Source organism: Struthio camelus, chromosome 3 (assembly GCF_040807025.1).
Source record: "Struthio camelus isolate bStrCam1 chromosome 3, bStrCam1.hap1, whole genome shotgun sequence".
Classification (NCBI taxonomy): domain Eukaryota; kingdom Metazoa; phylum Chordata; class Aves; order Struthioniformes; family Struthionidae; genus Struthio; species Struthio camelus.
In genome coordinates this window covers 89,063,096-89,351,453 of record NC_090944.1, presented here as the reverse complement: position 1 = coordinate 89,351,453, position 288,358 = coordinate 89,063,096, and the positions used below count along the sequence as shown (strand labels likewise).

Genomic DNA, 288,358 nt, shown 5'->3' with positions numbered 1-288,358 from the left:
GGCAGAGGGGAGTACGTCTGTTTTGCCTAGAGTCATGCCGGTCCTCCCCTTTTAACTTTTCTGATATTCAAAGAGGAAAAAAGCACAGCTCACACTCAGTTCTGCTATGAAAGCCCACCTACCCTTCCTTCCCTACCTCCTTCTTGTCTCTGACACTGAGGTCTCTCTCACCACACACCGGCAAACAAATCTCATTCAAAACAATATTGCAGTGCATTGAACTTGTCCCTGAATGTAACCCTTCTAGTCTGAACAGCTCTGCTGGCTCCTGCCTTGGGCAAGGTTTCAGTTTCCCTGTGGCTTGATGACGTGATTTGGGCAGGATTTATGAGGCTTACAAAAAAGCACAATTAAATCTAATGGGCAACGGAGGCAATTCTTTTTTCATGCTCTCCTTTCATTGCTGGCTTCTAGGACCAAGGCAATGAGCTGGCAAAAGTCTGCCCTGTTGGCTGGAGCCTGAATTTCTAGCCAAAAAACTTTGCTCCAACTCCGGTTAGGTTGATTTCCTAAAGTTTTTAAAAATGTTTTCTCTCAGTAAGCTGACCAAGAGGCCATGGACATGGCTGAATTGTAATCAAAAGGCAGTACTCGAGGACACTGTGGGCCCCATCCATCCCTGCTGTAACTTCACGGTGGCTGGTGCAGCAGCCTGCAGCCGGTGAGTGAAAGCCACGTCCACGTCCTGCAAGGCAAGCAGGGTGAGGAGGAGACGTGCGGATGAGGCTGAGCTACCCCGTCCCCCTCCTCGAGGAGAGGAGCCATCTGTGTGCAAAGGGGCCGCTTCAGCCCCTTCCCTACCCTAAGTGCTCAAGGAATGGATGTAACCAAACCCAAGGGGAGTAAGCTCAGCCTGAGCTGGAAACCACACACGCTGAGAAAGATAAAGCCTGGCTCCCAGCTTTGCACTTTTACCCACTTTTAATAAACAGTACCTGAACGTTCTGGAACTGTTTCAGCTATGTCATTTCAGGTAACAAAGACTTTTGTTTTCTAGGTACCTACTCTGTAAATCCCCGAGGAGCCGGGTGCCAGTGCAAGCAGGGGTCACACTGTGTTCAGGAACGCACGTGTGCGTCCACGCGGTCACGTGCACCCCCCCCGCGCATATGCATGTCTTTCTCCCATGGAAACTGAACTTCAGCTCTCATGCGCTGTTTTTCTTCATCCAAAACAAAGGTCAAACAGAAAGTACGTGGCTTTGTTTTATCTGTGGAGAAACGTAGCCACCAGGATTTCCAGAGGCATCAGCAAATTCTGGGCGTCCAAGTTTAAAGCCCTCAGGAAAGTGTAATTTGCAGAACGCGCTGCACCTTGCCCTCCCAAAGGCACCCCTTTTAAGGCGCTCCCTTGGCAGGGCACAGAGCGAGGCATCCGGAGCAGCACACGCTTGGCAAGTCTGCCCGGCACGTCCTGCCGGAGGGCCCACCGGCAGTGGGGGCGGGATCCGGCAGGAATTTGCGAGAGGGCAAACTCAAAAGCTGTGCTTCCTCTGAGGCTATTAGCCCGCTGGTATTATTTACTTATTTTTACTATATTACTGAAAAAGAGAGTGAGGAAAAAAAATATTCAGACTCACACAAGAGGAAATGAAAAGGGAAACTTTGAGATTTCTCATCTCTCCAGAAAGCCCCAGGGCCGGTTGCAGAACTTTGTCATCATAACTGCTCGGCTTGCGGTTCGCAGCATCACAATCCCGTGAGGCTTTGCATCGGCTCAATCATCATATCAATAAGGAAGTACAATCACTTAACCACATAGCCAGTTTCTTTTCTAAGCCCTTGTGTTGCCTTAGAAGGTTTTTAAACAAGACGCTTTCCTGTTTTTGAAACCTGTGCATCCGTATGGTTTGCAGGTTACTCAAATAACCTTATCACTTGAAGCAACACTGGCATGAATTTCAAAACTGCTTACTCCAGTGCTCCCCTCCCCTCTCCACACATATCTATTTACTCACAGGGATCCTTATTTACAGTATCTTCTTGCCAACTGCTGACACAGAAGAAAAAAACCTTGGTTACACATTAAGCTTTATCATCGAAGTATTCATGCCAGACGGTGTCCAAACACAGTTAACTGACTGACCTTAACTTAGGGTAAGCCACACAAGAGGAAAACTTCAAATGCAATCTGCTTGCAGAGGCAGGGCTGATTTCTCACCGCCACCATTTAAATCCCCTCACCTTTCTCTAAGCTAAAAAGGCTTTTCATAGAAAATGTGGTTTTGTTTTCAGAAAACAAAATGAAGCAGAGCTAGTTCCTGGTAAGATTATTAAAGAAGGAATTACCAGAAAAAGAGATTTGCTAGTAAACGTAAGGCATGGAGTAGCCTGCCTGTAGTAAAAATCCTGACCTAAAATTTCTACAGTGTACAAGTCAGAACTAATTCTTCTCCTGAGAAGGGGAAAACAAAGAAGATTGCAATACAAGACTACGCTGCAGAGAGGATCTGGAAAATCCAGAAATTAGCTTCAATATGTCTGTTTTGCACAGCAGCTTTGCAAAGATCTGCCAAACGTAACAGTTTCATTTGACAGTCATCTTCTGGCTTAACTTCTGAGCTGGCCAGTGGCCATTTCATATTGCACAATAAATGCCTGCAAAATTAATCATAAACTCCCTGCTTGGAAGTCCCAGCGCTGCTCTCCTGAAGTGTACCTGCAGTCTCCTCAGAAACGCTGCCAACAGCTCTACTTCTGTTTTCATTAATGGCCCAGCCTGCGAGGACAAGCCATCACAAAAACAACTGATGAACTTTATTCTTCAACTCCTGCTTCTGTAATCTATTAGCTAAACCTTTATATACACTTCATGACATCCACATGATAATATTGCTCATAGGCACTTATCTAAACCTCATGCTTTACAGTCTTTCTTCTCACAATTAACACATAGCTTACAAAGAAAAACAGACATTGGGGGCCAAAGAAAGAACAACCATGAACTGCTTTCAGATCAACATACTCTGATCCTCTTGCTCCAATAGACTTATTAGCACTGATTCACTAAAGATGTGATAATGTCCTTTGCTGCAACACTGTCCAAATACATGTTTTTTGTTAGAGAGAATTAGTATAAAAGGTAAAGAGATCAAGGGGATGTGAAGTTTGTGAAGAGCGCTCGCTCGCCAGCCCAGTGGCAGGAGTTGTGGTGTGCTGGGTCCTGCACGGGGGCATCTCAGTTCTGCTCCCCGTGCTGGCTCTCCTCGCACAAACCCTTTCCCGTGTCTCAGCTCCAGTGTGCCCCTTTGTAAAATGACTTTCTCATCCAGGGCAAGCTGCTTTTCAGCTGCAAGCAAAAGCCTCCACACGTTGCTGATTACCCACAGCACGGATGTAGGGGGCCAGCACGCAGAGCCAGCGCGCCCCCCGTGCCTCACCTCTGCACTCTCTAGGAAAGAAGCAACGTCGTCGTTGCGCCGACGGCCTCCGCAGCAGCTTTGCTCCTCCTTTGCGACGAGGATCTCTTCCCTCTATGCACCGACCTGAAAGCTCTGGCTCAGGCGGTGCACAAACTGGCAGAAGCCTCTGAGTCCAACTGGTGGCCAGCAAACTGCTGGATTTGAACAGGGAGGCCCTGGCCATACCACCAGCCACTGGATCTCCCTCAAGAAACTGGCCCCTGAATCCAGAGCACTGTCGCTTTGTGTGCAGTTTTTCAGTGATTTCAATTGACTTGCTCATTTAAAAAAATAAATGCGCTGCATTCCTGCTATTTTATTTAATTCCTCCTATTTAGTGCTCCTCTTCCAATGGACTAAATTGAATTGATCATACAAACATACCAGCAAAATAACAAAGACACCAAGTAGGATTTAAACATCTCCAGAAGAGAATGTATTTTCATAACATCTCCAAAACTTACTTAATAACAAAACACAGAGGAATCAAATAAATGTGATTAAAACCAGAGATAACAACCAACACACATTTTATTGCTATGTTTTCACTTCTTATTTCTTTTTAACACGAATAAAAATTAACTTGTGCAACCTCAGCCAGGAAGTGACTGGATCTTTGAACTCTGCCATCTGGCTAGTGGAATCTGTATTTTCACCGCCTCGGGTTATAGGTTAATCCTGCCAATTTTGATTATTTGTAGAGGTAGCTGGGCTCTCAGAAGCTTTTATAGTCTCTGTCACAGGGAAGATTGCTGCAGAGCAAAACAAATGCACAAAATACTCAGGCCAGCGTGGTGAGGACATTGAGGAGGGAGGAGAGAAAAAAAAGAACAAGGCATTTCTGGCTACTCTAAAATTATCCCTTTTATTACCAGAGAAGTTGCAACATGTGCTGGAGAATTTGCCTCACGCTGCAAGTCAGCACAGACAGGAAGGCTGAGCGCTCCCCGCTCAGGGTGGAAATCAAGCTCGAGCATGCCCGGCAGACGGAGGCACCACGTGATGACAACAGAATCCAGCCCCATCTGCGGATTTGTTCCTGGCCCCCCCCCCCGGGCACTTTTCCATTTAGTCTTGCAAGCAGCTGGATCAATTTACTCTAGCCTACGGTGCACTGCACAGGCACAGACTGAAATTATTACTCATGGAAATCCCCTCTGTTTCAGTCCTTTGAACAAGGAATCAGGTAGCTTTCAAGCTCCTGACAATTAATAGCCTTTGGTTGAGGGAGAACAGTGCAAACACACTGGAAGCTATGGGTTTCAAAACAGCTTGCTTAGTTTCTAGTAAATTAAAGGGAGTGGGTGGTTGAGGTACACAGTAATACTATCCAGTAGAGTGTGGTCTTTATTGACGTCAGCAGGACATTTTTTTCTCCCTTTCTCTCTGTCTGTCTCTGTCTCTGAAAGAGGCACAGGGAGGTTAACTTTGTGACAGAGGTATGTCTCATACAGTTTAGAGAACCTCCAGGTTTCCATCAACAAAGCCAGAGCACAGATGCTACCATACTGTAAATCAGCAATACAAAAATATATGCAAGTCATTTCAGAGCAGGAAAAACTATGCTGGAAACAGCAATCAGGAGGACTTACTGTACATGTTTCTCTTCATGTTGCACGATTCTGACTAAGATAACATTCTTCCGGTGGCTACGAACACATACATCCTCATCTCAGATTTTGCTTGATACTGCATATTTGACCATGACCCCTCCCCACAACTACTGTGCCCGTTCTAGCATAGTTTTGTGGTGTCTGTGACTGCGTTTTCTCAGTTTTACAGAATCTGTTGTTTTCTCTAAGGCCTCCATAGTGCAGGCTGGATTCATTATACAATAGCTGTACATTGAAAATACACCAAGAAGTTCAGCAGAAAAGTTTGTTATGCTTACAGCAGGCTTCTCAAAATGTGATCTCTCTGTATGAGCATGTGCAGGTGTGCTCTTGCAACTTTTTCATACACTATTATCTGTATACTAAATAAAAAACAGTTGGACAGCAAATAGAACGATGCACAGTACCAAACAAAAGTGCTATAGGTAGGAAAATGGACCCATCCCAGGCCCAAAGATATCCCATTCCAAACAAAATGCAACACTACAGTGCCCACACTTTCTACACAAAAAATATAAAGCACAGAGAATATTCAGGCCAAAGTATTTTTAGAGTTGCAAAAGGCAAAGGGGACTTTTTTATAACAAAAATGTGTGTCGAAGCTGCTATGTCAGGTTCTGACTCAACAGACACATGCATACTTCTCAAAGTGGAAGATTTTTCCAGTAATCTAGTGGACTGAATGAGCTCATCATGACCCACTGAGCAAGTTTTCTTAATACTCATTCTGAGCAAGAGACAGCCTCGATTGGTGTTTGCACTCACTTGACTTTTTTCCCTCACTCCAAACCTGTGTTCCCTTCGTGAAATACCCTTTCCACTAGGCTTTTCTTAGTAAGAGGAGCAATTTTTTCCTCAGTGCGGCCACAGGACTTGAGTCAATGCCTTTGAGATATTAAAAATGAGATGTGTTAAAGAAACGATAGTGCAGGCAATTGTTGAGTCCCAGGATCAACAAAACAAGCAAGGGAAAAGAGGACCGTCCAAGGAAAACTGAGATGCATGGTCATTTCACAAAATACCACAAAGAAAGACAGCAGATCAACATACAGAAGGATGAGGGAAATGTGTGAAAGTGGAAGATCATGACTGACTACAGCAAATTTTATGATCTGTGACTTTGGCGCATTCCTCTCATTCTTCAATATCCTGAGCTACTAATTTGCTTACGGTCATCCATGCAACTTAGTGGCACGCTGCCTTCTATTCTGATGGACATTTTATGTTGCTTTTTAAAATTAAACTATGAAAATGAAATTTAAGGATCTCAAAGCTGCTAAGATAAGAAAGAAGAAAGAAAGAAGAAAAAGTCTTGAAACAAGGCATATTTGGCAGAAGTAGCCATGATTCCCTTAGGGGCACTGTTACTGACTGAGCTTTGCTGTAAACACTGCACCTCCTCATGCCTTTGGGGAACTAGTCACATCATCACAGATAAATGTTGCACAATATTACTCTTTTCTGCAAAGGTCCCTTTTCTGCTGAGGTCTCTTTGACAACGTTGTCTTTCAGTGTTCATTTTCAGCTTTTACCAGCACATTTAGGGGGAAAAAAAAATTGCAGGGAATTGAGATCTACCCATAATTATGAATCAGCACAGTAGTGCCAGCAGGTTAATAGAGCCCATATCTCCAAGTTGCCACTCCTGAGTCTTAGCCACCAACCTATGCTCCCTTCTTCCTGCCAATGGAAAGTCCCTACTGCTTTACACATATGACAAAGAACATTACCCTGTGGACTTTGAAAAAAAAGGAGCATTGGTAAATACATAGCTCTTCTAAGTAGTACTTTCATTTAAACGAAAACATGCTTCCATTTTCATATATAATAGGTACAGCCCAGAGCAGACTGTAGCCTGCTTTCTTCTACTGTCTCATCAAAGTGTAAGAAAGGCAAACCACAGCCCTGTCTACACTGTTTAAGGTATTCAAATAGAGCATCTTTTTAAAAACTCAGCTGTGGCTGTAACGGTCTGCAGTGTGATTTGCCCAGCCACAGTAGAGAGGTTGAAAGGAAATCCACAAGGGTGCTCCAGTTCTCTTTTACAGCTATGTTTGGAAATACAGTCAAGTTCTGGCCACACTCTGTAAAGCTATCTTCAGATAGCATTTGGCCACCACACTATGTGAAAGCAGAGCTCAAGCCCAAGTTTTAAGTTCCAAGTAAGGAGGGCCCAAAGATGAGAAAAATAGCCCAGCTTTGGGCTGAAGTTGCCAACATACAGTGGTTTTGTGACATAGACTCAGATGACAGCTGCTAACTTGTTTTGTGCTGGCCACCAAACAGCCACCAGCTGGTCATGGGTCTGAGTCACCAGCAGTCTGGGCAAGACTGGACCACTTACCTGCTGGCGAGGAACCAGGTTGTTGGTAGGAACAAGAGCAATGGCTCTTTCACCACCTGGCTAAATGAGAGCGAAAATGTTAAGCATCCCATGAGCCAGGCCCCTGGAAAATGTCTTTTGTGATTGCCTCGACTAACTACAGTGAGAGGCAAGTAGAACGGCCGAGGCAGAGGGCTGCATACCTCAACATGTAATCAAGATGTCCCTTTACAGAGATGTCACTGAATTATTATTATCGTTGCTCTCCTTCTTTGCAAGGCCTTCAAAGAGCTTTCCAAGATGGTATTTTTGTGACCAAATAAAGGTCAGAGTTCCTGCTATGATAAATCAGAGCTGGTTAGGGGGCAGGGTCAGCTGACAGAGTCATCTGATCTGCGCAGCTGTGCACAAACCCTGAATTAGTTCCCTTCTTGTACCTCTTTCAGGCTAGGCATGAAGCTTAGACATCTGTTAGTTCCTGAATTACAGAGTGCATGCAATAACGGATGTACCCTGCTCTAGCATGCTTGTGTTTATTATTTTTCAAGTTTTGCACTGACTACACACCAACTGGACCACAACTTCCGGTCACTGAATCTTCTATAAGCAGCTGTGTTTGCCGCTAAAATGAACGGTGACTTCATAAATGTGCGGCTTCCCTACCAAAAAATAATAAAAATAGAGAAGGAAGAAATTTGCATTTCCATCTTTTCTGTCTTGCCAAATCCTTCCCTTGAAGGACTTTGCATAGTTCCAGTAAGTAACATCATACCTGTAACAAGCACAGCATGCACAAATAGTAACACTGGGCAGGTCTCCACGCTGCGCTACAAACTCAGGCATCTCCACGTTCTGTGAGTCACATGCAGTGCTGAGGTGAAACAGCAATTGGAAAACTTCACAGCGCTTCACAGGATGGCACAAAACTTTGTTCTGTCAAATGAATGCACAGGCTGTACATAAGAAGGGACAAAACCAAACACACCAGCTTACCACTCTACTCAGTGCTAGTAGAAACGCTCTGGGATCTTTAATAAACTTGAGAAGTAAGATCACATCAACCAGGCAGAAAATCTGTGGTTCTAACAGTTTTCTGGAGCTCCATTTAAATTCTGACTCAGCAAAAAGAGAACTACCCCTGGGGCACTAGCGCCGTTTCCTATAGCGCCTTCTGGACATCATGTCGAGCACCGACATAAATAGCAGTTAGGTGTGTTTTTTCACTTGGACCGTAACGTCAGTTTGAATCCTCTTACATGTCTCCCTTGCCCCTGCTCCCATCCATCTTTGCCTGGCCTCTGCTGGGTCATTCGCACTTCCCTGTAAGAAAGTTGTTGCCCTTTTCAGAGGCACTGAATCATCATGTGCAACGGCCGTCTGCTTCGCAGGAAACCGCAGGGTGCCAGACCTCCAGCAAGCAGCTCGGCGCGATGGTGTTTCTGTCCAGGTCTTAAGATGCCACCCTGGGGCAAGCGGCAGCTAGGGTTCCTCCCAGCAGCGCCCGGGACCCTGGGCACAGGGCCTTGGCGAGCCTCATGCCTTGACCTCACTACTGCCATCCCAAAAATGACCTTTAATCCTCTCTGCTGCGGTCTCTCGCAGGCCGCGCCGAGCTATACCACTTTGACCTTTTCACAGAGATGTGCCTGGGTCTTTCGGCTCTCCCCTCTTTACAGCCTCGGCAATGAGAGAGAGCTGGGCTGACCAGCTCATCAAAATAGACTCCACTTTAAAGGTCAGAGAGGCACAGTATGCTACTGTCTTTCAGAGGGCTGCCAGACATGAAAACTCAGCTATCGTCTTCCCATGACAATGACTGCAATTACTACTTGAAAATGGTACAAATGTAATCCTATTAATATAACAATTTTGAGATTGTAATGCTGTGGTCCCAGATGCCGCTCTGAAAGGCACACAGAATACTCTGTGCAGTCTCCGCTGCAAAGCACACTAAGAAGGATCCACATGAGAAGCCGACTTTTAAGGCTGACTGCCTCTTAAAGCTAATTATTCCTGCATTCATAGGGCCAAATTCTTATGTTCCTAGTAAGCCAGTTGGGTCTAGTTGAAAGAAACAGTAAAAAATCCTAAAGACCCAGAAATTGTAAAGACACAGCAAAAAACAAAACTTAAAGGATGTGAGCACCTCTCTCAACCATACACAAACTGCTTCCATATTTTACAGGCTTTGAAAAGCATGCATATAAGCTTTGTAAAGCAGCAAATCTGACCCTAAAGTCATCCAAACCCCATGATTAAATATTCCTGATTATTTGAGACGTAGGTGACATCATTCTCCAAAAGGTTCCTCCATCTAAGTATTTTTAAAGCATAACAGCAGATGCTCTGAAAACTTGCTGTATGCGTGAGGAAACACAATGCAAAATGGAGACCCCACAATGCTCTCAGTATAAGAGAGAAGCAAAACACCCTCCGTTTTCTGTACGTGAGGGTTAGAATGACCCTGTTTGAACCACAGACAAAAACTCTACAGTCTGCGATATATTGGCTTTCAGGAAAAAAAAATCTATTCCTTGGCCTCTGAGCCTTTTCTCTGTCCTCCAGCTCTCCTCCTCCATAAGGGACCCATAGCCCTTTGCATCCTATCTGTAAACTGCAGGCATGGGATTGGTACAAGGCCAGAGGGGTTTTTTACTATTGCCTAAAAGCTTCTGCAGTTCAAGGACTGAAAGATCCTTCTGATCTCCATCACATCCCCACTGGGTGCAGAAATATTACATCCCCCATTTACAGCAGAGAAATGCAAACAAAGACCCTAAGGGCTCACTTGGGGACAACTGCAGTGGCTCTCATCCCAACTATCTGCCTTACCCTTATACCGTGGGTTTCTGCCATACTGCTATATGTAGTTCACACACTGATGTGTCAAAGTAACCTGGTACCAGTTTCAACTTACCATAACGTCCCAGAAAGCTGGGCTGCGGGTACTGCCAAGAGAGCCCAGGTTTGCTCACTTACCCCAACTGTAGGCACAAGGACTACGTTTACAACAGCAAGGCATGCAGCTGAATAGGAGCAGACCTAGGGCAAAGCACTTGGGACTGAGGACATGTCATCCACACAACACACATTTTGGAGCATTGCTCTGGACTAGCTGTAGCCTTGTCCTATGGACTGAATGCCCGTAGGAGCTGGGAGGCATAAGGTGTGATCCTAGAGAGGTGCTGCCTGGTTCAGTTTCCTCCAAAATAAATCCAGTTTATGCACTCTGAGGCCACCCACAAGGCCAACCAAAGCAGAGTCAGTGGGAACAATCAGAAGGTTTACTCCAAAGAGCATTCCCAGTCTGAACCGAGACGGTAGCGCAGGTGCACCCAACCTCATTCTTCTGCCATTCTGGGTGCAGAATGGGAAGAGGAGAAGTGGCAAGTGCTAGGCAGAGCCCCAGGCACTGCTGCTGACTGGCTGCTCTTTAGCTTTTATGGGAGGCCCAGCTGGATCCAGGCTCTCTGACACATGACACAAGCTCAGAGGGCACTGGCTGTGAAGAGGAAAGAGAGGAAATGTGGATACAGCAGATATATCCACAAGCACCACAGGCAGAAAAGGGTGCTTGGCTAGTGGCAGAAGCCAAGCAACACCTGGTCAGTATATGGTGCCTTGAAATAAGATTAGCCATCCTCCCTCCTCCTCTGCTGGGATGAACAGCCCCAGGCAGTCATGGATGGAGACCAACAATGGCACTAAGTGTTCAAGATAACGTGCTTGCCAGTGCTGCAGGGGAAGATGGAAGTAAATGCAGAAGGACAGTCCCTGCCTGTGTAGACTGCGATCCCAAGTAACAGGACAGGGTTTTTCCTACCAGCCCCTTGCCACCTCCATTCCCAGCCCACGCTGCATTCCTGCAGGCCTCAGCAATGGAGGAAGAAGGTGTGCTTCAAGTCATAGCACTCACTGCATGATAGTGTGACTAATTCACTTCCTTCAGCTGTTTTAGATATGAAGAGAGAACAGAGAGTACACAGTGTAGCATGGAGCTAACTTCATCTTCCTGCAAGACTCAGCTATGGGATGAGAGAGTGTGAAAGGGAGATGCAGTTGAGCCCCATCCTCCACAAGCAGCAGCTAGCTGTGCAGGGTAGTGTGCAATGTGAGCAACTCTAGAAATGAACTGCTGTAAGAAGGATATGAAAGCTCATCATTGTGAAAGCTGGAGGTGACAGCACGTGCTAAGGCAGGAGGTTCTGGTGTGACTGCACTGCCAGCATAAGCTGCAGCTTGCTGCATGCTCCTCCGGGATGGGGAGGGTCTGGATGCCCAGCCTGCTTGCTCCGCTGCACTTTCAGGGAGAGCTCTCCCAGGTATCCCTAGCTGCTAGAAGACTCCAGAGGCATCTCCCATTCTCCAGCAAGCCAGGACAGCTAAGCAGCTCAGTCAGACCTTTCTCACAGTGCCCGGCACTCTACCACAGTGCTGCAGGTTAACCCCTCTGGGGTTGGGGTTAGGGTTGGGGTTTAGGCACCTCCTTCTAGCAGTGCATTGTGGTTTACTTTAAGGAGGTACCGGTATCCTGGTATAAAGCATCGCTGTAGCTGCAGGGACGGATTCCCTGTGGCTGGACAACTACATTAAAATCATTCTCAACTGAGGCTCAGATGAAAACAACAAAAGTGTTAAATTTACAAAACCCAAACTAGATAGTAGTTATAGAAGTTTTTAAGATATGCCCATAAAGAAGATTATACACACTGGCATGTGAAGGACCAGACTGTCAGACACGAGAAGGCTTTCTTTCCCACTGCACAACTCTCTGCCTGCTTAAACCTGGCATCTGCTTAGCGACCCCCAGCAGTGCCTGAATAGGGCAGTTGCAAAGAAAAACATGTTGGACGAAAATAGTGGAGGAAATACTGGTCAGTCAAGGGGTGGCTGCATTATAAATGTTTAAGAAAATGCATCACAGCAATGGAATGAAGACAAAAAGGGCTAATGTTTGTTTTTAGAGATCTATAGAACTTAACTAGTCATATCTTTGGCTTTACAGGAAAAAAGAAAGACAGAAAGATAAAGGCAAACACTTGTGACAAGACATATTTTGTAAAAAAAAGGAAGATGCCAGGCAGTACTAGTTTTGAGTTTCATGAATAAAGCAGAGCCATCTCCAACAGCCAGATGCCCATTAAATGTTATTTTTGGACACTATTTCAGAACTGACTTGGAGGGAAGTGTGACATTTCTGAGTCACCTCCACCACTTCCTGCAACACCTGAAGCTTACTTTAAGGGCTCTCATTTAGATACTGAGAATTTGCTCACTGTGCAGGGTGAAAATAACACAATTTACTTTCATTTTTTTCTGCAAAGCTCTGCTGAAAGTATGATCTGTGATGTAACAACTTCCAGTGTAGATACCGTCCCCATATGCGGTTCATACAGCACGATGAAAGAGCAATTTAAAAGTAATCAGTCATCTGTTACTTCTCCCAGGAGGTAATCAGCAACATGTAACTGCTTTCTCCTTGGATCCAGTAATCAGTGATAAGACAATTTCTTTTTCAAAGATGCCTGAACACCCCATCCTGTATCCTGAACACTGATCAAGCATTTCACTGTTTCCTCTGACTGCATAGCAAGCTGTGGCCTCCTCAACCTCAAAACACATGCAGCAGTGGCTGCAGCATAAACTGAAACCATTTTGAAGGAAAGCCCTGAATCTCTCTGCCTTTATGAAGGATCCACTGATCTCATTTAGGTCTTTAGTGTCCTGACCTGCTCACGTCAGATCAATTCAGGAAGACAGAGTGCACAGCCCCAAAATGCAAACAACTTAAATGAAGAGGAATTCAAAAGAAAAGCTAATTCCAGTTAAAGAAAATACATAAATATTCCTTCAGTTTCATATTTAGTTTATTTTTACAAATTTCCTCTGTTTTTAATTATTTAAATATTCCCCTTGCTGGATCTGTAAAACTCTGATGAATTCATATTATATGAAACCGTTTAGGCTCTAAAACCTGTTTTGACATTTAGTGTACTCATAAGGTAAGGATAGATTTTTCTACCTTGGTGTTATAGAAATTGCACACATTTCATGTCCAATCCAAAAACATTTGCAGTGTTTCTTTCAAAAGACAAAGCTGGATAAAGAACATTTTGGTGCTGCAAAGACATAATCTTTTATTAAAAGCAGTTTTGGTTGCAAAGGATCAGCCACTTAAGTCCAAATGTCTTCATAAGCAGGACATCTATTAAAACAGCTACTTGGACAGGATATGACCAGGGAATGTTTAGTCTGTGCAAAAAAAAAAAAAAAAAAAAAAAAGGCAAGAAGGAGTCATATCCTAACTTTTGGTGAATGGCTGAGAGCTTTTCCTATCATGTAGAAATGTCAAAGGTGAAAGAGGAACAGGCTTTTTTTCTGTTAGAAATATCTTCTCGTGAATCACTCTGGTCTGTGAAAGAAGTATATGAGGAAGCAATCTCGACTGCAGAATTCTTCACGCTCCCAGCTGAATAACAGCAGAGGTGTCTGCGCAGCCAGACAAGTGTTCAGCAGAAGCCAAGCCAGTGTCCCAGCGCGCCGGCCAGCCAGCCTCTTACGTGCCCACACCACGTCAGTCCCTGGCTCGGCTCCTAAGGCTTGCCTGGACGAGCTGGAGGGCCCTCCATCGGCAAGACAGCAGGGATAGCTGGTAGCCAGGCAAAAACTCCTGCAGAGACAGGAACTGACAGCCATGAAGAGGGAAGGACAGGCTTTTAAGCTCACTGTTAGCTGTAAATAACTGTATGAGTGTGTTTAAGGGCAGAGTCGAGAGAGGCAACCAAACTGTTTGACTTTGCACCAGCACAGAGCTTCATGCAGGCAGTTACGTCAGAGAGGCAGTTTCACAAGCTACTCCTTGCCACATCTCAGCTGGGGGCTGCCTCCTTCCAGGTGTAGGCTCATGCTAACAGTGCGCTCGAGGGACACAGTGGCAACAGGTCAGGAGACTCAGTTGATCTCAGGCTCGGAAACAAGCCCCAGCCAAGCAACACATGTAAACAGAGGTGCTAAAATAATCTACGTACCTCTCTGAACATGTGCATGATGCTCGGTCTGGCCAGTACTGGGCAACCAGTTAGTTTCCCTATGCAATGACAGGGCCTGTAAAGCAGATGAAGGATCTCACAAACCTTTTCCAAGTTAACCCCCTCCCTGACAGGCTGCCCTGGGATCTGGATCCCATCCATGGGAAGTTGCCCACAATAACAGAATTGCAGCAGGACACGCTGGGGCCAGGTGAGCAAAGGGCCTTTGTGCTTCTTCTTTTTTCTATCAAAGCACTTTTGGATCTAACTGACATGCTTTTGAAGAAGTTAAGATGTGGGAATTCAGCCAGCTAACTGTCCTCTAAGCAAAGAGTCCAAGGGAAAACCGCACGAAGGGAATCCCTCTTTGGAAAGGACCGGTCAGATAGTGAAGGAGCAAAGTCTTAGCAACAATAGGTGAGGCTTATCCATGGAAATGCTAAGAAAGGATGAAAATGTTCCTTTCTTATGAAATAAGTCATTTTCTCAGAGGCAATTCCAGTTTAGAGCTGAGTGGGATTGAGAGTGCAAAACTATCTGAATAGGGCTGCAAAACCATGTTGATCAGCCCATGCATTTGGATCATGAAACCCACGTGAAATTGTAGAGACGAAGCTCTGCAGCATGGTAATGAGGTGAGAAAGCACTGTTCACTGAGCGAGGACCAAACCTACTGCTGCAGAGACTTTGTAAAAGCTCCAGTTGCTCTGGTGCTTTGAGCAGATTCTAAATTTAAAGGAGAGAGTTAATTTGTTTTAAATTTCTTTTTTATTTCTTTTCTCTGGGATATTGACTAAAAGGCACAGAAAAATGTAACGTGCAAAATAAATTGCCTATTTTAGATGCCTATTTTTATTTTTTAGAAACAACAAACTTATCACTGCATGAAGCCTCCAGGGGCTTGGAGGTTTAATACAGGTATACAGCTGGACATTCAGCTCTGAAAAATGAGGCTAGGCAGAATAAAATGAAATGATCTTCTTTCCAGCTAGGCTTATTTTACAGCCTGTCAGTCCATACTAAATGAAAGAGAGGAAAAAACAGTGATGATGTGTACCTAAGCCGAGATTTTCTGATCAACCTTCGTTTTCTCTTTCTACTGGTAAAGCTGGGAGTTTTTCTTCAGCCAGCCTTTGAAAAATCCTAAGCAGGCTGAAGCTGATCATGAAATAAAACACGGAGAGCTGTTCTGCAAGATCATGTTGCCTTCCTTGTGGGTCTCCTCAGAAGAAGAGGCATGCAGCATTTCCCCTGAAAGATGCAATTAACCCTCTAGGAGATGCAAACACCAAAGAAGAGAAATAGGGTCTATAGAGAAGCTTCCAGTTGAATATCCATTCTGCCCCTAGCTCAGCATCTGCCTGGCAAAGCAGACAGTCTGCTTAGTACCTGAAGGTCTAGAGGGATTTGAAATATGTGAAGTGACATGGGAATGGCTGGGTACTCAGGGCAGGTACCTCCCATGCAAGGAAAGCAGAAATATCCTGCACACCATGACGGTCTTCATAAAATTACAAAAAAACAGTAGTGTATAGTAAATCCTTCCTGATTAAAAACTACAACGTTCTGCAGTTAATCAAGCTGATTAAATGAATCAAACTTGTTAAGAACAGTTTTATCAAAACATTTACATTTCTGCTGAGCAGAGATTCATGTGACTTTGCATTGCAAAGTACACAGGTTGCCATGAGAGGGCTAAAAAGAGGACTGAGAACATTAACCATGTGAAAAATCAACACTCTCACCCCCGCCTCTCCTAGCATTCATTTAAACAAAGGAAGTCCCGGCCCATTAATTTCGTCACCCTGCCAGGTTATCTTCTGCTTTCTGGAAACAGAGACATCACTTACCCACACTGAGAAGTTTTCCTAACTTATGGTTCCAGAGGTGGAAACTTCATCTCCTGCCTCAGAAAACAATCCCAGGTCAAAGTGCTGCAAAAGGTCCGGGAAAAGCAGAACTCCTTTCCTAATCCGCGGTGTCTCCCCGAGGCATATAACCAGGTAAAACTATGGGCTGATCTCTCAGGTCTGAGAGCGTTTATAGAAGAAACACTTCTCAAAGGGCACATGATGAAAACATATTCATAGCTGTCCAGAAGATTAAAGTAACTCAGCAAGGGATTTGTTCCTTTTGTATAAATCTGCTCAGCTTCAGTCATTGCAGTTAGCTCCAGTAAAGGCCTTAGATACCTACGTTCCACATTTAGATACTCGAACCTCCTCTTGAGCTGTCACCTAACCCTGGAGATGCATGCTGCTGAGGAGCACTTAAATTAAAGTTCCTCCAACATCTTACGTCCTTCAAAACACCTCCATCAATGACAGAGCTGAGCAGGTTGGTGGCAAAGTCTCAGTATATCTGTGCCATGTCAGGACCCACAGACAACACGTTCCCCCAGGCACCTCACCTGATGGGGCTGAGCTGCAAGCTTGCAAGGCTGTGCAGTGCCAAAGTCCGCTGAGGGATGTTGGCTTCCGATCCCTTTGTAGAAAAACCTATGTTAAAGATGTGCTCACCTGAAGTAAGGGTTTCACAGAATCACAGAATCACAGAATCGTTTAGGTTGGAAGGGACCAAAGGAAGGGAAGGGACTGTGGTTTCACCACAGTAATGCTGGCTTGGCAAACTGATTTACTATTTTTTAATTATTTAGCCTGATGATGCTTGGGGATTCTCACCTGAGTCTTCATGTACATTAAGACACTCAATAATACATAGATAGACAGACTTATTAGGGCTCGCCATAGACTAAGGTGGCATCTAGGATTTTCTCCGAGCTGATGGAGAGAGGGGCACTCTCTCACAGCAGTTCACTCCACCTATTTTAGGACAGGACAAACAACCCTGCAAAGGTGGCTATCTTTCCACTAACTGGAAAGCAAGTCATGATGGAGGAAATTACACTGAATAACTCACTTCTAGCCAGCTAAAATATGGTGCAGTTCTCTTCCCTGAAGAGTGCTACAATCCCAAATACTCCCAGCGACAAAGACACCAAATGGGTAACAAACCACGTCTAGGAACAGAGTGTATAACTACACAGCAGCACACATACCTGTTTGCCTACACTGCAGTCATCACAGTAGTTAGCTCTTATGCATGCGGAAGGGAGGTTAGCATGGGCTTCAGATCCTTTCCAAATATTTAGCCCACTTCACCGATGGGTATTCTTTGATGCTGCCATATGCACTGATATCCAAGGTAGCTAATTTGAACTTAGTACCATACTGCCCAGCACTGCAGCCACAATAATGTCATACACATAGAGGATTTAAACAGTGAGACTGCACAAGCAAAGCTGAAAAGGCAATGGGAACATGCCTTTCCCTTTTCTTTTAGTCTAAGAGCATGTTCCAGGAGAAGATCGGCAGATGCAGCACCTTACAGTGAGTTCTGCTAAGGCAAAGACAAACTTGGCATTGACCCTCTATCTTCCATGCCATATACCTTATTCATTTGAGAGTTGTTTTTTTCCTGCAGGGGAGGGTGGATTGGCAAGTAGGCAAAGAAATTCATTAAAATAGCTTTGCTTAGCTCTTTGTGCTGGCCACCATCTTCATTTTGATTTTTAATTCTCATGCCCAGAAAAATCCTGAAACAAAGACACCCTCTTTTGGAACACCACAAATATTGGTGAAAGGAGTGTCCGGAAGTCCATGCTCCTCAGACAAGCCTGTTAAGGTTACAAGTTCTGGCTGGTATATTTCTAAAGAGAGCAGTAGAAAACAAGAGGGTGATAATAGCAGTAACATGTTACGAAACCAAATATACTGGCATGCAATGTAACAACCTGAGTATTGGTAAAGGTACCTTATCTGTTTATGCACAAGCCACTTGCTTGCTTTTGTAACAACAGGTTTCTCAGAGAACACTTGTAGTGAGCTACCTATTTTATATTGCACCACTTGTCAGACTAATGGGATCCTTTTTAATGGAGAGACAGACATTTTATTATTTTAGGTTCAGGGATTCTGGACAGTTTCTTTCAAAAGTGGCTGAGATTGAACAGCTAAAGAAAATTTATGCACTTAAACTTAATGGGGCTTGAATATTGCAATAACAGCACAGAAATGGACAGAAGCCTGAACAGTAGCAGAAATCTGCCAGATAAGGGTTTTAATGCTCATAGAAACTGCCAGCAGCTCCAGATAGTGGCTATTACGAATGTATCTGCATGTTCTGCTATTTAAATGTACATTTCTTTTTCAGTTAAAAAGAAGTTTCCCTTCTTTCTCAGGTTTCTGTGATCTTTCTGCACCAGCTGGTTTCCAGGTCTCTCCAAAGGCTCTAGCTAGCTTTTCTTTACCTATACAAACAAAGCTTTAAAGGATTCTCCTCAAATGGAGAAAAATTAATATGGCAGCCACAGGAGAACAGGCTGGAACACTTGCTTTCCACAGCCTCGGAGAAGCTTCCAATTCACTGCTTTTCTAATGCAATGGTACTGGGCATCCACATGAACAAACTCCATTGCCTTTTTCCTTTCCCTGATTCTGAGGTTAGGTCCAAAACCTAAACTATTTCCACCTCTAATGCCTGTGGGAAAGAAAGAGTCAAAAAGGTTTCTTAAGGAAAAGAAAATCTGCACGCACATCTTTGTAAAAGCGTTTAAAGTAGTGTATGTTTTACAGCCTTAAGTGTCATTTGCAGACTAACTTGAAATTGGCTTCCTTCATGTCCTAATGCATTTGGAATACGTCTGCACATACAAAGTTCACACACCACTGCAAAGCTTTTAGCCCATCCAAACAATCAGCTCTTAAAACTCTACCCAGTTTCAGGTAGAATGCTCTAGTATCCAGAATAACTAAAGTGAGGCCTCAACTGAGACGCCTCTTGCCAATCCCTCTTCAGATAGCCTTGATCCCCATTTAATGCCCCTTCCTTTCCATTTAACCAAAACACCCCTGTGACACGCTAACTGCATTCCCCAAGAAATGCACAGTATGGCCATAACTGGGAAGAAATTGGTTCCCAGGTGTTATGGAACTATGAAGCTGTAAAGCTTTTTCTTTTTTTTGGAAAGGATCATTTTGGATTTAGGACTGAGGAACAGAAGACTGCATATCCTTTGGTTTCTTGTCATGATTTCAGTCTCATAAAAAAACATTCTGAGATGAGGGGAGTGGGAAGGAAAACAGCATCTAACAAGTCCTGCCTGGAACATGGGTAATACAAGGAAACATATTTGGAAACATAATCTGCAGCAGCTGATGCTGAAAAAGGCCTAACACAGAGGTAAGAGTGAAAAGTAAACTAGATGCTAGTCCATAAAATGAGATGGCCTGACTTTGAACTGCAACGAGGCAAAGAGCGTCATATTATAAAGCAGAAGTAACATTGTTCTTCTTTCCAGCACACTGCTGAATAGAGAAAGCAATTGCAAGCACTTGCATACCAAAGAAACTTGGCATATTGGAAAGAATTCAGTAAAGAACAAGAACTGAATAACTAAAGGAAAGATTAAGTAACTAAATCTTACAGTTTGGGTAAATAAATCACTAAGAGGAAGATAAAAATCATCTAAAGGTGTCAACATCAAGGAGAAAGCGTTGTTTACCTAGCTCTAAATGAAGCGTAACAAGAAAGGAAAATAGTTCTTCCGGCAGAAAAGGAAAATGCAGACTGGCAGTAAGAGCTGTAAGCCCAGCAGTCATTAAACTTGTGGCCTCCTGAACCTCATACCAAAACTTTCATCTATGTAAAAGTTGTAAGACAACAGAGAGAAGTTTCCAGAACAGTTCACAGCAGCAATGACAAGCACTTCCCAGAAAGTGTCGTGCTGCGCTGTGGAGTGGGCCAGGGCCAAGCATACCAGCCAGGGTCGCAGCCAGCTCAGCCACCCCTGCTGCATATCTTCCTTCCACAGGCTGAAAGTCAGGTCACCCAGCAGTCCCAGGCCAGGCCAGCCCTGCCATCACCCAACCAGGGAGCTGCCCTCGGCTGTGTGAGTGCCGCGCAATCTCTTACACTTGGCTCCAGCTCCATCCGGTAATTTACAGCTTAAAAGCACTTGCAAATGTCCTTTCATGAATGATGACTGTGCATCACTGGAGAAGCCGCAAAGAGGAGCAAAGGCCACAACACCCTCTGTATTGCAAACATCTGGATATTCTAGTGAGTGGAAATGAGTTATGTCTGTGAGAATGGCTTACCAAAGGGGTCAGACAGCAGTGGGTGGGCGTCCAAGGGTTCCTTCTTTGATATCAGCTGCCTGCTCAGAGGCCAGTTTGCTAGAAGAAGCCACCAGATGCTCCATGTCAGTTCTCTACGGAAAAGGATTAGTCTGATTAGCATTTTAAGTATGCTGCCCATTATGTGCCTACAGCTCCAACTTCAGCTCCAGCGATGCTGCCTTCCCTCTTGTGGCTTTTGACATCAACATAATTGTCAACGGAATGCTAGAGCTGCATAATTCACAGCTGTGCTTGTTATTTATTCTGCGTATAAGACAGGCATATGCAGTCAGACACCGGCCAAACTCGCAGAAATAGTTTAGGATACACAGTTCAAGTCTTTCCTTTTATTTTTCTCTTGACAACAAGGGAAAGACAAGCCCCAAGCGTTTCCCTTCCTGCCTCACCATTGTTAAATATCATTTCTCCTTAGCATTTGATTCAACAGCAAACCATAAAGTAACTGCTAAGTCTATAAAATAGCAAGTTCATCCATGGAGCCTGTAAACGCGGTATTTACAAACAGAGGTTGGGGCTGGCTTGTACGAACCAGCTAACGAAACACATAGAGGCAGGATTTTATGAATATGAATATCTTTTCTTTAGGAGTATCCACAGAGCCAAAGCTTGTCATTTCATCACTGTGAGCACTGTCTGTAGTTAAAGTTGCTTAACACTTCCCATTAATGACTTTTTTCCGTTACTTACAGCTTTGCCAAAGTTCAGCTGCTTGGGCTGAAATACTCTGTGCTGGATGGTTGCCTCAGGATGAATGTTTTGGTAATTTTTAGCTAAAGTAATTCAACTGTCTCCCAGAGTAAGATTAGCAAGATATATGTTAGCTTGCTCTGTTCAAATAAAGAGATTGAGTGCCTCTGTCTTTTGAGATTGGCGCTGATACTTAGCTAGGGAAGGGGAATGTGCTTTTGGCATGCTCCTAAAATTTTTCCAACCTGTGGTCAAGTTTAAGTCCTCAACAAAACTTCAATTTGCACATGCCCAGTGGAGGCTTGCTCAAGTGTAGCAGATAGTTTATCTGAGGACTCCATCTGTTTTAGTCTTGCTGCAGCCCAGGGATGCAGAGCAGAGAAAGACTTTCATTGCAGTCACCCTTGCCAATTGCTGGAATCTGTTGTGGCATTAGACACATGGATTTAGAGCTGAGTCCTGTCTCGTCAAGCACAGCTTCAGCAAAAAATGAGCAGGACTAGAACATTTCACCACACAGCCTTGATTCACCTCCAGAGAACCGTCCATTCTGGGTAGTAAAAGAGGTTGCGTTGTTGTGGAAAAAAATATTTATGTATATATTTGATCCTGTAGCTAAAAGCTATGCTACCATAATGCTTACACAGACGGAAGCTGAACTGAGATGGCAAGGGCAATGTTGAATCAAGGATTTCCTAACTTCTAGGTGTCTGACCCTGCAAACTTCACATACTTTTAAACTATGTTGGGTATATGTCATTTCCTTGGTTTGCAGAAGGCAAACCGAAACAAAAATGTGGGAATTCCATCATGTGGCATCATACTGGCAACCACATGATTCATCAGCAGGATTGGATGTTATTTTCAACTGTTAATTCCATAGCGCTTGAGAAGCAGAATAACTGGGAGCATTAATAGACCATCAGTCTCTGCTGAGGGAGCAGGCTGGAGTGAGTCATAGACATTGCCAGTGGGTTTCCCAAATAGTTGCTGACAATAGAGAACTATGAGGCAGGAATCCCTGAATCTGTTGTATCCCAGGTTTTGTAGGAAGTATGATGCTGTCGGGAGAGATATTCCCAAACCTGATTCTTCCTGCTCCTGGTCCTTGCAACTTGTCTTCTGCCTTAGTCCTGCTCCCACCCTCCAGCTCCACTTCCGACATCAGTCCCCTTCCCCAGGTTGGGAGTCCTCAGCCTTTGACTGCATTAGAGCTGCCTGCCTCCCTTGGCCAGTTCCTATCCCCAGTCAACGTCAGCCTTCCCATGCGTTGCCCAAGTAGCAGCAGAGGAGTCTCCAGGCTCTTATTTCTGGTGCCTAGCACCACAGCATCCTTGACAGCATGAAAAACCAATTTCAAAGAATTGCTGCTCTGCACCTGCAGCCAAGGCTGGAACATGCCTACTGCACGCTCATCAGTGATCTAGCCGCCAGACTTGAACAAGTCTCTACTGAGCATGTGCCTTCAGAGAATTCAGCTTCTGTCTCTAAGAAGTTTCTGCTGAATGGCTGAGATCTGAAGCTTTTTTTCCTGAGGTTTCTGAGTTCAACTTTTTTTTTTTCTTCATGAAGAACAACCAAAGGTACATTCCTGATATCTGCCAAATGTCAAGTCTCTGCTCCAAAGGCAGAAAGTGTTAAGAGTTTCTCAATAGACAATTTTGAGATGTTTGAATATGAGGAAAAAAATGTATGCATCTCTTTCTTGTAATCAAGCAAAAGCATTTTTCCTGAAACTTCCCAGATGCATTCAGCCTGAGACAGACACCCAGCATGGAAAATTTCAGCTAAGTGGTAAATGGTGGAAGTTTGCAAGGGTTGTAAGCAGCTAAACTTTTGGTCTTGTTATAAGAAGCACTGAAGAGCCTTAAAAAAAGCTAAGGCAACCAATGTCATCTCTTATGGGTAATTTAAATAGAGCTTCTGCTAATCCAGGAGTGGAGAAGAGTAGAAAATGAATGAATCTAATGGTAAATTCCCCAAATTTGGGACTGCCTTTCTATTCTATAAGAAAATAATGGTGAATGCACCATGTCCTTCTGAAGTGACTGTACTCTGACATAAGTTGTTTTGACAGAAACTGTTGGTTAGGGTCTAGATGATCAAATCTGTTGCCACAGCTAACACTTGGATGGATGAGTCAGGCCAGAAAAGGCATAGATACCTCAGCTGGCTCCAGACGACCCCACTCTGGGACCCCAAGCAGTTATCTCCTCACTTTGCCCAGCTAAGAAGCAAAGAGACTTGGCCTGGGCAGAGGCCCTCAGAGGCTTGCACCGCCCCAGGGCAGAGCTGGCTGCAGAGCCACGTGGTGCCAGCTAGACCATCTTGCTCAGCGCTCGCTTGGGAGCTATGTGCAGCAGGTCACTGAGCTGCACACACACTCCCTCAGGGAAGCAAGGACCCTAGCTTCTTGGATTTATTATATATTTGTGGATTATTTAGAGCCTGGAGTAATGGGCAACTTAGAAAATCCTAAGAGAATGGTGCTATTAAACAGAGAGAAAGTGCCGCCGGGTTGTTGGTATTTTGGAACAGACTGGGAAGCTCTCATTACTCTGTAACGATACTACAGCATGACTAACCGCACCACATTGCACCCCATCTCCCAGTCTGCACTTCCACCTCCCACTGGCTCTCTCCGTCATGCCATTACCCTAAAAATAGATCCTCTCCGCACGACGCTTGTGCCTGCCCTGTGGCACTCGCCTCTCCCCACCGTCACTCTCTGGCACCCAGCACTCTGCACTTGCTCCAGGAAAGCAGCCCTGCAGCCAAAGCCTGCCGAGTCAGAGTAGGAGCTTTCCATTCATGGGGCCTTCCTGGGAAAAACTGACTGCAGCGCCTTGCATATGTCAAGCCAGTCTTGGTCAGGGAGCGTCTTTAACTGTTTGAGCAGTACGTGTCATCCTCTGCCACCTCATTGTCAAAGCGTGGGCAAAAAATCTTTCTTGTTTGTTTGTTTGGACACAAATAAGAAGCAAGTAGCGGCTCTGCAGGCAGATGGGCTCAGCTCCTCCTTCCTTCCTTCCTTCCACCTAGCTCCTTTTTCCAAGAAGGCCCCGCAGAGCTGGGCAGCCCCTGTTTCACCTAAGGTACCCAAGGAGAGACACGCAGCTCCTGCCAAATCACCCTTCTCCCTGCAGCACGAGCCCTGCGGGCAGTGCACCGAGGACAGCTTTACCCAGGACTTGATCAGCAGACACCAGCTTTTCACAGTGCCACTCTTCAAACCCTCTTGCATAACAGCACCATGATGCCTGGTCCTTGAAAAGGAGAACCTGCTTATTTATTAATTTTTGCTGACAGCTGACAGAAAGGAGTAGAGGGGGGAGGGCAGGGAGGAAGAAAGAAGGGTATTTTCATTTCTGTGCTTTTAAGTTTGCCTGGGAAATCCAGAAAAGCTGCCCCTAGCCACCAAAGACCACACAGACACTCCTAGAGCAGCCAGGTGATAAGTAACCAGGCCCACAGGCCCAGCAATGCAGTGTGAGGTGCTGCGGCAGCACTCGACACAGGGAACTCATGTGTAAGAAAGATTTCACATGAATAATTAAAAATCAAGTCTCCTCACTCATTTCTGCTCTCTAACCCCTCTCCCTCTTTCTTCTTTAATTCCACTTTTAACTCTCTTGCTTCTTTTCACCTCATTTTACATAAATTTTTATTTGTTCTAGGGGGGAGCAGGGAAGATCAGCAGCACTTTGGTATTTTTATACATGATGAGTTTACAAGGCAGAGGAACTGCAGCAAACGCCTTGCGAGCCCCAGCCAGCGGCCCCCTTCCCCCCCCCCCCCATCAAAGTTCACACGGTTTAGTATGCAAGCTTCCTGCCACTTGCCCAGTCAGCTCTCTATTCACAGGCAAACCGTGCTCCTCCATTTGGCTCCCAAATGAGAATAAGTATAAAAAGCACTGAAAGTCTTGCTGCTGAGCCAGCAGGAAACTCAAACTGCTCTGAGCATGGGAACCAAGAGAACCGCTGTGGCTAGCACAACAGGTATTGTTTGGGAGGAAATCCCTGCAGCAGACGTGGCTGCCTACGCACACATATATACGTGTGTGTGTATATATATATATATATATATATATATATATATATATATAAAATAAACTTTTGGAAAGTGGGAAGACTGGAGAAGCGTAAGAGGTAGATTAGCACCTATATGCAAGAAAGAGGAAGAGTGCTGCTCCGCCAGCTAAACAGCTGCCTCACTAGCCCAATCACTGCTCTGTTTTGCCACACATTCAAAGTATGCGGAACCTCGAGGTTAAAGAGATGTCTGTGCACTGTTACTTGCCCTTGGTTCCTTATCGGTGCCTCTCCGTGTGCATTTCTATTTGAATCAGGAGTGCATTTATGAAGCAAATCTCCCTGTTGTCCTCCACTTGCCATGTTTTGATTTACATCAGGGGTCCTGGGTTCCTTTTGGAGGAAACTAAACCGAAAGAAGCACTCCAGAAGTGCACGTACTGCACTCCAACCACTAATGAGCACCCAGTCCCTAGGTACCAGGCTAGAGTTAGCTTGATGTAAATCTCCTGAAATATCAAGTCCTCAGAACCAAATGTCTTCCTCTGCAGGTCTGCTCCCAGGGCACCACACCACTTGCTAACATAGACACAGTCTGTCTGCAAATACATTAAAATTTGAATGCAAAAAAAGGAGACGCTTGCATTAAACAAGCAATTTCATTTTTCACCAGAAAGAGAAGAAAAGCTGTGATAAAACAGCTCATAAACCCCATGTTCACAAGGAGTGATGACATTTGAGTTTGACAAGACTTTGGTGATCTAAAAGTATTTGAACAACTTCTGTCTTATGGCAGAGATACTATAAAGAGATAAATCTGGGAGCAACAGGTCATCTCACTCAACTCAGCATCCCTTGCAGCCAATTCAGGAAGTAACATCTGGGAAAGCCCGTCAGATAAGACAGTGTGTCACCTCAAATCTCATGACCATATGAAGAAAGTTAGAAGAGCAACACACATGCCTGGAAAAGTGAGAAAGCAACAGAATTAAAGGACCAAACTTTATGTTAGAAATAAAACATGTGAGTGACAGACTACCCTTATGGGGTTGATCTTCATTCCGCAAACACCCTAAACCAAATGACATTATGAGCACTATCAGCCACACCCACATTTAGACATGGCCACAGTTTTGAAATGCCTTAAAGCTTCCTGCATTAGGATTTTAACTGCTGTATAGAGAAGGGTCAGCTGTGAAAGTCAGATCTGGATTAAGATTCAACTCTCCTCAAATAGCTCCTTAAGGGAAAAGGAGGGCAGTTGATCTGGGGCTGTGTTTTAGCCTCACGCTATATCTGCGCAATTGAGGCTATTCCTCTCATTTGGTTAGCAAGTTTTAGGGCAGGAAAGCTCAATGCACAGGCTTGTCTTGGACAGACACCAAAAAGCAGTTTGGGAACCTGGCCAAAACAGGCTGATTCTCCAGAGATTGTAACATCAGTGGAAAATGCAGGTAAGGACTTACCTCTGTTATTAGTAGCCTGCCATTAATAGGTTTTTCCTGTGCTATATGGGAACACTTAGGTACTCAGGGACTTCTGCAATTCTCCCACCCTGGCCCTCTCTGAAAGTCCACTGCAGAGTCAGGAACATGTTAAGGGAAGGAGGATCTGAATTCTCCCCTCCTTGGCTCCCAAAGGAAAAGCCCTCAGAAAATGAACGTAGCCTAACACTCTGCTCATTGCCTTAAGGCTCCTGCACGTTTGTGCTCAGGGGCAATAAGGGTCTGGTGAGCCATCAAGGGCTGAAAGGTGGGGAAAGCACGGGTTTTGTGCACAGATAACCTGGGGTGTTCACAGGGCTCAGCTGCCAAATGGATTTAATAATGGAAAAAGTGCCCAGTCCTTTGTGGAATGAGGGAGAGTGCTACATGCAGAAGATTTTAGTAGGGTTGCAAGGCTCAGACCTCCCCACCCACAACTCCTTTAGGCTGCAATTGCCTGAGAGAAAACAAATCAGCCCTCAGGGGAGAACAGCAGCCCCTTGGACCCCCCGCCCCCCTTGTTGCAGCCTCAGTTTCAACCCTGGAGGGCTGTGACATGAAGCAGAGGGACTTGCTTCTCTCCTTGCCCATCTCCACTCAAAGAACACTCTGGAAGGAGGGGAATTAAATTACATTACATTTCTGCACAGCATATGGGTCACATCAGGGACCGCTCCTGTTCCAGGTAGCATTGTATGCACAGTACATTGCAGTCACAGCCACGTGGCTTCCCCTTGCCTTTGCCTATTTCCCACGTGTAAATGCAGTGCTGGTCACTGAGAGCAAAGGAACAGCCCCAAGCCTTCCAGATCTCCACAGCGCAAGTACAGAACAGGCAGCGCCATCACAAGTGCAACGGCGGCTATGTTGTCAAATTCAAAGACCTGAGCTAAGAGCGGGGACTGACAGAGCATGAACTGTGCTCTCTAGCTGGGGCTGCAAAGAAGACTTACCTCCCTGGGGCTCAGGAAGGGAGGGAAACGAGTGAAACCCCCTCACCAGCAGGCTACACAAGCTCTCACACACAGCCTTGGCACTGTGCCTCAGCGTTGACCAGGAAAATTGGCCGTAGTTGCGTAAAGCGCCATTCAGTTTCCCAGGCCCATTCAGCGCATTGCTGGTGGGTGGACTGCCAGCAACACGGATGCCCATTAACAGACACTGTGAGTATCACATAGCCAGTCCCTCACATTAGCTACCAGTCCGGGTGGGATATCTGTCAGCAGCTTAAGTGAGAAAGGCCCTGTATGTTTGCCGGTGTTTGTTACAGGAACCCAAATAACAGAATGGAACTGTGAAGCAAGATGATAACTCTAATTTGAGGAGAAATGTTTCTTCCTCCATTAATTATTTCCCATGCTTTTCCTGGCACTGACCTTCACCAGGAAGGAAAAAAAATTCTGATTTGTTTTTATATCTTTTATCCAACTTCCTATACTAGAGCCTCTGGCTAGAATGAGTCACATTTCTATCAGCTAACACGTTATATTATGTGGTATCAGTGCTGCTACCTGTCTTCTCTTCCTCACCAGTGGGGTTTGTTCGTATTAAAACAGGCAATTCATGGCTACATTTAAAGATTACCTGCCTCAGTGGCAGTGCCCGTAATACCCTTGTTTCATCTCTGGAAGTAATACAGTGAGGATTACATCTGAGACTGTTGGCAAACTGCCCCAGATTGAAGAGAAATTATCCTGATTCTGTGCAGAGAAATGTTTGTCTGCTCCAAAGAAGGTGTCTCTTCTCTGATCACCTAAGATGAAACCCCTTATGCATGCCACTGGACTTTTAGGTATTATCTTCCACTCACTCATTTAGAGATTTCTAGTATTGCTCCTATTCCTTCGACCAGCAAAAATTCATGCCGAAATCCAGGCCACTGAGATACAGAAAGGGCTACTGCTTGGTTTGGCAGAAAATCCTCAAGGTTCTCCTTCAGCCATCAGCCCAACTTCATCCTTTCAACAATTTAAAGGATTCAGAAGAAACTCTGCTAGGGAAATCTCACGGAATCTCCCTCCCATTAATGCTTCTCAGAAAGGACTTCCCACAGAAGAGACTGAGCTGGTCCTTGTTCTCTCACTTCATTCATACTTTCTTTCTTCTGCTTGAGAAATGATGGCTGAATGCTCATCACATCAAATGTGATGGCTCACAAAGCCATCATCTTTCACATGAAAGGGGCACTTTCAAGCAGGTTAGCTCCCAGATATGTAGCTTTTTTAAATGTGCATTAGGTTTGTGGCAGGTTAGGTTGGGGTGGCAGCCCTTAGCTGCCTAAAAGCGAAGCGGTCAAAAAATTAAAAGAAAAATGGTGTAATTAGAGCTTATAATATAATATTAGAGGTTATAATCTAAAAAGGTATCTCAAAAAGAGCTTAATCTTCATCCTACAGAATCCCAAGGAGTACCAATCAAAATCTAGGCATCCCAAAGAGACTAGACATTTTACTCACACCAATCTTTTTGCCTCCCAAACAAATACTGTTGTCATGTGTTCTCCATTGCAGATAAACGCATGACCTGCAGTATGAAGGCAGGGACAAACACAGGTAGCTGGCTGTGCAGAGGACCTGTTCTGTTCCTGATCCATGGCTTGTATTGTGCCACTGCAGAACATACAATCCTCTTTCTTATAAGCAAAATCGCATTATGTGCCTTGGTAAGAAGGCATATAGTTTAAGGCAAATTGCAACTAGTGTGACAAACAGCAGGACGGAAGAAAGACTTAGGCGTACTTTATAGAAGCACATTTATTTCCCTGACAACCTCAGAAGAGGTCATGGTTTGGAAAGGGCAAAATGTTTTCAACACCCATTGTTCTCTCTGGTGCTACTTGCTTTTCCATGACATGAGAACTAATCACTGGGCTTGAGTTTGTAACGCAGAATTTTAGTTTTTAAAAAAGCCAAGAGCCACTCTTAATATATATTCATGTATCAAAATAAAAATAAAAAAACAAATAAAACACATGAAAATATATGAAGTTTTTCTTTGATTTTACAGCCTTTTTTTATACTATCAGAAATAGGCATGGGATATTTTCAGTAGCTTATTCTGATTTTGAAATTATATACATGCATTAACTGTCATTGTAAAATCACCTCTCGACATTTGTTAGCTTTGTTGATAGAGGAAAGGAGGCACACACAGAAAGCTAAGCAAGCTCTTATTCACAGGTATAAACCTTTACTCAGGGATGAATGAATCCCTTCAAAAATGCTAATATCAGCACTTATAAAGGTGACCAATGTAAACAGCAAGCGCTGGTTCATAATTCTTTTTGGATCCTTTGCCAATTTACAGAACTTGAGAATTAGTGTTGAAATAGGCAGTGTTTTATTGAAAAAGAATGGCAATGCATTTCTGCAAACTGAAGAACCAAAATCTACTGATGGTAATAGATGAGGTACCAACCCCAAAAATGGGCTTCGCTGTGAACAAGACTGATGTGAGAGAGATAGGGCATTTTGATATCTGGATCATATCTGGCTGCTTGCATACCCCCAAGAGATTTCGTACTACCTCTGAAAGCAGCAGTGCCAAAAATATGCTTTGAAGTGGCACAGTATCTTTTATCTAAGGCTATCTAAATACCATATTAATAAATTATGTTCTTGTGGTTAAAGCACTGAACCAGAGATAGGGCTTTTGTTCTCAGTTCTACCACAGACTCTTAGTGTGTCCTTGGACAAACATCTGGAATTCCTGTGCCTCACCTGGCCACCTGTAAACAAAGTGGGGAAGAGAGACAAATTCCCTGCATGGGTAGCATGAAAGGACGCTCTGTTCATTTTGGCACGAACAGGTCTCTCACAGTAATGAGTCCTCCTGAAATCAGTGAATACAAATTGACACTAGTCAGATTCAAGCTGCCCTAAAATTAATCATATGATCCATTGGGACACAAATTCTTCAGTTCAGAAATTACCAGCAACAATCTTCTCTTCTGGGCTTACTGCTCCCACAGATAAGCCAAATAAAGGACCATTTGAAAGGTCATTTATTCATTTCAATGCAAAGCAGCTAGCTTTGCTTTGATTGCAGAGGAATGTGATTTAAATTAGACTGGCTGACTTTGTGCTGAAGAGGATTAGTGTTTCTCACATGAGCCCTAGCATAACCTAGCTGTAGATGGTGACTGCTTTGGTTCAAGTCACAAGAGGATGTTCCACTGTCCCCTTGGATGTTGGCCTCTAATAAAGAGAAAATACACTGTCTGGAAATTGAATTGCCAGAAAAAGCTGTTCAGGGCAGCAACTGAATTCCAGAAAAAAGAACTTCCTCAGCTCAAAGAGGAGGTTCATCTCCCATTACTCATGCTTCTCTGCCCCCAGGTAACTCAGCAATGCTGTGTTAAACTGGGGAAGGAGGGGAATGGAGGAGCAAGAGTCAGTCCCTTTTGGTAAGGGAATATGTACAGTAAATAGCTGTAAAGACACCCTAGTGTATTGAGGACATCATAATTTGAGGTTTTTCTTCCCAAAACCAGGCTTTAAGGGGAAGCAAGTTTCACCCTTTCTAAAGGAGTACTCTACAATAAGCTTGCTAAGCTTGGAAAGTGCTTTGGGAGCCCCTGGGATGAAAGGTGCTCTAGGAATGAAAGCTGATATTTATGATTATTGCTTGAAAGGAACAGAGCAGAACACAAATGTAAAATATGAATGGCTGCTAGTGCTAAAAAAACTATTGTTGGTGTGGTACCAAACCAGATAGTCCCGGTTCTCAAGCCTGGTTGACAAGGATTTAGGAGGTGCAAGAAGTGGAAGAGACTCCTGCAAGTAACAGCAAAAAACAGCCTGATCCGTAGTGCAGGAGGTATCTTGTGTGTTTTTTTATTAACCCCTTCTCCTCCTAATGAGCAGGCCATTTGATTTCTCTCACTCCACCTCCACCAGTCAAAACAGACTCCCATTAGCCACAATACTCCTTTTAAAGAAGGAACCTACCGATCCCTTAGGACATGAGAAGAGAAGAACATCCTTATAAGTGACCAAATGTTCTGGATTGGTCTGAGTAGATTCATATCTAATCTCACTCAAGGATAATGTAAATCAAAATTCTCCATTTAAAAAATCAGAATCGGGCTAACAGGTTCTGATCCTGCAGACACCTACCTGCATATTCTCAGCTTGCATAAATCTCTTCTATTGATTTTTACACTGGATAAAGATCTGGCCCCCAAATGTAGCTTTCTACAACTCCTAGAAAGGATGTTTTTCCATCCAGACTGGTATTGAGAAATTTTCACCTTGGTTTCCCCCTTTACTCTAAGAAGGGCTACAAGAAAACCCTTAGAGAGAAAGAGTTCTGCTTCTTCAGTTCTTTAAAAATAAGCTCCAAAGGGAATCTAGTGCATTAGAAACCTTCACAGCAAAAAACCCACATGATCTCAAAAAGTGATTTAAAAAAATTTTTTTAAACATAGCTGAGAAGATCACAGCATGCACCAGAGGCTGAAAGCTAATATCAGACACATTTAAATTACACATAAGGTGCAATTATTTTTTAAACAAGTGAGCATGATTAACCACTGCAATGAACTAACAAAGGAAGGCTGTGTTCTCCTGTCTTCAGACTTCAAACTGAGACTTCAGGATGCTTTTCAGAGGTGTGCTTTAGGCAGACACAGCTTACTGGGCTAAAAGAATTGGAATGGCTGTAGGGAAAGGGAGTTCATGAGTTAACACCCCACCTAGGCTAGCAGTTCACTGTGTCACTCTGGGCAAGACTTTCATCCTTTCTGCGCCCGTCTGTCTCCCTCTCTGCAGCGTTGCTATGGCACTTATTAGCCGTGAGGGTGCTGTGAATGCTCCCTCCAGGTCACTGAAAGCTAAGCAGTGTTCCCGTGCGCTAACAATTAGCCGTACCCTAGCTGGGACTAGGGTGCCGAGCATGCTCCTGTGAGTCCCTTGGCACAGCTTCCTCTTTCTGGCACAGTCTGATGCTGACGAGTCTGTATTAGAAATGATAACAACGAGTCCTTGGCCTTTTTTATCTGTCTGTCTTTTTTCCTTCCCTTCAGCTATTTAGGCCAACTCTGGCTAATCATGCTTTCTAACTTAGACTCAGTCACTGCCATGGCAACCATTTCAACATGCAGTTCATAGACTGCTTCTGAGATGTACAGCCCCTTTGAGAAACACACACACCTCGATGCTTCATGAGAGGCCTTAAGAGAGGAGAACTATCATCTGCTATACTGACACATTTTTCTACAGTCTTATCTCTGGCAGCATGAATATCTTCTTTTAGCGCTGAATAGCTCATCACTTGTTCTATCACCTTCCCCTCCCCCAAAAATAAGCTATTTAAAAATTGACATAGATTTATGAAGAAGATGAAAAAGAAAGGTGTAAGAAGGGAAACGCCTCTGGAAATTCTACTCTCTGGCATTTAAATTCACCATTGGAAGAATGCTGCAAAGTTTGTCCTATTTCTGCTTTGAAGGAAATCCTGTTTTGTTCTTTGGAAAAGGAGAAAGCTTTTTGGACGTACTTTCTGTTTTTCTCACACTCTAGGAGAGAGGTGGCAGCCCAGGAGTATGGTAGGTGCTGCTCCTCCTCCTTTGCAAAATGATTCCTATTTCAGAAATGCAACTGCCCTGCAACAGGCAGAAGTACGTCTGTGTTTGTCCAGGTGCACAGTTAGATTTGAACAGCACTGAAAATGCATCTATCTGGACATTTGGATGCATTTTCCCAATCATCACCTCTGAGGATCATGCTCAGGATCTATCATGACTCGGTTTGCTTTTGACTGGTCGTGATGCCTGGTTCTTACACCCAGCTGGTGTGGGAAGGTGCTGCAGTGAGGTGTTACACAGGTGTCCGCCACGTGAGTTATGAACAGAGCATTTATTCTGCTCACAGTTAACACACTCTTCTCCCATGTGCAATCAGAGAGGAGGCTCTGACTCTCAGCACCGCAGTAAACAAAATCTTATTTCATCTCTCTATGTAATTGTGGTTGCTCTGTGGAAGAACCTGATTCCACATCTTGACTATTTTTTATGCATGTATTCGTATAGGTTTCAAATGCATAATGTATACGGCACATGCAGTGTCATGCTGATCCTTATCAGATGTAATTGCACTATCCATGCCCTTCTTCCCCTCTCTTTTTCTGTGTTTAAATCACTGTCCATTGTCAAATGGCTAGTAGCCACAAACAAGACCACACCCCACCACCACCACCTGCTTACCAAGAAAAACGTTCCTGCTACTGGCCAAGGAAGTAAAGAAATCCAGATGCACCCACAAAAAAATGAATCTCAGTCCCCCAATCCTAGCCATGTAAGAGCACCCTCACATAAAATTCTTCACACTGATATTTTCTCCAGCAACAAAGTTAGGGAGACAAGAGCCAAGACTCCTGTTCCCAAGGCAGGCAGATAACTCAGCTAGTAGGTAAATAAAACATTGTAGTTGTCTTTACCCTGTTTTATTGATGCACTCATACACAGACATGCACACTATTTTATAAGCCCTGTATATGCATTTCCAGTCAAGTATCATTTGCACATGCCCTCTTCCACTGAAATCAAACCCCTGAGAATGCTGAATTTAAGAAACACGCCGTGTGTTCGGAAGGAAACAACACGTATAGTCATCAAATCTCTGGAGCTCCCTGACTGCATATAGACTGCTGGGGGAGACCCATATCTTTAACTCCCTTTTCTAACCATGTGCAGAATAACTGGCAACCGAACGTTGAGATAACCGTTGGCAGGAGGAGAATATTAAAAATAACTGGCTGCTTTTAGTCCACATGTTTTAATACTAATGCATTTCTGTAACTGTATAATAAACATGGACAAAATTATGATAGCTCCGTAAGACTAGGAACACCACCTTTATGGCATGCTGTATACAATAGGCCCGATTCTTCACTAAGTCCATTTCTATAAATCACCAAAGTGAATTTGGACTTTCACCAGTGCCACTCTCCACTTTTTTAATCTGTTCTGTTGGTCTCTCACGCCTATGCAGATAAGAAAACAGTATTATCCTCACATTAGAGAGGGCATGGAGGGACAAAGGCTAGAAATGAAGTTAGAAGAGTCTTCTCTTTCTTATATCAGACCACAGGTAACTTGCACAACACCAGACAGACTGGCTGCATCTACGCCAGTAGATCAAACTGGTAAATCAGGACACAAACAGAGCAACTCTACCATCCATACGTCCAACTGTTAGCACAGTCCCAGACAGTTCTGGCCCAGGCCAACTAGCACTCTCCGAAACAGTTGCCAGGCACAGTTCAGGAGTTAGGAGGCACCAGGGGCTGTTCCTTATAGGTAGTTTGTATGTGGCCACATGGTTTTGGAGGCAAGAGACTTATCTGTATCACCACGGCCAGGGAGTGTTTTTCAGCCACAGCCACAGGGCCAGAGAGCAATTCCTGTCCCTGCCTAGTTTACTAACAGAAATGTAGCCATTATATCCACGTGATCGAGGCCTGTGCCCTGGGCTTTGGCCCAGTGACCCAACCAACCTGCCTCTGTTTTGATCAAATCAGGACACATTTCTGCTGGGACCTGAGCCAGCCACACAAGGCCTCTCCTCTACTTTGTTCCAGTGTAAAGTCAAACAAGTTAACTTCAGCTACAGATGGCTTAAACTAACATAGCTGACATTGAACAGGACCAGAGGAGAAGTGTCCACGCAGCCAGCACCACCTCCCAGCTGAGAAGTGTACCTGCCCATAGGAGCGTCTCACCCCTGCTTTGCTCCACTAGCAGAAAGCCCATCAGGTTAGCTTAACCCTCTGGTGTCATCTGGGCATCCTTGAGTCTTAGAAAGGGGAGGAAATGGTGCTGTAGTTGCCTGTTTCCCCAGCTGGAGGGCTTTATTTTGACTTTACACCAAAGCAAGCAGAAAAGGACCCTCAAAGGGCTAGCATTTCAGTGTCAATATCAAACAGCCCAACCTTTCATCACGTGGACACTGCACAAGGCCTCATGCCCCCAGCCCCAGCATGCCAGCTCACTCTTCAGAGGCCAAGGAAGGTTTCACACTCTACCAAGAGGATGCCATAGGCCTGCTGAGCACTTTAGCTGCCCAAGTGGGCAGCACACGAAGACGGACTGGGCTCAGACCCAGGCTAAGCATGCAATACAGACATACCCAAGTGAGTCTGTGGCATAGCCAGGAAATGAAGCTAGATTTCCTGAAACCCACGCCAGAACGTAAACCACCAGTCCACCCTTCCTTTCTTCTGTGAACATAAACCAAACCTTTCAATGGCGGAACAGCAGCGACATTCAGTTGTTTTGTTTTCACTTGATAAAAATGAAAAGACAAGGGTGCCTGCATAGCTTATCTCCTATGTTTTATCTCTTGCATTCTCTGACGGAGAAATCTGACCTTTGGAAAGCTGTGTTAGCAATGCAGCCTGTGGAGCAGCGGCAGAAACCTTTCCTGTGTGAGAGCCCATTAGTGTGACACAGTACCATGGCTGCTGTTCTGCAGTGTGATCCCATCTAAAAGGAAACACCCCATTTCTCCTCAATAGTCTAGACATCACAGCATCTTCTCTTCACAGCCCTAAGCTACAGAAAGCTAGAAGTTTACAGACGGTGCAGAAACCTGCATCATGTCCTCTTCTTAATTTCCATGGATTCTAGTGCTAGGAATTGTCCTGCTTTCCACAGAGACATATAAGTGATTAGGAAGAAATTTAACAAATGCTTCTTATATCTACTTGTGAAACATTTAGGTCCTGTTATGTTCCAAGGGAGGGCACTGCCATGGGAGAGGTATCAGGACTGTTCCAAAGGGGAAATTTTTATGTCCCCAAACAGGTCAGGAGAGACTGTAGACAAAAAGCAAACATTGCAAAAATCTGTTTCCAATATTTGTTTGAATTAGAGCAAAGAAATTGCTTGAATAGGTTTTGAACCCCTTTTCTTCTTCCTAATAATGAGCTTTTTATTTTTTTGCAAGCATGCTCCTGGAATGAGAAGTCTCATAGTTTGTGGATACGTTCACACTGGGAACATTCACGTGACCTTTCAGATCACATTCCTCCTATTTATAAGAGTATTAGTCATCCACTTAGAGAGCAGAACTAATACCATGTTTGTTAAATGACTAAACATGCGCTATGAATAATCAGTGGTGGGTACTTAAAACCACAGTTATATCCAAGAGCACACAGAGAATCTATAGACTAGCACATGTTTAGATAAAGCACAAATAATAATACTGTACATAAAAGACATTCAAAGGACAGTTTGAAGATAGCTCATGTAGAGGAAAAAAGGGCTAAATTCATTGCATAGATTATTTTTCAGAGATAGTTCACATAGTTATTTAGAGGTATAAGACAGCTGGCAACAATGCATGGCAGTTGAAGACTTAAATTTGAGAAAAAATACAGGTAGAACTGCAAGGAGAAGCATCAGTGGATGGAGCATAATTCTCCTCTGTTGGAATTTGGCCATTATGCTACACAGAAAATGTCGGCAGCGTTGTACTACAAGTTTGCAACTTTGTCACTGGCAAAACATGAGGATTAGGAGCTGTGAGTAATGACTAACTTGTTAACTAGCACGTTGCTCAACTTAGCTTCAGGGAAAGCACAACACAAACCACGTGCGTTATTAGCCCCAACACGTTTGTGAGACCCAGCCAACGTGAGTAAACTTTCCACGTCTCAGATCTTACCAGTGCCTCCAGCAAACTGCCACAAACAGTATATCAATTCCTGTATCAGGAGGAATGCTACTTCCCAGGTGTTGAGGACTTCCCTGCTTTCTGTGTGCACCAGTATCAGCACTTTGGGAAGCATTTAGCAGGAGAAGATAAGTGTATTCAGTGCACTCAGACCACTTTGGTGAAACCACATGAGTGCACATATCTGGCAGGGGAAAATCTGCAGAAGAGGAGAGGAAGGGTGAAGGACAAAGAGGTGGGAGGAACAGTAAGAAGAAAAGTACAGAGAGCAGCATGGAAAATGAAGAGAGACAGCAGGCTCAGGTGCCCCTCCCTAAAGGAAATACAAAAGCACTCAGGCTGTGTGAGATCCAGGTTTCTGACAGCAGGATAAATGGAAGTGGGAACGTTAGTGCAAGGAATTTATGAGGATTTTGAAAAATGATGTGCAAATTACAGACTGGAACACAGAGAACTAAATGACTTTGACCCTGAGTTCCCAGCTGTCCCTCAGCTTAGCGTTCACGTCCGATGATGCGCACGCTGCATTGGATGGTGGTGTGGGGACACTGGGATGCCTCGGTGCACTCCGCTTTTGGCCAAACCCTCTTGGATGAAGATGGACATTATCAGCAGGAGATGCCCCGCTCTAGTCGCATGGCAGTGTCAGGGAGCTGCCCTCTGCCAGCAAAGCTTTCTAGTGTCAACATGGAAGATAAACACCATGCCACAGGCAGCAGCTGAAAGGTAGAGCAGGAACGTGGCAGCTAAAGGTGCAGATATCACTTCCTTATTGCAGTCTCTGTGAATGGCCCTGCCTATGCAATACAGAGGATGTTTTGAATGGCAGAGCCCAGGCAGTGAATCATTTTATAATCACCGCTGGTGTGTCCCAGCCTCAGTGTATCATCAAGCTTTCCTTTGGGTCAAGTAATCATCTGAGTATGAATCACCACTGCACAGGTTTCTCTTAGCACAGGCTGGCATAGTCAGGGAGCAGAGCTGTTTGCAGGGTCTGTGTCAGTCAGATTAATAGAACGTGCTCCGTTTTATCCGCGATTCAGAAGGACTTGCAAGGGTTGGTAGTTGAGCTTTGCCACGTAGACAGTAGCAGCACAGAGAGTTCCTGCAGATGATGTGGTCTGTTGGTCCCCGGACAAAAGTCAGGCAGCAAACTGTTGACTTCACAAGTTATCACTGTTCCCTGAAAAACTCCTCATGGGTAAAATGGTTAGTACTTTCCCAGGTTACAAGAATGTTGCTGGTGAGCCTGGGCCCCCAAATCATAGACTAACTGAGGCTGGAAGGGACCTCAGATCCTCTGGTCCAAGACCCCACTGAAAGCAAGGCTGTGAATGCCCCACTCTTGTCCTCAGAGTCAGAGCAGGCAACAAAGAGCAAAAGGAAATCCTGTACAAGCAAAGGGAGCACTCTCACTTGTGGAGCCCAGCTGATGTCAAACAGGTAAAGAGGGAGCATGGAGGGGAAAAACAAGCAAAAGAAATACAAAGGGCAGGAGGAGAGACAAAATAAACTGAGGGAAAGAACAGCAAATCCAGAGGGAGAGGGAGGCAGCATGTTTGCTTCTTCTGTCAACAAGATGGAGGCTGGAAGGGTGGAGCGTGGATGGTTCTCCTTTCTCTCCGTCTGCTGCACGTGCACCAAAGCTCCTGTTGCACAAAGCAGCCACCTCCTGACATCACTGAAGCAAAGGAACAACCAAGGAGGAAATAGAGTCCTGGCTCCACCCTGCCTGCATAGCCTCTCCTTACTGAGTCTCTGAGAGAGAGAGAGAGAGAAGGAAGGAGGGAGGGCAACCCTCATTCTTGTCTAGGCCAGATGGGGAAAGGACTCACTAGGCCTCACCCCCACCCTGCTGCGAATGATCAAATAATAATAGTATTTAGCACTTCCATGATTACCTCTGCACTCTGGTATCACAGACACAGCTGAATTGGAAGTCATTAAGGTCATTATAATGAGCTTCAGTGGATCCTCTCAATTGGAGGCATTATTTAGCCAGCCTTCATTTTCATGGTTAAATCTGAATAAGCACTATGCATTGAGGTGAGGCTCACAGATGAGACATTTCTGCATAAAGGCCATCTCCTACTTGCAAAGGCAGAGTCAGTGTCATTATGCATCATGTTTTACCAGACTTCAAAATGCTAAGGAAGGCAAGTCAGGTTATAATTGACTCCACCTAGAACCTGCAAGAGCTGCAAGACTTTTCCCATGGGCTGGCACTTGGGGAAGGTCTGCAAAGATCTCCAACACATGGTAGTTGTTTCTCAGCAGCCCCCATCATCAGTAGAGCCCATAATTTCACTAACAAAAGCAAGCAATCACCCCAAGTTCCCTACTGCAGGCGTCAATTTAGCAGGAATTCTTTCTGCTTTTAGCAAAGAGGACGGAGCACAAAGGCCAGCTGCTCCAGAGAGCACCTCACATAAGGAAAAGGAGAACAGGGGTGGCCTAGTGAAGGTGCTGGGATAAGGCCTGGGCTACTGGCCTGAGTGAAAGGGGGGCGGGGAGGAGATGTGGATGTAAGGCTGCCCTGGACTGAGCACTGCTGGGCTGGTGAGCAGAACCATGCCTGGAGCTGACTGGAGAACAGAGTGCTGTTGGGTCTATTTTTAGCTTTGCTGAAGACTTCTTTGTATGGCCTTCAAGTAAGAAAGAATCAAGTACCTATTTAATTGTGGGTACCTCAGCTCCTTGTTCATAAAATGCAAATAAAGGTACTTAATTTCTCCCATTTTTGCTTGGGCTGTGAATCCCTTTGGAGAACATCAAGGGTTTTAAGGTGTAGCTGTATCTTTAATAATAATATGCCCTTTTTGTCATTAAAGTAGGAGGAAATGTAAGCACATAGAATAAATGCTTGTTTTGCAATCCCTTATGTTTAAAAAAGCAACAAAAAGATAATAGAATGTAACACAGGAAAGACGGAATACCTGGCTTTGACCAAGAGCAAAGTTCAAATCACTACAGCTGGCTCAGAGTTACAGAAAGGATTTAACAGGTATAGCAACGTTTCAGCCTTCCCAGGAACCTGAATATGGAAATATGTTAAAAGCAGCATTACAAATCCAAAATACTGCCTGAATAAAAAACGTGTTACTGTTGGACAAAGGTGTTGTTTTGAATACCATGAAAGTTCTTCTAGCCAAGCAGGAGCAGAGACTTCTGTTTATTTGTTGGTGCTCACTCAGTTCCTGTCAACATTACAAATAAATACAATCAAGTCAGAGAATTTAACCCTGCACTGCCATCCCCAAATACAGATAAAATGCTAATGTATTTGTGACCTAACTCTGTTTAATCCATCCTCCAGAAACAGGTGAAAACACAAAGTTTGGACAAGACCCAAACAAGCTTTAGCAGTCTAGAGATACAGTTAAGACACAAAGCTGCATCTCTACTTCAAGGTAAACTAACTGTTATAAAAAGCACTAAGAAGCAATGATATTCCCTGACCTCTTGCCGTACCTACAGTGTAAAGGAGTTTCCAGTATCATTTTCTTAATTAGCACAAATATGCTGAAAACCTTCTCCGTGCTGAAATCAGGCCATCGGCCACTAAAAAGTTTATCTAACTACATGTCCAAATCTACCACATGCTGAACCAACGTGTTTCAATACAGTAATCAGTATCCAGATTGTAACATGGCTTTGTCATGCATTCAGTTGCTGAAATAGATTTTGATGTCCTAAATTGTATTCTGGCATATACTGGAACATTTTGACCAACACATGAATTTATAAATATGAGCCAGTTGGTTAGAGAAATAACGTATTTGAAGGCCAGATTCTAATCTTGTTACTCTGAAATAAACATGAAATAACCCATTTCGTAACCAGTAATTTATTTTGGTTTCACCCGAGAGTGACCAAGGCTACAGTTATCTCTTTACACAGTTTGATCCACGTTTGGTCCTGTCAACAGCAGCAAGACAAGACCATGCTATAATACAGTCATGCAGCAGTCAAACAGAAAAGACAACATGCCAATACAGTAAATATTGTAGTACCAGCCCTAGAGAAAAGTTTAGCATCCTTATGTCAGGTAGGGCTTAAGTGTGTGAACCTGAGCCTTGTTCTTGAGGCAATTCTTGCTTTGTTGGTAATGCAGCTGGCATGACTAGCTCTAAATGCAATTTATGCAAGGCCAGCTCATTGCTAATTCTGAGTGAAAGCTGTCACAGCTAAGTTGTTTCCTCCCAGCCAAGGCAGCCAATTTTCTGAGACTGGATCAGTGAGGCAGTTGCCTGCTGCGTGGACAGGACACTAATGTGCTGGTGTGACTGGTTTGACCCATCCTCCCACGTTCCAGTTGTCCCTACAGTATCACATCCCACAGCACACTGCACCATGGGCTGGTGCTCTCGGTATGCGTCTTCCAGGAATTCACCTCCGTTGCTACTGGTCTGTGGTGTCACTGCCCAGATTTTCCCAGAATTACTTGGCACAGACATAGCCAGACAGCATGGCAGGTAGCCCTGCCAACATAGCTGCTGCTTGGAAAATCTGCCCTGTGGACGTAAGCTGAGCACCTTACTGGTCACCCACTATAACACTTTTGGCTGGATACAAGGTCACAGTTGTGAGAGAAACATGAACGTGTCTTTGAGGACGTTGACATAAATTACCCATGGTTTCCTGACAAAAAATAAAGAATGCCAGAAAGTGGTGCCCCATGAAGAACAAATTAGATCTCATTTTATGTCCCTTTACTCTTAGAAAAAGGTTTTGAATGTCATTGAATTCTGACTTTGTGACACTCACCCAAAGTGAACCAAACCAGGATGACAGCTACGTTCATAGCTTGCCCTGTTGATCTGTTTTCTTTCCTGAATTTTATTTCAGGCCATTCATTTATTCATTTTAATAATTGTTCTTGAGCACCACAGATCAGCTTTAAGACACAAACACTGATCAGACACCTCACATTTTCCTTTGGCATTGTCAGTAAAAGCATGTCCTTCAACTCTATCACAACTGAACGGGGCTCCTCCCAAGCTGGTGAGGCCAGAGGGAGAACTAAAAAGTAAGAGCCAGTCCTGTGACATACTGAGCGCTTGCAACTGCCTTTGACTTCAGTTTGAGGTACAGGCAACCTGTAAGGGCAGGTTGCACACTTCAAAACAGTGGGTCTCTAACCAATACGAAGTGCCTGTTGGAGAAAGAAAGTAGCTGTTCCTGTGCGCTTGCACAAGAAGGACAAGAAATTGTAAAGGTTATCCCTCCTCATAAGACTGCACCCTTGACTCATGTTGCCATTAAACAACCTTACTTTCCTGGAGAGACAGGGCAGGATGGAGTGAAAGCAATTCTGGGAGAATGAAGTTATTGATGCCGCACTGGGCTGAAATCTGAAACCACTGAAACTGTGGGCCTAGAGAGAGCAAATCACCCAACCCAGCCAGTTAGAATTCAATAACGCAAACTAAGTCAAGCACAGTTTCCTCTTCCTAACCCCATTCCTTCGCTCCAAAAGATACTTTGCTTGTTTTAACCAATGAAAACAGCAATCTAGACACGAAGAAAGCTTGCTGAATCTAAGTTGTAAGCACAGGCCAGAGGGAAGTGAATCAGACAAGGCGCAGATATTCAGCTCATTCAGGAAGGCTTCCCCATTGTGCTAAAGAAGCAGCAAAAAAGCCATTCACCCAAAGACTGACACACCTTTGCCTCCCACTGAACTCAATACAAAACACGATTGCTTATTTACAGAACAGAATCCCCTGAGCCTAATCTCATTTACGCTGGTTTTGCACAGGTTTCACTGCCTCCTCTGGAGAAACCCCCACTGGTGTACCTGAGATCAAACCTGGCTCAGTCCCACCTCTGAGTGCTACCAATGTCTGCGCCTTTCTTCACCAACAAAAGGCCAATCTCAACACAGTTAGAGAGCTGCTCTTCCTCTCCCTTAATTACATTCCACTGAAGATACAGTTTAAGAAATGCAACACAGGAGGGCATAGGCAGCTTAGGGCCTACAGATCCCCAATGAAAACATGATAATTCCATAAGCACCACTCAGCACATGCTGCACTTGAGCTGGCATTGGTGTCTTCCTATTTTCTAGTCCTTGCCATGACAGCAGAAAAGAAGTTTCAGCCCATGCATTGTTGGCAAACTCAGCCCAGAAAAACACCCAGGTTTTAGTTTGCTGATGGAAGGCCAACAGGATTGATCCTGATCATTGGCTGGCCAGGCCATTCACTTCCCCAGATTTAGAAAGTACTAAGAAGGAAAACGCGCAAGACCGAAGGCTGGGGGAGGAGTCGCACCCCATTCCTCGCCCTGCAGAAAATGCTGTGACCACTGAATATAATACCACACCATGCTACACAGAGGAAATCTCCATCCCAGCCATTATATGACACCGTCCTGTGGTATAAGCCTGGAGCAAGGCTGTAGTGCAGAAGTTCCAGATAGCCTTGGAGGAGGATTATTCACTTATTTATGATAAAATTCAGATGAAGAGAGCGACAAACTTTTTATACTTCCACGAGACTTGTTTTAGCAACTGATGGCATATGGGGCCAGGATTCTCCAAATTTCCTCAGGAACATGAAATCATATGTCCATATATGTCATTAGTTCTCTAGCCATCATTCCTCAACCTAGACAAGTGCTATTTAAAGCCCTAGGCTTTCTATATATCTCTCTCTGCTAGTTCTTTGTATTGTCCCCTGCTCTCTGCCCTCCATAGGGTACAAGACACTCAGTTTGGAAAATGATGACTTTCCATTAAAGCTGGCTGAGCTGGTTCTGCTCTTCCCCAAAGATTATGTGTGTCCAGAGCCAGGGTCCTGAGTTACATATAGCAAAGAATTGAGTAGCCTGCCCAGGTGAAATTAGGTAGACGTAATGGAAACATATTCCAGCCCAGTATCTGAGGAGCTTCTATCCACCGCGTTGCTCATGCCTGCTAGCTCACAGATGCCCTACAAGCTAAGGATACTACAGCTGACTTGTTTTTTCATGCCACCCTCGCATGTTTCTAAAAGCATCTCTCCTTTTGGTCACATGGTAGCAAGTACTGACTTGCTTACACATACGTGTGTTACTAGTGACTGTGCTAAACACATGCTGCACAGGTGAGTCCTGCAATACTGCCTATGGACACAGAGCCATCACTCCACCCACACTGTCACGTTTTTCTTAAGTGTAACCCCAGGTACAGCCCGATGCAATGCCTTGCCACTTTCGGATGAAAGCTTGCTCTTCCTCTCCTCCACCTCTCTGAGCTCAGCAATCAGGAATACAGAGGCAAACTTCAGACCATTTAAGCTTGGGATGAGCAAACAACCAGCCCACACACTGTCCGGCAGCGTGAATGCCAGGTTATGTGAGGACATGCCAACAGAGCCCACATGCCATTGCAGGGTTATGAGCACATCAGAGCCAACTAACTCTACTCAGAAGACTGAAATATAAACAGTACTTTTCTAGGAGGAGCGGCTCGCATCCAAATACTCCCCCATCTTAGTCACAGGTTAAAATAAATAAATAAACAAACCCATACTAATCTTGCAGTTGGCTTGCTTGTGGCCACGTGACTGGTGTCAGCCTTCGTCCTGAGGTGAAATATGGACCCAAAGGCTGGGTCCTGGCTTTGCATTGCTCCAATGGCACACGCAGAACGCAAGAGAGCCCCTAACTAGGATGGCGTGGACTATCTCTTGCAGCCTAAGGGAACACCCACCTGGCAGATAGCAGAGCCCAGCTGCACACCACCTGCTCCCAGCTCCATCACACTTACATAAGAGAAATACTGAGGAGGGCCTAGAAATCCTCATGTGACCACGGGGAACTGAAGTGAAGTAGAGCAGGCCTGGGTCTGTTCTTGCTCCCGTGCAGAGCCAAGGGAAGCAAAAGAGACAAGGGCCACTGCGCAGTGGGGGACCTCGAGAGCCTGGGGAAGGGAAGGACTAAGACAACAGTTGCCTCTTTACCCATCCTTTGGTGAGTAAGGATAGCTGTGCAGGGAGCCAGAAGGGCCCCCTGGGGTGGGATCAGTCTGGCCCTGCTCTGTTTCTCATCCTCCTTCCCCCCAACATCTGCTGCTGGCCACTGTCAGAGGCAGGATAAAGAGCTAAGTGGACCCTGAATCTGGCACAGCACAGCCATTCCTATTGCATTGTCTTATGAGCTGCAAGTCTGGCCAGGGCTCCACTGTGTGTATGAAAGACAATCACAGCATTAAGTGTATTCCTTCTCTTAATCCAAACTAGAAATGGCTCAAACTAGAAATGGCCTACAACATCACTGGACTATGTTAAAACATCTAAGTAGTATCAGGAATGCAGCCGGAGGAAAACTTTAGGACATTTTAAGCATGGGGTGAGCAACCATCAGCATATATTTTAATAAGAACTATCTTGATGGGCTCTGAGAACTAAGTACAGTATAGCTGCCTGTTGCTGATTATATTTACTTTTTTTTTTTTTTAAACTGAAGATGAGTCAGAAAAAGAAAAAAGTCCTTTATTGTTGTGGAAGCAGAAGGATGTCTCCTGAGGGTGTATGTAACGCACTACTGTCACGGCATGACAATGGAAAAACTGACTGCTGAGCCAACCAAACTCCCATAAATACCTAATGATATCTCTTCTGGCCCAGATCTTCTACAAGTCAGTGCCTGAACTGCATACAAAATGACAATCAATGTGAAAGAATTTCTCTTCTGAACAGAGCCAGAATTTAAGAGCCCAATTGAGCATTATATTCCAGTTCATACAAAGAGATCCTTTTAGAAGTCTGTCACAGTAACTTAACGGTGGTGATCTAGCAAAAAAAAAAAAACAAAAAAACCCAAAAAAACTACCAGGTCTCTCCTCACCCTCTCCCCAATGCCTCCCATCATTAATAGAAAGAATAGATGGCTTCAATGAACCAACATCATTATTAATTACAATATTGTTATACAAACAAAGCATGCCTAGAGACGTATCAGATCTGCATTCATGTGGGACAAGAACAAAATCTTCTTCCTTTTTCTCCTTTTCCTTCTTTTTTTGGCTTGCATAATTCCACCACCTCATTTAATCAGCTTGGAACAGGGCTGTGCCAAACACCTGACCTAGTTATACGTATGTGCACAGGGATAGTGAACCCACTGTGAGAAAACCCGGCCTTAGCAAATTTCTCTGGCCGCCTGCCAGCCTCAGCACGTTGGGCAAGTGACTCTCCCCAGCCGTGGTTACATCAGTCACCACCACCTCCCAGAATGTCATGGCACAGGAAGCGGCTGCCAGTAGAGAGAGGCAGTAACTGGTTTCTGAAACTGGCTTTCCAAAAAGCATTACAACACCCTTGGTGATTTCCAATGGGTTTGTTCAGTTCCTCCCTTCCCATAAAGACCACACAGATTTTGAAAGGGCATTTTACCTTTCTACAGCAAGGCAGTCTTTGGGGCCTGACTCTCTTCTGGCAGTTGCTTTGCAGTGGAGTGATTCCACTGACTTTCTCCAGGCTCTTTCCCAATTTACAGCACTGGGACAGAATCAATCTCATAAGCTGATGTTTAGAAAAAAAGAACTCATAGCTACACATATATTCTTTTTCCAAAGGGTGATTCCCTATACTATTCCTTCCCCAGTACAAGTGGGAGGAAGGGCTGGAGTTGACTAAGAGGCCCCTCATGACTTCACTCACTCCTCGTCTCTCTGCCTCTTTTCTGCCTGCTCTATTCCCTTGTTAACTGCCAGACTTGCACTCACTTGGCACAAGTGGCTCCTCAGGCACAGCCCTGGTGGGAGACCAGTATATCCTGCCTTCCCAAGCCACCAGCTCTCAGGGGCACAGGCTGGAACTAACAACACCAGGGATGCCTGTGCTGTACCTAGGACAACACTGGCTACAGCAGTGCTGTTGGCAGAGCTGATAGCCAAATTCCTCTCTCAGCTACTGCCCAAATGTAAATTTGGAGTAACTGCCCTCTGCAGCAGTCACTCAGGATTTGTTCTGTGAGAGGGAACAGAACAGAACCTGGACAAAGAGATGGTGCTTCAAGAGAACCATTCAGGGCTCAGGTATAAGCACAATCACCTTATAGAAGAGAGTAAAATTGTTGAAAAAAAAAAAAAAGCTGGCATGTGAGCACTTCCATACTGATTCAACACTTAAAAATGCACTGAAGTGAGCATGCCCTTTCTTCAAACCCTCCAGCAAATTCACTTTCACTCTTGGCAACTTGCTCTCTCCTCACTCCTCAGCTAGTTCACTCTGATGGCAACAGCACCTACCTACAACAGCTTCTCAGTGCTTCACTGCTGGACTCAACCAGTCTCTATGCTGCCTCCTCATTTCCTTTTCTCCTTTCCTATTCAAAATGCTTCTAAGAGGAGCAGCTGGAATTTCTGCCCTTCTAAAATGACTATTCTGCAACACAATCCGCCAAGGACCTGATTATCCTAGTAAGAGCAGGGAGAAATTCTTGCTGAAGTCAATGGGGAACACTTCAACTGGGAGGGCTGCATAGCTGGGCCCCACACTGCTAACCTACCCCCGGCGCTGTCTGTCCTGGGATGGGAGCCCATGTAGGTCTGCAAGCCAGCCAAATCAGTGCAGCTTTTCCCAAGTCAGAGGCTCTGCAAGGATTATTTGGCTGCAACATATCATATGACTTTGTTCTTAGAGTTACATTTTAACTGAGAAAGTTTAACAAGTATGACTTATGGGCTTCTAAAATTGGCAGCAGAAAAATGAGCCGAGGAAGTCATGGAAAAAAACCACAAGCGAAGCCATTCCATGTTATGCACAATTTCTGGGCTCTTTTTCCAGTCTTCTGTTTTTTTGGATGGTGGAAAATATTTTCCAGCTACACAGGCCTGGCCTCACTGAGCACATATTTATGCCAAGTTTATAAAAAGCAGCTGCAGACAGGGTTGAATGAAAGGATTACGCTGCTGTCTGTCTTCCAGAAGGTGCTTCAGTTCACACCCCGTCCCACACAGCAAGGCTTATTTCTCAAACTTCCACGAATGTATGTAGAGAGGGACAAAATTTGAACCTCACAACATGAACAAATATGGCTGTGCATGTGAATGGGCATGTAGCTATGTAATCTTCCTGGCCACTACTCATTTTGGCTTTTGGTGCTAGAAGTTTACCACCCATTCCTCTGACTTCTCCCCACCCGTCAGGCCTCTCCATCTTCCATGAATACAATGATGGGGAGAGGGCTTTCAGGGTCAAGACCCTGGTTTTAGTGTACCTCTGCAGCCTGCTTCGCATATAGTTGCTCTCACTCTGCTTCCAGCGAAATTCGGGCTTCATCAATCTCACGTACTCTAAGACTGCCAGATTTGAAGGCTAGAAGGGATCATTATAATCATACAGTGTGACCTCCTCCATAGCACACAGACATAGAATTTCAATCAGGAACCCGGAGAGCAGAGGCATAGCCTTAATTTTCAGCCCTGTCTTGTCAGAGCCTTGGCCTCATACACTAGAGTCACAAGAGAAGAGTCACAAATAACTCTTCACCCTCATAAACAGAATAGCTACAAGAAACATGGTGGGGAGACAAACTGAAAGTAAATGGTTATAAACAGGTAAGGCAGGTGGTAAACTGCAGATCATACATTACAATTCTGTACCCTGCTGTTTTTTGCAGTCGAATGTCTTAGAATAACAGTACTGAGAATGACAGTGTTACATCAGGAATATCGGTCAAGACAATATTTCCTGGCAATTGTTTGAGAAAAGCTTTTCTCACAGCTAATTGCTCCCAAGAGACTGCGTTTTCTCTGTTTTTAGAAGGAGAGCGATTAAGAAAGAAGGTTTCTAAACCTCTGTACCCTGCTGTGGGACAAAGAACTGGGGGGAAAAAAAGGAAAAAAGAAAGGAAAAGGCACAACAGCTGTAATGTTCTATGAAATGATTTTGTTCTGTTCTCTTGCTGGAGCGGTGGGTGCAATCATCAGTTTGGCAGAGATAAATACAAAAAAAGCAAGAATTTTACAAGAAAGAAAAAGGGACTCCCAACTCCAAGAGTACCACATTGCCATCTAGTGGCACAGGCTCTGAGAAGACAAACTAAACGGGGCCCTGCAAGCTCTTCATGCCTTACAAGGATTGTGTCTGCTCTATGTAGCAGGCAACCTACCTGAAAGCAGGGCTGAGTTTCCTTTCAGGACTTTACAACCAACCTTGTCAACTTGCAAAATCACTTGGCCTATAAATGATAGGTGTAGGAAGGCAAAGGCAAACAGGAGAAATTCCACTGAAAACCTTTAAGACGTGCTCTTACAGCCAAATTTGGCTTTGCGCTGCGAAGAGCTGGTGTTCACACTAAGGCCTGAAGATTTTTGCCTTTTTTTGCTGCTGCGCACAAAGCTACAACAGCCCTATCATGTTCTATGATCACCATATGCATGTCTAAAGCAAAACGATGGGTTGGCAGGAAGAGCAAGCATCACCTTGTTCAAAGGTGACAGGCATGAATTTAGAGCTGATGCCCTGTTCCAAATCATGTTCGACCAAATGCATCAGTACCTAGGTGTCCTGCTACTATGTGCAGTACTGCCCCTTTAAAATTTAACGCCATCATGTGCCTCTGTGATGACACATTTCCTTTGCGTTCTGAAAAGAATACAAATGTTAACCTTTCAACGCTGAAAAAAGAAAAGCCAAAATACTAAGCCCTTCAGGCAGTAAAAGGAAGGCACTACACTCTGGAAAACACCAAGCAAAGGACAGCGAACTGATCCTTTCGTAAGACCTTTACGCGACATGTTAAAAAGAAGAGAACTGGGTATATGTGAATTCTGATGCTCACAGAAGGATGTTAAATTTGGAAGGCTCTGGCCATAGCAGAGCCAGGAGAGACCTGAAATCTGCCAGGAGAGACCACCATTTTGGGAAGCAATGGAAGAAGGCTTGCATCAAGCATCCCTCCAGAATGCCCACAAAGCTCTGCCTCATGGCAAAGTGCTATTTGTTCTTGCGCTTCCCAGTGGAAATTTATGTCCACGCTCAACAGTTAATGGGCAGTGAAAGATGACTAGCAGCAGATAGCATTTGGCTCTGGTGCAAAGAACAGCACGGGATTCTGTGTCGAGCTAATCATTAGCCCCATCCTAGCCTCCTCTTGTCTTTGGTCCCTGGGTCCTGTGAGGCTTCACAAGAGCACAGCTGTTCTGCATATGTCTTGCCAATGAGAGCGATATTCTTTGGTAGTAGCAAAAATAACTTGTTCCTCCAAGAAGAAATGAAGAAGCAGCTAAGCTCCCAAATGTGAAAATGATCTATGATGCTACAATGTATCAATCTTAGAGCAGTCTTTCCTCAAAAGCCCAGAGTCCAGATCAGGGTGTGTCTTTGTAGAGCGTTTACAAAATACCTGCTTGCATCGGTCAACAATAAAGCTTGTGCAGTCAGCTCCTGAGACCAAGCACATTTCATCCGGAACATTACCAGGAGTTGGGAAGGCAGAATTTGAACAGAAAGTTGAGAAAAAATGAAAGTCCATGAAGGATCACGAGTCTGAGCGGCTGCTGGTTCTGACAGGCTGTAACAATTTTTTCTTAAAGCTTTTCTTTAAAATCAAGGGAAGACCCTCAGTTCTGAGAGGAACAGCCACACAGCAAACATAGGAAGACTAGTCAGGTCCAAACAAGAGTTGCTGTCACGAGTTTTATTGAAAATACACTGCCCAAGGCAGGAAACATTGATCTGTGAAAGGATGCCCCCTCTACAGTCTAATCAAAGATATTATGGGGCCTGATGAAAAATTTTAAGAGCAATCCAGCAGAGAAAACACTACCACTGACCTTTGCAGTCTCATAAGGAACATCGTTTTGGAAACAAAGAAAACGAAGGGAGAGACTGACTAGGTAGAACCCAGTTGTTTTCCCTGCTTGGAATTTGATGGTAGTATGGGAAGAGAACTGTCTTAATATCAAAAAATTCCATCATAGGGTCTCTATGCACTTTAGAAAAACACTTTAAATTACTTCCATGCTTGTCCAGAGAAGTCAAGGCACTCAAGTGATTAGCCCAAGCTCTAAGAACTAGCCTGTTGGTTCATAAGGGTGGCAGTCCACAACAGTCCGCTCATCTGGTCCTTCAGGCACATCCTCCTCTCCTTTCCAGTTATCAGCTCAAAAGCAGAAAAAGAAAATACAGCCACCTTTCTCAACATGCAACCTCTGCTCTAATCACTAAACCTCTGGGTGTCAGGAGAAAGCTTTAGAAGGCTGCATTATTTCTAAGGATGCGTCAACAGACCAAGACTGGGCTATGACTTTCTCACAATAAAGTACTCTCTCCAGTTTTTAACCGTTGTAGCAGGTCCTCATTGTGTTCGCAATCCAACACGAAGGATGGATGCTGACTCACTCTATTGCTTTCTAATCTGGTTGCCTTATTTATACCTGCTTAATATCTGCATCCTAGCTTTCCTAGTTGCCTGACGGGCTCACTGATTTTAAGGCACAATGGCGTGGTCTGATTAGTAAGTTTTAACAGAGCAGTCAGAGTTCCTTTTAAAATTGCTATCAGACAGCAAGCTAGGTTTCTGAAAGCTTGCTTCTTCCATTTGCAATGCAGAAGCCACTTGTGAACTGCAGGACCGCCAGCAGAGTAGTTAACGCCGTGCTGACGGTTCATGTAATTTGATTTCAGTTTTGAGAGTCTGTTTCAAAACTTTTCAATCATAAAGAGCAACTTTCATATTTTTTTCCCTTTTGGTAAACTTCATCATTTACAGTGAGTCTATGGTTGGCTGAGGCCTGATTTCTGATGGTATTAGTGACTAGTACTGACTGGTTAACCAGTCTAAAAATTACACGATGTAAAAAAGGAGCAAGCTTTAGATACACAGGTCAGATAAACAAAACATCCACCCAGTAACTACGAAAGCAATCAGACTGTCCTAAACCTTACCTTCTCCCTTCCTGTGTCACTGTCCCAATGTCCTGTTCTTGACTGCTTAGGTTTCCAAGAGAAAGGGGCCATGCAGAGTAAGTTACAGGATCACGACTGCAGACTCTGAGCTTGCAGAAGCATGGACTTCATCTTGACAGGTTCTTCAGAGTGCCACACACATCTCTGCTGATACAGAAGTAATAATAATATTTTGATGCTAAGAATTCTGCCAGTGCCAACGGCCAGTAGATGACATCCCTACAGAGAAGTAAAAAAGGGCCCTTAGTTTTGGCAGACAACTTCTAATATAAGCAAAGGGGACTGATGGTAAAGCTGAACACTTAGGAGGGAGAGATAAACGCAAAGGAATGTAAATCAAATACCAGCCCCCTGATGGTTACACAAACTCAGGTCTTAGAGTGTCATTACAGCAAACACCCAAACTGGAAGAACTCAAAGAGGGCGGCTGCAACCTGGGGACAGACGGGGCTTCTTTTCTTTATATATGCAAAAACTTTCCTCTCCTTAATTCGAGGAGTTTGTATTCTTCATTACTCTAACTTAAAGAACCACGCAATTAGATAACACAAGGTCGATGTGTGGTGAAAGTAAATTCCCATCAAAACCAAACACTGTTTCCACCAATAATGAGATACTGTTATGAATTGATTAGGCATGAACCATCGATTTAAAAACACCAGAGGAGAGTTTCTCAAAGAACAAGCTTGCTCATGAATCCCTTTTCTCCATTTCTCCATTTAATTAGCCATTGCATTATAATTAACAAAATCATGCAATAATCATTGTCATTTTAATCATCACAGCTGAAAGTACAATCCTTGCAATTAAACAATATTAAATACAATAAAATATGCTAACCAGGTTGTTTCAGAGCTCTGGGAAATGCTCTTTTACATATATGTGAAAATAGGAAAAAATTGGTTTGTTACAGCAAATTTCTGTATCTTCCAGGCCATCTTACAGGGCGTGACACATCCATAGCGACCTAAGGAAGGATGGTAAGCATAGTTTGCAGAGAGAGTATCTTTTATTAAACAGCTCTCTTTCTCTAGATGCCTCCCGTGTTTCAAGCAGACTCCCAAGTATTTTTGAATAACAAGTGTAATGCTTGGAAAAACGCTGATTGACAACTCCAGGGGCTGAAAACTTCCATTGACATGTACAGCATCAACATACACTTCCCCCCAGCAAACACACCCGAAGAAGCACAGAGAAACCACTTCTGAAGTGTGGGAGTAGTCAAGTTCTGGTCCCAAGCCAGGGTGCCTCCATAGACTTCTGCCTCCTAGGCAACAGAGAGCCTCCACCAGCTCACTTCACGTCAGCTACGGGACTGCAATGGGGTGAGTACGTATAGCCATCTTAAGCTGAATTTAAACCAGCAGATAAACTGCTCCCATATCCTATTACCAATTTGTAACAACATCCTGCCCTTTTTTTGGGCTGCTTTTCCTCACACAGACAACCCATCAAAGCCAGAGTCCAACTCCAGGCAGAGGCTTAAGGTACGGACTTCTCCTCCGCACTTCGGCAGATAAAAAGAGCTCTCCCCTCACTCAGGCTAGGAAAGCTCATTCAGAAAAACTTGATCTGGGCATAGGGAATTTTTCTCCCCTTATTCCCTCTGGGAATGAGATTCAGTTGCATTTTCTAGCTGTGTTAAAGCTGTACAATGCAGCTGGCTTATGTCTATATCTGGTTTGGGTTAAGGATTTTCTGCTGAAGACGGAGGGGAAGAAAAGAGAAATCTTTTTATTCATGACATCACAACGAACCAAACACACAGGACTTGAAGACAAGATTAGGTATCAGTAGAGCCATATGCCCACACTGCGCCTGTTATCTAGCCTGTCTCATGAATTGTACCAAATCTGTCTGCACAAAATGCTGCATTGCATCTCCCCACTAGACAAGACTCTCTAAAATTCAGAATTTGGCAGGATGAGCTTGCACAGAACATATGTGCAAAACTGCCCTCTGCTGTTTAGACTAAAACCTGCTCAATCAAATGATACTTGATGGGTGACCAAATCCATTTTTCACAGTTGCAAGACTCAAGTTGTGGAAAGAGGAAGAACTACTTGACTTCAGCTGTCTTCTGCCTCCACAAACAGTAGAAATGTCACACTTGAAAACTACTCATAACTGTCTTTGCAGCATGGAACATCTGGATAGATTTACAGGCTCTAACAACACTGTACTAGCCCTAACAACGTTCCTCCATTCAGCAGCTACCACATAGTGGGTGAACACTAACAGATGTCCTATCCCCCCAAAGATAAACAGCCAAGAATATCCTCAGGTTGTAAGGGAAACGAGGTATTTGTGAGTGAGGGCTGCAAGAGGACGTGCATCTGTCAACCCATTATCAACGCCAAACCTTTACACAACAGGAATTGGAACTATACACCTCAAGTCAAAAGCTCATAGAGCAGAGGGCTTCTAGATTTCATGACGATTATGCTGCAGCAGGTAGTGACCTTACTGAAAGATGTCCAGTATACAGTTCTATAAAAATGGCACCTATAAGCTCTATAACAAAGTTAAGCCCCTACTGCAGGGAAGGAAGTGAGAAACCTGATTTTCTTCTTAAGCACAGATGGAAACCAACGGACTTTGAAAAAAAATAACCATCATCTAGTTCCAGTTTGGTACAGCAATATCACTCCAGAGGCAGCTGTTTTCTGACTTCACTCACATTTACACAGTTGGGACACAGCAAATTCTGCCTTCAGAGAACAGAAGTTTCTCGGTGCCTATGATGAAAGTCAGCCCAGTCCTTATGAATTAAGTACAAGTTTTAGCCCTCTGCATGAAAGACTTCTGGTCAGATCTGACTGCTGTGTGCATAGACTTCTTTGTTCGCTGTGTTAAGGAGACCATACTGGTCAGTGTAAACACACAATCTTAAAATCAAAGCAAGATTTGGGTACAACAAAAGCCTTGAGGAATTGATCTTCTTCACATCAGCCCTTTTTATAGTTGCATCTTAAAAAAACAAAACAAAACAAAACACACATTCAGCAGGCTGGGTGCATAGGACACTAACGCCTTTAAACAAACACTCACTGAAAGCACTTAGTGACCACTCCAAAGATTCACTTGAAGTTTAACTCCTATTACTTTTAACACAATGGTCACATAAGGTCACTCCTCAGCCTAAGGGCCTTTAAATATGCCACAAACATATGCACACATCAAACTTTAGATTCCTCTGGGTGTATAAACTGCTTGAGTTACGCTTTGATGATGGCTCGCCTCCTACACAGGTGGGCTGGGACTCCTCCACGTTTCAAGTTAAGGGCAAAAATAATATTCCGTCATTCCCTAGGGTAAGGAAATTAATGCCAGACAATTCAGTAAGTGCCTGACCACCCTCTCGTTTTGGATTAGACCCCTTTATCTAGAAAGCATAGTGGTGAGAAATTAAACAAAGGTAGTCCTGCATGATCACGAAATTACCTGTTGCTTAATTATAAAAGCTGCCTGAGAAGCTCAAAACTGACGACAGGAGACTTCCAAACATGATTTCCTTTATGTGAAATCCTCTTAGTGGTCATACACACTGAAAACAAGAGCCTCGTTCTTGGAAGGGGTATGCAGCGGCAGAAAATGCAGAATGGCTCTTTCTGGGGGAAAGGAAGAGCAGTTTTACCTGCAGTAAAGTAAGATTACAGATATAACTGACCAGTAGCTGTGAGCTCATGAGCAGCTAAATCCACAACTGGGTATAGCTCACTTTCACCATTTTTTAATCTGCACAAGTAAAAATACGGTATTAAAGCTAAGGCCTATTGATGGAACAGCATCTATCATTATCACTGCACTTCTGATCACCTGCACATTGCTTACGTCTGAAATTAGTTCTAAATTATGGCTTCGTACATCTATGGGCTGCGCACGCTAGCTACACTGGTAGCAGGCTGCCATTGTCGGAGCAGCAGCAAATTCCCATTCTAAACAGCATCTTCAAGATTCAGGTTTGTAAAGTATTAACTTCATCAGGAGATTTTGGAAAAAAATTCTAAACCTTCTTAAAAGGATTCAAGATTCCCACCCTATTAGCTGAAGCTAAAACAGGCATCAGGTATCACTAGCATACTAACTAGGTACTATTTAAAAGAATTATCAAATATAAGAATGCATTTGCACTTTTTAAGGTTTCATTTAAGCCTATGCTATCTAAAAATTCATTTGCATCTAACTTTATAAGATCAAGAAAAGTAACTTAAGTTTAGACTAACACAGGTGTCTATGAGGTTAATTAAAGCAAAAGACATTTGTAGACATAATCAGACTATCACCGAGTCCTCCAACAAAATCAGAAGAATTGAATAAGAAGAAGAATTGAAGAATTTTGGTTTCCAAAAAATATTTAGTTCAGGGGAACCTTCGCTGTAAGCTCAAATGTGAATTCAAATCAGCATCATTATACCAAGGAAATCTTACAAACTCCAGTATAATAGAAGGGTGCTATTTTTGTCTTGTGTTGTTTTGTTTTTTTTTTTTTTTTTTAAAGGCACAGAGGGAGAAAGCAGGTTTCATTTACCTTATGCTTAAAAATGGGTTTAAAGTTGAGCTAAAGAGATATTATACTAAAATGAATAACACAAAGGACAGCAGGTGAATATAGGGGCAATTTTATCAGCATAATCTGTGAAATTCTTCCAAATGAACCCTCAAGACTAAAAAGTAAAAGGCAAACTCCTGCAAATAGACCCAACTGCACCCCCTAAACATAACAGCCTTCTGCAACTTCAAAGTAATTTTAACTCAATATTCTAGGTGCAGAATAGCTTTGTCTTTCTAAAGTAAGTTAAAAGGAAAAGAGCAAACCAGCCATTGCCACACGAAAATTATGGCTACTGAATTTAACTTTTGCCCTACGCTACCTGAGCAAGGCAAACACTAAACTACAGCCAGCTCTTCAAGAAATTTTTGTTCATACCAACCATTAACTTCCGTATTTGTCCCATTACATAAAGATGCAACAGCACCTCAAATCTTGGGAAATTTGCATCTTTAAGAGGTTAAGGGGGAAATAACCACTCCATGGCAAATCCAACGGTCTAAACAGATTGACTCAGTAAGAGCCACTTGTACTCCCAAATTCAAGTATTTGATTGCTAGGTGACCACAAACTATCCACTTCACATCTCGTTCTGTGCAAGGCAATTTCTGATACATTGATACCTACAGTTTGAAAGAATCTGCCTTTGTAGAAGGCTTTACTAGGCCGCTGAAATGGGAATGTAGGCTAATGTTCTCTTACAGTTTGAAAGAATCTGCCTTTGTAGAAGGCTTTACTAGGCCGCTGAAATGGGAATGTAGGCTAATGTTCTCTCAGAGTATCTCACTTCTGTTTGGACTAGGAAGGCCATATAGTACCTTATTAACAACGTATTGGCATCATTAGCACAAAATATCCCCTTGTCTGAGAGACAGACATCTTGAAGCATTCTCTTCCTTTCTTCTCCTGAAGTCAATGCAAGTGACCATGCCAAAAACATAAAGCTGAATTTTTAATTGCTTCCTCTGCCACATCTATGGCAACAGCACAAAACCAGAAAACAGTAGAAGCCAGTCCGCTTTAAGTTCAGAAATTTAGGAAAATTTGCTTTCAAAAGAATGCTTCTTCCACAAAAAATAGGACTCAGTATGTTACTTGCCTCCTTTTCACTGACAAAGGAAAACTTAGGTAGGTTCAAGTTTACAATATCACGCTATACTGAAATTTTATGACACCTTTCTAAATCTATTATCTTTAGCAAGCTTAGCCTGGGGATATCGTCATCTTACCTTTGTTACTTGCCTCAGCACAGAGATTTTTTTAAGGCAAATGCCAAAATTGTTAACAACTATTTTCTATGGCTTCGAAGACTAGGGACCAAAGTGTTATCTGCCTGCCTTACAAAAGATTTCAAGCTTCATGGAAAACTTCTGTACCTTTAAAATCTGTCCAAGGTTCTATTCCAAATACCTTTATTTCGGAAACATCTGCATTAATAGAGCTTTCATGTTTGAGAGATGTGGTTTTGAATTGCATCACTACAGCTGTTTCTGGTCCTGACAGAAATAGATTTGTCATTCTCTCTGCAGCCAGTCACCTATCAGCATTCTGTTTTTGCATCTCTATTTAAAGTGAACAGCTACTGTTTAAATGATCACATCTCTATTTCTGTCAGGAAATTACACAAGGTTTTAAATTTAATTATTAAAAGCACTGGAAGACCAGCCATAACATTAAAGATAAATTTTAACGCTATCTCAATTTTAGATTGTTTGCTCTGACACCCAAAGGTTTTGAAATTTAAAGTAGTACTATAGGAACACACAAGTGCGGATAAATCTTTATTGCCATAACTTTGTTTTTTCAAAAACGAGCATTGGGTTTTTAATAGGTCGTAGTTTTATGTCTTCATATATACAACATTACAACTGCATATTTTAATAATAATGAAGTTAGTGATACTTTGATAACTCAATACAGTGTATTTATAAAATGAATTCTTATCAAAATACACTTTTCACTGGGATAATAAATAAAATCCTGCGAAACCCACCTACACAAAGTTAATTTTAACTCTGGTAGAACCCAGTGTGGTACACAGTCCATTAACTACTATGTTTGCCCCTTTATCCCCCCTACTGATGCTCATCTTCTGGGGTAAGAAAACACTTTTTCCCCCTGTTGTGGTGTGACCTCATTCAACATCATCTTCAGCCAAGCACTGTGCACTTACAATTCTCTGTAAGAAGGAGAAAAACTCATTCACAATTACATAAAATTGACAGCAGGCAACTGATTATCAAGCAATGTAACTTTACACTGAACATCAAGCAGTGTAATTAACTCTGATTAAAGTGTTAAAAATTGTAATCTATTTGACATTAATTTTTGAAGCCAGTTCTGCAAAAACTATATACTGTGCAAAACCTAACAAAGCCAAAGTCAGACAAATAACATCCTGACAGCCTTAAGCGACGGCCCCTGTGTTGTTTTTGGCACTGTTCTCTAACGAAACATTTTTGCTCCATTGCTTCCCCAGGCTATTACCTCTTGTGTATCTGGTGCTTTTCTATGTTTTTACTCACTAAATGGACCATAAACTCAAATGTAACCAAGCCTGAGCTGTAAAGAGAGAGCTGACTGACACACACAGTACTGAGTCTCTGCTTTTTGTAAGGTAACACCATTAGGGCACAGCCTTACAGTTCCAAGAAAGTAAAATTTTTATTATTTATTTAGAGCAGACTCACCTGTTAGCACATTACCAAATTACCTGCACTGTACTCAGCGTAAAAAGGAAGGTCATTTTCTACAGAGCTACCAGCACTTTAATCATCAGGAAACCCCCGAAGCTTGCAAAACAGTGATGTGTTCTGCTGTTAGCTAACACTGTGTTTATAGCTGACCCGGAAGCACTAGGATAGCAAAAGCAACAGACTAATTCTGATGGAGATCTGTAACACTATAGATACATAACTATAAAAATAAAAATCAAGACCCAATACACGAAAGTTATCCCTGTTCTGACCCGCAACTTGTATCTGGGAAACAGTGGACCTGTGTACAGACATTGGAGCTAGAATCAGATGTCTCTACTTTAGAAGAGCTTAGTAAACATCCAGGCACAAGAGAAATTTTGTATTTCTGTTGTACACTGTTTGCTAGTAAAGCTGCACGATATTTTTCATATTCATTTTTTACAGTTTAAGGTGAAAAAAAACCTCTTTTAATCTAAGTGAACACTGCCATATTACAAAAATAGATGCGCGGATAACCCAGAGTTCAATTACTTCCAAGCCACAACAACATAAGTTTCACATACCTGGCTTATTGTAGGGAGCTTAGTTAGAAGCATTTGAAACACTGGCGGAGGAAGAGTCTGCTGTAGAACTTGCAATAGCTGCTGCGGCTGTCCACACACAGCAATAGCATTGGTCAAATGATCAACGCCTTTCTCATATTCACCTGTACGACAAAAGGTAATATTTTGAAATCAAACTTCTTATGTAGTGTGAAATATTTACATAAGGCATCCATCCACAATGGATTAAAATACTGAGAATCAACCCACACATTTCTTTGCTCCTCCCGCGTTGAATCTTCTGAATGGAGAACTTTAAAAAACAAGCAACTGAATTTTCTTAGGCAAATTTGATTCCCAAAAACATCTTAGCACTCAGAAATCATCTCCTAGCAAAGGTGAAGAATAATTATTTTACAGTTTATCCTTTAAAAAAGAATTATGCAATTACCTTGAGCTAGTAGCTCCTCTCCAAGCTGAATCTCCTCAAGAAAAAACTTCTGAACTGCTTCAGCATCTTTCAGATCAGGCAGCTATACACACACACACACACAATAAAATTTAAATTGGCTCGTAAACAGCAGTTAAGAAACAAGTTAGCAGAAAACATCATCAACTTAAACCGAAAACACTTAACTATATACTTGCACTGAAACTGGCAAAAAAAAAAATTTAAAAGTGTCATCACTAAATTAAATATATGCAAGCGTTTTTGAAAATCAGACTCAAGTCAAATCAATCCATCACACATCTGTACTGAGAGTGAGTTTGAAATCCAATTGATTAAGCCTATCACTGTAGCAAATGTAAAGTCAATGGTGTCTTATGTTTATCATATCTGTATTTCTTAGGTTCAGTTAAGAGAGTTTGAGCTCCTTTCACATGATCCATTGGTGGCATGGAAAAAAATAAGCAAATCAAATACTTCTAGCAAAAAATTTGTAAGTTCAGTCACAGATGTATCCCTCTAATGATTTTTAAATCTGAAAAGTCCTTATGGACAGCTACAAAGAGGAAAACACCATTAAGTCACATCAGAAATGCCATACTTTCTAATACAAGGCCTTCAACTGACATGAAGAAGGAACAATCCTTCCACATGGTTATTTGTAAAAGTTAAAAACTAAACGCTGCATATTTGAAGAAGGGCTTGTAATGCTAGAAGCAAGAACAGAGAACTCACCCTTTCAATAAATCTCTCAAATAAAGCTGGTACAAATGAGACATCTTTAAAAATAGCACTGCATTACTGAAGACAGTATTACCTTGGAAAGCCCGGCTCTCTCTTTGGCAAGCTTCTGTTTCTTCCTTCCTGTAAGGATAAAAACATTGCATGTTTTTAATCTGCAATTAAAAAACCGTCTTTAGATTTCAGTTCAAAACAGTGAACAAGTCAAAGCTATTTTCAAAATAAGAAACAAGTAATATATTCTAAATATTGAGGACTGAACACAAGCTTGCCACCCACTCTCTGCAGAAGAATACTGTTTAGAGGTCTAACGAAGGCTGGCAGTGGCATATTGACTCAAACTGGCAATTCTCCTGCTGACTATGGTAAATACCAACTGTGCGTGGCCTGAAGCGTATCATATCTTCATGCACTACAGAGGCAAGTAGAGGAAGAGAACTAGAGCAAGTAGCACAGCATCTCTTTACGCCGATTTCTAACAATGATAAGCAACAGAATAACTATCTACAAGGCTATCTAACCTTGAGCCATAGTCATTTTGAAATACATGGTGCAAGAGGAGCAGAAAATTTAGCAGGTCATAGTGCATCAAGCGTACTTTTCCAGCTGCTCTATACAAAGCCTCAGGAAGTAGTTTAAGAGGTGCAGTCTCCCGTCATCCCACAGCAAAAGCAATATTAGACCACACATTTTTGAAATAAAATACCTGAGGAAAACAAAATAGTGGAGAAAGGAACAAATATTTACAGATTTAGTCATCCAACAAACAGACATAAAGTCTCTCTGCAATAGAAAGTTTTACCACTTCAGCAATATCAGTGTAATTACAGTGATATAAAGCTCTGCTTTAATGCCATTAGGGAGGTATCAAGATATTTTATAGTAGCACACTTATTCATACAATAAAGAATAATTATTCCACTATAATTGCAGTAATACTAGCGATTTTCTTCGATTTTTCTAAGTCATCAGCTCACCAACTCAAAGAGTTACACCAACTAACTTGTAAATACAGCCTATGGTTTGATAGCTGTATTCTTATTATTTGTCCTCAAAATATGCTCAGTAAACACCCATGATGACAAAGAAAAGCGGCCACACAATCCTAATTTTTTTTTTTTCTGAGGCAATTTTACCATCTGGAGATACTCACAAACAACATAACTAGCAGTTTTAATGAAAACGAGTTAAGAACTGGAGATTGTCCACATGATGAAGACATTCAGGAATACTATCGTCTAGCTGCAATAATCTAACATGTGAAATTTGCAGATAAGATCAAGTGTTCTTCATATAAAAGGAGTTCACATTGTAACTATGTGATCACCTTTTTATCTTCTATGAGACCTGAATAATCCTTAATGCTCAAATTTCTACAACTTATTGCCTGTGCAATATTTTGCAACATCATATACATAAAAAGTTCACTTATCATATAGAACTGTAGCTCAGTATAATTTTATCATTTTCGTTATTTTCAGTACTAAAGACAAATTCATCTTCTGTAACCTGGTGCTTTTGTTAGCTCACCTCAAGTTTTCTGAAGTTTTAATTGGCACAAAACTTTAAACTGCACTATCATGCAAGCCTATTTCCACTATCCACTAGATCTTAAAGATGAAATAAAAATGAAAACAAAAAACATATCTGAAACGTCTCACAAACAAAAATAAGCCACATTACAGCTGCAGCGAAAACATCACTGAAATGTACAAGGTGTTACAGCTTAACGTTTGCACATCAGTGTCAAGAGAAAGTCGTGCTTTCTTGGCATGTACTAGGAAATCCTCTGAAGTATCAAACCAGGTACTAGTCACCAGTTTAGGCACTCAGAAATGAGGGGAAAAAAAAAAGAAAAAAAGAAAAAAAAGAAAAAAGGTATATGCAGTTAACCATAGCCTTTTAGAAAAAGCTTTTGACCACTTATCACATATAGATGAAATCATACATTTTAATCTAAGCCTGATGAAGGAACGCCAAGTAACACCGAGATTTTAAAACTGAACACTGATCTAAGGAATCTTTCAAGTCTGACTACAACATGATTTTTCTCCCTTTTTTTTTTTTTTTAAAGGGTATCTTTACAGATCTCTTTATAAGATCACTAACAATTACAAAAAACAATAGCTGTAACGGACATTTAGGAATTCCTCCCATACTGGTTTGTAGGACTAAATACAAAATGTTTTTGGAACAGCCAAGAGTTATGTTTAAAACACAACAGCAAAAAGTGATGGCCTTGAAAAACAAAAGAATAGCTTTCCCTCCAGGACCTGCAAGAAAATAAAAAACTTCCATCTTTTCTAAAGACATGGACAAACTAAAAAAGGGGGAGAGGGTGAATAACAGTAACCTTTCATAGAAGGCATTTTGGTTAATATAGAAAACTACACGCAGCCACCCAAAACAGATAGCTAAACTGCAGCTCTCAAACTGCACTCGACTAGCAGGTTTTTCAGGCACAGCTTTTTTGTCTATGGGCAAGAAGTTTCAAACATGAACTGACATTGGCTGTAAAAGTCCTGGGATGCCCCAGCAGCTTCACCTTCTTCCCCACAAAGGGGAAGAACGACCAAAGAGCCATTTGCATCATCTCCAACTGTGAAGCCCACCCAGTGCTCTCCTCTTACTCAGCTACCCAAAGCATGCAGAATGTGCTTTGAGATTAAGTGAAGAGTTGAGCTCAAGTGAAGACATTTTTGACTCTCCCCGAATGAAAAGACCACAGCGTCTATACTTGCATACAGAACAGTTCTGTTACATACCTTCAAGAACAAAAATATGAAATACATCTAAAATCTAATCTTCTTAAAATAGAGTTCTGGAGACTAAGCAGCTCCAGACATTTAGAGCTTTGTTATCTTTTGGCTCCAAGATTAAATAATGCATAAGCACCAATACTGGGAACGTCAAGAGACTCAAAGAACATTAAACCTGCTAAATATATAAAATGAAGACATCCCAAAAAAATCAAAGCCCAGAAGTTTTTCCAAGATTCCCAGGAAATAACTTCTTTTTTTCCCTGAGACCTGAGTCTAGCCAACCCATTTTTATTATGAATCTTTGCAACTCAAACTGTTGTCCTAATATAGCCCCCCAAAAGATGCAAAATATAACTGGGACAGCTAAATGATATTGTTTTTTCATTTGTCAGCCTCTGCTTGACCTCATAAGATGGACAATACATTGACAAGTAGGATCCACCGTCCTTCCCGAATTTTGGTTGAGCTGCATCATCATCTTATCCTAAGAATGTTAGTTGCAAAGATCTGCGTAAAGGTGACGTCTACAAGTCTTTCACAAAACACTCCTACTATATCTCACAAACAATGCATCTTCATCTAAGGAACTGCTAGCAGCTCTAGTGCTCAAGTGGCTGCTGCATTTGACCCTGTTTTTGACAAATATTTTACAGATATCATCTTTCTATCATCCAAAATACTATCCAACAGTAAAAATAGTCACTGACACTACTACAGAGACATCCATATCAAAGAAATAGTGAAAGAATTTTAAAAAAAAAAAAACTTAATCTTATCTAAAGTTTGCATTCAAAAGCAGCCCAATGTATCATGTCCAAAGATCATAAGTCCACAGTGATGTCCTTGAAAGGACATCTATTACCCCCTATCAAACCACAATGGATTTTCCCACTTTGTAAAGAAAATGTAAATGGTTAATCCCAGTGAGTTCCACTACAGGGATTTTTAGTTCAAGTCCAAACTTTGATCAAAAGTTTACTTGGTAGAAGCTCAGATAATGAAAATAACAAGCTGTAGAAACTACTTGCAGGTTCTCTATAAGAAAATCTTATGCCATCCAATATTTTCCCTACCAAAGACTTTTCCTATATTCAGCAACGTCATAATAAAAACATTGCTGATTAAATTGCCAAGATCAAGTTTCCTTGTGTGAAACAAAATGCATCAGTTACTTTATTAAAAATTGTCACTGAATGACTTGCACTGCAGGGTGAAAATACTTAGAAGACGCACACAAAATATGCTTCTGCAATCCTGCAAACAAAAGCAATAGCTTGAAAATGCAACATTTGAAGGACATGATTTGCTCCGGAACCGCTTATAGAAAATGGAAAGAATATGCTGGCAGAGTCAAAACTGGTCATTCTCAAATCCAATCTATCAAGACAGAATTAAAGTGTTTAAGCTACATTTTAGTATCATCAGGTAAATACTCACTGTTAAGATATTAGTTATTGATTCTTCCATCAATCAAGTTACTGACCCCTTTATGTTTACTTGCCATGGAAGTTTTATCTTGGCAATAATTCATCATCTTCAGCTTAGTTATTACAGAATATTATACATGTTCCCACGGTAAAAACAATCAAAAAGACAAATATCAGCTTATTTCTCACAATCCTTTTAAGTACTTTATGGAACTCATGTTCACAGTAAAGCTAGATTTAAAACCTCCATCAACTATTCAAACATTTAAACGAATGTTGAAGATGTGAAATAATGAAGAGCCATGGGAGAAGAGCTCAACATTTTGGATAAATCAACAGTTTTCTCTAGCATTCATTCTTATCCTGGAAACTAACAACAAAGCTGCCAGGAGGGTTAAGAATGCGGGAGATAAAACGTTTGAGGGCTGCTATTTTCCCTCATCCTATCACAGCAACAACTTCACAATAAGAAATTACTTTGCTTCATCCGATTGCCTTCCAAAAGCAAAAATCAAATATCTCCATGTAAAATACAGTGGTGGTATATCTGGCTGAGTGCGTAGGATAAACAAGATTTAAAAAAAAAAAAAAAAAAAAGAGAGAGAGGAGGGTGAATTATTTCCAAGCAACGCTTCAAGTGCGCAAACCTAAAGTCATCTAAGACTTATACAAAGGGCAGAAAACACGATCAGACGAAAAGAGCCGTTTCCTGATTTAAGGAAAGAGACCGTGAGAGGCAACAAAAAGCACGGCCTCGGAAACCTTCTCGTGCAGACGAGTCACGAGAACTCTAGGCCCGCAGGGCCCGGCGCCCCACCTCGAGCGCAGCCTTGTGAGCCTGGCCCCGCCGCAGCCTCCCGGCCCGCCCGGCACCGCGGGCACAGGCCGACGGCGGGCAGGCGCCAAGGGGCTAAAGGCCGCTCCCAGCGGCTTCCCGGGCGCCGACCCGATGGCGGGGACAGGCCGATCACCTCCAGCAGGGGACGGACGGGGGCGGCGGCCCGGCGTCCCAGCGCCCCGGCAGCGGGAGGGCGCTGCGGAGGCGCCGCGGGCCGCCCTGCCGCCCGCGCCACGCCAGGAGCGGGGGGAGCGGCCGTTGAGGGCCGGGCGCGCGCGGGGGCCGTTGGGGACGGGCCGCGGCCCGCGGGGGGGGAGGGGGCGGCACCGGGACACTCACGCTCCCGCAGCCGGTTCTTGAAATTGGGGTCGCTCCGCCTCTTGCGGTCGAAGTAGATGCAGTAGCCGATGAAAAGGGCTCCGCAGAGGCCCGCGGCGATGGCGCTGGTCTTGCCCACCATCATCCTGCCCGGCGGCGAGAGCGGCAGGTCCGGTCGCGCCGCGCCCACGCGTCCCCCCCGCCCCCTCCGCGCGGCCGGGCGCCGACGCTGCTCAGGCACCTTGGGGCGAGCGGCGCGCGAGGAAGGACCCCGCCTCGCTTCCGGCCGGCGTCATCGGGCAGCGACCGCCGCGGGCGCCCGCCTCAGTGCCTGCGGAGGGAACGGCGCCCCCTCCGCGGCGCATGCGCGGGCGCTGCGGCGGCAGTCCCCCTGCCCGAGAGGGGCGTCCTGCCGCCGCCATGTTGGGAGCGGCCCCCGCCGTTAGCGCTTCGGGGTCGCGCCCCGCTGCGGCAGCCGCGGGCTGACGACAGCAAAGGCCCGGCGCCACCGGCCCGTGCCCGCACAGCTCCACCTCCTTACCCTCAGGGCAAGGGAGCGCTAGGCAAGCCCGATACAGTTTAAAAATCGCCTTAAGAGTCAACAATCCCCCCCCCCCCCCCCGGAAAACTCCAGTAAACTAACTTAAGTTCTAGGACAATTATCAAACCAACGGGGAAAACAATCCCAGAGTGTGTTTTCTATTAAAGTAACGCGTTCCCATTATTACAAAATCCTTTCTCTGCCCTTAGATGAGGAAAAGTCCAGATAGGGGGAAAAAAACCCACCCAAAATTGGCATTACCAAGGAAAACGTTAAGTTGAATAAACGTTGGGCTAAAACAGACTGAACAACCACGATGACAGTGCACAATTACAGCGCGCACACAAACGCAATCCAACGCCATTTCTGTCGCTCTGTAGCACAGTTTCATTGCTGATCTTCCACCTTTAGCCCTGCTGACTTTAAAAGTCAGGGGAAAAAAAGCATTAACAGTAATCCGACTTAAGATTTTTCTGCCGCAAGGTCAAGAAAGATTAACAGGAATGGAAGTGTAAATGCCTCTTCCCAAGTAGTATTTATGGTAGTCACCAGGTCAGCACGTCACTGAACTCAGCAATACCTTAAGATGACTTAAAAACTGCGGCTTAACAGTTAAAAACTGTAGAGGTAATGATTTGCATAACTCCACATTCTTATTTTGACATGAGCCTTTTTTTTTTTTTTTTTAGAATGACTCAAAATAGTTTTGTGTAGTTCACCATACCAGATTGAGAGGGGGCTTTTCACAGCCCTGATACTTGTAAATTCACAGCAGTTCACTTTTACTACTTAAATACATACTTCAGATCAATTCTCTCTTCTTCCCCCAGCCTTGTAATTCCAGTATAGATTTAGCCTGCAATGGACCCTGGCACAAGAGGATTTATAAGCAAGGTATTTCAGAATTCAGATATGGCCATACGGCATATTTTAAGTATTAAAAAGAGAACGCGCTCAAAAGTTAAAGATGACGCAAACTTAAATTCCTCAAAATGTCAGAACAAAGCGTTAGAGCTTTAAGAGAAAAACAATAAATTGGTCTCTTATCAGCATTATGTAACTATTTTCTATAAGATTAACAGTTTGGTTCAGTATAAAATCCCAAATGGTGGGACTTCCAACACTACGCTGTAGAAGGTCAGCTACAATATACATGCTTTTATTAAAGGTGGTTCCCCATCTTTTATTTTGTTGCTACTCAGGTACAGCTTAACTGAGGGAAAGCTGTGACCCTTCTGTTAATTCTATCTAATTTAGTTGCATGTTATGGGTCCAACGCTGTAGTGTTTGTGCAGTTACCCCCATCTCACAAAGATGGGCCAGATCTGGTCCACACAGTCTCCAAAACAAACAGTAAAAAGCGCCACCCAGACCTGCCAACAATCTCTCTTAAGATATGAAACAGATGACAGCTCACATTTCAGATGGTAGGCATTAGTAAAGGTTTAACGAGGTCAGGGTTGATTTATGCGGCAGAGGGACAGAATCTGAGCTAGATTACACTAGCACTTGAAGCACGGATATTAATTCCTTAAAGGTCTTTTTTAATTCTCAGCAACCACCGTTACAGAAATGCAATCAGATCTTAAAACCACATTATGTGTAACTGAATAAAACTAGTTTTGTTATTCTAAATTTCCCCACTACAAAAAGAAATACCAGTTGGCCTGTTCTAAGTTGTAAGAAAAATATCAAAATCACTTTTTAAACATAGTTACAAAGGGATAACTTAAAAATAACACATTAGATGCCTATTTTCAATTCATTTAGTAACTTTATATTTTCCAATTGTAAACAGAAGATTTCTTTTTTTGCCTTTTCGCAGGGCAAAATTAATCTCATTTTTTATAGGACTACTTCAATATTGAGTAATTCTACACAAACAGCTCCAGAGGAAAGAATCCTCTGCTGCGAGACACGAGATGGAAATGTATTTCTGGAACACAGTATTAAAATCATGCACAACCTCCATACTATGATTGGGCTATGGATTCATACCTTTTAAGGGTTATACTGCTTTCTTGAGAAAAGCAAACAACCAAAAAAACCCCAAAGGTAGCCAGGGTGAGTACTAAGGATGATTACGACTGTATTAGCAAGCAAAATTTATGACAGAACATTCCTGTATTCAAAGATTTTATTTAAAATAATCAACATTTTTACATATTTTAGTTAGTGCTGTCAAAAGATTATTTGTTTTTCCCAACTTTCTTTTGAGTAATACTTTTTAGTCTCTTTGTTTTAGTACTCTTTTTTAGTGGAGTTGCTTTTTCCCCAACAAATGAATCATTGGAGTATCTTTTGGTTTTTAATGTGGTATTAACTCTGCTCTTAGGACCATGAGATCTATTTGGATTTTGCTGCTGTGCTTTCCCTTTCTCAACACAGCGCTTCACTCGCAGCTTTCTTCCCATTAGATCAGAGTTGTTGAGCTTCAGAGCAAGATGTACAGCATCTGTATTCTACAAAAGCAGACATTCAGTTTAAAGGTAGCATACTTCCAATTGCTGACTGTCAAATGCAGTTGTCCTTTTTTTTTTTCCCCCCCCTCTTGTAAGCAGAATTTTACAATAGACTGCACCAGACTGCTCGCTTTATTGAATGACACAACATCTCTGCTGTACTTGGAGACATGAGCAAACCTATACAGTCCACACCTCAGGCATTCTGAAACACAGATACTTGAAAACGAGTTCTCAAACAGCCTACACAAGATGTGAAAGAAAGAGGTGGAGAGATGAAAGAGGAAAAACAGGGGCAGGAGGGGGAATGGTACTGGGCTGGAGGAAACACTAAGGAGGATCACAGTGGGAGACTACTGAGAGAAGTCAAGCTGTACTGAACCTGAAGCAGGGTGAACTAATAAGATAACTGGCTCCTGAAAAGAATTCCACTTATACAGAAATACGTTAACATTCCATTTATGCCAAGGGAATTCATCATCTTTTCCTCCTTTAAATTTCTAATAAAAATTCATTTATTTCATCCCCAATATTTTGCAACTTTTCCTTGTACACAGACTAAAGTATTTGCTTCATATCTGCTTCCACAGGACTGGTCTTCCAAGCTACTTGTAACATACAAAAAAATGCTACTGTTTAGCACCATATATAAAGGCAAAAAATAAACAGGACATAAAGGCAAATCTCAATGCCGTTTGTGGAAAACTACCAGTGTCCTGAAGCATGCCGTTCATACATACCTCAAAGAGGATATAGCCAAAGCCTTTGCCCATGCCAGTCTGTCTGTCTCTCACAATTCGCACCGCTACTACATCTCCACAGTCAGAAAAGTGTTCTCGCACAGCATCATCGCTGATGTCTGCGGGCAAGTGCAATAAAACAGATGACTCTTCAGAGAGACAGATTTAGAAGTCCGACCAGAATCTTTTGCTTTACCAAATATTTTATATTTGCCCATTTTAGATTGAAGAACACACCTAGTCATTTAGAAAAATACCAGCAAGTTAACGATGCAGACTTTAGTTCAATTTATTTTGACAGTTACTGATTCTCTAGTTTTGAAGAGTACAATAAAACCAAATCACGAAGGAGAAAGAAGGCACAGTCTGAAACAAATTTTTCAAATAATTTCATTTATTGTTTGACTAGGGCAGAAATTAAGATTTGTGCTACATTTCTATAGCTCCCTCTTACGCCACAATCTATTTCTGGGAATTAATACCGATGATAACGAGCTTGGGCTGGCAGTTCTTTAGGTTTATGGCTCATTAATTGAAATGTGAATTTTAGGTGAGCAGGGGAGAAGAGATTTACAGCTTTTACCCACAGTTGCTATACCTCTATCCTGATAATGGCCACATGTGTGAGGTTTTCTCATGCCTATGCTATCAGAAAGACAAACACGATGCACCAATACCAAAATATAGGTTATTCTCTTTTGTGTATAGGTACACTTTGTACTATGGTAAATTACTTTACACAGGTATAATCATATCTGCACTACTGGGAAGGGCTGAACTTAATAGTACAGGTTTAATTAAAACAATAGGACTTAGATAGGCTGACAAGGGTTCAAGTTGCCACAGTTATTTCCAGAGCATTGTCAATGTCTGAACTATTTCTTCTGCAGGATGCACAAAGGAACACGCAGAACTGGCATAAGATCTACCCAACAGCCTTAAGAAATGTCACCAAACTCAGATTTGTCACCTATCCAGCTTTTCAGACAGCCCAAGTTTTAGGCTGAAGTCTAAACCTGTTTGTTTGGCATTACTGACAGCAGTATGTTACATAGCTCTGTGTCAGGTCACAGGCACAGGGCATACCTTCATCCTGTATATTTATACATCCACACCACCCCAAAATTACGCGTTCATCCCAAGCAACCTTGACTCCATTAATACCCTTCATGTGGACCTCACTTGACAGAGATCCCTTCATCTACTCTCCACCCTACTTAGAAAAAGCTGAATGCTCATTAAGCACTGACTTGAACTATACAGTAGGAATCACCTCCACACACTAACAACCAATTGCCAATAACTGCCTGTACGGAGTTGTTCGCTCTGCGGCTCACAAACAGCATCGAAATCAGAAGCCGTCACTGTGTATTACTTGGAAGTGGTTCACACAGAAGTAGTAGTATATCTTTGACAGTTTAGGGAATCTTTGGCCTAAGTAGTTCAGTCATATTTATCTAAAAAAAAAAAAAAATCATCAAGTAACAATAAACTAAAAAAGTGCTTGTATTTCTAGCAATAACAACACAAGAAAACAATTCACCTGCAGAATTTGCCAGAAACTTACAACTCCTTTAGGTGTTTCAGTCAAAAGTTACATGAGCTATGTTGTGAAATAATGTGAAATAACGGCACAATCCATTTTAGACTCACCATATGAGAGATTTCCCAAGAATATAGACCGTTTATTGTCATGCTAAACAAAACAAAGAAGAAATACAAGACATTAAGTTATTTGTTAGAGAGAGAAAAAAAAAAAAAAAAAGAAAGGTCCTTTTCAAGTCACGTATATTACTTACTGAATTGTTTTTTGATGCAAGGTCAACTCTGATGTGAAATCCACTAGCAATTTGTGTTCCATTTCTTTTGTAGCCAAAAGAAAAAAAGAAGATTTTAAAAAGAAAACAGAATAATCCAATGAATAAGTAGGACTTAATTTACAAAGTCAGCATTATTCCGTAAGCAAATTCCCTTTTAAGTTCAAAGAAATGTTTTTATTCTGATTCAAGCAGAACAGAGGCAGCAGTTTAAATTTAACACCTTTGTAAATCCACCTGTTCAACGGAGGATGAGGAATAAAGTTGAAACTTACTTTTTTAGAGCTTTAATGGCATCACATTCTTCCTTAAAAACAACATAAGCATTGATGTACTTCATGTTAGGGTGTACCTTACGCCTGAAGGAGGGAAAAGATGCATATTGTTTAAATAATTCTCAGACAAAGCATGCACCGTGCACGCGCACTTCTTGTTAAACGCATTTATGCCTCCTCTGTTTCACACACGACTTTAAGGGAGGTGAAGTTGTTATTGTTGAAGACAGAACTAGCCTCTCGTGTCCAACACGGTTCCAATGTACATCTTATACAGTCTGTATATGCACCCTGACTAAATTTCCTCAGCTCATAAATACAACCAAAGGAATTTAAGATTTTTAGCACTTCATCTTTCTCTTTCCTAAAAAGTAAGAAATGTAACCTACATAACTAATTACTTACTACTGTAACAGATACACAATTCTTTTTTTCCTGTTATGAAAAAATTTACCTACATGTAAAAATAATTACAAAAGTCAAAGATATACAAAAGAAAAAAAAAAGAACATAGCCAAATGTATAACAACAAACAAATTATTTTTGCAATGAAAAATAAAGCATGAAAATCACAAGTGGAACCTACTTTATGGCTGCTAACTTTTTGGATAAAGTATCTTCTGCTGGAACCTATAAGATAAACAGAGCCTTAGGTAAGTGCCTCTTATGTCCATCTTGCTTAAATATTTGTTCTAGAAGACCAAGAGGCACTCAAACAGGTACTGTTCCCGCTCAGAGTAACACAGCCAATACACTGAGCAACGGTAAATGGCTATTCCTACAGATGACCCAGGAAGACCTCAAAATTTTATAGGTTGCTTTGACTTACTCTGTTACGTTTCTTGAGTTCCAAGATGGTTATCTTCAGTTATTTAACACATTATACTGATCTGCAAACAGAATGTCCTTGCTACTGTAACTCAAAAATACCTGAATAATACCTTAGCTAAACAGCAATAATAAAGGCATTCCTCTCACAGAGGAAATACAATTCTGATGATATTAGGTGCTATTAAAGGAACAGTAAAATACAATGAAAGGAAAGATGTATCTAGCCTCTCCAAGGCTACAATTCTAAAGGGGGGGGGGGAGGGGATGGAGGGGGAGGGAAATAAACAAACAGCCAAGCCTGTTTCTGAAAAAATGAAGACATACGCCTTATGAATACTAGACTTTAAGATCAGCAAATTGATGTTATTAAAGGAAAGAACATACCACAGAACGGAAGCGAATGGATTCTATTTGTCCATACTCTTTAAAAAGAGACTTCAGCATCTAAACAGAAGACATTTTAGATATTCAGTACATTTTTGCATCCTGGAAATAAGAATTATTATTGTTGAAAATAACGTAAAAAAATCTTACTAACAAGTATTTCATTTCACTCATATGAGGTAGGAAATATTAGCCGACTTTTACGCATCCACGACAATAATTTATAACGCTGAAAGGGCTATTAAAACATGCAAGCAATTTATAATGATTTCTGTGTTTCTTATGGCAGCTTCGTACCCTATTGATTGCTGCAACTGAATTCATACATCTTACTATAAAAAGGTATAATAAATTGAAAATATTTTATGCAGCAATCTAAAGTATTATATGGATTCAAAAATCAGATGCAGGTTCTAGCTTTGTACTCCTAGTTCTCATTTAATATAAGTCTTGCTACTGAAAAAGGAATTAATTAATTATACTGAAGAAAGAGCAACTGCATCCACTGCTATAAACAGCCTATCTCAAATAAAAAAAATAATTTTAAGAAGTGTGAGATTGCCTCTAACAGTTTCTGATAATGAGCATTATTTTCTACTTCCACAGAAAGCAATTTTATTCACGGATATGTGATTTCTCAACTGGAGACGTTCCCCTTAAACAAAGGGCTGCCGTAATTCTTTTCATTCCTTTAACTGACAGCATCCACTCACATACCTGAGCAGTACAGTTGACAGGTAAATTTCCAACAAACACTGTTCTTCTGTTTTTTATCGTTTCCTCAGCTTCATTTCTTTCCTTTTGTTGTTTTACCGTAATACCTGTATTTGAATTAATGACACTTTTGGTGATGGCGTGAGAAGTTCGTTTTTTTGGCTTCTCTTTGCTCTGAAACTCTTTTCGCTCCTCTTCTTCATCTGCCTGTTCCAAAGCACTCTCCCTTTTCAGAAAAATATATACAAATTATAATTGATGGGAAAAAGCAGGCTTTTGAGGTCAAAGCAGCAAAGCCTCCAAGATAAATATTTTAAATGAAGACATTTAAGATAAGATTTTCAAACATGTTTTCCCTCATTATTATGCATTAAACAAACAGATCTGATCATTCTGCAATAGAAAAAAAATAATTTCCTGTCCTAACGACCCTGCGTCCATTATTTAGTAGGTGTAATAAAGAAAGAATTCAGAAGTAAATCATGTTTTATATTGTCTAGAGTTTAAGGGGAAAAAAAGAAAAGCATTTTTGTCTTTGTACACTAAGACTAAGGAAGAATTAAATTCTTCCCAACATCCAGGGCTCTTGCGACTGACAATTCTTTGAGATAAATGAACGATAAGCAGATCCGAAGAAGCCTCTGAAATGCTACAAGCACCAGAACAGCAAACAAATGATAATGTTTCACGGGCACAGAAGATGCAACAGCACAGAGCGTCAGAAAGAGGATATGGTGTAAGCCTCATCAAGAGCTATATTGAAGTGAATTTCACTATGCATGAGCTATACAGAACATAACTTTGTCCACGGTTTGACAGTATCTTCAGCTCACCCTGCATTTTTCAGAGAAGGGGTGATATTCATGTAAGCCTCCAAAACAGTTCTGTGTCACAGCAATACTATTAGTCTAGAGGCAAGCATGCTAAGGACCGCTATCTCAAGCAGCTTGCTCCTACTGGAACTGCCTCTGCTACTCTGCCTGCAGGTCTCTTCCATAAAGCCAACTGCAGTTGAAAGTACCACCTACACCAGAACAGGACAACATCTAAATCTACACGCCCTCTAGGCAGCTCCTTAACAGGGTGGTTTTTTTTTTTTTTTTTTTAAATTTCATGGAGTTAGGACCTATCTCTTCCAAGAAGCTGATATATTTATTCCTTCCCGCGGCAAATTATAGGGAGTTATCGATGCAACAATAACACTCTTAAAACATAAAGTTAAAGTGAATAGTAGAGCAGAACTTAATATTGATTCACGAAGCTCACAATCTTATGATTAATCTAACCAGGATTGTATTTTTTTTAAATCTTACCACAAAAGCATCATCTACTCACCTGTTTGCCAGTTTTTTCTCTGCTTTTGAAAGCTCCTTCTTTTTGGCCTTCTTCACTCTTACAGGAGGTTCTTGTCTGATAGATGAGCTGTGATCTTCTGACACTTTCTCCACTTCTTCTGTATGCTTTCTCTTCTTATTTTCCTTAAAAAATTGTAGAAGATATTAACTTGGAAAATAAATCTCCCCAAACATTCTACAATTATTCTATACATTGCAGTTTATTTGGAATGCCACTGACAGAAGCCACTAACTCTACAAGAAGAGATGTTTCCTACATCTCTTTCTCCAGTCATTGTTGCACTGATCCTACTGGTCTCACTCACCCTTGTCACATCATTTCTACCCTTAACCGAATCACCGTAATAACAGCAGTTTATGAAAAGCAATCAGTGCTAAGTAACTTACATTTCAGAAAGCCATAAAAAGAGCCAATGCATAAAAATAGCCATGGTCTTAATGCAAGAGAGTAACATGAATTATCTGTCCCTGAGAAAATCATCTGCCCTCCTGCCCCTCCCAGTAAAAGCTGTCTATTTGTATTTGCATAACATGAAGAAAAAAATGACACAGATCAGAACTGCTCATCCAGGATATGTTTTAAAACAGTTTAAAAGACCCGTTGAATGCCCGTGCTACATGAAATAGGTATCCTCAGAACAGTCATCTACCATGCCAGCATGTAAGTTTTCTGAGAGGAATTTATGGCCTTGCTTAGCCAAGCCCCCCTTTTCCATAGCCTGGAAAAGGGGCAACGGTTATTTTCAGAAAGATGCTATTCTCTTCTGAGCATGGCACGATGAGCGTGCACTTCTCTTAGGACGAAATCCTGCCCTATTTCACATACTGTGGGGATAAGTCAGGGCTGATTCACAGAAGGATTGTGGAGAAAACAACGTTGAGGCCTTTGAGCGCAACGCTTCTTCCAGAAAGGAGGAAAGACTTGCTGCGTTACCCAAAACCCACTGCAAAGTGCTTGGCCACAGAACAATACTTTTTGTCTAACAAAACTGTGATGCAACAGGCCTCAGAGGTGTCTGGACACATAAAGGGTATGTGCCATAGGTACAGCTACTGCTTCTGAATGGCTCCGTTTGTGTGAGCAGATTTCCTTTAAAGTTTGTTTACGTCGTAAGTAACAAACACAACCACTAGTCATGTGAGAGAGGCAGCATGCATATTCCCCACCAAAATAATGGTTTTAAGGATACAGTACCCTAGTATCATCAAAAAAAGATCGTTTCCCTTTCGAACAAAAACAGAAGGGCCAACTGTAATTATTTGGTGTTTTCAATACGTGAGTAGGAAGACAAAAGTAAACTGCTGCACTGCAAAAACAATAACAGACCACAAAAAGCTATGAAACTTAAAACTTTTGCTCACAAAAGCTAGCTACACCCAAGAGGAGCATCACTTTTGCATCCGATGTCGGAATTCACGCAGCCCACAGAAGCAGCGAGCTCGTGCACGGAATCGCTTCGCCGTCCTCACAGGCACGCACCGCCAAAGGACGCGCCGGGGACTGCGTCGCCGCCGCCTTCCGCTCCTCCGCAGGCCAGCACGAGGCTCACCCCGCAGGCTCGGCTCGGCTCACCTCCCCTCACCGACCCGAAGCCCGCGGACGCGGCGGCGGCACTTACCCTGGGCACGGCCACCCACACCGGCGGCGCCGCGGCCCCGCTGAAGAGCTGCGCGAGCGGCCGCTCTGCCGCCGCCGCCGCCTCGCCGGGGAAGAGGCTGTTGACCACCTGACCGACCACGTACTCCCCGCTCCGGCCCCTGCAGCACGGGAGAACAGCGTCAGAGCAACGGCCGCCCGCCGTGGGGAGAGGGAGGGGGAGAGGGAAGCGGGAGGGCGCGCGCTGACGCACCCCGCCGGCGGCGGCGGCGGCGGCGGGTCTCGCAGAGCGTCCCGACGCGCCCTCATGGCGGCCCGCGCTGCCGCAGGGGTAGCGACAAGAGGCTGGCGGCCTCCGTCGTCACTTCCGGCCTCGTCACGTGCCCGGCCCGCGCGGGGCGGGGCGGGGCCTCCGCGGCGGGTGGCCGTTGGGCCGTTAACGGCCTCGGTGCCCCGCGCGCCGCAGCCGGGCGCGGTAGGGAGTTTTGCACCGCAACGTTAGCAGCTTGGGAACACGCGTGGCTGAAGCTCGCGCTCGTAACGTTTCTGTGACGTGCGGCTTTGCAGCTGCTCATGAGAGTGAAGTGTTAATGAGAAATAAGAACGCATTTCATTCGCAGCACTGCATATAAAGTAGGGGTGGCAAACTTCAGGGCGGTGAACTCAAAAGAGTGCCTGACAACATGTTTGCAGGAGTCGTTTCCGAAAGCGCAAACAAGATGAACAGTTACAGCCGGTTTCCGACATGGAGGCACTTCATGAGCCTGCTTCCAGCCAGGAAATTCTGCTGTTATTAGCTGATAGAAATAAAACTATGCGGATATCTATAAAGTTCTCTCCATCTTCCATTATAAACCCTATCCCTTCATCAACAACTTCACCTAATGCAAAAATTTGTTTCCTACAAATCACACACCAGTGTCACGTTAACCACTTTCATGTGGATATAAGCTTTTCTGAGACAGGGTGTTATATTCCCATTCATGGGCCTGTTCTACGTGTTTTGCTATGGTTTTAATAATCTAAAAACATGCAAAATATTACCTACAGGAGTTGCACACATGTTGAAAAATAAACTGATACACTGTTTCATTTATTTTCCTGACAGGCTGAGCTCCAAATCAGCTGTGCTTAGTAGTTTGAGAAGGGATACAAAACTTATTCCATTACCTTTTTCTGTCTTCTCACGCTGCTTCTACCTAGAACAGCTTTATAAGCGATTCGGGATGTCAGAAGTTGTTTAAAAAAAAAAAAAAAAGCAGCGTTGCTTTGCTTTATAAAAGTAACGTTTGCCCCGTGATGCTGTGGAAGTCTTTCTTATGGCATCCACGCTATTATATGTGAGTGTATTTTGGACAAGTTCTCTTTGTTGTTGTTATCCATCCAGCACCCAAGGCGACATTTCTAACAAATCAACACCAGTTAAAAAGCCTGGCTAGTAGAAGCATCCATGCCAAGCTAAGGGTAGGAAAAATAGCAGCAGCTTTGAGCCCCATTTTTATTAAAATGAGCATGAAACAGCATGATAAGCCTTTGCTCCACAAACTAAGGCAGAACAGGCAAGTTAATGCCACTCAGTACAGGGCAATGCAGAAGTCTGAGCTAACTCTGGGGCTAATAGGTTCCTACCAGTGCAGGGCAGGGCTCTGGTAAACAAAAACGCTAGCTGATAGCCCAGCCATAGCATTCCCAGATCAGCAGAGGATGCACCTCTGAGCTAACTAGCCCCATCTCACAACAGGGCTAAGTTAGCTTGCGTGCATCATCACCCTGACACAGTTACACTGCTTCATTTCCACAGCCCAGCACAGTCCCAGGCTGAAGCTTCCATTCTTTTTGGTCTGTGCTGAGCAACAAGCTCAGGCCACACCACTGCTGAAAGATCAAATGAAAATTTATGGAAAAGGGGTTGCCCAGATGACTTCATTAAGGTGCCTAATCGCCAGAGTGACCTAACACACGTTGTTAGGTAGAAAGCATCCTTTTGGGGCTCACACATTCCCTTTTACAGTTCACCTTAAGAGGAACCTGAGAAAGCATTAGGTAATGTGTAGGGGAGCCGAAGAATACCTAAAGTGGAATAGCTTCCATGACTGGATGGTCTGAAGTAGTTTTTAGCAAATATTACAAGCAAAAGTAGGTTACAGAAAGACTACAGAGCCATGGGCTATAAGGCCATCAAAATAGGTCATCCCAAAATACTGCTTAGGCAGTCAGGCTCCACAATTGTCACATCTGTACCTAGGATCTGAAGAGCAGGCCTTTACAGAAGGCATCAAAAATCATTCTGATGAAAAATCCATGAAACCCAGTACTTCTCAGGGGATCCCAGAAGATTGTAACCCAAGGAACAAGGAAAGCAGAAAGCAGCCATACCTCTTTCTCCCAGCTTCTCTCTGTAACCAGTGGAGCTTAAGCGCTCTGGATCATCCTGTTTATGCAGCTACATGAATGAGACTAGGCAACTGTTCCAACTGGAAAAGACTCTCTTCTCTGTTAGGTTAATTCTCACACAGATCATTGTCCAACCCAGCTCACCATGCAGCTGATGCTTAAGGAAGTTTGATCCGTTACTAAAAACCCCTCTGAAATTAGGCACCTATTCTCTTCCCAGATCTGCCTGGCCAGAATGTAATTTTAAACGCTGGCTCTTGTGGTAACAATTGGCAAAGGGTATAAAATTACCAAGAACTCAAAGGCTGAAGCAAAGAGGAACAGCTCTTCCTTTGTAAGATCTTAGGCATCTCAGACCCTTTTTTTTCAGCTGTGAGGGTTAGCAGTTCTGTTGGCACTGATGTCCAATTGGGTGTGTAACAAATGATCCAGCTTTGACAAAGGTAAAGCGTTAGTCTTGACATACGCACCAGGCATCCTGTGTCTGCCTTTCTGGATGCTGGGAAAGGTAGATACCTGCCCCTGCTATTTCAGTCATGCAAACTCTAACAGCCCTTCATTGACTGTGACAACCCAAGAGAATACAGGAATCCTTAACAACTGGCAGGTGTCTGCTATGACACTTATGTTGGCATTTCTAATGTATCGCGACATGACAGAGCTCTTGCAAAGCTTCATAGGTGTCACTGGTGGAGTAGAGCAGGCTGAACTAGTGAAATACATCAAGATTACACTGGACAAAAGTTCAGCTGGCTGGTAATTTTCAAAGACTGACAATTACTGAAGCTCAACAAAAGGCTCATGGCCTCCCGAGAGTCTACCAGGGAGCCCTAAGGCAGACAGAGGAGGAAGGTTTCCTGGTATGACGGAAACCACACAGTAGCAAGTACAAGCATTCGTGGCAACTGCAAAGGGAGTCAAGGGCAATGCAGACAGGCTTCAGGTAAGGTTTGCCTTCTCATAAGACGCTTTCAAAAAAAGCATTTCCTGATAGTCTACACTCATAGCTAAATGGTATCTCAAAGGTGAGACGCACAGAATTCTGTCACGCAGCCAAGGCGAGAAGCACAAATGAGGGGTAGTGCGTCTCACTCTGCCTTTAAAGGCTGTTTCATTGAGCAGACACTCGAGTGTGGACACAGCCCAGCAATCACCTTCCCAGCCTGCAGGCTGGGCAGGAAGCAGAGCCATGCTTAAAGCAGCATTAAAATACGTAACCTGGGGGGGGGGGGGGAAATCACATTTGACTTACTGCAACTTGGGGTAAATTTGCCTGGCTAACAGTTTGCCAAAGATATCTTCATTTGTCCAAATCACAATGGATATGAACACTGGAGAATATCATTTCCAGTCACACTTCAGAGAAGTGCAACAGAAGACATCCAGAACAGACTTTAATTAAGTCATTAAACCACATGAGAAGTATAGCAAAAATGAAACAGTCTCTATATTAAAAAATAGTAAAAAATCCTCATTTATGTGAAAATTTTCACCTTAATTTTGGAGGCATGGGGAGGTGGCTAATAAGGAATTATTCAGTTCTCCATTATTCCTCATTTTAAATGAGTAAACAAACCAACCCTCTCACAGAACAAGGGTCAACACCTGCCTTTTCCAAGCAAAAAGGCTGTCATTAAAACTAAAAGCTGATCAAGGACTAGTAGTGAAAGGCTGAATTTGTTCTTTTCTCAGTTCCCTGTTAAATCAATACCAGTTACACCCAATGGCTGAAGGCAGACCTGAACTCTTGAGGGCTCTGATCCTGCTAAATTTGAACATATGTAAATATTATCCTCTTGAGTAGCCCCACAGAAGTCATGAAGATTATTTCTGGTAGTCTCAGGTTACTGCCAATTATCAGAGTCAAATTATAATAAAAAAAAAATCATCAGTAATCTATCATTTTGCATGTGCAACTAAAGGTTTCGCTTCTACCAAATCTCAACTTAGTCAGGTGATATTAGAAGTCAGCAACTACCTTAAGCAGCTTTCTTTTACATTTTCAAACTACCTGAATTCACATGCATCAAAATCCATCTTTATTTCAACTGGTGCAGCCTTAGTAACGGTAATGGTACACGTAAGTAATAAGCCAAGTTCTCCCATTCCGCTGAAACAAACGACGAATTTGCATAAATTGCTAAGAGGAAAACTGGCCTAACGTATTTGATCTAACTTACCTTTATCTGCTTATTACACCGTATTTGCTAAGCTGATTCTATAGCTTAGTGTCATTTAATGAACACACTAAGATTACTTAATTAAACTGTTAGAAACAAAATCAGGGATTCACAAACTATGGCATTTTATTTCAGAGGCCTTTGCTTACATTTGTACAATATATTACATAATTCTCCATTTTCTGCAGAACCTAATATATATTTTATAGCTTTTTTCTATAAGCTTTTCCTTCAACGTCTGTCAACAAATTTTTACAGTCCTGTACAATTCTGAATACTTTGAAACCATTTTCAATAAAATCAGTTAACCTTAAGCACACACTACGAAGACTGAAAATGCTTTTCTTAGAAAAGTCAAATGTAAAGGATTCTGACACTCTAGCATCTACAAACAAAATGCTTTGAATTCTTACATGTTGTATTGCCAGAAAACAAAGAAAAAACATGCCAGCCCCTATTTCCCCAGCCAAAAGAAGTACACAGAACTACAATCAAAACAGTAAAACAATCTGTACAATAAAGTACTGTGTATTAACAGTGCCAGGTATTAAATAGCTTGAATGAACACTTCCGCAATATACAAATGTCTTACAAAGGTATATAATTAACAGGAGAGAGCTCAGGATTCATACAACATAAAATCAATACAAGTGAAAACAGTTTGCAGTTGGTTTTGGAATTTGTACAAGGCATTTAAAAAAAAATTAAATGTCTACCACTCAGCTAGCTATTTATTTAAAAACAACTATCCTTTTGTGGCAGTGTTCATATCAGCAACCACAAATTATAACCACACACCTCACTCCTCCTTGAAGTCCTCTCAATTGAAGCTCATAATAAAATAAGCATTACAAATGAAATATTTGTTGCTTTAAGGGAAAAGAAACATTTACAAGAAAACACAAAAATATAACTGTTATAATCCATTATGAATAAATATACACTTTAAACTGGCTAAATACAATCTTTATACATTGTTTAAGATTTAATACAGTTTGTTAGCCATTTTCTTCCTTTTTCATAATGTATTTTATCAAAATTAAAAAAAAATACTGATTTATAGAAAAATGGCAAAGTACAGTAGTTTCATTCCAATTAATGGGTTATTAAAACCCAGAGTAACCTATTTAAGCCTAATTCAAACCTGTAAACATTAGTCAGTCTTTTTTTTTTTTAAAGGAATCCTCATATTTGGTTATCAGGACTGATGTCAAACATCCTACTAACTGCAGGTTTTGAATTGAATACATGTGCTTGACTTATACAGTTAAAGCCACTATCAGGTGACTTAGCAGTTAAAAAACAATTAGCTTGTACAAATGAAAATAGGTTCAATATTTGTCATAAATAAATGGAAAAATATCAAATGTTCCAGCTTTAACAAAATACCAGGGAATACATGTACAGTAAGCCTTACCACATTTAATTAGGCCAACCCAACAACTGTATGCTTACTGTACTGTCTCTACAGGCAGTGAACAGCCTCCATTTGCCACAGTGGAAGGCCTTCGAGTCACTAGACTTACAATTCCCAGACAAGTTGGAAACAATTATTGCTTGAGGAAAAGCAGTTTGTTGTACTTTTTCTTCATAAAAGTGCACTTAAGTGCAAAGTTAGCTTGTCAAGAAACAACTTTAAATACAAAATAGTGCTTGTCTGAATTTTGTGCCACTGTGCAGTATAAAAAAAAAAGAAGAAAAAAAAGAAAAAAAAAAAGTGGCCCTCAGCAGCCATTAAGTGCAAAGTGCTTTGGCAAGTCCTGCTGTCACCTGCACTCAACTGACATTCCATTTTGTGATGAACTTGACATAGATGGTTCTGCTAAAGTTAACATAACCGCAGCTGTAATGGAACTAGAAGAAGGTGATGAGGAAGAAGATGATGTAGTAGCAGCACCTGCAGGGGAAGAACAACATACATTTTTAAAATCTACAAAATAAAGCAAAAAGTGTTTTGCCAGCTAAGAAGGATTAATTAGTATATAGTGACTCCAGGAACTAACCCCTGATAATTAAAAAGAAAGAAGAAAGTTCTCCTTTCCCCTTCCTTCCCCTAGCTTTCAAGGGAAATATTTTAGAAGATAATTTGGGCTATATCTAAGGCATTGCACTTGGCAGCCCTGGTTTGTTGATCATCCAGCTCAAGAACCTTGCCAGAGGAGTATGCTAGGGCTCATTCCTGAGCCACCAGCATTGCCAAAAGTTCCCTTCCTTTCCAGCAGAAACAAGCATAGGTAGACCCTGCCCCAGCATTGAATCTGCATGTACAACCTGCTTTGGGAACTGCGAAGGAACTGTTTTGTGCAGCCACAAAAGCCTACTAGGCACAGCCTATTTTAAAGTCTTTCTTCTTATAATCAGTGTACTGTTAAATGTGCACATAAAGCAAGACACAGAGAGAATAATCCTTTCAATACTATTAGAAGCAGGCGCACTAGAATATTGCCTTCAGCATTAAGTAAAGCAGGAAATGGTTTGATCGTCTCCCTTAGATTCATGAAATAAAGCACTTATGTTAATGGGAGAGCATTAACTAGATGCACAAGCAATATTACAGTAAATTATAATACAACTTGGAAAAAAGAAATAAGCTACTCAATCTTGGATACATCCTTCACTGCACAGAAAAAACTATTAAAACTTTTCTATAAAAAGTAGCTCTGCCTAAACAAAACAAACAAACAAAAAACACCCAGAAAAACACTGCTTGCCTTTTTAATTTTTTTTTTTTTTCCCCTTTACATAGGATTAAAAGTCACTGGATACCTGAACTATACCTTTTAAGGATCATAAAATATTTGTATACAGCTTTTTCTGTTTTGAAAAGGACTCCTAAGGGCACGCATCTTCCTCAAAACTATCCAAACCTTATCAACACCAGCCATGATGACCTGTGATTTACCCTTCTAAAAGTAAAATGTAGCTCTCAGCACTTACTTTCCCGTTCCTTTTTCTTTAAGCGCTTTCTTCTTCGATCAATGGAAGCCACTTCAGATTTTAAGGACAGGTAGTGTTTCCTGATTTCCTGCAATTTTTCTTGAAGAACTGTTATGCGCTCTGCACTTGTCAAATTTTCCAAGTCAGCTGCAAGTTAAACAATGTCTGTTAATTGTTGTATTGCAGTGTTTCTAAAAACTTCTGAGTTTCAATGATGCGGAAAGTGCTCAAATCCTAGTGATGAACTTCAAAGTAGTAGACAAAGCCAAGAAATGCAGCAACGTCAACTGCAGTTTATTCCCACAAACTGTTTATTACCAGAAACTCTGTTCTTCAAATAATGCTATCACAAACACTTTTTTTTTTTTTTTTTTTTTTTTACGGGCATAAGGAAAGGAAGAAAGATGTGGGCCTTACCCTTCCCTTTGGAGGGGAAACCAAGGCAAGGAGAGCTCACAGACATTGCAAATGTCCTAGCTCCCCGCAACAGCGGGAAACGTGTTAAATAGCACTCTAAAGTCCAATTTGTTTTCTGCCAAGCAGATTTAGCACATGCAACGTAGCAGAGGTAAGAGAAAGGAGCAAAAGCTCTTTTTCCTGTTACACAGGACGTCTGTCCAATGAATCTTAGGAGGTCAGTGGGTGAGCGTTCAGGAGAGCCGGGGAACAGCCAGTGAGCCAAAGGATAATAAAGATCTATTACGTTACACAATCTTGAAAAACAGCAGAACGTAATTTGATTGTGAGGAAGGGCTAGGAGAAAAATACTTTTAATGGGGAATAACATGCAGATTCACGGTTGTGGAAAAAAAAACGTAGGGTTACGTTCTTCCATCGCAGTAAGAAAGAGAGATAAGTGGAGAATTCCCTGAGCATAAAAGAACACTCCTGGGAAAGGATTTAGCATAGATGTCTGCACAACACGCTGTGCCAGCCCTTTCCTGTCCCCAGGCTATGGGAAGGACAGCAGCCTTCACACTGTCTGGGACAGCAAGTGGAAGAGAGCTCCTTCTGCCCAAACTCCCACTAGCATAACGCTCTGTGAGCGTCAGAAACTTGATGTGTACTAAGGTCATCTGTGAATATTGAATGCAATATTATGGATTATTTTAAAAGTAATTCATATCAGTCACTTCACACAGCTTTAACCTGACCTTTAAAAGCAAAGAGAAAGCAACTCACGCATGCATCCACAGCTGGTACTAAAATATGAGGAGAATAATGTATTGCTGAATAGGCAATTAGACTCCTGGTAACCAGGAGAGAGAGGGGGCCAAAAAATCAGCAAGTTTTTTTTTTTTTTTAATAATTATTTTCAACTGCTTCCCTATTGTTATACTGAGGAGTTACATTCATCTAATATCTTGTCATACTCCTCTTTTCTCCACCGCATAAAACCATGCAACAGTACATCGACACCCTTGCCCATACAAAGGCAAGGAAGAAGTTACATTAGTATCACTGAGGCACTAAAAATAAGCTATTGAACTGCTTTTCAGATGGATGAATTCATGTTCTTTTCAACACTGCACTCACAGCTAGCCAAATTTGTACCCGTAGCTGACTGACACCCACACACTGAAAGATTTTATTACTACAAGTAGTAAACGCGTCCTCGTTTAGTAAGGCAAAATAGAAGGGAAAAAACGTTACAAATCAATTATGTAGATGTCTGAATGATAACTAGAGAAGGAAGAGTAAAACAGTAAGAAAACATCAACACAGGAAGCATGCCTCATGGATAACGTTCATGCCAGAATGGCAAGTCAGCACAGGATGGTAAGAGAGGCAAGTCTGCACAGGAGCTTAACTGAAAGCCAGAGTTAAAGGAGTGGGATATAGGCAGTTACTGGCACTGCAATTGCAACAAATTAAAAAACCCCCACAGAACTGAAAAATCCACACCCACCCACCACTGGATTTATCACAAAACTAAGCAAAGTCAGGATGGAATCACTTTGCGGGGGGGGGGGAGGGGGGGGGGAAGACCCAAACTAAACAAAACTCAAAAAACCTGCTTATACGTTACTCTAGGAGCACTCTGGGCTTGCTCTGAAGAAAATACTTACACATTTGAAAACTCCATTTGTAAACTTTGGGCAAACGATTATTCTGTTCTTTGAGATCAGATTCCTTCTCTCCATTTTTCCCACATTTTCCTGGAGATTGTGTTCTTGCAGGTGATTTGGTTTGGTGAGATTTCATGCCAGTTGAAACCGATTTTGCTGGCTGAGACTTGGACACACTTTCACCAGCAGATAGTTCTTCGCTATCACTGCTGTTTGCTGCAGAAACAAGAAAATGCATTATTATAAATCAACCATCTTTCTCAAACCAAAGTTCATCAGAAGCGGCCCCTGCACTGATTTTCAAATAAAAGGAGTTTGACTGAAACCCTTTTACCCTAAAACGACATAATTTACCCTGGCATAGAAACCTGGCACACGGCCCCTTTACTTCTCTAGCGCCCAAAGACAGGATCACAGAACAGGCAGCCATACAATGGGGATTCTCTAATTCCAGAGTTCTGTGAAAGGGAAACCTTGCACTGGTAACACTGTCCAGCTGGTTGCTGTGCAGATAGATTCATAGCTATGAAGTGGACTCATGGACATCAAAGTCCTAGAGCTAGAAAGTGGGTAAAAGGACTGTACTGTGGCTCCATTACCTGTCAGGGGCTCCACAACCTATTCTGAATGATGGCAGGTATATTGCTGAAAGTGCATATGAGTGTATGTCAGAGAAAAAAAATTAAATTCTTCCTTGAAGATTTCTGAATAAAATCTTACTACCCAAAGTCTGTAGAGGGAAGGCGAGTCCTACTCTCAGAACTGTTCAGACAGCACCACATACAGTTCTTTGGAAACATATTCATGAAGATGCTTTCTACATTAGAAAAACAACACAAAGAGGCTGTTTAATGTGATAGTGTAGGAACAAGTGTTATCCATGAATTTATGAATAATTTTTGCTTATGAGGCTAGACTTGCTTCTTTTTCCAAAAGAGTTAGCAAGTCTGATTGCTATATTAGAAATTAATAAGAAAAACAAAGATAAACAAGAGAAGGATATACCATTCAGCATATACAAACTTCTACCCGTGCTGCAGTTTTAAAGGTTACAGTTATAGATGAGCTTATCCTTGTACTCTCTTAGGCCATACGTAAGATAGAAGTGAGAGTAAGCAACTGACTTTTTTTTTTTTTTTTTTTTTAAAATAACACCTCATGTCACCTTTGGTTACTTGAAGTCTTCAATGCTAAGGTAACTAGTAATGAGGTGAAATTTATATATCATTTACAAAAAACCCTCCTCAAGATACAATGTTCAAATTCTTCTTTTATTTGCAGAACATCTCCAGCTGACCCAAACCCAAAGAACTTCAGCTCACACTAAATCACTTTTATTATAAAGCAATAGAAACCTATATTCACTTCAGCCTAACTAAACTGTCCAAAGGAAAGTAACAAAACAATCACTCTAAAAAGATATGATTTATGATGAATGATCAAAAGGATCAAGATTGTTTAGCCTTACAAAAAACAAAACTGGGGTGGAGGAAGAGGTAATAGTTCAGCATAGGTCTAGTCAAGCAGTGAAAGAAAATGCCTAGAGAAGTTACAGAATCTCCATTATTAGAGTTTTTTCAAAAAGTGTGTTTGATGAACATTTAGTAAGAGAAAATTACGCCTCAGTTGTACATGCCCTAGGCATTGACAAGATGGACCCTCACAGTCCTGCTTGGTTCTGTTCCTTATGATTCAGTTACCTACACCAGAGAAGTTGCTAAACACGTTCTTTAGCAAGGAAGAACATCAAGATACATGTTGTAGAAAAGAACCCTGCTGGTCGCAGAGCTACAGTTGTCTGCTGTCTTAATGCAAAGAGACAAGAGCTGAAGCTGCGACACAAACAGCTTTAACTGATAGACCGGAATTTTGCAAAACTGCATGTTTCTGCTCACAACGGATTCCACATTTTCTTTTATTTATTTTTTGCCTTTATTACAGCAATGCTTAGAGCCTAACAAAAAGAGAGTCCATATACGCCAAACACTGCGCACAGTACAAGAAACAACCCTAGTCCTGAAGTGCTTACATCCTGACATAGGATCAGCCTGTAACGAGATACAGGCTGAGAAAAAGAGATAAATCCATAGAATCAAAGGGAGCAATGACAAAGCTAAAAATGGTGCATTAGTTCTGCAAATTCAGTTTGTTTTGTTACTTTAATTCCTGGGGTGAGGGAAGGAGAAAGGATTTTGTTAGGAAGAGATCAGTGAAACGGAATGAAAAAAGAATGAAAGAACGTGAAGAGCGGTTCACTGAACACGCAAGTACATGAAGTATGGCTGCAGTGAAAGCAAATGCCAGATCAGAAGGGGGAGAATTTTAGTAAAAGCTGATAAAAGAGAGACATAGTTACACTTTCGATCCTTATTTCAACTGCTTTTTATAGCTATCCTGCTAGCTTCACTCTCTGGCTGACTGTCCCCTGACATTTCTTGTTAATATTAAGAGTGAGAAGAGGCAGTAATAGATCCTGTCGTCTCCTGAATACAAGCGTGCAGGTCTCTCTCTTGTACAACTCTGCTTTTACTAAGCCTCGCTTCCCTAGCACCATAGTTCCTATTCCAAGCAGCTTCTACAACTTAATTTAACAAAAAAGCTGCAAAAGCACGCATTATTTATTCAAGACATAACAAATGATAGAGGAAGAAGACAGAAGCTATCTTCTTCCAGAATTATTTACATATTTGCCACTGGAAGAGGTATTATCCTCCAAAAACCCCATGTTGCAGAAAGCATGAAGTGTAGTTTGAGCCAAATTCCAGTCTCCCCTCTTAAACATGCAACCAAGATGTCAGAGAATTCCTGTCTTTTTCCCTGTGGTAACAAAGGTCCCAATCCGACTACACATGAAACGTGCACTCCTCTTAAGTCTCCCTGAATTACAAAATATTAAGCATTTCTTAAAAAATAGGCCCAGAAATAACAAAAAGACACTTAAAAAATATTTCGGCATTCATTAAAAATACCTTATTCCTTTAAGCAGCATGAAGAACTCCCTGCTCAGAATATTTTGTCCCCATACATTTATTTCTAGACTTCATCTCTGCTATCATTCAACAGGTGAAACAATACTTGCATGCGTGTTATTTCACATTAAGCTGCTGTACTTACTAGTTTTACTCTTCTTTTTGTTGTTCACAGAAGATTTGTGACTTCTTTTCTGCTTTTTTGCAGAGCTGCCTCCTCCCTGAGCATCTTTAAGTCTTTTTTGGCCTGTACAGACTATAATTGAAAGAAAGAAACATACAAAAAAAAAAAAATAAATACTTGCACTTCTGTGTGTGCACTTCTCAACCATAACATCTTAAAAAGCCAAAAAACAAAACGAATCATACACCTCAGAGCTTAAGTTTGTAGACAACTGTCCCTGTCTATCCTTAACGGGGTTCAGTTTTCCATTTATATTGTCAAGAAAAGGTGGAGGAGGGAAAGCAGACAAAGTTTGTTGACTGAAGTACATAAATAAGATGATTGCAAATAACTTTCTCATATGCATCACCAGAATTTGTCTGATCACATGGACTTTTTAAATATAATTTTATATTGTAAGTTAAATTGGAATATATTTATTTGAAAAACTTAGGGAATCATTAGAACTGAATAAAGTTCAGTGGAAATAAAGCCTCTGCCGCACTTGGAAGCTGTGAAAAAAACTGAAACTAACATTTGTTATCAGTAGTTACACTAATTGAGTGTCCAAAAAATCTAGAACTGAGATAACGATAAAAAAAGTCCACAATCAGCCGTAAAAAAAAACCAAAAGAAGGAAGAAGTCTACTGCTTTTTGTGACTACAAGGAAAAAAGTACAAGAGGAAGATTACTCTTGTACTCTTTCCCCGATAAAGGGTAGAAGAGGAAAAAAATTCCAGTACTTTGCAAATAGGAATTGTTCAAGTTTACACTCACACAACCTCCTGACTTACAGATGAAAATGACTCCTGTAACAAAATCATGTAAAGTAAGATACAATAAGACAAGAGATTGAACTGTTCTTTTGAAAGGACGTAACAAAAACAGAATGATGATGATAACACACCCTAGAGGTACTGCGATTGAGAAAGTTTTCAGTTAATTACTTTTTCTCCTCAAGAGAACCGAAATCAGTTGAGACGAAGAAATCACTTTCGTCATCTCAGGATTACACTCAGACATAAACTTTCTTCTTTTGGATTAATAATTTTTTAGACAGATTAACACGGTAAAAATAGCTATGCTTTTCATGGGAACTACCTAACAGCCAGAGAATCTCGCAGAAGCTTTTTGGGCCCAGCCTTGCACATCACTAAAAGGCAGCCAGTCCATTGATGTCACATAGACAAGCGCTGGCAGGACTTGGGACCACTAGAGTGGAGTGAATAATAAGGGCCAAGACGGGGCCTTCAAAAACAACCTACAAAAACATATCTGAAAGTGAAAACCCATTTGTGAGTTAGGCAGGAAGGGGTGAAGACACCCCCCCAGCCTCTAACCCTATCTATTTTTAAGACTTAAAATGGTTTGAACTTTATTTCCACAACATACTGAATTATAAGCATGACCTACAGTAAATATATAAAACAAAAAAGTGAAATCTAGAAATCGCAATATGGTAATTTTATAATGGAAAAAGCTGACAAATAACAACAGATTCAGAAACTCAAAAGGAAGTATCTACATTTTTAGCTAGAAATAGTACTAAGATACTTCTCAACTCTTCAATTTAGTCAATAAAACCTGTGATCAAATTCTTGTGAATCATGAATGTAAAACAGCGAACCTTTCCCTTCAACATTGAAAGAAGGAGTCCTAAAAAAAAAAAAAAAAAAAAAAACCAGCAAGTTTCTTAAAGCTGATACAAGGTAGCCAGATTTAGAAAGCACTTTGAAATTGTTGCCTAAGGAAGCAATAATTGGCACTTGATTTTTCCAAATCATCAGCATAAAGAAAAATCAAAATTTTACCTAAGAAACAGTATCTTCCACTTGCAAGCAAGGTGCTTTAAAGTGTATGCAGCCTGCTACAACATATATTCCCTATACGATGCATTAGAGCTTACTCTGGTCTTTCATTGTCCTTTCCAATATAAACTTCATTCTTATATGCTTTATTCCTCATTAAAAGCACTAGAATTCTTAGCAAAAGGCCACGGAAAGTTTCCTGGAAGATTATCTTTTATTCATCTGATGATTATGTGGTTTCCATACATTTGAAGTAGACAGCAGGCTACTATTTCCTCCAATAGTATTAACTAACGTGTCAGTAGTGTAACGGTAACAATGCAAATACATCACAGCAAATGAGAGCTAGGTCTAGGTGGAAAATAGCTCTGTTTCCCCATTCCCTTTACCTTTTTCAGAATGCTCTGGCTGATTACTACTACTGGAGCTGACGCTGGCATCAAAACCTGTTGGAGAAATATTTCCCTCAGACTGCAGGTCTTGCAGCTCCCCTGCAACGCTATCCACCTCTATTGTGCTATCAGTTTCACTTTTAATGCTTCGTATCTCTTCTTGATTTGGCGGTAACATCTCAGAGACAGTGACACTGGATTGATGTCTACTGGATTCCGTTACGGTTACAGATGAAGGTGATTCAGGTGTTGTAGGAGGAGTATTTAGCACTGAATTACTCCCACTGCTCGGAAATTCAACTTTCTTTTCACCCATTTCAGTTGGTTTCTCCTCAACAGGTTTAACGTCTACACTAGCTGGCAAAGGTTTTTCAAGTTCAGAGCTAGGCAAAGAAACATCTTCTTCTGCAAGAGTCTGAAGCTGCTCCTCTGCTGCAGTGTCCTCAGCGGCAGCGTGTGGAGGGGAGGCAGCAGCTTCAGTGTCGGAATCTGAGAACAGTTCCTTCAGTGTTTTCTTTGGCCATTGTCCCTGAATACTTGACCAGACATCTTTTCGATCCTTAGCTCTGGTATTCTGAAGTCTTTCATCAGAGTTATTTAGAAGCTTTATCCTTTTCTCTGCTACTTCAGAAAATCCTGAGTAGAAAGTACTTGTCCGTAAAGACTTCCTTTTCTCCTCTAATCCATTGTACTTTTTAGTGGGAGTGATTTTCAGTTTAGATTTGTCCTCCTCGTCTTCATCTGAGGAGCTGTTACTGCTGTTTTCTAAACTAAGGGAGTCTTTGCTTTTGGACTTCTCATCCTTTCTGTTAGGTGACACAGTCTTTAAAGATTCCTCTGCAACGCAGTATCTTCGTTTACCACGTTTTACCTGTGTTTTTGCTGTTTTATCAACTATTTCCTTTTTTACCTCCTTTCTCTTCTTTGCGGTTTCATCTTCTCCATCAGAGTCAGTATCTTCAGATAATTCTTCCAGCTCTTTTCGCAGTCTTTCTGGAGACTTGGATCCTGACTTGGGCACTACTACATCTGTCAGAACTTTAGTTTCCTCTGGGAGGGATGAGTTGCTCTGTTCTTCCTTCAGACAGAGTTCATTTTTATCTTGGCTCATAGCGTCATCTTGAGATTCCTCTTTGCCATCAGCATGTACATTCTGGGCACTTTGGTCATCTTCCTGCTCACTATCATCAGAACTTTCAGAAGCTAGTTAAAAATAAATCCAAGAAAACACAAAAAATACTTTGTTTTGATTCTGGTTACAAGCAATACCAAAAAACAGCTGAAGAAAAATGCACAGATATGAACCAATGCTACTGAGATTTCTAGTAGGATATATATTTTTAAACTGCATGCTATAAAGACTTCAAAGGTTATCTCCCGTTCTATTAGAAGGTATAATAGCTAGATTAGGAGCAGTGTCACCGAGTTTGGAATCTCAGTATTATAAAGCACATCTCTCGGAAATCCTTCCAAGGAGTTTCCCAGGCAGAAAACGCATATAACCACAGCTTTCATCTAAGTGACATTTTATTAATATATACAAATGTGAACTTTCTGCATAACAGAAACAAAGACAGAAATTCAAAGAAGCGTTTAATATAATAAAACTTAATGTTTCTTATGAGTTACAACATACATGTACTAACTGCCCTTTCTCCAAACCTCAAAACACAGACTAAGAAAGAACTTTCCTTAAAGAATCCCTAATGCAAAAGGACACAATAAAAACAAATACACAGGATAAGGTGTCAAACAAACCAGCCTGGTGACCAGCCTGGAAAAAAAAAAAAAGAGTAGGTAAACAAAGGTACTTGGAGAAATATATGAATAATAAGAGTGTAGATTACAGTAAGAAAACTCAAGGCCAGGAAGGAAGAAACCGAGAAAAGAAGAACAGAGATATGATGAAGAAAGAATCAACAGCAGGCCCATCCAACAGGAAAAGAAACGGATACAAGGAGCGATAAGAAGTGGCTCAAATATATTAGTAGCTCCTTTTATAGCCCATTTTTGGTGGTGTAGCCAGTTTAACACCCTTCATGCCACCTCCTAGCTCTCATTTTCAATTCCTCACTAAAACTTACCACCTCCTTAAAGAAGATAATGTAATTAAAGGGAGAGAAGAAAGGCAAAACTTTCAAATGAGATGATTAAAGTTAAATTAACCATTTTAGTCTACTGAAGTACAACAAACTTAGAGAAGAGCATGCTAATACATAAGTGAGAGTTACATCACAGAACAACTTGGAAAGTGCTTCCTTAGGTGTTTTGTTTTTTTAAGATAGGCAGGATCTGAATTTCTACTCTAACACTCAATCAGAAAGCAAATTTTACATCCCTCTTTCAGTATGCATTTTTCTTTTTAACTTAAAGAATCAAGGGACATATTATGGCCTAAAGTTCCAAGAAGTCTGTCACTTAAAATGAACTTCCAAGACTTGTCTTTCTCATAATCTTAAGAGCATCATAACTACACTACTATGTAATAAAGAAGGTACCAAAATTGGCCGTTTGAAATGAAAATCAAGAACTCTGTGTTAAAAAAAGTGTAACCAAGACTCACGTCTATTAATTTTCCCTCTCAACCTATTTATTTTACTTGTAACATTTAAAGGAAAGTTTAGGTAACATACAATAGCGTTAATCATTCCAGTGTAAGAAAAAGACCTTTAAAAAGTCTTAAGCAAACAGTTCTAAAATTGGGAGGGGGAGGGAACACAAACATAGTAGTCTTCCGTATTTTCTTAGTTGAAAAAAAGTACATGGTCCTAATCAACAGCGTGAATGTACACGGACTAAAATGACAGAAGAATGGTACACAATTAAAAGCATTTCTAGAAACTAATTATGTAACATAGAAAACATTTAGCCTTCCAAACATTAGAGGGTATATGTCAAATTGCTTTTGCAATCAGAAGTTAACAACAGATTAATTAGAGCAGTAATAACAGTGCCATTATCTCCACTAAGTGTTTTTTGGTTTCTGGTTTCCTAAGAAAATGAAACCTAAGAGATTATGCTGAAAGCAATAATTTTGGCCACATTTAAATAAATGTCTGGAAGATTATTAAATCCTTATAACTCTCACAAAAACTGGTGGTTACCCAGACTGCCTATATCCTATAGAGTTTTTTTCCAGGAGGCACATAGGGAACTAAGGAAGAAGAAAGGCAACTAGTTATTATAGTGCTGACAAAAAAAGTGTGGGAATGAAAAAAAAAGTTAGGAACAAGACAGGAAATCTAGCTTTATTATTCCCTTTCTTCACGAAAAAGAAAGCTTTGTCAGATTCCAAAAAATCACATAGATCAAAAATTCAAAATTTTGGAACTAACAGAGGAAGCAAAAAAGCCTTGCTGGGCACAAACAAACAAAAGCAAAAAACCCCCACACACCACAAACAAAAACCCTGAATCTACAATACCTATTTTCAAAAAAATGTAAACTGCTTATATATAAAGGGTAAGAGTATGTATAAAGGCTTCTGAAGATGATGTAATACAATGAAAGAGATGCATAGCCAGACTCAAAAGCATACAACAGCATCAGTTGCTCTACACTGACGCTTACTACTGGTGAAAGGTTATTCACAAAATTAGAAGAAGTTTAGGTACAATACCTTGTAGCCCATTAAGGATAGAAGTAATTTCTATAGATTTAACTGGAGCTTGTTCAGAACTTTTGGCTTCTGTGCTATCAAGTTTGGACCCAGTCTCTGGTGATGCGCTGGTGTGAAAGGGTGGTTTTGACAAACGTCGCAATTTACAGTTTTTAGGAGAGTACTTCTCGTCCTTCTCTTTGTCAGTTTTATTCTACATTAAAGAAAAGTTAAAAATTCTTGTCATTTGAGCATACAAATTAACATAGACTACAATTAAGCAATGGTGATAGTTACCCTCATCATCAAATCTGAAAAGAAAAGCTTTCTTCTTTGTTCAAGAGTCCACAACTACCTTTCCGGATCTATGCTGAGGCTCTTACACCAGAGACGGGAATTACCTCAACACTAGTACAAGTCTGAAAGGGGAGACTGCCAGCACCCTAGGAGCGAAGGCCAAGGGGCAACAGGCAGGACAAGGTCTGTGACACCCCTGTTCCGTGAGCTGGCCCCGGGCTCCGGAACGCCTGCCCACTGGGCCGGCAGGTCCACGGTGTGCAGGGGAGAGCTCCAGCACCGCAGGCAGGAGCGAGAAAAGTCTCCTTGAATCCTGCTGCCCAAAGCAAGTATCATAATCTGACCCTAAACATCACTTAAAAACCAAACCAAAACAAAAAGACTTCAAAGAAAAAGAAAGGGGATGAAGGGAATTAAAATATATATAACATGGACACGGATTAGTCATTGGTTCGTTCTCCAGAATCAGCAGAGGGAGCTCACAAACGCTGCTGTCCGGAGTTGGGCTGCCACCACCGCTGCCGAAGTGGATCCATCCAGTTTGTTTCCTGCTAGTACATAACTTAAATCCCAAGGGAAGAAAAGAAAGGCTCCCCCACCCCCAAAGTAAAAGAACAAAACTATGCTGAAAAAAAGTTTATTTACTTTTAAAAGGCTAAGAGGCAGTCATTTTTATTGTCGTGTATGTTCCAAGGTCTATCAAAAGGCTTACAAGTGCCTGTGGGGAAAGTATGTAAAAATACGTTACACCAAAGCTGACTACAGGGGTGGGGATGAGGGGAGGAAAAAAGAAGAGAAACTACCTTTATTTTCTTTCGATGCTTAATTTTTGGCACATTTTTATCAGCTGGTCTCACTATCTTGTCTGCCTTTATCCATTCATCATACCTAAAAGCAAAAAAATTGAACACATTTAATGTTTTAAAGCAAACATTCAAAATATCATAGAAGAAAATTAACAGCGAATTCAAAAGTATTAAACATATACAAATAGGACTGGAACTTAAATAAAGTCATTGATATACTTTTCAGTATGTAGAGTTACAGCTAATATTCAGTTCTTCATATGCTTAGATATATAGGACAAAGTTTTCTTAACTGATTGGCATAAGGCAAGGCTGGTATTTTGTAAAAGTCTGGATTGAACAACATGAAATCCATACACATTAGGTGAAACAAATTATCAAAAAGATAATTCTGTATGGATCTCTAAGAGGTGTATTTTGTACATACACTGTAAAATATTATCAGTACATTTTTAACAACTACATAGAATGCGACTAGTTAACCAAAAATAAACTCTTTCCAGTACAATTGTTTCTAAAGTGATCTTTTGAGTCACTAACATTTTGGGAAATGGTCACTTTTCAATTAGTTTTTAATTAGTTTTTCATCTGACATCAGAAGATACAGCAGCTGTCTTATCTCCTACAGCTGGATATATTCTTAGTAAGAATATCCTTTAACTATGGAACTGTACTTACTAATTTCACTGTGCACTTCAAAACTCAAGAATCAACTTTTTTATAAGCATAATTTGCTGTCCTGTTTCAAATGTGAATTCAAATAGTTGTCTGAATAAGAAGCAAGTCTGTTAAAAATTAGCATACGTTAACTTGTGCCTCAGTGGGCAGCCACATATAAATTGTGAGCTCGCTATGTAATGAACCAAGTACTCGCAACCATGCTAGCCTTCCAGGTGGACTTAAGGCACCATTATTCTGATGCACAATGACTGCTGATACAGTCCCAATTCAGTTTCTTCGCAACCACTGCCAATTGTATCTATAATACCGAATGATAAATTTAAAAGGATTATTCAGGAAAAATTGTAGGCGTCCAACTTGTTTTTGTTTTACTCCAAGTCAAGATCTAAAAACCAGATTCCAGAAGCTACATACTAATTTTACTAACTTGCATTTCACATAACACAGTGAAGAATGGACACCTCAGAACACAGCACAGACAAGAGGAGTCAAAGTTATCCATTCAGTCTAGCAGTAGTCTCTAAAATTCAAGTTTCCAAAATAATTCCATGTTGCAACAACAAATCAACCACAAAAACGTTATCACCATCTAACCTGTCAGACTGCAATACCCCGAAAACTAACTATATTGCTGCAGGTAGTTTTAATTGTACTGCTACCAGGTTACTGGTAAGTGGATAGGCTCAGATTTCTCTTTAAAACTTGAACAGAACTCTTCAGTGCTACGCCTGCTAAGAGAAGATTCATAATCATAGTGGTTTCCAGTCAGAGCTGTCAGCTCATAAATTGTGAAGTCTGAAACACATCCCTCCTTTATGCTTCAGGACTCCCTTCAGAAAGCAGGTAGCCTCACATATCCGAAAGCACAGGGCCTCCAACAACCAACCTCATACACATAAATAATAGCCAGCAGTTGCGAGCTTGTTGCAAAAGGGATAAGCAGGAGAGCATATGATGGGAATATACTCCAAGACGAGTACCCTCACTGGGCTGCGGATGATGCCCTTCACAGGGGAAGTAGTGGAGACCTGCAAGGCTCCCAGTGTGCGTCCTCTTACCTGTAACAAAGTACATTCAATAGCTGGCCTGCTTTATGCCCGCTTTGCCACTGGAATAGGGCTAGCAAGCTGCGTTTCCTCCCACACCACAGCTGCTTCCTAAAGACTGGGGTGCACTCAGGTTCTTATGATATGAATGGACAGGGAAGGGATGACTGATGCAGCACCTCAGGATTTTAGATACTTGGACTTCAAATCTGGTGTCTGCTATTTAAAGCATAAAGAACATCTAGATGGACTGCTCCATGTGGTTTTAAAATAAGGCATCAGATTTGATAAGGAAAATTCCTGTACTCCGGTACTTTTGACAACCCTATTTCAAGTAATCTTTCTTCAAATCAAAGGCCTGTTTTCAGGAAGGAACACTGCTAAGTAGAATGCCAAATGGACTTTGCGGTTTAGATAAATGCAAGAGGATTTCCTTAGACCTAAATACATGCAGGACAACAGCAGTAGGATTAGACATTCACAGAGAAAAGCAATTATTCCAAGTATCCTTTCCATCTCAATTACGTTGCCATAATAGAGAATCTGTGTTCACTGATTCTATGCATTTCTAACAACAGAACAATCTTCTACATATGCAAACAAAGTCTGTGCATTGCACATACTGTCAATGATTCAGGATAATTGCACTGCCAGTTAGGGTGACAGCTGATAGGACTACGGCACATACTGAAGTGAAGGAGAGAAGCAAGAGCAGAAGCATAAAAGAGTCTCTAGATACCATTAGGGTCCTAAAGGTTACATATATGAAGCAGTGTTCACAACTCCTCATCTTAAGGGGAACAAACAGAAAACCTACGTGTCTGAGAGTCACAGTTCCCAGCCCCAGCACGTCCTGCTCCGCTCCTGACTGTAGCTAGAACAGCACTCTGATCCTGCTAGGAGCGCCAGCATCACAGAAACCTTGAATCCGCTCTGGGGAATCAGGCGCCCACACTTCACGCCTTTGTACGGCACAGCCTCCTTTCATCACTCACACGTGAGATTCATACAGTTTGCCTAATCTGTGACAATAGGGCCCCATGCCCCAAAAGACCCTGCAAGAAGAGATACATCCCAAGCCACAGCCGACAATCTGACCAAAATATGACGCTGCTCTACTGCACAACAGAGAAATGCCTTGATACCTGGAGAGTGCACCATGTGCCAAGCTGCATCTGAATCACATGAAAGACTCGAGACTACTGTCCTTCCCTATAGGACTGCACCTGATTAGAACAGCAAAATGGAAGTTTTTCTCACTTCATAACTAATGGTGCTTTAGACAATCTGTTCACAAAGCAAAAGAAAAACAGGAAAAACATGAAAAAAAAAGTTCAGTTCTCATTACAAGGAACACATGCTTCCAAAAGACCTGGGCTGTTTTACTGCAGTACCATCTTCTGCCAAGCCCTTAGCTTCCACACTTTTTACCTCATAAATATGACCTATTTCTCAAACCCCCTGCTAAAGGCACATATGTATACATATACATACACAGACACATAATATGTATGCTTCTTGAATCAGTACCAGATACTGTATCAGAAACTAGTAGGTACGTAAGATTAAGTACACCGAGCATATGTCCCGAAAGAAAAATTCGGGTTTTTGGCAAGCAGCTCTAGTTCTTCCACGTTTTCTAGGTCCAGGACGCGGATTTGTGGGAAATTCTGAACTTAGGATTTCTGAGAGGGAGATGTTATGAACATATATACAAAATAAAAAATTATAGACATACAAAATTAATATTAATATAACAAACACTTTTAGACAGACGGAATATGACACCTCAAAAGCCATGAGAGCTCCCTGGGAGTGAACAGGTCATAAGTACCTATCTGAATAAGACAGCACAGGTATCTGCAGAATGCAGTATCTAGACATGCAATTTTTGATGACAATTTCTTCTGTAATTTGACTCCCTAAAACAAGCACTGGGTGCTGGGCAGGGAGAGGAGAGGGAAGAGGGAAGAGACATGTTCCTAAATGCATTTGTACAAACTTGGTTTAGTACAAAGAGTAAGGTTAAAAAAAAAAAAAAATTAGGTTTCATAAAAACTGTAACACCTTGAGAAAAAACATCCCCTTCATCTTACCAAAATAAAGACATGGGTGAGCTAGGAAGGAGCGAAGCTTTTCTGCTTTACTGGTTAAAATGAAAGTTTACCGGAAAGGTGGGTTCAAATGGGAAGGAAGGAAGAAGGAAGGCTGGAACGCTCAGTTATATAGTGGAAACAAGTAATCGGCAACTTGTATATAAATATAATAGGATTAGTGTATATTCCTATGCATTGACCACAAGTTAGAACAAACCACAACATTCTCAGAGACAGCATGGTCAATCCTCCATGAGAGTATTACAGGAGAAACAAGGAAGAAAAGTATATTTTTCCAGCCTCTAGGGCTGTACTAGCAAAGGTACTACTTTCTCCACTTTCAAGGAAGGGAGCTGACCTCAAGGAACTAGCAAACTTTGGCAAATTCACTGAAAAGTTCCAGCACACTGTCTGCATCTGCTAGCAAGAACTCAAGTGTTTTCACCAGTTGTGATCAAACAAAGCAGTTTTAATCTAATAACTACATACTAGACTAGTAAATGAGGACCCTGATTTTTCATAATCCTTCCTCCATTACTCAAGGCACCTGAAACTTGGCTACCTAAGTTCCTTTAATTTCAGGAGCTGACTGTTAAGTACAGAACTTGTACACTTCAAACAACTGAGAGAGAAACTAACACTTTTTCCCATCTAGATTTCTGAAGGAAAAAAAAATATTTATATCTATCTATCTATCTATATATATATAAAAGAATGAATCGCATATTTTTAAACAACTTAAACTTGTTCTGAATATTCACCCTCTGATTCTAGTTACCAGGAATGCACTGCAGAAGAAATTCACCTCAAAAAACCTATACAGTAAACTTTCCCTTAAAGCACTGGCAGCTGAAAAACAAAATTACGACAGAAGGAACTGGCATTGTAGGTCCCAGAGAAGTTTCAGTTACAGATAAAGCACACAAAATTCAGAATGCAATTGAGCCAGTTAGAAGGAAAAAGCAATATAATTGCTCTCTAGAGAGCTTTCTCGTTAACATGTGATAACATAAACAGTTTTCTCTAATAAGGGAGACATTTTTACCATTCCTTTTCATTACAAAGCAGACTCCAACTCCACGTTTCAGTCCTTGACCTTTATCAGAAACGCTTTTCACTTGAATCTCAGGAGCTAACAAGGTCCTTCAGCATAAAGTAGTACAAATACACAATACAGTTAAACTCTATTCCATTTCTGTATTTTCTAGCTACTATTAAAAAAAAAAAAAGATGATGTTTGACAGTGGTTAGTTGCACTGGTTCTAGAGAGTTAAAAGAGAAATAAAAGAAAAAGTAGCAAAGCTAAATAAGTCCAAACACCCCATTACACACACTTATTATTCTGAATCTCTCACCAATACTAAAGCTATAAATCATGTAATTTGAATTAAATAAATTGGCCACATCTAGCACAGTCCAAATGATTTCCAAAGCTAAATCTCAACCACTGATAGCTTTTTTTTTGGTGAAGAATCCTTGTCTGCTAGCACCTTTCAGAGGGCTCCTTTCGCACCTCGGGTAAGAATATAAACACAAGTCCTGATGCCAGAAAGACCAAACAATTCCCTCCACCTCTCAAATGAACGCAAGCTTAAGGAAAGGAAAAAAAAAAAGGCATTTTTAGTAAAATCAAACATATCCTACTCCCAAAAAAGCAGTATTTCTAATATCTATCTGCATATTTAAAATATGGGGCGGGGGGGAACACAATCTTGATTTCTCCCTTAACAATGAGGATGCTTGGATCTCCAAGATGAAGGCTCTCTTTTGACTTCTCAGCTCTTCTAAGAATTGATACTGCGCAAAAAAAACTCTGATCCTCTCATTTCATAGCATATATTTAATAATATTAACTTGAAAATAACTAGGTTTACATATGAATTCCAAAACAAGAGATTAAAAGCAAGAAACCTCTTTGAATTATACACAGTGATCATCCACAAGCAAGGTGCAAGTTTTTAAATCAACCTATGCACCTAAGGCAAGCAAGCCTTCCCTGGCAAGGACCAAGATACATGCCACATTCCCAGTCCTACCTAGAGTGGGCTGCATCTCCCCTAGCATCCCGACATCTTAAGGCCCAGACTTCACAGCCCACTATGCTTAAAAAGGTTGCCAGAAGACAGTGTACGTGAAAAATCATCTCTCTATAGATCAATATATTTAAATTCCGCACGAGATTGATATCAAAACCATCAATACCGAGATGTTATTCCTCAGCAGTGGCTTAGGTGGTCCTGGAAATCAGAAGACCTAGATGCAAGTGGTGTATTCAAGGGAGGGAGAGAAGCATCATGGTTTTTGCAACTGTGATCTCTGCCAGTCGATCTTGCTAGCACTGAATAAGGACTTGTCCTGCCCTCTTGGTCAGAGGTAGGATGGTAATCAAAGTCCAGATGATGAAGGTCCTAAAGAGCCTCAGATTTTCCAGGAGAAAAAAGGAGATTCGCCCCTTTTTTTTTTTTTAAAAAAAAAAAAAAAGAAATGTACAAACTCAGTAATAACACAAAGTTCAAAAGATGACAGCTGAGAACAATGAGCAGAGATGCACTGAAACTGGGGGAAAGAAAGAAAAAAGGCAAGGGCGGGGGCAACACACTTAGTAATTGGCTTAAAAGTCACTCAGAAGCTTTAGTGTCCTTTATGGTTTTTCAAGTTCCTTCAAGTTTTCTATAGGTCATAAGTGGCCAAAATATATTAATACTTCAACATATGTCTACTAATGCTATACTAAAGACATTTTAGAGCATATATTCCTAAATACATTAAGAATAGCATAAGAAGCTGCTGGACTAAAGAGAGTCTTGTTTGGAAGCCTGAGACAGCTCAGGGCGGGATGGGGGCGGATTTTAAAAAAGAATCCGATCTGAATGAAATGTAACTACTTGCTGCACACCAATCTGCCCTGAAGAACCTTGAGGAAGTCTGAGGGTGAAGATTTTGTTTGCTTGTTTTTAAGTGTGGCTGTCCAACAAGAAAAAAAAAAAACAAAATAAAACCAAATAAAAAAACAACTCCCCCCCCCCCAAAACTGATGTCTCCCTCATACTTCTCTTGGTAAATGCCAAACTGCTACTGTACTCTGTTGTCCCAAGAAGAGTGTGCATATAGATTCAGTTTAGCAAACTATTCAAATATTGTATGAGATAAAATTGGCTTAAGAGAGCCAGAGGGGGACTTTATCAAAGAGTGGGCTGCCACTTGTTGTATGGAGAGATCTAAAAATAGGATCGAGAACAAAGGAAGACTGCTTTGGATAAGTCATTTTAAGATGATTTTCTATGCAACTAGAGTACTGCATTTATATAGGTTAAAAATCTAAATAGTTTCATACAGTACAATGATAATGACCTTCACAGAACATTAATACTGAAAGCTTAGGACTCCAGAACTCTATATTCATTTAGTTTTTAAAATACACTTGTGTATTTTAGAAGTAATTCAAGAAGTAATCACTAGCTAAAACTCAAGTTACCTCACATTCCATCCACAGTAGTGCACCAAGTAAAGGACTTCTCCACCTTCGATGTCAGAATCTTTAATACTAGCTTCATACATTTTTTGATTTTTCCCTCTTCCATACCGCACTTGGACTTTCATGCCTGGTGGATAGCATTCAAACTCTTCTTCCTCATTGTTATTGTTGTCTTCTTCCTCCTCCTCCTCCTCTTCCTCCTCCTCTGCTTCTTCTTCATCTTCATCTTCTTCCTTATTCGTGTCATCTCTTGAAAGGTTTAAAAAATTGTAGAGTTAATATGAGATACTTCATAAGCTTTTCAGTTCCAAACCACATATATTGATAAATATTGTGGATGCATTAGAGACTGGGAAACAGCAGGCTCCAAATATGTGAAACTGCCTATGCGCGAATATCATCAGCAAAATAGGATATAGCAATATACACAAAATCCAGTGACTGTAAGGTGCAAAAGTGACTTGGCTTTAAAAAAAAAAAAAATTCCATCAGAATCTGTACGAGCAGCTGTTGTTCAAACTCATCTTTATATGATCCTTCATGCAGTCCCTTTGCTTAAATACCATTTCTCCAGTTCAAATTCATCCTTCTCAATATAGAGAAAGTTTCATACATTCCATTTTTTGACATACAAGTTTTACAAATGCTTCTTGAAACTTGCTTCCCCAAAAGATCCATGCTCTTTTATAATCAATTGTCTCTATCTCAACACTTTGAGGTAACTGCAGCTAAAAGCAGATTTTAGGCAAAAATACCCTATGCAAGACTGTTTAAAAAAAAAAAAAAAAAATCAAGCAATGTCAGTACTAATTTATGACCTTGCCATTTCTTGCCAATTATGCTAAAAGTCTTCTAAATATAAATCAAAGATGCATTTAGTTATTGTATAAATACACAAGCAGGTGTTGACTGTTTTCAAAATAAGCTAATTCTGAATGCATCTTCAGACATTTGGAACAATTTTCAGAAGCATTAAGCACCCACGAGTCTTGCTGACCTCAGTCAGTGGCAGCTGCGGGCTGCTCAGCAGTTCTGAAAAAAATCATCTCCAGTGTGTTTAAAGAGGCAGACAAAATGGTAAAAGTTACAGGTGGGGGGAGAACTACCTTTTAATCTTAAATAGCTTTACAGTACATTACTATTGGTCCTCACACCCTTCTAAAACCCACTCTATGCAACTCAGAACAGATTAGGACTGCTTACTAAACTCACAATAACCACAGGCCACTAATAATTTAAAACCTGAGACTTGGAAAAGATACACTTGGCTGCATTACAAACTGGGTAAGAACAGATAACTGTTGCTCTAGGTCCAAATCATACCCAAATTTAAGCAAACACCTACGTTTGTATTTAATAATCTAAATCTTTCCGTGAAAACTTACATAGAAAGCACTCATTCAGACCAAGCTACTTTCTCCCTACGAAGTGATCAAACACCACTTTAATTATTCAAAGGCTTCTTAGTAGAAATAAAATTCCAATATTACTATCTAATTAGCTGCCAAAAGAGAATTCAAAACAATGAGCTAAAATTCAACCCTAGCACAACCACACTGACTTAATGAAATTACTTCAGCAATTGATGTTGCCCTTTATATGCATACACCATGAGACAAATACTGAACTTCCCAGTGCTGGTGTCTTAATTCATCTAAATAATACAAAATACATCTTAAGTTCTATGCTGCACGGACTAGACACTTCTGTAAGGCCAAGATTTTAAATAGATTATATAATATACTTTCAATGGGCTACTTTGCTACTGAAATTAAGACTACCAGAGTTAAACTCAAATACAAATGAACGAGCTTTGCAAGCTCATTTCATCTCCACTACACACTATATGGCAAAATCCATTTCCCAAAGATATCACTAATAAAACTCCCCAAACACTCAGCCGAAAAATTCCTGAACAGAATTCCACAACAAACACAACATGTATCATTCAGTAATTAAAACGCTCTTAAGTTATACACTCTGCTGCACACTAAATGAAAAATCCTAGCTGATTTCAACTCCACAGCTATCGTCATTCAAAAGCTAAAAAGAAATCAGACAGCATCAGGAGCAAGAGCCACCACTGCTCTGAGAACAAGATGAGCTTGTGATTTCCCATTATTGTGAAGATTTCTCAAAAACGTAATGGACCAAACTTGGTGAGAAAAAAAAAAAAAAATTCATGAATTAGTGGCAGAATCCTTGAATGATGTCTGTAAAGAAGAAAGGGCTGCCTTTAAAGGAGATATAGGCTTTTCCGAAGTCTGCCAATTATGGTGCCAGTGGCTATTTGGAGGTTCAAGTTTGGAGCCTCTCACCATGCATACACTATGACCTTCTTGGTGTCTCAAGAGATTTTCTACAAAGACTCCAGGACAATAGTAGGACCTCTCTGGAAGGGACGCGTGAAATTCTCATTGTGAAGTTGAGTAAGTTGGATGGTCAAGTAGATATGTAGAGAGCGGACTGTACATAGGTGAAGGGAAATGTCAGGAAGCAAAATGGAAGCAAAGATGGTTGCAATTAAAAAAAAAAATTTTGAGGAGTGACTCGGTTAGCGATCATAGGCTGGAGATTCTAAGAAATCAAACAAAAAGCGAAGAACATTCGTTATTTGGGGAGCAGAAAAACACTGTTGCGCTCACATAGCTCTTGAAACAGAAAAACACGTTCCAATGGTTGCAAAGAAGAAAGGATCTCTCTTTTACAAGGCCATAAAAAGCTCAAACCTGGCCATGCAGATGAAGAAGCCATGACTGCCATGAAACGGAAGTTTGCAAGAGAATTGTGACTGTTAGCCATCCAGCATGCACGGTAATAATCTCATTCGACCACATATGTATGCACATGAACGCCATATTTCTTGTAACGCTGCAGTCAAAATCCCATAAGAAAAGGAAAGTAGTACCTTGGTAGCAGAAAGTAATTGTAAAAAAACAAAAACAAAAAACCCAAAGAAACAAAAAACCAAAACCCCCGAAAACAAACCAACCAAACATCCCAAGCAGTTTTTGCCACAAAGCTGCAACAACTTGAACGACGCAGGCAGCAACTAATGAAACAAGACAGCAGCAAATGTGCATGCGTATTGTGTAAGAGACAAAAATACAGGTGTAACCGTGTTCCAGAAATGAAGAAGTACCAGAAAGCTTATGAGAAGGACTTGGTAGCATTTTCAATTACAATCACAGGCTAAAGAACACCCCCACCCCCATGTCCCACAGAACGAAAGCGTACATCTTTGGAAGGAGGCAATGAACGAGTTAGAACTCAAAAACATTTGTTAATAACAAAGCAAAACTATTAAAGTCTTGAGATCATACAAACATTGTATATCATTAAATTCAAAGACCAGTGTAAAATAGTTAAAAGGTTTAAAATACTTAAAGTGTTCAAAATATACATATGGCAGATAACTATATTATGGGTTTGTTGGTCAAGTATATCACCAAACAAATATTAATAAACTAAATAGTGCATGCTGTTACACCACTAAAGGAACTACAGTATAACGCACACTTATTTCAACCCACAATCTCTGGCACCAGCCCCAGTGTTGTCACAAATCCCAGGTGCAGCCTACGAGACGGGGGGGGGGGGGGGGGGGGGGGGGGGGCAATTCAGATCATTAAGTCTGCCTCCTAGGATCCCTGTTTTGCAGTAAACCCAAACGTACTATAAAATGCTTCCCCTAACAAACCAAGCTGTCACACACACAGTAGGTGAGTTGCCAAATGCAAGATAATTTTTCAAGGGTTATTCTAAAACTTGAGGAAGCAAGACTGTTTCAATTATTGGTTCAATTAAGTCATTACAGCTAATTAAACTACTAGCAGAAATAAATTCCAAAGTAATTGACACTTCAAGTACAGCAGTTAACTTCTATTTTTGCTTGTCCCTCTTTTTTTCCCCCCTTCCTCAAATATTATTTAACCTCTATTTCACAGGATACAGACTCGACAAATTTTGGGTCTCCCTCATCCTCTGGCTTTATTAATCACAGCTGTATTAAGCAGCAGGTATTTTCTAAACCACGAAGAGGCCACTAATCCCTGGAGTTGTTAAACAAAGAGGTCACTAAGACCTGATGTTATGCCTTGACACTAGATAAATTAAAAACAAACACACACCCACAGTATTTGTTTTCCCTCAAAAGTTGCAAAAGAAAGTTGCACGTTGTTGGCCCAAGGACTTCTGCCTATATCCACAGAAAATCTGACTGAATGCATGGTTGCGGTCCATCATTCTGAGGAAAGGGGAAGGCACTAACTTCCGAGCCACAACTGAGAACGGCAAATAGCACAACAGACTTTAACCATGTAAGCGCATGCACTGTATAAAAGGTTTTCCTCTACTGCTACGAAGGAGACAAATGAAAGGAGCTCACGTTATTGCTCCTAATCGTTCAGTCATGAGTTTGAAATATTTTGAAACATTCTTCAAACGGGTATGGGATGGTTCAGAAGTTTGGCTGAGGAGTATGGCGCTATTCATTTTTATGGCATTGATTCACAGTCAGCTTGAAAATATCTACTATCTGCTGAACATTTAAGGGCTTGCTCAGGCATGTAAGTCTCAGTGACAGCTATCATGGTTAATAATAACTTGAGGCCCTGGTATACAGCACCGGTACATTTACATTGCCACATTGTTACTCTTTCATTAGCACTTTATTGCAGCATCAAAAGCAATCAATACATTTCCTGTATATGCTCTATTCTAAAAGAAAAAAAAAATCACATAATTAAACATAGTATCTGAAAATGGGACTATACACAAACTTCTTTCTTTTCAACACAAAGGCAGCAGAAATGCACAAGCACAGCATATATCACAACTAAGAAAAGCACAGAGATATGTTCTGTGGATGAAACCACTTAAGTATACTACTTATGAATGCATCCTCTTTGCATACATATCAACAGTTTCAGATGCAAAACAGATGTTCATACAAACTGTGCAGCAAACAAAATGCACTTCTCTCCCTCCTCCCAAGCTAAACAATCAGTGCTACACAAACCTAAAATCAGACTGCAGAAAGTTATCTCTATATATAGTTAAGACAGATCCAGAAGCTAAAAGACATGCTATCTGTCTCTAATTTCCCCCTCTCCAGAACATTTGAACCTTCCTGCTACAATTTCAGATTCACTACCGCACAGCTTTGTGAGATACCAATGTGACAGATAAGGAACTAAAGAAAACATTGCCTCTAACAATCTGTTATCTCCTGTACGTGAAATGGAGCTTCTGACTATCACATAATCTTGTTGTAAGTTGCTTTCAGAAAATACCTATCGAGTTTTTCCAGAAAATTTGTAACTTTTGTACAAACAAAAGCCCTCACCAGCACAGGCATAGCAGGTAGTCAGTAAAACCCCAGGAAAAACTTTATCATGTAACAATGCCCATCCTAACTTACCTCTCAGTTCCTGCTTTTATTATTCCCAGCTCTTCCCCTTTAACAGGGGAAAAATACTTTTATTGCACACAGTAATGCATATAACAGAGATCAAAGATTAACATTTTTTCCTTTGTTCATCTCCATTGAGGACTATTAGTCAAAAAGATTTAGCGCTTTCTCCTTCTCATACTGTCACAATAAGATAGTACCAATTCCCAGAGGGCCATCCAGTCAAGACCTAAACACGGCAGTATGGGATGACCAGAAGTGTTTACACTCCTGAAAGAACGTATTAAAACACTTGCTTATGTATTTTTTTGATACGTTCACAAAGTGGACAGTTCAAGAATTCCATTTGTTGAGTACGGAAAACGACTGTACAGTGAGAAAGAGCAATATAAGGACCCACCCAGAGATGCCTTAAAATCTTCACTTCAGGAGAGGCTGTCAAAACCTCAGTCAAAACAAGGCAAATGCAAGAACAAAGCCTTTTGCAGTCTTTCTGCACTGTAACTAAGACTGCGTCAAAGGATGTTGCCTGTTTTCCTCAAAAAAAAAAAAACCCCAAAAACACAACAAACAACAAAAAATCCCATCTACCCTAGAGTTAAATTAACTAGCTGAAAAAAATTCTTACTAATATTGGTTAACCAGCAATTAACATGCACTTCAGTTCAAAAACTGCTTCTATTGTAACATTTTCAAAGGTTCTCTTACTCTCTCTTTTTTTTTTTTTTTTTAATACAGCTAAGAAAATCAACTTTTTTGAAAATCTTTTTTGAAACCCCATTAGGCTTCTGGCCTCAATCTCTTGGGGACATGTTCAACCACCTAAACTGCTCACTGTACAGAAAAGCACTGCTGTTAGTTTTCACTATGTTGTTTTTGACTCAAGTCTTGAATAGTTACAATCGTCGTTAATGTCAGATGCTGCAGAGGAAGACCGCATCAACTGTGTAATGCTACATTTGAACAACGTTCCTTCCAAGGTGCAAATTTATCAGGAACTTCAGAACAAGAAGGATTTCATAGCCCTTCGTAAACCTTATTTATCGTTCGGTTAGGAGTAGGTTATAGGGAAAAGGACAAGTTTCCAAAGTCATTTTTTGCAAACGCCTCTCTGAAAAGGACAAGAGGGAAATAATATATCACGAAAAGAATTATCAAGAGAATTTAATCAACAGAATATATTATAAAAAGATGTCTCTTAAAGCCCTCCAAATAAGCAACCGGCCAGTAAAATGGCCCTTTCTCACTATTTTTAAAACTAGAAAGTGCACCAAACGGCACATAGCACGTATATCTTCCACTAACCAGAGAAAAATAAGGAAAGTATATACACAATAAGTAGTAAGCTGCCTTTGCAGCTCTATTCTCAATGCTTGCACAGGCTATTCACAGATACATAAGTAGATAAGAAACAGACTCTGGACAAGGAAGGGAGAGAACAATATTCAGCCTCTTTGTCCTCATCTTATTATATTGTTAAATACTGCGCAGAAGGGATCACAGGAATAAAGCCGTAGTGATGCACTATCTGAAAGGGTTGAGAGACACTGAATTGCACAGGGAAACAAAACCGTGTGTGTGTGTGGGGGGGGGGGGGGCGGGAAAGAGAAGGAACCCCAGCTTCCTGCAGAACTTCCTGAGATCTGCAAGCTGGGAATTAAATCCAGCACATTGAACAGAAACTCAGCAAGAAGAAACTCAGAAGGCTTCCTGTCCTCTTGGCTCCCTGTGTCTGCACACAGAGAAGTTGCATGAAGACACTCCAAGTCCTACAGATATAAGTTCAAATGGCAAACTCTACTAGTTTGCCTTATATAAGATTTGAGCATAATACCGGACTTTGTTTGGCAATTTGGTTAGCAATTGGTTGGTAATTGTGAAAGACAGCCAGGCCATATGTTTAAGAGAGTTCAGAAATGCATTGTAAGTACACTCATAAAAATTCAGTCTAAGTGTGATCTATTTTGATGACTTGCTTTTTGTGTGTGGAAACTTACTCACCAAAAACAAACCAAAAACCAGTATCTTTCATTTTTTATTTTGGTTTAAGGGCTCCAACCTCAGCATTTTTCCCTTTGCATAATCTTTGCTGTTTCTATTCTGTTCAACAGAAAGCAAAGAGGAGGGGGAAAAAAAAGAAAGAAAAGAAAGAAAAGAGCCCACACACCACTGTAACTCTCTCTAGTGCAACATCCCACTAGCACAGCAGGCTCACAAAATCCTTCTAGGGTATAAATACTAAAATCACGGTTTAGCATTTAAGATGTCAACATCTTACTCCCCCACCTTCTGCAAAACCATACAATTTTCTTTACTTCTAATTTCTTTTTTTTTAAACTCTTGAAGCATAGGAAGTACAAGATACACTTCTATCAATCTCTAGGAGAAAATAGCAGAAGAAATCATGCTAATATGATGCTGTACTACTGCTTAGAAATGATGAGAGACTGGTAACTATTACAAGTTTAAATTATTCGTTGAAAGCATATTCCCAACAATGAACACAACATCATCCAAATCTATTTTTAGAACTATGCTTTCCTTTCTATCTAAAGAATATGTTATAATCTTTCATGATTCACTATAGCAAAATACTAGTTAGAAGCATTTTTATTGGGCGAGAAAAGTGAAGGAGCGAGAAAAGAATTTACTGAAATACAATCATATGAATCAGGGAAAACTTAAAGGAAAGAAAAATCAAAAAATTCCAGGAAAAAATGATTTTATAAAGGTGAAAATGCAAGAAAAACCCAAGTATTATAATGTCATAAATAACCCAAATGGACATGACTCAAGACCAAAAAATTCAATAAACGACTACTGAAAAGTAGATATAGCTTGTAATTTTAAGTATCTTTTTCTGTTGTAGCATGACAAGTTTTAAGCTGCCCTACTTTCCAAGTGCATAAATAGATACAGAAAACACCACTAGTGCAGACATATACAAATACGCAATTTGGAGAAATTAGAAAACTGATATTTTCTAAGCAGTGCAAAGATTTCCACCTACTTAAATGAGATGTTTCAGATGTAGCACTGTAATACTAGTCTTTAATAATCTTGAAAGTTCAGCAAATCCATTACTTCAAATCGTTTAGTTCATCTTAAAAATGGCATACGTAACAAATTTTGGCAACTGCTATTTCAAATATTCACACAGGATACAAATGACAACACATACACAAAAAAACCCTGCTCTTCTATAGAGTTCAAATAAACCCAATTCTTCCTGTATTCTACATTTCTGAGTTACAGGAATTTCCAGTTGGATCTCACTGGAAATGTATAGGAAGATAGAAACATTTACAGAAGGATCCTTGCAGAATCTATTATACTGAAATCAAAATCCTTAATAAAATCAACAACAGAAAACTCTTATAAATGAACTCAGAAATCAATATACCAAAGCAAGACTTCTGGTTACTTTTTTTTTTTTTTTTTAAAAGGACATAATAAGCAACAAAAGTTAATGATATTCATTCAGCCAGAGGATTAAAAGTCACCAGTCTAAGTAGCAAAGATCAGTGCAATGGACAAGGGAATTAGTGGTCAGGCAACAGCTGGTATTAAATACAAAAGGAAATCCCCAAAACACAGGTTGCTGTGAAAGTATAAGGAAGTGTCACCATCTGCTTTCCCTACTATAATAGTCTCTCTTAACAGTATCTGCTCCTGTCTTCCATTGGAGACAAGACACTGGGTTAAGAAAGACCTTTGATCTGACCCATAATGGCCATTTTTGTGCTCTTGTTCATTTACCCGCTTAAAAATCATACTCTACAGGTCTCCTAATTATGAGTTGTTAACAAGTTGGCAATTAGTAAGAATTATCAGTTCCTTTTTAAGCTTCGCATTTTTTGCGTGTTTGCCCAAACCCACACATTTTTACTTTTTTTGTGCTGAAACATGAAAACCTGCCTGTTTCATAAATGAAATAAAGGATCACTTGCACACACTTCATCCATTGATTGATTACATGGCCCTGAGCATCCCAACTACCTCGATCTCCTTTTTCTAAAACTTCCTGTCTGAAGGACTGTACTGGCCTCTCCTGTGAAAACCATTCTCACTCAATGGCAAAGCTGTTACTGGAATCTGTTACTGTTTCTATCTGTTCCCGTGTTGTACCACATACCTGCGCCCAACAGCAAAAGCTGGAAACGGCAAGTTTGCCATACCCTTGTGGTGAAATTAAGTAGACAGACTACTAGTAATAGTTGCACTTCCTCCCCCCCCCCCCTTTAAACCAGATGAAGTCACCTGAAGATATAAGTCTAATTCATCACAGGGATGCTTGATTAGAAATTCAAATGACAAGAGAGTAAAATTTAATGAACACACATCAGATGCCTTAACTGATTATAAACAAAGTATCTTACCCTGATTTTTCTTTTTCTTCAGCCTCTGCATTTCTGGTAGGATTTTCCGGTTCTTTAACCTTTTCTTCCTCTTTATCTTCCAGTTTGGTTTCATCTTCGGTTTTGATAACATTTAAGTCCTTTTCTTGATCAGGCTGAGTATACACAGTTTCTGGCAAATTTTTTTTGTTTCCCTAAAATAAATAAATAAAAACAACATTCTTTTAACTTACAAGATTAAATAAAGGATTTAAGAGAATGCAGACATACCACACTGAACTTATTATCAGCAAAAATTAAAAATTTACGGCTCTTTCTGAAAGGATAGCACCTCCCCTTATTGTTTTTAATTTTGAAAACCTCAACCGAAACATAACAGACTTCAAACAAAGCCACAGCTACTCTCCTTGGTAGTTTTGTCATGACGACATAGGCATGCAGCTCTCGGATCTGACCTGCAATGCAATCCCTAAAATGAACACTTCACAGGGCACATTTGCACCTAGGATGCAGCACTTGTCCAGCCGGTATTCATCCCAGAGTTAGTACCAGCAAATAGACCAGGGCTGGCTGCCTCTTACACATGGGAGCACTACAGCAGGGCTGCACGCGGACGCAAACAGTTGATTCCAGACCAAAATGCTAAGCCTGCACAACGCTGTCTCTCTGGATTACTATGAGCTACGTTAGTCCACTGTCTGCAGCACACGCCCCAGATCTTTGTGGAACCTCACTGGTTTCACCAGGAGTGAAAAAGTAAAAGCCAGATTTACGAAGGCTTAAAAGTGAGGCTAGGTGCAAAATAAAAGCATCACAGCACTGTAGGTAGCTGGGAGCATGCATTACCCAGATCAGCATAAAGCAGTACACTAGTTGATCTGCATTTGACCTGGGAGCCCCCAAGCAGGTGGAACATTGCAGCTGCTTCCTCACAAGTCAGACATTTCGACATTATGATCTCCAAAACAGGCACCTAGAGATAAATCTAGCTCAAATGTGTTGTTCTATATTAGTATTATTGCAGGTTTTGAGCTGTTTTAAAACCATTACAGAGATTTTAATCTCAACACAATGTCAGCATTGTCAACACACTACCTGGATTTATCAAAGGGATATAACATGAACGTTAAAATATTTTACCAGAATGGTGGGCTTATCATTTTCTTTACATTCATCATCATTCTCAGACAGCTTTTTTTCTTCTTCTTGTACTATCGCTACTTCTTCCTGCTTGTGCTCCTCCTTATCCGCTTTGATTTCTTTTACATCCTGCTCTGGATCTTCACGCATCTTCATTTCTTTTTCTTTTTCACAGTCTTTACAAGGCTTGCCTGTCACTTTCTCCGGCAATGCCATCTGAAACTCAATACTGGCCGATGTACAATATTCTTCAAAGCCATAGAGATATCTGAAAGAAGAAAAAATGTATTCTGTAAAATAATCTTAACTGTAACAAAAATATTTCACTATTTATAAGTTGTTTTGCTTTATTTTTCTGTACTGAGATGTGAAAAAATATCTTTTGTTATTAAGCAGTATTACAGAAATGCAAAAAACGCAGAAGATTTTTCAAGAAAACCAGGGGAAAGAAAGGAAATAATTTATAAAGAAAAAAGCACAAGAAAAATAAAATTCAATTTATGTGGCCTGTGAATAAATAAATCTCAAGTGCCTCTAACTCTGAATAAACTATCAAATCAACTTAAAAATGAGTTTGTATTTACAAACTGGCATTTTTCCAAGCTTCCTAAAAAAGAAGCCTATTAGATTTTTTTTTTATTATTAATTTTGACACAGGATTCATGTTGCAACGCCTGTATAACTTACTTCAGTCAGAAATCATAATGAATGATGGTGGTTTGACTTGAAACTAGCCGACCAACAATTTCAAAATCAATAACATTCAATGGATGCAGAGAACGTGAAATACACCAATCTGCAATATATAGTGACTTTACAGCATAGAGCACTTCTTGCTTGGCTGCAAGTGAGGATGGCATAATCCTCTGTCCTCTACTCTAGTGATAATACACTTGTACGGCATAGAGACTGACAAATCAAATCATTCTAGCAACGAAGAAAATAGAACATCCGGAAAGCTTTCAATTCACATTTGATTTCTGAAAGCTTTTAAAACATCACTAACACCAAGCCTAAACATTTAGCAAAGGAAAACAACAATTGAAACAAAATGCTGGATATTTTTTCCTTTTTGTTTCTGGACTTCATGGACCAGCAGCTGATATCCGACACTATCCAACAGCTAATAAGAAATTGTATATTTCACTTTATTGCTAGGTGTTTGTACTTTGCACTTCTTATCCCCCCTCCCTTAAAAGAGAGGACTTAAAAGGGAGGCAAAAGTACACAAAATATATAGATATTTTAAAGACACTAAAACAAATAATACTGCCCAAAGATACCAAACCTTTTACAGCGATAAGCCAAGTTTCTTTCAAGAAAGAACACACTAAGAGAAGAAGCGAGACATGAGCAATACGCTTAGGGTTTACAAAAATCGCATTTTACCAAAAAGTACGGATTTTATGTATGTTGCCATCACCACAAAAATCACTTCCAGTGAACAGAACTAGTAAAACTAGTGCTGTTTTAGCAAAAACGCCATAGCTTTTTTACTTACTTTTTATATGCACATTTAACATTGTACCCTGCAGCTGAATTCAACACAGGGATTCCAAGATCCTGATAAACTTGCTTCCACACTGCTCCGCTTTCAATCTGTTAAGGAAGAAAATTACAGCAGGTCTGCCAAGTTAACTCACTGACGCACAAAAAACTAAGTCAACAACATTTATAGCTTTGGAAGATAATTATAATTCATTTCCTCTGATCTATAAAATTACTATCATACAGTATTTTGCTGTAATGCAAACTGCAGTCTACTTTAACTATCTTTAAGTTAGCGTTTTTCTATTTCAGTAAGCCACAGCAGGCCCTCCTACCCAGGTGGTACTAAAGCAAAGCAAATAATATCAAAAACAAAAATCAGTACCTCATTTTTGTTTCATATTTAAAATAATCTTTAATTACCAGAGCTGGAATTTTAATTTAAAAGAAAAAAATTGCTTCAAAGCATTAGCAGCACTCAGTCCTGGCAGTACTGCACTAGATACAGCAAACACTGTTCTTCCATTATATCTTTAATATGTCCCTTGGTGTCAAAGTTTCGTAGGCAGTACAACAGGCGCATTTGTAACTATCTGTGAAGGTAAAGAGGATGTGCTGCAATACTCAAGCACAAGATCCTCTCCTGGATATCAGAAAGATGACACCTCACAAGTACCCCTCTCAACAGGCTGACAGGCTGCCTTTACGGAAAGAAGTCCAAAGCAGTAAATGCAATCTGCTTGGCCAAGAATTCCAAGTATTTCAATTACTGCTCCAAGAACAATTCCACTAATCCTAGCCAGCACACTCTTCTATGTATCGCCCAGAACAAATAGGAACTAAGCTCCTCACAGAAACCTTAATAAAATCTCAAAGGTAAGTTGTGAGCTTTCTCACTGTCTGAGAGGAGAGTTTTATCAGACAGGTATTTGTTGAAATCTCGTAAAAAATATGCTCGCTGATTTTATGTGGCAATAATTAAGTACACTTGAGTAGATGCGTAATTTCTTTAGATTATAACTACTTCCTGGCTCCTGTTAAAATATATGTCTTTTTAAGAGCTACAAGGAGACTCAGACAACTGTAAGATTAAATTTTCAGATGTGTAATGCTCCTGTATAGGTCTTGTTTATCATTACTTAAACCAGAAGAAACTGCATCCTCAGAGTCCGTGAATCTGGAATACTTTGCACACCAATACTTACATTATCAAATCCTCCAAGCTTGTGTACAAGTCTAAATAATTTGAAGAGATTCAAATTTCTGTATCCTAGTACAGGTCGTTTATTAATAGGAGTCCCTGTGAACAAAGACATTTACTGAAATATTTTGAAGTCTCTTTTTCAGAATAACATGAAATCCACGTCATACACTATTCTACACTACTAAAAATATAGTATTGTAAACCCCATCCACTGATCACTTCATGCCTCTGCTTATTTCCTTTTATGGAGAGAAGAAAGTAACTCACTTGTTACCCACCTTCCCCTACAGTCCAGTAATTTAATTCATACATATGCATTCTGCCTTTTATTACTGTATATGCACAAATGACCCAGCTTTTCTTGCCACATATCATACATACCTTTGTTTTAGCCAATGGAACTACTACATGTAATAGCGCCAGTGCAGTCCTTTCACTACAATCAAAAAATATCTCGCAAGGAATAAATCCCATAATGCTTCAAAGAGCTGCAACTTTCTATGCTCGTGTACTAGCAGTAGCTACCCTATTATCTCTGGTAAGGAAAGCAGAGTTCCTCAGCTCAACTTCACATGTAACTAAGAAGGTTCTAATATCATAGAAATACCTCACCACGCCTCCAAAAAAATTGTACTTTTCTTGGAACGTATAAGAATTTGGTAAAGATTTACTGTATTAAATGGCATTTGTTTTTTAAAAAAAAAAAAAATTTTCAACCTTATCCATAAAATACAAGCATCTAAATGATTAGGATTCACAAAATAAAACAAGTGTGAAGTAGACGCATTTTTATGCGATCCTAAAAAGCGTTTCTTTAGGTAGCTTAAAGCTATTGAGTATATACATATTAGTATGATTGAAGATATTAAATGCTTGATTATATAATCACAAGTATACAGTAGAAAATATAGTAGCTTATAATGAGATACTATCCATTTATCTCTGACATCAGGAATAAATAACTATTTTATCTGCACCAAATACTGCCTGGGAATAGGAGGGAAGAAAAAAGTGACAGACTACCGTCTTCTAAATAACGGGGAAGCCAGAAGTAAGGAATACAATCTCACTGTTTCCAAAACGGAACTGCAAAGCACTAGTAGATTACAGACTCAAACCTTAGAGCATTGCTATGTAATGCATTTACCGTCAACTACTACAAGTCAAAGATCACAATACCTACCTCTGTCTTCCATAAACTTGTACAATTGCTGAAGAAAGTTCTCTCTCTCTTCCGGAAAAGGCTCTATTTCCTCCTGTTTTAAGTAATGCACACAAGAAAAGTATCACTTACCATTATGAGTCACATGGTTTCATTAAAGCACTGTAGTGATTCGCTTACGTTCAAATGTGGAAGTTTGTTTTACTGAAGATAGTGACAAAATGCTATACTAAGACATGTGGTCTTAGCGTTATGCCACATGGAATCAAGTTTTAAAAGCCACAAAAAGTCTTTCTTAATATATAAAACAATAAATGTAAAGACACAGCTGAAATTGGATTTTCAACCGATCACTGAAGCGTCATAAGGAACGTCGTAAATCAAGATGCATTCTCAACTTTATCTACTTCGGCAGAAAGTAGTCTAGGTAGGAGACATCTGTTTTAATGGTCAAGAGATTATATTAGATCTCAAATCTAATTCTCCCGTAATTAAGCAATTCCTTAATGCCTGGTTGCAATATGTCACTTTCAGGCATGAAGTGGAAGATAAAATTGTGCTTGCACTTTTTTTTTTTTTTTTTTTTTTTCTCCTGGTAGGAGTTCTAATCCACAGTGCTGACAAACCACAGCCTGACACTGCATGCATACTGCCATGAGGTACTAGCTGAATGCCAGATGAGCAGGATCAGTCCCAGGACTGAAATAACAACAGATATTTTATATGTTCAGTTCATTACACTAATAAGCCTTTGTATCAGATTTACTTAGAATAATAAACAGCAGAGTTTCATGGCAAAACACTATGGTTATTTTATAATACCTTATAATTTTCTTTAGGAAATGACACTTGCCTCTCTACCAGTAGTGATTAACATTATCATTTTGATACTATCACCATTTTTTTCTAGGATAATCAGAATTTCTAAAAATTCCAGTGACTAAGCTGTTTAAAAACGATATGCTGACAAATTCATTAATTTTCTGCATGCTTTTTTAATGCTAACTACCTGTAAAGCTTCTAAAAATATAAAAGTTATTCAGTTAATCTACAGTAAAAACTTGGGTGCATCTTCATACTGTGCTCATCTTTTCCACCCTATGACAGTTGTCTTGCACTAAATATTAAAGCTCTACCTACCTAGAAGCAAGTAGAAAACATACTGCCAAAGTTACACCAAGACAGTTGGAAAAAAAAAAACAAAAAAAACAGTAGAAATAAAATATAATCATTAAAGACAACAGAAAGATTCCAGCGTCTGTTGAAGCTACTTAACGAAGAGACAGATAGCTGAAAATAAGATCAAGGAAGGCTATAACTATTACAAGTAGTTTTTTTCTTATTCTACACTTCTCCCTCCATTAAATGCATTTAGACGACACGTCAGAGCAAACAGGGAAAAAAATCGGAGAACAACTGTTTCCAATATGCTGAAACAATTCTCATTTAGCTGTAATTAGTAACAGAAATACAATGAAAATACTCCAAAGTCAGAGCCATTGCAAGGCAATGCAAGAGGAAGGTCTCTGTGAGGGAAATTAAATGAAGAGCATCTACCTGATACCTAGTATAGCTGCAGCAAAACATGGAGCAACCTACTTCAACAGGCAAGAACGACAAGCTGAGGCGAGAACTGCAGTTCTCTGTACTGAATACATCCTCATGCAGGAGGAAGGAAAATAAACAAACAATATCCTTCACTGGCATCGAGGAGTGTTGCTGCAGCACTGCATATAGTGCAGAGAAATGCCTAGTTAAGAAACTTCATATTTAATAGGCGAAGAAGGTAAAGGAAACTGCTAGTAAGCAGACGATTCAGCTTGTCAAAAAATTTGACTGAGGCCACGCAGACCAAATGGCTTGACTAGAATGATACATATATAGAACAATTAAATTAACAGAGAAAGCTATTTCACTGTCATACTGAAAGAAGGAGGAGGATTTTGCTATACACAGTGCAAAGGTCCAGAATTTAGCAAAAGCTGCTGCTTCTAATATTTCATATGACAGGTACTTGGAAAGGATTCTTCCAAGCATGCCCTGGATCATGGCGGACAGCGAAAGAACACCTACTTGGGTTTTTCACATTGCTCACAAACAAAACAACACTTGCCATAACAAAATGGTCTCAACACAGCATTTAGGGGATGGGAAAGATAGCGTTCAGCTGAATCTCAGAAAATCCAACAAAGCACAAAAAGTAACGTGTCTTTTAAATATATGAGAGACTAAAATAGAGGTAATAAAGAGACTGGATTGCTGCCCTTCGTTCACTGAAGGATGCAATGCCTGAAGAGTAGATTACAAGAATCTCAAATGTGATAATCCACAGAGGTGCCAGAATGGCAACTGGACATTCTTTATTAATTTTCCCCAATGGAAACCACATCAACTTTCTAAGAAACTGCGCTAAAGATCAATTTTAAGTCCCTGTGCGCCACTGAAAAGCATTTTTACTTTCTCAGAATCTCTGCAAACCCAGTGCAGGCTATGCTATGATAACATCAGTTAATAATTCCCAGCTCCTTCAAGAATCTCCTAAATAATCAGGGAAGTTAGATGATAAGGTTTCCTAGGTGATAGTCTGAAGGAAGCATGTCATACTCTACCATCTTGGCTTATTTCTAAGTTAAGCAATGCAATGCTAGTAAGGTCACTCTGCAGCTACTAATGCGTCTGTCCATGTCGCAAAAATAAAAGAAATGGGCAAACCTGCCTGATAATGAAACCTAGAAAACAAGCAACATGCCATGAAAATTCACACAGTATTATAACCCAACACTTTCTAAAAAATAAAAATAAAAAAATAAAAATAAAAAAAGGGTCTTTGTCTATCCCTCTATGTTTGGCCATCACCAGGTAGAAATAGGAAAGGCAGAACCTCTTCAGGAGATAAGTATAGAGGATTTACATGTCAGTGTCTGTGAGAGCATCTACGTATGAAAACTGAGGTGATGTATGTAAGAGCTGTTCATTTTTTGTCCTGATTCACAGGGGCCAGGACCACATGGATGCCCTTATGGCAACCAGTGAGAATTGTTCATGCCCTGGAAAGAGCTACAACAATCTGGAGGTGCATAACGAGGTCGCAGGAACAGGCCTACAGGTCCTTTTTAAGAAGGGAGGCTGCTGATAGCAAGGAGGTTATGGACGCAATTTACTAAAAAAGAAAAGACGTGGCAGAACAGAATGCTCACCAAAGAAGGTGAGGGTAGAGAAGGCACGCCTGATCTTGATCACTCAAAAAAATGAAATAAAATTATGATTTTGCCTCCATTTTAAAAGCCTCCTAGCTCAGCAGGGGACAGAACATTAGATACTGGAGGGGCAATTATCACAAGAGATGTCACAGTAAATCCCAAAAGATTTGACTGAGATGAAATCTTCATGTCTAGCACACAGAAAGACAGAAGGTCATCACAGGCAGCTGGGAGAAGCTACGGAGAGAAGGTGCTGAAACTCTTTCGCCAAAGACAAAGGGTACAAGGCCAAGTATTTACAAACGCTATGGATGAAGACTAAATTTTTCACCTAAGAGAACTAGTGAGAACTGTAACAAAGACCGTACGTCAGCCTGCATAGGTACAAACCTACCCATACTCATCATGCCCTTGGCTGGACATGACCTGCTCTGCAACTTTAAGAACTGTGTCGAGCCAAAGGAAATACCCCTTGGGTCCAAAACATTGCAGACTCGGCTATGCAGCTTTTGATTAGAGATGGTTAATGTCCTGTGAGCTTAAAGAACAGGCAGAATAAACTCGTGAGCACAGAGGGATGGCAAAGTTATCTCACACCTGTGCAGCCTCCCAACAAACCTTAAAACAAACATAGAAGAGAATAAATAAAAGATGGTACGCTATCTTCTTGAATGGCAGGGAACTGCAGCTTCCAGGAAGGATGGGTTCAGAAAAAGATCGTAACAACCATTTAAGGCCCAAACCAGTTCAGCCTGGTGGCTGAAGAAAAGAGAAGAGAAGGTGGAAGAGAAGTGCATGGGCTCATGCCTTGACTGAAAACTCTTCTGCTTCTTTACACCAGGACAGACGGAGAGAGAGAACATGGTGAAACACGCTTCAACAGAGGATAAAAGAGGTGCAACAACTCTTACTTCTTGGTAAATACTTAAAGGTTTCAAAGATTCTCACTTTTCCCTTTTCACCCCTAAAAAAAAAAAAAAAAACACACACACAGTAAACTCGATTTTCTGCAGTTAAAAGCAGGAAGCAAAGGGGGAAAAAAAAAGAAACAGTGCAAGCTACCTGCAATTTCTATTTTACAAGGGGACCTACAGCCGTAGGCCTGTCATAGCAATTTGGGAGTGGGAAAGGGTGGGGAGAAAAGGGGAAGGAGGAGAGGGTGACAGAGGCCTGAGGCAGGAAGAGAGAACAGCAGGGCCATGCTAGTCTAGTTCAGTTTATTTCTCAAAGATGTCAAGAATGCAGGTCAGTAACAGCTTAGAGCTGCTTCCTCACATGGAGCTCCCATGCAAAAGGCAGAAAATTTCCCTGTGGCTTGGAATCTGTGATAAGCCACAGGTACGCAGGGGAGGGTAACACCTCTTTGGCCAAGAGAAAAATAAGTCCTCACACAGACGTTAAATTTATTTACAGTAGCATGCATGAGTTTAGCGTGCACAGAACTCACTCCACAGCCACAAAGGGGAAAATAAATCAACACTGTTAATACCATGCAATACAGCAGATGTAAGATAAACCAGGAAGGGAAACTGCACCTTTCTGAACACTACAAAGCACTGACCAGCAGCAATAATTACCACAGAAAGGGAGTCACCTGTTTATTTAGAGGGAGGGTGACCCACACTGGAAACTCCATCTAGGTCGTGATTGACATTATAGCCGAGAAATTAGCGTCCCCATAACAAACCTGATGTTCTAGAACAACGAAAAATCCCCTTTGCCCTCCAATACTGAAACATTGCATGCAAGAAAAGGCCACTCTAGACTTGCATAAAGTTGCCAGACATAACTGCTGATGTTTTCAAAGAAAGAGCAGTTTGTTTTAAAACTGTCAAAATTGCTTTAAGCACTGTATATCCTTTATTAGGGACAGCTTACATATTTTCTAACCACACAGATCTTCACAATTAGAAGATACTCAATCCTTTACCGGCTAGCAGGCAAGTTCCAGTCAGAAATATAGAAAACTAAAGGGCTCTTTATTCTCCTAAATTAAAACAGAAATATGCATGTGATAACACACACCAATCTCTACCCTTCTGCACCCTGCTCAGCCCCCAGGAGAGGCTGCAACACCTTCTGCTGCTGTATTAGGATGAGTATGAGTAAGATTTTAAAATGGGATCCACCTTTGAGTTTTCATTTCTATCTTCCATTAATTCCCACCAACTCAGCCTTCTGACCAACTATTTTTTACTTAGTGCACTTGAAGATGGTAAATTTTCATAACGATAAGCTCATGTTAACAAATATCATCTTTATGCAAAGATTTTTAAAGCTAAGAGACAAAAATGTTTCTACGGAGACCTAATTAGACATTAGTCTTGCTAACTTATAACCAGCTGTGCATCTGTGCTGTTTGCTAACTTGCCTCTTCTTCACTGCTGTTATCCTCTTTTTCTTTTTCGTCTTCTTCCTCCTCTTCAGCTTCACTGCTGGAACTGTCTTCTTTCAGTTCTGTTTTCCAGTTACTAGGAACAGTTCTGTTTTTACGGAATTCAAGGGCTTGGTCAAAAGCTGTAAAAGGACCACCAGCATTTGTTAACATTGCAGGAAGAATCAGTTTGCCCAATCTTCTAATCAAAAAAGTAGTTGAGGTGGAAGAAAAGTAAAGACTGCTAATTAACCATTCCACCTCCAGATTTAAGGAACTTCAGTAACAACCCTGAGCTGCCCTTACTTATTTGCTTTACCCAGCCAAATGAGCTTGGTCTTCTCTGTACTGCACAACGAATTATTCAGGGATTATTACTATGTTAGTGTCTACAGACAAAACTAAGCATCTTCTGTATTAGGCCATCTATGAACATTTAATTAAGAGAACCCCTACCCCAAGGGGCTTACACTGTGGTTTATGTACATCATTAAACTGGGAGGAGAAGGAGAAAGAAATAAGCATAAGCACATTTTAGAGCTTGACCACACGCACTTAAAATTTCAAGTGAATCCGCAATTCCAGTTTGTTAAGAGGCAACCTTCCCAGAACGATTAGGGGTATGAGAGCTACTCTACGCAGGTCTAATGCAGAAGGCCAAATACTAACTAATCTATAAAGCCAGTGCGCATTGCATGATTACATCCATGCTTGGCAGGTCTAAATTGAAAACAAATGCATTTAGCTTGTCATTTAAAAAAAAAAAAGTGCTTCTAGATTTTCAGAAATGTTTGCTTTCAAGATAATACGTTACAGGAAAATCCCTATATTTTAGTACTTTTAAGACATGAACCAATCTACCAAACGTTTGGGGTACAGTCTATGTAACAAAGTCCAAATCCACACACACACACACTACTGTTTTCCCATGAAAAATTATTTTTACCTTGCTTTAATAAAGCATCAGGCTTTGGTGAAGTTTCACTAATTTCCCGAACATCTTTTCTGGGCACAGAAACGCTAGATAATTCAGAAAACAACAGAAAATATTTTAAAATGCTACTTTAAAAGATTTTAAATGCTAAATTAATAGTACAATACAGAGCTGATCATTAAGAATATGAGAGAGCTACTAAACATACAGAGGAAGCCCATGAAGCATACTTTGACACTTTTATAATGTTACAGTCCAGTCCAATATTAGTCAGTTAATGGATTCAAAACAAAAGCTTTAAAAGTTGTTTGGGAAGACCACACATATCCGTTCATTAACCGACTTCCACTAACATTCTCCTTTCACTAACAGGTAGTTTTTGAAATCTCCCAAATATATATTCCTTAATAAAAACCTCACGTTAACATAGCAAGTAACAACTCACCCAAAACCAACAAAAGCCTACTACATATACGCACCCACCCACCTTTCTGTGGCTGGATAAACCTATGGCAACGTCTCTGAAAAGTGGTGCTCTCTAACCAAAGCGGGGGAGGGAAGCTGCATGCAAAGTCACAAAACTTCTCTTTGTCTGCCACAGTCGTAACAATGACATTAAAACCAAGACAGATTTATACATCCCATTAAGACAGACAAAGTTCAAGGGGGATTTTGTGACAGTTTTCTAAACATTAGAAAAGCCTTGGCAGAAGTTTGCTGGACTAACAGACATTACAAGTACTTTATCCATCAGTTCTCTTACTACCTTCCACTTGAGCGGTATACGCTTTGTTTAATTAGCGACCTCTACGCTCCTACTCACAATTTGCCATCCTTGAAAGAGCGAACGAGAATATTGTCTTTTTTCACTGCAATATCATCACTACAATCTGGACAAACCACCTGCAAAAATATTACAAACGCAAAGTTTAGCGAGAAAAAGAAACAACATGGTAATAGTATATAATACTGCTTCTCAAAAGCCTTTTGGGTTCATTTCTTTTTAGGAAGCACTGAGATGAGAGCAACCCGTGTTCCTTCAAAATACAGGAGTGAGGGCCTCCTTGAATTACTGGATGCAAGAATTCACACTCAGTTCTGAGCATAAGAGCAACATAAGAACAGCCTCCTGACAAACATTAAGTACCTGTCATGTCCTTACAGCTTATTCTACTCCTCCTCCTAAAAGAGCTGAACTTCCACCAAATGCTGCCACCAAACAGTTAGAGACATCTTCTCAAAACTTCCAGAAACTACAAGGTTGTCATAACCCACAGTTTCAGAAACAACAGCACACAGGATTTATAAAAATGCAGGGCTTTTTCCCATGACAGGAGTCATAAAATACATATCAGGATAGGCTCTTTAATTCAAGGAGTGGATAATCAAGTCTAACATTAAGACAATATACTATTAATTTGTTGGATTTTCAAAAGCTATTAAATTTTGGTTAAACTAGTATACAAGTCTCATAACTAAAAAGCTTCAGGGATTTAATGCAAAAATGCATTATTTATACAATTTCTAAAGTTCTAGAACAGAACGGCAGCCTTCTCCATCATTCACCTCTCCTCACTCAAGACTTACATAGGTCCCTGAAGGTTAACAAACTTCTGGCTGCTATGAATCCCCAAATCACCAAAATTGCACATAACTGCAGCCCTAATGACACCTTGCCAAACAGCTCTTCTTTCTTAAAACCAGTTGTTTTCAATCCCACTTTTTCCACCAAACACACAAAGATACCATGCAAGAGAAGGCTTCCTTTCTCCTTAAGGAGTCACCAGCCATTTAGAATTGTAGAGGTTAAAAATCAAAAGCTCCAGTCAATTTGGGAACAGAGTTGTGCATCACGGAGCACAGGCTAAATATGCTTCTCTGTTAAGGCTTTGGAGCCTTAAGAGTCTCCAAATTCTGTGCATTTTACAAACTCCTAAGACATTATCTGACAAAGATAAAATTTCCTAATTAAAATGCAGTCTGATGTACAGTCTGTTACAGTATTTTCATTTCAAGGATGGAAGACTGATGATCGCCCCCATTTGAAATAGACAGGTGCAATCTCTTAGCTCTCCGAGACGGAAAAAAGCCTTTTTGGCTTTAGCTACTGGTTTTATAGCAGCATCAAGATCTTAGTAATCAGAAATTCATTCAGAGGTTGGAAAAACAGCTTTCTGCAATCCTTCTAGTGCCTTACATCAAGCAGTATCACCTCAATTTTGCTCGAATCAAGTTTCCTCTAGGCAACTATTCTCCATGCTCCAAAACATCACAGATACCAATTGTGCAAAACGGGAACTCCAGTGAGATCACAGGAGGATGAGACAGGATCCCATGTAAGTTCAATTTCTGAAAATGTTGCGAACATGTTTCCTTACTACAACTTTCAAAAGCCTTAAGTACACATTAAAATTAAGCAATATCATAAAGCTTAACACATCATACTCTTTGACATGAGGAACAACAGCCAGACATTGTCACCATTACTACAACTATTGCTCTGAGAAATCATGCATACAGCATTAAACAAAAGCGCTCAATCAGTCAGTGCTGAGCATTATTTTTACACAACTTAAGCCGCTACAGTTCTACATTTATATATGACTTAGCGTATTTGGTTATAGGACTGATATCCAGAGTACTCAGTTCCCACTTCTAATCTCGACTGCTCTTCACTATAAAGGTTTAGACTAACCTCTGAACTTCTCTTCACATAACAAACTTGCATAATGTCCTCCATGTACTTATACACCAGGTGTACCTGTACACCATATCATTAATAACACCAAGTAAAGCAGTTCTTGGATACATCTTCTTCAGCATATTAAGCATATATTTTCATTTCATCATTCTAATTATTTATATTATGACTAATTGTAATTAAGTCAAACCAGATTTTCCTCAGTAACAAAATAAAGTTACTTTGTTGGTAAAATAGAGATCGATCCCTGCTTAGAAGGTAAAGAAGTACTAGCTAAAAGAATGGAGGGCAACAACTACAGGAAAAAAGAGAGCTCTTTGGGGCACAAATCTCCTCTTTGGCACAATCTCTCAAGCTGCAAGCAATATGACATTTTTATTTGCAGAGCTATAAATCTGATTACTAAACTAATGCTTAGTCCAAGATAAGCTATTTCAGAGTTAACAAGTTCCACGCTCAAAGTAATTTTCTCCCGCTATTGCTTCTCATTCATTTGCAGAAAACTTTCCATGAGGAACAAGCTATTTCATTCTCCAAATGAAAGTCACAGTAAAGGCATATGCTGCTTTTTTCTTTATCTGAGGAGAGCAAGCAACAACTCAGTTAACCTTTAAGGTCCTGCCCACAGCTATCCTGAGTTAGCACTACATAGTCACACACAAGCCAAATACTTGCCAGAGAGGCTGCTGCAGGAACTACTGATCAGTTACGTGCAAGTCCAGCAGGACTAACCAAACAACATGACTTATAAAAAAAAAACAAAAAAACAAAAAAAACAGCTCAAGCCAATACAGTCGACCTCTTCAAGAGTAGAGCTGTGTTACCCTTATCAACCGGGAGGCAGACCATATTGCATCAATCTTGATGACGGCTTTCAGTAAAGCAAGAGCTTGATATTCTTGCCTATTAATGAAAGCTTCTCCAAATGTTATCTTTCACTAGTGTGAACATCTCCTTGCCGATCATTCTGCCCTCTCTTTGGTCGTAAAAGAGACTTCAATGATTCATTCTCTCCCACCGATTTTTCCAGAAAAAGTTGTGCTGGAAAGCCACTGGACTGCCACAGGAGGTGGCAAGTAGAAACTTGTGACTCAGAGCCTACCGCACACACTAAGAGGTGTTAAATGTTACAGTATGGCATCTTTTTCAAAAGCAGAGCACAACAGCCTTCCTGAAATTAGATAAATTAGAAAACATTTTCAGTACTGCAGCTTTCATTGCCAGGGAGAAATGAGTCAAATATTTTTGCAAAAAATCCATAGTATTGGTAGCTACCACATATGAAAATACTTTAATTTACAAATATATCAGCCAGAGTCTGTATACATTCCTTAGTCTAATATTGACGTTTCACTAAACGAAGCTTATTGTTAGAAACTTTTCTTTAAACAAAAGCAAAGGAAGACAGAGAAGACTTACACTAAAAGACTGCAGCATTATTCACGAGAAAGTTTCTTACCATAGTAAGAAAGTAGTAGTATTTGATTTGATTATCAAATATGTTTACACTGGAACTAGAAAAATAAGATTACTTAGTTAAACTTTCTCTTTGCACTTCTTGTATTTTCTTCCTTAATAAACTTCAGTAATTCAGAAAATTACACATAGCATAGGAAAAAAGCCCTCAAACATTGGTTTGGTGACACTTCTTTATACTCTATCAAGTTGGAACTAGGTCAATAAGCTCTAACCATTTGGAAAAGTTAACGCCATGTTAGCAGTGATTTTTTTTTTTTTTTTATAAACAAACACTCCTATCTACATATATAGTTTCCTTTGACTTAGTAGTTTTTTTTTTTTTTAAATTCAACAGAAGTTCTACTAATCACAAATGAATACATCAAAAAGGGGAGAGGGAAAAAAAAACCTACACACAAAACATACAAAATGCTTTTCTTTGGTGCCTAGAAAAAAAGTCACTTTTTACAAAATTAAAAATAAATAAATATGAAACTCTTACCAAGGCTGGAAACCACAAGGCTTTCTTTTTATCCACACTTAAGCAGTCCACACATACAACTTTTCCTAATAACTCATCACTTTGTTTCCTATCGTCTTCATCTTCATCGCTGGAAGAGGATGAAGATTCTTCTTCAGGACTAAACAACAGAAGAAGATTTAAAACTCAACTGTTCAAAATTCTTAATATTATAATTACAGGTGGTCCAAAGCTAATTGTAAAAAAACAAACAAACAAAACAAAAAAACACCACACACAGATATAAATACAACTGCCTCTGACAGTTTTGGACCAATATTAAGTTAAACTGATTTGTTTTTGTCTCAATCTCTCTATGCTGTTATTCCAACAGTCATATTCTACGAGTCTGCTGTTGTCTGTCATATAGACTATAAAGCTATTTTGAGAGAGAACAAATCCCCGAAAGAGAAGCATCAGCTATGAAGATGAATAGGGAAGAAAATAAGTCTATTAAACCTAAAACAGTTCTTTAAAAACAGTCAGTGAAGCATTCCAATGACTCAGCTTTAATTTCACATTGAACAAAGGGCTGGAATAAAAGTACACAGGTAAAGGTACATATACATCTCAATTAAAAAAAGGTTCCAGCTCACTGTTTTGGCTGTTCCACTCTAACATAATGTTACATCTGGTTTTAATCACAAGGGGAGTCTAAATGTACAATACTACTGCAACTAAGACCACCCGCAACAGGTTTTTTAAAAAGCTGAGCACTTTTTTTTTTCTTTCAGACGAGTGAATTTGCTGGTTAGTTCTTAGAAAGTACATAGTATGCTCAATGAGCACATCATACAGAATTTTAAAAGCAATCTTCCTTTTTTCACTAACTACTTTTGAGTACAAAGCTCAATATTAACTGAAGACTCAGTTAGCATTTGCGTAATACAAGGTATGTGATTTATGATCAAAGTTGAATTACTATGTTTCATTTTCCCCACCCCAATTTTACATGATCATTTACAGTGCTGCTAAAAGGATTATTTTTCCCTCAAGACCTTCTTTAAAAATAACAGTTTCTTTTAAAATATAGTATCAAAGTCTCTCAAACCCCAGAAGGTAGCCTGCATCATCCGTGGAAAGAGAAAGTAGTCAGGGACTAGAGAAAAGCAGGACTCTTTCTTAAGAGAGGATGCAACCTGGCTTATTTTTGCCATATATGTGCAACTTGTAATTTCTACTCAATATGAGCCATATAATAAGAAAATAACAGTATGCTGGTTTTGCCATAATAATATCCTGTGTGGTTAGGGAAACAGAGACGACGACAACTGAGAGACACCAAGGAAGCTGCAATCACATTCCCCATTATACATGCCACCACAGTCCATCTTTTTCCTTCAATACATTGCAAGTTAGCAAACCAATGCTCAAGTGAATTCATGCTCTACATTTTATTCACGGAACTACACAGAGCAATGTTTCTTTCAAGCTATCAAAAAGACAGAATGAAAAGATAAATCCAAGTGTGGCATGTCCCCTCCAACCTGCACCACCACCACCTCAAAACTTTTAAGAACAAGAAAAGATAATTATGTCTATTGTCTTTTTTTTTTTAAATGGTTATTCAAGTGTCCCCTCATATATAATGAGGATGATCTCTATTTCATTCCCATGAACTATCGCTTTCTGAAGAACTGAGCTCATTTCTGAAGATTTCAGTGATTAGCAATCTTACTAATTGGGGGCAGGGGGGAACCTAGGATGACAAAAAAGGGAATTATAAAACTTTTGAAGTTGTTGATATGAACTTACTTTTACGTGATTAATTAGTTGTTCCCTTCCAATACAATGGAAACTATTTTATTTGCCTTCCAAGAAGGTGACAATTCAGTAGAACCACATCACCGATTCTGCAGTTCCAAATAACTGGACATTCCTCACTTACCTCTTTTTACCCTATCCTCTTTTGAAAAGAAAGGTTTTAGGTAAAAGCAAGGCTACAAAAAATACTATACAACACACTGCTTTTCTGGCCCTCATAATTTCCTCAGCCAACATTTCTAGTGCAGAGTGACATTAGTAGCACTAGTAACAAAGAGAACATAACACAAAGTAATGAACTTTTCCTGGACGATTTCATGTTATAGTATAACTACAGAACTACATGTACAATAACTTAGTTAAAGTCAGATTACTCTGATTAAGTTATATAATTTATGCTCACCATATAGCTGTTGACATTAAAAAGAGAGAGAGAGCGCGAGTTAATCAAAGTACTTAATACAGATTTTTCTAGATCAGAACTATCAAGAATTCGGGCACCTAGGAAATCAGGTCACCACACCCGAAGTTCATTTTTCTAATCAATAAGCTTTGCTGCAACCATAATACTGTTCATCTATTTCTAAAAGCCAGAGACCTTGTAAGGAAAAACAAAAGACTGCTGCAGGATTCTAGCACCTACTGCAGAGACCTCGTATCAGCTAGAGGAAGACTGTACAGAGTCCAACACAAATATATTAAACATATTCAGAAACTTCTCTGTAGTAGAATAGCAGCAGCTATATTTCCTTTTGGCATGCCTTTTTTTTTTTTTTTTTGCTTAAAAACACAAACATGAAAAGCCTCTTGTCAACACCTACTACTGTTTTAACTACAGATTAAGTGCAGACTTGCTGCAGTTCCTGCATGCAATGATATACGGAAAACTGGACTTTCAGCCCGAGCGCTACAGGACACTTCATATAACTTGTTGGTTTTTTTTAATAATAGAAGCCTGAATAGACAAAAATAAAAAATAATCATAATGAAAACTTTAGAAATTAATATAGATAGCACATATATAAAGATACTAAACTTACATATGATTGGATCTCCTTCCCCTGTTTGTTTTCTTTCCTATAACAGGAGTCCCAAAATGTTCAGGATTGGTGAGAGGAAGCTGATCTAATGTCTGTTGAAATAAAATATATGGTGTGTATATACATATACGCATACATACACACACATACATATATCCACAAACAAAAAATGTTTGGTAAAAGTTATTCTCAAAAATGTAAACGCTTGTGTAATTTGCTTAAAGTACTTCTTGTCAACGGTGAGATTTTTCTCATTATATCACAATTACAGCACAGACTTGACTGCTTTAATTTTTAAAAGCAGCCACTTTTCCCCTCCCCCAGAAAACTAACTTTCATCCAACACACACACACACCATACAACTCTCTCCCAGAAGTGCTGCTTTTGGACTATCCAAGGGCAAAGAATTAGGATAGCAGAACACCTGATTCCTAAGACACTTTGTCTCTACAGGATGAGCTTTCTACCTCTGTCCTACCAGACTAAACACCCAATCACCTACTTACAGGAAACGAACAAAGGTTCCCTGTAAAATGGATGATCAAGACAACCCAGTAGCAGCAAACAAGACAAATTATGAATTATTAGGAAAAATATGATTAGATACGAGGGAGAAAAAGATTCTAAAACAATTTTAATGAGGGTACTATGCTGGATATTCTAGCAAACAAAAAGAGGCAGAGGGAGAGAAAGAAAGAAAACTTTCTCCAATCAGCAAGAATGCTAAAACATCAACAGAAAGACTTCATGGACCCCCAGTATCTCCTCTCTGTAAGACTGCTGTAACATGTTTAATATTATTATTTCTAAATTTTAAGGCTGCTAGGACATAAAGGCTTTGGTATAGGCACCTCTTGTTCTTTGAAAGAAGGCACATACCTTTCCCCAAATAAACATGTTCCTTCTAATTACAGTTCTCAGTGGCTATTTTCAGGACTCTGGGAATTTTTAAGGTGAGAAACAACAACCAGAATCTCAAAAACATTCTGCATCAAGCAGAACTGAACTCAATATAGATAATAAAATCAGCTTTTTAAATTTTGAAGTAAATACATGAATATTTATGACTTTTGGACACCATAACAGATTTTAATAACATGAAGAGGTAGAGATGAAATTAAAGCAACATTGGGACAAGACAACTATAATGAGGCATAAGTCTAATAGCAAAAGAAACAGGCGATGCAATTTTCCCTGCTGAGTAGCTATACCAGCATGAGCTAATTACTAGAAACGCAGAACACGCATCTCAGTGTTGGTGACAACGAATTGTGTATCAGTGACTTTCGGCAAGATGTCAAGAACTAGGATGAAAAGAATAATGATTAAAAAAAAGTAGGTGTCATCTGAATATAAGGTTTCTTTGACTCTCACTAAATAATCCGGACGGACTCTCGTTCAACCAAATGGGAACCAGATCGATATATGTAATGATTTTGATTAATATGCGTTCATGAATGTCACTTTTGCAAGCAGAGTTGAAAATTTTTAAATACTAAAGAACAGAAGCAGTCTAATTTTCAAGAGAGCTGAGCACCATTAACAACAAAGAGCTAAACAGAGGAACAATACAATCTTTTATAATTAGAATATATATATTTCAATCTAGATTTAGACTTGTAATTTAGGACCCCTTTAGTTTTATCTAATCCTGACTTACCTATGTCCATTCCAAAAGGTATCTGAACCTTCCTAAGGACGCAGTAAGTAGGCAACATGCTCAATTGACTACAATACATTAAGAATTTCACACAGAGCAGAAAACTTTCTTCAGTAGCTGTCCAATAAGCTAACAAGTTTATGCAAGTCCTTCTATTAGTCCAGATTATTCCACATAATGAGGAATAAACCTCATTCTAAATTTCAACTACTTGAAACTTGCTACAAAATATTTGCCTACTTTAATATCCAAATCCTCTTTAAGACACTAAATTAGTTGCAAAATATTGATAAATGTGTTCAAATTAACTGGTAACAGCAAGTTTGCCTTAAAAAAAAAGTACTGACCTTTCAAGTTGATCAGTTATTACAAATATCTGCAAGTTAAACTTGATAATTTACCTAAAATCTGATAGAATATAGTTATGTTCAAAGATACAAATTAACTTTTATCATGTACTGTACTGAGATTTTTTCCAGTGATTGCTTCCAGATAAATTTTATGTACAGCATAAACAACAGCAACAACATAACTGCCTAGGTGCTATACAGTCTACAGACCATAGACAACATAAAAATGAGAAATATGAATTGCCAATTTTGTTCTTTGACTTGCATGGTTTAGAGAAGCTAATTCATATTTCTTTGTTTAAAAAAAAAAAAAGAGAGAGAGAGAGAGAGAGAGAGAGAAAGAGAGAGAACAAGCATAGACTGCATTTTACATAACCACGATTTTTACTACCATGGATATAAATAACATCCTGAAGACTGATGTACTGAAAATATTGCTTTTTAAAATTTTTTTCTAAATTAAAAGTAATAGTATTAAAACTGTTCAATTACCTCACTTTCAGCAAAATGTCTTTCTCCTTTTAAACACAGGGAAGAGCGTCTAAGAGTCTTCTCATCACCATCATCAAATACTGCCACCAGGTAAGAGGAGAGAGAAGAAAAAAAAAAGTGTGTGTGTGTGTGTTTGTTGTTTTTTTTTTTTTTTAAATCAGGACATTTAGCAAGCCATTGCTCTGGGTCTCAGAAAGAAATGAGATAATACCTTCCTGTAGACAGTCCTTAAAGTTGTACCTGCATACTACTGCCTATCCAGTCAAGCAGCTGCACAGAGCCTCTAAACACACAAGTTCCTGCCTCATTGTAGCTACTCCATGCTTGCATATATGTTAAATGGAGTCTTAAGTAATCAATAGTTGAGTACATGCAAACTCATGCGTCAGGATACAAAAAGAGAAATGAATGCAAGTTAGAACTGCAAAATAAAATTTACAAGCCCTTTCAACTTTTATAGGAATTCTGGTTTCGGAACAGTTCTATGACCTTCAGAGGGAAGCTATGCTTACTATGGCAAAATATAGATGGATGTCTGAAAAAACAGTTACAGTCTGATGCCATTTGAAAGTTCAGCTTTTATCTCTGCCAATTTCATTTAACAGACCTATAAAATGACAGTGATATCATCTTAAGGTGAATTTTAGTAAGAAGTGGTCAAACTTCAGACAATTATCAAGACCAGCTACAGCGAGAGAAGAACCATGGAGCTTCTGGACTTTGTTACCTCTATTATAACTAGGCTCTGTTGTCCCTACAAACTGAATCAGGTCAATGGGAAACAAGTTCACAATACAGATGGCTCCAGCTACATACTTCAGCCTTTATATTTGAAAACAAACAAACAAAAAAACCTCGGTCCCCAAAGTTCAGTGAGCTTTAAGCGTCTCCTCTTTGGCAGGCAAAGATAAAAAATAAAATTAAAAATAAAATTAGAAAAAGCATAGCTGATATGAAGAACTTGCTGAAACTTCTACACTAATATCTCTTTCACCTCCATTCAGCCCTTCTCTTCTGGCAAGCAACAGTCCTGCTGAGCCTGCTTCAGTCAGTTTCACTAGAATTCAAGGGTGTGGAAGAAAACTAAAAATATGTAACCCTTGGACAAATAGAGGCCAAGATAACAGGATTAAAAGGAAGGATATCAACCAGCAGAAACACCTGGCAAGATCAGAGCTTAGTTTTCAGTCATCTGACTTTAAAATAGTGAACGCTATGCTCTAGTTTTAGCATTCGCTAATTAAATAAATACACAAAAAGCAAAAAGGCATAGCGCAATTCTTGACTAGTGTTCATTTGCTATGAAAGTGTCTTTTGCCCAGTTTTGAGAATTCTTCATCTGTACACAAAATCCAGTACTACTAATGAACAAAAAACCCGTCGTTTCCTACTGCCGTTCCCTAGTGCACGTTTTCTCACTAAGCAGTATGCAACAATTACTGCAGCATAAAGTATCAATTACAGACACACTTCTCTCACTTGAGAATTTGTTGGAAAAATATCAAGGGCAACAATTGTACCAGGGAATACATAGATTTTGGAGCTGCATCTCAAGTGGTCAATACACAATCAAGTCCTCCTTTGGCTAAGTGAAGTAGAAGGCAGCTGGTTTCTAATTCAGCTTGTGTTAATTAACTCAACTGAGTCTCCTTATATAATGAGGGATTTAAGAGAGTCTATCCTCTTCAAAGGATAAGCTGACTGCAACAAGGGTAAACCTAGGCTACATAACCTAGCTACCTACCTATGGGGTAATCTTGCAGTGCCTTCCCTGTCAGAGGGATTCTTAATCCTGTTCCATAACATGCATATATTCAAAGGAACAGCTTCATCTGGCTGAGACACTTGTGTGGCCAGTGTAGCACATATGGCTTTAGCACACATGACATTTTAATCTAAGGAAACACCCTCAAAACAGTCTACTGAGCAGAAGTACCAAAATGTACTGCATTGAAGCTGCAAGGAGAGAAAAAAGAAGGAAACTTAAGTGTAAATGAAATAAAGATTAAAGTAAATAAATTTCTCGCACAAATTTTGAGAGAAAAAGTAATGCACTGACACAAAAAGCAGGGAAGGGAGTAGGAGCATTTTTGAACATGTAAAATGCTGTACCTCTAGGAAAGCAGACAGTCGTATGAAGTTTGTTTTCATACTGAACACTGTTGAGTTATGCGTTAAGAATATCACTTAAGCTTTCTAAAGACAAGTTTATATTAATGACAAAACAGTATCCAGTTAGCAGGACTGGCATACCCTGTGGTTTTACAGGTATTTTTATAGGACAAGCAAAGAAGCTAAGGACACAATGTAGTAATAATACCATGCCCATGTTACAGGTTACACTGATTTTAAAAGGCCATATTAATTAAAAATAAAAAATCTTGTCAAGTTTAGGTAGGAAAAAGTAGCACAAAAAAGTAAATAAACAAAATCACATACAATTTCTTTCAAACAAGATCTTAAAAATTTAAGACAGACAGGGATGCTCCTAAAGCAACCTTCCCCGTGCTTTAGCATGAAAATAGTTTCAAGGAGCCCCAAAGCGGTTATTCCCCTAAACGTTCTAAGCTACTTCTGAACTGGGATGAATGGTATTAGATAATGACTTCTTGAACAGCACTACTTCAGAGCCGTCTTGTCCCTTCGCTAAGTTTTTGATCGAGTCAAAGTAATTTTATTCAGGAGATCATTAACAATGTAAGTAATTAAAGACTTCTCAACAAGTGCTAGGACAATATTAGATAACTTTGCTGGTTAAGTGTGCTAATTCTGAAATTTATGACAACTATTCCTTGAAGTACGGCTTCCATTCAGACCTGCAAAGTCATCATTGCCTGTAAAGATAATTTCAGTACCATTCCATTCACCCTCCTGACAAAGATCATTCTACTCACGCATGCTACAGTCACTTCTTTAAGTACATTATGCAGTCACCAGCTGTGATACTTTTACTAATTCTGCAAGGTGGACGTGCTTTTATGTACCAAATAAGGTTTTCGGTCGCAACTGTCACGTCTCTGCTTCTTCCTTCTCAAGCTCAGAATTTGTGACTGTCGCATCTCCTTTGATTCACAACTGCAACTTCATGCCAGCTGTCCTCAAAATTTAATATGCATCTTACTCTTCCTGCTGAATTACTAACTTCGGCCTTCTCGGAAACACATACATATGCACGCAACATAATTCTATCACTAACTATACCATTTTGTTCATAAGCGTTCTTGTATCTGATCCACCTCTATTTTAATTACCAAAACATTATTTCGAATTCCAATTCTTGTCTTTATACCCCATGTTTCAGAATATTCAGAAGCGTTTTCTGTAATGCTTATCTAGAAGGCCGTATCTAAACCTCATAGCTCTATTTTTTCCTAAAAGGACCACGACTTTGGTCAGAACCTACCAAGCACGTGTTCTCGGCAGTTAGTTTTTTCCTGGTTTTTCAGCATCACTTGATCAGCAACAACCCTTAGCATCTTAAAACAAAAATCTTGCTAGGGTTCTTTCAAGAGCTTATTTTCATCTTCCCATGTCCCAGTTGTTTGCCGAGTAGAGGAATATGTAATTTCTTCAGAACTGATATATCTTCTGTAATAATTTTAAGACTACCAGTACACAGGTAGGAAACGTTATCATTCTACAGTCGACCAGTTCTTCCCAAGGCAGACTGATCTACTGGTACATAGCATCAAAGAGTAAAACCATGTATTTAAAACCTATGGAAATAGAGGTTTGCTTGTGGGCGTGTGGATTAATAGCGTGAATAAGTCTGAAATGTCACATTAGAGAACAGGGAAAACAAACAAGATTTTTGTTTGTTTGAAACAGAAGCTGCGTTTGTTTTTTCGTTTTTTTCCCCAGCAACTGTTAGGAGAGCTACATCCAAAATTAAGGGAAAACAGGTATTGCAATTTTTTGTTTTGAAAGAGAACTTATTTTTTAAGGGAAATACGAGACCATACACTTTGCTTCAGAATATTTAATGATAGCATATTAAATACCTAAGGAGTAGTTGCCAAAGACCTAATGAATTCCTCTGTAATTACCTGGTGTCCCAGTTCAACATTGGGACAGGTACCGTCACAATGATTTCTTATTAAAAAAATAAAAAAAAAACATGAAAACTGCTTTTGTATCAACTGTACCCAGCATACATGTAACAGCTAACACTTAAGAGTTAATTTCTTCAAGCATTTCAGGGCAGAATTAAATTTCTCTTAGCTTTGTCTTTCAAGCTAGTTTTCTCCTAGCTCTTAAAAACGTTCAAGCGTTAAGCACAATCTTATCCTTCACCTGGCAATGTTACTTTTCTCTAAAGTCTCAGAAGTATAGGCATTATGCACCTGCCTTGCACTGCCCAGTGGTTCAATTGATATCAGCAGAAGGTGGTCCTAGTACTTAAAAGTTCATACTGTATAGGCCTAGTGCAAGCATGGTCCCTGAAATTACTTGCTTTTGCTTTTCTTGCCCACCTGATAGCTGCTTGAAAGCAGATCAGAACACATGAGACTCGAGGCTGGTCCGTAAGAAAGCACGTACATACCCCCTGACTGACTACCTGCCAAAGAGCGATCTGCAGAGCTGCAGAGCAGCTACAGCATGTACTGCTTTCTGTTCAGAAGACAAGCTAAAAAAGTGATATTAATGAAGGGGACAATTATAGTGGGAAAGCATGGAGGCTTCCTATAGCCTGGTGTTCAAAAACTGAAGGTTTTGCTAGGCTACCCATTCACTCCAGCTAAGCAGAGAGCTTAAGTTACTATTTAATCATGTCAAAAAAGGAGGGTGAAATGCAAGTAATCAATTATTGCCAGAACACAGCTGCATAGCATAAACTTTGTCAAGAATAGTTTCTCACTTAAGGTTTTTTCCCTGAGGAAGTAATTTAACAAAAAATATATATATATATTTCCATAGTGGGCTTCGGTTCTGTATGTGTGTGCACACAAATAAATTTGTCTGTGTGATGTATATGCATGCATTGTATAAACAAAAACTTTGAAGACACATGCAGCTCAAAAAAAAAAAAAAAACAAAACACCTCTCACACCATGCTTAAAATTTATCCAAGAAAAATACATGTTAGTAGCCCCTTTTTAAATAATGAGATTTTATGCAAACACATAACTAGTCCTCTTACCTACAGTGTACCAGCTTGCATCTGTTAACTTGTTGATAACTGCTTCCTGGTAAGTTCCATCTGGATTCTTCACTTCTACAACAGTTCCTACCTAAAATACAAAAGCATTTGAGGGCTTCCGAAACAGGCAAAGTTCACACTTTTGTATTTAGCAAACAGAGTTAATTTCTACAAACTGTGTTAAATATACACCATACTTTTCCAGTTTCCATTTAAAGTGTTTGTACCCCTTAAAATTTCTTTCTTTTAAAATAATCCAACTAACTGAGCTGATCCTTTCCTGCCAGCAGGTGGGGAACAAGAACCAATTTGAGTGATGTCATTCTCTTGTATAAGAGCTTGCCCATCAAATCCTCCAGCTGAGTTTTCCAAAGCAACAGTGACTTAAAAAGAGCCAGCCGAAGTTCTTAGCTTTAAGGCTGAAAAGAACAGAGAGGCTTGCATCAGCCTGTATGCTGCATACCTTTTAACGACAGAGGAAAAAAACAACACAAAAAGGAAGAGTATAGCTCTGCCGCATTGCCTTTCATGCTCCAAAATACTATCTGCCCTATGTAATAAAATCAGCCTTCCACCTTTCACTTCCACCTCATATACATCTCTGCATTTACACGTATGCCAAACACCGAACAAGAATGCTTTCCAAATTGTTACCAGAAACGAAATAAAGGTATTACCTTTAAGGGACCCTTTATGTGGTCATCCTGTACTTCCACCGTTGAAGAATCATGTCTAAATGTTACCTAAAAAAAACATAATTCAACTGACAATCACTTGATACAATTGAGCAGCATAAGCACGTGCAGATGTCAGTAGACAGCCTCTTATTCTCATCTTGCAATTAGTCACCATAATCATTCAGCTTGCTGAAACAGTCTTTCATTCAGGTATTTTAGAAACACAGGGAGATAATCTCTTAGTTGCTAATGAAATATTTTAAAATACTTTCAACCTTTTGGAGCAGAACTCTAAAGGAAGTCACAAACAGCAGCTTATCAACAAGTTTAATGTCTCTGCAGTTCTCTTAATGATTTTGTTCTGCTCTAGTGCCAAACGAGAAGAGGAGAAAGTTTAAAAAGCTCTGAGCATAAAAAACCTTTAAGAAACATTTATATTTCGATGCTCTGAAACCAAGTAGTTTTCACACCTACATCTAACCCCGGATCATGGTTTTTTGGCTGTTGCTTTTGATGATTAAAAAGCATTTCCCTCACTCACAGCTGAAAGACCCACACAAAACAGCACAGGGCACTGCTGTCAGTAATGAACCCAAACAGAATTCTGTAGCCTTTCAGTTTGTGTCAGCCTAGCCTAGATGTTGCTAGGAACAGGATGTAAATGTCTAGATTACTATATTTTCAGACTTTCAACGCTAAAATAAGTAAATCCTGTAAGTATTTCTGGGGTATTTTCTTGTGTCACTGATAGGGTCTCTAATCTTATAGGTTCTGTGCTCAGATAAATTTGAATTTCCAGATCACTCTATGATTAACTACTTCAGACACTATTCCAATTTAATTCATTTCACTGAAAACTAACTTCGTCATAATCAAAGTCACAGGATCATCCAATCACTTGCACCTAAAGTTTTAATTCCACTCTGGTTTTAAAAATTTAGGGAAACTCTGAGAGCATTCTGGCATTACCTATCTGTACATTTTATACACGCAAACACACAAAACGATGTGCTAAGGTTCACCAGAGCACACTTGTTTGGCCTAAGGTTTTGATGTTTTTGGTTAAGCATGTACTTGAGATTCAGCTGCCTAATGGTAACTCTAAGCTATAGCAATCCTACTTCAAATACGAGGACTTAGCTCACAAACGTGCCCAAAGCTGGTTTCTCTGTAAAACAACACAGTGACAGCAGAATTTGCTTCAGAACACACTGTTCTCTGTCACCAGTTTTCCTACTGAGCCTCTTCATGAGGACAGTTTAGGGGGTTTTGCAAACCCTGAAAGCAGCTAACAGCTGAGAACACCACCTGTAGCTAGCATTGAAGAGAGCCTATCTTGACTGACTACAAAATAAATGCCCTAAAACGCTTCACTGCTGCTTCTGGAAATAGTAATCTCGTCCATCTTTTGTCAAAACCACGGCATTACACAGTGGAAGCATGTACTTTTTAGAGCCTCATCGTCCTACTAACTGACAGCAAATACTTCCTGTCAGATGGATAGAGGCAAATCATATTTTATGAACTGAAAGCCAGACAAAAGATTCTGGGTAGGAATTAACACAGTCAAGGCCACCATTTGAAATTTAACCTGACAGATACAGATCTTTACTCTTCTCTTCTTTGGAATTTATCCAGAAATCAGAAGTTCATAGCTAGGATGCACAATATCTGACACTAGTGACCACACAGTGGTCCCTATTCACTCAGCTGGAATATCCAGTAAATCAATTCTGACTTACGAGACATCTGTTTTAGTTGACTCGCTCTAATCATCTTTTTCGCTGTAAAATGCGTTTAGGAACTCTATCCAAAACAACGTGCCAGCCACGATGTACTTAGATGAAAGGAGAACACAGTAACTTGCTATTCTGTATTTCAAAATGGGCTTTTTCTTTTAAAGATGCCTTGTGACTTTGCCTCTGTTTCAGGAGAAGATCTTGATAGCAACCCCTTTAGCTTCATAAGTATTTAAAAAAAACCAAAGAAAAGAAAAAAGAAGAACATTAATAGAAATATTCAAACTCCAAATGCAATGTGGCACTACTGGCCTTTCTTGAAGCTGATGGCAGTGATGTCAGTATTTGTCAGTGTGGGTTTTAAAAGTCTATTCTGTCTCAGGTAAAAGATTAAGACATCCAGCAGATCAATTTGTTTAGATTCAGTTGCAATTTCCCTTTTCCTCACCATGCTGAAAAGACCGTCCTGGTAGGCTCTATAAGGTAGATGCTTCAACAGATTCCATTTAATGAAGCCAGACCCTGAAAACAGTTTCTTCTGAAACTTCTGTGAGAGATCTAAATACAAGAAGGTGAGGATGATGGTGCTGGTTGTGTCCCTGGAGACACTATCCAAACAAACTGGCTTAAATACCACTCTGAAAAAAAGGTATAACTGATGCTATTGAGGATGGAGTGGACGACCGTTGTTCTAAGGCCAAAAGCCTGGCTCTTTAGTCACATCTATACTGCCTTCTACACCTTTCAGAAGCCCAGGCAATTCTGTTAGTTCTACTGCTTTCCATAACAATTTGTGTAATGTATCTACATTGTTAATGTAAAATTCTGTAGCATACGCAGAACTTGCCAAAGACTACAAAACTGTGAAATAAGGTATCTGTTGATATCAAAATGAAAAATGCCTTGCACTTGAGTTAAATTGAATAAAGTTATTGAATTATGCTGGTGATGGGGGGAAAAAAATTCTCATGAAGGTGCCCCTCAAAATATTCTAAGAAGTGAAATTTAGCAGAGGAAGAGAGCAGGTAAAAGGAGAAGCAATGAAAGGTACTTCACTTGCCTGAAAATTACCTAACTCTATACCACAAAAAATTTCTTGCCATCCTCCTCCTTTCTCAATAGGGCATCTAAGTTATGAAATTTAAATGGAATCTTCAAGCTAAAATCGATACCAGGAAGCTAACCGACTTTCCTGGCAAGGAAGAGAGAACTAATGCAAAGATGACTGAAGCATAAAAGATGTGGGATTAAACAAGTGGAAGATAAACACAGAGGATAAATGAACAAAACTCCAGACAAAGTGAACCTGATAGTAAGAATCCTGCCAAAAGCTAATACTCAGGAAGTCTCTATGCGCCAGAAAGAGCTTTTTGAAAAGCTTTTTTGAGGAAAATCAAGGTGTCGGAGTCATGTTTAAGGAGCATACGTTCTTGGTTGAGGAAAGGCAGAGTAAATAGATTTTTGTTACCACACTCTTAAATACATAAATCACAAGACTCTACAAAGGAGTAACAGTACTGAAGACCTTACTGCCCTAAGTTATGGAGTAACTGATAGCAAAGATAAACACACGCACACACAAGCCCCCCAGGAACTCAGAGCCACAGAGCTTTAGACATAAGACTCCACAAAGCATTCATAGTAAAAATTCTATCCCATTTCATTTCAAGATCTTTTTGCAAACTACTGCAGTGACCTAGCTACAACAAATCCATAAGAAACTACTTCTCAATGGAAAACGCTCTCAAGTGCAAATGGCCATCTAAGGAGGAAGGCTGAAAGTCTTCTGAAGGAGCTGAAAAAAGTTAAGGCTTAATTGATTTAGGCACAACACAATTCCTGTACTTAAATACTTAACAGCTGAAATACAGATACTTAATAGATTAAACTCAATGGTGCTGTTAGACATAACCCAGCTGATGCAGTTAATAGTTATGATTAATGAAATGGAAACACCACTAATTTGCTCTAAAGGCTTTTTAAAAATGTCAGATTTAAGACCTGCATCTTTTCATTGTACTTAATGTTAATCATCAAATAAGCGACAACAGTCCTCCCCATCAGGGCTTTGGAAGATGGCCTGCTCTCTCTCCCTTACATACGCTGCAGGCAAAAATCTGCCACAGCATGACAGTAGGTTCAAGCAATGCATGATCGTTTATAACGGAGGCCTGCGTTTCACAGATCACCTCTACCCACAGTGCATAAGTTGTCAGTTCTCTTTACAGTAGATATAAGAAAAATATTCTCTTACTGTAAGTGTGGCATCTAAGCAGTATATTACCACTCTAATTTCCTCTTCAAAAGAGCTTTTGAACCTGCCCTGTTACGTTTCTGTATGAGGTTGAAAGGCAGAGAAGAAAAATAGTGCCTGCTCCCAGATTAGAAGCTCTTAAGGCAGCACTATCCAAATAGAAATGTAAGGCCATTTTACAGTGTAGACTTACTGTATACAAGTAGAGGTATAAATACATACTTACTTGTAAACAAGCCCCCAAATTGTTCTTTTTATTTTTACTAACAATGCAGTAAACTTCCAAGGGATGTTAAAATATTTATCTTCTATTCACTCTCCACAATTTTTATTTATACTGCATGTGGCTTATATTGACTGAGAGAGTCATTAATTAGTCACCATAAAGATTAGGTAAGGTCTCCTGCTTGCTATTCTATAGGATTTAATATGCTGAGTCTTCACTGGAAGACAGCAGGGTTTCATCTTATTCCCGAAGCATTATGTAGTTGCCACTGCTAAACGGCAGTGCCCTGTGCTCCTTCCCAAAATAACTATCTTAAACCTACTTTGAGGAGCTTTAGCTATTTCCTGATAGCATTCTCCTGTACATAAACCTACATTTGTCATATTTAATCAATTATTTTAAGGTCAGCCTATGGCTTTGAAGGGCACAGATAGGGGATTCAGGCAGATGACAAAGCAGTAAAAGAAACAATGTACTTATTCAACTGCAGGGAGGGGGGAAATGCACAACCTCCACCCCCAAAACAAGCATACTGTTCTTTCAAAGATCGCTCTGCTAGTCTTCAAGGAACAGATAGCCTCTTATTTCTCTTCAGACTAAGAAGTTTCATGTTACGTTATTTTAAACGTCAACGATGTTTTTCATGAAGCGTTAGCAGGAAAATCGCATACCTTGACTTTGACAAGTCTTTTTGCCGTCTTGATCTTGGCTTCACAGAAGGCTCCTCTATACTTGGCACTCACATCAGTGCCCACTGTGAGATAGGGAGGCTCATCAATGGCCTGGAACAAAAAAAGAACACATCTGGTTTTTAATTACTCAAACATTTCCACCCTAGTCCTCAGAAACACAGGACCACTGGCAACATAGCTCTTACTTGTGGCCTTCCTAGCTGTTGACAGATTATTACAAAATAACCCAATAAAATGTAACCTCAAAGCACTACTACGTCTACTCAAAGTTACTACTACGTCTATTACAGTAGTAGCAACACAGACTACAACAGCAAGCTGATGCAATGGCTATCGTAAATACAGTAAACTGAGACCATAGTTGTCTGCAACATGTTGCTGTGTAAGCCTCCAACCTCTGCACCACCTGAAGACATGGCAGGTGGCCAGTTCTGTTGCAATGGAGAAGGCCAACCAAGGGTTCCACCTTCTCTTCTAATTGCCTCAAAATTCAAAGCCTGTCATGAAGATGTTAGGTGTCCCTCCACCCCCCCAAAAAGGAAATAAGAATTTCCATGAAGTAAAACCACGCTGAAGAGACTCTGCTTTTTGTCGTTGTATTTTTGAAGAAAATAAATTATATAGGTGGATGCTTGCCAGAAGACAGGATTGAGGGGTAGAGCGCGTTAGGAGAACAACGGCAGGATGAACGGACAAAGATGATGAAGGGCCCAGAGGAAAAAGTCGTCCTGCAAAAAGTAACACAGGAATAGGTGACACCGGAACAGAGAAAGAGGAAATAAGGGCAGAGAGAAAGCAGTGTTATGGGCGGGGACTGAGGGGAGGGAAATGGGTCCAATTAGTATGCAGGGTGGGTTCATGAAGGCTCTGCTCCTTCAAAGGAGGACGATTGATCGGGGTGTAACCTGGAGAGGTGATTGTGGATATCTGAACTGCCTCACCATGTTACTTCATCTAAGCTGGCTGAGAAGGGAGGCCAGAGGATGGCAAGTGACCAGAGTGAGCTACGTTTCCAGGAGGTGCAAGCCCCTCTCCACGCAACCCCAAACAACAACCAGAAGGAGAGATCTAAGTCCTTGTCTAAGCCCACGTCGTATTTGTGCACCTCTAGGGATTCAAACACAGCTCACAACAGGCAGTTCTGGCACATCCTTGTTCTCCCTGGAAAGGACATGGAGATAACACAGTCTTCCATACTTCCTATAGCCTCAAACAGTACTCTATGTCTCCCTGAAGTGTTTGCACTCAGTAGCAGAAAAATCCCCCTAGCTGTTTCCAGCTCCAGTGGGACAGAGATACAGGCATGCAGTTATACTCCTGGATTCTTCAATGCATGATTTTTCAGAAATTTAAACCTTGCAAAACTTGGAAAATTGAGGGACATGAGGTGCTACTTGGACAACGTTAATTCTGTATTAATGAAATTTTACCTTGATTCTTTGTTCAAGTCTACCTCTGTCATCTACTCCATAATACTAGAAAAACATTATCAATCTATGCTTGTTAAGACAACCAGTAACAGAAATGCTCTAATGAATCTCTCTCTCCTTCTGCATGCACATATGACTGCACCAGAGAAAAAAGGAGCAATACTATATTCATGAACAGATATCCATACCTATTACAGATTCCATAACAGTAAAATTCAACTGAGATGTAAAAGATCTGTTAATAGTGTTGGCATGCTGACATACACTTCCTTCTTGCTCCCATAACAGTCCAAATGTATTTGCCTTCAAGGCAGGCTGCGAGGCTTTTCCTCTTACTCCAGTTGGAAGGAGGCCGAAACAGGAACTCAAATGATGATAACCTTGATTTTGCTTAGTGCCCTCAGTAGGTCAACTGACCACTTCCTACAATATAGGACTGAAAGGGGAAAAAGCAGTGACAGATGCTCTTGCGCAACCAGTCAGGTTGTGAAAGGTTAAGAATCCTCCTACCTTCCCCAATTCTTCAATAACCAAACTCTCAACGGTTGATAGCCTTTCATGCCCTTAGATTTTCTTAACTTAGATGAAAGTGTGGATTATTGAGATCAGTTTATGAAGAAACACAGATCCCAACTGGGTCGACACAAATACACATAGCTAGATCTCTCCTGTGAATACACACTACAAGACCCAATTGTGTCAGTAGCAACCTATACCTCTCCGTATACCCCAATATATGATATTGAGAACTGGAGTCATAGTATTAATTTTAACTTATGGAAACTAAAGAACACTTCCTTCACTGCTGCTGAATTTTACTTAAAGAAGCATCTGTAGTACTAGGAAGCAAGACAATGTGAAGGTCTAGTCTTTGACTGTTTGGAAGTTTACTACTTTAAATAACACTTAATATTTTCACAGTTCAAAGGCTACAAATAGTTTGATTGTAGAATTGCCTGCTCCTCTATAATTTTAAATTCTTACTGAATCTGTAACTATACACTTTTTAATCACTAATACTAGTGATTAATTTATCACTATCCTGGCTTAAAACAAAGCAAACAAATACAAACCAAAAAAAAAAAAAAACGTTCCAAAAGAATACTCACTTGAAGAATGAGCCTCTGTAAAAATAATTTCTGCTACTATCACACAAGCTAATTTCAAGTCCTGACCTAGATCAACTCCAGTTAAGTTCTACAACAGATAAATATTAACTAAATCCAGTGAAAGAAGTTATGATTCTAATGACTGTAATTTCAAAGAGCAACAAACACACGGACCATTTGTTTACCACTGTAGATATGTTTACTAAAGATACAGAACCGGAGCAATTGTTGTTAGGAGAATTTATATCAACAGAATACATTAAAAATTATAAATGATTCATAGTGGTTTTAAAAGTATTCAATAACCATGTGATTTCAATGGATACATTTAAGATAAAACTGCTGGAAAAGTTTATCATTTCACTGAAACACAAATAAGTGATTTGGAAAAAAAAAAAATACCTAAACTGAAATTTACAAAATACTTCACTCATTCAGACATTTCAGCTGAAAGCGGTAAGTGAAAGCTTAACTAGCAGCATGTGGTCCATTGTAGAGAATGCAAGTAAACATCAGTGATCAAAGCCTGGCATTCATTTCAGATAATTCTTATTGCAACTTTGTTGTTTTCACTAACTGTAAATGAAATTCCACCAAAATTGGATAGATTAAAAGAAGCACACAGCTATTTTTACCTTTCTGTTATCCCTTTTCTGCTCTGTATTTACTTCATTTACTAAACATCCTTACTCTCAAATTGAATGCATCTTTGCCTATTTAACATATTTTAATGGGGTCTGCTTTTCTTACTTTCTCTGCTTTTCAACACAAGTTACCAAAGATGATATGGTTAAGAACAGAGCCAAAAATCTGAGGACACAATTCAGTACTCTTGGAAAAGGCAATATAAGCACTCTGAAATGACGTTAACATGAAGCATTGCAACCTTCTTTAAGGCAAGGGGAGAGGTGTGTTGTTGGACTACCCTAGGTCAAACGTTTCCAAGTCGCTTACAAAATCATAAAAGACTCAGGCTGGAGACAAGCGCTACTACAGCCCCGTTATGTGTTACTGTTCCCCGATCTCCGGGCTGCAGCCTCAGCCTTCGCTTTATGCTAAAACGCTAGATAATCTGAATTTCCCCTCACCTTTCACACCTGAACACAATCTCACCCGCTTCCTGACCGGCAGATAAGAACTGCCGTCCTGAGAGCCGCTCATTAGGGCGCCAGCCGGCGAGACGCGCCGCCGCTCGCCCCAAGCGGCGCCGCCAGCCACCTCCCCCCGCCGGGCACTGCGACCGCCCGCCCGCCCGCCCCCTTTCTACGTCCCTGCGGTCTCTCCAAGTTCAGGCAGCTACAGCCAGGCAGGGAGAAGAGAAGAGGGCGGCAATCCCTAGCCGTGTTTGTGTGTTCTTCCCCCGCCCCGCGGTGAGCGGAAGGCGGCTATTTAAAGCCGCCTCCGGAGCGGCGGAAGCAGCAGCCGCCGCGGGCGCAGCGCGGCTCGGGCGTGGCGCGCGCAAGCTCCGCGGGGCGACGCCAGCCGCCAGCACCCTTCTCCACAGAGGGCTGCCCGGCCCGGGGCGGCGGTGCTGGGAAGAGGCCGGAGGCAGGTCTTCCCTGCAGCTGTTTGAAGCGGGAAGGGTTCGCTGTCGAGAAAGGGCGCTTGGGGAACCGTTTCAGCAGTTCTCCAAGCAGACGCCAGGGTTTGGGGACCTCGCTTCTGCAAGGCGGCGGGAGGAACGCCGGATTACTTTCCTCGGTCCGTTACGGGCTGCGGAGACCACAAGGGCGGCACTCCGCTTACTCAGCTGACCTACTTTCTCAGCTGCGGCTAACAGGTGCACAAACAAAACGGCCGCCGCGCGCCGCGCCGCCGCTGTCGCTTTAAGAGCAGATGGGCGGGGGGAGGGGCCCAGGCTGGAAGCTGCCAGAAGCTTCCATCCGCCCGCCAGCGGCCACAGCGCCGCCGCGGCAGCCAGCGCCACGCCGCCCGCGCTGCCTGAAGGCGCACGGGCCTCCGGTAGATTAAAGGCGGATTGCCGTTCAACTAAATTTGTCTCCTCCTTAAGGCGATTGCCGGGTAAAGCTGCACACGCAGGGCTTCCCGCGAGCGGGCCGGTGCTGGAGCTGCGCCTCGGCCCTGCCGGCGCAGAGCACTCTTCCTCTGCTTCCCCCCCCCCCCCCCCCCCGCGTCCTGTCCCGTCGGGGTGGTGACGTTTTAACTTAACACTTGCAGTTACCCCTGTAGCCTTGGTATGGCTTCTTAACCTAGACGCCTGCAGCTTCACTCCGTCTTCACCCAAAGAGACTTTAATAATGAAATCAGTTAAATGCTGAGGGATGGGCTACGGACATACCCTACTATACACTGGGTAAAAGCAAGCTATTATAGGGGCCTTCAACAGAGTAAATCCCGTTTTTGTTGTTAAACCAGCTTTCCTGACAGCAAAAGCTGAAAACGGATACCATAAATCCTGCATACCATCACAGTACGTTTAATTCCTCAGGAACAGTATTAGAATGCATAGTATGCTGAATACCCTAAATCATTCCCCCCCCCCAAAAAAAAAACAAACCACCACCAACCAGCTTTAAATGATTATTTCTGCATTTCTTCTTATTCTTTCTTTCCTATCCAAGAGAATGTCACTTTCTGCAGTTTGCAGTTCCCATTAGGAAATCCAGGCTAACGGACAACAGCTTCACTAGTGCTTAATTTTGTTCTATTAATGGAAATAGGAAGAATAGTTTCTTTGCTATCTTAATTCACAACTGCTATGGACATTTATGTACAGACAGGATTTTCTATATGCAGCACAGACTGCTGCACTTGAAAAGCTGGTTTACCACTTAAATAAGGAGCAGTCTCTAGGTGACCAGTCAGCAATTTCCACCAATTCAGTGGCTGAATTTTCTTTGGCAGGCAAAACGGACTTCTGGAATGATTCCGCTCCAGCCTTCAAGCTGATTATACTGGGAAGAATTGATAAATGGCCAGATGCCCACATCATAAAAGAACCTGCATCTTCTGAATTTGGACGTTTATGTCAATTTTATAGTTCTGATCTTCCACATGTGAGGGAGGAAGTACCCTACAGATCACTTTGCAATAAACATTTGAAAAATAGGATTTTTAAAGACAACGGTATCATGCTTTTACATACCTTTTAAGGCTGTTAAAGAGGTCAGTTCTCCAGTTTTTCTGGATGTTTAGATATTTTCCATCTATGTGGGATGAAATCATCCTCCCACCTCCTCTTTCAGCTATGCTGCACTACTATATCCAAACTGCTTTGTAAAGTCTGTCATATCATGCAGCAACTGACAGAATTTCTTTACATTGTCCCTTGCCTATAAGCACTTTTAATACAGTGTGTATGAATATATTATTTCTGTCTCCTAATCTGTATTCCTCTGCACCACGCACAGGATGTTCCAAGTAAACCACATGAAAACAAGATTAAGCATGCAATCTACACACATAGCAGACATGCTTAGTAGGAAAGCCTGCAGGACTGCTTTCAGATTAATATGCAAAGAGAAAACAGGGTCTGTACCTTTCCTTTGTCTCTTATATAGACACAAAGTTTGAAAAGCCAGGATTTCAGCTTCTGTTAAGCATTCAAAATTCGGGGCCTACCTAGTCTACAAGACCAACTCGAGTGAAACATTTTCATTAAAGCCAAAAAGCCTGAACTACTGAAAAGAAAGGACTTTTTAGCGTCTACATGGAAATTTAGCATCTGTTTAATTTCAATAACCAAGGTTTAGAGAAAGCTTTTCAAAGATTCCAGATTCTAATCCCTTTTCTCTAAGGCATCCAAATCAGTTTTTTAGTTAAAAAAACAAAACAAAAAAAAACCACTCGACATCTCAAATTTTCCTCATTCATATTAAGCAGGAGAAACAACGTCAAAACTTTTTTTCTTCCTCACTACAGTATTTTAAAGTTATCTTTCAGAAGGAAGTGTTAAGTTTTTTCATGGTTTGCACGTCTTCCATGATTTAAGATGAAAGTACCCAGTTTGCAAGCAGAGCCATCACATACTTGACTATTTCTGTTACGGTCCCACAACTGGTGGCACAAAAGCACCACTACCACACTACTTTACTTGCTACTACTCACAATTCAACCAGGTTCGTTAATTTCTTAAAGGAAAGGCAAAAGTTCCACATGGCCAGTATTTTAACACTCCCCTATTCTATCCTGCAGAATGAGCAGCCACCTTAAAGTCCTTCAAGAAAGTTTCATCAACTTTTGGGAGGCTTGAAAATTACCATTTTTTCCAAGAATGATGGCCTTTTTTGGAAAACAACAGTAAATTCAACATCTCTTAGACAAGTTTTAAAGAACTACCTTCATGAAAACTGGGGGGGAGGGGCCAGACACAACACACCACAAGGAAACCATTAAAACTTTTTCTCCCCAGTTACTGAGATATTTAACTCCAGTTTTTTCAAACTGCAGTAACTGAGTTCCACCCAAAAGCAGAGATCTGCCAACACACTGCAGAATCCGTCTCTTAAACAAAATTACAAAGTGCAATTAAAAGCGTAAATTTTTCCCTTTACAGCCCATCCTGCTGTGGGAAACTTGTGGTTAGGAGGACATAAAATTCACACTAGCAAAACACATCTTCAGGAAATACTATTACTACAGCACATGTAATGCACTCAATTTGGCAGATGATACAAGAAATGTATTTGAAATCAACTATATGTATGTTAATACATTTTCAATGCAACAAGGAAGAGAAACTGATTTCTGAAGACTTAACATTTACCGAAACGTTTAAGACCTTATATACAAATGTAACAAATGAACAAAGACGGAAGGCCAGAATTTAAAAAAAAAAAAAAAACAAAAAAAACAAAAACTCATCTTCTCACCCCAGAAATGGGGAACACTGCAACAGGAAGTGGGGGGAATTTTTCTGGAAACTCGGAAACTACAACATAACTACAACAGAAGCAACTTTTTCCATATAAAAAGGCTATTACATGAAAGGAGAGTAAGAGCTTTGGGCAAGTTTTCTTCTGGTTGATGATCAGACTCTGGCTTGATTTTGTTTATTTTTGTTACTGTTGTACTGCTTAGAGAAAGGCAAAATAAATCATTTAGAAATTTCTAAAGAATAATGGTTCAATGTTTTTAGTATTTTCCCCTTAAAACTAAAGTAGGTATGTCATGATCAAACTGAACAATTTTAAGTCTAAAACAAGTGGTGGTGGTGGGGGGGGGGATGTTTTGCAACAAAAATCTATTTCAAGTTTCACTTCAATACAGGAAGTCTAGGCCTTTAAAATAAGACTTCCCCAATGTTGTAAGCAAGCATCAGCATATGATGATGGCAAAAGCAAAAGGCTTCCCCTTACCTTTTAAGTGGGAAGTTAATGGAACCTACTGACCAGACATCTGGAAGTACTAAATCAACTTCTGAAAATTTTACTATTCTCTACAGTTGCAAGGCAGATATTCATTTCAAATTTAGTTAGTTCCTGAACCTCGAATAAGCCAGTCATTAAACTAACCTAAAATTTGAAAAATGTGTAAAAGTTTGTTTTCCTCTCTCAACTATATAGATAGGATTTACAGGTTCTAAGATCATGAAGGACCTAGTGAGCCAGAAGAGAGGGCTCAATTCAGTAACCACAGGTAATATCACCTTTATTTAATGTATCCATTTTAAACGCAAAACATACTTTTGTTATTTTTGGTTATCCGTCTACAGTTGAATTGGTATGGAAGCTGTAATCACACTAAGTTTTTTAATTATCTATCCAGGGTGACAGATACAGAAAGATAAAAATATTTCAACTTTGCGTCTTAACTAGGAAAATTAAAGAAGTAAGTCAAAGTTCTCCAAGAAAAAAAAAAGTTAAAAGTGAATCTATCCTAGTCACGGGCACAGAGCAACTAGATTCTCCACACAGGAACTTATTAGTATCATTTCCAAACATCTAAACTGTGGTTACCTCGTCTCTTAATCAAAATAGCAAAACTAGAAGGGTGACTACCCTTAGGAAAACAAACAAAACAGTATTTCAAATTTTCCTCCCCATGACACAGAATGAAAACCATTGAATTTTGATTCTGTTCCTAATTTGGTCTCAGACTTCATGTACAACCAAACAACTCAGCAGGTTCAAATCTGCAGAGCGGAAGCCAACAGATAATCGCGCTCAAAGGGCAGTAGAGATTTGATATTTATACAGTACTTTGAGACCTAGGCACGCAAATCTGTATTCTTTCAATCAATATAGCATATAACTCTATAAAACAATATTTAATCAAATACTCCAGAACCGATGTTAGTTTTCTCCAAAAAAAAAAAAAAATCCCACTTCTTTATAATCCCCTATGTAAGTCTCGTCTCTTGTTTTGTTTTGCTGAAACACCCCACGAAGGCAAGATATTTGGAATGCCTGCTCCTGCAGTGTATCCCATTGAATCTAAAAATCTTGTTTGAAGTCTATCATTGCCATAGCTACCAGATTGCAATTTTGTGTAAGGTTTAACTAAATATTAAAGCTATTTAGCGTTATAGTTCAGTACTAAAAATGGTGCACCTTCATTAATTTTAATCAGACATGCTTTTTCATTATCTACCAGGAGCATGTTCCAAGCGAAATCTAAGCATTAAAGTTTTTTTATATTTACAGATGAAAATGGTATTAACTGACTTGAAATAAGGAGTTTCTCAATTAAAGTTTCTCTTATAATCACAGATATTTGAAATCTTTCAGATTTCATGTGTTTTAGTGCAAGAAACAAAATCCCTGAGACAACTTCTTATTCAAAGATTAAAAATCCTTAAAACCAAAAACAAAAGGAAGCAATTAATAATAGGTTTGCAATTAGATGGTAAAAATCACGCAGTAAGAAAAAAGTCATTAATCTGTTCTATATTTAAAAGCCAACTTAGATGAAATCTTTCTCTTGACACTGTTTTTCCAACTCTAAGTTAAAAGCTACAGGCAGCACTTAGCAGCATTATTTGAATAATGAGGTTTAAATAACTTCCCTCAGTTTTAAAATTCTGCCAGAATTCTTTCTAGAGATGCTGCTTAAATTCCGGAAAACGTGGGAGTTTCAAAGGACTGTAAAGAAATTAACTATATGCTTGTGTTCCAAGTAAGATTAGGAAAAAAAAAATTATTTGATAGTTTTAATCAAACTAATTGGTCCAGGTGGTTACTGTGCAAGATAAAAATAATGAAATAACTAATAGAGAACTATGTGAAGTTTTTAAAAAAAAAAAGTCAACAAATTCTCAAGAAAAAGAACAGCAGCATTTTGAAAGCAATTTGATAATTCTTTGGCAACATTTTTAGTTCAGTCAGCAAAGTAATTTAATGATGGTTTTCTTTTTAAAGAGTAAGCTCTATAAAAATTCAGTACAACATCGTACATACTACTGAACTCTATAAATGTAAAAGGAATTATTTGTATTCTACAGCAAATCTATTCCAGATAATTAAAATATTATCATTTTGGTGGAGAGAAAAAAGAAAACTTAATATTTTCAGATGCAAAACTGGTAGCAAGAATAGGAATGAAGGATAGAAACTGAGGTCAGATCCTTATCTAAGAACGTTGGTTGTTTTCTCTTTGAAAGTGTAGTTTATTAAGCACCTATTTATTATAAACTACTTTAAATTGTTTTAAAACTTTAGAAGCAAATTCATACCAAGTTTTAAAAAAATCCCTTAAAAAAAAAAAACCACCTCTAAACCACTATAGCCTTTTCTGCAAATGCAAAAGTAGTATGTTCTTTCCTTGGTTTATTTCCACCCTTAGTACAACACTTTCTAAACTAATTATTCCAGGAAAAAAAAAAAAAAGGATGGGGTAAGGATTTGTTTGTCTTTCTGTGCTAATCTATCAATAAAAAGTTGAAGAGATGACATGTACCAATTTGAAAATCCAGCAGAACATGACTTCTGGAACCTGCTAAGTCAATTGATTAACCATAGCTATTCTTTACCTAGTTTAAAGATATTTCAAAAAAACTATATTCTGAAATTCTAAAATATGCTATTTGGTATATTTGTACCAAATAGAGATGGTACACGACTGAAACTGATCTGTATCTCAGAATCTATAAAGGACTTTTTTTAAATCTAAACATGTAGAACAGAATAAATGTATACTAAATTACATAATTACTCAGGTGAAAAGTCACATACAGTATTTGGATTTTGTTGTTGCCATTGTTGCTATCTAGGAGAACAACAGGGAAGTAGCAAAAGTAACGTCAAAGCTTCATGCAACTGTCAACCAACATGAAACTAAAGAGTGTAAATACAATGTAAAGTTAAAAATGTAGCATTTCTTTCTTACTGATTAAAAAAAAAAAAAAAAATCAATCCATCCTAAAGATGGATTATTCCGTAAGTTAAGCACAACTGATCAACACATTAAAGCTACACATGAATTCAAGCATTCAGGAACTAAGAACATACATTCACTGGGCCATGATTGTAAAGGCGACAGTGTTCATAGCAGTTAGCCAACTGAACTCAAGAACCTACCAAAAATACAGTAGATGCAGAATACACCAAAAATAGTGAGAAATTTTAGGCAGGAGAGAGGGGATTTTAAAGCCACCACACTCATGCTGCCTGCTCATTCAATGCGAAACTGCTGGCCAAGGACAGGACATTCAGGAAAAAGAACGATGAAAATGAGTTCAGAAAATACTTCCTACAACAACAGTGAAATAGCTTAGTCTAACCAGTTTATTGGAGACTAAATTAGGATGGATGAGATCCTCAGGAAAAACAAACAAAAACTTAATGACATAAGAGGTTATGAAGGCCATTCCTCTTGGTAGGATCATTTTAACTTTATTATTCCTAACAGATGTCCGTCAGATCTGTTCTTAGACTCAGGAGTGAATATTCCCTACTCTCTCTGGGCCCTATATTCCAGTGCTTACAGAGTTTTCTAGAATAACTCATCTGAATATTCCTTGCTGCTGCTATTTATCAGCACTGTACATGGGGACTGGTATGCTTCCATTTTCTTTGCAGCTTTCATACTTAAAAAGACATACCTCCTTACAGTCGTCTCATCTCTACAAGAAAAAAAAAATCCTTTTAATTTTTACTCTTCGGCTATATTTTTTAGTGCCTCCCCCCCAAACACACACACAATATTTCTAATTGTTTTGCTCTGGAGTCTGTTTAAATTAGGTCACATCTTTTCTGAAGTCCGGTGCCCAACATCGAACACTGTTTTCCAGGTAAAACTTAACTAACAGAAGCAAGCAGATTATTCCACACAATTTACGTACAATATTTTTACATTCTAGTGCGACATTTACTTTTCTGGCAAGACTATGACATTGACTCATGTTGTTTATTTTTCAGATTCCCTCCCCCCTCCCAGAACTGCCCCCTAGGGGAGGAGGAAATAGGATGCGGCCCGTTCTGTTTTCAATAGCAGCGAACTGTTAATGTGGCACATACCATGCCATGAAACTCTAGCATGCGTGCAGACTGCTGATGGCTCCCCAGCTTAGCCTTGCTGGCTGTCTCCCGCCCCAGACAGCTCACACCTTAGATTCTGTGGCCCATGGTGCCAAGTTCTGGATGCCATGCCACAGGAATCCCAGTTTATTGACTACAGCATCCAGCTCACTCCTGCACAGGATTAGGACTAGAGCAGATCTTGGACAACAGTACGTTCAAGGAAATGGGATGCCTGAAAGAGTCATAGGTGCTTAACAGTCTTGTTCTAACTGCTAGGTAGTTTCTACCCTTTTTCGCAAAGTCACTCTTAGCTGACTGGCCGCCTCTCTGCCCAAAGAGCGTATCCTGTGCCATAAGCCTGCACATTCATAGTACAGAAGAGGCCCCTGGCGTACCCTCACGCTCGCTGCCAAGTATCACAGACACCTAAAGGTTGGCCATCTACAGTCCTTCACGGGATTTGGCCTGCAGTGCCTGACTGCTCTTTCACTGCATAGGAAAAAAGCAATGTTCTTCAATCTAGCTGTCTAGGGCATAAAGAAATCCCATGGCTTCCAGAGGAATGGAGCTCTTAGGCTTTAAAAAGGATTTTAATATTGCGTGTAACTAGATATTTGAATGGATCTTAAAGGATGGAGTAAATATTCTGTCTCTTTGAGGCTTTAATATGTATTTTAGTAAGACTGTTGATTTAACTTACCTTTCACTGAATTAGGTAGAGGAATGATCAAGTAACATTCTAAGCAGTACTTCAGACTAAGCATAATCTGGCTATATGTATTCACACTCAAGTCCTGAATCAACAAGAAAACTCCACAATTAGAACAAAGTACTGAGATAAAGGTAGCTACAGAACAGGAAATACTTTTGAAGAATTATCTGTGCTGTTAAACATTGTGTGAATTACTTACTAGATAGCCAGAGTGATCAGAAAAAAAACATTCTATCCTTTTCCAGCAAAAGAAATCCTAGCTTTATCACATCTGATATGTGCTCATGTGCGTCAAAATTAATTCTTCCACCCCCAGGGATTTGTGCAGTGTCTGAGACAGGCAGGAAGTATACACGTGGTTTCATCTCTGTTTAGATCTGAACTCATTTATCATAATACTAATTTTAAAAATACACTATACACAACTTTGCTCAACAACAATCTGTTCACTGCTTTAGTTTTAAAAGCTGAACTGTTGCAGTCAGTCTCCACTTCCTCTCATCATACACGTGCAAAAATTATCTAGGCCAAAACTAGCTGCCTTTTCCTCATATTCATAGCTCTGAAATCCTGCAATCGTGTGGCTATTACAGCTGTGTTTTTTTAGCCTCAAAGGGATCCTATTATGAAGGATTAAATTTCATAATGCATTTTTTTTAGTACTTACAAAAAACCTGATAACATAGCTTATACTTAATACAGGTGCTTATTAGATTTCCGAAATGGAAACATACATAATGCTTACAAATAGCAACTATACAAATAGCACGTAAAGTAGTCCTGAATATTACAGGAGTGATAGGAAACTTCTAAAAGTGCAACATAAGTGTTCTAAGTCCTAGCTAATACAAAAACAAATACGAGGCTTGCTTTTCTAGAAATCTAACATATCAAAACTGTTCTGAATGAAAGTCATGTTCATTTTCTTGTTTGTTCCCCATAACTTTCAACATTCATCATGATAACAGTTCTGATCGTTATGAAAAGTTAGAACAACAGCCTAGCAAAAAGGGTTACACCAATTCAGCCCAGTAAGAATAAAGCTAGGAATGCTAGGAGAAATATTCTGAAGATCTCCATCTACCTACCTGTGGAAGATCAAAAAAATGTAGAAATCAATATTAAGATGGCTTTAAACAAGCAAGGCAGCTGACAGACACTACCTACTGCCAACAGTAGCTCTCATTTCTTTATCACTGATACACGACTCATGTTGGGGGGGATTACAAGAGCACCACCAGCAGTTAAAGAGATAATGGGTCCTTTCATATTCTTTTATGAGTCAAATTAAAAACAAGGGTTACGGGGTAACAAGGGGTAGGGTCTTGTACAAGGGCAGAAAGGGTAAATGTACAAAGCAACAAGCTGGAAGAGGAAGATGACATTTACCACATTACTTTGTTTGTTTGTTTCTAATAACTAGATAATCAAGCCAACTACCTCTTCTTCAAATGATCCCTAAACTGGGTTTCAGTACCGGAATGCAAGGCAGAGACTTTGGCATCTAACAAACAGCTTTCAATCCATCATCTCAACTAAATCCCTGAAGTGGCTTTAAACTGGCTGACAGCACTCCAGTATTAGAGTACACGCAAGGTCAAATGCAAGTTTGTATTCAAAGTCTAATCTACTTAGACAGCACTCAAAAACAGTTTAAGTTTTATATCCGTTCCACGCTATTAACGAACAAAGCAGGTATTAGTTTTTCCTAATGAAATATTCTTCAGATAGAAAAATATTGATCCAACCAAGTATTCTGTGGAAAGACTACCACTGTATTGGAGAACCAAAATATATATATTTTTAATTTATCTGTTTTTGCAAAATAAGGGGTCCAAGATAGACTTTTCATCTCAAGCTGAGACCAAATTTCAAGGTGAATTTCAAAATTTCAGAATTCCCCACGAAATAGGAACTCACTGTAATTTGATTTATAAGTGGGATCAGTCCTCTGAAAATAGCAATATGTGGTCTGACCTTCCAGACTGAAATAAGTGCCTGGACTACAGAGAACCAGTACCAAGATGACGACCAATGCTGGGACAATCTTTAAAAGGCATCAACAAGCAGAGATTTACAGCAGGACTGTAGAACTCTCTAAGGCCATACAAGTGAGCAAAGAAGATTCCTCAGCACGAGTCACCACTGCTTTGCAAAGAGATGGATAAACCTTAACTGCGTTCAGTTTTAAAAGCAGTGGCGCACACTCAAGTGCACTGGATTCAGAAAGCGTGACTTCAGATTACATCCGTAATGGCAAAGTGACCAGAATATGAGAAGACATGTTCTTGTAATAGTCTTCTGGGTCTTGTGTGGATCTAACCTCGCGGTCCCCATTAGCACTGTTTGACACATCACGGGTACTCAAAGACACAGGGGTTACAGGGATATGGCTGTGCAGCTCCCTCCCATCCACTGGGCAGAACCACATGTCTGTTGAATAAAAGTTCAACTAGAGAAAGGAAAACTAAATACCACGATAGATATCATTTCAGTTACTTAAGCCTCCTGCATCCAGCCTCTTCTGCAAGGTTCAGACTTGGTGGAGACATGCTCCTGTAAGTCCCCATTTCAGACTATATTAAATCAAAAGCACAAGGATACGTTGCCTATACAAAGTAATTATTCTCTCCAACAACTTGCTTTTTGCTTCCTTTTCTCCTGCTTTTCCAAATAGATTAATTTCATCTCAGAAGAAGCATAAGGCTCAGATCCACCAAGATCCTTCAGACACACTATGCTACAGTATCCGATGATGCACTTTAGAAGAGTCAAATCAATCTCTCCTTTGCTTTCCAGTGACTTGCTTTGCAGAATCGTCCTCAGATCTCTTCACTGGCTTCAGCAGATTTAGCATACGCAAACCAGGAGTCTTTCTTCCTCTCTATCACAGTGCTAGCGATAAGTTTTGAGATTTGCAATCTGCAAACCAGCCAAACTCGAGCATTTCTTATTTGTTTTTGGTTTTAGAATACCTCTGAATTCAGCTAGACATACACTAATCCTTAGACTTTTCCTTAGGTTGCATTGAAACCCAATTGCATTGGGAATCCTTTTTCGGAATATTTTGGCAGATCTTCACTGCTGGTCTAAACTAGCCTTTTATTCCTAGTCAGTGACCTGCTGTCTTTTAGTCTCCAGAGAGTTACACAAGTCTTATGCAAAAAGCATATCTCATTTGGATAAAGCAATTAATAAACTAAGGAGTTCAACATGGTGACTTAGAAATAGTCAGCTCTTATATTTGTCTTTCCTGGAATTCCTTATGCCACAGTCACATGCTTGAATCAGCTAATACACCAGAGTAAGAAGCTGGAATGAAATTCAAAGGTAAATTAGCCAACAGACAGAATCTTTTAAAGACTGCAGATAATGGTTGATTGCATTATATATACATATATATATATACACACGTGTGTGTGTGTGTGTATACACACACAAACATCACCATGATCACTTACAGTGATCATTTTTACAGTGTAACTATTAGAAAGCAGAGATTTAAAGTACTGTTCTTTATAGCTATACCTTTACTGCTCTCTTTGCAAGCTCAAGACAGTCCTCCTTCCCCCCCCCCATCCCAAACTGAACACTTCACCATCCTGTTTCCCCAAAACACATTTATTTTTCTATCCCATAGACACCCAGGAACTGTGATTTGTCAGATACAGGACGTTAGAGACTGTACAAGTAACAAAATGCCTGTCTCTTTTTTCCCCCCCAATTCTAGCTGGGGGAAAAACATTCACATCACTAGACAATTGCATGCCTATGGCATATTCCTGCTGTCCAAAAACACTGCTGTAGTTATTTCTATTTCAGGTTCAGCACGTTGTTACAAGACACTTTCAGTTTCACAAACGCTCTTTCAAATAGAAAGGCTTCCACAAATCTCGGAGTTGGTGATGCAATGTATGCTACAGAAATTTTCCTTTGATATTTTAATTAATGTTCTCAAATATTTGGCATAATACATTCCAAACATATTTTTCTGTCTTCTTCAATGTCTTCTTCTGATTATCCCTTCTCATGGTTTTTCCTTTTAAATTTAGCAGATATTCATTTCTTTTCTCTCCAACCTTCTTACAAAGAGGGCTATTTTTCTAGTAAACAATCACGTCATTAAAAATAGATATAGATATGTATATCAATTAAAGACACAAAAACATACAGTAACTATACACAGAAATCATCAGTAGTACCTAACACATGCATCTGAGCTCAGTGCAGTAGGGGCCATCTTTTTATGATGTAAGCACAGTCTACCATCCTTCATCAACTGCCTGTAAGCACTACTACAATACCAAATTAACATCTGTATCTATAAGTTAAGTTATTATATCTTTCAAACAGTCAAATAATTACTCCACTTCCTCTTCCAGGGGAAAACCAACCAGCCAAAAAAAAAAAAAAAAAAAAAAAAAAAAAAGGATGAACAGAAATTCAAAGTACCTCTCTTTCTGTAGGCAAAGAAAAGTGGTGGGGGTACAGGGATGATTACAAAAGGACAATTGTGCTAGAACAAAGTATTTTCAATCTTTTCAATATATAGACATCTCAAAAAATTCTAGCAAAGGTATAGGCCCCCTGAATAACAAACAGGCCTGCTAATGACAGGCTTGCTTCTCTCATGCTTTCAAAGATCGACTTAGAAGCAGGCTACAGAACCTAACTAATGCACCTGCAGACCACAGGTTGAAAAGCACTGCATTAAGATGCCCAGAAGATAGCTTTTGGAGACAGGCTAAGGCAGGGTCAGAGAAGTGAAATACTAGCATAACCGTACACATATTGAGAAGTCCACTTGCACTATGCAGAAGCCTCCAGGCAGCAGTGAAACAGATTCAAATTAATTTTAACCATTCTACGGTAGCAGCAGACTAAGACTAGCGAAAACTCCCAAACAGGAGCAGAGAGTTGGTCAGTTAAGAGCATACCTATGTACCCCACATAACCAATTATCTGAGCCTGGAAGAAGAAATAAAATTATTTTGAGTCTACTGGTGTTTTGTACCAGGATATGTCTGCAACCATACAAAATATAAAGGCCTTAACTCAACTGGACACCAGAGGTAGCTTAGCTAGGGCAGCACCAAAATTAGCACGATAAGTAGTTTAATTTAAAAAAAAAAAAAAGGGGGGGGGGGGGCCGGGAAATTAACTTATGTTCAACTTTGCACTCTAACACCTAGACTAGTTCCATATTGGCACAGGTATCGCTGCACAGCATTCACTGTAAGTGCACCCAGAGAGGAAGCAAGTGAACTTGCAAGAAGTAACCCCAGTATCCTGCCTCTTTCTCCAGTCACTGTAGCACAAGGCAACCTGTAGCTCAGATCAGCTTCTAGCTAAGCTACTACAGGTAAGGCTGAATTTTAAAAGCCTTGCTTTGGGAAACTATTGTATTGAACAAACTTTATTTTCACTAACATAGTTTTCTGATAGCAAGAACATAAACGCTTATTTTGTGCGGCATATTCTTCTTTGAAGAAGGCAGTTCCTCAAACTCTTGAGTTTTAACTCAATCATTTTTCTTAGAGGGCTAGGAAAAACAAATCTCCCCATAGCATGCTGAAGGAAAAAAAAAGAGAGGAGGAGAGGGAGAAGGGGGGGAGGGGGGAAAAAAGGAAGATTGAATAACCTTCAATAGTAAAACTCCTCCAAATGAAACAAATTTGTATTTCAAGCTTCGCATCCTGTGTGAATTTCAAGAAAGAATCAAGAACATCTTAAAAGTAACTTTTGCATGCCTCTCCCCAGTTTGTAGCTTTCTAATAGGTGCTGCACCTGTGCTTCTTACTGGGTTCTCACAGCCTGACCACTTTATAATTAAGACCCTGATCTGCCTCATCATATCTGGCACGTTCTTGGGGCACAGATCTACTCAACATGTAGCCAATCTTGACAGTCAGACAAGCAAGGAGGAAAAAAAGTTTCTCAGCACCTCTCAAAAGTGTTTGTTGTACTATTAGTCAACTCTGCAAATGCTCCAACTTATAACAAAAACCACATAGGAACCAATTCACAGACTAGCACACAGCGCTAACGCTTTCAGCAGATACTTAAGTACACCATAATGGAATCAGAATCTATTTCTGCATCTACATCGGCTCAGAGCATGCAGTGGAGGAAGCTATCTTCAAACCTAGGTAAAGCTATCTTCAAACCTAGGTAAAGCTATCTTCAAACCTAGGTAAAGCTATCTTCAAACCTAGGTAAAGCTACTAAATAAACTGAATCTGTCCTAGGTATAGGACAGAGGTAGCAAGTCAAAAATACATTCATTAGAAGTAATGCCAATATTAAAAAAAAATTGAAGACATATTTTAAAAGAGAATTGTCAAGTACTGCATAATTCTGAGTATTTTAACACTTCAGATATAAAAATGCTACAGAGAAAACAAAAGTACCACCTTATACAACTATAGAAATAAGAACTGTCAATATAAGCAGCAAGCATTCAAATAGGTTACCTTTCCAAAAAAAAAAAAAAAAAAAATTAATGAATTAAATAACCTAAACTACTTGTTTCATACCTTTTATCCAATTTAACTACCCAGAATGCTTCAGTTTCTTTGGCTACTGATCGCTGCACCTGTTTTCAAAACATCTTCAGCTGGCTTAGCCTGTGACTAATGGCAGCCATTTCCAGGGAGTGGCTATTTAAGGAAAGATCCTTGCTATGATTCCCTAAAACTCTTTGTCCTACTGAAGAACAGAGGGTAAAATTTTTGCAGTTGCATATGGGATATTAGACTTTATACACTGCTTTCAAATGTGCGGAAGCTATTCTGTAAAGGCCAGTTACTTCTTAAAAGTCTTTAAGCCTCTTATATTAAAGCCTTCATTTTTAGCCTCTTTTCAAAAAGAAACAGAAGATTACTAAAGTGAAAGAAAAAGTCTGTCCAAGTTTTACTTGCTAGTCTTCTGTACATCCTCTATTCTACTGTTATTATCTGGAAAAAATCTCATTCTGTCCTCCCAAGTTCTACAAGAAGCGTCCCCAAGAGGCCTCCCGCAGCCAAGACAACGCAGCATTCTTACACGGAGTATCAACAAAATACCAGTATTTCTCTGCCACATCAGCAGGTTACAGTACCAACTACGTTTGTCAATGGAATTTTAATTATTTTCACGATCAACAAGTTCTCCCAAGCCTAAGAAGACAATTGATGAGATCACCTTCTAAAACAGACAGCTCAAAGAATAAACTTAATCTTCCAAGACTGCCATATGACTAATCAGCCCACTATAATATTTGCTTTCCTAGAAATACTGTATATTATCACTACTAGGAGCAGAATATCTGGCTGAACAGTCCACATTAGCCCCTCTAAGCAATTGAAATGTACCCACATGCACATTCCTGTAATCACCTGGAATGTTACTTTAGGAGGCACAAAAGCTGTATTAAGAGAAATTTCCAGACAGAAGAAAAGACATGGTGTGATTCCTTTGAGGCTAAGGAGTTTTCTTATTTGCACAGGGAAGTCCCACTTGCAGATGGCATTGAAGTATTTCAGCGTATGTTTTTCTTTCCTACTTTAATTTTGAGCAAGCATAGTAAAGACATCCAGCTACAGCAATGAGACAGCAAAGTTCCAGAAGTGTATCTGGATAGGTATGGAATAAGGCATCTGAAGTTCACCTCCTTATATTTCTATGAAAACAACAAAAACGAATTTGTTTCCTCAGAATTCTCACTAACTGAATACACTGCACGTATCTACAGAAACTTAATCAGGCCAGACTTAAGTATCATGAATGATTTTTATACCACAAAATAGATGCTATGTTTGATACGCTTATTGTCAGACCATAATTAAGATTGTATTATACCATTTGAAATATCCAATTAAGTGCTGTTACTCAACAAGTTATTCCAGTCAGAAATAGGTGGGACTGTTCTCTATTTTAAAGCAAAACAGCATTAAGTATAATTTTGCTGAACTGAAATCAGTAGTACTGAAGAGATAGAAAAAATATTATTCCCTAGCCAAAACAGCCTTCATCTCATTTAAACCTGACCTGCTACCACTTGACTTGCTACCAAGATGTTACTAATGCCGCACGCATTACCGATGAAAAAAAGTGTCTGTCACAGGGGAATATACATGTATGTCTCTATCATCAATACACTATTCTTATGCTGTCATCAAAAGACAACTTTTCTTGCTATATGGAACGTTAAGTCATTCAGTTTGCTTGCCTCTACAGAACTTGGATCAGCCTACATTAGTAGGTATACATATAAATACATACCCTGTATTCAGAGACAAAAATCAATGCATAAAATAAGTAAGAGCTTTATTTTAATAGCGTGAAATACTTTTAACCAATCAGTCCACACATTTTGACTGCCATCAGGCAAAGTAAACTGAAATAAGAATATCAGCTGCACAGCCAAACAATTATCAACAAAGAAAAACAGAATTATTGCAGACAGACATCTGATATACATACTAATACTTTCTGGAATTTAAATTATCCTGGGGAATACAGAATACCAGTTCCAGAAAGCTTATTCCTAAAATGTTTCAAGAATAGTAGAATATATGTGAACAGTACATCTCCTTGCAAGTTCCAGCCCATACATACAATACTGGCCATCACTGGGTGGCATCATCTTTTATACTACTTCTGTTTTAGAAGCATAAAAGCCTTATTAGTAACCTGTGAGGAATGACTCTAAATTTAAACGTCACTTAATCTGTCCAACATAGCAAGAAAATAGGGATGCTATTTCCACAAAGGAGACAAAAACAGCGCACGGTTACCCGGATCACGTCCTAAGACGAAACGTATGTGGACGGTCATTGTAAAGTTCTGTAAGAACAGCTCAGCTTGAGTCTGCATTCACAAAATGGGATTTACCTAAAGTGTAATTATTTACCCCATTTCTTTCCTGTTCCAGGCAGCAATATACTGAGGCATACCATACTCTAATTTTTAAACTATAATACACTCTTAGTGACATTAAAGTACATCACAATCTCCATTCACACACACCTATCATGACAATATTCCAAAGAAACTAAATTGGAAATTTATAAAGGTAGAGCTATGCTTTAAAAGGGGCTTTGATATTTACACAAGCACAAAGATTAAGAATTATGTATTATTTCTAAGTTTAGTGATTTGAGGTAACATTAGTTTAATTTTATAGCAGCATCTGTCTATATGAGAATAAGCAGTGCAACAAAATAAGTTGCAAAGTGGAAACATACCTGCCATTAGAAATTCTTGAATTCTGAAATCCTAGCTAACATGTACTAATTTCCAACACATCTCAATCCTTTATTTTTGCTCCTAGGATGAGAAGTTTATACTAACCTAAGTGTCACAACATTAACAAAAAGATTAACCTAACACTCTTTCACTGACACACTCCTTTATTGTGAGGTCTATCTTCCACCATTATAAATTAATTTTTAAAGCATTCTTTGTGATCTTAGAAGAATGTATAGTAGAATTATCTTTAAGAAAACAGGAGGAGGACTATTTTAAACGTACGTACAAGAAATTTAGCCCTTTCAGGACAGCTGAAAATCTGAAGCAATGTATCAAGTTGCCCAGTTACAACCTGAAACACTTTTCTTTTTTCTTTTTTTTCTTTTTTTTTTGCTTTTTCACATTTTTTTCCCATCTGAAAAAAAAAATGACTCCTTACTGGGTTATTTATTACCAGCTGAAAGCTTATACCAAATATTTTTGGTTCTGAATTTTGCTGAAGTCAAATTCCATTTCCTTGCTCTTAGGAGGACCGGTGTAAACAATGAACAATAGGAAAATGGAAGGGTGTCTAAGAAAGAAAAGGAGCAGAAGGATCCAGGGTGAAAGCTCAGTAATAATACTAAATGTCATCCAAACTTTTGCATCAGGTTTCTAGTAGTAAAAGGAAGTGTCATACACCTTTCATTTTATGCTCTCCAACTGGCCTACCTCCCTAACTGTCAACAGATCCCCACTAATCTACCCATAAATAACAAGGGCCTTCTTAACACACAAAGAATCCAAAGTTTGACTGCCATTCCCTTTGATTTCCTCATCAAGGTAAGAATGACATAATTTCTCCTCAAATTATTGTTTACCACACTGTTTTGACTTGGAATAAGGTTAGCACAATCACTTAACTCTTCTACCCATAAGTAAAAATACCTATTGTCAGAATGCTTTAACATAAATACTAGTTACATGAAGACTGTTACCTTTACAGAATAGGAATTTAGTGTGCATAAATCTTTTGTTCTGTGGAAAATAATAGCAACTCTTCCTCTAGTTTGGGGAAAAAATTATTAATGGAATATTTTTTCCACGCATGGAAAAGAACTTTTAATTAGCTAAAAAATAGTAATAAAGTTAGGTTGCCTTCCTCAAAAAAATACTTAAGATACTTTCATTTTCTGTGCCTAATAGCTACCTTTTCTTTAAAACCTTTCCATCTTTGAGTCGAAATCAATGTTTATCATACCAAACACTAAGTCTTATTCCTACCTTCAAGGCACATAACCAATTCCATTTAATCCTTTCATTCAACGGCGTCTAGAAACCACGGTCATCAAACCTACAGAAAATGCACTATTCTAGCTGACAAGTAAGCCTAGAAAAATCTCTAGGGCTATTTCATGTGCAGACAGTTCACAAAAGGTTTTGTCTAATGACTGCCAACTGCTAACCTGGGGGAGGGATGGATAGGAGGGGGTGTTCACAAGCAGTTTAAGCCAATCTAAATCAGTCTAGGTGCACTTCTGTTGTCCTCTCCTTCCTTCCTCTGTCCCCATGCTAAGGACCACCCAGGTCAGGGACCTGCTGTAATTGACAAGTGTATACATATAGTTGTGGAGTTCATTTGCAGTGTGAATCAGTCCATCCTGGGACCACACCAATGAACTGCTGCCACAGAAGGCTACAGAAATAAACAGTCAGGAGTGGAAGAGGAAGATAAGACCGCCTTCTTTCATGACTGTACAAGCTTAATTTGGCAAACAACTTAAGAAATCAAATCCTGCGGTGTAGCTTGTTGGGGGACAAGCCAACAAATTAAACAATGACACTCTCCTGCCTAAGAACAGGTTTATTCACCAGTTAGTCCAACCTGTGTGATCTGCTCTGCAACAGAGAGGTCTAGAATCCTAACATGTTTGCATTCCCATTTAGCTTGAATCACAAGTGATGAACACTCATCTCCTAAATAGAGTACTTTTTAAAGTGCTCTGGTCTGCTGAGGTCTCCATAAAGACTTGGGTAAATTTGGGAATTCTGGAGTCTTAAAGCTCTTCTCTTTGGCATATCGGCCTACATAGCAAATATTGCCTCAAAGACAGAAGAAATGGGAGTAAACAGTAACTCCAGGTTAACTGGAGACGACTACTTTCACTCCCAGTGAAGCAAATGCACCCTCAAAGGTGGGCACTACAATGTTTCTGCTTAGCTCATAAGAAAAACATCCTCAAGCATGCTCCCCCACAGATCTGGGGGACACCAAAATAGGACTCCATATACAAGTACAGCTAACATACACCCACCCAGGAAGTCTCTAGCATACGGTGGTCACACATAATGCAGACCGGTCATCAGCTCAGTTCTAATTTTCTACAGGTAACTCTGCAACACTCCCCACCACCCTGCTCTGACAGTCTTACAGCTGCTTGATAAACACTTCTTGCTAAACAGGTCACGACTACTTTACATGCTAGTCTCCAAGTTAAAAAAAAAAAAAAGTGCTTTCCTGAATTTCTTCTCCAGTTCAAACCATTCTTTGGAGGGAAAAAGGAAGTCTCATCACGCAGAGAATACCACAGTGGCTTGAAGTCTTTTCCATATTTGAATCCCCTGAAATATCCTCTCATCTAGTCACCCCATGTTAACGAATACCAAAAAAAAGGAATTTATGACTTTCCATCAAAAGCTTTTTTAATAATGATTCTCAAACTTACTAAATCACTAAGATTTACTCTGTGGATAGGGCTCTTCCTTAGTTCCCAGAAGGCCTTTAGAAATCGTCTGCAAGTCTTTAAAAATCCATTCCACGCACACAGAAACAAGTATGCAGTGAGTAATGTTAAGCACGGTAACCGGACAACACTGAAAGTGCTAAGTGGGAAAGGCAGAAGAGGACTATTTATCGCTAAAGCACACCAACTAAAAAGCAAGCAGCACAACAAGCCCTGACTTACCAACATTTCTCAACTCTGACCTGTATCATATTTAAGGTAAGAACAGTTCAAAGTCCATGTTTATTCAGACTTGCACATTTCTGTAAAAATAGCTGAAGTGCCTATTATAGTAAGTAGAACTCTACAGCGTCTAGCATTGCATTTCACACGAGGTTAACTACTTTCAGGTAAGTACTGAACTGATAAATAATCTAACAGTTGGAAGGTTCTGTATCCCATAACTGTGCCAAGAAAATTTAAGCTCTATATTTTCCTATAAATTTTAATTGTTATCTTTTCCAAATGAGGAAATCTCAAACTCTATGTATTTTCATTCTTCAGCCTATTATAAAAGCATTTATTTTCAATAGAAAAGTGTGCATCCGAAAGATTTAAACAAAAAAAATTGCAGCTAGATTATGAAAAGAGTATCATTTCTGCCCTCCTCAAAGCTTCCGGTTTTTTAATTTACATACCAGTGAAACATTCAGTCTATGTATTCGATAGTGATTATAAAGCTCAATACCTCAAAAAACTGCATTTTCCTTTGAGAGACTTCTCAACTACAATGCAGAATGGTTTCTTAAAAAATACAAAAACACCATGTGTATCACTCAGCATACTTCTGCCCTGCATGCATACAATACTTGCAGCTTCATATTACAAAGGTAACTGAATAACCAGCGTGAAGCGTTCTAATGAAGATATACATATTCATTATTCTGCTAGTATTTTTTTAGACAGTATCCCAACACAATACTTAAATTGTTGTGAGAGTGTTGAACAAAAATCCTTCACCAAGTTGGAAGTTGCACAAGTAAATTTACTTTTGTAATTTTCGTATTTTATTACAACTTTACTCTTCTCAGCTTAAGATGGCTTTTCCCCTCAGTTGGTCTAATTCAACTAAATTAACTTTGGAGTCCTTATGAATGCAGCCACCTACTGAACAGTCACACACTAAAGATGCAGCTTTGAGTTCAATACTTCCATGCTGTTTAGCTGCTGTAAAATATACTAAGATTGGCATTTCAAAAGTGCAAATAACCAATCTCAAAATAGCTTAGATTATTCCAACGTGACTTGTAATTGCTTGGTGCAAGTGGTGTTTGCTTTCCTTTCTACATAATTATGCAAGCATGAGGAAGTCAATAACTGCCTCTGATCACTTGTCCAAACTGGAACATCAGGACAGAGTTTAAGAAAATCGTTTATCATGGTGCAGAAACAAATGACAGAGGAAAACCACCTCTTAAGACTTACCTGTTCTCCTAGCTCTAACGCAAAAACTACCCCAGCGGTAGTATTCCTCTACAAATCTCCATACTGCTGTAGTTCAAATAGTTAACCAGAAAGTGAAAGGTCACTACATTCCACGACTAGTTTCCGCCTGCATAAGAGCAAGAGGACTTTCAGCTGACTTGTGCTGGAAGTTGGAAACGAGCAACTGAAAAATTTACCAGACATTTCACTTTTGTCCTCCGAATACTGGCAGAGAACAAGAGCAGCAGACTGGACTGGCTTCAAGAGAAAGCAGTTCTAACATCAGTGATCTCTGTAGACAGCTAGGGAGGTCACTAGGAAAAGCTACTGAAAGCATCACGTAAATTTAGGATGAATTAAAAACAAAATCCCCACAAAGCGTACACATTACTTCCTTCATTTGTTTGTGTGGCAGTTTCATGTAAGGATTCAGCAACACCTAGGGCTACCAAATTCAAACACCCACAACATTAAATATTTCGTATTTTATGGACTAAAAATATGAACATGTAAAAAAGCATAAAAACATTTAAACAATCATCTCAAATCACTTAATTCATAGAGCATTGCTCTAGCTTCTGGGACATTCACTATTCTTATCTTCATTTGGCAGCGAGTGAACTTTTAAACTACAGTGGCCATATTACCCTCATTCACATATTTAAATATCAAGCAAATACCGTGATAGAGGTTAAAAAAGGAGCATTTACAATGAGTTTACAGGGCAAATCATCAGTGAAACTAAGTTTGTGTTTGTTTATTTCCTTAAAAGCAGAAACTCTGCTCTTTCCAGAGCTTATTCACTGACTGGGAAAAAAACTGAAAACAAGCTGTAATAGTATTTTTGTGTGTGTGCGTACATATATATGTGTGTGTGTGTGTGTGTATATATATATATATACACACACAAACTATTTAGACTCGTCTGATGGCACACAGTTACTTTCTAAATAATCAGATTATACAGGCTTCCAAAGCATACTTAATATGGAAAGACCTTATGCAGAAGGTGCTTAAGTTTATATATATATATATAAAAAAATCCTAACTGCAACTTATGAAGTTCTCTGGCATAGACCACTATCAGAGGTAGTTCACTAGTTTACACAGGGGACTTTATTTACTTGGATTAAGTTGGGTTATGGTGGGCAGAACAACGATGCCACCAGCTTTGGAGGTGGTAAGCTGTTAGAAGACAGCATACTTCTGTGGTCTCAGAAGGTTCCAAAATGCAAATAAGAGTATGAGTGACTTTTAGCTGTCTATCAATAAAACTTGGCACTCTTCCTAAATATATCTGAGAGTGTTTTACAAAGGCTGATAAAATATTCCATCCGTACTACATAGATGGGAAAAATGAGTGAGTAAAGCTACATGAGTTGTTCAAGTTCACCCAGAGAGACAAAGATGCAGACAAGGAATCCCGTTCTAATGCTGTGTGCACTGGAATGCACTACCTTCTGCACCTGAAAAAATGATCAAGGCATAAATCGAGACAGAGGCCTCAATCCTACAGTCAGCACCAAGTCAGCAGACTCAAAGTAAGACCAGGCCTTAAAGCATTCAGTTCTCTACATGCTGAAGTGTCCTTGAGCATACTCTTCCAATAACTTACACGATAAATGCACACAAAAATAGCTGTATTTAAACAGTATCTTGATGTGCTGTATTCAATGTTACTTTGCAGTGATATTAATTATCCTGAGCACTCTCCCTCATTCCTTCTGATTAGACTAATTTGTATCCTTGTGAGCTTAGAAAATAAACTACAAAACTTAAGCCGGGCAGAAAGACACCATGCACTGTATTACTCTTAAAATCATAAAAAAAAAAAAGAAGATGAATTTTAGAAGTTTCTGTTGAGCTACAATTCTGTTAAAAGTTTCATTGTAATAACTAAATAAAGTTTCAATGCAGTGACCCACAGATTAACCTCACATAACATTAGAAGGCAAAGCAAATAAACTACATGGAGCTACCTCAACCATATTCGAGTTTAACGCTCAACACAAACATATTGCAAAAATTACAGACTGGCAGAATTGCACTGGCAGAATTTATCCAGGTTTAAAAAAAAAATAAATAAATCAATAAATAAAAACGCAATAGTATCACAAACCCATCAAAGAATAAATGCGCTGGGAGCTTTTGTTAAAGTCTGGCTGTGTTAACAGGCTGCTTTCTTTGTTACTTTAAATTTAAGCATTTGTTATACATTCAGTTCAGCCTGGAGAGGGGCTCTATCACCATTTCACAGAATACTTTGTATTCCCACTTGTGATCCGACCTTCTCATCCTCCCAACTGTCTATCTACATATTTATATGTCTCTATAATCAGAACCTAATCTCTATGGTAACCGTAGGATTTGTTTACATGGAAAAAGAATATTAGAAATGTACGTAAATTTAGCTGTCATTTAAATAAGTGGTTTTGCTTGTGGGGGAAAATAGCTCCATATACTGCCTCCTATTTCCTTTGCTTCCATCTCCTGCATCCCTGCTAGGCAATGGGCCACAGCTGAGAAGCTCCGTATCATACTACATTGACAGTCCGTTGTTTGTAAATTCATAAATAGTTTACTTCTAATGAGAAAGATGTGTGCAGCATTTTAGATCTTAACACTTACTAGAGAGAAAGCAGAGGAAGGGCACTTAAAGCAGGACTGTTTTTCCTAAGATATTGTCATTAAGTCACCAAAGTAAGCAAAACAGGCTGAACCTTTAACAGCTATACAAAGGCCCAGTTTGCTACTCTTAGTAATATCATATCAATCTAGAAATTAAAAAGTCTATATCATCTACCATTTCCAGCAGCGAATACAGTACAGGGTACATATTTTACATAATACACAAACTGATATGCAGTAGCACAACTCTGATAGTGCAAGATTCCACATACATACTGCTCTTTTTATTGATGAATACCAATGACCTGATGCATCATAGCTTCATAATCATCATTTTTGGTAAGGTTTATAATATTTTGAAACAAGATTCACTGCAGCCCAGCATAGCCAGGATCTGGATTACACAACCTGGGGGTCAGGGTAATATAAAAAGCAGCTCAAGCGAGAAATCAGCAGCAAAATGACAAAAGGACTAATAATCTCAGTTCTTAAAAACTACTTTTAGGTGCATGGTTCTTTGCCATACATAGAAGAAATCATTTTATGCCACTGATTTTTTTTTTTCTATAAAACTTTGTCCAATGTATCAAAAAGCAATGGTCCAGAAAGGCCTAAGAGAAGAAAAGTGCACTCACTTTGTGACAATTTTGTATGTGACTAGTACACGGCACTGAGAAGAAAATTAAAACCTGTTTGAAAATCTTTTTGCACCTTACAGCAATCATTTCGCTGCAGAGAATCTCTTACATGCTCCCTTCCTGATCAGATCAGGATCACTCATTCAACAAAACTCCTCTTAATGAAGAGAAGGCAAGTAAATCTACCATTTACCCTCTATTCAGAGAAACACGGCTGTGTGGCCAGCATTTCCCCTGCAACATTACTTTCTCAAGCTGGGCGACTGTCCCCTGTTCCTCCATGAAGCAAGCTCAGCCCAGGCAGCCATGTCCTTATTCTCCTACAAACAATGTTTCTGAAGGAGAACAGCCCTCTCTCAGCGAACTTGCACTTTCCCCAGCAAAACGTGGTGGAGCAAAACCCGCCCCACGAGCAGCCAAGGAGCGGAGGCACTAACACAGCATTGGGGCGAAGCAGCCCGCAGTCTGGATCCGCACCAGCGCCGAGCCTCGCACCGGGGTCGGGACAGACGGACTGACAGCCAGGACGGCATTTCTTCACGTAACCTTGCCTCCCCTCCCCTCCCAGACATACAAGTGAGTGTTTTACCTTCATGATGAGCTCAGGCTGCGGTAAAAGCCTCGATCGGGGCTGAGCGGCCGAGGCTGGACCTGGAATTTAAAACAAAGCACTGAGGCACCGCACCAGCCGCTCGCACCGGGCGGGGGAGGGGAGGGGAGGCCAGGATCGGGGCGGGAGGGGGGGGGGGAGGCCGGGCTCCTGCCGAAACTCCCCCTCGCCTCCCCCAGAGCCCCCCGCTTAGCCCGCTCCCCTCCCTCCCCGGCCACCGCTTCCCCTCCAGCTCCCGCACGCCGCGGCTTCCCCTACACTCGCTGCCATTGACGCCATTTCTGTCAGAGGAGGAGAAACTTGCCACAACAACAACCCACCCCCAGCCTCCCCGGCTGCCGCGGGGGGAGGCGGCCCCGGCTGCCTTCCCGGGGCGCTGCGCCCCCTCCGCGGGCACCGGCAGGAGGCCGGAGGGGCCCGAGCCCCGGGCAACCCCCCCCCCGCCTCCTTCCCCCCCCAACCCCCCGCTTTGCCGCGGGGCGCCGGAGAGGGGGAAGGAGGAGGGCGGCAGGGGAGGAGGGAGGCTCTTCCTCCATTGTACGAGGAAGAGGAGTGTTTGCCTGCGCCGTGGGGCAGGGAGGGTGTCGTCGGGGGCAGCCCCCCACCTTTCCCCTTCCCCCGCCACTCTCACGCTTTTGCAGGGGCTGCGGCTCCGGATCGCGGCGGCTTCCCCCCCCCCCCCCCCAAAAAAAAAATAAAGGAAAGCGCTGACTCCGCGGCAGGAGTTTCAGCAGCAACAGCCGCAACTCCCCAGCTCGGCGCAGCGGGTCGGGGGGGGGGGGAGGGACGCGGCGGAGGGGAAGAAAAGGAAGAAGAAGAAGAAAAGAAGGGAGTGGGAACGGGGAGGGAGGGAGGGGGGCGGGGAGAAAGGGGCCCGACCTGCTCAGCGGGGACACGGAGCCTCTGCGTGGAGGAGGGGGCTCCGGCCCCTGTCGGCAGGCGAAGGGGGCTGGAGGAGCCGCCGGTCCCTCCCGCACGCAGGCGGCACCCGATCCCCCTCCCCCCCGCCGGGTGTTTGGGGGGAGAGAGAGAGAGAAGAGAAGGAGGATCGGCGAGTCCCGCCGCAGTCTCGCTCCGAGGAGAAAAACAACCGCCCCCCTCCCCCCCGCACGCACGCCCGGCCGCCGCGGCCCGGCCCCGCGCCCCCCCCCCCCGCGCCCGCCGCCGCCGCCGCCCGGCGCCTCTTTCTCCGGCTCGTCGCTGTTACCTTTGTTCCGCGGCGCCCGCCCGCCCGCTGCTCCCCCTGACCCGAGGCGGGGGGGAGGGACGGGAACGGGGCGAAGCCTCCTCTCAGCTCCGGACCCCCCTCGCCCGGCCTCGGCCCCCGGTCAACGCTCCGGCAACGGCTCTGGTAGCGTCTGCTCCGTGCTGCGTGTGGCGGGGTCGATCCGTCCGGCTCGGACTCGGCGGTGGCGGCGGCGGCGGCGACGGCGGTGACTGCTCGGCTCGGAGCCTCTCGGTTCCCCCTCCCCCTCCCGCACCGACTGACTGACGGACGGACAGAAGGGCGGGAGGGAGACGGACACGCCCCTCTCCCCGCCTCCTCCATTGGGCTCCAGCCTGCAAAGCCCCTCCCTTCCCTCTGCCCCATTGGCTGCCGCCTCGGAAATACTGACGTCATTCTTCTCCAGTTCTATGGAAACTGAGAGTCGGCACCGAGAAGACTTATGGGTGCTGCTGCTTTCCCTCGCCGCTCACCAGGGCTCGAGAAGCGGTTTGGCACACGAGCCTGACTACATATCCCAGGACGCACCGCGGGAAGGGGCCGTGAGGGGACGGGGCCGAAGCCGAATGCTAATTAAACCGGGGGCGGAGCTGGCGCCTGCGCAGTGAGGCTCTGGTGGCGCATTTTCCCTCAAGAGGGGGGAAGGTGGCGCCTGGCGAAGCGGAAGGGGGCGGTGCTTCGAGCGTCGTTGGTGCTGCTGCTGCCGCCGCCGGCGCCACTCCTGGCGCGGGCCGCTCGGGGGAGCGGAGCGGAGCGTGGTGCGGCTCCGACTGGCGGCGAAGAGGAGGTGAGCGGCGGTTGCTGGGGCTGAGGCCGCGTGCGAGCGGCCGCCCGCGGCTGTCTCGCGCCGCCTTCGCCGACCGTTACTGGTGGGAGGCGGCTTCGCTGCCCGTGACCGGGTGTGTGGGGCGGCGGGGGAGGGGGGAGGAGAGCAGGCTGTGCTCGTCAGAGGAGCCGGCGCTTCCCACTCCCCTTTGGAGCGGGGCTCGGGGCGGTGAGGGCGAGCCCGGCTGGGAGGGGAGCGGCTCTCGCGGCCGCCCCGCCCAGGAGGGGCTGGCCGGTTGCCTGGAAGGGGCCGGGAAGGGGCTGTGAGCAGGGAGGGGGGCCGGAGCCGGCGGCTGCGGCCGCCGTGCGGGTTGGGCGGCGCCGGTGGCGTCGCGGGCTGCCTGAGCGGCCGAGGCGGGCGGCGCTTCCCTGCCCGGCGACTGAGCTCGGGCTGCCGGCCGCGCCGATCAGAAAATGGGGATGGACGGCGGGCAGGGGGAGCGAGGAGTCCTCAGCGCGCTCTCGACCGTGTCTTATCTAAAATGGCGCTGGTGGTGCTGAGCTGCCCACTCCTGGGTTGTGGGAGCGCTTCGGAGAGGTTCTGCAGCCTCCTTTGCGTTTACAGCGCTCGCATCAAACTCTGAAAAATGAACCGTGCCGCCTTTGTTGCGATTATGATGGGGGAGGGAGGGTTCACGCATCTGTTAGCAGGGTAACAACTTCATGTTCTTTGCGAAATGCGACTTTTAATCTGAGAAGCGATTCTGCAGTAGGCATGACTCTGGTCTCTGCTGGTTTGCTTTCTGTGTTTGGATCAGCTGATAACTTGCACTCTTTCTGTCTGTATGCTGCCACCACTTAAGTGTGGGGACTTCAGGAGGCTGGTTCTCTTCCTCTTGCTGCTGTGTCGTTGTTACTCAGTTGTACCGGGAGATATTGCTGAAATTGTGTTTCCATTTCAACACGATGTTCTAGCTGTTCTGGTGTTGCAGGGCTAAAGTGTTAAATTGCAGCCATGAAAAGACAGTAATTTAGCTGCTTTTTTTGAGGATGCCTTACAGCCATTGTTCAACCTGTGGGATGTTGCCTACTCTAAGTGCAATATGGTTTTGTTCAGTATCAGTCCAGGAAGTTCTAACAAGAACTCTTCTAGTTAGAATGAGAATGTGAGCTAGGATGACAAGCATCCTGTCCAAATCCCAGTTGGATTAGGAGCCTTGATAGCCTCTTCAATTCAGTGTGCATTCACAACAGTATCTGTTTATTCCTTCTGAAACAGACTTTCTCGCTCCTACTTCCCCCTGTGTTGGGGCTTTTTTCCTTGGTTACAATGAAACCAGTGTCCCAGTGAACCTCATTCTGTGATGAGGCTGATTTAAGAACTTTCTGGGTGGTTGGGTGTTTTTTTTCAGTGCAGTTCACTGCTCCTTTGGTGGCTCTGTTTTATTTTCTGTGCAATTGTGTTGTGAATGGAGCCCTTGAGATGAGGCAGCTTTTTTTAAAGAACCGTTTTCTGTTAGGTGTATATGTAGCCTGGAACACTTTGGTCATCTTGCTTATTTCACCAATTGGAGCTGAGGACAAGGGCAGAGAATATCCTGCGGAGTGGAAGGGATGGAGTGAGAAGCTGTTTATGAAGTTCAAAAGTGAAGATTTACTGTAAGTGCAACATAGGTCTAATGTTACTTGCCTCCTTTGGAAAGCTCCTATTTATGGATCACTGCTTCAGTAATTATCTCTAGTAGTTCCAACTTCTGGAAGCCCATACTGCTGTTCTTTTCTAGCATCTTGTGTGTTTTCAGTGAGATCATTAAAGATAAAGTATGTTGCAGTTCAAAAGACAGTTCTGTGGGTTCTGTCTCGTCACGGCGTGGATTGTGCCTATAGCAGCTGTTCTACAGTATGCTTATATGGAGCTGCTAGAAAAAATTCAAAGCTTTGTGTTAATTGACATGCAGGAAGTGTGTACAGTTTGAAAGAAAACTGAACTAAGCAAAATTGCCTTAACTGCCTTAATTTTCTGAATAAACCTACATGCAAGATTGCCCTTCCACCAATAAAGGCTTTATATTCCCTTTCATTTATTGTTGAAGTTCTTGCAGCTCTACTTTTTTGGGAGATGTTGACTGAGATCTTGTCTCAAATTTTCTTAAATGAGAGGACTTTTTGTAGCAGTGTAACTTTTATAGTAAGTTGATCAGCTGCCTAAGTGAAAAATCCTTAATATCAATAACTTCCTGTGGTGTGTTAAATGTAGGAATTTTCTGCAAAGAGCAGTGATGTTACTGCTCTCCGTCTTCTCTCATGCTTCATTATATTCTTGCTGATCAGCCTTTAAGCGTCTTCATTTACATATTTCATCAGGTGTCCTCTTTCTTATATAACTTTGGGGAGTTCTAGTCACTATTCTTTTTTGCTGTGTGTGTTAGACAAGTAGTTTTCTTATGAATGATTAGACTGTTGCTTTTTCCCTTAGCACAGGTTATCTACCATTTCATGTAGAGGTAGCATAGCAGCCTAGAAAAGCTTAGCTATGGTAATTTAAGCTAAGTCACCAACCATTATTTGTCTCTTAAAGTGTTTTTCCTTATGTCTGTCTTGAAAAGGAAGAAATCTAGGCCCTTGTAGGGAAAAGTGTCTGGCTAACTTTCTGTGGATAAGCAGTGTCTCAGAAACTAATATAGGAGACTTCTGTCAGTTTAGCACTAGAAGGCTGGGGATTTAGTGGTGTAATACCAGCCTATTTCAAGCTAGTTAAGGATCTTGAATGCTGTTTGCCTGTCCTACAGACAAGAAAGAAACCTTCTCATCCTCTGAGGGAAGAAGAAGAAGAATTTCAAGGTTTACTTTCAAGCAGTTTGTGTTGGGAAAGACTTCAGTCTTAGCATGCATTTAAGCATAAAAGCATTTACTGTGCATGCTCATTGTAGACTGCTTTTCTAGCTATGAGAAGCCTTGACAGAGAAGAAATTCCAACCTTAGCATCTCTCTCTTTAGCTCTGTGGGTAGCTAAACACTTCCACTTCTAAGCCAGCTGTGTGGCTTTTTGGTGATAATAGTCATAGGAGATGTGTTAACTTGGTTAGTGCCTCCTTCTGTCTTTCGCTACAAGTTTCTTTCTGGTCAAAATATCTGACGATGGACTGGGATAATCTTTTTGGTTGTCCTTCCTCACTGAAGAAGTTTGAGGCTTGCCCTTTAGGTATGAGGGTGCAGTTTCACAGCTGACTTCCTCAGTGGCAGTGCTGGCTCAAAAGCAGTTCCTGTCCCTTCAGTTATACCAATAAGATGACACAAAAAGAGTTGTGTTAAGCCTGACTTAGATTATGGTGTGGCCTGACAGTCAGTTGTGCTGGTACACCATGAGATGGAAGAGCTGTACCACTTATTGTGGCATTGCTGATGAAAACCTATGCAAAGCTTTCCCAAACGGCATGGTCTTATGAGTGTTTCTTGGGCAACTGTGCTTGCTTCAACAGCCTCTTGCCTCTGAAGTTGCAGTGTGGTTTCATGTAGTGAACCAAATGAAGGAACTGATCTAGACGTAAACTTGGAAAATAATTGTTCGTGTGAATTATTTCCCCAGTTTGGGCTGCTACAAATATTTATGGGGCAGGAGGGTGGGAATGGGAGTAGACAGGGACTGAATAAGCTGCCACTGAAAGGGAAAAGATGCTGAAATGCTGAGGAATGCCAGTTGGTCCAGGTGTCTTAAGAGGAAGCAGTGATCTTAATGCTAATCCTCTGAATTGTTGAGGGGAAACTACATTGCTGGATTATTTTGAGCAGGTGTGGAAGAGTTTAGCCCACTGGTGTTAACTGCTCCCTTTAATATAGCTATATTAAAAATGTCTCTGTCCATACTTAAAGATGTCACTTTAAAGCAGTTCTTGTGTTGGTAACTTATAATATCATTCAGTTGCTGCAGAGGGAAAAGTACATGCTTTCCAAGATGCTTGCTAAATAACTGAGAAATGATGCTGAAATAGCATGAGAAATTTTATGCTACTGCTGCAGTTCCTGTCTTAAAATGACATTAGAAGAATTGTTTTGAGCTGCTGCATCTGCAGTGCAGCAAGGAACGCTAGAGGTGAAAGGAGAGGAAAATCTATTACAGAAAACCGCCTGAAAAGGGTGGGGGGAAAAAAGCAAATATAGGTGCTAAGCTATGTGAGCTGGAAAACAATCAATTGATAACTGAAGTAGAAGGGAATGGATCCTAAAAGAGTCATAAGAGTATATGTAATATGGGAAATTGTGTAGAGATGTCTGGATGCTTATTAAAGGCAAGAAAGTAATATATTCCTGTTCTTCCTCCTAAAACAAGATTGAAGAATTCTTTGAAAAAACTCAAGCCAGTGTTCAACTTGCATGGATGCCTCAGAGCAGAAAATGTGCTGTACATCAAGACAACCTACCCTTTTGGTTAGGGAAAGCATCTGGGGAAGTCTAATTAGAGTGCCTATATGAGTTTTTGTATATGCCATCTCTCTTCAGTAGAGACTTATAGTGAGGCTTAATTGTTGTGAATGCTTCTCTTTAAAGACTTCTAATAGAAGTCAAAGTAAACCTTACAAGTCTAGGGGTTGGTTTAAACTATTTCTGGAAAACTTTAAGTCCTGTATTTAAAACATGCTTGCTGCTTGTCTAAATGACATTCAGCAAACTCTTGTGTAGTGAAGGTAGTAATCACCAAAGATGTCATATTCAAAGGAGTACTTGCACCTAGTCTAGAAGTTGGCTTAGTATTTCTGAATTGTATGATGATCTGTTTCATTACTTCTCTGATTCTTTGATCTCAGCAATGCTAATAATCCTTTTTTAACAGTGAACTACCTCTTATTAAATAAAGAAATGGATGGGATGGATGAAACATCTAAAAGAATCCTTCTAGAGCCGTACCAGTATTTACTTCAACTACCAGGCAAGTTTCCTGTTACTGAATTTCTTTTAATAAAAAATTGTTTTGTAGCCTCTTTGTCCTTAAAAAATATAAGCCAAGAAGTTTAATCTTTCTTGATTTGTGGGTTTAAGGGTAATTAAAAGTAACATTCTTCATTAGTTGTTCTCTGCTCCTCTTGGAAAACTAGCCTTTTTACTGAGACTGATTCAGAAGCTCTCAAGTCTGTCCATTCCAGAACAGATGGTCCTCCTTCAGTTACTGTAGCCCTTCATTTAGAGGAGCTGACCTGCTACTTATTAAAACTAATAGGAGCAAGTACTAAAGATTTGGTTCCCTTGAAGAATGAAACACAATGCTAAGCTTATCTGCTTGCTGTGCTTTGAGCTGTGTGGGGGGTGTGTGTATATGTGGGTTTTTTTAGCCTGCTGCTTTTGTGCAATTTGTTGCTGGTATGTGTAGAGCCAGGTTTCTTATGGCCAGTTCCACCTCTCCCTGGGTTGCCTCACTTGGGAGAGGATCAGCCAGTCCTTGTGTTGTGTTGGGCAATTAGCAATGCATTCAAATGAAGCTTTCCCTCTGAGGGCAATAGCAATTTTGGTAGAACTCGGGAGCCAGGTTGGTAGAGAACTACTGTGTAAGTATGTGTTTCAAAACCTCTTTGAGCAGATAGTTATGCTTTTACTTGTGCCCTTGAACAGGAAAGACCATATGAGCTGTCAGAGTGACTAGTTTTGTAGCAGTGATGGTGGAACTACTTTGTCGTTGTGGCTCTTACTTTATTGACTTCTGTCTTATACTGGTGGAGGTCAGGAAGGTAGAAAACATTGGTAGATATTGTTTTGGTCAGAATTATTTTCCTTAACATCTAACTAGGGGTAGAAGCCCTTCTGTCTGGACAAGTAGCATAAGAAACACTTGTAGTAGTAAGTGGCTCTCACACCTTTGCAACAAGACTTATATTAGCAGGGTAAGCCTTTAACTTGCTTATAATGAATTTCATTATTCACATCTACAAATACAGCAGAATCTGGTCAACATTAGTGATCACAGGTGACTTGGTATTTAGCACTACTTGAACTGAAAAATAGTAGAAGGAAAGAGTTGGCAGTAACGCTCCTTTTGAATGCCAGACAAAGTTTGCTTCCTGTTTCCTTGCAGTATTTTCCATGTGGGCACGTTAAACTGGATAATGATTTTGCTAGAATAATTCCCTGAGAATGAATCTGAGATCTCCTAGATACCTTTGGAGGAGTTGGACCTGAAGAAAAGCAAATACCTTTCTCTAATACTGTCCTTAAAGGTGGTGTTTGAGGTTCTTTAGTATAACAAAGGTATATCATTCTCTCTCTCTCCCTCTTTATCTACTAATTTTTAAAGGTATTGTAGCTACTTGGGAGGGGGTCGGGTGGGAAGAAGCTCAGCTTTCTAGTAGAAAATGGGAGATATAGTATTCTGACAAAAAAGCTTCCTTTGTCATAAGTGCTTGGCTGAAAGCTCTTCAGGTAGCATTTCATTTTAAATGATACCTCTAGGATATTTGTCTAACCTTTCTTCCTTGAATTTTGTGCTAAATTCCTGTAACTTGTTGTGAGTTCAATCCTCATCACTCTAACCCGATGTTTTTATTAAATTCCATCAGACCTTGTATCTATGGGCTAGTGCATGCATATTTTTCATGGTTATACAATGAAGTGCTTTGCTCAGTGACAGTGAAGATGTTTTATATCCTATACTCCTGAAGTGACTAAAGTCTCGTGTTAAAGTGGACAGATCAATGTGTTAATGCTTTGGGAAAGGGTGAAAGATACTATCCATTTCTTTCGGTGAAAAACTGATGGCATGATCCAAAAGGGAAAACTTCTAAGCCAAGCAGGTAAAAGTTGTGTGCCTGCAGCAGGCTTGCACTGAGTAACAGTGGAAGCAGTGAGGGTTCATGAAATCATATAGCTGGATTTTTACTGTTCTTAAAACACTGGCTTTTCACGAAAATCAGCTGTGCCAACTACAGAGTTAGGGGTCAATTACTTATGCAAACGTGGCCATCAGTATGAACACCAGTGTTTGGTGGAGGAGAAAGTAGGAAATATACTGGCTCTTTGTAATTACGGTGGAGCCCAGATGAGATGCCTGAGCTAATCTAACAAGCTTTTGCTGAAATAAGCATTTCCTTCCCTCCTCCTTATGCTCCTGGCAATGTTCTCCCGCTTCTTAACAAGTGCCAGTTTTCAGCTCACTAACCAAATGATTAGGTAGTAATGATCACCTAACTTGTTTTTAAAAAAAAAAAATACAGTGGAAAGGTTAATCAATTTCTGTCCTGTTAGTGAGCTGGCACAAGGGTGGGGACAAAGAGCTGTTTCTGTATTAATTAGCTTGTTATCTTGTCTAACTGCACCCTTACTAGACAAGAGCTGTGAAGGGCTTTCAGGCAAAGCTTGGCTGAGGGTCAAAGGTGTATGTGGCCCTAGAATAGTCTAGCAGCTTATCTTGTAAGGCTCTGTGAAAACAAACTTTCCAAATGGCTCAGTAGCTTACAAGAACTTGAAGGAATTGAGATATATGTCAAATTAACTTTATTGAAAAAAGGGATTGTGTAACTAGTTGATTAGCTGGTAAGCTTGGCTGGAAAATAAGTCTGCAAAAGCTCTGTAGTATAACACAAACTTTGATTATAAATATACTAAGGACTTATTCTTCAGTACAAGAGGAAGCTAGTCACTTTGCTTCTCATTAATGGGATGAGACCTAACGGTGAACACTCTTAAAGTTTAAACTTGTTTTTCATTGAATTCTGTAACTCTAGGATAGAGAAAGTATTTTGTATTATGTTGCTAAACAAACATTAGTTACCCTATTAGTTGCAAATAATAGTTACCCTATTAGCTGTCTTTTACAAACAGTATAGTGCTTAAGAAAGCATAGATCTCAAAAGAGTAATTTTCTTGTAAGATCTATACGTGGGCCATGAGATTGACTAGTCCAAGGGACAGAATACTGGACTGAATAGAACATTGCTATAAGCTGGTATGACAAAGTGCAATAAACAGGACTGACTTTCACAAATACCAATAATTTGGTCTATCTTAGCCTTATTCATTCATCTAGATGATGGAGAACCTCTTCTCTCAGTGCTGGAGTTAGCAGTGGTAGCTGGTTAAGCAGAGTTAAAGAGTATAAGGAGTTGAAGAGTATGAGGAGTTGCAGTGAAACTGAGGTGATCAACAGCTTGCTATTGAAGGGGGTAGCTCCAGATTCAAATCTGCCTCTGCCCTTCCCCATTCACTGTTCTGGTCTTGGTATGCCATTTGTTGGGCCTGTTTAGCTTGCTAAACAAAAGACTGGTTTTCTCTTTTCAGCTCTTCCTGCTGTGTTGATGAACTGCACCAGCTCACTGAAGGAGTTGAGAAGCAGTAGTAAGATTGAGTTGATGCTTCTCTTTGAATGATAGTAGTCTCCCTTAAACTTGCTAAAATACATTGTTCATGTCAATACCTACCTTTTTGCTCATTGTTGTGATGCATCTTCTAGAAAAGTGCACAACCAACAGATGCAGCTGTTCTTGAAGCAGTTTGCACAGAAGGGGGCCAAAGACTGCTGAGGACAGTGTATGTTTACTTAGCAATGGTAGTGATGCTCCATTTGTGGGGATCATGCCCTGTAGTACAACTATCCTGGCACATCAGAGGCCTTGACTCAAGCTGAATTCCTGTGGGGGAAGATGCAGCTCCACAGGTCTTAGGATGCCTGTGCCCCTTGCTGAAGCAGAGGGAAATGGTGGTCCCTGCCTGCAAGAGCTGTGTGGTGGTAGAAGAGCAGTGTCACTAAGCAAAGGAGCTGCAGGGGAGGGGGTTAGCAGACTGCATATTGTGAGAGGTAACAAAGTAGAATGACGGGATCTCCTGCAAGAACCTGCAGGTGCAAGAGCATGAACACCGACAGTACTGAAGGAGGAACAGACAGTCTGTGTTTATTGGGTTGGAGAACAGGCTCCCCCAATGCTGAAGACTAGAAGCTCATGACTTCTGGCACCAGGAGGAGGGCTCGTGTTCCTCCTGCAGATCTGCAGCTACGCTAATGGGTTCAGTGTTCTGGAAGAAAGAGCTTCCAGCAGCTTGCTAGCTGACAAAGCATCTGGACCAGAGTTACTGCAACAGCACCAGGAGAAAGCAGCAAGTGAAAAGTAGTGGAATGCTCCCTTCCGCAGGGGACAAACTCCCATCTGCTGACTTGACCTGCTGTCTGTGGAGGTCTGCTGCTCGCAGACAGATTGGAACTAGAATACTGCAGAGAGACTGAGGTTTGTCTGGTCCTCAAACTACTTACCGCTGTTGCTCTTTCACATGAGCCCCAGTGGATTCTGCTGGGGAGACCTGGAGCTTATTAAGCATGACTACGTGGCTCTTGGAGCAAGGGCATGGGAGACCAGGTGGTTTTCTCCAGATCCTACCAGTGATGAGGGAAGGACTTGAGGAAGAGTTGTTGGATCTTGCCTGTCAACAACTGGTTGGACAGCTGGTGTTGGCAACAGGGATTTGCATGGGTTTATGTTCATGGGACCCTCTGAGGATGGAGGACTACTAGGAAGAAGATGGGAATCCACCTATGTATGTGATGTAAAAGCATCATTGCTAATGAGCTGACTAACCTGGTGAGGAGAGCTTTAAAGCAGGAATGGCAGGGGATGGAGATGACTACCTTCAATCAAATAAAGAAATGGTGGGCTGGAAAGCAAAAGGTGTGGGCTGATGTGGGCAAGAGACCTTGTGACCAACGAAATGGGGTTGGGAAGGGAGCCCACTGTCCCCCACCGCTTTGAGGTAAAGTTATGAGGGGAAGCTGTCTCACTTGCGGACACCACAAGGCTGGGTGACTCCAGAGTGCCTATTCAAGAACGTGTGCACCATGGGGAGCAAACAGGAGGGTTTAGAAGTCTGTGCAGTTGCAGGGCTATGATCTCACTGATATCAGATAGGAGCTAGTTCACATGAGTAGTGCTGCAGAGAAGGAAACAGGCTCTCTTGTGGAAGGCAGGCTGGGACAGCAAGGAGGGGTAGTTTCTGCTTATGTAGAAGAGCAGCTAGACTGCATGGAGCTCTGCCTTGGGTCAGATAACAAGAGCTTATAGGTCAGGGTTAGAGGGTAGCATCAGCCATGTTTTTCTACAGTGGGTCTCTGCTACTGACAACCTGATCAGGAAGAAGTAGATAAGGCCTCCTTCAGACAACTGGACAGAGCCTTAGGTTCAGACCCTGGTCCTAGTGCAGGACTTGAACTGCTGGAAGAAGCAACACAGCTGGGTAAAAGTAATCTGGGAGGTTTCTGGAATGCATTGATGACAGCTTTGTAACACAGGTGACTGAGAAACCAATGAGGGGAAGGTGCTCTGCTGGACCTCATACTTAAGAAGAACTGGTTGGAGGTACAACAGCTGGGGACGACCTTGGCTGCTTGTGACCACAAGATCCCGTGGATCAGGTGGTCAGGATCATGTGAAGAGGGGAAAGGCAAAAAAGCAGGATAACAGTCCTGGACTTCAGGAGAGCACACTTCAGCCTGTTCAGGCACTTGCTTGAAGAATCCAAAGCAAGATGGTCTTGGAGAGAACAGGGCTTCAGGAGAGCTGACTGACTTTCAAGGCTCGTCTCTTCCAAGCTCTCGTCTCTTCCAAGCTCAGGATCAGTCCAGACTGACATGCAGGAAGTGAGACAAAGGTGGCAGGAGGCCTGTGTGGATGAATCAGGAGTTCCTGACTAAATTTGACATAAAGAAGTAGGACCCAGGAGGAATTCAGAGACAGTGTCTGACCATGCAGGCTTGGGGTTAGGAAAGCCAAACTCCATCTAGAGTTGAATCTAGTGAGGGATATAAAGGACAATAAGAAGGATTCCTACAAGCATTTCAGCAGCCGAAGGAAAGCTAGGGAAAATAAGGGCCTGCTGCTGAGTAGTGCAGGGGACCTGGTGACAGGACACAGAAAAGGCCAAGGTGCTCAGGGATGTCTTGACCTGTCTTTACTGGTAAGACTCGCCTTCAGGAATCCTGGGCCCCAGACTAGGTAAGTAGACAATGAGGTAGACTGAAACCTGACTGAACTTCTGGGCTCAAAGGGTTGTGATTAGCAGCATTGAAGTCCAGCTGGAGGCCAGTCACTAGCGGTATCCCCCAGGGTTCAATGCTGAGCACCATTAACACTTTCATTAATGGGTTGCATGAAGTGATAGAGTGCCCCCTCAGGAAGTCTGCAAAACTGGGAGGAGTGGCTGATAACACCAGATGGTTGTGCTGCTGTTTAGAGGGGCCTCAACTGGCTGGAGAAATGGCCAACAGGAACCTCATGAAGTTCAACAAAGGGAAGTGTAGAGCCCCCCTGGGGGGGAGGGGTGGAACACTATGCACTAGTATGGGCTGGGGGCTGGCCAGCTGGAAAGCAGCTTTGCAGAAAGGAACCTGGGGGTCCTGGTGGACAGCGAAGTAGACATGAGCCAGTGATGTGCACTTGCAGCAAAGAAGGCCAACAGCATCCTGGGCTGCATTAGGCAGAGCTTTGCCAGCAGGTCAAGGGAAGTGATCTGTTCCCTCTGCTCAGCAGTGATGAGGCCACACCTAGAGCGCTGGGTCCGGTGCTGCACTTCCCAGTACAAGGTCATGGGCATATCGGAGTGGGTCTGTTGAGGGGCCACAAAGATTAAGGGACCAGAGCATCTGTCATACAAGAGGAGGCTGAGAGAGCTGGAGTTCCTCAGCCTTGAAGAGGAGGCTCAGGGGAACCTTATCAAAGCGTATAGGTACCTGATGGGAGAGAGTAAAAACAGAGCCAGACTCTTGTCAGTGGTGCCCAGTGACAGGATGAGAGGCAATGGACAAACTGAAATACAGCAAACTCCACTTCAAATACTAACTGTAAGGATCACTGAACGCTGCTGCTGGTATACCCTTCTCCAAGGGTTCAATAAGTTATTAATGAATTTTAAAACAGCTTGAGAAAGAAGAAAGCTGAGTTGTGCTCTTACAGTGACTTAAACTGTCACAAGCAGCAGCCCTGTGTAAAGGTACAGACCTGCTTTTTGCTTATCTTTCAACAGTTAACAAATGCTGGTTGCAGTGTTCCTGCAGCTTTGCAGGGAGGCTGGATCAGGGAATTGTTGTGCTTAGCCCTAACCCATCAAAGGACAGAACTAAACATGAAAGTGTACAGTATAGCTTAACTTTCTTTTCCACCTAGTGTTACTGAAGAGGAAAATAAGCTTTCTATGGCTTGATTTGGGCAATAGTGGCAGTCTTCAGCAGATTAAGCAATGCGTTTAGCCTAACTTTGATAAAAGCTATCAAAGCTATGTCTATCACTAGCTCTGTCCAGTAGGTAGTTTCTGACTTTGGAAGCTAGACCACTGTACTCTCCTGTTTTATGACAGTTTACTCAGCATGACCAACAGAATAGTGATATGATAGTGATGAGTGGAGAAACTGAATAAATCTGGTAGTGTCAAATCTTTACTCCTGTTAATCTTGTCCCACTGTCTTGCCTAGTTTTGGGGGGCAGGTAATGGAGTGCTAGTGCATCTAGGCTTTTGAGAGCAGTATTACGGGCTTTTGCTCTTTTGCCATCATAGCATGGCTGTAAGCAAAAAACATGCATGCAGAGAAGTGCACTAATATCAAATAGACTTGGTAGGATTGACTTCAGAGCAGGACACTTTCTGCAGCAATACGTTTCTCTTAAGTGGCTCCCATAAGCAATTTGTACCTATAAGAACAAAGATGAATGCTTCACCATTGAGTTGATGGTTTTTTCTTTGAGTAGTCAGAGTCTAGACAGCCTTGATATTCAAGGTAGTCTTAACAATTCAGATACTGTCTGTACTAAGGAACTAAAATGCTAAATCTATTGTGCATGTTAATAGTCCATTTAGACTGCATACTAGTAGAGTTACCTGCCTCACAATGAAATAGCGCTGGTTGACAAGCTTTTGGAATGCTTGATGTTTTTTTGCTAAGAAATGCATTCAGAAAAAATAGCTGGCTAATGTTAAAGTTCTCTGTATCAATGTAACTTAGAAGTGAATAAACACCTGTAGATAAGGTATGCTTCCTTAGTTTGATATTATCTCTGAGAAGTTTTCTTTTATGGGTGTACTGACATATTGTTAATACTTAACCTGGCACGCCATGTAGTTTAGCAGATGTTTATAACTGAAGCTATATTCAGTACTCCTCAGCAGTCTGTCTTCTCCTCAGCTATAGCTCATATATATCTATATATTTTAATAAAACATTAAGTCTGTGATACAGCTGAACAAGGCATTTAAACCCTTGTCTATGCAGTATTGGTGGACACAAGTGTGTAGAGTCAAATCAGGGAACGGATCTAGCCAAAATCTGACCCAGCCATGGGGGGGGGGGGGGAGCCTGAATGTTAGTATTGGTCCAAATTCTTAGGATCTGGGGGAACTCTGGCTGTCAGAACAGGTCTAAAACTTGAATCAGTGTTGGTGCTTAGTTAACCTAAGAGGTTTTTGAACTTTTAGATAATGCTCTAATTTGTATTTAAAACTAATTTCAGCTCTGACTACCTGTATTAAAATGGGAACTCAAATGTATAAATATCTGGTTCTAAAATTTCTTTGACCTCTGTACGTGCTGTCCTGATAGAGAACAAGCTTGCTCAGAGAAGCTTAGGAAGAAATTGTGCTATTAAGGAGACAAAGCAACCCCTCCCTCCTGTGGAAAGCTATCAGTGTTTAAAACTGAGGACAGAAAACAAAAACTAAAAGTAGTTGATAAAGAACACAGTCAAAAGACTGATAAGATAGGAGCCAGAGGACGAGGCACATTGGGACAGAAACACCTTTCACAAGTCTTCCTAACAAAAAGGTAGTGGTGACATGAAGCAGTGGAAATCTCCCTGAGAACTGAGACAAGAAAAACTGAGGCCCTCTGAGTGGGGGAGGAAGTTAGTGCTGCTACTACAGAATCCTAAACTGCAAAACTAGCTAACCTGGTGGTCCTTTAATTAGAAAAGGAAACTTTCAGTTTAGTGTCTCTGGGGTATATCACTGCAAGTGAATCTACTGATGTTTATTCCTTGGTTCTGCATGTGCTGGTTGCACAGCAATAGAAAGAAATTTAAGGGGAAAAAGTCAAATACTGGAAATTCCTCAGTGCTTGGGGCAGGATGCCATCGTTAACATGAGTACTCATTTTGCAGAATCATTCTTAAGTTATCTCTCTAAACATTGAGAGGAATAATCTAAAACTCATTATGTAGGTTGCACTGCTTTGAGGTTTACGGCTGTTTTTATAGGCCTCATTGTGAACTATGTATGCAGGTGTTTCTCTGAACTTGTCCTGCAGTTAATCACAGATCTGCAAGGTAGCTGAGCTGCTTTAAAGCTCAGAGCAGTGTTGATCTCAGTGTGGGTAGGGGTTGATTGCTTAATACTTGATTTCATATTGATCATCAGTGAAGATGTCCTGAATAAATATCTGTCCATAGCCTGTACAGTTTATTAAAAGAAATGTTGCAATCAATTTATAGGCACATGGGTTAACTTGTATTTATGCCTTCAGGTAGAGTGTATGTGGAGTGAATAGTAATAGTTATTCTAATACTGAAGTTACTTTTTTGGTTCTGTCTTTCTTCTGAAATAGGTGATTGGCTAATTTCTGCTTTGGCTGAGAATCGAGCAAGTAGAACAAGTGTTATTCGGAGGTGGACTTCTGGGGTGCGAGATAAATGTCTGAATTCTTTGAACAGAAGGGGAGAGCTTTTTGAGTAAGATTTTTTTTTGGAGGAGTTAAATAGAAGCATGTCAAATCTCACTGTTCTCTTTTGTGAACTGTCAGTAGTTGGAGGGGAAGGATTGAAGAGTCCTACAGGAGAAGGATCTGAAAATTGACAGCAATAGATATTCAACAAGCGATATTATGTCTTCCACTAACAATGAATCAAGTTGAAACTTCTTGATATGTTAACAGACAAAGTCAACATGGGTGGCAAACTAGGGTTTAATTCAGTTACTAAGCTGATTCATACAGGTTACCAGCAGGCTGAAAATGATTTACTAATTAAACTGCCAAAAGCAAATAAAGCATGTATTTACGTGTAGCTATTAGCGATGTTTTTACATGGTACCATGAAATGTTTGAAACAGAAGCTGCTGACAATTGAAACATTTGCTTATATGATGAGAAAAGAAACTTCTTTTTACTATAATGCTTTATTTCTCCTTTCAAGTGAAATCTCAGTTGAAGAGATCATACAGATCAGCTTACTGATCTCAAATTGGTAGCTGTGAAGATGGAGAAATTGTTGTCCCTAATAATAGGCTTTTATCTGATTTTATGAATGCCTATAACAATATTTTTATTGTAGGTAAGCAAGTGAGAACCAAACTGTCACAGGCTTTTAATCACTGGCTGAATGTTCCAGAAGATAAAATACAGGTATTCACCAATCCTTTTTAAAGGACTGATCTTTCTTGAAAAACTAGAGATAAGTTTATGTAGTGAAAATGATCAGAAATTTTAAAAGCACCAATTATGGAATACATTAAGCTTTCAGGAAAACAAGTTTAGTGTGAAGCTTTGACTTGGGTGTAACACTAAGATTGCTGTGATTTCTTATGCAGAATAGCTATGTCATTTTAAGAGTTCAGCGTATTGAGTTGTAGATGAGCAACTACCATTGTAACCTACTTCTATTATTAATGCTGAATTATGACTTAGGATATAAACAGTTATTTTGTAAACTTCCCAAATGTAGTAGTTGAAGATAATCTCTTAAGAGTTTGATGCAACAATATCAAAGCTGATAAATCCTTTATAAACCATTTCTTGTTCTGGGTCTAAAACTGGACTTCTGGTCATAAGTTTAGACTCCTTATTTCCTAGTGAGAAGCACCAGGGCAGGATGTCCTTTTTCCCTTGTTTTAGTTATCTAACAAGACCTCTTGTTTTAGTTATCTTTACAAGGCAAATTGTTGTAATGTTTCCTTTCCCATGTATGCCTTTTGTGATGGAGCTCAGTATTTCATTCTTCAGGTCATCAAAGGACAAAAATAAGACCCTGTGTTTTCTAACCTGTATCTTGCCACACTTGTTATTGCTTTTGTGCATAACTGTACTAATCTCAATAACTTTAGGTTGTGGAAGTTTAGAGGACTACTTCTTGTCATCTTTTGGTCATATCACAACCTTTTTAGAGCTTACCTATGTTCTTGCTGTTTGATTCCACGGTTATGAAACTTCTTATTTTAAAAAACCTGCTATTCCCCCTAAAAATTCTGCTATTCCTTAATTGTACCAGAATAAGATGCATACTTAAATCTTCCATAAGAAGTTTTTTTTTTACTTTCAATCATTCTAGACAAGCTACGTGAAGACAGATGAAGTATAATTGAGGCTACTGTTCCTTGGCAGCCAAGTCGACTTTACTGTTGGCTGCCACCATTTCACTCTGCTCTGAGCCAAGTGGTCTTTTTTTACCACTTGCACTGTCTCTAGTGCTCCTCTTATGCTGCACTGAGACACTTCACCTTGCTGAGTTAGAGAATATCAGGTTTGTCAGGCTAACTGTCTTCTACCACCTTAATGCACTGAAGTGACAGCACAGGGTCATGTGAGTCTCAAAGCTATTGCAGTTAAGGTAGAAAGCTGTCTTCAGGTAAGACTGCAGCAGCCCCTGATTAGATAGGGTTGCATTATAAGAAAGCATAATGCTGCACTGATTCTTCAGCTTTCATTATAAAGACCAGTCTTTTCACTGCCTCAGACGACTTCTTGATCTCTTCTGGCAACTAAGCTTTTTCTGCTCTCTGAATCTCTTCTCTTCTTGCTTACAACTTTGAAGTATTTTTGACACCGTCTTTTCTTACGGAAGTTCACGAGATAATTTAAACATAGTCATGAAGTACTTCTAACTTTAATGAAGCCTTAAGTGTCTGGGAGCTGCAGAAGTTCATGAAACTGCAAGAGTAAAATGAAATAGGTTAACGAGAAAAATACAGTAGTAGGCTTGTACAAGGAATTCATAGAATGAATAAAAGAAAAATACAGGGGAACTTTCCTCATAGTACTGAGAATAATGTAATAAGCTATAATGAATATTCAGACAGGTAATATTACAAAGATGCTTTTAATAAGCACTATATCCTTTACGCAAAAGTCAATGGGCAACAATATTTCTTTACACGTCAAAGTAGGCCTCACTTCTAACTGATGGATAGACATTAATGCATCTTATAACTTGCTCTTTATGCAGTCGTGCATCTCCAGCAAACAATGCAGCTGCTGGGTTTTCACTTTTTAACCTTTGGGACTTTAGTGGCTTGCTGCTCAAGAAAGAGTGCTTGTGGCAGCTGAGTCTGTCTACTTTCTAAAGCACTGAGCCGATAAGGCCATGTTAGGTACTTGCTGCTATTTAAACATTGGTCTTGGTGTTTCAGAAGCCATTGTTTTAATGAATGACTCACTTGAGTGCAAAGCTTGTAGCTAGTAAGTATAATTCTATGTTGGCTTCAAAACTATATCTTAAATGTATTTTGCAGAGAGCTGATGCAGTACACAACTCTACATCTGTAACCTTATTTCCATTTAAAGAGGTGCTGAATATACCTGTTCCTTGGATAGGAACTGTGCAATTAAACCATAGATAATGAAGTATTTATTGAAGTGTCCTGTTTCAGAACAGTTACAGCTCACTGCTTCTGGTCAAATGTCATCAGCTCCATGCTTGATGTTGCGATTAGCTTTTTGAGTACCTCAGTTGGTCTTTGATATTGGCCTATCAGGGAGAAGTGTAAGGGTTTAAGAACCTTTCCAAAAGAAGTTATAGCTGTTGCCTTTCTGCCAAGAATTTTCTGGGTATTTCAGAGAATAGTTGATGTCTTAAGAGCTCAGTGCTAAAAATAACAGTTTGGGGAAAGAAGGATGAACGCTCTCCACGTAGCAAAACAAGGCCTACATGACAGATGTTTGTGGCTGATAACCTAACACACAAGAACTGACTTCAGGAGATCCCAGGTTAGCAAATCCAAACTCATAGAAAAAGTTGAGCAAAGAGGCAACACAATGTTGCAAATATCAACAGTTGCTGCATAGCTCCTAGACAGTCCCTCCTTTTAGAAGGATTGTAGCAGCAAGCAAAAGGAACAGCCAAGTATAAACAGGGGGAAGTTCACTTTGAATGGGAAAAGTCACAGAAGACAGTGTTATCCAGGACTTGCAGCAAGTTGGCTGGTAAAGAGAATCGTAAATCTGTACTGACAGCAAGAACAACAATGGATCTGAACGGGGAGCTCCAGTGACAGGATACTGCACTTCCAAATCTTACCAATTTTAAATAAGAGCTGGCAAAATTGGAAATTAAGTTTCACACTAACTCAGTCATTTTTCTCCTCTTGTAATAGGTTATCATTGAAGTGACAGAGATGTTGCACAATGCAAGCCTACTTGTGGATGATATTGAAGATAACTCAAAGCTGCGACGAGGCTTTCCAGTGGCACACAGTATCTATGGAATTCCATCAGTAATCAACTGTGCTAATTATGTGTATTTCCTTGGCTTAGAGAAGGTTTTAACCCTTGATCACCCAGATGCTGTTAAAGTTTTTACCCGTCAGCTACTGGAGCTCCATAAAGGTCAAGGCTTGGATATTTACTGGAGGGATACTTACACATGTCCTACGGAAGCTGAATATAAAGCTATGGTACTGCAAAAGACAGGTGGTCTATTTGGATTAGCTGTAGGCCTCATGCAGCTCTTTTCAAACTATAAAAAAGACTTAAAACCACTTCTTAACACACTTGGTCTCTTCTTCCAAATAAGGGATGACTATGCCAACTTGCACTCCAAAGAATATAGCGAGAACAAGAGTTTTTGTGAAGACTTAACTGAGGGCAAGTTCTCATTTCCAACTATTCATGCAATTTGGTCAAGACCTGAAAGTACTCAGGTGCAAAACATCTTACGTCAAAGGACAGAGAACATAGATATAAAAAAATACTGTGTTCATTATCTTGAAAACGTGGGTTCCTTTGAGTACACTCGGAATACACTGAAAGAGCTTGAATCTGAAGCCTATAAACAAATTGAATTACTTGGAGGAAACCCTGAGCTTGTAGCACTAGTTGAACACTTGAGCAAAATGTTTAAGGAAAATGAAAATTAGCATTTATTTAACTCCTGGGGACAAATAAAAACTGTTTTTAAATGAGGAAATTAACAAGACTGTTAGATGATGTGAAAGGTGAAATAAGTCTCAATTATTTCTCACTCTGCATTGCAGGAATTACTTTGCAAACACTTTGTGTGGTCACTGAGTACTGAAATACAACCTATTATCGCTACAGTCTTAACCGTAACTGCCTATGGATAGCTTTGTCAAAACAGATCTACTGCAACTGAACCGAGTCTTGAATATAAATATGATCTCCTTTATGCAATCAATGGCATTATTTCAGCCCTAGAACCCTCACAGGTTGTAATGTTTCTCTAACCAGGCTATTGTAGGTTTCTGGCTGAAATTCTGTATTAAATTAAATCTGTCTCACCTGAGTGGCTTGTGTGTTTTTAAACTGGGAGTTATAGTTAATTTGCAGGGCTAAGTAACAAAAGGAGACACTCACATCTTAATGCCTGCACAAATGTTGCCTAATATTTATAAATTTAGATTTGTGGAGAACAGATGCATCAACCTTACTATTGGGAATATCACATCCAGCTTCTGAGGATATTTTGGGGGGAATACAAATTAAAAGTAATATTTTATGTCAAAATGAAATTAATTCTTAGTTTGAAACAGTAGCTGGTAAAGACTTCCAGGTACCTTAGGGAAAAGAATTCATTGCATCAACAAAGCATACATTTGCCACTGATTCTAGCTCTGTAGCAAATAGCTTAGATTGTGTGGTTTTATATTTTTAAACTGTCAAATATGTTGTTACTCACATAGCATAGGATTTAAACCTATAAATTAGATTGTATATACATAAGAGCAACCAACAATGTAGTAAGTTGCCACTAGGCGTGGGGTGAGGTTCACTCTGCATAACTTTAAGGCACTGTAACTGAGGCAAATCTCTTTCCTCTCTGCTTATAATAGAGAAGCTGCTCTCAAAGATTTGATTCATGTTACATTCCTATTCTTAACTGCTCTCTGGATCCTCTATGGAGGGAAGGTTTCTAACTTTTGTCTAAAACAAGGTGCTGTACCTTGTTTTACAAGCAATAATGCCACTTTGGTGGTGTTGCTTATTGCTTAAAAATGAAGTAGCCTAGAACTGGAATGGAGAATTGGATTTCTGATTTTGGAGTGGGCCTGATTTAAAAACCTCTGCTTGTTTATGGAAGAAATGGAAATCTCTATATGAAGTTGAACAAAACATAAGCCAGAAAGATGTTTGTTTCTTCTTGGCTTGGCTGGCTTTAACCAGGCCCAGCTCCCTTAATCGTCGCAGCCACTCAAAGCCTTGCTCTGGTGTAGCAAGGTAATGGTTCAGAACAAAGGTGGGATTGGTGCTATTTGTGGTAGTGTTAACTCAAGTATACTCGTTTTAAAAAAAAAAAAAAAAAAAAAAAAAAAGGATCCGGAGGTGCTTGGCTTCTGCCAGTTGAAGGATAGTTTTATGTGTATGTTCATTTACTGCACCTGGAAAATGGGGATAGTCACTTTCTCAGCCCACTGAGGAAGCTAATTGAAAAAGGATCATCCTTGGGCAGCCTCAGGATTCTTCAAAAAGTGATTAACAACCATGGAAAAATTCAGAATGACTGCTTTTAGTCAGAGACATTATGTAGTTATGGGTGATTGGCTATCCCTTTTATCTGCATGTTGAGAGGGATCTTTGTCTCCAAAATTAAACACCCTGTGATCAGGCACAGAATAATAAGTCTTTTCACTGAATGTACCTGGTTGCTGGTATTGAATGGCTTATCGTTGGCAAAAGTTGTATTTTCTTTAATGTTAATGATAGTGAATTATGTTTCCTTTTTCTTAGCTTGCAGTGCTTAGTAATGAGCCTGTATATTTTTTAAACTTTTCTGGAAAAACGCTCTCTGCAGCAAAGTTTATTTTGTGTTATTTGATAACCTGTCTTGGGAGTTTCTAACTACTATTGCAGTTGATTGTTGAATTGGGGGAAGTAGTGAATAAACTGTACTGTTGTCAGGGCAATGACCTACTCTTACTGTAAAAGACATTCTTGTGTCCGTTAGAATTATTATCCCTGATATACGCAGTGCAAAGTGCCCTTTGTGTCATTTCATTTCTGCTCAGTTGCTAGATGTAAACGGTTTTGTGTAATCAAACTTTCCTGAGGAGGCAGCTTTTTTATTTTTGTTTAAAACGCCTCTACCATTTGGGGTTTCTGCTATGTAATCACTTTCTTGGTTTATCCTGGTCATTGGAGTAACTCATCCCAGTATTTATTTCAATAACGTACCTCGTGGAAGATGTCTCTGTTAATTTGAGAGTAGATACGTTGAAAGCCGCAGGCCACTTAAAGCACAAATACATAAGAAGGGAAGAGTCTCCTTTGAAAAAGGCAGCTGGACTAGCAAGAAACTGTACAGCTCTGTCTTACTACTCTACCTTTAAGTTTGTTGATGTTGGCATTCAAAGCATATCCTGAAGGTATTTCTCAAAAAGCCCAGGAGGAGAATGTTGTTGCTCTTCTCCTTGGTAGAATGAACTGAGACCTCTCAGGTTTTTCATGTGTTCAAGAGTTGGAAGAGGTTGGGATCTTTTCCTTTTGTTTGTTAGACAAGTAGAATATCATTAAGTGCTAAGCATCAGCAATGATGATGCTCCTTAGCCAAGGTAGACTTTGTATTTGGTGCTAGAAGATGAGAGAATGTATCATCATCTGTATTCTCCAATGTTGACCCTGGTACAAGCTCCTGGTGTGAAGCCATTTTAGGAAAATCACTTTCTTAAAGTAGCGTGAGAGATCTTTGTGGCTGTAGCGTCCATTTAGTTGTGTAAGATCTGATCTCTATCGCCCTGCGTCCTCCAATATAAGCAGTAGTTTTTTTCCTGGCCTTCACAGGGGATGCATTGCCATGGAATAGTGATCTGGGTTGTAAGTGGAAATGCCTGTGGGGAGGAAGGGAGGTTCTGGGTTTTAATGCCATTCCCTTTGAGCCTGAGCTGTTGCCCTTACTATCTTCCAACCGTTGGCAACAACTCCTACTTTAATCAAGTGACCTCTTATGTTTCTTGGGGTTTAGCTTTTGCAGTGAGCATACCTAGAGAAATGCAAATACTCTTTGACCTCCATTTCATTTTCTCCTACCTCAAGCTGGTTTGTGATTATGTGCTTGCTTGGATGTAAATGAGTGCTGTCGTCTGTCTTTGAGTCACCAACCATTGAATGGGACATCTCTACTTCTTCAAAGGTTATAATGAACACTGCAGCATTTCAGGATCTCCCTGAGGAGATGGCTTGTTGTCTTACACATCTCTCGGTGAACTCTGGCTGTTCATGTATCCGGTAGCAACCGGAGTGATCCTTGTTAGCCAGCCATTGACACAAACGGCCATTTCTGCACAGAGCCCTCAAACAGGACAGTATGCTGCTCATGCCTGCTGAGACTACCTTGGCAGAGCTTCTTTTTGTAAGTACAGCGCAAGTTGTATCAGTGGCCTCACCAAGAAAGGTTTCTCCTAACAGCTGCAGTGTGGCCAATGAAGCTTTGTATGTACTCTCTTCCTCTATACCATACCATGTTCTGGAAATGCCTAGAGCTAATCCAACTCTCAGTAAAGCAGTCTTGTAATTACTGTTTGTGTGAAAGACTTGCCTCTAGGTAAATATGTGAACATCACTGTGTGAACTCTTTACTCGGAGACGGAAAAAGTTCTTAGAAACGTGCAGTCTGTGTGTACGATTATTTCCCTTTCCCTCAGAAGCCTTCAAGAACATCTTAAGAATCCCACAGTTGGCACTGTATCTGTTCCCGCTCATGAATGGAGCGTAAAGGAGGCCAGGCATAAGCCTGTGAACACTGCAGCGCTGAAAAAGTGCTTCCAGGTGAGTAAAATCTCTGTACGTTCATTATATAAATATATATGTGGACTACATATCTCTAATAATTCAATTTATTACTAAACCTCCTTTTATGACTTCCTGTTATTAGTTTACTTGTTTCTTCCAACTTCTATGTCAGTACGTCAAGCACAATACACATTCTATAGCAAAGGAGTCAGCCGTTTTCATATTTTGTTTAGTGCAAAAAGTGATAAAGTTCAGACTATAAAAATCTGGCTATTTTACAATAGCCTCAAAATTCTAAGAGCCATCTCTCTCACAATTCACCTTTACTTCCTAACTAGTTAATTAGCTGTCCTCTTCCTTTTTTCCTTCTCTTAGCCTCCTAACTTTTTCTTGTGGATAAACTTCGTAGTCTGCAATTGGCCAAAGATCCTATAATGAAAACATTTCATACGTTTATAGTGCACCTCACAGATAGATTTAAGTGACAAGACTACAAAGAAAGGCCGTGTGAAGATGAAAAACATAGCAAGTGATCCCTTTTCCACCTGAGAAACCCTTTTTCTCCACTTTCATATGCCTGTCCCTGCTTTCATACTTTTAAGCCCGTACGGGAGTTGGTATGCTTAATTTGACTTACTCTATCAGGGAGGCTCATATGGAATGCATTCAGATGAACTTCAGCCAAAAACTTCCTTCCACTTGCGTTCTGCTGCGCTAGAGCTGTGGTGCTACATACTGATCCTCTTGCCTTTGCACTTTACCGGGGACTCTTGTTCCTGTTTCTTCTGTCTCTGTAGTGGACACACAGACTCAGAACTCATAACCTGTTATTCATTACAGAACCAGTACTTTAAAATCTACTTTTTAGTAGATCTACTTCTATAGCAAGCAGATATTTTCTTTATTTGTTTAACGCTTATAATTATTGGGCTTATTCATATTTCCCTGTAAATGTGTTACTTGGCATTTTTAATAGGCAATCCTCAGTTCTTGCAATCATGTTAGAAACATTACCTTTCTATTAATGAGTAGCACTGTCCCATATATAAATCTATTCCTTCCTCTGAACCCATCTCTAAAAAAAACCTTATTATTGAGATGCAGTTTCGGGGAAAAGCTTAATCTGCAAAGCTGATTTGAATTTGTCTAAAACAGAGTGGGAGGAATGAGATGGCATGAGAAATTAATTTGAAATAGGAGAGGTCAGGACCTGGTAAGTATCAAATCTGATATTTAATATTGTTAAGTGAGCTTGTAATTTGAGATGTGATAGTTATTCCTAACCTGATTAGCAGCTGATGTGTGTTCAGGCATGAGCTTTTACAGCTAGTGATACAAAGCCTCGTAATTGGAATATTTGTTAAACTTTGTATTCTCTGTCTCGTCCAAGTTTTTTTTTTTTATTGTTATACACAACTTGAATTCTGCATATTTATTTATCTTCCACAAACACAGAAAGGCTTAAATCTGGGGCATGGAAAATAGAGACGTCAACTTTTCTAAAAACGTTCATGTCAGTTGGTATATGCCTTCACCTGCATGGCTGATTTTGCTAATTATTAAATATCTAAATGCCTTTAACTACTATATTAATGGCTTCTTTTCCAGTTATTGTTAAAATGCTAACATTATAGTATAAAAACATGGCATTTCTGATTTTTTTTTTTTTTTAAACCTTTCTATATAAAATTGGTTTGATCTCTAACATGTCTTTAGCACTGCATTGGGCCAGGCTTTGATTCACATACAAGAACTATATAGCTATCTGTTGCACATCTCTGTTCTATCTTAATCTCATCATTTTATGTTTCAGGTTTGTTATTATGTTCTTTGTAGTATTTACTCGATACGTTCATTTTTGTTCTTTCTCAACTATTATGTTTTTATTTTGTTACTAACACCATAGCACGTATGATACCATCAAACTCCTATTTTGATTCTGGACAAACAAAATAGGCTTAGTCTGCTTCTGAAACTTTCAGTCTTGGGTTTTCCTGCACCTTCATAAAGGTAATCCAAGTTTTTCAGCAATCTTGAAGTGCCAGAAAGTTTTTTTTTCTAAGAGGCTAAAACCTCTAACATACTTTGTATTGCCATGAAATATTTTTGTCCCATGTAGCTTGAGCTCCTTACCCCACTCCTAGCCAGCTGCTTTTAGTGTTTACTTTGCTTTGGCAGTATGCTCATTAGGCCTTTCTGTGAACTGATTTAACTCACTAACCTGGGGTAAATTGAGGAGGAATTAATTTTTGTCTGGGTTAATAAATTATTCCACTCATCAAGAGCCTGATGAATGCCAGAGCTGGCAGGTGGACAGAGGCAAGAACATATCCAGGAACAGGATTTGGGAGAGTAAGAATACCCATTTTAGGCTCCTGAGGCTGCCTCATGTAATTTGACTTAATTTTATAGGATCTCCTTCACTTTGTTAGGGAAAGCTAAAGAGCGTTCAATTTCCCTGAGCTTCCTTTCTTGCTTTCCAAATAGCGTTGGAACATAAGAGATATTTAAGTTATAATTAATTATTTATCCTGATAGCTATATACCTAAATCATATATATCCTGTTAAGCTTTTGATTAAAAATACAGGTAAAAGTGAGTATTTAGTTACATTATTGTATTTAACAGTTTTTCTTCTCTCGAAGCCAGGAGAACATAATCAATTGCATGATGAGTTGACTTCATTGTTATCTCATGTTAACGTCCTCCTGGGATAATTTCTAGTAGATTTGAGCCACCAGTGTTCACCTTGGCAGTCCTAAAACTCTTCTGTAGCAAATTGTTTTTTAAACGACTTAGAAGGCAGTGTTGGGAGGAGAGGACAGCGTTGAAACAAATCATTGCTTTGATGCTGACTCAACTTCCTTCTTCAATGATTGTCAATGTTATAGCAGAAAAATACAGAATTTGCACATATTAATTGGGGCACTTCTTGTACTACAGAGTAAGCCTAAGCTCTTACATATTTTCCTTTACTGTCGTCACGTACAGATTCCCACTTGTCACTCACTGATGCTAGTGGTTCATATGGAATAGTCCTTGATTCATGAATGCGCTTTTACTCGGGCGTACAACCTGCAAGATTTGTAGTGAAGTCGCAGGTTAAACCACATTGAATCCTGATAGCGTTCCTCACCCATGTGCCTGCAGAACAAATAAATTCTCCTTTAACTCACTGAAAAGGTGTTTACTGAGCACCACCATTTATGACAGCATAACGAACCATGGAGATACCCTTAGAAGGCCTAAAATTACATTTGCAGGAAGAGTGCTGCAAAACCTAACATGAATTTGTATGGAGGACTAACTCTGAATGTGAAGTTAGATATCCTAGTTAGTTTGCTACTGTTGAACTTCAATCAGTGAAAACCCTCTGTAATCTGTTGGCATATGAGTTCTATTTTACCCTGTCAGAAAGCAGTTGCATGTTTTGTGGGTTGCATTAGATTATTTTCACTCTCTCCATAACGCTTCAGTTCTCACTTCTGGTATGCATGGTATAAGTTAATCAGTCACTCAGTAAAGTAATTACTGAAGTCTGTAGAAAAGGGAAAATGGCAAACAAATGTTTTGGTTCTACTGTTTTGAAATATGCATAAACACTGGCCCGTTGTCTTGCTGTAATCTAGTATATGTTGTATTGCAATGAACTTTGTTAATTGAGGGAGGTGTAACAACTTGGCACTGGGTTAATAAGTTATTAAAATCAGGCTGACACAAAAGCCATGTGAATAAATTAAAAAATATATATTTGCAAGGAACAAAGAAGTGCTTTAAAAACAAAATTTCATATAATGACGGGGCTAATACATGCAAAACGTGTTAGACTTTCTCCAAACATGGAAATAAAGCCACAGCAAGACTATGTATGAGTTAACTGAAACTATGCAGCTCAAAATGCTGAACCAGTCTAGATTTACTGGCGTTAGTATTGTCCTGTTTTTAGTCAAATAAGATCAAGTCTGTGGGTGAACTATACCTATTTGTTGATTACAGTGCTAAACACAAGGAACAAGAAGTTCAAGTAAGTAGTAAGAATAAACAATAAGTTGTGCTATTTTCAGCATCATCTTAGAAAGACTAAATATATCAGCATGGACAACATGCATGTCGATTTTAAAGATTTTTAAGACTGGTTGAGTTATTTATCAGACATGTCACTTTAGGTCAGAAAGATAGTGAAAAATATTTTGTTTTCAACAGCTTTCCTGAAAGGAAACAAAATGGAACACCACTCACTCCTCCCTTCTGGCTAGTTAATGCTCAGCATACTGAGTGCTGTTCCAAATACATATGTGATTTAAGAAAACAGCCTGCCAATGTCACAATGATTAATAAAAGCATTGCAACTGAATTTTCAGTACAATAATAAAGTATCACATTGTTGGGTTTGGAGTTGGAAGCATACTAGGAAGATGAAGAGAAAAGTTGGGGGGCAGAGGAAAAAGTAAAGCACAGGGCAAATCCCCTATACAGGAACATTTATTTTGCTGCTACTATTGGGACTTTGGACTGTTTACTAGAGTTGACAGGTAGCTTCCAAGTACAGGAGAGCAGAAGAGAGCAATACCTTTCTGTGTGTGCATGTGAAAGAGAACAGTAATTTTTACTAAAGATTTGGACTTAAGGGTTATTTTGTTTTTGTAAGGTCAAAACTGTTAATGTAAGTAAAAACCCCAAGAAGAGCCAAATGAAAATGAAAGGCAATTGGCTACAATTACAGCTTCAGCTGAAAATTTCTTCACTAGCACATGATCTCAGGTTTGTATTCAGGGATAGTGAATGAGTGTAAAAGGGAGAGCAAGAGGGCTTATTGCCACTGCTCTTTCTGTCATACTTGTACCATCATCTGTGTAGCTTCAGCATCATTCAAAGCTAGAACATATCATTCCAAGGGTGCCCTCTGCGGGAGACGCACTGGCACACAAACCCAGATTAGGTATCAATGCCACCACAGATGTGGAAGAAGGACTTGCGTGCATATGTTTTTCCCAAAGATACTAGTTGGTCTAACAAAACATACTACCCTTAGCAAAGGAAGACTTTCAGGTAAAGGCTCAAGCATGTTCATTGAATTTACTCATTTGTCTTCTACCAAAAAAGACAACATACTCATTACGCTTATTGCTGTTTGCGCAACTTTGAATGGGTCATGTATCCAAAAGTTAACAGCTGATAACTGGCTTCTGCCTATGAAAACTTGTGGTGTGCGTTTGTATTATCCCAAAATAATTACCTGAATTTTCTTCCTAAGTGCTGTTATACATCATATAAAAAGAGCTTTTAGAGGAAAAAAAGGATAGCAAGAAGCTAGTGAGGAAGAGGTAGAATATTGTTCTTCCACGAGATAGTCTTTTTAGCTAATTTAATGCTATTTTGTTGTTCTTTCTCTACTGAACTTGAATGTGGCATTTATTTTTTATTGGTTGTGGTCAAACATTAGATAACTCGATCGTTAATCTATCTGCATCTTTAAGATCCAGTCTATAGTATATTTGTGACCGTGTTCTGTAAAGGGGCTACAAGGTGTATCAGATATGATGTTCTGACAGGGAGAAAAAAGGCAAACACTGCATAAAGTACACCAGTGCTGAACAGTTACTGTTTACTACTGAGTGGCCTAGGTACCTTTGTCCTGCAATGCCATTACATCTTTCCAAATTTCTCTATAACATTAGTGCATTATATTCAGAGTTGTTTTCAAAATCCGATGCTGGAACGTTTAAGAGCACTATTAATAATAAAAAGAGTGTAGGTTTTTGGCAGCAGCCTTATCTTACACCTTTACTTTTATCATCAGATAGTTCACTGCACTTCCCAATGTCATTGCTGTGGTGTGAGACCCAACTACCTCTGCACTAAAAGCTGATATGTCTTGACAGCACGGTGATAAAACATACCTAGCCTGTAATACCAAATCCTTCAAGTGAAATTTCAGGGTGCATCTATTCCAGGTATCTGTGGGCTGCCACTGAAAAGGGCAGTCTCCCTCTCCTTCCCCTTGCTGTGTATTTGCTAACAGTTGGTGGTGGATCCAGCATTGAGGCTCAGCGTGTCAGTTCAGTAAGTTGATCTGACAGAAAACTATTCTTCCCCGCTCCCTCTCAGTTTTGTTTTTTCTCTCTCCAATTGCATTAGTTTGCTGAATTGTGTCACCTTGCAGGCAGGTGTTAACTAAATCCCATTAAGGAGAAAAGGAGGAAGTGCACTGGCAGGGACAGGACAGGACAGGACAGAAATGCCCCTTTGGGGAGCACCTGGGTTATGCCACACAGGAAAGCACACCCTCAAAGCCTGTTGCTGAACAGGCAAATCATCTGAGTGCCAAAGAACGTTATGTTACTTTGACTTGAACATACTGGTGTTATCAAGAATCATAGCAAAGAGTACTAACATGCTGTCTGCCAGAACACACTTACGGAATTATTTAATATAAGGTAATAAAAGCAGAGGGACAACACTAAACTAGCTGCTTAATTTGTTACCATCATGACTGACTCGGTGTTTGTCATCTATATTGTTGGAATTAAATCTTTATGAGCCTTCAAAATATCAAACATACAAGAGCTAAAGAGAACATTTCAGGAGACTTTGGAGGAATAACCACAGAATTGGGCAAAAGTATCAAATACTTGGACATACGTGGCATCCAGTGAAAAAACTACTGGAATGAAGCTTCTTCAAGGCTTCACAGGTAGGTAAAAATCATTAATGCCATTCAGGACCATTGATCTTCTGATGATGTCAGAACATTTTTCTGAATCACAGGAAGGCTCCCAGTTGGCATATTGCTAGCAGAAAACCCTTGAGAAGTTGTTCCAAGACATAGTAAGGGACGATATTTATTTTTATAGTGATTCAAAAGTTTTAGCTTCAAGTTTCAGCTATTAGATCTTGTCATACTTTTGTCCACGACACTAAAGAGCTCTTAGCAACTTTCTGTTCCCCAGGAATTGCTACTTAAGAATATAGTCAAGTATTTCAGTTTTTGTTGTTGTTGATTACACATATTGGACACCTTGATTACTTTTTTATAATTGTTATGGCTTTTAGCTGAATCCTTTTCCAATTAATTGATATTCTTCTCAAATAGTGGGCATTGAAATTGAATGCAGAAGCAGATGTAGCAGTGTGAAATGCTGAGGTAGTATAACTTCTCTGTTCTAAATGCTTTCTTCCATGAAATCAAGCATAATACTAGTTTTCTCTAGCCAGATGGCTGCACCGCGAGAACTTACTGTTACTCAGTAAGGCTCCTAGGTTCCTCTCAGAGTCACTGTCTCCCGGGAGAGTATCCCACCTTTTAAGCGTGGCCCTACCTCCTTTGTTCTTCAACACAGATCTTACACTTACGTACAAAAACGTATATTGTTTGCTCCGTCTAAATTCACCAAGCAAGTCAGGTTTCACTGACACCACCACCTGAATCAAACAAACTAGCAGTTTGATCCCAAAGACACCCAGCCAACATGGTCTGATAAGATCCGTTCATGTAAGCCTGTGTTATCTGGCACTCAATCCATTATTTTCTTTGATTCAGCATGTGGCTGATAAATAATTAAGTTATAACCGTATCTTGCCCCAAATCAATATGAGACTGGCAGCTTTATACAGTTCTATGATTTTTCCCGTATATACTTTTAAAAATAGAACGATGACAAAGGTTTTGAGGAGGATTTCTTTCCCTTACCAGTCTACTGAGAAGTTGTGACTATTCCAGAACTTACTGAAAACCATAGGCGTCATGCAGAAATGCTCCCTGCCCCCCCCTTTTTTTTTTCCAAAAAGGTCACAAATTATTCAGAGATGCGAACTGGGAATGAGTAGTTGCTACTTGACGTTTTTGCCACTGCCCTAGTGGAAGATGTTTCATCCCCAAAGTAAAGCAGTGGACTTCAGACGCGGTGCCTGGGCCCTGCGGCAGGCACACAGACGGGTCCCCCTCGGACAAGCAGCACCAGGAAATGGAAACAGCCGCGCACGAAGCAGACGTGAATCATCTCTCTCACGGACTACGTTTCATCCCGGTTTCCTAATACCTGGACCCTGGTTCCAACCCAGAAGCGTGGAGCTCAGTGGCTTTCTCAGCTCCCGGCCGTGCTCCTCCCTAGACAGACCGAGCGGGCGCGGCGCCTCGCCCGGCCTCTCCTGCCCCTACAGGCCAGCTCCGCGCACGCCGGCGCAGCCCCCTCTTGCCTGGGCCAACGCCTCGGCCCCTTCTCCTTTGCCCTTCCCCGCCTCAAGCGCAGGCCGCAGCGCCCCTCCGGCCGGGGGCTCCTCTTAACCGCCACAACGGCCGTGGAGCACATTAACCCAATCAGAACGGCCAACTGCCCTTCTCCCGCCTCCTGCCACGCGGCATGCTGGGAGAGGTAGTTCAGAGATGGGAAGTCCACCCGGCATAGAGCGCCGCCATGAACTGCACTACCCAGAAAGCTCTGCGGCGCCGAACCTCTGCTCGAGAATGAGCCGATTGACTGCTGGGGGAGGGGGGCAGGCCAATAGCGGCCGAGCCAGGACGGCTCCGAGGGCTCCGCGGCTCCGGGGCCAATGGGAGCGCGCGGCAGGTGGGAAGGGGCGGGGCGGCACCTATCGCCCTGAGCCGGACGGAAGGAGGGTCCGTGAGGCCGGCTGCGCGCAGGGGTCTCAGGTAGCGGTGGGGCGGCTCCGTGCCGGTGCGGCGGGAGGCTGGGCTGGGCTGGGCTTGCTAACCGGCGGCTGGGGCCGGCCCGGGGCTCCGCGCGGCCCTCCCCCGGCATCGTCCTGCCCGGAGCGTTATCGTTCCCCGCGGCGGTTTGGCTTGGCTCGCGCTCGGTCTCGCCCCCGGCTCAGAGGCGTCACCCCAACGGCCGCGCGCGCCCCGCCCGAGCCGCGCGCCGTAACGGTCTGGCCGGGCCCGGCTGGCGCTGGAGGCGCCCGTGAGGGAGGCGCTCCCGGGGGAGCCGGTTCGTGTGCTGCCGCCGCGGGGCAGGGCGCCGGCCGGCTGCTTGGGCGCCGCGGGGCGCTGGAGGAGGGCTCGAAAGAAGCTCGCCGTGATCGCCGCTGCGGAGAGCAAAGCCGGCAGGGTTGAGGGGTGTCTGCCGGCAGCCTGTGGCTTGAAGGAGAGCTCACACAGACAAAACCGAAAGAGCCTGGTCAGTTGTCAGGGTCGGTCCCGCAGCGTCGGTAGGAATGCCGGGGGCAGGCGAGAGTGTTTACCTTTGCCGGGCTATAAGGAGTAAGGCTGGGAGGACAAACCTTATTTTAGTCCAACGTGCTGCCGGGCAGTAAAAAAGCAAAGCGAGGTGGCCAGTTTATGAAGGCACTGTTTTGTGTCGGTCACGAATATTATTTCTGTCTCTGCAGGTCCTTGAGTATCTCGGACTCCAGTTTTTTCATGATGATCGCTGGGGTGCCTTCGGATGCACTGGGTCGAAGAATCTTGTGTGGCACAGAATATGCAACTGTGCGGTATGTTGGCAGTGTCCCTCCTACAGCAGGTAAATCTAATAACACTTACACTGAGTGTCAGTTTTGAAATTCCGAGGAGCCCTATGGGTGCTTAAGAAGGGGGGGGGTGGGATGCCACCCATAATGGATAGCCTTGGCATCATAAGAAAATATTTTATTTCTTAGCTTTTTCCATTTTTAATTCTATGTGAAGTGTACAAAGTGTTTCTTCTAGTCTAACACGTGTTGTTGCATGAAGAAATGCTGTTTGTGCAGCCAGTATAATAACCTTATCACAGAGGGAGACCTAGGAGAAACTTGCTAACCTCTTGTATGATATTCATGATAACTTTTGTTGGATGAGGTAGCTGGGGAATGCCAGAGGGTGAAGACCAAGACCTGCTGAACATGAACTAATGGATGCTTAGTGTAAACATTTGCATTGCACTTTTCTTGATGTTGTCTTGATTTACACAAACGATAAACTGAGGCTTTGCTAGAGCCTCATCGTGTATTTTGCTATATGGATGTTTGTGAAGTATGTAATTTCCTAGACTCAGTGTATCTCTGTAGTAATTTTGAGTGTGTTTATGAAACAATAATCTGAGTTTAAAAAGAAACCCTCTCAAGGCCAAAGGCTCTGCAGCTCGGTAGTCCAAATCTCAGTGTGTTTGTGGGCTGTTTTGTTTTAAGGCAGCCTCTGTTCATTGGTGTTGCTCACCGGTTTCTTGTTAAGGTCTTTGGGGAAAAGACACAGCCTCTCTCTGCCTTTCTGTATGACTTGGTACTGTTTACTTCTTTTGCCTCTCCACCCTTCTTCAGAAAACAATTTTTTGATGAGACTTTTCTGTAGCTCTTCAGTGTTAACTTTACGTCACTTGAAAAAATGACAAATGGTGATAATTTACAATTCTTTTTTCATTATTGTTCTTAAACAAACATTGGAAACTTCTAACCCGGAGTGTTTTTTAAGAAGTCAAAGTTGGCAAAAGAGTTGTGAAAAGGATTTTTTTGTTTAAACTGGTTGCATTCTTTTACAACAGAAAAGTCTTATTGCCTTCCTTTTTTCCATTGGTCTTCGTGGACAGTCTGTTCCCTGATCTCTCTGTGTACTGGTGCAGTTTGGGAAGGAAAGAGGCAGCCAGCAGTGACAGAGCAACAGGCTAGGAACTCCTTCAGTGGCAAGCAGGAAGAGCTGACCAGTCTGATTGGGAGGGCGCTATATGCCACCTTGGAAAAACTGTGATGACAAGGGTTGGGGAGGAGAAACTCTGCTGCTTGGAAGGAGGCTAGCGTTGTGCTCAGCCCTGGAAGAGGCAAGAATCACGGAATCGTTTAGGTTGGAAGGGACCTCTGGAGATCATCTAGTCCAACCCTGCTCGAGCAGGGTCCTCTAGAGCATATTTCCCAGGATCACATCCAGCCGGCTTTTGAATATCTCCAGGGAAGGAGACTCCCCTACCTCTCTGGGCAACCTGTTCCAATGCTCTGTCACCGTCACAGTCAAGAAGTTTTTTCTCAGGTTTAGAAGGATGATTGGAGGAACTGTAGACTCATCAGCCTCACCTCAGTCCCTGGAAAGATCATGGAGGGTGTCTACCTAGAATCCATTTCTAAGCACATGAGAGACCAGATGGTAACTGGGAATGGTTGTCAACAAGGGCGAGTCATGCTTGACTGACCTTCTGTGATGGTATGACTGGGAATGTGGACAAAGAGAGAACGGTGACTATAATGTACCTTGACTTTGATGAGGCTTCTTACACTGTCTCTAGTAAGAATCTCATTTGGCAGCTGGGAAATATGAGCTAGATGAATGGACTGTTAAGGAGGTTGAAAATTAGCAGGACTGCAGGGCTGAAAAGTGGCTTGACTAATACCTGGTAACATGCGAGTATTCTAGAAATCGGTATGGGGGTCTGTATTGTTCAGTGTCTCAGATACTGACACAAGAGTTCACCTTCAACAGACTTGCTGATGACATTATATGGTAGGAGGAGTGGCTGACGTGACAAATGGCAGAATGACAATCCAGAGGGACCTATATCAACTTTAGAATTGAGCCTTATGAAATTAAAGAAATAGTATGAATTTCCATGCTAGAGCGATATAACCCCACATATCAGTGCAAACTAGGAAGTAGCAGTAACCCATGGGGTTTGCTGTGAAGGACTTGGGAGTTGAGGTGGAATCCACGAGGAATGTGAACCAACAGTAAGCTCTTGTCACAAATAAGACGTGGATTGTACTGGGATGCCTTTGGAGGAACATGGCCAGCAAATCAAGGGAAGCTATTGTCCCCTACTTGGTGCTGGTGAGGTTGCACTTGGAATAATGCATCCAGTTTTAGGCCCTCCTAATTCACTAGGCATATGGATAATCTGGAGAGGGTCCAGTGGAAGGTTACCAGGGTGGTCGAGGGCATAGGCCACGTGTCCTGTGAAGATGACTGAAGGAGTTGGGCTTGTGTAGTGTGCTGAAGAGGAGACTAAATGGCAACCTGCCTACAACAGTTTGAAGGATGATGGCAAAGATGACAGAGCCAAACTCTTCTTGCTATTACTAGATTATATCACAAGGGGTGGTCACCACAAAGTTTGGCTTGTATGGAAGGTTCAGGTTGGAAATCGGGAAAAACTTTTGCACTACACAAGTAGTATGTTTTTGGAATAGGGCCTCCAGAGAGGCTGTGGAATCTCAGTCCTTGGAGGCTTTCAAGGCTTGGCCAAGTAAGGACTTGGCTGATGAGATCAGTGCCTGGGGATAATCTGCTCTGAGGGAGGGTGGGCTAGATGACCTTCAGAGGCTCCTTCCAACCACCAGTTCTATGGCTGTGATGCCAGAACTCTGAATGTATCTACTATATTTTTCAGGAATTTGGCTTGGAGTGGAATGGGATGATCCTCAGAGAGGGAAACATAATGGTATCCATGAAGGAACACGGTATTTCACATGCAGGTGAGTTGATTCCCAGTGTTAGCAAAGTGTATTGGCAAAGATGGTCACAGTTTTTAGAGCAAAATGTTTTTCTTGAGTTTTTAGAGCAAATCTTTTTGTTATCTGATACTTAAAAGATGATACTTAAAAAGATGATAAATCTTAGCCTTTGGCTGGCTGTGCTACACAAGCTGTTGCATTCTTATTGGTCCAGATACAGCAATTGGAATATGGTAGGTAATTAAAAAATACAAGTCACTCAATATCACTATGCTAGCCGCAATATCACTCTGCTACTTTAGTAAGTTTAGATCTGCTTTAGTAAGGAAATCAGTGTGTCCTGCGGACCTTCCTTGACCTTCCTATGTAATTCTGAGGTGAAGTATTGATCCTGATTAGCTATCTTAAATATAACTTAGGTTTGGACTTAAGATTATTTGCATGTGTCTTGTTAAGGAAAAACATCAAGGTCCTGATAATGATCTGAACGTTTGTATCACTGAGGAATTGTATCAAGTATGTTCACTTGCATTTAAAACACACAGAGCACAGTGCAGGGATCTTTTGTTGTTTATTTGTTTGTTTTTAGTATGTCAGTGCATATATTTATCAAGTTTAAAGACTTGAATATTTGAACTACTTTGTTCTCTCTCTGCAAGAATAACGTGTAGCCTCAGCTTAAATCTTAAGCGTGTGTTTTCAGCTTGTGGGAATTGAGATCATTCCCATTTTTGTGAGCAGATGAGTCAATGAGTCTTATTGCTTTCTCCTATTGGAATGTAGCAATTTGATATGGAAGGGACCGAGAACTGTTGCTGTAAAATGTTGCATAAGAGGAAAAGAAACTGAGAAAAAATGAGCGTTTTTGCAATGTGGAGAAAGCAAGTCTAGTCTTGTGTCTGCCAGAAGATCTCCTGGAGTCCAATGGAATACCATGAGAGGAGTAAAGACTACTGTATTTGTATAAAGAACTGGTAGCAGTTCAGGGCTTGTTAAAGAATATACTTTATCAATTCAGAGCAAAGTCTTCCTGAAGCAGCAAGTAAAGCTCTTTGGTCTCAGACTGAATCAACAGAAGAATTTACCTATTTAATGATTCAAATAAAAAAATTAGCTATTTTGAAATCCTTTCTAGGAATATTGTTTCTTACCCTTAGCTAAACAGGCGTAAACTGGAGAGGGTAGATTGTGTTGACGGTGCAAATCGGAATTCTTGGTCTGTATCTTCTTAAATTCTACATTTGTGTGTGTGGTGGAAGCCCTAGAGGCTTCATTATCAGAAAATGAGGTGATAAAGCAAAGTCTATTCTTCAGAAGAATAAAAAAAAAAAAAAAAAGAACAAAGCATAAGGTGTCTGGAATGGCTTGATAAATTTTTGCCTTGTATCTAATAATACTAAGGCTTAAGGAAAGTGAGAATGTTCTTAATGGGATAAAGGAGATTCAACACTGCAAAGAACTTAAATTTATAGTCCTAGGACAACCATATCTCCTGAGTTTATTAGCAGAAGTTGTCTTAGATGCTTTGAATTCAATTGGAGCGGTTTCCAAGTTAACACTAGTTATATTCTGCTACAGAAGAAATAATAAAAGTAACGGACTGGCCGTTCACAAGCTCTGTAGATGGAAGAAACAGTTGAACAAGTTGTATAGATATTCCAGACACTGAAGAGTGATTTGCATTTGTGCGTGTATAGTATTTGTGCATGCGCATATAGATGCTTTTACTTTTTGAGCAACTGTTACTATCATCCGAGGAAATTAGACCTCGGAGAATAATTCCAATTCTTGTCATAAGAAGCAACTTTTTTGAATGAAGCTGCTTAATATTCATAACAATTTTAAATGTAGCCATCTTTAAACATATTGTCCTTACGATACCCGATCTTTGTACTCTGTTTTGTTCTGATTAGAGAAAGTCTTTCTGGAGACAAAAGAAATAAACAATAGTTCTAGCTGTCAAACATGACTCACAGCCATACCCCTCTGTGTGCAGTCTGATTTGTAGTTCATGTGCCAATCAAACCCAAGTCTCATCTATTTATTATTACTGTTTGGTTAGAAGACTAACTAAAACTATGTACTTTTCCCAAAACCTTACCTGTAGTAAAAACCCACTTCTCTAATTTCTTGAGTTCTGGTAAGCAGAAGCAGCTGAAATAGCCGAACAGTTTGCTGTTCTGTAAACAAATGTAATGAAAGGACAGATTTTTTTTTTTCTTCATAATTCTTTTTATGGCAATTTGAAAAGGATGCTTCTAAAAACCTTCTAGAGAATGACATTCAAAATGAGCTCATAAGAGGAAAATAAAACCAAATTTGAGAGTTTACTTACTAAAGGATCTTTTTACTAATCCTTATATGGATAAATCAGGAGGTCTGCTCACAGCTATATGTGGTCATCTTAAGTTTTTTAGAAATATGGCCTAAACTTGTGTGATTCATGGCAGTGTGTTTATCTTATGTCATGATATTATGTGGTACTAATTCAACATATTAAGATTATAAGAACGAAAGAACAGTACAGCACCACTTCAAAATATGCGGATATGATGAGCATGTTAATCAAATCTGGATTTGTTGAAAATGACAACACACACTCTAGTGGCCTTTTTTTGAATTTTTTTCCTGCTAATAGTATTGCTTCCTAGTAACTCTGAGGAGGCTATTACTTTTAGCTGTCAGTTTTGGTAGTGCATCATGTAATAGAATTAGCTGTGTTCTACAGGGCTTCAAGAGAAATGAGGAGCGAGTAATAAAGCCTTAGCATAGTGGTAGCGTTCATCTGCAACTTTTGAAACATGAGTGTGCTTTCAAAATAAATAGAAAGAGCTTGTTGCATTGTAAACTTTTTTTCTAAATTAAAAGATGAAAAATATACTAAATCGGCATGTGTATTTGTGTTTTAAAGCAACATGGCCTGTCCCTGTAGGGTAGATCTAAAATTTAAAGGAAGTGTACCTACAAACCATGAGATTTTTCAGGAGATCAGATTGCACTTCCTACTGAAGGAAGTGTCCTACAACTGCATAGGAATTGAAGGGAAACAGAATTGTATATGAAATGCTTAAAGATCATGCTTAGGTATATAGATTGTCACAGAGAAAAGCATGCCATTTCCATAGGTTAAATCAAAGCGGGATTTAAACCATTTGTCTATTTATTAATGACATGTAGTTAACTAGTAACCAGTGAACTATACGTTCGGGTTTAATATTGGCAATGCAGCCACAGTACTAGATACCTACAAGATGTTAACACATACCTGCAAATTTTTATGGATGCTTTTGTAATTTATCCCCAGAAGTTCTCATCCCACACACACACATTCACGCTCTTGTGTATGTGCCTCCCTGCCCTCCATCCTTGTGGTGTCCTCCCCCTCCCTAGAGAACATAGTTTACAAGCGCACACCTTTTCCCTTGGGAGTGCAGGTCCATTATTTACAGATATCTCCTGTGGGAGATGTGGGTGCTCCAGCTTTTCATGTTCTGGTGTTGCCTCCTGCAATCTGCTAATGCCCATGCTGGTAGAACACACCCAGTGAGGTTCACTTGCCCACAGAGATGTGGGTCTCTATATGTTGCTCCCCTTGCTGTCTGTCCCCCACCTGGGTGCAGGCTGCACATGACACCTGATGGGGAGGCAGCTCTGTCTGGTGTAGGTAGAGGTTGTGCCAGCAAGGTGACTTCTGGCAGCAGCAAACTGAGTTTTGACTGCTGCTCTGTTACCCTTTTTCTGCTGTTACAGTTGTGCATGTTTCTTTTACACTTCTTTTCAAGCTGACTCCTCTTTTTCCCCCCCCCCAAAAAAAAAAGTCTATTAGTAATTCCCTGGTTACTGCTTAAGCTGTCAGAGGGTCACCTTCCTCCTTAGCCTTATCAATTGTTTTACCCAAAACTGTCTGAGAGGATGATTACTATTCCATTTGCACACACTGCTTGCACTTATGTTCCTATTTTATCACCTGTTTTAATCTAGGCCATTTTGCTGAGGGAGATTTTTAAATTTCCCTTGCACTAGAGGACGTGTTTCTTTGGTTGCCTCACTTCTCATAAAGTCGGGGTAGCTTTCTATAGTGTTACACATTTAAATTACTTTGATTCTAAAATGAAAGGGACGTAGTCTCTCCTGTTAAAGAGTAGTTTTCTTCTTCCCTAATCACTTTCCAGAAGAATCCTGATTTGATTTTCACCAGATACTGTTGTAAGACATATTGAACTTATTAGATTACAACCTATTTTGCCAGAGTTAACTTGCAGAACAAGCCAGAGAAGGGAGGAGGGAACGTAGTAGTTGTCAAACTTGAGTCTGTGATGTATTCAACATGGCAGAATTGCAACTGCTCCTTGGTTCTTTGTAACAGCTTGGGGTTTTTTGCTTTGTATTGCTCAGTCCTCTTCTGGTGGGAGCTTTGACTCTTGTATAGTTTCTATATTCCTGAAATGCCAAGCTATCCTTAAAAAGGCATTATAGGTTTTCAGTTTTTTTTTCTCCTCCAGTGAAATTTGTAAGTTGTGTAGGGACATGTTTTTTAATTGACAGGCAACAATTGTGACCATCAGATGTTAGTGTTTGCATGAAATTTATGTTCCTGCCTAAAAGATCTGTTTGTGTTAAATTAAAACATCCCTCCTTGAAAAATGACAGATTCATTTCCAGGAATAGCTACTTGCAGCACAAACTCTTCAAAAACGGTAAGATGTCAGTCTTATTTTAGGGTCTAAGGAAAAAAAGAAGCTTATTTAACAAGGGGAGAATGTATTCCCAAGATTCCTGCTAGCCTCAGAAAATCTCAGATAGGAAATTTTGATTGTTTCACTGTATCTCAGCGTACGCGCTCTGAGATGTCCGTTCCCTGGCAATAGAAGAGTGTTGAAACAGAACTGTTGGCTCTAGCCGCTACTGCACCATGTCCTGTGCACCAGCAGAACCTTCAGATGAGTGTGTCTGGAGCTCAGGTGTTGTCTCTTTCCTCCTTTCCTGAAGCCTCAGACTCTGGGCTAGAAACACAGCTTTCATATCAATTTTACTCAGGTAAACCTGCAAGAAGTTGAGTTATTTGCTGATGTTTACAAAGCTTCTGCTGTACAGTTAGTCAGGAGCTTGATACACACTAGCCAATTGATACACAGTCTTTCATGCCAGGGTTACTGCAGCCTCTGTTCTGAAACAAACTTGAAAGACTATTTGCTGCAGTGTGCAGATTCTTTTGAAAGAGATCTGGTCCGTTGAGGACTTTCCACTTAAAGGGAAAGATCTGTTTAGTGCCTGCATAGACAAGGCGCGCATGAGTTCAAATAGCTGTAATTTATGATACCCTATGAGCTTTGCAGTGTATACGCCCCCAGCCATAATGAGGCTTGGGGTAATCATTGCAAAGGCAGGTACTGAGCAAAGAAGCCCTCCCGTGTTCCTTTGCTATTCCAGGCTGATAATGATGAGATCTCTCTCTTTGGCTGAGCAGATTCTGCAGTCAAACAGCTCAAGTGTATAATTGTTGGAGCACAGCTTATATACGGATGTGTTATACCTCAGGTACTGAGAAGCGTGCATGTGTGACATTCCGCTAGGGTATGGAAGAGCAGTTGTCTACCCATAATGATGAGTAATACCATCACTTTGTTTTTCATTAGCAAAGAAGGATGATGCCAAATTTCATCTTTATTCGGGGAAATGTGGAAGCTGATAGCTAATCTAAATTTCAGTGAATATCTTTCTGGGCCTCTGAGCTTGCTAGCAGATGGGCTGTATTGCTTCAGGCTACTGAATCGTGAATGGAAAGTGTCCTGCAATCTGAATTCTGGGATTGGGGTCAACCTCTCTGTTTTAAAAGTCAGTAAGAAACATCACTGCTACCAGAGCCACCTGCTCGTCAGACCCCAGTTGGGCTTATTCCACATTTCCTGCTTAAGGAAACTAGGGTGTGTCTTCTCAGTATTGCTCCTAGCTGTAGGACCTTTCCCATTCAGCAGAGGAAAGTCCGTGTTCTCAGACTTCCTGTGCTTAGCCTAGCTTCAGTTGATCGGTAGTCCTCAGGGCTTTCCATCTAACGATATGGATACTAGATGGCTCTAAGTGTTTCGCTTTTTTTCCTTCATAGTCTTCCAATAGATTCTTTTTTGATGCAGCAGCTTTCTTTGTTCCCTTATTCATCTTTTGATGAGAAGAGCCTCAAAGGTAGTTATCTCAGTCTGGAGAGCAACAGGAATCGAGTCCTCGTGGCAGACGTCCTTCCACTAAACTCTATGCAGCATTCTGTAGGAGTTACCCTAGATCTTAGGCAGGTTATTTTTCACACTGCAGAGGGCTTCTTGCTGGATTATTGATTGTTGCTGATTACTGTTGTTGAAAGTTGTATGAAACCAGAAGTATGGGACTACCTGTGACAAAATGAGACTCACTGTACAGAAACCTGAGCTGCGCCAGTAATCTCCGTGTAGCTTGCGCTGCTCCAGCTTAGAGTTCACCAAATACTGTCAGGCTGGTTTTATTTCTTTTTCTAAGTTTTTGGCAAGATTATTCTTTTCGGAATGTGTTTTTGTTTGATTCTTACTCAGTTAAGGATTCTGGACTGTTCTCCAAGTAAGGAGCCCTTTGGGCACTTGGACTTAGTGTACAAGTGTACGTTATAGACAAGCTTTTGAAGGTGGAAGAAAGATTAGATACTGTTAGCTGTGTTCCTTAGGTATGTAGTTCACATTTGCAAATTGTTGTCCTACTTTTTTCGGTAATGTTTCTGGAGAATTCGGGGGTGACAAAAAGGAGGGACTTGTATTTGAACATTACTTGTGCTCAGATGCATAACATACAGAAAAAGCATTTTTATTGCTTACATAGCTATGGATAAGTACTTTCTGGGTAACAGTACTATAAACGTACATAGCTTGTACGGCTTATTTTCCATAGCGTGAGAGTTAATACAGACAATGCATCTTGAGGGAAGCTAGTTACAGGTAAGCAACCTCTCTCCTGGAATGCTTAATCATTTTGCCTGAAAATAGGTTCCTATTGCATAGTCTCCTTTTCTGTCCTTCTCTGTGACAGTTGATGAAAAAGGAGATGAAATTATTAATATGCAACTGAAAAAGAAACTTATACTCTGTAATAGATTTGAGCATACAATAGGTGTCACAGCACTGGTGGGGAGAGAGTACTTGAAGTGATAAGAACAAGGGAGAGAAACACTATGATCTTACTATGGTCCAAAAAAAATAGGAGAGGCTTGTGAGAGAAATACTCCATACTTTTCCTGTAGCTTTAAAAGACTCTAGTGTCTGAGAAAGCAAGAAACAAGGTAGCTAGTTTCCTTTGTATTTTTTCTGGGCAATAGAACTGGCTCCTCCAAAGGTAATGAGAGGAAGGCAGATGTGTGGTTATAAACAGTGACCAAAGAGAATAGAAATGGGCTTAGGAATGGATGTCGTGATGGAGAGACATAGAGGAGTTGGCTATGCCAAGTATAAATGGCATGAAGAGAAGGATGCACATGAGAGCTCCAGCTTGATGAGAGGATTGGGGAGAAGAGAAGAAGAAAAGTAGTGGAACTGTTGAGTATAGAGGGATGGAGGTGACACAATGGGGGGAATTGAGGTGATGGGAAGAAGGACAACAAATGTCGAAATAAATATGTAGCAGGAGGCAGCATGAGTTACAGATGGACAAGACTGCAAGGATTGTTATATGCAGTTTCCAGAGCCCCACGTAGGATCCTGCACTGTCTGTTGCTTACAAAACTATTTGACTTAATGCCAAAGTAGAAGTCATGTATTTTGCATGTAAGAGATGTTATAGTTAAGTGGTGAAAATGTGATTTATTGCTTTAGGAAGTGATGTTACGAAAGAGTCGCGTAATTTTTACTTCTGAAGAAGGTTAGCATTTAAACTGACCAAATGTTTACAAACTATAAAGCACATTAAGAAACAAAAGGAAAGACTTAAGAGATTACCGGATTAAAAATGTAGAGAATTGAAATTGTGTGCTCAACATGAACATATACACTGGATTTGCATTCTTTAAGTGTATGTCTTTCTGTATGTTTTGTAACCATTGCATTCTAAACCTAGTCACTACAAAACCAGACTGAAAATCAAAGCAAATAATACATTGTTTCTTGTTTCTGTTCAGATTATTATCTAAGATATGAGAGTACTTAAAAGTATTTGAAATGTTCATGAAAGAAACTGGCACAGGCAATTGCCAGTATAAATTGTTAATAAAATTGTGAATATGTGGTGCCCAAGCTATTCCATCTACTTGTAAATAGGTCCACACGATTCACGGCCTCTAGCTGCTGTATTTCTGAGAGAGAATCTCGAATTCTTTATTACTGAGGATTTATGTTATGGTTTGCTAATTAACCACTTGATGTTTGCATACGTGAAAAGAGGAATTTTATTTACATAGGCGACGACTTCTTTCTGGGTACTTTTCTGCCAAAGTCTGTATTCTTCTCAGCTGAAAGGCAGGCAGGTAATCATAACTAAGCATTTTCTTCATGCCATTTTACAGCTGATCCTCGTACCTGTTCTATTGTAGAACACATAGAAGTTTAATAGAAGTTGTAAAAGCAGATTGTCAAACAAGAAGGATTTTTAGCGCTCAAGAAAAACTAAGAAACTTTGTAGGACGGTGTAGAAAGGGCAGGCTAACATGGGTGACACTGTTGTGGGGGTTTACTACAGGCCACCTGATGAGGAGGAAGTTGTCGATGAGGCCTTCTACAGACAGCTGGAAGTAGCCTCACGATCACAGGCTCGATCACAGGCCCCAGTTCTCATGGGAGACTTCAACCACCCTGCCATCTGTTGGGAAGACAGCACAGCTAGGCACAAACAGTCAAAGAGGTTCCTGCAGAGGATTGATGATAATTTCTTGACCCAGGTGGTGGAGACGCCAACGAGGAGAGGTGCAATGCTAGACCTTGTACTAACGAACAAAGAAGGTCTAGTTGGAGATGTGAAGGTTGGGGGCAGCCTTGGCTGCAGTGACCATGAGATGGTGGAGTTCAGGATCCTGCGAGGAGGGAGCAGGGCAATGAGTAGGATTGCAACCCTGGACTTCAGGAGAGCTGACTTTGGCCTCTTCAGGGACCTACTTAGGGGAATCTCCTGGGGTAGGGCCCTAGAAGGAAGAGGGGTCCAAGAGAGCTGGTTAATATTCAAGCGTCACTTCCTCCAGGCTCAGGATCAGTGCATCCCTCTGAGGAAGAAGTCGAGCAAAGCGGGCAGGAGACCTGCATGGATGAGCAAGGAACTGCTGGCAAAACTCCAGCAGAAGAAGGAAGTGTACAGAATGTGGAAAAGGGGACAGGCCACTTGGGAAGAATACAGGGACGTTGTCAGAGCGTGCAGGGATGCGACAAGGAAGGCTAAGGCCCAGTTGGAATTAAATCTGGCAAGGGATGTCAAGGACAACAAGAAGGCCTTCTTCAAATACATCAATAGCAAAAGGAAGACTAGGGAAAACGTGGGCCCGCTGCTGAATGGGGCGGGTGCCCTGGTGACAAAGGATACAGAGAAGGCAGAGTTATTGAATGCCTTCTTTGCTTCAGTCTTCACTGCTAAGGCCAGTCCTGAGGAATTCCAGACCCTGGGGACAAGAGAGGAAGTCTGGAGAAAGGAAGACTCTCCCTTGGTGGAGGAGGATCAGGTTAGAGATCTTTTGTCCAAGCTTGACATCCACAAATCCGTGGGCCCCGATGGGATGCACCCACGAGTGCTGAGGGAGCTGGCGGATGTTATTGCTAGGCCACTCTCCATCATCTTGGAAAGGTCCTGGAGATCGGGCGAGGTGCCTGAGGACTGGAAGAAAGCCAATGTCAGGCCAGTCTTCAAAAAGGGCAAGAAGGAGGAGCCAGGAAACTACAGGCCTGCCAGCCTCACCTCCATCCCTGGAAAGGTGATGGAACAGCTCCTCCTGGAGGTCATCACTAAGCATGTGGATGGAGGACGGGAAGGTGATCAGGAGTAGCCAGCATGGATTCACCCAAGGGAAATCATGCTTGACCAATCTGATAGCCTTCTATGACGGAATGACTGGCTGGGTAGATGAGGGCAGAGCAGTGGATGTTGTCTCCCTGGACTTCAGCAAGGCTTTGGACACTGTCTCCCATCACATCCTCCCAGGTAAGCTCAGGAAGTGTGGGCTAGATGAGTGGACGGTGAGGTGGCTTGAGAACTGGCTGGATGGCCGAGCTCAGAGGGTTGTGGTGAATGGTGCAGAGTCTAGTTGGAGGCCTGTGGCTAGCGGTGTCCCCCAGGGGTCAGGACTGAGTCCAATCTTGTTCAACGTATTCATCGATGACCTGGAGGAAGGGACAGAGCGTACCCTCAGCCAGTTTGCTGATGATACTAAACTGGGGGGAGTGGCTGACACACCAGAAGGCTGTGCTGCCATTCAGAGGGACCTGGACAGGCTGGAGAGCTGGGCGGAGAGGAACCTCCTGAAGTTCCACAAAGGCAAGTGCAAGGTCCTGCACCTAGGCAGGAATAATCCCATGCACCAGTACAGGCTGGGGTTGACCTGCTGGAAAGTAGCTCTGCAGAAAAGGACCTGGGAGTGCTGGTGGACAGCAAGTTCAGCATGAGGCAGCAGTGTGGCCTTGTGGCCAAGAAGGCCAATGGTCTCCTGGGGTGCATGAGGCAGAGTGTTGCCAGCAGGTGGAGGGAGGTGATGCTGCCCCTCTCCTCAGCCCTGGGGAGGCGTCACCTGGAGTCCGGTGTCCACTTCTGGGCTCCCCAGTACGAGAGAGACTTGGTGCTACTGGAGAGAGTCCAGCGGAGGGCTGCAAAGAGGATGAGGGGACTGGAGCCTCTCTCCTCTGAAGAAAGGCTGCGAGAGCTGGGCCTGTTGAGCCTGGAGAAGAGAAGACCGAGAGGCGATCTGATCAGTGGGTACAAGTATCTGAAGGGGGAGTGTCAAGAGGAAGGGGCCAGCCTCTTCTCCGTGGTGCCCAGCACCAGGACAAGAGGCAACGGGCACCAACTGAACCACAGGCAGTTCCATCTGAACCTGAGAAAAAACTTCTTCACTGTGAGGGTGACAGAGCACTGGACCAGGTTGCCCAGAGGGGTAGTGGAGTCTCCTTCGGTGGAGATATTCAAAACCCGTTCTGGATGTGATCCTGGGCAATATGCTCTAGAGGACGCTGCTTGAGCAGGGAGGTTGGACTAGATGATCTCCAGAGGTCCCTTCCAACCTAAACCATTCTGTGATTCTGTGGAAGTACATTAGCTGGCTAATTCTGTTGAATGCTCAGCTTTGAAATTGCTACCAAGTTAGTTTTTAGTTAGGGATTGTTTGAGTTAGTATTAGAATTCTAAATATCAAAAGTTGTATCGTGTGCTGTTTGTATGGGTGCATTGGACAAGGCTGCATTGTCTTAGAATTACACATGAATTACTCAAGTGAAAAATGGTGAGGGACTGTGTATTCTGAGTATTACTATAGGCCATAGGCTGAGCTAAGGCTCCAGTTTGCCATGTGGTTTAGGTAATTTTGTATCTGTTTGTAAGTAGGAACCTAATTTTCTGGGAGATTCGAGTTCTTAATGAGTTTGGAAATAACTGAGCAATTGTTTCTGACAATATGCACAGAAGTGGTAGTTCTGAGGTATAAATACATTTGGAGATCTGGCACTTCGGTTCTCCTGGCATCTCATAATGTCAACTTGTTGGGTCAAATATCAACAATATTTTGCAAGCCTTATCTGTTTCACTGAGAGCAGCGATGTCTAAAATTAGCTCGTGGAATTATCCTTTGACTGCTTCAATGCATGGTATTTCGAAAAAGTATTAATCGGTACTTTTAAGAGTAGTCAATCTTCTGATAACTTTTCATATTTCTCATTTTCCTGGGTGCTCTTTTCTAGACATCCTAGAGGAGGATCCTTTATCCGACCAAACAAGGCAAATTTTGGAGTAGATTTCCTAACTGCAGTAAAGGACCGGTACGGATTGAGTGATGAGCAAGACGTCCACCATGGGAAGGACAGTACATTAGTATTTGGCAAGAAGACTGTGGAATTTGTTGGTATGGATTCTATTATAGAACAACAAAGGCAAGTGTAATATTTGAAAATCTAAGTTATGCTGCTAGTGGTTGCGTAGTTAAGTCGTAGTTCAACTGTAAGGAAAGGAAAATTACATTGTCCTTAAATGTCTCAGGTAATTATTCTGTAGATACTGGATTATTGTTTTCCCTAAGAATGTATGAATAAATTTGTTGAAGTAGTAAAGTAGATCCCTTAAGAATTCTGATACGGATTCTGATTTCACGTAATATTTAATCTGATGTGATTGTGAGCTGCTGCCAAAAGAGACAACCTTGCTCGCTCCTTTCTCTGCCTGTGTCCGCTGTTTATGTGGACAGCAGATCTGGTGCTTTATAGAATCGAAAGGTGAGCTGAGTGAGGTCGATGATGCATGAAACCATTCTTTCTTTGGTGAGTTAGTTTTCCATTGGATCAGTGAATTGATTCAACTTGCCTAGCAGCCATACAGTTGCCAGGTTAGAAAACGCTGGGAGAATGCGTATGGGGGAACAGGATGCTTTTCTCTTTTGGCAGCAACCTATAGTTAGCCTGGGTTAAGTGAAATGTCAAGCTTTCTTGCCCCTAATAATTCAGTAGCAGAATAACTGTTGCTCTTAAATTTCTTGTTAACTTAATCAAAATCTTGCATGCAAACTCCATTCAGTTAACTTTCGGCCTACAAATACTGCAGTGCCTAATTGTTTTGGTATTTGTTTTATTTTAACATGGCCTTACTGCAGGACAGAGGAGGGGTTTCTGCTGAAGGATAAATATCATGTTACTGAGATTGATGGAGAACAGATGATTTAATACCACAGACTATTCAGATATGAGACTTATGCATGAGATCTCAGTGAATGGATGATAAACTGAAGATCCTGATAGCACAGAGTTAAGATGACTGGTATCCCTCAAGCGTGTGTTTCATAACTTTACGTTCAGGCTTCTTTTAAATTAAATTGCATTTATAATACTCAGTGTTGGGTTAATAACCCCTGTCAACTGCTCGTTCATATTTTCACCATGAATTTTATTTCAATATTTCATTTTAATTTGGAATTTTAAGTTTGCTTCTGTTTATAAATATTCATTGGTGCACAAGCACACAATGAATTAGTCTTTCTGTACAGTTTGGAGGGGCCTACAGTATGAAGTACTTATCTACTCTTCTTGCTTAAATTTTTTTTAAAAGTCCTTATCTTTTGCCTGTAATGGTGTAAATCTAATTTAAGCAGCATGCTATTGTATTCCAAAGACTGGAAGTCATTTTATTAGAGGAAGACATTCAAATTGATTAACATTAATACATGAGAAACAGTAAGTTAGACTTGTGAAAGTTTTCATGGTAAAATAACATCTTAGTTGCATACTAGAGGATTTTTTACAGCTAACTTGATAATATTGTTCTCCAAAATTTATCTGGAAGTGAAAGTATCACTCAGATCATAAAGTAGTGTTTGAAATAGAACAACTTTGTTATATGCTTGTATTTTGTCACTTACATAAACTACTAGCAAGAAATGCAAATTTTAAAGACATGAAATATGTTCTAAATTATTTCATGTGCATGAGGATTTTGCTTCTTTAACAGGTTTTGATGTGTGTAAGTGTCAATGTCATTTTTAGTGTTTCTTCCATGTAACTTCTCTTAACACTGCTGATTTCTATTTTGACTGAGAGGAAATGATAGTGTTAGGAAGGGCTTTAACTTGAGTTACCCTGCTACCTTGCGTTTAATCTTGTCCTATCTCAAAAACTAAGCAGAACTGCACTGGGATGGAAGACGCTCAAGAAATCTTAGTATTGTGCCTTCATAATTTACATCTTTTGTACATGGGAACAGAGATTATGCCTTATTTGAGTGCTCGCGATCTTTGGTTTCATAAAGTAAGAAGTGATGATATTTGGAGAAGGAATTAATGAGATTAATGATTGCCAATACAGTGATAATTTTACACAATCATAGTCCTTTTTAAATAAATGGATTTTAATATTTTCTGAGTATTGTATGCCGTTCCTTATTCTTGTTTACTTGTATGAGTAATGACTGTATAGGTAAGAGAAGGAAGGCAGAAAGCTGCTGTACTGCTAGTGAGGAAGTCTTTCAGTCATTTCACACCATGCTCATTTACCGTGTTTTTGCCCATTTATGGGGGGATGGCAAAGAAGGAAATAAAGTAATTTTGTGTATAGGTTGCAGGTGTAATGATCTCCAGCACCAGAGAGGTATGAGTTCTGTAGGTGGCAGTCTCCTTTCTGAGCTGATACTCTGCAAATGGTCTCGCTTTGTCTACCAGAAAGTACTAAGCAGTTGAAAATGCCTCGCCACTTTTTTTAAGTGACATAAAAATGCCCAAATAGCTTAGAGCCTCTTGCAAAAAGTACTGCAGGAAATCTAATTAACTTGGAAGTCCTAACCAAATTCCAACTTGCTTAGCTGCATTTTGTCTGTTTTGTTACTGTGTGTTTTCAGTTGGATAAGATCTTTTTTTTTTCTTTTCTTTTTTAGCCCATCCAGACCTATTTTGTGGTAGTAATGTCAAGGCAGAAAGTAGATGAGATATCTGTTTTCAAGTAAGAAAGATATTACAGTGCAGCAGTTTGTATGGTGTTAATTCTACAGATGATGATATTTGTGAAAAGAATATTATTTAGTTGTAAAACCAAGTGTTAAATAATGTATTTATTTCTAACTAAAGATTAGTTAACAGAATGTTCTTTCTCATTTAGCCAGCTGAACCAACTAGTAGATATCTCAGTGCGTGAATGTGCTGTGAGCCATGCTGGTCAGAAAGAGGAAATCAGCAGAACGTGTGCTAGTATCCTTTTTTTGAAGGTGCTATATTATGTGATAAAACAAATAACTTGGAATGCTAAAGTATGTACTTATTCTCTTCAAGGAATGGGGAAGTGTATTTGTATCCTTCTATCAAGATATATTTTCAGAATTATTGTTTCTATCTGGAAGCTTAATTCAATGTTTACTTAGTTAAAAAGTAGAAACCTACTTTTTTTTGTTTGAATACAGTTTGTGGATAAAATAGAAATATTGCCATAGGTTGCTACTGTGACTGCAACTTGAGAAGTGTCCAGCAATGGGATTTTTTTTATTTGACTGTAGAATAGAAAACCCCATAAAAATACAATTGGAATATTCTGTAGGCACCAGAGGTTGTGAATATATAATAAATTACATATTTAATATACTGCTTGTTATAGTGATGCTACTAGAATACGCACCAGGAGTTATTTGTTCATTTGTCAGGACACAGAATTTCTGTGTTAATACAGAAATTAATCTCTACCTCAGAATTTGTAAAGATACGCTCTTTTATAATGACCATATGCTATTTCCATACCAGAACTCGAGATACAACTTACAGTAATTGAGCAGTAGATTCTTACAGAGAGAAGAGTAGATTCATAAAGTAGTGTAGATTTCTTCCCTTAACCCAAACAAATGTACTCTATTTATGTTTATTTGTTACAAACCTAAAATTAATTCTAATTTCTGAAAAATGAAGTTCAGATTTGAGACGTTTCTTTTTCTTAATATGAAATTTCAGGTATCAGGCATATAAATTTATCAAAAAATCTGATATCATCTTGGGAGACAGTAGCAGATATTGCTTCTCAGGTTCAAAATCTGGAAACACTTAATATCAGGTATAAATATTGATATTTGGGTTTCTTTTCCTTTGGGGGTAGGGACAAGAAAGAAGAAGCTTTTCAAGCTCTCAGGTCAGCTTCCAAAGGGTAGCTGGATGTCTCAATACTCATTTTAATAGGAGTTAAGTTCCTAAATACCGTTGTTTTTTAATTGTGTTTTTAAACTCCTTGTGTGCGCTATGTTTTCCAGATAGCTCCTTTCGAGGAAAGGCCTTGGACCTTAGGAGTTTAGCATCTGTGTAAAACTAAATTCTGGAAAAGGGCTTGGGACAGATGGATGTTAACCTGAGTCCTGTAAAATTAGTAAAATCACAGTTGCCTGAAAAATATTAGAATGCAGATTTTGGTCATCAAATTTGCAGGAATTTAGGCATTTGTCAGTGTGTTCTCCATAGCAGATTTCATCATTTTTATGCAAATTGACTCCTTGGCTGGGGGAGACTGTGGACTAAAATTTACAGATTTTAACAGGGCACTGTAATCTCTTTTAAGCAGTTAGCCAAAAGGTAAAAACAAATATTCTTTGGAGTGCTTTTATAAAAATGAGGAAACGAGGAGTATAGAAATTCATGTTGACAGCATTTTTTTTTAACTTGGTCTGCTAGGTGGTGATTAGTAGAATTTTAAAATTAAAAGCAATACAATGTCTTAGATGTCCCATATGCCTTTAAGACATCTAAGACAATGGAATACTTCTAAATTTAAAGCTTAGCGTGCACCACAGCAGCACTTAACATGTATGTGCCCACTGCATACATGCAGTGAGGCTGGTGTGCAGAGTGCCTACATGGTGAGACCAGTTTCACAGCGCACATTAACAATTTGCTGTGTGCCTGTGCACCAGGTCAGACTGTCGGGATACTTGTGCGGAGGGTGTGGGTGGCACAGGCAAGGTGAGCAGTGCACTGGGACAGGGACCCCTCAGAAAGAGCCTGGGACCTTGCGGTGGCACTGCTGCATAGGAGGCAGCAGCAAGCCTGGGGAAGTACTGATAACTAGTCTGTGTCTCTTTTTTTTTTTTTAAAAAAGGATTTGCTAACCTAGAATGCAAACAGATAATTACTGGTAAGCCTGACTAAAAATTGCTAAATGAGATTTTTAAGAGCTCAGAAATTTTTTCCTATATAGAAAAACTGTAAAGTAAATGTGTTTTTATTTTTGTTCTAAATCTTATCAAATTTCTTAAGATTTTATTTCTAATTTTATTACTGTTGATTTAGTCTGATGGCCCAGGCAAGGGTTTATTTGGGAGCCTGCTTTTCTGTAAGCGTGATATTTTACCAACAACATCTAACATCATCAAGCTGAAATAATCCTAATGCTTAAACCACTACCCAGTTCATTCTCTGTTGAAATGATGCTAGTAAGGACTGTGGATCATAGTGACAGATCTACAGGAAAATCTCTCCTACAGTGTTGATGTGGAAAAGGAGGGAGGTTGTTGTTAAATAGATTGTACTTCCATTGGAACAAGAAAGAATTAACAAAATAATGTTAACAATAAAAAAAAAAATACTTTTAGTGCACACTTGTGTACTCTAGTTAGCGCAGGGCAAGATAATCTTCTGGCACGAACTAACACAGTGTCACTCAAGCTTGCAAGTAAGCAGTGGCCTAAAACATTCGTTCTGAAAAGTGATATTATCTATTTATCTTAAATGTTATCATTGCAACTTTAAGAAATTTACTTTGATGTCAGGGTTAGCGCTTTGACTGCAGACTGTTTAAGCAAATATGTTCAGCTATTTTGAAGGTGGGTACTAGTCATTTAAAGGAGCAGCAAGGCAATAGGACTGAGGGCAGAAACCCAGAATACCACTCTTTTTTTTTTTTTTTCTTTTGAGTCTCAGATCTCTGTTGTCCTGTTAGCAGCTTCCAAAGCCTTCGCTGTACAGCACAGACAATATGTCTAAAACAATTTGAAAATGTTGTAAGCTAAATGCAAATAAATATCAAATAAATATAACAAAAATTGTAGGCATGTTTTTTTGTAATTACTCTTATAGTTATTATGACAAAAATATTTATTTAAAATAGTTGTAGGCTTTCCGTTTTCTTCCATATTGAGCTGAAGAGTTGTTACAATCTGGGTGCTATTTGTAGAATTAGGATATAACTTTCCCTGGAGCATATGTAGTCGTGATTTCTTATCAGCATTGGTGAGATTACAGAGAATTTGGATTATTTCACATAAAATATTTTTTTCAGTTTTTCGTTGTTGACAAGTGTTGTCTAGACTAAGGGGTTTTTAGCGCAAATAGCTTCTAATATTGAAATGCAAAATGGGAGAGTGGAATCTGACCCTTATTACGACAAACTGAAATAGTTTGAATTTATTTTTTATTGTTTTGAACTTCTGTTAAGAATAGTCGGTTTACTTGAGAAGAAGAGGGAAGCAGGTGAGTCTGCTACTATATTCTTTGAGCAGAGAACGTTGGAAGGAGAATAAAATTCTTCCACCAGCTTTCTGAGAGCTTGAATCTAAATGGGGAAATTTATGCTGCACATGTATAACTACACTGAGATTTTGTCAAAATATTCAGGTAGAAAAGATCTTAGGAAAGAAACAAACTTTTTTGTTGTGAGGAAAAAATGAAAACTAGTTTGAAGACCGCCTGTTTGAGAATCTTTCAACAATTTGATCGTGATATTCTGCTGTTGAGAGTGGGTTTTATATCCTTGTGTTTTACTGGTGTCTGGATAGACTCTTAACTTTCCATCAGCAACAAGGAGTTTAAGCCCCAAATTTGACTTTGTTTCATTTAATATTAATGACAATAATTATTTTCATATGCACAACTCGGGGAAGGAAAAGAGGGGGAAGCCACAGATGAGGAATAAATACGCATTCGCAAAGAAGAAAGGTAAAATGAGGAAGAAGTAGGTTTGAACAGAACTCATAGGATGTTTTATAATATTTGAAAATATATGAAACCTTGGCAGTGATTTAAAAAAAAAGTGTAAATGATTTTTGTCCTTAATACTTATTCCAAATTAGTGATTTAATGAGTAGTTGCATTTATTCAATTTTGTGTTAAGAATTATTCTCTTTACACAGTGAAAACAAAATGAAATTTCCATCAACATCAATTTCTGTACCCAGTGTATTTTCAAAACTGAGGATTCTGGCACTTAATCAAACTGAGATAACATGGACAGAGGTAATAACTTTTCTTAGTTTTTATTTATATCATTAGGGTTTTGAGACAAACAAAGCACAGTAAACATTTATGCATTATATAATTCTTCTAAAATGCAATCCATCATCCTGAGAAAAGATGCTCTGTGTTTGTTGGAAATATAGTTGATTATATTGGCACAAGAGCCTAATGAGAAACACTTAACTTCATTTACATTTGTAAATGACATAGTCAAGATAAGGCACTTGAATTCTAATGTAACTTGATGTCCCAAGGGTTTGTGATAAAGAAAACTCTTTGTTTCTTTGTGGATATTAAGGGATTATATGTATTCTAAGTCATGTAGTAGAACAATTGCAAACAGAGAAGGAACGTATAATTTGATATGAAATACTTATTTGACATCACTTTGCTTCAGGATGAAAGTGACTTAGTATCTTTGCACCTACTGACAATGCTTGACATTCACAATACCTAATGATGTGTAACACAGATGTAGCACAGAACAAACACAGCTCTGAGTTGTTTCTGGGACTGAAACATGCAAATGTTTAAATGACTTTCCCATAGTATGTTGCCTAATAAAGGAGGTTGTCCTCTTGGTAAAGATGTTAGCACTGGGCCCTTCTTCAGAGACGAGGCCTAGAAAGCAGGTCTTGCTAGTGCCGTCTTACTTATAATGGTTTGTAAATTCCATCTCCTTATTTGGATTTCTCAGAGCAGATTTTGTCATATACGCTGCACTATGAAATTAGCTGGATTTTCAAATTTTTACTGTCAGCTACTATACGGTAGTAGAGCACTTGCCAAAATTGGCGTTTAAGTTAAGAGGGAGTTAGCAGTGTTATTATTCCCTTCTCTGTAGCTGCAAAGCAAGCTGTATTTTTGTTTGGTACCTATTTGCCATGCTCTTAAACCATCAGTGGAAACATATGCTAGGACAATTAATGATCTTCCCATAATAGCAGCGGTATGAATGTTGAAGTGAACTGAAGAACTAAGTGACTGCAAGCACTTTAAACGTTGTCTAATGCTCATCAGAGTAAGTCTGTATGTTGTGGTGTTTAAAATGTTGGCAGCTGCCAGCAGCTCTCCTCAGTGAGCAGCTCTCCTCAGTTTATCCAGGGTGGCTGAAAGGGTGGTCACAGTGATGGGAACTTCTCACAGAACGGCTTCATGCAGACAAGCGTTCTCTATGGGTAATTAAGTTTCAAAAAGAAGCCTCAGATTAGTAAGAGCAATTTAAAATTACTTAGCTTTTGCATTTGGTTTTGCAACTTCGCTCTAGCTGACAGCTCACCATAGATGGTAAAGACATTTTTAGTTCAGAATGCTGTTTTAGAATATTAAAATTTGCCTCATTCATTCCCTCACAGGTGAGTAGACAAAAGCCTAGGCTTAAAAGTTGTGTTCCTGGGCAGCCAAACAAAGGGAAAAAATAAACAGACCTACCTGCCATTAATACTCTGTAAACAAACCACTTTTCATACTATACCTAAGCTATAGCAGGAGTTACTTTAAAAATTCAACTTTTTAATAGAAAATAGAAATGATCATGGTCCAGGCAACGGAGAAATACCGTAACTCTTAATGGGAATATGAGCAAAATCTGAAAAACCTAGAAATGTTCTAATTAAAATGAAAATAACCTAAAGGTAATCAGCACTTCAGAATAACTTATTGCCATATATATGGCTTATATGTGGTAGGGATAGTTTAAAAAGCAAGAGAAGGCTTACATTTTTTACACTTGTTCATCTATTTTGAAATGATTTTCACAGTAGAAAGACATGCTTACCAAAAACTGTTCTTCTGCTTATACGTAACTCCATATTTACATACCTTGAGCAACAGTTTTCAAAAAGTTCCTTCATTAATACGTTAAATGCATAGCTCAAGCTCTAAACATATCTGAGACTTCTATTAATGTATTACTAAAAGAGCTTAATATTGTATTATCGTCCGTTGGTTGTGTAAAACATACCATATGATCTTTGGTGGCAAAGATGTGCTATAAAATATCTTATAGTTAGGAATCTTTGAAATAGAAACTGAATTAATAGGTTTGAAAGGTAACGAATTTGTATTTATGGTTCCCAGAACATACTACTACTCACTCATGATTTAGATCACACTCTTATATTTGTCATTGTATTCTCAAACTAAAATATTTATAAAATTGCCCGTTGTCACACAGGGTAAAAGAAAAATCTAGGTTTGATCAGAGGTGCGGTGTCATGTTTCTGACACTGGCAAGTAGCAAGTATTTGGGAAAAAAATTAGAGGCAGTGGGCAAGCATGTGATAAGAGCTTCTTATCTATTAATCTGGAATTCAGGGACATCCTGAGCTGGAGGCTATACATCTGCATTTAGTTAGTCTAATCAGTTTAATTAGTGGATTTTTGTTTCATGATTTATCCAATCGACCATGAGATGGTGGAGTTCAGGATCCTGCGAGGAGGGAGCAGGGCAATGAGTAGGATTGCAACCCTGGACTTCAGGAGAGCTGACTTTGGCCTCTTCAGGGACCTACTTAGGGGAATCTCCTGGGGTAGGGCCCTAGAAGGAAGAGGGGTCCAAGAAAGCTGGTTAATATTCAAGCGTCACTTCCTCCAGGCTTGAGATCGGTGCATCCCTCTGAGGAAGAAGTCCAGCAAAGCGGGCAGGAGACCTGCATGGATGAGCAAGGAACTGCTGGCAAAACTCCAGCAGAAGAAGGAAGTGTACAGAACGTGGAAAAGGGGACAGGCCACTTGGGAGGAATACAGGGACGTTGTCAGAGCGTGCAGGGATGCGACAAGGAAGGCTAAGGCCCAGTTGGAATTAAATCTGGCAAGGGATGTCAAGGACAACAAGAAGGCCTTCTTCAAATACATCAGTAGCAAGAGGAAGACTAGGGAAAACGTGGGCCCGCTGCTGAATGGGGCGGGTGCCCTGGTAACAGAGGATACAGAGAAGGCAGAGTTATTGAATGCCTTCTTTGCTTCAGTCTTCACTGCTAAGGCCAGTCCTGAGGAATTCCAGACCTTGGAGAAAAGAGAGGAAGTCTGGAGAAAGGAAGACTCTCCCTTGGTGGAGGAGGATCAGGTTAAAGATCTTTTGTCCAAACTTGACATCCACAAATCCACGGGCCCCGATGGGATGCACCCACGAGTGCTGAGGGAGCTGGCGGATGTTATTGCTAGGCCACTCTCCATCATCTTGGAAAGGTCCTGGAGATCAGGAGAGGTGCCTGAGGGCTGGAAGAAAGCCAATGTCAGGCCAGTCTTCAAAAAGGGCAAGAAGGAGGAGCCAGGAAACTACAGGCCTGCCAGCCTCACCTCCATCCCTGGAAAGGTGATGGAACAGCTCCTCCTGGAGGTCATCACTAAGCATCTGGAGGACAAGAAGGTGATCAGGAGTAGTCAGCACGGATTCTCCCAAGGGAAATCATGCTTGACCAATCTGATAGCCTTCTATGACGGAATGACTGGCTGGTAGATGAGGGCAGAGCAGTGGATGTTGTCTCCCTGGACTTCAGCAAGGCTTTTGACACTGTCTCCCATCACATCCTCCTAGGTAAGCTCAGGAAGTGTGGGCTAGACGAGTGGACGGTGAGGTGACTTGAGAACTGGCTGGATGGCCGAGCTCAGAGGGTTGTGGTGAATGGTGCAGAGTCTAGTTGGAGGCCTGTGGCTAGCGGTGTCCCCCAGGGGTCAGGACTGAGTCCAGTCTTGTTCAACGTATTCATCGATGACCTGGAGGAAGGGACAGAGTGCACCCTCAGCCAGTTTGCTGATGATACTAAACTGGGGGGAGTGGCTGACACACCAGAAGGCTGTGCTGCCATTCAGAGGGACCTGGAACAGGCTGGAGAGCTGGGCAAAGAGGAACCTCCTGAAGTTCAGCGAAGGCAAGTGCGAGGTCCTGCACCTGGGGAGAAATAACCCCACGCAGCAGGACAGGCTGGGGGGTTGACCTGCTGGAAAGCGGCTCTGCCGAGAAGGACCTGGGAGTGCTGGTGGACAAGAAGTTCAGCATGAGGCAGCAGTGTGGCCTTGTGGCCAAGAAGGCCAATGGTCTCCTGGGGTGCATGAGGCAGAGTGTTGCCAGCAGGTGGAGGGAGGTGATGCTGCCCCTCTCCTCAGCCCTGGGGAGGCCTCACCTGGAGTCCGGTGTCCACTTCTGGGCTCCCCAGTACGAGAGAGACTTGGTGCTACTGGAGAGAGTCCAGCGGAGGGCTGCAAAGAGGATGAGGGGACTGGAGCCTCTCTCCTATGAGGAAAGACTGCAAGAGCTGGGCCTGTTCAGCCTGGAGAAGAGAAGATTGAGAGGGGATCTCATCAACGTGTACAAGTATCTGAAGGGGGAGTGTCAAGAGGATGGGGCCAGCCTCTTCTCCGTGGTGCCCAGCAACAGGACAAGAGGCAACGGGCAGAAACTGAACCACAGGCAGTTCCATCTGAACCTGAGAAAAAACTTCTTCACTGTGAGGGTGACAGAGCACTGGACCAGGTTGCCCAGAGAGGTGGTGGAGTCTCCTTTTCTGGAGATATTCAAAACCCGTTCTGGATGTGATCCTGGGCAATATGCTCTAGAGGACGCTGCTTGAGCAGGGAGGTTGGACTAGATGATCTCCAGAGGTCCCATCCAACCTAAACGATTCTGTGATTCTGTATTAAGAATCGTTAAAAAAGTTTGATATCCATATCTTTTAACACTGAGTTTTAATTATGTGCTGTATGAAAAACACCTTCTTGGTTTTTGATCTTCCTGCCTGATAATTTCATTTAATAGTTCCTTACATATTTTTATGCAAGAACCTGAGAATAACTATGCCCTCCTTCATAGCCTTGATGGTTCTTGTTATGCTTCTTTATACCATATATTTATATGGTATATTATACCATATGCTTCCTGAGATGAAAAGATTAAACGTGCAGGAACAACATGGACTTACCTGGTGACAAATTATTTATTGTTGTCTGTCTTTCTGTTACAATAAGCCTTGGATTTCCAATTTGCTTTTTTGATCAGCAGTGCCTATTCCTTTGACTCTTCCTCCCAGACTCCCCACCAAATTATCCATAGGCCCCAGTGTTTCCTGAGTATTAATTTGGTGTCAGATTTTTGAATTTCTTTTCCTGTACATAGTGTGTTTTAAGCAATACTGGAAAAGTCAGCAATTTGAGTTTCTTGAAATTGTAATGTGTCTACTATTTGGTCTTGGCAATTTAGTAGTCCTTTGGTCAGTCTACTGAAAAACCTTCTGATGTGTCAGTGTGATGCAGTTTTTGGATTTCGTCCATCGCAAAGCAAGATGGACAAAATCCATTTTTGTATGGGAATCTTGCAAAGGTCCTCTATAGTGAACATACAAATAATTTGTTCACTTTTTCTGCTGCTACCTTAGTCTTTTTCAAGGACTCCTTGATCTACCTCAATTTTCTATCCATTTGCAGACTTCCTTTCAGGCTTCCTCATCTCCAGCATGTGTTTTGGAGGGGGTAGATAAGCTTTTTGGTCTGTCTTGTTGACATTAGGAGCCACTGTATCCAAATTGAAAGATATAAAATATTGATGTTTCCTGCTCTTGCTCCGTTATACCTGAGCTTAAAAGTTTACAGGTGTTGTGGATATGGTAGCAGTATGATGCCTGATGTTTTGGGGCATGAAAGAGTTGAGCCTCAAATCACATAAACGGTCAATTCTGTGCTGAAACTTGAAAAGGTCTCAGTCTTGATATTTGCTAAATGGCGCAAAATGTAACTAAGAGTGAAGGATTGACGAGAGGAGGAATTTTGGTGGCTAGGATAGTGGACAACTGTGTGAGAATCAGTTAGCTATATCCATAACAAGTTCAATTTGATTGCTGAACTTCACTGCTTTGTAACCTGGTTTCCTGTGAAAATTAGTCTTAAATGATTCTACTGTGCGTGTCTGTGTCCCTGTGCCCCGAAACCTTGAATCTGCTTTTACTTTACTTTACTTTAAGTAAAATTATCATTGTTATGTAGTAATTTCAGGACATAGAATTTGAAACAAACGTATCTCGGTTGAATTTGTAGCCTTGTTGTACTAATTTATGTTCTCGAGAGTACTTGAAAACTTCACGTTGTAAGCTGACTTAGTGCAATTCTTGGATTTTAGTGGTTTCATGTGCTGGCACAGTCCTATGACACAGAAGCCTCAAAGCTCTGATAAATTATAACATTTGAAGTCTGTCAGTCCTGATGAGATATGTAGAAGTTCAAAAGCCATTAGTGGTAGAGTTTATATCAGCAGTTCTTCACCTCATAATAGGGAATATCTGGTCTCTCCAAGGCTATTAAATAGAATAAACTCAGTTTCAAGATCAGCATAATTTAAGGTAGCTTCACAGATAACTGTGGAACACTTTCAGCGTCTTCTATGTAAGAAACATTACCAGGTTAACTAATTTTTTTTCCTCAAAATTCTCCATTTTGGGAACCAAAAATAAAATTTCAAATGAGGTTCAAAAACAGAAATTTTGGTCACATGATAGTGTAAAGTTTTTACAAGATGCCTCAAGCCTGAATCAGTAACTCCTGTGGCTGTAGAGAATCCCTCTGACTTCATCTGTGCTAGTAGAACCAGACACAGGAAGGAGTTGGTTGGAAGAAAGAGAGGGCTAGGCAATCTGTAATACTTATTTCTCTCTGTCTTTGAGCACTATCGCTTGTTCTGAACATGTTGTAAAGAAATCTGCATAAAGTATAATTTCTGGAATAATTTTTCCCAACACTGGTTATATTAAATTAAGTTTTGCTCTTAGGTTCTTCTTTGTGCTCCAGGATGGCCAGCACTTGAAGAATTGTACCTTACTTCTAATAATATTACAGTTTTGGAAAGGTAAGAAGAGTAGCATGAGCCTAAGTCAGTCTCTTGTGGCTGATGTACTCTAAAGTTACATAGCAGATGAAACTCAAACTAGATTCCTGTAATGTTTGCATCACGTGATATAATTGTAAAATAAACGGCGGGGATTTCACATGACGTACTTCAAAACATTTATATATGTACACATGTATTTGTGTGCAGTTGTCATTGTTTTCATTAGAAAATAACTTTAAATGTTCTGCTGGTGTGTGGGTGTGCGTGTGTTTAATGTTACAGGCCTGAAAACGTTCTGCAGACCCTGAAATTGTTAGACCTTTCAGAGAACCAGTTACTGGATGGAAATCAACTGCATCTAATAGCACATCTCCCCAGGTAGCCATTAAACAAATTTGCTGGAAATGCTTTATCTTGTCCTGGATATTCATTCGTCTCCATGGCTTTAGTTGACTGCAGTATCAGAACATTGATGTTGCATAGAAGGTTTATGGAATCTTGAAATAAAGGCATTCTGGCCTCTTGAGGAGAGTAACTAATTTGTTTAATTGAACTATTTTAGCATAATCTTATTTTTGTTGTATAGGAAGACATTTTTGAACTTTATTGTATACTTACAAAACTGAAGTGATTCGTCACATTACTAATTTCATTGTATACGTGCACGTACGGCATTTTATCCAACATGACAGGCTTGTAGAGTTTATGTGAACTGCCAAAGCAAAGGAGCTGTGGCAGTGGCTTCTTATTCTGAGAACAGTGCTGTGACCATGACTGTGCAGTGCAGGTTAACTAGCAGCAGCACAGCCGGCGCGTCAGTCTGCAGAACGCTGCAGGGCAGTTCGTTGGAACGTATTGCTCTTGAGGCTGGCTCGCTAACAGTCCCTGGGGGCAGCTAGTTTCCATGAGCAGCTTATACCCATGTTGTCTCCTTCTTTTTCCTTTGCAAAACAAAACAAAAAGGGATTAGAGGGAAGTGAAAAAGTGGAGTGATGATTCTTCCCCCTTCTGTCATGTCCTCTTGGTCATTAACTCTGGTGAAGGCGACCATTGTCGCTATACTGGTAGAAGTGTGTCATTATGTTTATGTTTGTATGCCCCCCATGTAAGCACTTTCTTTTTTTGGATTTTCAGTGCTTTCTGGGGGTAGTTTAAAGACTTTGAAAGGGATGTACCTCAAAATGTTAAAAAGAAAAAAAAAAAAAAAAAAGATGTAATTCCCATAGCGCCTTAGATAAATGTATTTTCACTTTCTTAAGAGATTGTCTGTAATAATATCCTTTACTCAGATTCTTCTGTTTTACTGTATTCTCAGTAGCAGTATCTTTATGGTATTTTGGGGCTTTGAGCTATGATTTTTCTGCTGTTGAGCTTACCATCCAGGGAAAGTTGGTGTTTCTTCCTTTTTAGAGTATTTCAATTACAGTGACTGGAAAGTTGTAGGACTAATGAGATAGTCTTGCTAATTGACGGAATTATTATCTTGGGCTTCACACTAAAATAGCAGCCATGGTGGAATCAACAAGCTGTTTAAAAAATCGTTTGGAAAATCACTCCTTTTAAATCAAGGAGTCGTTCTGAAGACTTGAAACTATTGCACTTATTCCCTGAAAGATGTATGGTCTTAACAACCTGATGAAGTTTGGATATTGGCTGTGAAGCTGCTGTTAATTTGTCAGTTGTCATGCATCATGTCAAAAGTTTATTAGAGCTTTGTTTTTAAAAAAAAAAAAAGGTGGTTTTTTTTTTTTAACAAAAAGCTTTACATACCAGATATAGTAATCATTAAATCGATTGAATTTCAGATTAGAACACCTAATACTTAGAAACACTGGAATATCTTCTATACACTTTCCTGATGCTGGATTTGGTATGTAAAAGAAACAATTTATTTATAGCTTTATCATACTGTTTGTTTTAAGTTTTCATTATTGTCCTGTAAACTTACTCTTTTTCCTAGGATGCAAGACTAAAATGTTTCCTTCATTGAAACACCTTACAATAAAAGACAATAAAATATCAGAGGTAGGTAAGATGGAGATAGTTCTGCATTTTCTTTATATATATATATATATATATATATATATATACACACATATATATATATATATACATCTTTGTTTAGGAATAACTTGCAATTTTTGTTTTAAATTTCTTTGATTATATGTGTAAGATCTTGAGGCAGCTATTGATTTCTTTCATCAACAAAAAAGGATAATCTAGAACTTTTAAAAAGTTTCTTGGAATCTCAGTTAAGAATATGGTAGCTAGTCCTGTCCCTCAGCTACCTCGTAATTCCTCGTGTCCTTCAGTATCTGAAGTATAAGCAAGAAATTATGTAGTTTAATTTTATATTTACACAATTAAAAAAGACATGGTAATGTTGTTTTCCAAAGTGCTTTCAAAGCTATTTCTCACTGTACCTTTTTTTGGTCATTGATTTGCTGCACATAAGCAGTTACATTTCTCCTTCCAGAGGGTGGAGGTGGAATTATTATTATTATTATTATTTTTTTTAAAACTAAAGCAGCATGGGCAGCTAAGCCAATCTACTTGCTTGCTGTCACTGCAAAGCGCATGTCTTGATTCTCTGTGTTTCCCTTTTCTTTCCTTTTTATTTGCTGCATGTGCAGTCTTACCCCTTCCCTTACATCTCTCCATTGCTCATTAGGTCGGCCTGTGAACTTCTGTTCCTCACACACTTGGCAGATAACTAACCTGGATGGGTTTTTTGCCAGGTGACTAAGCTAAAGCATCTCACAAGGGGCCTATTAATGCCAGAGCCAGCACATGTCAATGGCAGGATGGGGAGGCGGGAGTAAGCGTGGGGGTGTGAAGTCTTTCCCTTTTTTAGCAGCAATGAGCAGTTAAGTTGGCTCACCACAACCCGTAGAGCTGTATGTTTAGGAATATCACGAATTGCGGAGTTAAGGTAGGTGGCCCATGCCATTTTCACTTTGGGTCCTGAGAGGGACAAGAGCCAGTAGGACCTGTCTGCATGGTACGTTTTATGGGCACGTTGGGGGATTAGAACGTTAAGTATGCAGGAATTTGTTAGGTATAAAGTTAGGGTTTCAGTGTCCTTGCTGTTCTCAAAAAGGAACTTGTAAATTGGCATTAGCAAAACCTTGTATGAAACTCAAGAAAAATACTTACAGTATAGTAATCTTTGTGATGATATCAGCAGGTTTTGTACTTACTTACCACAGCGACCACGTAAAGCAGAGGAGATTATGGGGCTCTGAGGTACTGCTTCTTCTGCCTGCGTGCGTTCTGACAATGGTCTGGGGCCTGCGGTCATGGAGGGTGTAATTGCTAGTAAGGCTTGTGAGAGGGAAGATAGACACAGGCTGTGTCACTTTCCCCTTGCTGTCAGCTCTGCCTAGTGTGCTTATAATGCCTCTGTTCTTGTACTGATGAACTCGGACTTTAGGCCTTCTTTCCCTAATATAAGGATTGCTGCCTCTGTCATAAGTCCTTCTGCTCTGAAACAAATATCTACCAAGATACTCTCTCAGTAGACTATTCTTCCCAAGATTGTGGCAGTTTTCTTTTATATAAAATAGTAACTTAAGGAAGCATGATAGAGTTTTTACTTTCTTTATACCACTTTTCCACTATCCCAACATATATATAACCTCTCCCTGTTCCATTTAGTCAGTAACACGGAAGAAGAAACTCTTACTTGCCACAAAACTTTAACCTTTTCTTGTCTTCTCTCCCTGCTGTAGTTCCTACAGCTAGCCGTTGCAGCAGAGAGCATGAGTAAGGCACCTCATTTGACATAAACTCTGCAGGTGGTACAGTTAAAAGGAATGTTATGTCTAGCCTAAGCGTGCACCCCTGATCCTGGAAACTCGGAGAATGCTAATGATCTAAAATGCAGAGTACTTCCTGGTCTGTTTAATTTTTCACTTCGTTAAATGGAATGCAATTCTCTTCTTACCTAAATGAACAAGATGAAAGTACTTGGTTCTGTTGACCAAAAGAACACTTTCAGTCATGGACATTGTACAGAAAAAGTCAATGTTACTGTGTATTGTTCTGAAACGAAGTATGTTTTATGTTTGCTCCAAAGACTGTTCCTCTCCATTTCAGTGGTCATCTATCAACGAGCTTGATAAACTGCCAAGTTTACGGTCACTGCAGTGTCACAATAACCCTTTGATGGACACAGAGAAGAACCCAGAGACCTTGAGACAGCTCATTATTGCTAAGATAGGTCAACTGGAATTTTTGAACAAGTCTGAGGTACGTGATTTTTCAACAAATTGCATAAGCAGATTGGAGGCAGCTTTTAAATCATTGAATGAGGATTTGTTCTCAGTTTGTTTTAAGATTATTGTTTGTCTGGGTGTAGGAAAAGTAAAGTACTGATTATTCCATCACGTAGTAAATGAGGCAGTAGGTAGGATCAGAAGATCAAGCACTGTTCCTGACCACTGCTAAAACTTAGTGAGGGCTAGGACAAAAGGGAGCAATGTTTTTCAAGTGCCCGAGTCCTACAGATGTTGCAAGACTTTTAACAAAGCTATATAGTGGCAAAAAAAAAAAAAAAAAGCTGCATTGTTAAATCTGTTTGTGTCTGTAATAAAAACAAAGCGTTTGCCTTCTGTAATAGGAAGATAGCATCTTACCTACACCAAATCAAACTTTCAGCAAATGATTATCATAAAAGACAGCAGAAGCGGCATCTGTTCTATAGTTACAAGAAATAGCGCTAAAAACATTCTTGCATCATAAAGTAACATCATCGCCGCACATATACATATATGGATCAGTCAGTACTTGGAGGTAGCTTTAAGATGCACTGAACACCTAAGTAAGTAACAGCAAGGAGTCAGTATCCTGAATTAGATTTTCTTCTTGGGAAAGACAGCATAAGTATACTGTGGACCTTCCCTCTGTCAATACAGATCCTTCCTGCTGAAAGGAAAGGAGCAGAGCTTGATTATCGCAAAATATTTGGAAATGACTGGCTAGCAGCTGGTGGACATGGGAACCCGGAGAGAAACAGACCAAGTGAAGAATTTCTTGCTGCCCATCCCAGATATCCATCGCTTTGCCTTAGTAAGTATAATTGAAGCAAAATGGACACTTTGGTAGTACTTTGCACTAGTGGTAGCACTAGTTTGTTCTCTCTTCAGTTTACTTCCCTTCTACTTGATGCTTGTGCTCCTACTGCCTCAGGAAAGCGCACCTGAGGCAGGCCCCAACATGTGATTGGTGTTCAGTGCTGTGGGGCAGCCATGCAGCGCTGCACCATTCCAGGCACCACTGCTTTGGGAACTTGGGCTCAGTGCCCCCAGAGGCGACTTGTGAGCATTTCCCCATAAACGCTCCTGTTTTTAAAACAGGAATGTGAAGCAACACCTCTGTGTGCCAGATGCCTGCTCCACCCTGCCCCTGTGCCTGCCCACGCTCCCTGCTGAGTGCTGAGGATCGAGGAAGCAGCGCTGGAGCCTGCTGCATTTCAGTGCTCTGTGCCCCAGTTGAGGGGACCGAGGCAACAGAGAGTTATGCCTGGTGTCTGAGCCAGTACTAGACTGTTCTTTTTACAGCTCATGTGTAGTTGTTCAGTCTCTGAATTTTTGATTCACATCTACATGTACTTTATCCTTCACACACAGAATATGGTGCACCTGAAGAAGGAGAACTGAAGAGACAACAGCCTTTGACTCTGAAGAGTCAGCTTCTGAGTAAGAGGCCAGAAATGGTCAAAATTATTGCTTCTGCATTTGAAGTATGTTATGAGCTGGGCATTCCCAGGATGTATTTGGAGAATAAAGGGTAGAAAAGCCTTTGCATGCTCACAGAATTGTAACTTGTAATTTTGCTGTGCTGAACTGTATGTATCATTGAGTTCGCAGCCTCTCCATGCTCCATCTCTCTAGAATAATTTTCTTAATTAAGACTTAGCGGGGTATAAGGGTATTTAGCATTGCATCCTGCTGATGTGACTGACTCCTCTACAGCCTGGAATAGATTGGAGATTTTAACTTTAATAGCTAAACTACTTTGATACTGATTTTTTTTTTTTTTTTTTGACAGCTTCTTAACTTCGGAAGAAAAATAAGGGTAGCTTGCTTTGGTATTTGGGGCTGTGTGCATATTTAAACTAGGTTACATCCCAGATGTACAAATTTATGTCATTGTTTTCTGCTTGACAGAAGAACGGAGCCTTTTTTTTTTTTTTTTCTTCACTCCATGGGCAAAATGGTTTTGTAAGGCACTATCATCTAATGTGTTTAGGTGAAAGAGCAACTAGAACAAGGAATGTAGTTGACTAGACATAACAGAAAACTTTTCTAAAGGTTTCTAAAGTCTCTCTCTGAATAAGAAAAAAAAAACAGGAAGGCTAGTAACTTCCTCAAAAGGTACTTGTACTGTGCTTTTGTGATGCTGAGGGTCTAAAATCTGCTTTAAATTGAGCAGGCCATTTCTGCTGCAGCTTATTTTAAAAAATAACAAGAAATGAAGCATTTTTATGTAAATATTCCTTTTTGACCACTAAATGTTTCTAAAGCAACTCCTTAATAAATACTTTTGTTTTCCCTAATTTATCAAGAACATTAAATTTTCATTTATTACTTTAATAGTTCTCTGAAAAATAAGAGCTACTCTCTGTTAAATGGCATCTTTGCTGCTCAGATAGAGGCTACATCCTAATTTTTTGAAGAGAAGACTGAGTTGCGTCAGGGGAACAACTTGTGTAAAAACCGAGCTGAAAACTGTGCTCCTGATGGAACAGGGCCTAACATTCATTCACTAAACAGTGCCTGTTCTTTTTTTTTTTTTTAAGCTTTGACAATTAAGTGTCCTGACAAACCTGAGCAGAAGCCACTAGAGAAAAAGCTACCAGGTAAGGCGCCATTTCTCTTGTTTTAGCAGCTGACAGTAACTTCTTTTCAAATAAGTTTATAGCAAAGGGTGGCAGCTGGCCCTAGCTTTGCAGCTAATTTACTCCCTTGAAAATGCTGCCTTAAAAAGGAAAGACAAAGGTAGAATTTGTTTGAAAAAAGTATTTTTTTTTCCAACCCTTTTACAGTTACCTTCAGTCCAGTTCAAAAATCAAAAAGTTGACGCTTGTGTGACTACCTCTGCTGCTGGTTGCATGATTAATTAGCCTTTGATTGCCTCAGACACAGTAACTGGTGTGAAATGTGGAGGCCATGCTAACTTAAGAAGAACATGAAGTTTTAACAGCCAACTACTTAGTCTGCAATTCTAGATATTTACATCTACTATTATTTTATATGTTGAATGAGAAATCTGATTCTAACCTTCATCAAATTTGTATTTACGTATTCCCAAGTTAAGTTTTAGCGCCTGCAGTGACAACTACAATGAACAGACTCTGTTCTAAATAAAGCTGAAGTGTTGGAAAGATGCAGCAGAAAGGAGTTTGAGAAAAAAGACTTCCTCAAGCTTTAATCTAAAATAAAAACCACATTTATTATCACAAGTTTCATAAAATCAGATACAGCTTTTACAAAAATGTTTGATAGAAAAATATTTTTCTAAGTACAATGTGCAGTATTACAGGAATAACTCACTATTGCTGTGCCTTTAGATAAAGCTTCAAAAGAAGTGACGTTTAACCAAAATATCCAGTTTATCTATTGAAAACATAGGTATCACCTCTGGCACAAACGATATTTACTCCATCACGATCCATTACAAAAATATCCCTTTGTGTAACTGACTTCATAATACAAACCACTCCATAACTCTGCTGGCAATTTGTTTGGGACTAATTAATGTAGTAATGTTTCTGAGCACGGCACTAGTTACACAGTGACTTTCATTTCTTTATGCTGAGAGAGCTGGTTCCTGGTATGGAAACTTTCAGGAAAAGTTGCCAGATGCAAGTAGTCAGAAGTTGACTGGTTTGTGTCTCAAAGGTCACTTATTTTAGTATGTTTCAAAGAGAAACCCCAAAAAGGTAAATTATGAAGCCATTGCATTTTAATTTGGTACATGGGATCAAAGCACTTAAACAGTAATAGTATATTCTGTCTGATCCACCAGAGATTAAACTGATTTCAAATCGATATTAGCAGTTATTTCAGATACAAAAGACATTATTGCAGTGTTAGAACTGAAGCAGCAGTACAGCTATCAGCAAGTATACTTGAAACACTAGTACTTTGCTATATAGCTCAGTGGTAGCAGCATTTTTCTAGTAATTTTTTTCTTTGCCTTTGACAGATTCTATGACTATTCAGCGAGTCAAAGGATTGCTGTATCGCCTACTCAAAATACCTGGTTCAGAACTGAAACTGTCCTATGAAAGTTCTAAAGTGAGTTAAAATTCTGTAATTCAGCAGTAAAAGATTTCATGCTGCTAAAGATCAATGGCACATTCTGAAATACTACACAACGAAATAGATTTCACTCAAGCAGGGCGGTCTTCATGCTGTAATTTGGGACCTAATTTAATTCCTGTAATATATTACAGATCCTCCCTGACTGCAACTGCCTGATTTAAATTTGCTTTACATGAACAGGTTTTAGTTTAAATCTGATCAGTTTTTCTTTCTTATTCCAGCTGAAAGGAAAGGAAGTTGAACTAGACAATGACCTAAAGCCTTTGCAGTTTTACTCAATAGAAAATGGGGACTCTGTGTTAGTGCGGTGGTGAAAAGGGACTCTCTTGATGGACTGAAGGAAAACCAAGCACTGGAACTGAAGAGGAGGTATGGGCTGCTTGCAGATGGCATCTACAGCTCATAACTGAACACCTGTATAGAAGAACGTGGACTACATAAATGGTATCAGAGGACTACACGATAATACTTCTGGCTCTTAAACTTAATAGTCAGTCTTCATGAAAGCATTTGCTTTTGGGTGAAGTCTCATGTGAAAGATACCAAACAGACAGTGCTTATATCCATCAATAAACCCTTCTGCCAGTATGTTATGCTACTTTCCTGCTGCAGTGGTAAGGTGGTAAGATTTTTTTTTTTTTTTTTCTTTCAACTGAACTGAGTATATACTCTAGGTGCAATCTTTGCTTGCAATAGCTCCCAAATTAGTGCTGCACTGAAAGAGGCTACTACTTACCTTTTGGTTTTCACCTACTTCCAAGGACATTAAAGCAAACAGAAATAGAACAGCAGTAACTGTAGAAGTATCTACACACCTTAGACTATTTAAGGTCAAAATCTGATAGACCTTTATTCTACCTACGGCACTAACATACCGCAGTATAAGTTTCTCAGCGTCCGGCAGGGCATTGCTATTTATTTTATAGTCTTTAATGTTCTGTTGCTCAAACTTATTTTACTTTCAACTGTCTATCCTCAGATTCATATCTAATGATAGATTATGCTATCAGAAATCCCTCTGAGTCAGGCTAAGTTTGCAGTACTTCAGGATTTGGTATAAGCAGACTTTGATATCATTCTAACTACAGTGACAATGGTATAAAGGAACTAAATATAAATCCTAAACCCCAGCTGTCCCAACCCCCACACAGCTAAGAGCAACCCCTCAAACAGATGCTAACAAGACTTACCAGGTGCCCTGGTACCAAGTACAGCTCTTGGTTGGATACTGGTACAGCTCTATCCAGAGTTAAATCAGTAGTATTGTAATTTACAAAAGACAGGCTAGTTGGCATTCCTATGTGCATTTATTAATTACAAGTAGTTCTTTGACTTTATATAAAAAGGAAATTGCTTATCTTAAACATTTTGGTTTTGTCTGATCAACATCTACGCTATATAAAATGGATAGCGTCAGTCCGCTTGTAATTATCAAAAGGGATGTGCAAATACTTGTTACACTTTAGTTGAAACTCAACATTAAATGATACCTTAATAGTCCTTATTGTTTCCAAAAATGAAGCCAAATGTACACTTTTGCATGATTATTATATGCTACTCTGTTTTCTGAGACAAGTCTGTCATCTTTCCTCGCATCTACAAGGATCTCCACACTGTTCCTTTACTCTCCAGAGCTCTCTCAGTTCCTGTGGAGAATACTGAGGGGAAGACAGCATGCCACTCTCACATGTCTTCTCACACAGCCAGAGACTGTCCTGTCAAGAGAGACAGCAGTTTTAATAGGGTTTGTTGATGACGATTAAGGTCTTTCCAAGAAAACTTTACAGCCAAGACTCAAGTTTCTTTGCTTGCAGCAACAAGAAGTTCTGCACACAAAGGTCACCAACCAGAGGTACACCTAGAGTCCCTACGTGATTTGCTAGAGCAGTTCAGTTCTGAGAGTCCTTTTTTTCTGGGGGGGGCACAAATGCTTACATATAATTATCCTAGGAGCTTCAATTTTTGTTTAAAAAAAGTGAGGGGAGGGGGGGACAAATCTCTTCAAGTTAGGTGTCTTAACAATGGAACTGTTTGGAAGGCAAAGTTTAGCAGCTGTGTAAAGTGGCTGCCAGAAATAATAGCTTTCAGGAGAACTGGGAAGAGAAGATGGGATGAAAAACATTTTTGATTCCCTTAACAAGGCCTGTATATTGTTCTTGTATGGCAGGATGCCAGTAGAGCAAAATGATACATCATGGCTGATGTTTGCAGCTAAGTTTGAGGTTGTTTCAACACAGCAGCTTTTTTCGAAGGCAGAAGACGTTGCCTCCTACAAAAATGAGAGCAAGTAGACACCTATCTTTCTTTAAGGGCAAAACACCACTGCTAACCACTTTGATTGAGCAGCATGGTGCTCTTAGTAATAAGTGACCCTATCCCAGAGAACTCTTCAAAAAAAAAAAAAAAAAACAACACCAAAAACCACAAAATTTTACACTTGGTGGTCAGGCTTACAGACCTGTGGCTGTGGTTAACCACAGGCTGCAGTTAACATTAATGAATCTAACTTGTTTTGGTCTTAAGCTTTTAATTTTCATAGCTGAAGATGAGTCCTGCCTAATGCAGATGGCTAGATCCAAAGAGATTGCATTTCTACAGGCCACACTATTTAACCATGGAAGCACCTATTGAGTTGAGGCTGAAAATTTAAGTGCTTAACTTCAGCTCATTTCTGCATATGGACCTACTTCCTTGTGCCTGATCCACATCCACACGCTTGACCAAGAAAGCACATTCATATGGTTTTTTTTTTTTTTTCAAAACTGATCTAGCTGTTTTGCTCCCTTTCTACAGAATAACCTAGTAGTGTGAGAAGTCATCCAAGCAGTGGAAGACTGCGTTCCCCCAGCATCATGAAGGTGCTCTTGACTCTCATGCAGAAAAGCTTCTGGAAAGCCCTGAGCCAGAGAGCAAACATTATACTAGATGAGCAAATCTTCCCCTGTGCAGGAGCATGTCTTAGCTTCTGTTCTTTGCGAATGCTCTTTTCCTACTCCAGCCTTCCACCCCCCTTTTTTTTTTTGGAAAACATTTTAGCAAGTGTTTTCAGGATTTTATCCAATGGCTCCTTCTTTTGTGTTGTTTTTTTCCCTCCCCCCCCCCCCCTCCCATGCTTTGGGCTACTTAAAGAAGGAGAACATGACTGTTGCTCTATGATTAGAGACCTCCAGCAGACTTACTTGGTAGCGCTTAGGTCCTACAGCTGCCATCCAGATGCCCATACTCACGTCTTCACCCTGAGACAACACATTTGAAAAAGTATAGATAGGAGCACTGGAAAAGCATGACTTTGTGAACTAGAGTAAGTTGCTTCAGGTACCTGCAGTAAATATGGTAACAATGAAGAGCTACAACTGAGTATTTTAGAGCTGCTAAAACAGTAAATTGTTTTCTCAAGGAAACCAGTACAAAAAACTGAGAATACAGCTCCAGAGGCGCTTAATCCAAAGCTGTTGTGCTTTGGCACAGAACAGACACTAGAGACAGTGACTAATGCACTTTAAAAAGCCAACGCATCAACCAGGAGAACCCAGTACTAACATCCACTTGTGCAGTGTGCTTTCCCACTTATCCAGTACATACACTGCTCCCCAAACCAGGCTAAAGTAGAAAAACCAAACTGATGCTTTAGTACCTGATAAGTCTTTAATCTTTCAGAGTTGCTGGCCAGCCACTGAACGATATCTTTGGAGATGACATAGCCAGACCCACAAGCAAAGGCTGGATATGCGGGACTTGGATACTCTAGCTCTTGCCATTTCCCAGTTCGATCAACTGCCCAATTTAGTCTGAAACTGAAGACCATGTTAGTCACGTGAGATGTTTGTACAAAGCCCTCTGTAAAACCCACAAACAAAGCTAAAGTAACACTCAAACACTATTAAGAGGAGAAAGTAGAAGGTGATCCTAATTATAGTTCACATCATAGCCTTATTTCTCTAGGGTCATGCATCTAATCCAACACAACAGCTTGAAGTACAGTTTGGGCTCAATCTCAGGTAGTAAGAAAAACGTCTCAAAAGAGAAACCAATACAGCACTGACAGTCTCATCTTCAGTATGCCTGCACTGCTGCTGGGTTTTGCTTCAGTTAAGTACAAGTTTCCTTACACGTGTTCTTTAGCAGTCGCATCAGTGTCCAATCCCCTTAGTTCACCCAACACTACACAATGCCAGGCTTCCCAGCACACATGCACTTGCAGCAATGTTACACAACCTACTTTCCTGATAAAACTAGTGGCTGCGTTAAAACAAACAGGAAGCAAGACAAAGTATTAATTCTTTTTGTATACCATCGCCCCCAAAACAACTAAGCTAGTCCAAAACGCCTATCAAGATAACTTGGCCCTGGTTACAGTAAAGACCATCTTTCCTTTTAGAAAGGAATGCTAGACTTGGCTTTATTTTCTTAACCCACTGATTTGCTGTTCAAGCTTTGAGGGAGTTGCTTACCTTCTCTATGCTGTTTTCCCAATGAACGGCAACAAAGCAGATGTTCAGCAGAGGCCACCATCACTTAATTACAAAAACCTTCCTGAAGGTTTTTTTTTCCTCTGAGGAGGATAATACTTACTCCTAGATGTCTGCAAAAAGTCTGAAATGCTTTGTCTGAACAGTCTCTCTGCACTGATTCCCACTCCCAATCAGTGCAGCACAACTAGCTTTAACACTGTGTTGCACCACGCAAAACTAGAGCATTGTTAGGCTGCCCTATCAGCCACGATAAATGCCCTACTTTTCCAATTGGGAACAAGCTGTTGTTATACTGCTCTTTCCCTACAAATATTTCACGTCCTCACAGCTAACTGGCATAACTTGGTCAGCACAGCAGATCCTCTCCCTTTTGCAAACAGGTTAAAGTGTGGCTGAATTCAGTCATGAGCATAAAAAGCTTAAAACTTTGGTGAGCTACTAAGAAGTCTCACTTCAGACAGCAGCACTGTAACAGTGAGCAGTTACAGTTGAGGGTCAGCTCCGTTACTACATTCACAGCTGAAGATGACATGTGAAAGCACCAAGTAGATAAAGGCAACATCTGATACTGAGTCTTAAGTGAATTCAGGTATCTATCTCCCACTCTAGTGAGTCACTGCAAGAGGGATGTAACTCCCCCCCCCCCCCCCCCCCCCCCCCAGATGGAGGCATATGTTCTGTGCTCATGGTCTTACACTCCCTATAGTAATTTCCACCTCGTTTCTTCACTGCATCTCCCACTTGTCTTATCTGAAGACTGTGACAATTAGAGAATCTACACTTGAAAGCGTCACCCCTACAGAAAGTTCTCTACAGCCACAGAGGAGGTGATGCATTTTGTCCATTTTTTCCCCTCCCTGCATACATACCACTTCTCTTCCTCTTCTTGGTAACCTACCAGGAATAAAATTACTTGATTACTTATTACCTTAACACACCACTTCTCTAGAGAGACTCAGCAAAATTCATTTTTCAGTCTGAAGAAAAAAGTATTATCAATTCTCCTAAGTTCATACAATGGCTATTCTAAGGCAAGCCTAGAAGTCAGTTACTAGAACAGGAAGGTATCAGCATATCCTGCACCCCACAAAAAAAGGGTTTTATATTACAAATTGAAGTTTTCCATGAAGATCTGTTTAAGTGCATGAAGTTTCTTCTTGGACTAAGATGAAGAAAAGGCACCATTCTGAACTCCCACTGCTTTTTATAGTGCTGTAGGTGAGCTAACTTCAGTGAATTGCCTTTTCGACATTCACATCAGATTCAGTCCCCCTCGGAAACAGCTTGGTACCTTCTACTTTATCATAAATTTGGTCATTTGCAGACATGATCAGTGATCGTTGACAGAGTTATCTGTCATGGCAGAGGAAGACTAAGTCTTTGACTGTAGATTTAAAAGGACAGTAACTAAGGTAAGTATGTTCCCTGCAACATGAGCCAAAATTCTGAAGTAGGATACCTAGACCATTTGTTTTTCCAGCCTGCAGTCCTAAAACGCTCTAGATTAGCTGAAGTAAAGTTTTCACCGTGGACCAAGGAACAAGCCCACAGTAAGGAGCAACACAAAGGGATGCGTATGCAGGGTCAACAGGGAGAAGGAAGGCAATCTCTTTGCTCTTGCAGTCAAGAACATGCTCCAGAATAGCTTTCCCTACAGCAACTGGAAAAGCAGCCCAGGCAGCTTCTATGTGCGGCAGCTTTTCCTTTTGCAAGTTGGTTTCCGTCTTGTCATCTACCTTGCTAGAATTAACCTATCTTACTTTCGTTCTTAGCCTTGCCTGGTGGTCCCAAGAAAATTTAACAGGCACTAAACCATTTGCCCTTCAAGTAGTTATACGGGCCACAGAACAGATCTTTGAGACTATCACGAGATATTCCACCCTCCATTTTATTAATCACCTTAAGAGTGAGCAACACAATACTATGTCTGTGAAGGAAAACATCTTTAGCAGCAAAGGCCAGCTCTCCCTCAGTAAGCAGATAGCAACAGGAAGACATATTTGTGCCTTTGCATTATACTGGATATTATACCAGCATAGCTATGTATGTCTTGAATGGGGAGGGAAGGGGAAAGATAGGCTATTTTGATCATCTGGTTATTCACAAGCGTAATGCAGGCTGAGGAACTTCCCTTGAGAATTTTTGGATCAGACTCACCATTTCAGTCAACAGCAAAACTGATAGTAAGGTCTGTCATGCACAGACTTCAAAATAATAGGCAGACTATGAAGTCAATTTTGTTTCTCCTGTTTACTCCATTTCCAAGCCCACCAGAAAAGCTATAATGGCTTCCAAAGAAGTAATGTTCACAACACCATTATGTACTTCCATTTTTAACTTTACCTCACCTCTGTAATATTTTTATTTACTACTTAAAGTCCCATGACAAAGACACATTCTAAAGCTAGGTAAAGTATATGACAAGTTCAACCTGTTGTAAAGGCACATTCTGGAAAGCTTCTGTAAGGTATCCATTTCTGTATTTGAAGATTCAAAGTCCTACACTTATGAAAGGTCGGCTCTTAAAAGCAACTTCTATAGGCAGAAGAGGGGAGCCCACACAAAAACAGTCCTAAAGTAGTAAACTGTTCACACACACGCACGCAAAATCTCTCTTAAAGCAATCTCTTTAAGAGAAGTTGAAAGACTCACTTTCCCCACCACATGTTTGGCCTGTCCAGTTTTTTCTGCATTATCCTGTTAAAAACGGCCTCCAAATCAATGTAACAGTCATCATCTGTCTTCAGCAACAAATCAAAGCTTGTTGATTCAATTGTCCTGTAGCCAAAAAGAAAAGTGATGAGATGCTGAGCTGTAGCCCACAAACTACATTTATGCAACAAGATCCTCTGCCAGGGTTTTTTGGGAAGCAGAGTTGAAAGGAGGACGGAATGACACATATCCCTTCCCTCAGCCTTTAAACGTTTTCCTTATTGACCAAGGCTGACTGCTTGTCCTACAGAGAGGAGAGGCAGCTGCTATAATACGATCCTAGAGCAGGGATTTGGGTATGAGCTGAAGAAAAGAAACTTGAAGAAAGGGCTTTGTTCTCCAGGACAGATGGTGGGTTTACTTATAACGAATCTGTCTTAAATAGCGCTGACCTCACAAGGACATGAATTCCTGCTGATGACTGCAGCACAGCTGTTAAAAGCCAGTGACTACATAAAGGGTCAGTAGTCTTATTCTTCAGGATAAGACAATCAGCTCGAGGGCAGTACAACAGTAAAAGGTTACAAGGAACATCTGTGGTAACAGCTTTGTACTTATTCTTCCTTGGAAAAAGCACTCTTCAAACATGAAATAAGTAATTTTGAACTGTCTGAAAAAATTTCACTGTCACTTGTAAAATAACTGAGGAAGCTCAAAATTCTAGAGGTTATTCCATGGTTTATCAGCTAATTGTGCAAGTTGTCAGATAACATAATATGCTGGATTATCTTGCACTACAAAACAACAACAGTAATCCCTTAGACAAAAGGCTTTCTTTTCAACTTACCATCGGTAGAAGTTCAGCAGTTTGGCTGGAACGTTTCTGTAAGTGTCAACAACATCTACAAAAACAATATCATCATGGGTACTGCTTTCTTCCTTCAATAAAGCATCTTCTTTTTCAAGATTTTTTATATGACTTGCAAACCTTTCAGGGCGAGTATGCAGGCTTTTTAAGAGAGCATCACCTTCTGAAAAAAGCAGCACTGATCATCAGACAAAAACGTATATCTACGTATTGTTTCACATGCTTCTCTTGGATCATATACAACATATTGACAAAATGAATCTGAAAAAGTGTCCCACTCAATCCAGTTGAGAAAATCTTACAATTATTTTAAAAATTTGTAATCAACAAAAAAAAGGTACGGAAGAATAAATATATATACATATATATACACACACACACTTTTTATTAGGTCTGATACAGATTATATAATGTTTAAAGTAAAAAGGTACTTTCTTCCTTTTCAGTAACAAAAGCATTCAACTTTTTAAGGCTGTTTAATTTAAGGAGCTGTCTGGGGTTTCAGTGTTACTCTTATAGGAACGTTAGCAAGGCTGTTCTTCATTACACCAGTGAATTCTAAGCATATGCATTAAAAAAAAAAAAAGAAAGAGGAAAAAAACCCACCACACACACACCACACCACCACCAACGCGAAACAAGAAAACACCTAGGCTAAGTATTATCAAATTGACATTGCTCTGATTTGGTGTAGGTGGTCCCTGCTGAACTGCATCACATAATCGACTGTAGGTAAAAGCTAAAGAGATACCGTAATACTGAACTTCTTGATAAAGGAGGTAGCCTGTGGGTACTGAACTTTTTGACAAACAGGATGGGAAAGGGCTTTAGCACACCTCAGTTTATGCTCCTACACAAATGACAAGACAGGACTGCCCAGCTGTATCTGCCAGGTCTAGCTACAAAAGCACAGGAACAATGCTCTGAAAGTCATTGGTTGTGTTGGCTATGATGGACAGATAACACAACCATTGCAGATATCAACTTCAGTGCAATGTAGCTGAAAGCCCAGATGTTGGAAAGGGCTCCTATCTGGTCTCTGAATAGCCTGCTGGAATAGGTATAAAATAGCACCAGTAGAGGTGGAAAAAATTGGCTATTTTAGGCAGTCACTGTTTGTCCATAGTTAATATTTAACATTATGGCACAGTATTCCTAATTCTAGAAGGAGCAGGACTGGACAAATGCAAAAGTCAAGGAAATATTTGTTAAGGGCACTATTACACAACATTTAACTTGGGTTTGGTAACAAGGCCAGGGAAGCAAGTCCAGATAGAAATGTTATTTCTGTTAATAGAAGGACAAAGGAATAAAAGCCAACTGCAGTGATTGACAAAGGGAAAGCAAAGAAACCATATCAGGAAATTGCCATTAGGCAGAATAAAATAGGAGAAAAATCAATTGTTTCTACTAAAATAAAACTTCTTAAGTTGATTAAATTCAGAGATAGCATGATTTTTACCTCAGAAATGTAATTACTGATCCTATTGTATCACAACATCAAATATGATGCTACTTTTTGCAGACTTACCTTGAACAGTGTAGATGAAACCACCTGCTATTCCCTCCACACCTTCTGTGAATTCATGTGGCAATGACCCTTCCCCTGCCTGCTAGGAACAGATTAATGGAAAGAAAGAAATTAGTTCATCTCTCATTACTGAGATGCTTTTCTCTGAGACTTTGCGTTGTAAAGTTTTCTGGTAACTAAGAATGAAATTAATGTAAAGCTTTTCTGGTGTAGGTACCTGCATAATGAAAGATACTTTAACCATAAATTTCTGTGAGAGTTTTGACAGTTGCACCTAAACTAGCGGTATTGGGACTTCAAAACCATGGCAACTTTGAGTACCTCAAATAGACTTATTTCACCATCCACTGAAACTTTTAGAAAGCTGTTTTTGAGGTTGAGATGGAAGTGTAAAGCTAATCTAGCTTAATTACAATGGTACAGCATATTTAATCAAGCAAAGTTTTGACAGGAAAAAGAGACACTGCCATAATTCAACAAAAAGTAGAACAAAAACAAACTAACCCACCAAAAAACTCAAGTTCAATTCCATGGATTTCATTGGAAATTTCAGTACAAGATTTTTGACCCATTTTGCCATTTTCCACATACTGATACAGCTTAACAGCTGACAATGAGTGAACTATACTCCCTTCAAATTAAAAGAAAAAACATGCACTTCAGCAGCATCATTTTTTGCACGCCATATCCTACTTCCCGGATGAAACACGCTTCACCCTGAGCCAACAGAAACAGCCTAGACGAATTAACAATTCACAGAGAAACAGAGGAAAGCAAAATGATAGATACCTGAGACTTGCAAAAAAAAAAAAAAAAAAAAAAGATTGGAAAGAAAGAAATATGACTGGGTGACTCACTGTTATGACTCTGAAAACACCCCCTCCATCGTTCACCGTCACTTTGTGAAGGTTTCTCGAAACAAGGCCCTGAGGATCCTGGCTTTCCCACACAATGGTACCTTCAAAACTCTGTTAAGAGAGCGCAACACTGTTACACAGGTATTCAAAGACTTCAAAGGATGAAAATCAAACTTTTTAAAATTTTAAAATAGTCAACTTTGTGTGAAGCATAGTTTGAACACACAACATAGATGTTTTACTTATGCTTTAATAAAAATAAGTTACTGATAAAAGAAAGACATCTGTGAAACTCCGTAACACGTAATCATGCTTTTAAGACTAATCATGAGTCTCCGCATTAAGAACATTATTAAAGTTTTAACAGAAGTCTGGCATGAAAGCCTTCGGCTTTTTAACATCCTTAAGATGGCATTTAAAGGTGAACTGAAGTGCTTTTTGAAAAATCAGCTACAGAATCCCGCCTTACAAAGAGAATGCATTAAAACAAATTTGGAATTAAGTGCTACTTTCTAGTTATCTGCCAAAATCAGAGATCAGAGACTCGATCCTGACCTCAGCAAAACTCAAAGGAAAATAGAGCCACCTTTATCCCGGCAAAGCTGTCACGAGCTACTGTAGGAGAGTCACAGAACTCTGGCCTCACATCTTGGCAAGTAGGAAAAGGAAGAGAAAGACAGACAAGTGAATCTCTTCAGAACTTTTGATTTTTAACTGTCAATTTAAGTTATCTCAGTGCATGTTATATGCATAAGATCTTGCATTTAAAAGCATTTCATTTCCACTGTAAAGTATTCTGCCTAACAGTCCAGCTATTACACATTTTATATAAGAGTTTTTCCTGAAAACTCCTGAGAATATGCAAAAGGACAAGAAGTGGTATGTTGTACAGGTAAGAGCAGCAGTAGTATTATTATACTTTCTCATTTTTTTAAGCAACCTCACTCTCATCATGAGAGAATGTACAGTAGCAGTATGGTTATTACACTCTGACTACTAGATGAGTGGGTTCAGTTTTGTTTCTCCCAGCTTCATATGGAAAACACTGGTAGCTATTACGCATCTGAACACAGAAAAACAACTTGTTTTAACTATTTGTAGTCACACCTCTTTGTTGCCTTAGAAAGTCCTTCTGCTCACTCCTGCTAACCTCTCAGCTTCTCCCCATTTCAGGTTCCTTGTACTGTCACCTTCTCCAGAAACTCTCCATTACTGACACATCATTAAGCCCAGCTTTCAGTCCAGCTCAAATTCTTTGCTTTCCTCCAAGAGTAGATCTCAAAATCTGCGTCATTCTTGATATTTAATCAGAGCTGCATATTTCAGAACTCTCTCATTTATTACTTATAATTCCAGCTTTCTAATCTAACGATGGAGCTAGCCAGTGTCTATTCAAGCCTGATTGCATGCGCTGTACCTTCCTCTTGCTTATTTCATTACCCACCAGTTATCAAAACAAATGGACCATTGCTAAGACTTTTAGTGGCAGGTCCCCTGAATATCCTTCACTGTGAAACGCATGCTCTGTACTTCTGTATTTGCAGAAGTACCTCCCACCCCAACATTTTCTGCTGCAGGGACTAGGCTCTAATCCCACTTTTGTAACTTGGATATGCATACAACATTGGGAAAACTGTTTAGCGAGCCTGTGAGTCCTTTCACTCCTCAGCAACGAGCAATTTGAAACTCCTGACCGACTTCAAACATGTCCTGAGAGCCCTAATCAGTTATTACCAGTGAAGCCTGAACGCAAGGCGTTCTGGAGCTGTTCCAGGCTGAGAGACTTTTAAGCAAATTTTGTAATGACTTCGGCCTTCAGCTATTATTTTTCTAAGCAGGTTAATGGAAGCTGAAGCCTAAAAATGCTCAAAGCAGAGCATTAGTAGCACACCTGAGACTACATCATCTGTTTTTTCCCATTTAAATTCCAATCTTGTTGCTGCCCGAGTACAGTAGCATTTACAACGAATACCAAACAGGTGTACTGACATAACGCAGCCCCGTCAAGCTCCTTTCCTAATGTTAAACAGTGCTGTGCTTTTGTGTTTCTCCAGCTACACTCCTCATTAGTAATGCAGAGTAACACATATGATACAGAGTCCCATTTCCGCACAAGTGGCCTGTGGCTTTTTGTCAACATAAATGCATTGCTACGACTTGGACATAAGAGCTCCTGTGTGATTGTAGTTATCTGCTGGTTCTGCTCTCCTGCATTTTCACAACCATTCCAGAGCTGAATGATTGATTCTGCCTTTTGACAATCTGGCCTGCCAGATGCTTATTCTGATGCTGCATTTCCCTCCCTCCCCCCAAGAAGAACAGAAAGAGCAGCACTTCAGTTGCAAGATGAATGAAGCTCTTCAGCAATATGTACAATCCATTACTTCCTGAACGCGGAGGAGCAAAGAATAGATACCGTCTCAGAACTCATCTTGTGACAATTAAACAGTTCACTAAATTTACTGCTCTCAAACAAGTAGATGGGAACACGTGGGCGTTAGCTCTTCTGAATCATCTTGTATGCCTCAGCATCCTAAGTACCACAGGAGACTACATGCTGTGCATAACCTTATTAATCTACATTAGAAACATCACGTTATCCTGTAAGCATTCAGCACATGACACGTATCAGATTAAGGATGCCCACACAAAGAAATATATGAACGCTTATATCCCTTTTCTAAATTAAATACTTCCCATCTGCCTTTCAGGAAAAAGGCAATCATTTATAGCTGAATTACAGCTGCCTAGAATTTTAGTATCCCAGAACTAAGTCTTCAAAGACTTACAGGACTAAGTCTTATACATTATGGTACCAAACTATTGGGCAACTAATATTCCGGGCAGGAAGGAACCACACCCACACGCCCCTGAACGATTTCTGTATCAAATTAAAAACTATCAAAACACACACATAAAATACTGCAAGCAGTCTGCTTATTTGAAAGGTCTCCTGCCAACGTAACAGTCTTGTGGATTATTCCATAAAAACTGGTTTATCATCCAGTCAATCAGCTGCAGATTCCTCTTAAAAGGAGGTTTCCAAATGCATTACATCTTACAGAGCCAGTGGAATAAATCAGGGATTGAACTGGCCCCAAATGTCTTTTTCCTCCTGTTCAGTCCTTTCTCTTTTCTTCCCCCGTTCTGTCATTAAAAAACATTTAATTTCTTCCACAACAAAGCAACCCAGACACACAGACAACTTACAGAAATAGCAGTAAGGGCCCAGTCATATAGGAAAACATTTAAATGAAGGGAAACAGCCTAAAATGACAGCTGACACATTCAGAGAAAGAGTACTGATCCAGCAGGAATAACTTTTATCTTGGGGGACCCTACTGAACCAGAATTCTCATTCTGAGTCAACCCGTATTTCATTAAACCTTCACCGTAGCAATATCAGGTTTTTCCTACCTATATTCTGTCCTTTTTAAGCAGCCACAACTAGGTAGCACACACCCTACTCTTGGGCTGCACCCCCATTCCAAAACTTTGGACCCTGCCTTGATAGCTTTGTTGACAGTCTCTCAAGACAAGCAAGAATGCTAACACTGTCATTACTCCCCACACTAGAGTTTTCTCAAATTTCTGAGGCGCATCCTCTTAAAGAAAATAACAGCGCTGCTGTGGAATAGTGACTGGTATTAAAAACTTAAGTGTCACTCTTCTGTGTGCCACTTACTCCACCCAGAATTTTACAGATGGATCCTACTAAAAGTCTTCCTGAAGTTCTGTTTCTTGTTTCCCTGCATGGTTCAACGAACAAGCAGTGAAGCTTATAATGTCCGTACTGGCACTGCCACTGCCCCAAGGGGAACAACTCAAACTTCAGTAGTCCTCAGTAAGTACTTCTCAGTTATCACTAATAATGTCTTTGCAATATGTAACCTGTAATGCCTTGCTTTTGTGCCCAAACCATCAGAAGCACAAAGCTCTTTTCCAGCTGTTCTCTAGAAATGTGCCCCCCCCCCCCCACCACCACCATCTTTTATACTAAGCTCTGAAAAAGCAGGAGAGAAAGAGGCATCCTACTCTCTGGGAAACTGTCCCACAAAATTTAAGGGGAGACAATTTTCTCTCAAAAGTTGAAAACTTTTCCATAACACTGAAATTGTTACTGTTTCCCCAAGAAAACTTTTTAATCAATTCATTTTTCAGGCTTTGCTTTATAACTACTGGTGATAAAGAGATGGTGAAACAAGTTCTAAACTTCGACATATCCCCCCAACCAATGTTCTAGAGGTTTTCATTTGCTCTCTTCTGCCTCCTCAAGCAAAGGTCAGTTTCATCAGTCAGTCTGTCTGGCTAACACGAAAGAACCACAGGCAGCTCCGATACTGCACATACCTCTGGCAAAATGAACTGCTCTACCGGCTTGTACCACAATCGGTTCACTTGCACTCCACAGCTTGGTGGGCTAAAGCGAGCACTGAAGAGAGCTTCCTGTGCATAATGACAACAACAACATCATCATCATCACCACCAGTGCTGTGAGATTATGCAAGCCTTAATCATCTTAGCTAGTTACAACAGAAAAAATAGGCTTATTGTTTCTATAAAATACTTACTGAAAAATTTCGTCTCAAGATAGTCTGATGGATGCCACAGAATTCAAGCTTTCAATTGATACAGCAGAAGCAAGCAATGATCGAGCGAGAGCGCAAGTTTCACTAGAAGTCTGACCAACACAATGCACTGTCTGGGACACTCAGTCTCAGTCTACTGAATTCCTAGCTTCTGTTTAAATAGCTGACTACTATTAATTGCAACAGATGATGCTGGCCCCTAAAACTTCATTGCTACTATATCACATAGGTCACCAAACCACTCTTGCATAACAACAGCAACATAAAGATGCTGCATTGCCAGCATATGCTCAGTCACTGCCTGCAGGACTCAAGTTCTATATGTGCATTACACAATTTTCATCCTGCACTATGGCACACCAAGACACAAACATCAGGCTGCTTTACAGGACAAATAACACTTGGCATTAGTGAAGTTTAAACTTTTATCATTGGACTATTAGGAACACAACTGTTCTCTCCAGCACTTCTGTATATTAATTGTGGACACAAAGGAGGGAGGTTTCCAAACTAGCATACATGTATGCCCTCAAAGCAGCTGACTGAATTGGGCAGGAGCCTCTAACGCTAATTCTGTGTTGAACTGTGTGTTGAGGGTGCCTCAGTTTTCAGGGGAGGCAGAGATATAGGTAGAGGAGAGGAAAGACTAAGGGGAGTTGAAAGAATGCTTCCTGCTGTTTATATAGCAAGGCAGGTGCTGTACTCAACGGTGCTACACATGATGGGCATTATTAACCTAGTGTGCTTGGAATTTTTAGAACACTTACCTTTCTGTGAGAATGTACATTCTCACATTTCCATAATTAAAATGACTTAATCTAATTAATGCTCAATAGTTAACCAGCATAAACCTCAACATAGCATGGCATGATTTTTTTTGCTACAACAAAACTAGTTTTCTTGAAATTCATTGTGAAAAAACACACTTTAGTGTATTTTTTGTACCTAGTTTTAATTTTTAGCTTAGCTTTAAATTATTTCTACTACTATAACAGTCAGAACTCCTAAAACTGGCCCATCAAGTTACTAATGGAGATAAATAACAAACTCAATGATCACGCTCAATGATTTTTTTTCCTCCCCCCCCCACCCCTTTTTTTTTTTTTTTTTCCTTCCCATAAGCACTAAGGTATCCTATCAAATCCATAACTGAGCTTGGGAGCGTGTGTGTGTTGGGGGTGGGGGGGAAGTCCTCCCTAGAAGTTTGCCTGTTATCTGTAAAAATCAATTTCTAGAAATCTCAAAATGTCTTGCTGGAAGACAGATAAGAAAAAACTAGAGCTGTACTGCATCTCTTTGCCTCAAAGCACTCAATGGATCCATCTGGACATGTGTTTTAAATACACTTAAACAGTTTTTTTTTTTTTTTAAATTCCCTAATACCTATCAATAATTTAAAAACTCAAATGCAACCAAAAGGCAATCTTGGTATTACAGGTCAACGTTCTTTCAAAAAGCATTCAAGTTAACTCATGTCACTTCCTGAATTTCATTTTCCTTTTTTTCAAATCTGTTGTGTATACAAGCTGTGAAATAAGAAGAATTTACAGTGCAACAGAAGAAAAATATAATTCATATGCTTGCCATTAAGTAGTTGTCCCCTAAGTCACTCAAGTGTATAGCACTTTCTGTAACAACTTAATCCACAATAAAGAAAAAATATGACTTAGTTCAGTTGCAAAAGATAACTACAAAACTCTACCTCATGTTCTGCCTGGTATAGTTTTACAGTGATGTTCCTCTGGAATCCCACACTAACAGCCTCATAAAATACCCCAAGACTGGTAATGACAATGGGGTAAAGTACACGAAAGTTCACACTGACAATTCTGTCTTCAGAGAGCACAGAAGGTATGTCCTCAGGGAGACTGAATGCTTCAATTTCCTGATTCAAAACTGTACAAAGAAAGGACAAAGGCAATGTGAGAAGATTTCATTATTCTGGAACTGGATACACATACAGCACACCGAATAATTAGGCCGGAAAGTGCATGTGGTAATCAAGTGCTAGAGGGGAGAAAGACAGTTGACTGCACATTATGGTAACGAGGAACTCGGAGTGATGCAGCAGTCTGCTGCTTACCAGCAATTGCAAGCCAATGCCTACATATCCACCGAGAAAAGACTACAAACACAATATATCCACAGGGAGAAGGAAAAAAAAACACTATTATCTGTATATTAATATATTATACAGAATTATCCATGTATCACAACTGCATACACCTCCACTTAACCGGCCTCCCCACCTTAAGCCCGGAGGTACCATCTGTTCTTGGGAGAATGGTTAAAGTAGTTGTTACTGTTCAAAGAGAAACAAAAAAAATCTCATTTCAAGGTGAGGTGAATCGTCACTTCACTTCGCCAAGCAGTTTCTTAACTTGTTAAATTCCTTAACTCGGAATTAAAGAGCAAAAATTAAATAGCAAAAAAAAGAAAGTGACAGGAAGAAAATACAATTTTAGTTAAGTGTTTTTATATAGCAGGATTTCATTATTCGCAATTTTATTTTTCTCAGCTGTTCCCTCTCTCGGGCATAATCCGAAAACCCTGTCAGCCAGACAGGATTAGAGCCCTTTCCTCCCCAAGTATCACCACTAGGGAAGTCTACCTTACACCTAAGAATCCTTTCCCAGCCTTGCTACCAGCTTCCCATATGACACTGGACCAGGTCATTCCAGCCCTCTTCATTTTACACAAGGATAGAGTAAAAATTTACATTTCAGGGAACACTCTCTCCCATGTCATCAAGGGGAATGCAAATCCATTAGAAGTCAATGGCCTGTCCCTTGCAACCTCCAAGATCCCTTCCTTTCATGAAGCACTGCTCACAGTACTCACAGGAAGGTTATGCTACCGGCAGGATGGCAATTTCTAGATGGCATGTATTTGCAAGAGGGGCTGTCCCAGTTAAGCACCCCTGAAACTGTTCCCATAAAGGTGATTCAGTTCTAGTACAGATGATAGAATTTTTAAAACTTAACTTCTGTACCTGGGTTACTGATGTTCAGAAGTTTGCAGGAGTACGGATCTTCTCTGTCCTCCACTGGCACAGCACAACCATGCGCACCTATTATAAACTTCACAAGGACACTAAAATAATTTGGTTTTATTAACACCAGTTCTCTTCCCTCCACCTTCAATAAACTTATTTCATCACAATAGCCTGTTTTTCACAGGATTGAGATTTTTGAACCCCTCTTAAAAAATCAGCTACCTGACTCCTGATATAGAGTAACTATGTGACTCCCTGTGCGGAGGCTCAATTCCAAATCCACATTAGTCTCCTACATTTCATAATGAGGCCACAGGGAGAGACCAGCAACCAGGAACGCAATTCAACACAGCCAGCATGCTAAGCAGAAAAAGACCTAAGCTGGCACTGAAGGATTCTGAAACCCTGTCTCTCCCTGCCCGAGTTCGTTCCTTAACTCAGGGCTGCTTCAGTATTCTGCATTCAAAGGTAATGAACAAATTAATAATGATAAAAAGGATACTTAGCACCAAAGGAGGGACAAGAACTCCAGTCTACTATTATAGTGAAGTGTTTCAAATTTGGGTTGCAGTCAACCAACTGGTTGCTCTTTCTGGTCCCAATCATGGCTACGCTACAGCCAGGAGACTACAAGTAATAAAAAGAGCAAAAGCACCCACCTTAGCTCAGACTTCCACCTAGCAACTAAGTATACTCCTAAAACTCCATATAAACCAGGGAAAGGTCAGGTTTTTAGATGAATGTAGCAGCTACGCTTCACTCCAAATTGCCTAGTGTCGCCAAATTTGTGACTAGGAAATGGCTTTTGGTGCAAGACAAGTGCCAAGACGACAAAGTTCCAGCAGCAAACTGCAGCTGAACTTTCCCAGCAAGATCTCAGCTGTTTGCAGACTCACTTTCAAGTATTCTGAATTACGAAGCATTCCAAGTTGCATACCATACAAAACATGCATCGCAATGCAAAAAAGGGAAATTCATTATGCATTGTATACTCTGGCTCTTGTACATCAAGAACAATGACATCTAGTTGCAAAAACTCAGTATCAAGACCTGAACCTGACTCATTTTTGTCTGTGAATCAGGATGACAGAACTGCATGGAAATGTAACAGCTTAATCCGCACAGTCCCATCAAACCACTGTCTCTCAGTAGTTCCACAGTAATTGCAAGTCTTACAGTCTCGCTCTCCCATCACTGCCACCCCATATCCCAATCTGTATGGGAAAGAACATACAAATAGCATAACCAGTTGCCAAAAAGAGCTTTTGGATGGGCTGTCTCTTGATATCTTTCAACGAAAATAGCTTCTGGCGTGTGCTCAGAAACATACCTCAAGCTTTTTTTTTTTTGTTATTTTGTTTTTAATCTTGCCATCAGCTTTATTCTGACGCATCACCATACTAGAGGGGCCCAGTATCGTCCCATGTAAATCAAAGAACAGCAGTGAGCAATCAATCACGACTTTATTCCCTGTACTAAAAAGTTCCAGCCCAGAACAAGCAATATTTTTATATATTTCTAAGCAGATTTAAAAAGTGATCACAGTATAGGATGCTCACAAGTGAGGACAAGCCACTCCTTCTCCAGAAAAAGGATTAAATCAGTATGTTTACTCATCATATTCTTAGTTTCTTACTAAGTCCAAGAAATACAAAACGCTTGAGATTACCGTTGACTCAGTGCAGGATGTTGTTTCAAGTGCTTGAACCAAGTGTTCCTTATAACGCTGCGCAGTTCATGATTGTGCCGAGCTGACAACACACCTACAACAATATCATAATGCCTCAACTTCCACTGAGGAAAGAAGGCCAGTGGACCTAGAAATACAAAGTAAGAAAGGTTTATTATATACACATATTACCACATACCACAGTTGTGAACAATAACTAAAACGCATCCCAAGAGCGAGAGTACTGGGCACCTGATGAAAACAGTAAGTAGAACTAGTATTGCATTCTTGGTCAAGAATCCAGGAAACACTTTCAACATGTCAAAACCATCACTAGTAATCTGGGAAACATTACTACAATGAACCAAGTAAGTCACTGCAGATAAACAAAACTCACCAAGAAAGCGTGACCTGCAAAGCAGGCAGGAACGTAAACCTCAGTTTTGACTGACAGCATCTACCATTCTTTAAATATTTGCCTGCCTGGCTTCTGAACAAACTGCCCTTGGGTGGATGCTCTTGCTGTGCTCTATTTCCTACGGGCCATTTTATGGGCAAGACGCAAGGTCCTACTTCCCACTCTGCAAAACTTAAGAAAGCCTGGGCCTTCCGCTACCTCATTAACATCCCCTCAAATATGATTTACCCTAAAATGTGGCAGCTTGCCATTCCTGGTACTTTCACCATTACAATTCACCACTAATCTACCTAGGGGGAAGAGGGAAAAAATAAACAAAACACAAACACAACACTATTTAAAAAAAGCCTATCACGTTCAGAAATATGCCCATTTTTTCCTCTTCTCTTTAAAACAGTTGGACACCTTTAGCTCACCATTTCACCCTGACATGTCAAGTTCTGTCTTGTTTCTAACCCTCTAAAGCTGAGCACCACACTCTGCCTTCACAAAGGGTATTATATCTTAACAGAAAGGAATGCTCTGGCCTTTTCATAGCTGGATGTCACAGTCAATACCCGTCATCTACGGTTTAGCTTTTGCTGTTTTAATTCAGACATCGTGAAATTCAGACTTCTTTTAAAGCAGGAGTTTGACTAGATAGAAACCTGAGAAGCTATGACTTTGAGCCTGCAAACGCCCAGGCAAAGGAGCTGAACTGCATAGTTCAATTTATCAGCTGCTGTAGAATTGAGAGAGATTTATATTTAGCTATAGCAAAGGATCACTTTCATCTCATCTCACTAATTTTTTTTTTTCCATTAGGCTGCAGATAAAGAAAACAAATCTAAATGTGACTGCCCTCCAAACAGCACAGACAAGATTTTTCCAAAAAATCTAATTTTAGAGAAACTAAAAATATCTCCAAATCTATATGGTATACTTCCACCAGAAAGAGCTGAATTATAATGTAGATTCTACTTTCTGTACTAGGATCACAGAATGGTTTAGGTTGGAAGGGACCTCTGGAGATCATCTAGTCCAACCTCCCTGCTCAAGCAGCGTCCTCTACAGCATATTGCCCAGGATCGCATCCAGACGGGTTTTGAATATCTCCACCGAAGGAGACTCCACTACCCCTCTGGGCAACCTGGTCCAGTGCTCTGTCACCCTCACAGTGAAGAAGTTTTTTCTCAGGTTCAGATGGAACTGCCTGTGGTTCAGTTTCTGCCCGTTGCCTCTTGTCCTGTTGCTGGGCACCACGGAGAAGAGGCTGGCCCCATCCTCTTGACACTCCCCCTTCAGATACTTGTACACGTTGATGAGATCCCCTCTCAATCTTCTCTTCTCCAGGCTCAACAGGCCCAGCTCTCGCAGCCTTTCTTCAGGGGAGAGAGGCTCCAGTCCCCTCATCCTCTTTGCAGCCCTCCGCTGGACTCTCTCCAGTAGCACCAAGTCTCTCTCGTACTGGGGAGCCCAGAAGTGGACACCGGACTCCAGGTGAGGCCTCCCCAGGGCTGAGGAGAGGGGCAGCATCACCTCCCTCCACCTGCTGGCAACACTCTGCCTCATGCACCCCAGGAGACCATTGGCCTTCTTGGCCACAAGGCCACACTGCTGCCTCATGCTGAACTTCTTGTCCACCAGCACTCCCAGGTCCTTCTCGGCAGAGCCGCTTTCCAGCAGGTCAACCCCCCAGCCTGTCCTGCTGCGTGGGGTTATTTCTCCCCAGGTGCAGGACCTCGCACTTGCCTTCGCTGAACTTCAGGAGGTTCCTCTTTGCCCAGCTCTCCAGCCTGTTCCAGGTCCCTCTGAATGGCAGCACAGCCTTCTGGTGTGTCAGCCACTCCCCCCAGTTTAGTATCATCAGCAAACTGGCTGAGGGTGCGCTCTGTGCCTTCCTCCAGGTCATCGATGAATACGTTGAACAAGACTGGACCCAGGACTGACCCCTGGGGGACACCATGAGCTACAGGCCTCCAACTAGACTCTGCGCCACTGACCACAACCCTCTGAGCTCTGCCCTCCAGCCAGTTCTCAAGCCACCTCACTGTCCACTCATCCAACCCACACTTCCTGAGTTTACTTATGAGGATGTGATGGGAGACAGGGTCAAAGCTTATATCAACTTACAATCAAAATGACTTAAAAACCCCAAGCACACAAGCCACTTTATTTCCCCTTCTTCAGTATCAGTTTTTCACTAAAGCCAACTGTTATGCCTTCTACACCAAGCATACGTTGAACTGGTGGCAAGGTTCAGGAATATCATTTGTTTGCTGACAGAGCTACATTCAAACATATTGCCGCATGTAACATCTAAAGAATCTTACAAGACGGATCAGACAGTCTATCTGAATATAGTTTTGGTAAATATGCTGGTAAATACTGACTAATCAGAGTTTCTGCATGTCTCCAGAGACCTTTATATAATCAAACTCTACCAGTACTCCATGAGAGCAGAGGTACAGGATTATAACAAATTCCTCTATAGCCTCATAAGCCTTCCTCTGATACCCCTTTTCTCTCCTGGCTCTCCTTCCATCCTTCAATTACTCTTTAAAGAGCCTCTGCAGCCTTAAACACAAAGCCATCCAGACTAAATCTCACTAGAGGACTAAGACGTTTGCAGAGTGCACATAAGGTACTGTTTACACAGATTTGGTTTTGACGATAACATTTTTAATTAAAAACAGAACCATTTTGTTAAACAAAAATTAAAGAAAGACAAAACAAAGAACAGAAGTCTATAGGGCAAACTGAACTAGAATACCATAAGCTGGCTTAAATCAATTTTAAAAACCCTAAAAATAAGCTATTCAAATCAAAAATAAGTATTTTAGATTCATTTATATTTTAAAATAAATGAAACCTTTTCTTATGAATTGTTCATATGGGAGCAACATTAATGTAGCATATGCTTCTGAATTAATATCCTACTGCTTTTAGAACAGACAGCCCCTTTCTCCTGTTTTACACAGTCTTCAACTTGATAAGGTAGCATTACAGCACTCTACATTCAGAAGATTGTCTTCTTTGTCCCAAGGGTTATGCCATTTTACTTCTAAAACCTCTGAAAATGAAGAGAGGAGAAAAAGAGAAAAAAAAAGAAGAGCTTACTTCTGCAAAAAACTAATGAATAAGCTCCCTGCTTGTCAGCAAACGTTTCTACTTCCTACTGAAAAGTAGGATTAACATTTGTTAAGCTTTCAGGAAAAGAGAATCAATCGTCTCTCCCTGAACAAGTACTATTTAAAAAAAAAAAAAAAAAGAGGAAGAGATAAAGTCAGAGGTACAGAAAAAAAAAGAGGCTATTATTCATTTATAAGGATAATTCAGATATGTGCATCTATAGGATCCAATGCAGCATAAGCTAAGAGAAAATACTGCTGACCTCCAAGTCAGTAAGTATTTATATAGGCAACTAATACTTACCACAGGGGCCCACACTTATTTCCTTAGCATATGTTCTATTTTTGTGCATTCTTAGGCCAGCATTTTATGTGTTAGTAATAGGTTTAAAAATGCATTATATTTCACTATTAATTATCTTGCACAAACAATATAAAAGGCAAGACTTTAAAATTTCCAGTTACAAAAAGAAAGAAAAATCTGCAAATTTTGTGCTTTGCAAAGGAGACAGGCAAATCATATACCAAAATCCTTAATCCAAGCTATGCCACAGGCTCTCCATGCACGTCTCCAGTGCAAGTCTCCCCCTGTATTTTTCAGACTTCCCATTCGCTTAACAGTACCTCACAAGTGGTATGGATGGATATTAGCTTTTTAACAACTGTTTATATATCTATACATATTTCTATGTATCTCATTCCATAATAAATCCTAAGTCCTGCTAGCTGAAGAGGTGCAGAAGTAGAGGAAGCCTTTCCGGCATAAAGGCCACATTATCATTAGTAGCCTCACTTTTGAGTTCTTACTATTTCAAAATTTCATCTCTCAGATGCACCAAGCATCCCAAGACTGCTGAGTGGAGTGTAAATAGTCAAATGTGCAATTCCTACTCTACGCTCTTTCAGGCACCAGTTACAAAGTGGCTTTCACTTTGATGGTTTGCTTAAGCCTGTTAACCCACAGCAAGGACTACAATAATATGAAAGCAGGCAGCTATCTCTCAGCTGCCACGATCCATTCAGTTCTGCACAGCAAGGAACTGAAAGGAGTACTTCTGTCAGCAGTGAAGTCTGCAAGAGCCTCATGTCACATGGTTAGTAGCAAGCTCTAACTGAAGGTCTTCCTGGGACTGGTGTATTCGTAAGGACACACTCCCACACAATTTTCTGATGTCTAACTGCATGTATTTCTAGTAGTGCCATTTTTTTTACCTTGGTCTGAACTGCAATAAGCTTTCAAAGAATTCTTAAGTCACCAGTTTTCAGGAAGCTTGGGGAAAATTCTGGTCTTTGAGACCTCCATTGTCTGTCAAGCTTGGTCGAGAACTGCCAACAGATGGAAGCGAGGGAGACAGAGTAGAAGAGGTAAACAAGTGCACATACAGAGCACAGAACACAAGCCTGTGCCCCTAGAAGGCAAGGCTAAAGATGCAGGGGTGCATCTCCTGCTGAGCTGGACCACCGAAGGCGGTCAGTGCTGACAGGCAGTCTGCTGGCCTCAGCCACATTGTAGCAAACAGCTGTGTTTTTCAAAACCCCAAACTACAAAGATTAACATGCATCTCTTCTTCCTATGAGACTGACTCTCAAGTAAAATGTCAAGTTAAGCTGCTAATTATATTTACTGTCATTATAAGGAGATGAAAAGATTGAGAGATCATTTTAGCTTGATTTTGTCAAAAAACAAGGCAAACGTGATCTTGCTGCACAGATGTCTATTGGTCTGTCTCTCAACCACCTCTAAATCCACTGGTCATTTTCAGTCAAGTTTGACAGAGTACAGGTCTCAAAGTAATTAAGTTCCTACGTGTTTCATGCAAGGGGACTGGGCAGACAAGAGACTTCTTGTTAATGCCTGCACTGAGAAATGTAGCGGTGCAGGCTTAGCTGCATTATCAGGCACCAGAGAGCCTCCACCAGCAACTGCTAGTATAAGAGAGCTCAAGAGGAAGCCAGATTTTGCATCTTCTGCTAGCCATGCAGCTTTTCAATAAATAAATAAATAAGCAGAATTAAATAGGCTAGGCAGAAGTTGTCAGGAATATTTTCAATGAATTCACTTCAAATATACGGTTAAAATAAAACAAAAAACACACCCCAACCAAACAAAAAAAAATCCAGGTGCCATTTCTGCCTATTCTTGGGACTTTGTAACCATATTCCTGTTTTTAAAATGCCTTTCTCTACAGCACTGCTCTGTGGAAGACCAAAACAAACACGGAGGAAGGAATTAACTGAATATAAAGAAGGTTTTTATTCACAGAATGCTGACACATGCACCAAAAGAACAAATCAAAGGGCAAAAGCAGCTCTTCTCCTCCCTTCTAATCTTCTTCACCTACACTAATCTACTATAGCTTGTCTGCATTACAGGTTTCTGTGCAAGCACAGCTACGTGGCCTTGCTGCAGGATCCATTTTATACTAGAATTAAAACTCACTGTGATGTGCACCCCTGGTTGCTGCAGGAGCACAGCACTCCTTGAAACAGACAAACCTTCAGGTAGTGAAAGTAGCAGCACTGGAGGGATACTGGTGCTCTGCACACCGACAATGACACCACACTTACATGCTTCTAGGCAGATCTGGCAACAACAGGACAGGCCAAGCATCAGAAGCTCGGGCACAAAAGGAACAGAGCAAATCCTTCTTGCAATACCCAGGCCTGATGCTGGGTTTCTTGAAAGCACAGCATCTTTATCCTCTGAAAAGAGTAGTTACTAATGGCTGATGACATGGGACAAAAAGCCTGCTCCTAGAGAAGGCAGCTTGCTTCCTTCTGGCTGTTCTACTTACCAGGCAATTTAGAAGAGAGCTGGTGAACAGCTTCCTTCAGCCACAAGCCTTGCTCTCAAACTCTGGTAGGAGTGGTACTCTTTGCCCTTTACTCCAATGCTAAATGCATCAAAAATGCAACCTTGCAGTACTGCTCATTAGCAGTTTGCAAGGTATCAGACATCAGGCCACAGAATGACTCCAGCGCAAAAAAAATCCCAATGCCATTTGCAAGTGTTCGTCAGCACAGAGAGCCAAGGGAGAGCTCTTGACTATTGCCAGTATGGGTTAAAAGGTTCAGGACAAAACCAAAACCACAGCTTTGCTGTGGATTCTTTGTCAATCCTTTCAGGCCCATCAAACATCAGTGGGATGTTTGTTTCATGGACGGTCCGTCCCTGAAAAACAATGTTCGATAAAATCTGATAGATCAAGGACAGGAAACAACTGGCATTTTAGGCAGAACTGCACAGCAACTGCCAATGACAAACCTGATCTGTTGACACATTTCAATTTCCAAGGCCATCAACCTATTAGTCTTTATGTGTTCATGAAAGGTGAAATAACTTTGTGACCAAGCAATATACTACTCCCTGACAGGAAAGCTTGTTGTATTTCAAAAGGCATCTTTTCTTAAGAAAGTATTGCATTTTGGTACATGTTCTCCATAAGGAGCACAGTATCATTCACAACCTCAGAGGTTGTTTCTATATGTTATTTCCATATTGAAAAGCCAAAAGCAGGTTAAACTCTCCCTCCTCCTCTGTCACCTGCCATGCACACAGGCTAGTCTATGCAGGACATAACCCTAATTCTGCAAGGTAAATCACTAAGCACGTAACCCTGTATACAGTTCCAGTATACCTGTGCTTGAAGAAGTACATGCTGAAACACTGGACAGCAGATGGTATATAAGCAGTTTCTAGAAAATGGTGGGTTTTAAATGTATTGCATAAATATTCACTAGTAAAAGAACGACTCTAAAAAAACAAAAAAAAAAACAAAAAAAAACAAAGGGACCAAATTTTAGCTGCCACACAATCCCAGAAATGTGACTGCAATCGTGTCTTCCAAGGCATTAGCATCAGCAGAGTAGTATATTGCATTTTAATGTATGGGGCTTTCTGATTAGGTACACTAACTGAGGCCCCAAAATGAGTAATTTCCTACTCAAGAAGGCGTCATCATCAGACTCGTGCTATCAATCCATACATACAAATAGCAACAAAGTGCTGAATCCACGTAGAGTGCTAAAAGCAGGTATTTTCCTCTTACTTAAGTTTCAAAGGTCATTTTATAATTAGCACTTATCTAAGATTTTTATAAAAATTAACTAAAGCTTTCTACCTAGGAACCTTCTTTGGTTAGCTACTAACTAGTAAAACGTGGACTTGAGTTAAACCTAAAAAACATACTCTTACACAGAAATACCTGAATTGTTTAGCTTAGGAAAACAAAGGTTTAAAAGAGATACCTTTGCTCTCTATAGTTACATGGTAGAGGTGTACTTGAAGGAGAAGAAAGACCCTTTTAACAGAAAGGGCAAAACCAGCCCAAGAACAGAAGGTCATCAACCAGTTGCAAGTGAGAAAACATTTCTAATAAGGGCACTAAGCTTCTGGAGCAGCCTATCCCTAAGGCTGGTAGGAATCCAAACAAATGAAAGCCATCTCAACCCCTCACTAAATAAATATAAGCTGCCCAGCCACCATTTTAAGAGAAAGATCAAGAGTTGCATATTAGAAAAAGAAAACAGACTCGATAGCCCAAAAAGTCCATTCTAGTCCTGTATTCACAATTCAGTCATGACAGGTAGGTACTGAAGCATTAAAATAGGCCATCATCTTTTTTTTTTTTTTTTTTTCTCCAAATAGATATTTCCATTCTTTTTTGGTGCTATAATTATTGAGAGGGGAACTAAGCTTTTGAAAAAGAACATATTAGTTGAAGCTTTTAATTTCCCATCACGTTTACAGTACAAAGTAAAGTCTAATTAAAAAAAAAGTTGATGTTAGCTTGATAAGAACAGTTACAAACACTTTTCCTTGCCCTACTCCCATGTTTTTAAGGATAGGAAACAACTAACTAGATTGCTAAGAGTAACAGTTAATACAGTGTATAGAGAGAGATTTCAGTTATAACTGCAAAACCATCACAAGTTACATCCACAGCTCTCTGAGGAGAAAAAGCGTTGCAAACCCAGCTTAACATACAGCTCTGCCTTTGGCCTCTGCTGATAGCTAATTTTGCTAGTGTTGAGACACTATGTAGGCTAATGAAATACCAGATTATACATAAATAACATACTTTTAATATCACAGCTACTGTAAAACACTGTCCCATGCTCAATTTCAGTTTTTATTCATGCCAGTGATTCCAGGTAGTAGAATAAAAAGCAGCAGAAGCAGTATACAAGGGAAAGAAAGGGAAGGGGGAGAGGGAAGAGTTACTCAATTGAATGAAACAAGAGTGGCTTTATATGCAGTACCAGGCCCTCTAAAATAGTTCCAGGTCCAGGAAGCATTTTAATAAATAGGGAAGCCCAGGTTCGACTGAGGCTGCGATCATAGAACTGGGTGACATGGAGGAGGGAAGAGTCTCTGTGCCAAAGACACATTATTCTCTTGCATATTAATTCATTAATGTTCCTAAAACACTCTGAGTAATAATTTAAAAAGTAGCACATGAGACATCAGAGATAAAAGAGGTCCTTTAGCTCATCCTTCTATACTCTGCCAAGGCAGCCAGACCTACAGCTTGTATGTTGCACAATACTTTCTAAAGGCTAGGAGGCAAACTCTTTAAATTATCACATGAAGATCAGGCCTACAGGGAGACAGTACAGGTATAACACTGAGCATTTTTCTAAGGATGATAGGACTCATCTTTTTTTTTAAGAAGCATCAGTTTTTCCTCTCCTCAACGTCAATACTTACTCAACTCCAGGTTACAACTCCATAACCCCCGCACAAACAGGATGCGTTCTTACTTTTTTTTTTTAATCCAGAAAGAGACACTGTGTTTATATATATATATATATATATATATGCACTTGTCCTAACACTATTAGGTGCAATGTAATTTCACAATAATAAGCACAAAGTCCAATAACAACTGCTTGTAACACCGAAACCACAAATAGGAATGCTTCTCCCCTCTCTCCCTCAGCGAGAAACTTCTGGACTTTCCTCAGAAATATTTGTTAGGAGAAAAAAAAGTCTCTGTAGAGAAGGCCATCATGAGATTCCACGTTGCCACTTCCAACTGCAAATCAACGCACTGAATTAACAAGAACAGCACCATGGAAGATGAAGAACAAAACAATCTAGACAATCTGAATGCACTTCAGGCTAATAATAGTAACTTGTGTTCTTCTATCACTCAAGTGTCACTACCACTCATTTGACATGCAATAGCCAGAATACAGACACAATGACATCTGTACAACTCTGGCTTTGAGACTACTCAAATTCACTGACCTTGCTCCTTTCACACCTGCATTATTAATTACCACTGGCAATCAGCAAACAGATTCCCATTTCCTCACAGTTGCACGTACTCTGCAGAGGTAACAGGGACTGGTAATAAAGTCTGTTCTTGTTAATGAACAGACTCCTGGGTCTCTAGACAAAGTTCTAAGTAGGTCTCCTGTTTTAAAAAAAAAAAAAAAATCCTGCTCATTTTTAGACACCCTGTAAAAAGAACATTTCTTAGTGTCCTCAAATAGCATCTATGGTTGGTTGGTTTCTCTTCCAACAGATGCCTCTTTCTACCACTTAAGCTGATTTGTGGCCTAGAAAACACAGCTCATTTTGTGAGGAGTGCAACATATGCGTTTAGGGATTTTTAATATATAGCAAAGTGCAAAAAGCTATCCATAGGATAGGGTACGATCCCACAAAAATGCAATCAACAGAATTTTTTTTTCCCACTGCACATCTCAGTAAGAGCAGGACCGCGCTCGCGGCGCAGAGACGCTTTTGCCGGAGGCGGCTGCCACCGAAGGAAGTTCCAGCGTACTCCGCGCCCTCGCTGAGCGGAATTAACAGTCAGCACCTCCAGGTGAGAAGCACTGAACGAACCTCGTTCCCCCGCTCTCCGCAGCTGGTTTTGTAGGTGGTGGTGGGTTTTTCTTCCGACAAACCCACACAGCCCCCTCTGCCTCTCCGCAGATCACCTACCACCACCGAGCCCCGCACACCGGCGCCGCCGGCCGGGAACCGCTCCCCATAGCCCGGCGCCAGCCCCGGCCCGCGGACAGCGCGAGCCGTTTAACGGCCGCCGCCCCCGGCCCGCGGACAGCGCGAGCCGTTTAACGGCCGCCGCCCCCGGCCCGCGGACAGCGCGAGCCGTTTAACGGCCGCCGCCCCCGGCCCGGCGGCACGCGCTCGAGAGCGGTAGCCGTCGCCCGTTTCGCCTCGCCCCTTCCCCACGGCAAAAACACCCCCGCACGCACCAAGCCCCGCTAAGTGACCCAGCGGCTTTGCGGCCGAACAACCTCCCCCCCCCCCTCAAATAACCCAAGCCGTTTCCCCTTCCCCCCCCGCCCGCACAACCCCCATCCCCTTCTCGCTCCTGGGGGCGGGGGGTGCAGCCCGCCCGCCTCCACAGCCGTGCCCGCGCCCCGGGCACCCTCCCGCCGCCGCCCGCCTCTTCCCCACCTGCCGGGTGCCTCCCGGGGCCGCCGGGGCAGCTAAGCAGGAGCCAGAGGTGCAGCGCGACCCCGACCGCACAGGGGCACAGCAGCACCAGCCAATTTCGCATTGGCCGCCACCAGCCCCGTCCCCTCCGCGCCGGCCTCTCCCAGCCGCGCCGCAGCTACCAGCCGACTCGGCCTCCCCGCAGCTCCTCCCCGCGCCGCCGCCGCCGCCGCTCGGCCGGGCCGGGCCGGGCTCCGCTGCCCCGCGGCCGCCGGGAGCTGCAGTCCCGCCCCAGCCCCGGCGGGCAGCGGCGGCGCGGGCGGCGGCGGCGGCCGCCTACAACCCCCACGATGCCGCGGGGCGGCTGAGGCGAAGCGGGGAGGGGAGGGGAGGGGGCGCCTTTCCGCTCGAGGGAGTACCTGGAAAACGTGGCTTTACCTCATGGTTTATATCATACTGGAGACTATATTGGGGGGCGGGGGGAGGAGGAGAAACATACGTTCAAGCGAAAACAGCACTGTTTTTCCCTAAAGGAGGCTGCCGGGAGGGAAGCGGGGAGCTGCCGGCCCGGCCCGGGCCTGCGGGAGGGCAGGGGCACGGCGGTGCCCCCCGCTCTCGCCCCCGCTCCTCGCCCTCCCCGGCGCTGGTAGTTGCCCGAAAGGCAGCGAAACACCCGAGAAACGTGTAGCAGAAGTTAGCTGCCTTAGCGTCACTTAGCAGAGGGTAAAAGGGCCAAAAGGGTAATCGGTGATGTCTCCGAGTGCATCTCTCAAGTGGTAGAAATACGTTATTGCTTCAGTTCTTTCCTTCTCAGTGGAAAAGCTGCTTGTTCTGCTATCACTCAGACTCCCTGTTAAGCAGAAATTTGAAACGTACACGTTTAAATTCCTTTCCTGATTAGGCGTCCTGACGATCCCTTAGGAGCTGCATGGACACCCCAAGCAGGTATCACATCAAATCTTCGACTCCAGAACAGCGACACCCTGTACGCCTGTGATACCACTATAAAATGGCAGCATCCACATTTGCATTTATTCCGTGCTAGCAGCTCCCTCTGCTGCTACTGATATTTTACAACATCTCTGAAAGCTAGGTATTGTTTTACCCCTTCCAGAGAGGGGAGCGAAGGAGACGCAGAGGCTGTGTCTGGAGCAGTAAACTAAACAGAGCCGGGGCACCGATGCAAGCACAGCCATCCATAGCACTTAACTGGCAGCATGTCACTGATGCCCCTGGCCCAATTTTGGCCCTGGCCTACCAGCACTCACACACACTATCCCAGGCGATAGCATGGGCCGGGGACTGTCCCTAGCAGGCCATACAACCACCCTGTTCTGGGGGAAGAGAGTTTAGGTTTAGAGATGAAAGCTGTGCCGTATCGTTAGTCTTGAGGGCCAGAGAAGGGGACCTGCCCCTATTTAGCTAAGTAACTAAATAATCAGAGACATCAAGTGATTTGTCAGGGCCACTCACAACTCTGTGAAACAGCCAGAAGGTGAACATGGGTATTTCATCCTCAGCTCTGTGCCTCTTCATAGCGCCATGGAAAGGAGGAAGGGCTTTGAACTGTGTAGAAGCTGTCATTGAAGACAACATCTCCACAGAGATGTAGACCTGATGGAGAAATTCTGTCCTAGCTGCCATAATGAACTAAAGCAGAGACAGAGTGCTAACGGATGACCATTTTAGCTAGAGTATGCTGCACTCTGGCCATCCCCTGGTAGCAGAGTGGTCCTCCCAAGTTGTTACTGTTGGTTGTAAGGCCAAGTAGCCTTGAGGTCCTGCAGGCTGGTTACACTTCAGTATAACAATAATAATAATAATATCTTGTTGTTGTTGTTATATATAATATTCTTTTGATTATAAGAACATAAGAGACACAGCAGTAGCTCTTTTTTCCTCTGGGACTTTCATTTTTGTGCTCATCATAGCTCCGAAGGACTAGGGAAAAAAGCCTTCCCTAGTTAATCTTTATTTGTGCAACACTACAATTATCTGCAGACTGACTCCCTTAAAAAGTCATAGGGTAGTAAAAAAATAGCTTTCCAGAACAATCCTTTATTAATCCAATCCAAAGCTAACAGAGTGCTTCGCTTTGGCAAAGAACTGCAACAACATTACAGCACTGAGAAACGTAAGTGTTTCTGAGTGTAATATGTTATTCCAAAAAATTGAATGTGTTATTTGACTACAATTACACCGCGAACTTTAGAAAATAAAAGCGTCATGACTGGAGCATGGCCAAGAAACGATGGTAGCATTCTTGCTCTTGAGAAGGTATGCTCTAAGAAGTTAACAGTCCAAGCTCAATTTTACATCTCTCCTACAGCCACCACTTTCAGTAGCTGGGAGGCTCTGGACTGAACAGGCAGGAGGGTGACCATCCACAAAACGTTGCTCACTGCAGTGCTATGGGTTTAAATAAGGTTAGATAAGGTTAGCATAAGAATATAGGCACTTTGAGAAGTTACTGGTCTTTGGTCATTTTGAACATAGATGGCAGAGAACTATTTCTTTGGCCTTCTGTGGGGTGAATCTATCTGAAGAAGTGATATGCATAAATAATCAGGTGCTTCTGATGAGTTAATGTATAATCTAGAAGTTAATGTGTAATGGCTATAAGGTGCAAATGAAGGCTTGCTGATGCTTTTCTATCAGAAACACATAATTTAGGAATACAACTGGATACATATAAAGTATAATTGAATGGAAAGATTGAGTTTTTAGGAAAAGAATAAATTTGGTTTTGAAAATCCTCAAGCTGTGAAAAGTGATTGGAAAATGTTTAAAGTTCTTTTGCACAGTTTAGTTAAGATTCATTTTTTGTCAGCTAGGGTGAGATATTGCAAGGAAAACAAATGATTTTAACCTTTACGTATTGAGTTTAAACAGCAAAAGGAAAATGTGTTGGAAATGTATCAACTTTATTTTGTTTGCACACATACACATTTAATATGCAAGTGAGTGTATACTTGGTGGCAAGTAATAGTACTAGGAAAAACATTGAGACAAAATGTTAATATTATTAATCACCACTTCCATTTGACTTGCCTATTAGCAGATTCAGCTCTAAATGTTAGAACCAGAAATGAAAACTGGTCCAGCTGTTAAAATTAAAATTACTCTGTATTTTCCTATATTCCTTACAGTTAACAGATTATCTCCCCAAGCTTTAACTCCAGTCCAGGTGAACTGAAGGGGATTTTACCCATAAACATATCCAGTATAGATACATCCCTGCAGCTTATCCAGAGGACTCAGCTCCTTAATACTTTGCTGTCTGTACAGTCATGCATTCACTATGCTCAAGGATAAAGGACTGTATAATGTACAAAACAGGAGAAAATTGTTCCTAGTTTTATTCATTATATTCTAGAAACTCTAGGATACCAGGGGCCTCCTGGTCAAAAGGGTCATATATATGCATTTTCATTAGTCATGCAGGAAATGATTGAAAATAGAGTTCAGTCACAGAAGACGACTTTTCTACTGCATTTGCTGTAAAACTTTCTTCAAGATTTTTAAAGCCAGAGAGTTGACCTAAGACTTCCAACTTCATAGTCTACTAATGGTGCAAGCAGCAGTACCGCTCACGTTGCGTATAACATTGAAAGTGTGCGCCTGTGTGTAAATCTCGGGATGATCAGACCTGTAGGTAGCTAGATATTAACCTGTTTTTTCAGAAGTACTGATTTCGATTTGCAAAGCACTTTCCATTCACGTTCTTGAGGGCTGTGGAGTGACTAGTATTTTTGGGAAGCAAATTAATATCTGAGTATGTAAATATGGATTCCAGGTTTTAGGTACACTTTTTAAAAAGTCTTGGCCCATATATTCATTCACTTTTTCAGAGACTTTAGAATCATGAAAATATCCACTATGAAAAGGCAAACCCACCCTGCACGGGTGGCTGGGATTTCTTTAGGACACTAGCAGCGGACAGGAAGAACAAGAAGCACAATAAAGCTGCACGGATTTAAGCGGAGTTTATCCCCAAGGAGTTGCATGTTTTACTACTGACCTGTGTGTGATCCATTTGAAAGCAAAGGAAGGAGTGGTGAGAGTTTCCATTTTGGGATTTGGGGCTAGGCTTTTCCCACACCTTCCAGTAATGCTGCTATATCACATTCCACAATATCATTAGGCCTTTGGTTATTTAAAGAAAATACAATCAAAGAGATTACAAGTCAGGGTAAGAGTGGTTTTAGTTTAGTTTAAAGGGTTGCACGTTTGCATCCTAGAGCGTGGGAAATGTTATTCTTAGTTTTTCCCAGAATTTGTAAACAGATTCGCTTTATGCGTTTGAGGAAGTTAAGGAATTATCAGTCCTTTATCTTTCCTTTCTTAGGACTGTGAGAATAAATGGATTGTGCTTATGGAAATGGAAGAGATGTCTCCCTGCCTCTCCTTTTGGCCTTCCCTCTGATTGTGATGAAGTACAGACACAGACAAGTTCCTAGAGTACTCAGCTTGTGCTATTATTGCAATTGGTATCTGTGGGGTCTCCAGAGGACAGACCGAGGAACTCCTCTAAAAACTGATCTCTGGACAACTGGCTGTCTTTCTGAAGGGTCTGCTAGCTCGTATAACTAGCAGCAGCAAAGAAAAGTCAATGGTATGTGACCAGCCAACTCTCTTAAGACTATGATGTACAGGTATGAAGAGAGATGCTATTAGAAGGCTTTAGACCGCACATAGTGTGCTGCTGGTGTGGCATGAGGCCTGTACTCATTTGTACCCTGAATGGAGGCAAGAATCTTCCTGCATACATGATCGTTGTCTTACATTTGGCATTGCTTTTGCAACCAGATTTTGCCTGTGGCTATTTTCCTTAATAGGCTTTTAAGGGAGACTTACAAGAAACTTTAAAAAAATCCAGATATATTATGACTACCGGTTCTGCTCTATGTGCTTCTTTCTTAAGAGTTTCAAGGAACTAAAAAGGTCAAAAAGTCAGTATTTCCTTGATAGAACATACATTTATTTGACTCTTTCCATAGTGGTGGTTAAAAGCTTCAGGACTTGGTTGCATGAGAACTGAATCTTGCAATCCCCCTTTTTTTTGGAACTTCAAGTATTCTCATGGCTGACCGGAGCAAGGGCTTGAAAACTTGCTGGAGTATGTCTTATGTAACAGGGTTATAACTTGCTCTTCTTCTTTCCCGATATTTTCTATTCAGCAGTTTAAACAGTTCTGGCACATTGTTCTGAGAGGCCCCAGTTTAGACAGACTTCTCTGAGGTCCAAGAATACTCTGACTAGGGTCTTCCTTTCATTGGCATTGCAAGAGCCTAGCTACCAAAACAGCTCTCGCATCTTCCTCAGACAAAAAATAATCCAACCTTCCTCAACTCACTTTTGTTTCAGGAAAGGTGGATCTTCACATTTCATTTCCGCTCATAAAGTGGTCACATCAGCATCACCTGGTGGGCAGCCAAGTCACCATCCCTTATGCCAGAAATGGGTAAATGAGAATATCCTTTTCATCTCTTGGAGAGAAAGGGGTTGTTTAGTTGTTGTTGCTGTTGTTGTTGCTGTTTTTTATACCAGACCCAGCCTAACCTGCACAAGAGTTTATAACTACCATGCAAAATTGGCTTGATACAAAATTGCCTTGCAGAGCATCATAGTAATCCAAATGTATCAATACAGCAATAATAAATATCACATTCGAGGTTGACTCGTTGTCATGTTCATGACCAACAACAATAGAAACAGACTCAATACTGCATATTCGATAGCAGCTAAATCTTGACAGGCACATCTCAGAGAGCAAACAGGGGAATGTCTTGCAGAGATGCTGAACAACCTCAAATATATAATAATCAGGCAATAGCTAGTTGGTAGGGGTTAGCTACTTCATATGTAGCTAATACACAGCTAACTTTAACAAGTGGCACAAAGACTTCAGGATATGGATATGGAAGAGAGTGAGGCTTCCAGAAAGTCCTGTTGAGACCTGGGACAGTAACTTTGCTTCTTAATCACATGCCTAGTAGAAAGTTAAGCTTACTATATAGCTGCATATTATTTACTCTTTCGTTATGATCTCTCATTGGATTGATAATATGCAGGTTGTATTTCGTAAAAAATTATTTTTACCTCACTGTGTGCTGTTTTTCCCCATGGGACCTGTCCTGCTTTAGAATGGCCTTGTTCTGCTGCAGAACGTATCAGATGGCTGTTTCATTTGTTGCAGAAGATGAGAGATGAGTGAGATGGAACCAGAAAAGAAAGAGTGTCACAAGGCTAAGGTGCTCAGTGCTCCTTGAGACAACTGTCATTGCCTCTGTGTGATACCAGGAGAATAATGTAACCAACATTTCACATTGCTTTTCCACTCAGTTTTTGTGGGTGCTTGACTTACATAAGTGACTCCAGTTTGAAGAGCTGAGTATTTATAGCTGAAGCAAATGATGCAAATTTAACTGTGATATTTCCTAATGAATACTTAAGTTAGTTACTTTAACTGTCTTGTAATGTAGTTTTATGTTTATTCAGGTACTGTTTAAATATCTGTAAATATGTTCACATCCTTGTTGCGAGTATTTGTTTAGCTGATAAGGGCAGAACTGTAAAGCAATATAATCAGTTTTACAGTCCTATCTAATTTCTCATGAATAGGTATTTCATAGTTACTCTCTATAGTTATTTTCCATAGTCTAAAGCGAACGTACCAGAACAAAACATCTATGCACAGTTTGAGAAAGAAGAAAAGACCTCAAAGAGGCCATTATTACATCCCGAATTTTCTCAAATTTTCTGCTTAGGTATTTCTTCATGAGAATCTTGGCATCTGAAGTTTTTTCACCTGATCTTTTAAGGTATGACAAACATATTCATATATCAGCACTGCAGATACGTATACTGGAAATCTCAGTTCAGTATTCTGATGAGTAGGACAGAGGCTGATGTGCTCTCCAGGGAAACTCTCAGTCAAGAATCAGTACAAGAACCTTGGTAATGCAAAGAGTTTTTGGAACAAGAAAGTCAGGGATAATTTTTCAGCCAAAAGTCATGTGAGCTGCATTTGCCACAGTGAGGCTGTTACATTACATAAATCTTTAAATCAGTGCCGCATGAAAGGTTTTTACAATGGTTCTTTTCTATAATTACCAAGTTTGGATCATTCCTTCCTTTGAAGAAAGCATAGTGCATCTCTTTAGAGCACGCTGTACAAAACACAAAGAGATGTCATATGCAGCCTAAAGTTCAAAGGCACAAGAGGATATGGTGCAGTGAGAAGATACATAACTAATAGATTTTGTGGAATGGGTGGTCTTTTGAAACACACACTTACATCACGCTTAGGGCATTTTCAGTAAAACGCTATTCCAAGTATAAGCAGTGGCCTAAGTTCAGCTCTATCTTTCTACTGACCCTGTGGCATATGAGAAGATATTGACCTAGACTCCAATAACTGGAAAAAACATGAAATAAGACAAGCCAGGAGAGTTGTTTAAATGTGAAGGAATAGAGCAACTCTCAGTTACATGAAGGGAAAGCAGGATAGATTATTAGTAGCTCACTGTATTGGGGGCTCACTTCAGTCCTAGAGCCAAGACTTACTGCACTTTGCAATCACATTACCTTCTGACAGGAGAAAAAGGGCAAAGGTGTAAGTGGTGGCACAGCTGGTAAATACTTCAGCAATGAGGGAAAGGCATCTGAATTACATCTGGAAACTGGAAAAATGAAATACAAAAAAAGCAGGAAGGGAATAGACAGCAGCTTCAACCGACGCACCCAAAGATCCCCAAACTTTTTAATGGTTTATATCTAGACACCAGATCTATTTAACCAAACCCCATAATCTGAATTTCATCTTTTCCTAAACTGACAAGTTTGGATCTCAACTGTGAAGTTCAAGCACATGTCAAAAGTGACATGGTGACACATGATACCTTACAGAATGCAGACCATGACAATTAAAATAGTCTCTGTTTCTGTGTGTACACGTATTAATTTAAAATCCACTTTTGGGGTCATTCTAGTTGAGGCTTGTTATTTACATTTTTCTGTTTCAGGTAGCTCTTTATCAGTAGGTGGCAGTAATAGATGATCCTATGCAATTTCTACTTCATAATAGGAATTTAGGAAATAAAATGTCCTATTTTAGTGTAATGCGTCTCATTTCGTTTATTCACAAGTTTGAGTATTGAGTATATTTGAGTAACTGCATTTGATAAACTCAGGCATGCATCTTCCTCTTAGCAAACAAAAAGGTTGTTCCCATACTAGTTCTGGTATTAGTGGCTACACTTAATTTAATAATGCTAACTCTTCAATTAGATGCAAATGTACAATATCTATTTCAAATATTGCTCACTGCATTGTACTTCACTTCCACTTTCAAGGTATCATTCTCCCTAAAGATGAAATATGCAGGTGCCTATAACATTTTATATAGCACTTATTCTGGTAATTTTGCCTATTATTCTTCACACGTTATGGTACTATTGAAGTCAGTGTATTGTCTTAAACTTATTCTTATTATTTTTCTGTACTAGACACTTCTATTCCTTAGCCAAAAAAAAAAAAAAAGTTTTCTTTCGTATCCCTGAATCAACAAATACAGATTCTGATGCAACCTTAAAGGAGTGCCAAATCCATGATACCTTCTAGGCCAATGCATATAGATTTTTACTTACACAATGAGGAGACAGAAAAACTATATATCAAGTCCTATCAAAGTATGTCTTTTGTTCCTCCATTGGTATCACAACAGTAACTTGAACAATAATAGCTATACTGCTGTTCTAGACTTTAGTATTCACCTTTTCAGACCATTGTTTTTAAAGTGTTCTTTCCTTCTGCTAAAGTTGATTCTATTGTTGTAAGTCCACTGCCGCAAAAAGTCATTGTCCCATTAGCTCCCTTGTTACAGGATACTCAAGCCTTCTTCTCAAAGCTCCTCTGAACCAGTTGGGAACATCTCAGTTTATCTTTGCGTCACTGACACTAAAATTTGTATTTCCTATAATCTATAGACTGACCTAGAATAGCTTAATTTAAACTTCCCTCCAGCATTCCCCTCCTTCCTCCATAATTTTGTAGAGGCTGGCTTAAAAATCTTGCCCATTTGCACTAGCCAAGCAGCTTGCTAATTAATTTAATACCTTGTGTAGGAAGGAGAATTTGGCACATAACAGCAAAAAGGGAAGCAATTTTCAGTATTGAAATGATGACATTTTAAACTGAATATAAGCCAAGGAGCTGAATCTAAGGAATGCAAAACAGCCCACCTCACAAATACTACCGATACGTAATAATTTACCATTAACTCACCATTAGGAAGTCTTACCTCATCATAGCAGCAAACACTAGGATAAGTTGAAGAATGAGTTGCTAGTAGTATGTCAAAAATCTTTCAGTCCAACTTCTGTTCTTAAAATTCTCATTCTGTGAGATGACAGCCACACTTTACACTGTTAACAGTGAACATGCATTGTTTTCTGGGCCTGAAATACAAAGTGACAAGCCTAACGGCACATGAAATAGAAAGCACAGAATGTAAGACTAGGAGGAGAACAGGACTGGTCTTGTTCTCACTGAAGTCAGCGAGAATCAAGTCAGCCAGTTTGATGAAAACAAAAAGTCATTGCTACAAAAGATACCTTACTCTTGGACAGTCCCATATTTGTTGCTGGTTTTTTTTTTTTTTCTGAAAAACATATAGTACCTCATGAAAGAACATGCATTTAATTTTAGAAAAATGTTCAAAAACTTTCAGACATTTTTGTGTAGAGTTTGAGGCAAGATGTTTGAGCATTAAACTCTAGTAACAATAGCAGACTATCTAAACCATCGCAAATGTCAAAACAGCAAGAAATACAATAATGACAAAGACATTGTACAGTTTGAAGGTTGTGGATGAAAAAGATAGTCTTTAAAATGTTGATTTGTGGATAAAGCTGGCATGAAATAAAAACACATCATGCCATTTTCTTCAGAGAATCAATGTGCTGATGCTCTTCTTGAATAAAGGCATATATTCCTATGTGATCCAAAGCTATAATAATTATTTTGCACTGCTGATCCGCCAGGTCCCTTTTTTCAAACGGGCAGTTTGCCAGCAGTATATATATCCTTTCAAAGAAGTGGTAAATAAGACCCCAATGATATTACAGAAAACGGTCCTTTTTCCACAAAGATGATATGCTTACACTGTTTAACCTCTTCAGGTGTATTATAGACATCTGCTACAATGAATATGCAATATATTATACTCTAGTTGTTTCCTTTTTTTAGAAGCACAAAACCA

At 40.7% G+C, this 288,358-nt stretch overlaps 6 protein-coding genes, 1 long non-coding RNA gene and 1 other non-coding gene across 28 annotated transcripts in view; 3 read left to right on the top strand and 5 right to left on the bottom strand.

The window, feature by feature from the left end:
• The window catches only part of LOC138066789 (uncharacterized), a 1,642-nt gene extending 441 nt beyond the window's left edge, over positions 1–1,201 (top strand). The window contains exons 2-3 of the long non-coding RNA XR_011140290.1: positions 539–661; positions 998–1,201. This is a non-coding gene — a long non-coding RNA (uncharacterized lncRNA). The remainder of the gene's footprint in view (positions 1–538; positions 662–997) is intronic.
• A 55,621-nt stretch (positions 1,202–56,822) lies between these two features.
• TOMM20 (translocase of outer mitochondrial membrane 20) lies at positions 56,823–67,043 on the bottom strand. The gene is made up of 5 exons (XM_068938995.1): positions 66,700–67,043; positions 61,410–61,456; positions 60,596–60,677; positions 60,166–60,308; positions 56,823–59,082 (listed from the first exon to the last, which is right to left on the bottom strand). The coding sequence occupies exons 1-5, from the start codon at positions 66,821–66,823 to the stop codon at positions 59,038–59,040; spliced, it is 441 nt and encodes a 146-aa protein (XP_068795096.1). The 5' UTR covers positions 66,824–67,043; the 3' UTR covers positions 56,823–59,037.
• Positions 65,794–65,928, bottom strand: LOC138066969 (small nucleolar RNA SNORA14). Its single transcript, XR_011140678.1, has one exon. It is a non-coding gene; the product is annotated as a small nucleolar RNA SNORA14 (small nucleolar RNA).
• A 2,299-nt stretch (positions 67,044–69,342) lies between the features above and the next one.
• RBM34 (RNA binding motif protein 34) lies at positions 69,343–77,783 on the bottom strand. The gene is made up of 11 exons (XM_068938993.1): positions 77,648–77,783; positions 77,417–77,555; positions 75,778–75,920; positions 74,446–74,668; positions 73,729–73,788; positions 73,100–73,143; positions 72,514–72,597; positions 72,221–72,284; positions 72,075–72,117; positions 70,422–70,540; positions 69,343–69,681 (listed from the first exon to the last, which is right to left on the bottom strand). The coding sequence occupies exons 1-11, from the start codon at positions 77,701–77,703 to the stop codon at positions 69,409–69,411; spliced, it is 1,248 nt and encodes a 415-aa protein (XP_068795094.1). The 5' UTR covers positions 77,704–77,783; the 3' UTR covers positions 69,343–69,408.
• Positions 77,784–82,076: 4,293 nt separating this feature from the next.
• Positions 82,077–177,777, bottom strand: ARID4B (AT-rich interaction domain 4B). 4 transcript variants are annotated; one of them, XM_068938981.1, is made up of 24 exons: positions 177,465–177,777; positions 176,237–176,298; positions 146,273–146,383; positions 141,383–141,448; positions 140,706–140,796; positions 135,566–135,645; positions 133,063–133,154; positions 130,241–130,379; positions 126,403–126,482; positions 125,592–125,665; positions 124,643–124,788; positions 119,093–119,165; positions 117,911–118,005; positions 116,719–116,816; positions 115,218–115,485; positions 114,099–114,271; positions 104,307–104,555; positions 97,006–97,090; positions 95,927–96,119; positions 92,305–93,510; positions 90,089–90,199; positions 86,975–87,190; positions 84,906–85,052; positions 82,077–83,865 (listed from the first exon to the last, which is right to left on the bottom strand). In XM_068938981.1, the coding sequence occupies exons 2-24, from the start codon at positions 176,240–176,242 to the stop codon at positions 83,735–83,737; spliced, it is 3,930 nt and encodes a 1,309-aa protein (XP_068795082.1). In that variant the 5' UTR covers positions 176,243–176,298; positions 177,465–177,777; the 3' UTR covers positions 82,077–83,734. The 4 variants fall into 4 exon arrangements, with proteins under 4 accessions (XP_068795082.1, XP_068795083.1, XP_068795084.1 ...); XM_068938982.1 differs by lacking the exon at positions 177,465–177,777 and adding an exon at positions 177,137–177,364; XM_068938983.1 differs by lacking the exons at positions 124,643–124,788; positions 125,592–125,665; positions 126,403–126,482 and having other exon boundaries at positions 177,465–177,736.
• Positions 176,085–197,699, top strand: GGPS1 (geranylgeranyl diphosphate synthase 1). 8 transcript variants are annotated; one of them, XM_068938987.1, is made up of 5 exons: positions 178,583–178,845; positions 182,575–182,672; positions 183,076–183,171; positions 193,523–193,593; positions 196,557–197,699. In XM_068938987.1, exons 1-5 carry the CDS (start codon positions 178,790–178,792, stop codon positions 197,316–197,318), a joined length of 1,083 nt encoding a protein of 360 aa, XP_068795088.1. In that variant the 5' UTR covers positions 178,583–178,789; the 3' UTR covers positions 197,319–197,699. The 8 variants fall into 8 exon arrangements, with proteins under 8 accessions (XP_068795089.1, XP_068795090.1, XP_068795093.1 ...); XM_068938986.1 differs by lacking the exon at positions 178,583–178,845 and adding an exon at positions 178,897–178,959; XM_068938988.1 differs by lacking the exons at positions 178,583–178,845; positions 182,575–182,672 and adding an exon at positions 176,085–176,223.
• Positions 197,700–209,686: 11,987 nt separating this feature from the next.
• TBCE (tubulin folding cofactor E) lies at positions 209,687–247,987 on the top strand. 2 transcript variants are annotated; one of them, XM_068938971.1, is made up of 17 exons: positions 209,687–209,794; positions 210,490–210,623; positions 213,447–213,531; positions 225,384–225,572; positions 228,276–228,364; positions 229,112–229,211; positions 232,273–232,375; positions 239,131–239,207; positions 239,472–239,567; positions 240,995–241,059; positions 241,150–241,214; positions 243,288–243,440; positions 244,106–244,259; positions 244,820–244,888; positions 245,992–246,051; positions 247,401–247,492; positions 247,741–247,987. In XM_068938971.1, exons 2-17 carry the CDS (start codon positions 210,521–210,523, stop codon positions 247,831–247,833), a joined length of 1,593 nt encoding a protein of 530 aa, XP_068795072.1. In that variant the 5' UTR covers positions 209,687–209,794; positions 210,490–210,520; the 3' UTR covers positions 247,834–247,987. The 2 variants fall into 2 exon arrangements, with proteins under 2 accessions (XP_068795072.1, XP_068795071.1); XM_068938970.1 differs by lacking the exon at positions 209,687–209,794 and adding an exon at positions 210,054–210,278.
• A 181-nt stretch (positions 247,988–248,168) lies between these two features.
• Positions 248,169–278,340, bottom strand: B3GALNT2 (beta-1,3-N-acetylgalactosaminyltransferase 2). 10 transcript variants are annotated; one of them, XM_068938972.1, is made up of 12 exons: positions 278,116–278,328; positions 267,153–267,300; positions 265,481–265,581; positions 264,191–264,384; positions 262,250–262,345; positions 257,900–258,010; positions 257,043–257,124; positions 255,491–255,674; positions 254,644–254,769; positions 251,154–251,313; positions 250,699–250,755; positions 248,169–249,234 (listed from the first exon to the last, which is right to left on the bottom strand). In XM_068938972.1, the coding sequence occupies exons 1-12, from the start codon at positions 278,216–278,218 to the stop codon at positions 249,100–249,102; spliced, it is 1,497 nt and encodes a 498-aa protein (XP_068795073.1). In that variant the 5' UTR covers positions 278,219–278,328; the 3' UTR covers positions 248,169–249,099. The 10 variants fall into 10 exon arrangements, 8 of the variants coding, with proteins under 8 accessions (XP_068795073.1, XP_068795074.1, XP_068795076.1 ...); XM_068938973.1 differs by having other exon boundaries at positions 257,043–257,121; positions 278,116–278,325; XR_011140288.1 differs by having other exon boundaries at positions 248,810–249,234; positions 251,154–252,885.
• Between the last annotated feature and the right edge of the window lie 10,018 nt (positions 278,341–288,358).

Excerpts from the sequence above, each read along its gene's own strand:
- TOMM20 (XM_068938995.1), bottom strand. The coding sequence starts at position 66,823 with ATGATGGTGGGCAAGACCAGCGCCATCGCCGCGGGCCTCTGCGGAGCC. Across the intron at positions 60,309-60,595 it reads AGAGGAGCTACTAGCTCAAG|GTGAATATGAGAAAGGCGTT; the intron begins GTAATTGCATAA and ends TTTGTCGTACAG. Across the intron at positions 59,083-60,165 it reads AGCTCCCTACAATAAGCCAG|AGAATTGTAAGTGCACAGTG; the intron begins GTATGTGAAACT and ends TCCTTCTTACAG.
- RBM34 (XM_068938993.1), bottom strand. The coding sequence starts at position 77,703 with ATGAGGGCGCGTCGGGACGCTCTGCGAGACCCGCCGCCGCCGCCGCCG. Across the intron at positions 77,556-77,647 it reads CCGCCGCCGCCGCCGGCGGG|GGGCCGGAGCGGGGAGTACG; the intron begins GTGCGTCAGCGC and ends CCCGTGCTGCAG. Across the intron at positions 70,541-72,074 it reads CTTGGGAAATCTCTCATATG|ACATCAGCGATGATGCTGTG; the intron begins GTGAGTCTAAAA and ends ACTTGCCCGCAG.
- ARID4B (XM_068938981.1), bottom strand. Across the intron at positions 118,006-119,092 it reads CAAGTTTATGGAAGACAGAG|GGACTCCTATTAATAAACGA; the intron begins GTAGGTATTGTG and ends CTTTGTTCACAG. Across the intron at positions 116,817-117,910 it reads AGCTTGGAGGATTTGATAAT|ATTGAAAGCGGAGCAGTGTG; the intron begins GTAAGTATTGGT and ends CTTCCTTAACAG.
- GGPS1 (XM_068938987.1), top strand. The coding sequence starts at position 178,790 with ATGGCGCTGGTGGTGCTGAGCTGCCCACTCCTGGGTTGTGGGAGCGCT. Across the intron at positions 182,673-183,075 it reads CAAGACAACCTACCCTTTTG|TGAACTACCTCTTATTAAAT; the intron begins GTTAGGGAAAGC and ends CTTTTTTAACAG. Across the intron at positions 183,172-193,522 it reads GTATTTACTTCAACTACCAG|GTAAGCAAGTGAGAACCAAA; the intron begins GCAAGTTTCCTG and ends TTTTTATTGTAG.
- TBCE (XM_068938971.1), top strand. The coding sequence starts at position 210,521 with ATGATGATCGCTGGGGTGCCTTCGGATGCACTGGGTCGAAGAATCTTG. Across the intron at positions 213,532-225,383 it reads ACACGGTATTTCACATGCAG|ACATCCTAGAGGAGGATCCT; the intron begins GTGAGTTGATTC and ends GCTCTTTTCTAG. Across the intron at positions 247,493-247,740 it reads TGTCCTATGAAAGTTCTAAA|CTGAAAGGAAAGGAAGTTGA; the intron begins GTGAGTTAAAAT and ends TTCTTATTCCAG.
- B3GALNT2 (XM_068938972.1), bottom strand. The coding sequence starts at position 278,218 with ATGCGAAATTGGCTGGTGCTGCTGTGCCCCTGTGCGGTCGGGGTCGCG. Across the intron at positions 267,301-278,115 it reads CCCCGGGAGGCACCCGGCAG|GTCCACTGGCCTTCTTTCCT; the intron begins GTGGGGAAGAGG and ends TTGTATTTCTAG. Across the intron at positions 258,011-262,249 it reads AGCAGTTCATTTTGCCAGAG|AGTTTTGAAGGTACCATTGT; the intron begins GTATGTGCAGTA and ends CTCTCTTAACAG.